Source organism: Biomphalaria glabrata, chromosome 3, assembly GCF_947242115.1.
Source record: "Biomphalaria glabrata chromosome 3, xgBioGlab47.1, whole genome shotgun sequence".
Classification (NCBI taxonomy): Eukaryota; Metazoa; Mollusca; class Gastropoda; family Planorbidae; genus Biomphalaria; species Biomphalaria glabrata.
In genome coordinates, this window is record NC_074713.1 from 20,534,833 (window position 1) to 20,816,861 (window position 282,029).

Genomic DNA, 282,029 nt, shown 5'->3' on the forward strand with positions numbered 1-282,029 from the left:
ATAAATGTTTCCATAAAGACGTAGAGGCCGACCATCTAACTCAGTGGTGCTCATCCACTATAGGAGGGGTGGGGGGTCGTGATCATTTTCGGCACGTGATTTACACAGAAAAAAAACAACATAAGGAACTGGGCCTCTGTGGCTTAGCAATAGGATAAGGGGTTTCAAGGGGCCAGATAGCACAGCATCACAGGCTGAGAATGGCCCTCGGGCCGTAGTTGAGGCATCCCTGATTTAAATAAATGTGTTGTATCTTTATGACGCCCTCTTGAGCTTGTGTTGCCTATTAGTAAACCTGAACATTGCTCTGGCGCGAGTCATGGCCTCCATCCAGTTACGTGGAATAAATATGTAGGTCAAATCTGGGTCCTTGTTTTTACGTCATATAGCCTTCTCCGATCTCAGAATGAGAAGGCGGTTGTTGTTTTAAAATTTATTATGCACACTGCACTAGACCGGATCTTGAACGAGAAAGGAGAAGAAAGAATCAGATGCACACTGTAGCAGCAAGCTGCTTGTGAGTACAGGTCTGCTACCCAAACAAAATAAAGATTCCGATTACAAGGCATTATTGATTGGCTTTAAGAGTATAGATGTTTGACTAGCAAGAGATCCCAAGAAAGTGTATGCTTACATGAACCAACGACTGTGCTCGAGACGTAAACGAGTGTACTCATGCAAGAAATGTATCATTTCAGCTCGCTACTTGCCTCTGGCACCCTTATTTCCCGCCCCCCCCCCCACCACGTCATTTCAAGTTACTCTCCCCTCTAAGATGATCCTAAGGGAATTTCCCTCCCCCCCTACCCCTCGCGAAGATAACGGACATATTTTCTTTACATCCTTGAGACGTGCGCTCTGCTTCGGACTCTCACATTTAGATGGACCTTCGTCAACAAACACGTAAGCTTGACCTGGCGTAGGGGTCACGAGTGGACGAAAACCCAATGGTTTGAGAGAGAGTGAAAGATAGTGTGTGTGTGTGTTAAGGGAAGAAGACAGCGAAAAGGTGTACAAATATTATCAACAACCAAACCTTCGGAATAGCGAATGTTGGGAGCTACGTTGAGAACCAATCTGAAGACTTCCAGTCGGAGCTGAGAGAACATTGGCTTTCTAGAGATAGTGAAGAGTAAATAGTTCATGTATCTATCTTTCTCTCGCTTTCTTTCTCTCTCTCTCTCTTTCTTTCTCTCTCGCTTTCTCTCTCTCTCTTTCTTTCTCTTCCTCTCTCTCTCTTTCTTCCTCTCTTTCTCTTTCTTTCTCTCTAGCTCTCTTTCTTTCTTTCTTTCTTTCTCTCTTTTTAAAATCTCTATTTCTTTCTCTCTCTTTTTCTTTTTTTTTTTAACTCATTCTTTCTTTGTCTTTCTGTCGTTTTCTTTTTTTTTTCTCTTTCCTTCTCTCTCTCTCTCTTTCTTTCTATTTCCTTTTTATCTCTCACTCTCTGTTTATTAATTTCTTTCTCTATTTAATATATGTCCAATACTCCTGTAAAATGTCTGGCAATGGAATAAATCTGCCCAAACGAATTTCTACTTTCATTTTTAAAGTGTGTATGTTTGTGTGTGTGTGTGTGTGGAGGGGTGTAGGTTATAATGATTATAAAGGAGAAGCTGGAGATGTGTAGAGCTAATACAAGCCTTCAAAGCCTTAAAATATAACTTGCTACATCTTTGTAACAAACTGTTGGTTATCGGGGACATTTTAACAATTAGATTAGTTGACCATCAAAAGGAAAAAAATCACGAATCTGTGAATATGGCGTCGGTAACCATGACAACTGGTCGTTGTGAGAAAGACAATGTTCCATTGAGTAAGCACCAGGCTTAAACAGAAGTTGGGGATCCAGTCAAGTCTTTTCAAAATTCTAAGTGTGTAAATACAAGATGATTAATCTTTAGCCTTCGGTGTGGACAACATGGCCTCAACGTACGTCAGGTAATCTAATAAAGGAGTGGATTCTCTGGGGTTTTGTTTTTAAAGTCTTATGAGATATTTTTTATATTGTCTACAAATTTGTCTAGGACACCGCTCAGTGGATAGAAGGGAGTTGGCATGATGGAAACATAGACGTAAATAAATTTGTCTCTGGATGGAAGTCTAAAGAGATTTTAATAGTGTAAACAAATCTATTACTGCATATTTTGCTTGTTTCTTTAAGTCTGTGTATAAATGTACAGAGTGAGAGAGAGAGAGAGAGAGAGAGAGGAGGACAGAAAGGAAGGGAGTGAGAGAGACAAAAAGAGAATGGAAAAAAGAGAGAGAGAGAGAAAGTGAGAGACAAAGAGCGAGAGAGAGAGAGAGCGAGAGAGAGATGGGAGAGGGAACACAATATCTGTAGCGTGCTTTGTTGGCTGACATATATATTTCAATATACTCCGAAGCCTTTGCATATTTTTGGGTCTAGGGTTTGATTGATGGTAAGATCTGGCGCTGAAAGGAAAGATGCTTTAAAAAAAAAGGGTGATGGATGAAGTGGCGGTCAGATGCTGTAAAAAAAGAAGGGTCCAGCCAAATACATAATCCGTAAGTCTGACCTTCAGAGTTGTGTGTGTGTGTGTGTTTGTATTTCTCTTTCCGACGAATTAACTCTGTTTTGGCTTTTGTTTTAGTCATTTTGAAGAAGAGCAAGTGTGTGTGTGTATTTGTGTGTGTATGTATATAGCCCCTGACAACGAGTCCAAGTTCTGGGCTTCACGTGTGGCTCAGAAATTGAGTCCGACATAACTGTTATCATTAACAAGAGAAAAAGGCAAAGGCGAGTAACTAAACCAGCAAGCTTTGATCAGAAGGGGCTAGTTAGCCTTGGTTTTCTACCAACCGAGGAGAAGGAAATTTGATTTCAAACCTCTGCTGCTGGCTGCTATACCAAAACATGAGAAAGTCTTCGGGAATCATCTTTCAAAATCAGGAGCTGGCAACCCTTAAGCATCTTGCAGCTCACAGTGCTACACCAAGGTAGAGCTATGACGCCGCGACTCCCAAACAACATCAGCATTTGTCGTTTCTTTGGGTACATCAGCTGCGAGTAGATTATAGGAACCTCTGAGTAGTGGACATCGTTCCGACCATAGCCAATGTCCAGGCATTCATCTCATTTCTCTGAGATAATCTATAGTCATTTCACGACTGAAGGGGGCCATATATCCTCTGCAATTGAATATTTGGAAGGAATTTCTGTAATTTATAAGATTAAAAAAAAAAAACTGCCGTTATTCACACTTACAATGCATTTGTATGTCATGTATTGTAATGTTACAAAGTAATGTATTGTAGTGTATTGCTCTGTGGTTTGATGTGGTTTAATACGTTTTGGTTGGTATTTTTATGAGCCCAAACCCAATGCTTCTAGTATTGGTGAAGAACCAACTGAGGGCCTCTTTTCAAAATAGAACAATTTAGTTTTCCAAGTTGAAATCACAAAACAAGAGAACACGCTGTACTTTGTGTAACAACACGCAATATAAATTCAAAATTAAATTATAAATCCACAGTAGTAGACTTAACATGAAGCTTGAAGCAATGAAAGTCCTGATAGAAGCTTGTTTCATCTATCTGTAATTTTTTTTTCAACATGAGAAATCGAAATTTTTAGAAACGGGAAATAAATTATCTCCCCTACATGATTTACTCTTCTGTGTAGAAACTCCAAGCTACCAGAAGCTAGTGTGTAGGTACAAAAAAAAAATCGGTTTGCATTTCTTTAACAAAAATGACGCGCAGACCACGTGACACATAGAAACCAATGAAGAGACACGGGGGATGACAGTTTTGAACTCAAACTAAACTTTTAATGTTTTTGTTGTTGAGAATAAGTGTGACAAATCAAAGCAATAGTCTCTGACATGGTTAAAACAACAAAAGAATGACACAATAGTTTCATAAACGTCTAAGGTAGTTGTGTTTGACATGGTCAAGCACTGACCTCAAAGTGACCAATACTAAAAGGCCAGTGGTTAATATGTGAAGATTATATACATATATATTCTATCTTATACTCTATTTTGTAGATTTTCTTTCTCTTTTCCCTTTCCTTCCTTTATAAAATTATTGTATTCTTTGTCTTCTAATGGAATGACCAATTCTTTGTCATATATTAAATTATAATGCTAAGTTATGTAATGATCTATTTTTAGATTTTATAATAACATTTTGCCACTTTGCAAACTTGTTTTTTGTTTTCTTCTTATGACTTTTTTTTTGGGATGGACATATTTTGTAAGATTTATTGAGAAGGATGAAATATTTATCTATAAATAAAATGAATTTAATTTCCATTTTCTAAACAAGATATGGACAGAATCATTATGCTCAACTGTTGACAGGTTTATTTTTACACTAACTAATATTTTCAATTTTTTTGTGTGTTTCAGATAACAAAAAAAAAAATACCCTGCAGTTTTTTTTTATTGGTCAGATCTGCTATTAGTGACAACAAAATCAAACAAATAAACAAAACAATAGACATAATGTGTTTTATAGGTCATTGACTCCAATAGATTTATAAATATGATATGCTGAATTGGATGTAGTACTTGGGACCAATTTGGTTTACTACCCAGACTATTCTCTGTTTCTGTTACAGCCTAATTTTGCTATAAAAATTGTAATGTAACAGTCATTATATAGCAGATCAGAACTATAGTAAGTATAAATGTTTATTAGTAGAGGAATAATTCAAGTTCTAATGCTGATGATGGGGGGAAAAAAATTTTAAAAATGTATTTCAAAAAATAGTATTTTAACAATTAAAAATAAAAAGAAAATGTGTCCATATAAAATAATGTTATAGGTATGACTCAATATGTATGCAGTCAATATGTGTGTGATAAGGGTCCAGAGTAGGCTAATTACATAAGACTATAAAAAGTTATGAAATTGTTTAAATAACTAAAAAATCATCAAGACTTTAAAGACATAGAAACACATGCTGCCTATTTTTGAGTGTTTGTGGAAAAGTTAGTCTTAGTAAATATAACTTAGTGAACCGGTCTTAGTGAAAAAGACTTAGTGAACAGGTCAGATGACTTTAAGATTAAAACAAGAGGAACTTAAAAAACACAATAAAAATAATAAAATAATAATGACTAACACTTCACTTCACGACTACACAAAAATAAATAACATTTGGTGGCAGCAAAAAAATCTAAGATATTAAAAAAAAAAAATCAACATAATTATGAAGAGGATGTTAATGTGTTATGATTTGAAGAAAAATTAATTAGGCACCTAGTTACATACAAACAAGAAGCTACCATGAAGTGGTCAATAAATACACCAATGTCAATAGTTTATCATTAGTTCATGAACAACAAGAAACAAAAATAAATATTAAAGTTTTTGTGTATTCAGTTTAACATAGAAATTAACATCTTATGATGATCTAACATCACACGGTGGAAACAAATTTGATCTGGGTTTTACTGGGTGTTTTTTTAGAAGCAAACTTTATCTGGGTTTTACTGGGTGTCTTTTAGAAGCAAACTTTATCTGGGTTTTTCTGGGTGTCTTTAAGAAGCAAACTTTATCTGGGTTTTACTGGGTGTCGTTTAGAAACAAACTTTATCTGGGTTTTATAGGGTGTCTCTATAAAAAGCAAATACAAAGTCTGCTCTAATGTATCTAGTAGATTTTTGTTCAATTAGATTAAAGCAACTTTTAATGTGATACAAAGAGAAACTATTTGTCATCATTATATACAACTACTATTGGTGATTCCAACAACAAATCAAAGAATTTAATAACATGTAAGCATTGTCATAATAAATAATTAATCGTATCAATAAGGAGTGATGTGAATTATGTACGATGGACACTAAATAACTGTGATGAAATAAACTACAAAATTAAAAAACTAAGTAAAAAAAAAAAGTGTTTTATACATTCAAGAAGCAACAGAACTCAAGGAGACACCAAAGTAGGCTGAGTGTACATCCAGGCAACAAGAGTTATCTGTCTAGCTCGGAGTGGCACTGCCAGTTTGGATCTTTGTTTTTTTAAATAAATAATTTATTGGTTTATTATTTCACAAACTAGTCTCCCTATACAAAAGTACAGTACAAATCATTCCTGAGAATCAAAATAAAAACCTTTTCTTGTTTAACCAAAATTATTTTAAGTTAATTAACTGTCAACATCTTTTAAAATAACATTTGAAAACGTTACGAAACAAATATAAAATATAATAACAATAAAAATAGAAATAAATGTCAAACTAAGCAAAAAATCTGGTACATGACCTACAATAACAGTTGTCTGGGAAACAAAACGATTGTACTACTCAACGAGAGGATCAGTCTTGGTCAAAGAAACAAGGAATCCCAAACTCTCAGAGGACATTCTTAGCAACAATCACATTCATTACTTGTGTTTTTTTTTTTACTCTGACAAAATAAATAATTGGTCACATCAAGCAAGAAGGCTCTCAAAGTTGTCAATATTTGTATATTATGTGAGTTAGTCCTTTATACTTACTTCTACTCTATTGTTATATCTGCATAGTGTAACCAAATGAAATCTAAAAATTGTGCTTAATGGTACAGGCCTTTTCTGTTTTATTATTGGTATTATGGATATCATTTAATTTAGGGTACACTATTTTATCTGTGATAGAAATGTGTTTTGTTTGTTTTATAAGCTTCTGGCGGATGTTCCTTCAGAACTGAAGATTAATACATCCTAACCGATACCACCTAACACACCACCTAGCAAGATACCACCTAGCACGATACTACCTAGCACCTAGTACGATACTACCTAGCACGATACCAACAAGCACCTAGCACGATACTACCTAGCAAAATACCCCCTATCACGATACCACCTAGCATGATACCACCTAGCAGTATACCACCTAGCATGATACCACCTAGCATGATACCACCTAGCACGATAAAACCTAGCACGATACCACCTAGCGCGATACCACCTAGGACGATACCACCTAGCACGATACCACCTAGCAATGTACCACATAGCATGATACCAGTAGCTCTATACCACCTAGCACAATACCACCTAGCAGTGGATAGAAGCGGCACCTTTAATTTGGGGTCAAGGAGGTCACCATGGAAGGTAAGGTTTGAAATTGGGACCATCAGGGTAACAGCCCAAAGCGCATACCATACGACCAAGCATCCATACCAACCTGGCACAGACTTAAATGTGTGTGTGTGATTTGCAATGAATTCAAAATAAATAAATAAACTCTTCCGGAACGTATCCTTTCTCCTAGATAGTGTTGGACAGTATACAGCATAACAAAGCTAAACATATTAATCTATTTGCAATGAATTCAAAATAAATAAATAAACTCTTCCGGAACGTATCCTTTCTCCTAGATAGTGTTGGACAGTATACAGCATAACAAAGCTAAACATATTAATCTATTTAGTCCTAATGGCTTGGTCACAGAGTGTCTATGGTAAATAGCAACAATCTTGGACAGATGCTTTAGTGAAATGTGGATGTTTCATTATGTCATTAAATGAAATACAGTTGGTTCTATTGGCCCCTGTTTAGTATGGCTTTACTAATTCAATATAGGAGGTAAGTATTTTGTTCATATTTAGTTGTAAATATTCTTCTAAGTATTGTTAGTGTTACTGTCTAAGTTGAACAATTCTCTACGTGAACATTAAACATGTGTACATGTTAAGAAAGTATAAACTACTCTACTATTTGAATTATATATCACAACCCTACAATAGATACATATAAATTATAAATATATATTTATATAAATATATATAAAAGGTCACTGTCAGAAAGGTCACAATGCCTATGATATGTTCATCCTATTGGATCTGTATATATAAAAATAATTATAAAATAAAAAAAAATTAATTTGATATAGTCACTAATATTTTTTTTTTTAATCGCGATCTAAAATTGTCAAGGACCTATCGAAAATAGGTGTTTTTAGGTCAGACTTTGGAGAGCCTCTCGAGGATGCCGCCCAGCTCGTACCAGTCAAAGCTAGACAGGTCTCTCACGTCTCTACCTTCTGCCGTCTGCAGGGAGATAATCTCACTGTACTCGCTCTCTCCGGCATGGTTGTGGGCCTTGACTCGGGCGTTGTAGATGCTGTTGAAATGTAGCCCGTCCACTGTACATATCATCTCTCTGCCCACGTACACAACCTGTGAGGGGAGGGACACAGAAAGACCATGACATGAAATGATGGGAAACAGTGGACATATTACAGATGTATGTACTAGACTTTTGAGAAGATCATATAATGGAAACAAATCTAAAAAAAGAGTTATCTTTCCAAGACGTTTTCACCGTGGTGTCCCGCATGGTTGTGTCACGAAGAGAGTTATATATAGAGAAGATATATATATGATTATTATTATTATTTTTTACTTTATAGCACTGCCGAGTCAAACTTTCACAGCTATTCCTTTATAAAACGCAAAATAAAATCAATCTAAAGGAAGGTCTGACTTGTATTTAAACAGAAATGGGCAACAAACTAGCAGTAATAAATAAGATACGAAGATCAACTGACTCACATTAGCCTATTTTAAAAAAAAATATGACTTGTTTTTTTATTTCTTTGGCAAGTGTTACGTTCAATTTGGCATTGGCATTGTTGAGTTTATCACGTGACAATCTCTGACACGTTTTTTTTTTTTGGGGGTGGGGGGGGGGCACCGGAGGATCAAATTAAAATAGTAAACAGAGAGAAAATTATTGTGAATAACGTTTAGTATGACAGTATCCAAAGCAATGATGACTAATTAGGTGTGGGTAAGTGGTGTCATTTCTTTTGCCATTGGAATTCTAAACATTTGCAACGCTCTTGTCATGACTCGCATCAAATCAAATCGATTGATTCCGAGCCACTCTGGCTTCTTTATACAATGTGGGTGTTATGGAGTGTGTGTGTGTGTGTGTTTACATGGTGACGGTGGGAAGAAGCTAGCGATTGGTTGTGAATGATGCAACATAGGTGGCATTGTCGTCATTTGGTCTTAGGGGAGACGACTCCAGAACGTAAGATTGAAATGTTGTGTCATTGTAGAGAGTTAGATTTTGTTCAAAGTATTATTACTAAAGTCTGCTACATTTATTTCATTAGTATCTCACATGTTGATTTTGTTTTTAGCTGTCTACCAGCAGTTTGGTGCTACAAGTCAATGACCGGTAACAACAGTGGGCAGATGTAGCGATGAGCACGACAGCAAACTGTCTTGGGTCGAATGTATCCCGCGGGCCGTAGTTTTTGGGCATTACTGGCATATAACGCGGAAATAAAAGCATTCTTCTGGCCATTTATAATTCCTCATTTAGCCATATTCAGACTTTGGACAATCCTAGCCACAGCTTATTGAGTTGTATCTCTGTGTTGCTGACAATTCTGAATCATTTGTTATGAACCATTTTCCCATTACCATCTTTCTTATTCCGTATAATAAAACACCGCCATTGAATGAGAGCTTTGTCACATGTGTAATCACGTGATCATGATACTATCGTAGTGAGAACGAAGTCTGTAGTACTCCATAGTATCTAAAAATAGCTACCTTCAAAATAAAGATAAAAAGGGGGAGGGGAGGAGATATTTCGAGAACTTGGTCCTTGAATATTTTTCGCAACGTCGGAATAACATACGTACGTGAATGTCTTTTTTTTGTTTCTCTTTCGTTCTCACAGCAGTCCCCGGGCCCCACAGAGCGGCCCCACACGCAAGGACAAAAAGTGCATACAGGAGACGTTTAACTGTTTGCAGCACGCGCATACATTACAAAGCTTTTGATGGATATCTGTAAGAATGGAACTGTGTGTGTGTGTGTGAGAGAGAGAGAGGGGGGGTTGTGAGTGTGTGTGTGTGTGTGTGAGTGTGTGTGTGTGTGGTTGTGAAACTAAGGTGGGGTGTGAGATAGTGACGCAAATAAAAGCTCAACTCTACAAGTTGGGCGTTCATGGCGGGATGGAGGGTTGGGTATTTCTGTGTTTTACAGATTTTACATATGCTAGACATACACATTTTAGTAAATTAAAAATATTGAGAATATGTAACTGTTTTGTTTTGTTTTGTTCACTAAACAGTTGAACCAATCACAACAGATGAGCCCCTAACATTGTCTTTTGAACACGTAAAACCCTACAATCTTCTACTAAATAGAGGAAGTCTCTACAATATTCTACTAAATAGAGGAAGTCTCTACAATCTTCTACTAAATAGAGGAAGTCTCTACAATATTCTACTTAATAGAGGAAGTCTCTACAATCTTCTACTTAATAGAGGAAGTCTCTACAATCTTCTACTTAATAGAGGAAGTCTCTACAATCTTCTACTTAATAGAGGAAGTCTCTACAATCTTCTACTGAATAGAGGAAGTCTCTACGATCTTCTACTGAATAGAGGAAGTCTCTACAATCTTCTACTAAATAGAGGAAGTCTCTACAATCTTCTACTTAATAGAGGAAGTCTCTACAATCTTCTACTTAATAGAGGAAGTCTCTACAATCTTCTACTTAATAGAGGAAGTCTCTACAATCTTCTACTGAACACTTGAAATCTTACAATATTCTATTTAATAGATAAACCCCAATCTTTCACAATCTTCTACTTAATAGATGAACCCCTACAATCTTCGACTCATGTTCATAGCATTGATACACACATACCCAGGGGACAATATTCGGTTGCTTTGCTTCAGTTGTCATTCGTGGATTATTATTGACGCTGAGAATATTTTTTTCCGACACTAAACCATCACTGGTCTACAAATATATATCGATTAGTTCGTTGATAATCGAAGAACTCGATTGCAATATTTGCCTTGTATTACTCCCAGCGGTGTTTCTCTCTTTATGGTAGCTGGGACACACAGGGGCGTGGAAATATGATACCATAAACTGTAGCCATTGAGATAAATAAACAAAAACTAGAGAGAACGAAGAGAAAGAAAGTATGATGTCAGTACAGTGAGGACTGAAATGGAGTTCTGAAGACATGCATGTGATCAATAAAGAATTAGATGTTCGAAACAGACCCAACATGAGATCGAGCTTAACAAAAGCAAATGTATGCTCGCTTTGTTCCCTAAAGAACTGTGCAAAGTTTCCATCATTCCATAGTCATAGAAAAGGTTGTAGTATAGATTATAAGACTTGACTGCTCTTGAAAAATAGGGCAAGCATTAGAATTAGGGGTAAGCAGCAGAAATAGGGGCAAGGAGCAGTAAAAGTTGTAAAAGGGAAATAAGATTATAGTACATAGAGATGGATGTAAATGTGCAGCTCTTCCACTTATATAAGGTTAGCTATTTTTAAAAGTTTTTTTATTATTTTGCTTGTTTCTTTCTTGTAATCCCTCTTCCTCTCTCCACTCTCTCTTCACTCTGTCTTCACTCTGTCTTCTCTCTTCATGAAGAGTTTATTGTAAAATGTCTTATAAATCCCTATGTGGCTGTTCTATTGGAAGATTTGATAAGTTGTCTTTCTTTGGTTTTCTTGACATTTAGAGTTGTTAATAAACTAAGGTCTTACAAATCAATACGCAACTATTGTAAAGCACACACCCAAATATTTTATGATAGCCTATTCGCCTATAACAACCTTTCACCCCAAGACATTAGTACCAAAGATGCCTCAATCCATGATCCAGCGATCGAATTGTTCATTATCGATGTTCAGTACTCGTATCGTCTGCTCACTAATGAGGCTAAACGTTTGGTACAGACACGAGAACGTCGGGATTGATTCCTGATAATCTTTAGTACAATCAAGTTGTTGGGACCAGAGTATAAAGGCTGGGCTAATATATCGTGGGCTGATTGAATGGAGGAGTTAGGAATCAAGTCTTGTCTATATAGCTAGAAAATAGTACAATAGACAAACAAGCAATAGAAAAAAGAATACTTTTTATAAACAAAGCTTATCTTAGGGAAAGAACCGCTAATTACTGCGATGTATCTAAAAATTACAGTTCCCTCTCTGCTACATAAAACAAAACTAAGTAATTAGTACTAAATGATTATATAATGGGTTAATTTTTGGATTGATTCATGTTTTGTCATGGACTATGAATAATTGAGCAACATTCAACTTGATACGAGAATGGGAAGTGGGAAAAAAAATGTCAAAACGTAATACAGGGAGTAAATCCATATATACATCTACATCTCTCGTTAAAAAACATTTATTTTCCTTATTTCGATATCGAGCAAAATAATAATTCATCAATAAGTAACTAACTGTTCTTATTTTTGTTATCCATGCTTTATCCAGGTTCAATGAATAATTGTGCAAAGTTTTAACTTGATTCGAGATTGTGAAATGGGAGAAAAAAAATGTTCAAACTTTTTACCAAACAGTCAGAGAGATAGATAGACAGACAGACAGAGAGATAGATAGATAGATAGATAGATAGATAGATAGATAGATAGATAGATAGATAGACAGACAGAGTTGCTATAAGCTTTGTAAAAGCAACAACTATATTTTCATATTGCAGCTTTGTTTGTTTTATCATTTTCAAACTTTTAAAACTCAGATATGAAGATGATTACGTCCATCCCTAAACAGGGACGGGCAGACATTGAGCTCGTCACCTTCGTGATGGCAGTTTGAAGCCACCCTTGACTTTTCCTCACAGTAGGCCTATACCATCTCACTCTCTCTCTCTCTCCTATTTTCTCTCTTTCTATATATATATATCTCACATTCTGTCTCTTTCTTTCTATCTTTCTCTTTCTTTCTATCTTCCTCTTTCTCTTTCTATCTTCCTCTTTCTCTTTCTATCTTTCTCTCTATCTGTCTCTTTCTTTCTATCTTCCTCTTTCTCTTTCTGTCTATCTTTCTCTTTCTCTCTATCTTTCTCTTTCTTTCTATCTTCCTTTCTCTTTCTGTCTATCTTTCTCTTTCTCTTTCTTTCTATCTTTCTCTTTCTGTCTATCTTTCTCTTTCTCCTACTTTTGATCGTTTCCTTGAATCGTGATCTCTAGAGCTTGAGACTCATTTCGTTCTTCATCTGTTCAATTGTTGTCTCTTTGGACTTTCATTCTAACAAAACGCTTCAGGGACACCCTCAAAGATGAAAACCTTCAGCATTGACCCAGCCATCTGGGAGACAGAAACACATGACAGGGCATCATGGCGTCGCGCTGTGAAAACTGGCGCACAAATAGCTGAGGACAAGAGAACAGCGCTGGCAGAAGAAAAGCGCCAGAGAAAAAAAAGCAAGGCCAATGGCACTAGCTCAAATTGAATAACTTGCCTAGTGTGCAGCCGAACATTCTGGAATCACATAGGTCCCCTCAGCCACCTGGATGACAAAAGTGGTCATCATCAAACCACGATGGACGAACTAAATAAGAAATATAATAATGATGTAATTGCCTTCTTCGTGGTCACGTGATATGCACTTCGGACTGTCGTCACGCGAGACCATTCGTTACAGAAGGCTTCAACACTGACCAGAAACGTCACAACCTGTGGGCAGTTTAGACCAATAGCTCGTCGCCACGTCGTACATACCTGCGATGTGGCAACGAGTCATTGGTCTCCGCTGCCCACAGGTTGTGACGTTGCAGGTCAGTGTTTGGGCCTTTCATGATGATTGTTCTCGCTTCACAGTGGTTCCATGTTGAAAATAGAGCTATGACGTAATCATCTTGGTTTCTGATTGGTTAGTTTCAAGTCCAGCCGTTCTACCCTGGTGAGTTGTTATCGAGTCATTCTCTTCCTTCATTCCGATACAATATATCAATGGAATCTGATAGTCCGATATATCAATTGAATCTGATAGTCCGATATATCAATGGCATCTGATAGTCCGATATATCAATTGAATCTGATAGTCCGATATATCAATGGCATCTGATAGTCCAATATATCAATGGAATCTGATAGTCCGATATATCAACGGAATCTGATAGTCCGATATATCAATGGAATCTGATAGTCCGATATATCAATGGAATCTGATAGTCCGATATATCAATTGAATCTGATAGTCCGATATATCAATTGAATCTGATAGTCCGATATATCAATGGAATCTGATAGTCCGATATATCAATGGCATCTGATAGTCCGATATATCAATGGAATCTGATAGTCCGATATATCAATGGCATCTGATAGTCCGATATATCAATGGCATCTGATAGTCCGATATATCAATGGCATCTAATAGTCCGATATATCAATGGAATCTGATAGTCCAATATATCAATGGCATCTGATAGTCCGATATATCAATGGAATCTGATAGTCCGATATATCAATGGCGTCTGATAGTCCGATATATCAATGGCATCTGATAGTCCGATATATCAATGGAATCTGATAGTCCGATATATCGATGGCATCTGATAGTCCAATATATCAATGGCATCTGATAGTCCAATATATCAATGGAATCTGATAGTCCGATATATCAATGGAGTCTGATAGTCCGATATATCAATGGCATCTGATAGTCCGATATATCAATAGAATCTGATAGTCCGATATATCAATGGAATCTGATAGTCCGATATATCAATTGAATCTGATAGTCCGATATATCAATGGAATCTGATAGTCCGATATATCAATTGAATCCGATAGTCCGATATATCAATTGAATCTGATAGTCCGATATATCAATTGAATCTGATAGTCCAATATATCAATTGAATCTGATAGTCCGATATATCAATTGAATCTGATAGTCCGATATATCAATTGAATCTGATAGTCCGATATATCAATGGAGTCTGATAGTCCGATATATCTATGGAATCTGATAGTCCGATATATCAATTGAATCTGATAGTCCAATATATCAATTGAATCTGATAGTCCGATATATCAATGGTGTCTGATAGTCCGATATATCAATGGAATCTGATAGTCCGATATATCAATGGAATCTGATAGTCCGATATATCAATTGAATCTGATAGTCTGATATATCAATGGAATCTGATAGTCAGATATATCAATGGAATCAATCACGCCAATGTCAAAGTCTGAATATACTTATGTGTCAGTTAATACGCATGCGTGCATGCTTTAAGAATAAACATGTGACCGAGAGGCACGCTCTGAGAAGCACTAACCTATAGCCAAACAACTCGGTCCTATAATCGATGGCCGCGATCACAATGGCCGTGGAGGAGAAGAAAGAAAAGTTTCAGAGTGTGAGAAACCGGAAGCCCCTCAAGGCCGTCATTATCACCTCCCCTTACACAGGCAGCCCTCTGGTGTTTGCGCAAATCATGTGATCCACCCTGGACCGACATCAATTCCCCAAGGCTCTCAAAACGTCCCCCCACCCTCCCCATTCCTTTTTGTTTCTAGAGTCATGAAGCTGGGGGGGGGGGGGGGGGCAAGGGCCCATTAAGACCTTTTGTTTGCCCACCTGATCTCTGGCCGACACCTGGCCTGATTAAAGACAATTAAACAGCTCGCGTGCCAGGTCAAGCCGACCGTAGGGCGCCGAGTGCACGGGGCGCTTTAAATAAGCATTCGTCTTTTTTTTTTTCTTACCCTCCTGGTTGACTATCAAACTTGAAGCCCACACATCTTACGTTTCTCTGCCCTCCGTATTTGGTCTTGCTATTAACAGACCAGGTAAAAAGCGACGCAAGTACAATGGAAACGAATGTACTCCACCCACCCCCGAATCTCATCAAAGGCTGTGTTTAACTGAAGCGCTTAAACACTTTCTTACTCACCTATTGTCTAATGGTGGGGGGTGAAGGGGGGAGGTCTCATGCAACCAAACAGGTGTAAGAACTGCGTCATGTTTCTATTGCACAAGTATAGGACTTGTACCAAAAAAGGAGAATATGTGGTCGCTCTCTCTCCCCCCCCCCCTCTCTTTCTCTCTCTCCTCTCTCTCTCTTTCTCTCATGCTAACAATTCTCTCACTCAATATCAGTATTTTTCTTTTCCCTCTCAAATTTTTAGCTTACATACTCGTGCGGCTTATATCACCTGCAGAAACATATTTCCCAAAACGTTTTTTAAAATTTTAACATTATTTATTTTTATTCGGCTTTCTATAACGGAGTTATCTAATGTAGCAAAGATATCTTTTTTTTTTTCCACGCAATAGTACAGAGGGAAGTGGGAGGGGTCCGGAAGTCATTGGAATTATGGGTGAGGTTCAACGGAAGTTAGAGCCGAGACGCAGGGCAGTCTGGTTAATTTCCCTTTGGTCTTTAGCAGGCTTATTGGACGAAAATGGTTTGAATTTGACCAAATGAGACTTGCATCTTTGTTCTATCATTTCTGGTTGCCTTAAATAAACACACACACACAACGCAGACACAAGCAGAGACACACATCAACACGAGCGCAAATAGAAAGTCAAAATTGATTTTAGGTGAGCTAAGTATATGGATTTTAAAAATGATAATTAGAGACCTAATTTAATATCTATTTCTGTTATCTGAACTGGACAAAAACTATTTTATTATAATAATTCATATTATATTAATTTTGTAATCTCTGCCATGGTCAAACCTCGTTAAACGGAAAAAAGATATTCATTGTAGTTTCTTTAACAGTGTCCACTTGGGAATTTTCTGGTGATGTGGCCGATTTGTACTGCCCCCTGACAGGTAATGTTAAGGGTATGAAATGTGTCTACCAGGTCAGTTGCCGCTAATTACTCGGCTGATATAGCAACAGTTATTTTAGGTCATTCCATAGTCGCTTACTTTCAGGCAGGCAAAGGTTGTAATATTGGGTTCTTTTTTTTTCATTTTCAGATGTTGTTCTTTTTTTTAATTGTTGTTAGATAACTGTACTGCAATGCCAAGATTATTATTATCATTGTTACTATTATTATTGTCATTATTATTATAATTGTTTAGAACTTGAACTTATCACGGGCCAGATAGACCCACAGGCCGTAGGTTGAACACCCCGGTGTTTTCGAAACGTTAATCAACAACTTAGTGAAGGTCACCAAAAGCAAAGCTAAGTAGAACAAGATGAAGAAATGAGATCTTTTTTGTTTTCTTTAAATGAGATATCTGGTCGTGATCAACGCACGATGATGCCGCAATCAAATGGCCCATTGATGAAGACATTGATGAAGACATTGATGAAGACATTGATGAAGACATTGATGAAGACATCAATGAAGACATGTTATTGCATAAAGATGGGCTGTGTTCAATAAAAATTATTACTTAGACCTTTATTAATTTTACTTTTATAAAAAATTAAAAAAAAAAACATCGTCCCACGAGCACAATTTTCTCAGCCTTTAACCCCAAATGTCTAAGTTATTGACTATGAATAGTTTTGAATTTCATTGAATAATTAGGGCGTAAAAGCAATGACTTACCCTAAAATCGCCCCCATTGCCGTCATCTAACTCCAGGGTATAGGCTTCCACCACGCTCCCCATCAAGGGCGCCCAGGCGATAGTAACGCTGTTGTTCTCACACGAACAGTCCTCGGGTATGATCACCGGCGCCCCAGGAGCTGCCGAAGGAAATAGAATAGAACATAAAGCACAAAGTGTTGATAAATGATAACCAAAAGATGTAATCAATAAAGAATAAAAATACATGAGAATAATAAAAGTCGCTAAATGGATTTCAAAATCTATAAAACCAACAAGAAATTTAAAATGTTTGTTTAAACATTGATAATAATACTACTAGTAATTGTAATAATAATGACAACTTTTTATTTTTTGAGATTTAGATTTAAATATTAAATTTAATTAAAAAAATTCAACTTCCTATTGTGTTCACTTTGTTCATGAACAACATCTGTACAAAAATGTCCTAGTTTGGCATTCGTTATAAACCTTCATTGCATTGACATTGGGGTTAATACAAAACAACAATCGGACGAGTCTCGCAATACGCATGCAAGGTGAAATTAGCTGAAGGTCAAGGCGGAATTAAATATATATATATATATATATAAAAATGGTGACAAAATTAAAAAAAAAATTGTATAGAGATAGGATTCATTTTTAAAATTATCCCATTTCTCTTTTTTTTCCCTTCTACATTTTAGTTTATTATTTTTTTCGTAATATATGCCAACTTTTGCATTCACCAAAGCGTGCATTCAATACATGACATTTTACATGTATACCAAATAACAACTGAGCCATTTGAATTAAAGGCTTTATCTGGTTATGAAAGAGATTTTACATTACACCCCAATAAAATCTAAACCAAAAATTCATTTAAAAAAAATAATTAAAAAAAGCTTAGAATGATTAAATGTTTTAATTTCGTTGATGATTTAAATACATTTTATTTTTGTTTCATATTCAGGCCATGCAGTTCTAACGCTTTGAAAAACAAATTTTAAATTAAACATTTATACTTTATTTTGTTGATACATGAAAACGACCTTGACATTTGTTTGCTTCGCCTAAAAAAAAAAAGGCATAAGGAAAAAAAATGAGGAAATAGAAAGAATGAAGGAATAGAAAGAATGAAGGAATGAAAACAAAAATAGAGAGACAGAAGATTTGTGAGAGAAATTTTTTTGTTTTTGTTTTAAAAACTGATGTAAAAGTGAAGACAACAGAACATAATGTTTAAAAACAAAGGATGAAGAGAAAAAAGAAGAAAAAGAGAGGATGAATGAAACGAAGGGAGAGAGAGAGAGAGAGAGAGAGAGAAAAAGAGAGAGACAGACAGACAGACAGAAGGGGAAATAAAAAAAAAATTGAAAGAGAGGTAGAGAAAAAAAACAATTATCCTTGAAATGGGAAATCTATCATATCTAGATCCGGACTTCTTATTGTATAACATTTTTTTTCTTCATAATTTAATATTCATTGCCTTGCATTACGTTAGTCTGCTCTCTAGTAATATATGTATACAAGTTCTACAATCAGGTGTATAGCTTCTACTCCCAGGGGAAGTAAGTCCGATAAAGTTTTTACAAATTTAAAAATATATTTAAAAAAGACACCTATCGTTTAATTATCATTTCCATTATTATTATTATTATTATTATTATTATTATGCTATCAGTATTATTATTACTATTACTATAATTATTGTTATTTATTATTATTATTATTATTATTATTATTATTATGGTTGAGTATTGCGTTTCTGAAAAAAAAAAAGATCCGCCATAATTTAAATTTAGCTCTAATTAACCAAACAGGACAACACCGATATGTACAGAGCAATAATATAAGCACGTCCTCTCAATGCACAATTCTATATACACAACTCACAAATTAAGCTCTACCAATTATTACCAAACACACATACAAACATGAAGTGCAATCACAATTAAATAAAAAAAAATCGATTACAAAAATATTAATTGGTAAGTAATTATGCGAAAATGTTTTAAGTTGAGGTGACAGGAAATGACAAAAAATAAAAAAAATAAAAAACCAATTACATAAAAATAAAAAAAAAACAACATTGTGTTAGTTTTTCAAATTGTTTAAAAAAAAAAAAGGGGGGGGGGAAGGTGTTTAAACACCTAAATGACACGAGTGTTACCTTGACAGAAGCGTGGCAAACCAACACATCCAAATCCAAAGGGGGGCACAGCGGAGGTTTCAATGTGATCAGGCACGCCATTTTGTGTTACCATGACAACGAACACGGGGGAAACCCCCACCCCACCCCGCCCATTAGGTTAATTTTATGCAACTAGGTAGACTGTCACCGTAGTCGAGGATGGGTCGAGATGATGATGTAGCCTACTTGAGACGATGGTGCTCCAGAGTGGTAAAGCAATGTGTTGACTCCCCTATGACAGCACAACTGGAGTTCGAAACCCTTTGTCTACCAAGTGCTATGTTGGTCTGCTCATATTTCGTGCCATACCTCACCACAAGACACGCCCTGGAAGCGGTTAACGCGTAGGCATGCCAGGGCCGGATTTAAGTATTTGGAGGCCTCAGTGCAGAATTTGTGTGGAGGCCCCAACAATTTTTCCAAAGCTTCAATAAAGATCCACTCATGCGTGACAATATTTGCATCTAAAAGCATGCTGTATTTTACAAGAAAGGAATTAAGTTTAGTTTTAGTCTGTGGAGGGTAAGGCCCTTGCTAGACGCAATGCCGTAAATTAGGCGCTGTATTTATTTATTCCGAGCATGCTACAAGCGTACACTTTTTAATCACGAATTTTGCCAGCCGAAAAAATGGGGGGGGGGGGAAATGCGAGAAAATTTTTAAAAAGTTTCTGACTCGTTGAAAATATTTTTTAAAATCTCTTTTGTGGAGGCCCCTTTCTTGTTGCGTCGCCGGGGCTGAAGCCCCGCAGGCCCTCCGTTAAATCTGGCCCTGAGGCATGCAACTATATGTCCAACACTTAGTTAGCATGTGTACATGAAGTAACAACAGACCTTCATTCTAACAACAAGGCATAGCACACACGTGTAGTTGGTGAACTATCAAAGAACAACAACACATTCAACAACAAAAAAAGTTATGATATTACACAGGAAGAAACAATAATAGACCTATATTAAAAGAATACAATGCATGCTTGTTCGTGTGGTACAACACAAAATAGAATGCGTCAATAATAAAATTGAACGAAAAGGGGAGACAAAACATAACATAGTCGTGGCCACGTTCAGTATAAGCAAATGATTGTATGCTAGATGTTGACAGTGGAGCAACGTTGTTTTAGAAAAGAAAACCAAAATAAATAAATAAACAACAGAAACTAAGTGCGGGTGTGTTAACCAAAACAACTTCTGGGGGGTGTTAACCAACTATATTTCGAGGACAATGTCAAAGCATTAAGTAAACTTACCTATAATACCATCTGGTTGGTGCATGTTGGAGGTAGGAAGAATGGGGAGGGGGAGAAATAGAATAGAAATAAATGAGAAATGCCTGACAAACACAATGAACATACATTATCAAAGTTATACAATAATCACAAAGGTGCATAGGATTGTATCCAGTGATAAAAATAACTGCACATATCATTTAAACATCTAACAAACTATGTGAACAGGGACAAATTTAGATGAACAGACTTTATTTAATCAACTGTGAATACGATTTTGTTACAAGTCCAATGGTACCATAATGCTCGAGTTTCACACCTAATTTGCGCACCTAGATTTGCATTTCTTTTGGAGACATTGTGCAGCATGGTGGAAAGGTTCTGGACTAATGTGACAACGTAAACACACACACAAAATGTCAAAGATTGAAAGAGAGAGAAGGAGAGAGAAAGAAGAAGAAAGTGAGAGAAAGATACTGAAAGCCTATACAATATGAATGTTGAATCTTGGTTCCAGTTACTAAGTAGTAATTATTTTAATTTACATTTATCGGTCAGATCGACGTAAGGCCGGCCCTGAATGTACACTCTCAGATTCAGTGACGATTCAGCAACAAGGCTGAGTGAGGAAGCCGTTTTATTTAACCACATTTCGTTGCTGTAACAGCCCTCAATGATACTACTCGTCAGTACTCTTTCTAAATAGACAACGAAATTTAGCTACATAATTGTTTTATTTTATCCCCCCCCCCACATAGTGCTCTATCAATACCCGCAAATCGCATCATTCTCGCCGCCACTAAGTACTCATTGCAATGGGGGTGAAACGGCGAGGACAGGATGGAGTCCGGATTATTGCACAATTTCACCGTCACTAGCGCGCATGCGCGGTAAGGTGATACTGAGACGACACTTGCCAAGTATTATTAACTACTGCATCGCTTTCTGTAGGCCAATGTTTATTGCCCGCCAGGCATGGCGTCTAATTGCCCATGATGAAAAGGGTAAATCCTATTGATTGGATCTCGGAGCCGCGCACGGGGCACTAAGATGCTGAGTAGCTAGTTCAAAGTATCGTAGTACAATAAAACATCGATTTTGCAGTACAACAAGAAAAAAGCATCGATTTCGTAGTACAATACAGCATCGATATGGTAGTACATTATAGCATCGATATTGTATAATAAAGCATCGATTTTCTAAAACAATATAGCATCGACATCGTACGATAAAGCACCGATATCGCTTTGAATAAAGAGAATTTGCGATCCGAAGGGATTGGAAGATGTGAAGATCATATTTCTATGACCAAACGATACCATGGGTGTTATATGGCCAGCACAACGACCAACCTCCTTTGCGACTAAGGTCAGGTACTCGTGACAGCTGAATGGATTTAGGGACGTCCTTGAGAATCCCGAAATGTAAAATCCCAGCCCCTCAATTCTGAAGCCAAGTGCTCTACCTCTCAGCCAACCCGCCGATGTGAACGCTCTTCCAGTCACCATGACAACGTGTTTCAAGTTTCTACTAGTGGCTACTGTCAACGTCTGCTTACATGGCCAAGTTTTAAAAGCTAGAAAACATGAACTCTATTCCCCCTCAATTTCTTATTAATTGACAAATTCGCCGATCATTATAGGCATTATTTCATGTCTTTGTTCAATCCAATCTCCCATAGTTCAACATATACAATATGGCATGACAATGAAATCCATTAGTTTTTTTTTTATAACTCTTAATGTCTTGGCTTCATTCTAACAAGTGCTCAACAGACTTTAGAGTGACATCATCAAGGCCATTGGACGCAGAAGAAAGCTTAAAAGAACATGGCGACAAGCATACTTGTAAAGGCTGAGAAAAAAAATGAATTAGGCAATGGGAAGAACTCCAGCGAAAGACAAGAGATCCTGGCATGCATTGACTGAAGCCATATGTTCCATAAGGGGGGAAAAAAGGGAAAAACACGTTCTCGTCAAATTTTGATTACGTCATTTCCTTCTATTGACAAGTTTTAATATTAAGAATTAAGAATTAATAAAGTTAAGTCATTAAGTATAAACAATAAACTTAGAAAGCCTTCAGGATAGAAGACTTAAAAGTAAAGTAGCAAAAAAAAAACACTGAACCATAATCTTCAAATACAAAAACAAAACCTAATAAAATACTCTGGAAGACACAAAGATAAAGGCACATTCCTCGTCCCATATGCTAGGACAAATTTGTACAAAAGCTCTTTCTTCCCTAGTGCTATTAGGGCATGGAATGGGTTGCCTGAGTCAGCCAGGAAAACCAATGACTTGGCAGAATTTAAGTTATTGGTTAACATGCATGAATAGATGCATGACGCGTAGGACGTAATCATCTTCTTTTTTGAAGAAACGTCTGTATTTTAAAAGATAAGATAAGATAAAACAAACACAGACTATCACCTGAGTTGTTATCGCCCTTCTCTCCACCTCCTCCACACACCTACTCACCCCTACACACACACACACACCCTCAGGTCCTCACACAGCTATAGTTATCAAAGAAAAACAACAACCTCAACATCTCGGAATCGAGTTTGATTTTCTCGCCCAGAGATAATGAATGTTTTGGAAATTAGTTACACCTGGGTGGCGCCCATTTCTCTTGACAGTTTGAGGAGATCAAGTGTACAGTCTGTATCTAAGGTGAAAACATACAGACAAAAACAACAAAGAAAAGGTGGTTGATATGGAGCCATGTTTGAAGTATATTGCCTGGGAAGAACACAGAGGGGGGTGGGTGGAAAAAGGGGGGGGGGAGAGTGAAGTGAATATGGAAAGATGAAAATAAAGAGATGATTGCACGTTTCCGCTAATTTGTAAAAAAAAAACAACAACAACACAATAATATAAAATAAATAAAAAAGGTTATTTATATATTTCTACTATTTACATTTACAAGAATGAATCATTGTTCGATCTCAGTGTTTCCCAGGGGTACGCTTACCCCCAGGGGTACGGGGAGAGTTTGAAAGGGGTACACGTTTCAACTCATTAACCATGCTTCTCCTTCTAATCGGTGAATAGACAATGTATTTATATTTGTTAGAAACAACTGTACTTTTCGCTTATTATTTCTGATAACTTTCTTTTTTTTTCTTTGCGCGAGGGGTACTCAAGAGCTAAAACAAAATTTATTGAAGGGGTACGCATGCGTCGAAAGTTTGGGAAACACTGTTCTGTCTAAACCAAAACATGGGCAAAGTTTGTTCGTGCTATGATGTGAGCCTCGCTGTGGGAACAAAATCCTAAGTAAAAGTAACAGACGTAGGACTTATTGAAAGAGAGAAACAAGAAGTCTAACTGTGCAACCAAATCTCCAGATCTATCAGATTATTTTAACAGATATATGGAGATATGTCTTTGTTCATCGTTATATTGTGACTGAAAATGGATAAGCCTGACAAAACACCCAGACTCTGCGTGTTTCAACTTAGACAAAACTTTTCAATTCAACCTGAAACACGAATAAACAACACACATTTTCAAAACAGATCATCACAGATCAACATAGAAGTGAAGTCTAAAAAGAAAAAAAAACAACAAAACAACTTTAAAATACTAACATACTTTGATTTGCTTCCAAAAATACACTTTGATTGTTTGAAAATATTTCATGTTTAGTCTTCTGGTATTTTAAGCATTCTACTTGATTCATCTAGTACTAGACAGCAGACAGTTCACATGTGTGTTTGAAGTGTGGGCCATTGCTTTTAATATAAATATGTTTGAAAATACTTTTTAATCGATGATTTTATTTTAAGAACTCGAGTAGTTAAAAAAAAGAGCTTCGCACTTAAAGCTCCAGGAACAACAAAACTGACATTTTCAATCTTAAATATAACTATATCTATGTGTAGTCCTTCCCTGAGAGCTTTACGCAACCAGCAGCACATAACTTTCTCGCGTACAGACAATGCTTCTATCTGCTTCACACCTTCTGGAAGTGGTGGAGTTTACTCAAAATGTGTGTGTGATTTTTAAAAATCTTATTTTTGTTTACTTATTTTTTTTTTTTACTTTTCAAATGGCCATATTACTTGGATCTCGAGATCTTTAAAGATGCGCGTAGTCTTAGCGAGGGACAGGCAAAAAAAAAAAAATTCCATGTGCAAGATCGTGGAACAGCAGAAAAAAAATATATATATAAGTAAAATAAATGATTGTTGCTCCATAAACTACTAATGTAAATTTTAAAAACTTTTATGATGAGCTGATTAATAATTTAAAAAAAGGTATGAACAATTGATAAGATCCAAGGTGAAATACATTTCCAATTTATAAATTTAATTTGATTGTAAAAGAAGGACTCGTTGCAACACAATGGCAGATGTATTGTAGGAACATTTATTTGTTTAGATATAATTGTTTTATATAAAGATGTCTTATCTTTTCTTATATAATACAGACGTTACTTCAAAAGAGAAGATGATTAAGTCCGACGCGTCATGCATTCAGGCATATTAACCAAAAACTTAAATTCTGCCAAATCACTGGTTTTCCTGACTAGCTCATGCAACCCATTCCATGTATCAATATGTCAGCATGGAAACAAACGTGTATATCAGGTAGACGAATAGATAAGAAAAAGAAAGTATAAAAATCCAATACAAAATGTTACATTTCCGTTGACGACGAATCTATTTTTGATTAAAAATGAACATACAAACGAATCTCAATGTTTCTAATACTTAACATATTTAGGTCAACTGGGGTGTTTACTTTATTTGTTTTAGAAGAGAAGACAACTACATTGTTCTTAGAGATTAATTTAGCTAGAAAATATCCTCTAACCAATTGGCTTTACTTAGTGCTATAATTTCATTGGAACTGATCACAACCCACGTGACCTTTTCGACTGATGATGTCATTGACACGAACTTAAAGTACTCTCGAAACTGAAATTTAAAAAAAAAGTTTTTTGAAACCAGCAAAATGCTTTGAAAATATCTCGGAAGGAAATTGGAACTCAAGGGTACATTATGACGGGCCGTCTGTTGAGTCCGTTGAACATTTTTTTAAAACTCTTGTTGTAAGACTTGTCCTATTGTAGGTCTTTGGGTGTGGACACATTTTTTTTCTGCCATAAATAGAGGTCATTCGATTTTCTCCTTGAAAGGTAACTGATTACCTTTTAAATGGTAAGCAACGTCGTGACGTAACGTTTCTTTAGAACTCATTTCCCCGTGAATAACCGAAGAAATACGTCTGCTGTCAGAATGAAAAATAAAAATCAATGATGCAAACTCCATTCTCTCTACCTACTCAACGACCTTCTATCAAACATCCTTCACGTAGGCCTGCATTACAGGACACCAAAAAGCTTTCGTGAATATATTTGTTCATTCCCGCCATTTTTTTTTAATGGGGAAAAAGTATCTTTTTTTTCTTTTGTACAAGTTTTTTTGTTGGAAAAGGGGGGGGGGCATACAGACTGATTTATAGTTGTTCGAATATTTTAAAGAAATATCTAGATCTATCCCTATAAATGTTTCCATAAATATGCTATGAAATCAAGCGAACGATAGCATTAGCAGACGGATATATCTATTTTAAACCCAGCAGACGGCTAATTCTATAAGCGGGAAAATCGATTCGGCGCAAAGTTGAGTACATGTATATTTGTTTTTCTATTGTACATATGCACATACATATTCTATATGTGGTTGTCAACCGTGTGTTGTGGTATTCCCAGGATACGGGGGGGGGGGGCGGTGGTAATATCAGGTCCTACATCGTTCACACAGAATTAGTACGCGCCAAGAACTGGTGTTGCCGTGAACCGGAAGATGTGATGCACCAGAGAACGCACACACTCACACATACATGAGCGCGGGAAGAATTGGATGAGAAAGGGGAGAGCAAGCTTGTTGAAAAGCCATTCTTAGTCCTTTGTGGTTTGTTCAATAAATGTCGCGTCAATCGTTCCAGTAATGAAAATGAACTATTATAGAGATGGAGCAGACTCATATAGATATAGACCTCGGCTGCTGCTCGGAGTCACGCTCTTAATGTCTCTAGTCTCTGAGGGTGCTTCATACAGTTTGTTTCAGGAAAAAAAATACGTTTCCTGATCGAGCACAAATAGACACTTTTAAGGGAGTGGGGTGAACTTCGGAGTCAAGGTCATCAGTAGCGAGGGTAAATGGTTGAAACAATGGTCACTATCACATCAGTACTCATCATGCATCCCCCCCCCCCAATCCCTTTTTATCTTTCCCCCATCACTACAATTTAGAGCGAGTTAGTTTTATGTTTGTTTTGAGAAATGGATTGGAGTTGTTCTACTGGGGGACATACAAGTCCCACAGGTCATGTGGGTCGAAGTTCATCGGCATAATTTTAGAACCTTCGATAGCTATTGAGAGACGAACGCCAAAAAAAAAAATGAGTTAGGAAAATTGCAAGCGATATACAAGCATTGAAACATTCACAATAAAAAGTGGATGGGAATCTCCCAAATATTTACACTTCTACAACACTACGGGTAGGAAGCTAGTGAAGACATCAGAAGCATGAAATAGATTGAACACACGATCCCCTAGTGGACACACTAAGACTAAGACTAAGACTAAGACTGCTTTATTGATCCTTACGGAAATTTGTTGTGATTACAAGGACTCGTTTCTCATATAAAGACAACACAACAGAAAAATACACATAAATACAACAGACAACATAAAGAGTTCATTCAGCGACTACACACAGGTATCTTGGTGCATTTCATGTTCCCTGATCAATGAGTGGCGGTGATAGAGTCTGACCGAGTGAGGTACGAACGAGTTTTTGTACCGCTCCGTTCTTGTTTTGATTGACAGCAGTCGCCCACTTCGCGACGACCTGGCGTAGTTCTGATGGAGCGGGTGGCCGTTGTCTTCCAAGATTTTTTCGATTTTTCTTAGGCACGTTTGTTCAAAAAGTTCCTTTAAATGTGGTAATGTTGTGAGTGTAATTTTTGATGCTTTTTTAATGATGTTTTCTAGACGTTGCAACAGTTTAGATGAGGCGTTGCCTTGCCAACAACTTATTCCGTATGTTAGCAGATTTTGTACAGTCGCGCCGTAAAATGTCTCAAGGATCTTCTTATTTAATTTAAAACTGTTGAGTTTGTATAGAAAAAAGAGTCGCTGGGCTGTTTTCTTTGTCAGAGTTCCAAGGTGGTCTTCCCATGAAAGCTTGTTGTTGATGATAATGCCTAGATATTTATATGCCTTTACTTGTTCTATAGATGTAGTGTTTATTTGCAGTTCACGTATAGTTTGTTTTTTCTTTCTAAAATCTATTATAAGTTCTTTAGTTTTTGTTACATTCAGTTCTAGAAAGTTGTCGGTGCACCAGTTTGTAAACTCTTCTATCGAGCTTCGATACTGAGTTTCGTCTCCTGAAATAAGACCGACTATGGCAGTATCATCAGCGAATTTAATGAGTTTAACTGAGTCATAGATGCTTCTTATGTCATTAGTGTAAAGAGTGTATAGCACAGGAGAAAGTACACAACCTTGTGGAGCACCCGTACATAGTACTCGAGTTGACGATTTGGTGTTGTTGACGCAAGACAGTGAGAAAATAAATGAGATACAACTCTTTATTTTTCTTTTCTGTGTTATTTGGCATGGACAAATTCGTGAATGCAATGGTCATGATATATAAACATTTAGATTTAACCTGGCGGTATCAGATTTATTAAAAAGAGCTTCGCCACATCTCCACACCTTTTGCATCCCGCCTCCACTAGCCGCTCCCTTATGTTTTACTGTACCAAGCCCCCAAGCCCCCATTTCGCCCCTGCACATCGGTCGTGATGCTGAGAATGTATTTGACGGCATACCATTCGATCGTTTATCACACTTTCAGCATTACTTTGTGCTTCAAGGGCAGTGTCATGCGCTAATTCCTGTCAGGTGCAACGAAGAAATGACCGACATCCGGTCATGTAGTTCTGCGACAAGGAACTGAGCTTGCTGGTTACGGGCGCAAATATGGTCAAGCTAAGCTTCTCTACCAATATTATACTTTTTGAGGTGGCTGAGAGGTCAAGATAGTTTATACTAAACACAAGTCTGTTGTTCGAACCCTCATATGCATGATGAAGGCCAACTTAATAGAAAACCTCTAATGAGTACCTGTCAGCAGCTCAGGCTATAGAAGGCAGTCATCGCAACGGACTCAAAATATTAGATGCAAAGAACAGAAAAGGCAGAATCTATTTGAGAATGACAATTTTAGTTAAAAGTAAATTATAAATTAATTAATTATAGATATAGATAGAAACCTTTTCAAATGAACTCTATAGAAACAACATGACAATGTTATTAACAGCACTGGGAGCATGATGCTATTTTAAGACTATTAGAAGCTTTATTTGATATGTGGATAAAATGTTTGCAGTTTTGAGTGGATGAAATCCAAACCTCTACATGTTCCTGTAGCTACGTCACTGGCAAATTGTAACTGAGATTACAAGGTCGTAAACACACAGACACACACACACACACAGAGACACACACAGAGACACATCTCTATGACGGACATAGCGGGAAAGAAACTGATATGAAAGTGAAATTAAAAATTAAAGTCGCCGCAGATTGAACAACAACAACAAAAAAAAAAGGCGGGACCATGTCTTGATACCTGGAGTCAGTTCTGAACATTGCAAGAATTGATGAGACGGTAGAAATTGGTTGCCTATCATTTAAAATTGTTCCCCCCTCACGAATAAAACGAAGCTACATCTCTGAAACTGATCTACGCAGCAGAAATTTAGAAGGAAATAAATCTCCAGTAAAGATAGGTCTCGAGGTTGTGAAGAAAAGAGATCAAAGAAATCAAAACTGGACTGTTCAGGGATAGGGATATGTATATCTAAATTTTATGTTCAACCAAATACAAATCTATCCGAGGAAAAACAACTTCAAAAGACCTGACAATTTTTCAGGAATCCCTCTCACAGAGAATGCTGAGACTGCTAGCTCGAGTTACCTACCCTGATAGGATTTTGACTACGTTTACCAAAACAATTATCCCCAAACGATTCAGATCATACCGAGTGAATGCCCTCGTGTAATCTATAGCCTTATACCACGCGGCGTTGTTACGCCTGATGCAGATGTACTAATGAACAAATAGGACGAGTTATGACAGACATGCCATAACTGAGACAACTACAAGATATGAGAGTTAGTTCATTCACTGTAAGCAGTGGTTTCAATCAGATCAAACCAGTGTCAGTAAATAGATATTTATTTTATGTCAGCAATTTGACATTTTTATAAAACACACTTAGACAAAGAATTATTCCCTCCTCCCCTCTCTCTCTCTCAGTCTTTTCTATATCTATCATTCTCTTGCTCCTTCTTTCTCTCTCTCTTTCGTTTTCTCTTTCTTTCAATATCTCCCTCTCTTTTTCATTCTCTCTTCCTCTCTCTTGCTCTTTTTTCTCTCTATGAAAAGATTGAAATTCTATCTATTCGTTTCTGTATGGTACAAGGTTATCTCCCCTTGTTATATTCCCCTTTTTGTTCTCTTGTCGCTATTTCTGGAACAGCTCAATAGATCCCTGAATTTCAAACAACAATTTCAACTTATTTCATGTCAAATAAAAAAATAATTCTGTAAGATGAATGAATAATTACATCAAAAAGTACATCAATAAGTACATCAATAAGTACAGCAATAAGTACAGCAATAAGTACATCAATAAGTACATCAATAAGTACAGCAATAAGTACATCAATAAGTACAGCAATATGTACAGCAATAAGTACATCAATAAGTACAGCAATAACAACATCAACAAGTACATCAATAAGTACAGCAACAAGTACAGCAATAAGTACAGCAATATGTACAGCAATAAGTACATCAATAAGTACATCAATAAGTACATCAATAAGTACATCAACAAGTACATCAATAAGTACATCAACAAGTACAGCAATAAGTACATCAACAAGTACAGCAATAAGTATAGCAATAAGTACATCAATAAGTACAGCAATAAGTACATCAATAAGTACATCAACAAGTACAGCAATAAGTACAGCAATAAGTACAGCAATAATTACATCAATAAGTACATCAACAAGTACAGCAATAAGTACAGCAATAAGTACATCAATAAGTACAGCAATAAGTACAGCAATAAGTACAGCAATAAGTACATCAATAAGTACATCAACAAGTACAGCAATAAGTACAGCAATAAGTACAGCACTTTTATAAAAAAAAATCCTCCTTTGTAGCCTATCTGTAATGAACATATTCAAAACATCGGTTGGTGGGGGGGGGGGGGGTGAGGCGGAAGTCTATTTTAAAACTGAGCAGAAGTTGAAAAGGGCGGTAACTGCACTTGCTGACATGATGCTCTTGTTCCGAGCCAGCAAAGAGACATGACTATAATTTGAGTTCACTAAGTTATTTTAGCTTCATACTTTCGATATCAAATCAATAACTGAACAGCCACTGTCGGAACTTCAGAATAAAAGTCTTGATAGTTGTAAAGAAAAGTTGATAGTCAAGGAAACATTCTATTGTGGGCATGTCAGCATGCAGCCTTTTTTTTCTCTTCTACGATATCTCTTTTTGCTGTTCATTTATCCGGAACTTCTTTTCAAATCTATCTTTCTATTTCTCTCTCTATATATATCTATTTCTCTCTTTCTTTCTCTCTATGTGTCTGTTTCCTGAATCTGTCGATATTACGTGTACTTGGACATTGTAGAACAATGTCACAAAATGAATAACCAAGATTGGTCATACATCCATTGATCTATCCCAGTGTCACTACAGCCCATGGAGGGCCCTGACCTGCTCAAACACATCCTACCATCAAAGTGTCACTACAGCCCATGGAGGGCCCTGACCTGCTCAAACACATCCTACCATCAAAGTGTCATTACAGCCCATGGAGGGCCCTGACCTGCTCAAACACTTCCTACCATCAAAGTGTCACTACTGCCCATGGAGGGCCCTGACCTACTCAAACACATCCTACCATCAAAGTGTCATTACAGCCCATGGAGGGCCCTGACCTGCTCAAACACATCTTTCCATTCAAATCTATCCTGTGCTTTTCGTCTCCATGTCCAAATTCTTGGCTGTTGCAGATCTCTGTCACCACATTATGAAGCCATCGTATTCGTGGTCTGCCTTCAGGGCGCCTGCTTTTTGGTTGTTAGACTGTGTGCACATTGTAGTTAGATCTAGTTGTTAGACTGCCTAATAGTAGAAAGGTTATCTCCAGAAGATACGACTAAAAGTGGACTGCGTACAGTAACGCCCATTTGTAGTCTATATAAACACTGCATATTTTATTCTCTTGAGGGTGTGGGGAGCCCTATCGAGTGTTTTATTTACATAAAAAAATAATATAATACGCAAAATGCAGAGGCCCCCAAAGAGGTCACCCCCCCCCCCGGTCTACCAAATGATGGAAAATTTCTAGCTACACCCTTGTTCACAAGGCCTTTATTGAAATCTATTCTGTGGTGGTGTTAAAGCTCTCATAAAGATAGTAATATTTAGAACAAGTCTACAACATCAGCACCACCGAACGCTGCAGATAGTGTAATATATACACTCACATACTGTAATACATATACACTCACATACTGTACTACATATTCGCTCACATCGTTTAGCTTGTAAACACATACTTATCACTAACGTTCAGACTGGGAGCAGAAAATGGATCCCCCGGCGGCAATGACGTCACATCTCATTGTCCTAAAATGTCCGCGTGACATCAAACATACGAGGTCAAAGGCGTAGTTAGGGCGCCGAGAGATTGAAGTAGCTGACTCAGATAAAACGAGAAGAAAGCGAGGGAAAAGGATCGAGAAGGGCGCCAGGCTAAAGGGAGGCTGGAGTTGGGGAAAGAAGAGAAGCGAAAATAAACCCCCGAAAGATAATCAATGAATGGGCGATGAAGTTTGCACTTGTCTATATAAATCCCTGGTTAGGGATAGGCCAGCCCATAAATACTTACACTAGAAAATAATTTTTCTGAGGGTCAAGCTTAATTCACCTGAAAGGTCAGAAAGGTGGCCCGATCAGATTGGCAAAAAAATTGGACTGGACACTTTGATCTGCATCTTATTTCTATCTGCTTTCACTGTCCGCACTACATCATCTATCTGTATTCACTGTCCGCACTACGTCATCTATCTGCATTCACTGTCCGCACTACGTCATCTATCTGCATCCACTGTCCGCAGTACGTCATCTATCTGCATTCAATGTCCGCACTACGTCATCTATCTGCATTGACTGTCCTCACTACATCATCTATCTGCATTCACTGTCCGCACTACGTCATCTATCTGCATTCGCTGTCCGCACTACGTCTTCTATCTGCATTCGCTGTCCGCAGTACGCAATCTATCTGCATTCACTGTCCGCACTACGTCATCTATCTGTATTCACTGTCCGCACTACGTCATCTATCTGCATTCACTGTCCGCAGTACGTCATCTATCTGCATTCACTGTCCGCACTACGTCATCTATCTGCATTCACTGTCCGCAGTACGTCATCTATCTGCATTCACTGTCCGCACTACGTCATCAATCTGCATTCACTGTCCGCACTACGTCATCTATCTACATTCACTGTCCGCAGTACGTCATCTATCTGCATTCACTGTCCGCACTACGTCATCTATCTGCATTCACTGTCCGCACTACGTCATCTATCTGCATTCACTGTCCGCACTACGTCATCTATCTGCATTCACTGTCCGCACTACGTCATCTATCTGCATTCACTGTCCGCAGTACGTCATCTATCTGCATTCACTGTCCGCACTACGTCATCTATCTGCATTCACTGTCCGCACTACGTCATCTATCTGCATCCACTGTCCGCACTACGTCATCTATCTGCATTCACTGTCCGCAGTACGTCATCTATCTGCATTCACTGTCCGCAGTACGTCATCTATCTGCATTCACTGTCCGCACTACGTCATCTATCTGTATTCACTGTCCGCACTACTTCTATTTACATTCATTGCCTGCACTACTTGCTCTATCTGCCTTCACAGAATATTCTTGTTGTTTGTTTCAATATATTTTCTTGTTCTTTTATTTTCCATTCCATGTTTTTCATTTCATATCTCTATTCTAAATGTTTCGTTTTTTTCTCTGAGCCTTATAACATCTTATCAAGTTTTTGTTATTGACATCTGATTGTATTGTGTACCTACAACAGTCTTTTTTGTATGTATCTACTCCTAAAGTACAGGTAGACATCTATCTATATCATCTTTCTGTTAGTCACCTAAATATTTCCCCTTTTCGACATTTCGGTGAGCAGGCTGTGTCTATTTTCAATCGAGTGTTTTGCTGTAAGTTTAGCCGCGTTGGGAGAGATGTCTCTGTGTTTGGTGTAAAATAATCAAATGTTTCATGTCTTTAGGTAAGGTAACTCTTTGGTTTCTTTGTATTCTGGTGTCATTCTCTCCCTTAGTTGTCTTAATCTGATCAATATTATTATGTAAGAAACAAACTAATATTCATTCTCTGGCACTTCCAGGGTCGAGCTTCGTTAGAGTAAAACAACAATTCATTGTAGTCCCATTAACAATGTCCACATAGTGATGTGGCTGGTCTGCAGCATTACCGTTCTATGAAAAGCAACGAGAATCTTCTTAGGGATGTTATTATTATAATTATCATCATTACTATTAATTGTTATAAATCTCGAGAAGATTGTTATAATGGTTTTAATAATTGCCCAAGGTATAAGTCCTAGCATTGGTTGTTTTCAAAGTTATTCAGGCTAAAAACTTTTTTTTTAAAGCCATATTTACTTGGAGCCAATCATATTTTGTTATCAGGAGGGGGTAAAAATGCGTGCATGAAAAACAATGATGGCGTAAAAAGAAATCAATAAAATCGTCATTGATTATCTAATGATTGTAAAGAACCTTGATAGATCGATTTAGGATTATTTTGAAGACTAATAGGTTTTTAGAAACAGAGAGAAGGGGAGGAGATGGGGGGGGGGTAAATGGAGACAATAGAAAGAGAGAGAGAAAGAAAGAGTGAGGGAGAAAAAGAGAAAGAAAGAAAAGGGAGAGAGGGAGAATGAAAGAAGGAGGGGGAGAGAGAGAACGAAAGAGAGAGAAAGAGAAAGAAAGAAAGATAGAGGGAGAGAGAGAATGAGAAAAGAGAAAGAAAGATAGAGGGAGAGAGGAAGAAAGATTAAAAGAGAGAGAAAGAAAGAAAGAAAGAGAGAAAGAAAGAAAAAAGAGAGAGAGAAAGAAAGAAAGAGAGAGAGAAAGAATGAGAAAGAGAAAGAAAGAAAGATAGAGGGAGAGAGAATGAGAAAGAGAAAGAAAGAAAGATAGAGGGAGAGAGAGAATGAGAAAAGAGAAAGAAAGAGAGAGAGAGAAAGAAAGAGAGAGAGAGAAAGAGAGAGAGAGAAAGAGAGAGAGAGAGAAAGAGAGAGAGAGAAAGAGAGAGAGAGAAAGAAAGAGAGAGAGAAAGAGAGAGAGAGAAAGAGAGTGAGAGAGAAAGAGAAAGAGAGAAAGAAAGAGAGAGAGAGAAAGAAAGAGAGAGAAAGAGAGAGAGAGAGAGAGAAAGAAAGAGAGAGAGAGAAAGAAAGAAAGAGAGAGAGAGAGAATGAGAATGAGAAAGAAAGAAAGAGGGAGAAAGAGAGAAAGAAAGAGAGAGAGAGAGAATGAGAATGAGAAAGAAAGAAAGAGGGAGAAAGAGAGAAAGAAAGAGGGAGAGAGAGAGAGAAATAGAGACAGAGAGAGAACGACAATAGAAAGAAAGAAAAGAACATTAAGTGAGGTGAATGAAGAAAGAAAGAGACAATGAAAGGGAAAATATGAGTAAAAAAAAAAAAGAAAACAAAGGAAGGGAGAAAGGAAAGAGAAAGAAAGCTAAGATATGACAAGAGAAATGGGGGAGTGTCCTTTTGGAAAGTAGGTCACAGTAACAATGTGTCAAGACTCAAACATTTACATTTGAAAATATTTCTCAGGGAGAAAGAAATATAGATCTGTGCATGTGCAACAAAAGGGCTAAACTTAGGTCAGATTGTTTTTACCTAAAGCTATTACAAAACTGTCTCAGTGTGTCTCAATGTGCTTCAATGTGTCTGTATGTGTCTTTGTCTTTGAGCGCTCTCTTCCGAACACTTTGTATGTCTCTCACGCTTATGTTTAAAATAGTATTGTGTTGTTTTGAGAGAGACTGGACTAGTTTGGTTTGAGAGAGGGTGCGGATAGGAGGTCGGTGGTCAGACAAATGGGGGGCTTATTCAAAGAAATATTTCAAAGAGAGCCAACACTGAGACAGTAACTGGAACCATGTGTGTGGTCATCTCACGCAGAGAAGCACCACGTGTGGTTTCTCCCTTCCAAGAATGTGGCACTTCTAGCCATGTCTGTTTTTGTCTCACACACTCCCACACACACATGTACTCACGCAGAGCATACAACAACAGAAGCTCGTGAGAGTGGACATAGAAAAACACACATATACAACTAAACGCACACATCTACAGATACATGCACGCATACACTTACCTACACCTATACAGGGTATTACAGACACACACACACACACACTTATCTAAATATATACATAAACATACATGTAATATTTGAAATCTCGGGAGAGGGAGAGGTAATCAGAGCTCAAGATGTTCTCTCCTCATAATTAATCATTCTAAACGAGGAAGCAAATGGTTTTTATATTTAAAACTAGACATAGACCAGACAGTTGTTAACTGAACAAGGCAGAAAATAGACAAGGAAAATTACATCTGAAAGTTTGGTCGTCTGCTGTGAGATGTCCAGGAGCTTCCATTTGATTGGATGCAAACGAAGACACTTCCATTGTGTCTTACTTCTCTGGACACACCTGCAAGTAATTAGTTTTCTGGTCAGATCTGATCTATTTTTATAGCTGCTAATATCTTTAAGAAAGTCGATCTCGGTTTTTACAGTCTAAAAGGGAAAAGAAAAGATGTAACTTGATATAACAGACAAACTGACGGACATACTATGCAATGAGAGCATGCTGGGAGCACATACAGATAGACATGTATTAACATAGATAGCCACATACAGACTATAGCTAGCAACAGATAGATAGACGGACAGACAGACGGATGGATAGATAGATAGATAGATAGATAGATAGATAGATAGATAGATAGATAGATAGATAGATAGATAGATAGATAGACATGAATCTAATAACTACTTTCGCTAACCAACGTCTCCACTGAATGAGCTAAAAAAAAACCCACCAATTCCAGGTCTTCACATTACAAACTTTAATTAACCAGTCATAGTACAGCTTCAATCTTAGATCAGTAGATCAGTCATTAAAAGGAAACCAACAATCAGGAACAATTACCGTGAATTTCATCAAAATAACCCTTACTAACCTCCCCTTACTAACCTCCCCTTACTACTGCAGCACAAATGAGCCTCAACAAAACAAGCGTACGCACAAACGGGACACTGGCTGAGGCTTGTCTAGTAGTTAATTAACTTCTATATTGATAGGAACAAAATGGCCACCTTACCATGGCAACAGATATAATGGAAACTCAATCTGCTCAAGCTAAAAGAAGCAGCCAGACATAAACACACACACACACACACCACACAAACACACACACACTCCACAGCATACATATATAGGTGAACAAATGATGTCATTATATAACCGATAGATCTACAACTTTCACCTTTACACCACAAATAGATGTGTAAGCTGATGGCATTACATAACATATTTACAACTGATATAATTAAACCACATATGTACAGTTGATGTCATTACTTCACAGATATAGACAGCAGCTGATGTCATTACACCACAATTACCTCTGACATCTCAAATGCAATGTCTACCTTTCATTTCAATGGTGAACTAATTAGATATGGACTGGAGTAATGATGAAATAATGACGTGATGAAAGTAGACATCCAAAAGTAGCTGAAGCTGTTTTGTTTTGTATTTTTACCTTTCCCAAAAAGTTTCTTCAAATGAAAGAAACAAAGGTCAAAGGTTATTTGGATATTTCTGAGTGAGAGGATCGACTGTGGAAAAATCTCATCATTTTTACATTTCGTTTCACATCTTTACAAGGTTAACTTTTTTTTCTTCTCTTAAGTCACTATTTTGGTCGTCTGCTAAAACCATCATCAGAAAGTGCCATGGTCTTTTTTTTTTAAACTCAACCATTTTTTTTTTATTCCTAAAGAAGTGAAGGGAAATTTTAAGTTCAAACTGAAGGGCAAATAACTCGCGCTCAGCCTTTTAGCTGAAGTTACCACCCGCTGTCAGATAGAAAGAACAATGGTGTCTGGAGAAAATGTTGTCCTTTTTTTTTCTTTTTCGCTGGACAGCGAAGTTTTAAAAGACATTTTGGGTTGAATGTTTTTTTTTTTAAATTAGACAAGATAGAGAGAGAGAGAGAGAGAGAGAGAGAGAGAGATGTAGAGGTGGAGAAAAGGAGGGGGGAAAGTCCCAGAGAGAGAGAAAGGAAAGAAATGAAAAAGAAAATACACTGTTAGCCGCCTAAGAGGAATTCAAACATCTTTCTGAAAGTGACAAGTCAATAGAATGTAAGTTGACTTCAAGAAGCTTCCAGAATCTGGTGGCCTTGAACTTTTTGTCATACTTTTGTCAAGTCTCTATAACTTATTTCTATCAGTGCTTCCCAATCTACAACCTGCGGTCTCTGCGGGCCACATCCGAACCGGGAAGTGTTCCTAGACACTTCTGCCCGCAGTGCATAGCATTCAGGATTTCATTGAATTCCACATTAGTTTCATGGTGATGTGGCCAGTTACATCCGTGTAAGACATTGTTGTCACCACAGCCGAAAGAGTTGGCTACCAGTCATTTGTATAGTTATAGCAGAACAGAAAACTCTTCAGTCCGACGGTGGGAGTATTTGGTACATCGTGACGCACATCATAATTGTCTAGCAATGATCTTATACGTGTATATCTGTATATCGCAGGGGCGTCGCGAGGAACAGTAGCCGAGGCGTCGCGAGGAACAGTAGCCGAGGCGTCGCGAGGAACAGTAGCCGAGGCGTCGCGAGGAACAGTAGCCGAGGCGTCGCGAGGAACAGTAGCAGACGGTTTGCAACAAACAAAACATAGTTCGCAGACAAAGTACAGCATTGAAACGTTTCTAAAAAATCTAAGTATCGATAACACAAAGTACAACATTTAAAAGTATCGACCTCTCTTGGTATCCTACTGAGAAAACCTGCTGACCAGGAAAAAGTGGAGGCATTTGGTTACGCGGACTGTCACAGCACCCCTACGAACTGTCACAGCACCCCTACGAACTGTCACAGCACCCCTACGAACTGTCACAGCACCCCTACGAACTGTCACAGCACCCCTACGAACTGCCACAGCACCCCTACGAACTGTCACAGCACCCCTACGAACTGTCACAGCACCCCTACGAACTGTCACAGCACCCCTACGAACTGTCACAGCACGTCTACGAACTGTCACAGCACCCCTACGAACTGTCACAGCACCCCTACGAACTGTCACAGCACCCCTACGAACTGTCACAGCACCCCTACGAACTGTCACAGCACCCCTACGAACTGCCACAGCACCTCTACGAACTGTCACAGCACCCCTACGAACTGTCACAGCACCTCTACGAACTGTCACAGCACCCCTACGAACTGTCACAGCACCCCTACGAACTGTCACAGCACCCCTACGAACTATCACAGCACCCCTACGACGAAAGTCAAGGGACAGATGATGATAATTATAATGATGAATTGTTGATGATGGACCGCTTCTTAAATCGTAATCGTTTTAACTTAGCCGTCTGAAGAAATCGTAATCAATATTTCAGGACAGAAGTAATAAGGGTAGATTTGAAATCGTATGATCTATAGATGTCGTCTGCTACGTCTCAAAGGTTGTCATAGTGCTGGACTGAGCCCTGCGTGGTTGGTTGTACATTTGAGAACATTCATTGTATATATGTTCAATATGTTATTCATTTAGTAATTATTTTTTTTTTGGAATAAACTTAACTTACATAAAACATATTTTAGAAAAGCTTCCATTTAAAAAAAATGGAAACTGTTGTTCACTATCAAGCCAGTTACCATGGTATAGTTAAATAAGACTTTTTGTAAACTTTTATAAATAACCCAAACCTGTAACAAATAATGAAAGTTATTATTGTGTATATTTTATTCAAGATTTGTTTGGCGTAGACTTCCAATACAATAGGATTGTCCTAACCCATTGTTAACGATTCTTAACTCTTTCTCTCCGTTATTATTTAACACGTTCTGATGGAATCAACGTTGGTATCGTCAGTTAGGAGAGAAAGAGTTAATGCAAAGATGATAAACGATTTTTTTTTAAAATCTTGGTTAGAAATAACTTGCCCTTAAAAGAACTGTTGTTTTAAAAAAAAAAAGTCACGCACTTTATAGGTCAGTTAGTATCTTTGTTCGTATGCCCATGGAGCTGAGTTATTACATCAGTTTGGGGGGGGGGGGGTGAGAAGGTGACTTTATGTTTGGGGGGGGGGGGGGGAGAAATCGTTTGAATGTTTCAATTTTTAGATTGACAGAACTGTTTTCAAACATAGGCAGAAACGGATTCCAACGAGAGAACAGACGGCTTCAGTGTTCGGAAGGTCAAGGACGACTTCTGACGTCACATGTATCGATTTTAATACATCATCAAGGCGGGGACACACACACACAAAAAAAGAAGATACAATTCTTGAATCTGGACAGACACCTTTAGGCAATGTTGGTTAAATAATGGTGGGGGGGGGGGGGGGGGATGGGGAGAAGGGTAAAAGTGGGGAGGGTGAAGGGGAGGGGCGGAGGATCTAATGATGACTGAAGAGGGATTAAGAGATTGAAATGTATTACGTGGAGAGTGGGGCGGTAAAGTAGAGGATTAAATAACGGGAGAGATGACTGAGTTTGGTCTCTTGACCCTTAGGAATACTTTCTGATAAGTGAATATTTTTTAGACGTCGCTGATGAGGTTTTGACAGGCGAGCGTAGCTAGCTAGAGAGAGGGAGAGAGAGAGAGAGAGAGAGAAAGAGAAAGAGAGAGAGGTAAAGAGAGAGAGAAAGAAAGAAAGAGAGAAGTTTACGTCACTCCACCAGAAATGAAAACTAATAATGGAAACGTCATGCACTATGGCTGGAGATGTCCGCGTGCAGGGATAGAGCTCAGGACTGTGGTGAGACAATCTAAGGCGTATACCACACGACCAATCAGCACCTGAACAGTTGAGCTGTAAAGAGTTTTCATTTAAGAGACGAATGGTGATGTCCAAGGTTCGACTCACTAAAAGATTGTACGCTTCTATAGTTCAGTGGAACGCTGATATTTTACGTTTTAAAAGCTATTTAGACTGTAGGGTGAATATACACTCAAATGTCTGACTAGGATTAAGTATGAATGAAGTTGAGAATGACATCAGCGTCATGATTATGATCATGATTACGATTCTGTAAGCACAGGGTAAAACCGTTAAATGTTATGGATAAAGCGGCCACCAACTTGGTGAGCGTGTGAAAGGAGGAGGGGGGGGGGGGCTTACCTTTCATTTGGAAGAAACTCATGTTCTGAATGGCGTGGATGGCCGGAGTGTTGTCCAGGGTCAGCTCAAACTCCGGACTCACCCTGGGCGCCAGCTCCATCTCTTTGTTAAAGTTGGCGTCAGCTGTGGCCACTCGGCTAATGAGTCCAGAAGACACCTGTAAGGAAAGAGAACATAACATTGTTATTGAAAAATGTTTTTTGTTTTAAAAGTTTATACAAGTTTATTCAGGGACAATAGTGGTGCTTAGAACATACCCCTCTCCTCCCCGTAGAGAATGTGAAGGCGAGACAGTATCAAAGCAAGGCGAGACACGTAGTGTATTAGTTTAAACTAAACTCTTTCCGCTGAATCAGTTGAAAATACAATCTGGGGACTAGCTCCCTTGAAGTTTAGTAAAGACCAAGGAGGTAGAAAGAAAGAACACAGTGTCACAAGAGACGACAACAGGTAGTGTAACACAGATACGTTGTTTTGTTGGCCTCATGTGTTTGTTGTTTAAACTCCTGTTCTAAACCGAAAATAAAATGTCTGTTTACAATTTCAGTTCCATTGTACACCTTAGTGGATTTTTTTTTGGGTGAGAAACATAGAGATTTGTCTGGGAAATGTGAACTAATAGTTGGCAACAAACAATTTAGTCCAGCAATGTAAGACAACTGGAACAGAACTCTCTCTCTCTTTCTCTCTCTCTCTCTCTCACATACACACAATCCAGCAAGACAGAAAAATGGAAAGAGAATTTGTGTTTAAAGTTTAGTCTAAGCTATCTATGTCAACAAATTAAGTTTGTTTTCTAAAACTAAGGTTAGGTAGGAAGCTAATAGTGTTCTCTTTTCTTGAATTTCACTTCTCTCTCTCTCTCTCTCCGTTTCTCTCTTATTCTTACTTTTCTCTTTGTCTCTCCAACTCTGTGAGCATGCCACGTCTCTTGTCATTTCTCTAATTATTTCCATTCATTTCATTCTCTTACTTGCGGGTTTTTTGTAATTATGAATTTGTGTATATAAGGGAGAGAAAGAGAGGGGAGAGAGAGAGAGAGAGAGAGAGAGAGAGAGAGAAAGATGTTTTATTGCTTATTAAATTTGAAATATTATACTGCTTATATTCCTCATTGTCTAGAAAAAAAAATCGAATACCTTATAGATCTCCCTAACTACATAAATAAAGAAATGTCTATTTATATATAGTCGTGTCTGAAAGGTGATGATGCTATACATGTTACACACACACACACACACACGGGCAGCATACAGTCAACCATTCTGCTGTCTCCATGACAACTGACATCAAATACGATGTAAATCACACTACATTAACACTACCAGAGTATCAGTTTCTGGTCAGTTCTGCAACAGAAATAAACAACTTGGTCATCGTTTCTTCATCGCCCATGCACAACACAACAAAACAAAACGATGCAGACACCCGGACCTGCAAGCCATCCTTATTGTCCAGCTGTAATGCATGCAGACTTAAAGTGAATAAAGTTCCCCCTTTCAGACCTTGGTCCATAGGGTAGATGATGTAAAGGCCATCTGTTTCTGTAGCCTACGTTTAACCAAGGTGTCATGTGGAAATCACAACGAGCAACCGCCTTTACTTTCCCCAAATAATGTCAAGTACCCATTAGAGCTGGGTTTACTCAGAGAGGCGCCCAAAGATCCCGAAATTAAAAATTCCAGTCTTCACCAGGATTTAAACCCGGGACACCCGGTTTAGAAGCCAATCGCTTTACCGCTCAGCCACCGCGCCTCCCATTAGACTTAGTAGCTACTGAAGTCCTACTGAAACTGAGTTCATGAGAGAATCGAGTTGGTCAATGACAGCGAACATTTACTTCAGAGAAAACTTTTGTAAACATATTTCAGTGAGTGAAAATATTTACAAATATTTTATCTCAAATACATGTAAACAAACAAACAATAATACATCTAGAATGAGAGATATCAAACCTTTAACATACAAAACAGTAATGAAAGAGAAATGTACATTTAACAAACCAGCACCAGATGCAAGTGGCATTGCTACATTGTATGGACTTCAGCCTCCATCGAAGGTCAAAATTTAAGGTCACAACTGAGCAATGTTATTCAATCTTGGCTGTTACTTTTTACTCCCTTTACCCCCCCCCCCCCCTCAAACACTCCAGTTATCTACAGGGAAATATCTGCCAGCCAATTAGCACTTAATCAAAGTGTATCAGTTAAACAGTTTTCTCATTTACCGCCTACACATTTAAACCCGATCAATACATCAGTGGTTCTAAGACGTACAACGTTTCACAAAGGTATACAAAAGGACAATGTTTTAACTTCCGGGCACCACTGACGACTCTTTTATAACTATCTCAAAATTAATTTCTTTCAGCATACACATCCCATGTTTGTCGTCCAAAACTAAAGGCCTAATGTTCTTCCCCAGGTTTCATGTTTTTTTTTTTTTTTTTTTTGAGAACCCCTGCATGTTCTAGGACCAGCTTCACTTCAAATTAAAACCCTGGAGTATCTCGTCATCGCCTCCTCCAGACTGCTGGTCAAATGTCATAGTGACACATGATACCTGCACTCAGGTTCCAGACATGAATCGATCGTATTCAAGCATATCGTAGACTCAGCACAAATTAATAAAAAATGCAATATTTTGTTTTTTAACCCACACAGAAAATGGAAGAAACTGAAACGTTAATTTTGTAAAAGTTTAAGCAAATTAAAATGTTGTGTACAAATGAAGACGATAAATGGATCGATAGCAAACAAACATACAAACACACGAGTAGACATACAAACATACGAGTAGACATACAAACATACGTAAGACAATGACAACTGTCTAAACACAAGAAAGTATTTTGATTGAAGAGGAGAGAGAAAGAGAGGGGACAAGTAAAATAGAGGGGTTGAGGAGAAAGAAAAACAGAGAACGAAAAGAGAGAGGAGAGAGAGAGAGAGTATAAGAGAGGGGTGAAAGAGAAAGAGAGAGAAAGAATTAGATGAAGAAAGAGCGAGGAAAAAAGAGAATTTGAGTAAAAAGAAAAGGAGAGAGAAGAGAGAGGGAGAGAATGAGGGTGAGAGAAAAAGAGAGAATGGTAAAGAAAAAAAAGAAAGAGAAAAAGAAAAAGAGAAAAGAAAGTGAGAGATGGAGATAAAAAGAGAAAGGAGGAGAGAGAGGGGGTGGAGGGGACGAGATAGAGCGATAGAGAAAAAGAGATGGAAAGAGAAAGAGATAGAGAAGGAGAGAAAAAGAAATAAGAGAAATGAGGAGAGAGAAAGAGGGGAGAAATAGAGAGAGGGAGAGAGTAAAAGAGAAAAGAGAGAAGAATAGAGAAAGAAAAAGAGGGATTAAGAGATTAAAAAAAAAAAAGAGAGAGGAGAAAGAGTTGAATAAGACTGTCTGTGTGTGTGAACTGGATGTCAGCCAGTAGAAGCTGGTGATCAGAATGAAACACCCAGATCGTTCACACAAACAAAACAATTTTTCTCTTCGCCAATGTTACATTATAAGACAATGCTAAATGTTACATCCTAAGACAATGCTAAATGTTACATCCTAAGACAATGCTAAAGCTCTTTCCAGAACAACAAAAGAGATCTAGACTATATTTCAAGATATATTCAACAGTTTCTAAATAGTAGGCACACCTGATTTGGTTTTTCCTCGAACTTGACCCCCCCCCCCCCCATTTCCCCTTTTGTTATCACTGCCGCAGAGGTCACTATGATTTATCCTCCGGCCATAATCAGATATCTCCTTACCATATCACTTCACGTGCTAGAGTCAGATGCTTACCACTTCCCCCCCCCCCCCCCAGTCCGCCCACACTCACTAGATCACTTGTAGCGAACGGAATTTAGTTTTTTTTTGTTTTTTTTTTTCAGATCATTTCTCAAGATCATATAGTCATTCAAGATAGACTTAGCATTTAGTTTCAGAGAGAGGGAGAGACAGAGAGAGAGGGAGAGACAGACAGAGAAAGAGAGAGGGAGAGACAGAGAGAGAAAGGGGAGAGAGAATAGAGGGAGCTCAAAGTGTGTGTATCAGTTATGATGACTTAGATTTAGCTAAGAGGTCTCACTAGCCATACAAAGGTTAAAGGTCAAAAGGCTCAAGATAGTTTAAGCGTGGAATCGTATATGACAGTAAAATGATGTGTTTATAGTCTGAAATAGCATCGGAGAGTCTAATTTAGAGATATTATGAATGTATTCTTGCACACACGTTCAATGGTGGTGGTTGTTATTGGTAATTATGTATTCCCTCGTCAAGTGTGTCGGGTTGAATTGAAAGCTTGGTTGGTGAATTTCTGAAACACTCGGGAATGAAATAAACAGAGACAAGTCTAGAAAAAAAGGAAGTGGAAGAAAAGGAGAGAAAGAAAAAAGAAAGAAAATGAGAGAAAGGAAAAGAAAGAAAATGAGAGAACGTAAAAGAAAGATAATGAGAGAAAGGAAAAGAAAGAAAATGAGAGAAAGGAAAAGAAAGACTATGAGAGAAAGGAAAAGAAAGAAAATGAGAGAAAGGAAAAGAAAGAAAATAAGAGAAAGGAAAAGAAAGAGAGATAGGGAGAATGAAACAGAAAGTACAATTTCTCCCTCGTACAGCTCGGATGTAGGAAGAGAGTTTATTGAATAGGTCAATACATAACCTAACTAGATCAAAGTTTTCTAGGGAGTCCAAGTGTTTACACAAACTCATTCTCTCCTAGTTCCAGTCAGAGACACGATTCATTCGATCTGAATCTTAGTTCACTACCTCATTGTAGTCTCTCCCCCCCCCCCCACCACCATCACTCTGTTCTATTTCTTTCATTCTTTTCTTTCTTCTTTTGAATCTTTTTTCTTTTTTATTACAACCCACACACACACACACAAACACACACACACTAGCGCTCATAGAGTACTCATCGATCTGCCAGGGACGCTGTCCAGATGTCCAGTCTAATGGACAGATATCTTGAAGAATATAGACCTGTCCATCTCTTGCGGGTTTACATTGTGTGGCGTAAGGGCCGGCCTCGCTTTTATTGGTAACGTGTTTGGCTGTAGCTCAGCACTGAAATAGCACAGCACTCATGATAGCACTGAAATAGCACAGCACGATGAGTACTTCTCGAAGGTTTAGCAAAATAGTTTGTTGGTTTGGATTTATGTACGTCATCAAGGCTCAGAGGCGTTAACATGTTTTATTTCTGGGCAAGGGAGAGGTACAGTATTTCTCTTTCCTATAGTCTTGGTCTATTTCAGAATGAGAACGATGAAACAGGGTAAAATAGATCTTTATGCAACGAGAGTATTGTGTCACTAGCGCAACGAAGTACTTTATTTTGTTAAACGAACATTAGTCATTCATCAGAAATATCCCTGACATCACCGAGATTTGAACTTGACATTTTTACTGAAGAAGTCGGGCGCTTTACCTTCCACAATTACGTTTTCACCATCGGTTGTAATAGCCCCTCTAGAGACTTCATGAAAATTTTGGATTAAACAAGAAATAAAGAGTTTACACAGCAAGTAGGAAGAAGAAGATGGTTGGCCTTGACCCATTGCTTCTCCCCTTTCTGGCCAACTGACCTGTATAGTACTGCACAAACTACATCGATCATCTTAACATAAAGACTAAGCATCTCTTGCGAGTACTTTATGCTTGAAAAAAAAATTCCTACGAGTGAAAATATTTTTTTTTTACATTTGATGTGGTTACCACGGTGTTTTAAGCCCAAACAGAAGCCCCATAGATACATCTTACTTTTTAATGGTTACAAAAATAACTTCATTCCTGTCATTTCTATAATCTTTTAGATCCCCCCCCCCTTTTTTTTTTATTTATTTTTTTAAATATTTTTTTGCTATTACTTCTGTCTAGTCTACTGAGTACTAATGTCTTTGGTTGTCAATTTGAAAGGCTTCCCAGACTCTCCCCCCCCCCCCACCACCACATAAACCTTTCTGACAATGTTGTACGTCGCTAGTGTAGATTTGTCTTAAGTTTCCACAGACTGTTCAAAGTCGCGTCCACTTAGCGCGAGTCAGTGATGAAATGTTTGGTGAAAGAAATGAGCATACGACACAATCTCTACATCCCTGGTTTGACAAAAGGGTTCAATTCTCCCGAACACTGACCAGACTCATCTGGATTAAAGGAAGGACGATTCTATCTCTCAGAATCCCTCTTCCCCTTGCTCTGGCCACCTTAAGGGATTGAACAGTAACAGCTTACGTATTGAGATAAGGAGACAGATCGGGAAGGGAGCGAGGTGGAAGGGGGGGGGGGGAGATTTTAATGTAATGTTTTGATTGGCTGTGGAAAGAAATGATAGATACGCAGTTATTTTTTAAATTTTTATTAGTCAAATAGATTTTTTTTATAGATATTTGCTTTATAGATGCTAGCAGAGAGAAAAAAAAAACATATGATTAAAGGCAGCTCTTAAGTCAAAGATCTTTTTTTTTTTTTTTTTTTTTTAAGATGATTCGAAATTAAATTTGAGATTTCAGGGTAAGTAAGTCAGCTAAGTATAATTGGATTTTTTTTTCTCATTTAAATTTTGTTTTAATCATCATTAAGATTAATTGTAAGAATAAACATTAACTTAGTCATTTACTAAATGATGTGACGTGCACTCGTTTGCTGACCAACATTTTGTCTGGTTGGGGTGACACACAATAAACACATTTAACACTGTCACGTGGTTTCTTCTTTAGATCACCGTATGCCCATAGAACGAGCATTTCAGTCGCTTATACTTACAACAAATGTAGTTGAATGTGACCAAGAAGTGAATTACAAAGATTGTTCCATTTAATTTCCAATAGCATGTCCAGTTTGTATGATCATGTTTATAAGTTTTGATGCTGAACAGTCAAGGAATAAGAAGCGAACATTTCTTGTTTTGTTGGCGTTGCTTTTTTGAATGAGTCGTATTCTAGACGTGACTTAGCAAGCATTGTTTGTCTGTCACCAAGGTTTTGTCTGTTTGTTGGTTGGTTGGTTTGTTTATTTGTTTGTTGGTTGGTTTGTTTGTTTGTTTGTTGGTTGGTTTGTTTGTTTGTTTGTTGGTTGGTTTGTTTATTTGTTTGTTGGTTGGTTTGTTTGTTTGTTGGTTGGTTGGTTTGTTTGTTTGTTTGTTTGTTGGTTGGTTTGTTTGTTGGTTTGTTTGTTGGTTGGTTGGTTGGTTGGTTTGTTTATTTGTTTGTTGGTTGGTTTGTTTGTTTGTTGGTTGGTTGGTTTGTTTATTTGTTTGTTGGTTGGTTTGTTTGTTGGTTGGTTGGTTTGTTTATTTGTTTGTTGGTTGGTTTGTTTGTTTGTTGGTTGGTTGGTTTGTTTATTTGTTTGTTGGTTGGTTTGTTTGTTGGTTGGTTGGTTTGTTGGTTGGTTTGTTTGTTTATTGGTTGGTTGGTTGGTTTGTTTATTTGTTTGTTGGTTTGTTTGTTTGTTTGTTTGTTGGTTGGTTTGTTTGTTTGTTGGTTGGTTTGTTTATTTGTTTGTTGGTTTGTTTGTTTGTTTGTTGGTTGGTTTGTTTGTTTGTTGGTTGGTTTGTTTATTTGTTTGTTGGTTGGTTTGTTTGTTTGTTGGTTGGTTGGTTTGTTTGTTTGTTGGTTGGTTGGTTTGTTTGTTGGTTGGTTTGTTTATTTGTTTGTTGGTTGGTTTGTTTGTTTGTTGGTTGGTTTGTTTGTTTGTTGGTTGGTTGGTTTGTTTGTTTCTTGATTTTATCTGCAACACGTTCTTTTCTAAACACAAAAGTGAAATTAAAAAAATTTGATTTGAAAAGAGATTTTTGTTTTATTGCTTCTGTCTCACAAAACACACATAAATCCACACAACCAGAAAAAGAGACAGAGAGAGAAAGAGAGAGAGGAGAGAGACAGAGAGAGACAGAGAGAGGGTGATAAATATAGAGAGACCAAATCTGTTTGCTTGTTTAACATGTTTTGTATGTTCCTTCAAAATTAAATATTATTCCACCGTAGCCCAAATCTCCCAGAGGATAGCAGGGATGGCCGAGGGCTGGGTGTTAACCCGGGACCATCGAGTTGACTGTCCAGAGCGCATTCTACACGACCCGAGAGGGAGACTGAGAGGGATAGAAAGTCAGGAGGAGCGAGAGAGCGAGATCATTATTTCCCTTTCTCTTCTGATCATTACTTCCGTGGAAGGAGAGATCTAGTTAGCAAGATACAGGGCCTGAAGAATAGAGGCAACTAGCATGTCAGTCTTAAATGTCTCGTACGTAACGAATTTGTTGTCAGTTGCCATTGTTACGTAAGTGAGTTGGCATTGTTCATTTTCAACGCATGTTAACCACCCCTCCATCGTCATTCCCCCCTCCTTTTTTTTTTTTTTTTGTTTTTCGCTACCTCACTCTGCATTCTTTCGTCGACTTTCAAAATCTTAATTGAGCGAGCGGCGAGTAACTGACAAGATGGTGACGTCACGAGGAGGGGGGAAACTGCAACTTTTTTTTTTACTCCTCCCTTTCTTAGTTTCGATTTTTTTGAGGTAAGCTAATAATTGGACGTTTTGACGTAAGGCTTGAGACGTTAATGACGTCCTGGAGACTGTAGGCCATGGGGAATGCGTTGATCCCTGTCGTGCAGTTATTAAGCATCACGTCGACACTCAACTAGTTCATAGCGCCAATCAAACCAAACGAGTTCAACGTTGTTCTAAGCGAGTTACATTCCACATTAAAACTAGCCGAGAAAGTAACACGGTCAACAGAGGGAGCATTTAGATAGAGAGAAAGATAGGCAGACAGAGACACAGAGACAGATAGGGACAGACACGCAGAGACAGAGACACAGAGGCAGACAGAGACACAGAGACAGGCAGGGACAGACACGCAGAGACAGAGACACAGAGGCAGACAGGGACAGACACGCAGAGACAGAGACACAGAGGCAGACAGAGACACAGAGACAGGCAGGGACAGACACGCAGAGACAGAGACACAGAGGCAGACAGAGACACAGAGACAGGCAGGGACAGACACGCAGAGACAGAGACACAGAGGCAGACAGGGACAGACACGCAGAGACAGAGACACAGAGGCAGACAGAGACACAGAGACAGGCAGGGACAGACACGCAGAGACAGAGACACAGAGGCAGACAGAGACACAGAGACAGGCAGGGACAGACACGCAGAGACAGAGACACAGAGGCAGACAGAGACACAGAGGCAGACAGAGACACAGAGGCAGACAGAGACACAGAGGCAGACAGAGACACAGAGGCAGACAGAGACACAGAGGCAGACAGAGACACAGAGACAGACAGAGACACAGAGACAGACAGAGACACAGAGGCAGACAGAGACACAGAGGCAGACAGAGACACAGAGGCAGACAGAGACACAGAGGCAGACAGAGACACAGAGACAGACAGAGACACAGAGGCAGACAGAGACACAGAGGCAGACAGAGACACAGAGGCAGACAGACACACAGAGACAGACAGACACGCAGAGACAGACAGACACGCAGAGACAGACACGGACAGACACGCAGAGACAGACACGCAGAGACAGACACGGACAGACACGCAGAGACAGACACGGACAGACACGCAGAGACAGACAGACACGCAGAGACAGACAGACACGCAGAGACAGACACGGACAGACACGCAGAGACAGACAGACACGCAGAGACGGACAGACACGCAGAGACAGACAGACACGCAGAGACAGACACGGACAGACACGCAGAGACAGACAGACACGCAGAGACAGACAGACACGCAGAGACAGACACGGACAGACACACAGAGACAGACAGAGACACAGAGGCAGACAGGGAGGGGTGGGGGAAGTGCAAGTATTAAAAAAAAGATATATTACACACAAAAAATCAAACGATAATCTTAATAATTACGTTACAAGACAATTGACGATACGTTTGTAGACAACATTGACAAATACAAGGGCTGATCAAATGGAATGATAAATAGATAGAAACAGATCGAATGATACAATGATTTAAAATGAAATGTTTATAATAAAAATAAAAATAAAAAAAAAGAATGACTAGCAGGGTGAGAAACGTCAGGCATCAGAAACAGAAAGGCCAGTACACGATGGGTAACAGAGAGACAAACAGGAAGAGTGGAAGGGGAAACCAAACCAAAACAAAAAAAGATTCCAAAAGACTTCAGACTAAGAGATACAATCCATCTGGGAATGAACAAGACACATTGATGTTGTGTTCTTTTGAATGCGCTACTATACTATTCCCCCCCCCCCCTTTTTTTCCCCTATTTTTTTTCCCCCACAAACATTTGTTTTCCTGTTGGCTGTTCTGAAAGACTACCCCCTCCCCGTTTTGGAGTCTCAACAGCGTCACGCTCTGTAGCCTACGTAGTAGATGGGACTATCAGGGGAATAAATGAAGCGAAGAGGGGCGATAAACCGGGAACGATGGTACAAAAGTCATTAATCAAGTCTTTTTACTACTATCTTTATATAGTCACAAAAATACATTTGTAGAGAATCAAAGTACTTTCTGTCACACACACACTTGATGAACTAAACATACGTCAATCTAGGGCGCATGTATTTATGTTTGTATGGATTTCTATGTTGTTGACAGAGAGCAATGGCATCATACATTCCAGACGAAGGGTAACATGTGTACATACAAGTTTGTTATAGGACCCAGTGTCTTTAGTCTCCGATGTTATGAAATAAACTCATGCGTAACAATGTAAGTAAGAAATATTTGTTGAGATTGAGGTCTGTATAAGCAGCGAGAATATATTTCTTGCCAACAAGCCTTTCGAAAGTAACATGTGTGCCCTAAGAAAGTGAATAGGGTACCATTCCTTCCAGTGTTACATGAACTCAACAGATACTAAGCATTAAAAATAGTTCTTTCGTCCTTTAGTTTTTTCGTCCTTTAGTTCTTTCGTTCTTTAGTAGAAACTCGAGAACTCAGCTTTAAAAAAAAAAACAGATTAATCTGACAACAGCCATACATACGGTATGGCTGATCATGTGCTATGCTCTATGGACTGTATGGTCCAGGTTCGAACCCTGCACAATGCCATCCACCGCAGTCCTGCAGAAGGTTTGGGCTAGTATGGAATAGTCTTCAATTTTGAAGTAAAATCCTAAACCTATCAAACAAAACAGACATGAATATTTACATACATACTGGTCGTAACCGGTGGACGAAATCTACAATTTAATAGAATGTGTAACTATTTTGGGAACCATTCAACTTGAGATGTTTCTTGAATGATTGCGGTTAAGTACAATTCACGGTAATAATGATTACTACGATGTTGTGGAGTCCAAGAGTAATAACATTGAATGTTTGATATTTTCAAAGTACTCAAAACATAATTTACTTCATGGCACTACTCACTCTGAGTGGTTGAAGACTTGACTAAGAAGTATCAAGATGATGATACTAAATTGCACTCTTGAAGGGTCGCCGCAAATAAATTAATAGCTTGTGGAACAACTATTTTTGTATCGATGGAACAAACTATTTTTGTTGCTTTTTAGTTGGTGTTGTTAGTATTTTGTTGGTGCGTGCGGAGTGTGTGTGGGTATGTGTGTGTGTGGGTATGTGTGTGGGGGTGGGGCTGGAGATGCATGTAGAAGGGTGAGTGGAAAACTGTCTCATTTAATATTAAGATTAATATGTATTGTTATTGTTCTGTTCTTAGTGACAGTTGGAGAGCTCTCAAGAAGGTTGCGGACATACGTTCGAGGCCCAGAGGAAAGCCCCTTGGAGAAGACAGGCGCAGAAGATTTTAAGAAAACTTAAATAGACCCCCTGATGACAATGGCTTTATATGCATTAGATGTGTACAAAAAATGCAGGTCGCCACTGGGTTTGGGCAGCCACGTGAGACATTGCACTCATCTTGAATCCTCGGACTCGAAGACATTGCCACATTAGTTTTGTTGTTATTATAGATGTTATTGTTTATGTTGTTATGGTTACTGCATTTATTGTTTTTATTGTTCTGCTAAAAAAAAAAAAAAAAAACTTTCACATATTTGGCTTCTTCTTCTTCCGTGAGGGAGCGCGGGTTCCAGCCTTTTCCATGATAACGTTTGGTGCTTCTAAGATAAAAATGGCGATCATACCAGGTGAGGTAACGGTAAGTAAATAAACCATAAGAGTTGGGTGAGGACCAGTACGAGGAGAGACATGGAGAGATAGGTTCAGTATCGATCCACTTACAACGGAGTCCGCTGGCCTCAATTCCGCGAGTCCAATTAATGGTCGTCGACTTATAAACTTTCTCCCCCCCCCCCCCACACACACTTTTTCCTTTCCCACTCGGCCATGTTTTGACCAACGCATGGGAAATGAGGGAAGGGTGGGGGTGTTTGAGGATTGAGAGTGGGGTGAGTACCCAGTACTTCAAGAGTAGATCAACAAGGATGATAGACGTTCTGAAGACAGGGACCCGGACTGTCAATATACTAAGATTGAGGATGGAGAGACACACGGATAAAGTTAGAGAGAGAGAGAGAGAAGGGAGAAGAAAGAGATAAAGATAAAAAAAAAAGAGGATCCACTCCCCAAAGACCTAGGCATGATTGTAGCTTCCATAATTATTTTCCAGTCTCTGAATGGTCAAGTTCCGGTCACTTTCGGTCATTTAACTTTGTCAGTTTCCCCCCCCCCCCCCCCCCAGCAACCGCTAATACTTCGGTAACTCCCACAGCACTTTTCCAACGTTTCTGTCCTCCAAGTACTCATCACCTGGGTTACAGTAAGATTTCCAAGTCATAGTTGAGAAACAAGAAACTAGTGACACTGAAAAAAGAGAATTCTTCAAAGCCTAAAGAAGTTATATCTTGTTTTTAAATGTACACTTTGACACATTGGCTTGTTCAAGAAACCAAAGTGGTATAATTGATGTATGTGTTTTTATCTTACACACACGGTTGGGATTATGTTAGATGCGCATATAGATCTAGATATTTTAAATTTATGACATTATTTCCCCCTGCATCGAAATGTTTCATTTTGTGTTTTTCACAATGTAGCCATTGTTAGTGACATGTATAACTCCTACAGTATCTGCGTTGGAGAACTGTGTACAGAAGACATATAAACTTCTCGAGAATGAAGTGTTCCAATAAAATCTCAACACGATACATCGAAGATGAAGATACTTCACTTTAGGATAGGAACGTTTCAAACTCTAATTATGACTTTCTTTAACAATATTTTGTGTTGTTTTAAATAAAGGTCTCTATTCCATTGTATAGCGTTATTACAGTGCCATCCCCTTAACTTCAAACGGATTTATTTCCCCTTAATATCTTCTATGTGTAAAACTTTCAGATCGGAGACATAAGGGAATTAAAAATAGTGGTGGAAAGGAAACTTGGGGGGGGGGGGGGGGGGGGGGAAAGAAATGTAAGAACTTTCCCTTTTAATATCTTTTGGTTTGACCTAGTTAGGTAAGCCGGGTTTGACCTTGGTCAAGGATACAATTAGATGTCTCTCTTTCCCCTCCTATGAACTGAGATGGTCTTCAATCGTGAAGTCAGTAAGATGTAGATTTTAATGTAGATTCCAGAAGATGGTCAAGCAGACATTTTCAATAACTTAAAAAAATTCTTTACTAGATATATATTTTATTAATAAATACAATGTATACACTTCATAGATTTTTATTATACGAGCAGGGTCGGGCATTGCGTTTTATTTTCATTTTATATATGTCTCCGCCACACAGCGATAAATGTATGTGTCCACAAAACAGACTCAAGCCTATGTGTCTACCATTCAGCCATAAAACTGCCCCCCCAAACAACTAAAAACATACGTGACCCCACACAGCCACAAGCCTTCGTGATTCCCACACATAGTCACAAGCTTTCGTGACCCCACACAACCACAAGCCTATGTGATTCCCACACAGCTAAAAGCCTACGTCATTCCGCACAACTAAAAGTCTACGTGATCCCACACAGCCATAATCCTAGAGCCCCACACAGTGATAAGTCTATGTGTCCAACATCTACAAGCCTACGTGATTTCACACAGACACAAACCTACGTGACCCCATATAGCCATAAGCCTATGTGATTCCACACAGCCACTAGCCTACGTGATCCAGCACAGCCTATGTATCCCCCCTCCCAGCTACAAGCCAACGTGTCCACACTCAGCCACAACCCTATGTGTCCCCCCCCCCCTCCCAGCTACAAGCCAACGTGTACACACTCAGCCACAACACTATGTGTCCCCCCCCCTCCCAGCTACAAGCCAACGTGTCCACACTCAGCCACAACACTATGTGTCCCCCCCTCCCAGCTACAAGCCAACGTGTCCACACTCAGCCACAACCCTATGTGTCCCCCCCCCCTTCCAGCTACAAGCCAACGTGTCCACACTCAGCCCCTATGTGAATCTATTAGATACTAATGTTCTCTTCTCTGTTTCTAAATAAGGACAAAAAGCGAAGCACTAATGACGTCATTACCGATGACAATACATTTAGTGCGGTTGTTTAGAACAGCTTAAACCAAAGAGATAATGATCTGGATAATTGGATGTTGAAAAACTCCCCCCCCCCCGCCCCCCTGTTTCCGGCGTTCTCTCACCACTCCCCTCCCTAGCCATCTTGCTACTGTGACGTTGTGGATATAGTTCCGCCCCACACCATGCGGTGTAAGTGCTTATTGATTCCGTGATAGTGATGGCTTGTTTCCGGTGAGGAGCCCCCAAACCGAGTAGTAATGGGCTAGTAAACTAATCATAAATAATAACACCTCACATCTTTGTCGTTGTGACCTTGACCTTGTTACCTTGCCCTTGATTTATCTAGCCATGAAAACCTAATAACCTACCTGTAGTAAATGAAATGACATTTTAAAATTTGTGTTTGATTTGATCTCTTGAATGTTTGGTACGTGCCTTCAGACATAGACTGTCACGACGTAGCCCAAACCCTCCAGAAACAACGCAGGGGATGACAGTGGACTCGAACTAGGGACCATTGTGTTGACAGGTCGAAGCCGAAACCACACGACCATACAGCCATCCTACAAAAGGACATACAATTAAAAGCTACAAGGGGAGCTAAACCTACATTTTAAAAAATTACAGATGTAATGATGAGAAATGTACTTTTAAATTATCCCCCCTCCCACCGTGAACCTCCCTATGCCTATGTTCACACTTCCACATTTGGAAACACCCCTGCATCCCATTTCTTCAACACTAATAGCATTCTGTGGTCGTTGTATGAAGAATGAGCTTTGGAGGAGAACAGAAAGGGAGAAGAAAACAGAGAGAGAGAGAGAAGTAAACAAATCAACAAAAGAGTGGCAGACAAAATGAGCTGGAGAAACTGTTTTCCCAGCAATGACGGGAATGGGCTGCTAGTTATTTGCAAGTTCTAAGAACACCAGAGTTCTCGGCCTTCAATCAATGACGTCATAGCATTGGGTTTGGGGGGGGGGTAAGCTTGGGGGGCGGGAGGAGTCTGTTTTTCCTTTTCTGGGCCTCGTCTTCATCTTCTGAGTTGAGTCGAATCTTCGGAAAATACTCTCGCTCACACTATGAGACATTCGAGCTGACGCTGGAGGGTGAGACATTGTGTGAGCGCTGCCATACAGAAAATGTTATTTCTATGCACAATAGACTGAGTCTACCCAATGACAGATTTTGTATTCAGATCAGAATAGATTTTCTCGTTCTCCCGGGCAGCTACGTTTCATCCAACCCCACCCCACCCCCCCTTCCTCTTCTAATTTCCACCTATTCTCCCTGTGATGATAGATATATTTATGTAAATATTTGAGACCCGACATGAGATGAACGTTTGGTTCAATAAATGGCCCTACCCCCCCCCCCTCACGTCTTTTGTACATATATTTCACCCTGAAGGCTGCAATGCATCATTGCAGACCTTTTACATGACCAGTATGGAACATACAAAGTTTGGGATAAAGCCGATGGTTGGTCAAGCAGAGAGCTGGACAAAGTACAAGATCAGATGGTCATTTTAATTGATACAAAATACAAGATGGTCATTTTAATTGATACAAAATACAAGATGGTCATTTTAATTGATACAAAATACAAGATGGTCATTTTAATTGATATTAAATACAAGATGGTCATTTTAATTGATACAAAATACAAGATGGTCATTTTAATTGATACAAAATACAAGATGGTCATTTTAATTGATACAAAATACAAGATGGTCATTTTAATTGATACATTTTACACTTTAAGATTGACATTTGAATGAGATGTTGGTCGATGTGCTTTACGTTACTTTCATTGTAAAAGTGGAAAAAAAAAAGATATTTTTTCTTTTTCTTTGTGAAGTCCAGTTAGTTGTCCATTGAATATTTGAACATAAAATAAGGCCAGTTAGTTGTCCATTGAATATTTGAACATAAAATAAGGCCAGTTAGTTGTCCATTGAATATTTGAACATAAAATAAGGCCAGTTAGTTGTCCATTGAATATTTGAACATAAAATAAGGCCAGTCAATTAATGACATTCTAATCATGATATTTTGTCAGCTAAATGACACTTTTCCCAGTTAAACAATATCTACACATTTAGAATTATATTATATCGTTGTTTTTATTTTATAAAGGGGAGAGAAGCAAACAGATGAAAGTAGAGCGCTTTAAGGTTGTTTTAAGATTGAGGTTTAGAATGAAGAGATTGTCTCAAGATTGAGGTTTAGAATGAAGAGATTGTCTCAAGATTGAGGTTTAGAATGAAGAGATTGTCTCAAGATTGAAGTTTAGAATGAAGAGATTGTCTCAAGATTGAGGTTTAGAATGAAGAGATTGTCTCAAGATTGAGGTTTAGAATGAAGAGATTGTCTCAAGATTGAGGTTTAGAATGAAGAGATTGTCTCAAGATTGAGGTTTAACATGAAGAGATTGTCTCAAGATTGAGGTTTAGAATGAAGAGATTGTCTCAAGATTGAGGTTTAGAATGAAGAGATTGTCTCAAGATTGAGGTTTAGAATGAAGAGATTGTCTCAAGATTGAGGTTTAACATGAAGAGATTGTCTCAAGATTGAGGTTTAACATGAAGAGATTGTCTCAAGATTGAGGTTTAACATGAAGAGATTGTCTCAAGATTGAAGTTTAGTATGAAGAGATTGTCTCTAGAATGTTGAAATAGTCTCCAAACATCTAATGAAATTATTTTTAGTGTTTCATGGATTGAAAGGTCAAAAAGATTCACATAGAGAAGAGATAAACTCTTAAATCACACACACATACACAACACAACACACACACACTTTGTAAACTCAATATATAAGGACAGAATAGAATCGTTAAATTTGTTTTCCATTTGAAGAGTTCTCCTTCACGCGTCTCTCTTTCATTTCGAAGCTTATCTACAAGTTGTGAGTTCGCGAATCAAATCCTTCTTATTTTTTTTTTATCAAACCTTACCTAGCACCAAAAGGTCGTGTTCTGGGCGCCTCTGACACAAAGATTTATTTATTTCCAACTGATTTCATCGTATGGTGAAGAGGGGCGGTGTATCTAAAAAGGTCAGTCTCTCAGGTCTAAACAATACTGAAGGTTCTCGCGGGGACCCCGGACACGAGCTCTGGCACCTCAGTTTCGGGGCTTAGCATGTTTCTTAAAGATGGTGATGCTGACGTCATTTCAAGAGGTCTACGAGGTCCCGTCATTCTATTCACAATGTGATGGTACAGCTTGGGTATACGTATGCATATCTTCAATTGGACGATTTCTATTCTATTCACAATGTGATGGTACAGCTTGGGTATACGTATGCATATCTTCAATTGGACGAGTTCTATTCTATTCACAATGTGATGGTACAGCTTGGGTATACGTATGCATATCTTCAATTGGACGAGTTCTATTCTATTCACAATGTGATGGTACAGCTTGGGTATACGTATGCATATCTTCAATTGGACGAGTTCTATTCTATTCACAATGTGATGGTACAGCTTGGGTATACGTATGCATATCTTCAATTGGACGAGTTCTATTCTATTCACAATGTGATGGTACAGCTTGGGTATACGTATGCATATCTTCAATTGGACGAGTTCTATTCTATTCACAATGTGATGGTACAGCTTGGGTATACGTATGCATATCTTCAATTGGACGAGTTCTATTCTATTCACAATGTGATGGTACAGCTTGGGTATACGTATGCATATCTTCAATTGGACGAGTTCTATTCTATTCACTAGTGTTTCAAACTTTCAGTTAAAACGTTTTTGTAACAAGATAAACCTGATTTAATAGTTTCTGTAGATCTAATTTATTCCAAATGTGTTTCCTTTGTAGGTTCACTATTGGTGTTGTCATCCGTCATGTCATTACGTACGTTGCTAGACACAGACCTATCACTCTCAAGTGACCACTACACTCATAGCCAGTGGCTATGGTAGCTAAGTTACATCTTCAAGAGCTGATTGGAATTTCTGACCATCCTCCGCCCCCTTTCTCCTTTCCGGATTTACACTCAAGCGCTATTGTGGTGACCTAAATTTCTGCAGGAAACTGGTGGCAGTGGCGTTACCAGGGAAAAATTCCAGGAAGAGATTCTATTTCTGCCTTTGGGAATTACAGTTGTCCATCTAAGAACGTATTCAAGGATCTATCTCTGACTTTGTTCGTTGATGTTAAACGTGTTACACAATTCTAAGCATCAAACAAATTAAAGATAGCCAAGTTTTTCTGAGACATCATAATAAAGCGTCTTGATAAAATTCATAAGCACTGCCGACGGAATTGGTGCATCAACCAAAAATTTGCGGGTGTTTGGATTTGAAACAACTTCGAAAACATGTGATAATTTCAACCAGTCTTCACTGTTCAATATTTAATACAATCTCTCTCTCTCTCTCTCTCTCCAATACTTTGAAACTGAATGACACTTCTCAAAACGAAGTCATAGAAAAGACACTTTTTGAAAATGAAACTGAAATAAAATGGCCCTTTTAAAAACATAAAAAAAAACACAAAATAAAAACTTTGAAGGGAAAAAAGGAAAAAGGAATAGCTTCAGGGTTGAACTTATTCCAGTCAAACACTACACATGAATAAACTCCAGCTCAAAGCAAACAAAAAACCCAGAACCAACCATCTCGATTTTCTCCCTCACAGAAATATCTTTGAAACTTTTCAAGTCTTTGATCTGACTTGCCGGAGGAAACAAAATCTGGGTGAAGAAAAAAAGGAGAAAAATTCTATTTCCCGCACCCATCCCTCCAATTCCATTTCTCAATACTTTTATTTTAGTACACTACTTTCATTCCTCCCCCCCCCTCACACACGCCTTTTTCTTTTCTTTTACATTTGTAAAAAAAATTTTCCCCCTGTTTCAATGCAGATAATATCCTAGGCTGTATGTTTGCTAAGATAAGAGGCTGAGCTAGTGTGAACTAAACCTAGAGCTCATGTCTCTTGTGTTTGTACAAGAAAGTAGCCGGTGTTTGCAACATTTTGTTAGCCACGTTTTTTTTTTACTGCTCTTCTGCTTGGTTCGACAAATTTCTACCTGTAGAATTATCTGCACTTGATCAAGTTGTTGTTTTTTTCTTACTGAGACCATTGTAAATCTAGGGAGATTTTATTCCAATGAAATATAAGACCGATGTTACAGGCAATTATTTTTTAAAATTTATTCATTATACATATATTCATATATAATAATATTTACTGTAGTGAACATTCAGGCTGGCAGAACCCAACACTTTCCAATTGTTTTGTTAGAAAACATGTCTCTAAGAATAGCATTCTATTAAACAGGGGAAGCAACCACTTCAATTTATGTTGAAAACTTTTTTTAACAGAGGAAAGTGTTGGTGTGTGTGTGCGTGTTACACACACAGGTGAGGTTGTAGGTGAGGGTGTTAATCATAATACAGTTTATTAAAAGCAAAAGAAGAAAAAAAAGTACTATGACTATTTGTAGGAGGATGTGTGGATTTCAGTTTATATATTTTCTGTGCATACATAACAAAACCAACATTTGGAATGTTTAAGTGTTCCACATTAATAAATGAGCAATTAATATGAAAATTGATACACCTACTATGGCAAAAGGCAAGATAAGGGAAAAGCTGTAGGATACCAACCAATCCAACAAAGATCAAAGTAACTAAGGATCTTTTTCCTTGCATCCTACTCATTTTAACGCTCCCCCACATAGACTTGTAACCCGCGAAATCTAGTATCGTCAGGCCCTACCCGACGAAACAGCAACAAAAAAGGTTAATCCATACATTTCAATGAATTTTGTAGCTTTGTACACACACACACACACAACACCATTGTTCACAATTTAGTTCACATTTTACTCAATTTTTTTTTTGTGTTCATAAAGAATGCACTTTATAGGCCGTCCTCTATTTCATGGGACCAAGGGTCAACACATTCTTCCCTCTATTTCTTTGCTTTTTCCGGCACCTTACACTATAGTCATTAAAACCTGAGAACCATTCATGTTATCTACTGTACCTCAACCGACAACGACCATTTGTGCTTGCCACTTAATTACATTTGCAAAATTTAGCACCAACTCAAAAACTTTGACCCGCTGCTGTTGCCGACAAGGTCAGAGCTTTTGAAAAGGGCATCACTAATTAAATTATCTGCCTCTCTATATTTTTTTCGCACAATTAATCAAACCTAACTTTTTTTTTACGCTGAGGTCAGTAGAGGTCATGTAATTAAAAAAAAAGAAGAAATTAGATGTGTGAACAGGGGACGTAACTATTTGTGACAGGGATAGAAAGCAGACGACGTTTAGTCACGTGGGCGTTGCAAGCTGTCGCTCCGTCATCTTTCGTGTGTAGAGACTAACTAGAGGCAGATCTAATGACCTTCAGAGTTTTGACTGTCCGACTGGATGCTAATTGATGGAATTAAATATGTACGTACAGCACGGTTTTAATTACAGACGTGTCGCTAATTATTTAAAATGCCGACTTGTAATTGTATGTTGTGAGTCACACATTATTTGGCGAGAATATAGTCCTCAGAGTTGTTCGTACATTTTGCACGATTTCAAGAATTACTTCGGTCTACAGGCAGGCAGTGTTCGACCCCAAGACCATCGAGACGATAGCTCAGAGCCCATACCACACAACCATGAAGCCATCCAAGTTCAAACCACCAGGAAAGTTTTCCACGTAAGTGTTAATAAGCTTAGACCAGAGTTTGGGCCTTTTGTGAACAAAGAAATTGGCTCCTTCTGTATCGAAAGACAACGGATGAACCCAGATGAATCACCGATGTAGATTGCTTCAGGTTGGGTAGAGTCTGTTGTGAATGAACCAGCCCCTCCTAAAGCTGAGTATTTGAGAGCAAATCTGTCTTAGGGCCCTCAGATAGTGTATTAGCTTTGGAGAGAATGAATAAACAACTGGTCTACGAGAAAGAACTTCGCCTGGAATTAAAATTGGACACACGACACAACGAGTGACCGACAGTCAGTGACTTAAGCCAAGATTTAAACTCCTTCCCTTCATTGTAAACACACGCATGCGCACTTGCTATTGGTCGTGTGAAAACGTTCACACAAAACAAAAGTCAATGGTTGGGGGGGGGGGGGTAATGGTAGGGTTGGTCAATGACGTAAATGTTTAAATTTAGAAACAAAGAAAAGAAACACATTTAATGGGCTGGACGGGTTAAGGGGGCAACGGGGGGGGGGGAGGTTACAACATTGTGCTGGCGCCCCTTCTCCCCTGACATATAGTCGTAGTTAACGACGCCTCTGAACAGTCTCGACTCAAAGCTTTACGCATCCCTGACATTTAATCGTCACATCAAGGTCTGTGTCAGTGCCCCGCCGTGGCACGCCCTCTAGCCGCGGGCCCCCTTTGCTTAGAGGCGCAATAAATTAATGTGCCATGACCTAAAATTGAATGATCTATTCGCCTCTGGAAACTTAAGTGTTTTTTTTAAAGGTGTTTTTCTCTTTGGTATTAAAGACTAAAAAAATAATATTGTTACGTATTTCTGAATCTTCTGGCTAGATGTATTAGTTGGCACACAAATAAAAACACTGTAAAGAACTTAATGACTAAACTTTCAGTTTCATATAACTTTAATGACTATTAACTCTAACATTACTGTAACATGTAGCGTAGAAGACTGTACAATATCTGTCAGTTTACAGTTAGCTATACTTCGTTGCACTGCATCTCTTCACTTCGTTGCAATTCCTCTCTTCTCAACTTGCATCGAGCCGTATTCCACAAAACAGACCAACGACACACTTCCCAGTGTCGCTCCAGGTCTCCCAAAGCTGAACCAAGTCGTACTCAAGTCTACCGAATCAGAGCCGCACACGTCTTACATCGACTGTATCGACTGTAACGGCTCAAGTCCACTGTAGTTCGCTGTATAGACTTTAACGACAGTAGTCCACTCCAGTTAACTCTACCCTAGTTAACTTGCATCGAGTCGTACACATTTCTCTTCCACAGAGCCGCACACGTCTTACATAGTCTGTATCGACTGTAACGGCTCACTCACGACTCCATACGACTGACTTTCACATTAACTTTCTGGCTTATATAGAGTCCCTAATCGCTTCTCCAAAGTTGCACAAACACTCCTAGTATCCTCTGGAATGTCAGGAAACGTCACATCCTGTCTTTATTTATACACGTAGATTCCAGAAAACACTCGCTGCAGTGTCATCAAGTCGGGGTCACACGTAGTGACCTTTATCTGTCACTGTTCATTAGTAACTGTCCCCCTACTTAGATCTGTTCGTCCCCTGGAACAACACGTGTGGACACGTCACATCCTGTCTTTGTTTGTACATGTAGATTCCAGGGAACACTAGCTGCTGTGTCATCTCGCCGGGGTCATACGTTGACCTCTACCTATCACTGTTCATTTGTAACAATATTTAAAAAGTTAACTGCTGGATGAGTGAAAACTAACTAAAAACTTTTTTTGTCTTTTTCTTTTGTTTGAAAGTGATGAAGGCCTAGTGACCTAAGCGTTTTTACTTTGGTCCAGCGGGGTTACCTAAGTGTATGTCTATTGTATTTCCCTTTGGTAGTAGCAGCATTTTACTAAAAAAACAATTCATCTCGAAAGGTCAGGTAAAGTTAAATAGCGGCTGTGGCCGAATAGAAACTCTAAGCTACTTTAAGCAAGACAATATGTGTTATCAAGTAATATATACAAGGGCTGTCTATTCATTAACAAATGAGCTGGTCGAATAAAAAAATCCAAGATCGCTAAAAATGAATTTAACGACATATTAGGTTAATTTTAAAGTTCTAAGTATAAACGTATTCCGTAGATGTTATCCTCGGAAATAATTTTTGTTAGGTCCTTGGTCTATAGAGTAGAGCATGAAAATTGAGTCTTTTTTTTAATGGATTCTGTTGTAGCTTTAAAATCAGATCTTTAATCCAATGGAAGAAATTCAGTCACGTTACGACCTATTTTGAATCACTTTAAAACATTCTTGAAATACATCATCTATATAGTTATTGTAACATATAGAGGCTATATATTGGGACAAAAGGGGGGCGGTAGCTATAATATTTTGAAAGGATAAAATCAGAGGGATATATTCCGAAAGTTGGCCCAAAAAAAATCGCGTTGGCCCCAGAGGTTGGCCATCTTTGAGGCAGTTTTCTGCTTTATTGCCCCATTGGAGAAGCGGCAACGGCACTTCAGGATCAGGGGGGAGACAAGGAGAGAAGGGGCAGGTGCGGTCGTTAGGGAGTAACCAGACTCAACGACCGGACCGGAAGGAAGCTGTATTTTATTTCCTACGAAAATGAGAGTGATATTCGAGAGAGTGTCGAGCAGACGAGATCGTAGATCGAACGGGAATCACTCCAGGGGAGTGTCACGTGGAGCGGTGTCGCGGTATAGGCAATAAAGAAAAAGCATACGGCTTGGTGTTCCCTGAAGATCTGAACTCGAGATGCTTTGAAACTTGACCAGCACAAAGCTAACATAAAATTTCAAACTAATTTCATTCATGATCATCGACATTTTTGTCTCTGAGAATTTGGGGAACAAAATATTTCCACAGAAAAGTTGTTAATCTTGAACGCATCTTGAAAACAAAGCACAATAATTATAGAACTTTGCTGACATTTAGTTGTACATTTATTTACTTTATGTGTATTTTTATTACTATTATTATTTTATTGTATAGAGACCAATTCTAGAAACACATCAATGGTCACAGGTTAGCATTTGTAATTACCAGATTATTATTATCATTATCACTATTATTATTATTGTGTCTTTCATGCTTTAACATAGTGCAATGTGGTCCAGTCTTTTTGGCAGACATGAGGGGGAGGGGGGAATCTGTTTCCATGCTTCCTTTAGGAACTCAGAAAACACAACTCACAGCAGGGCCGGTCTTAGGCATATGTATACTATGCAGCCGCCTAGGGCCTCCGTTTTTAGAGGAGAAACTTGTCCTGTATTGTTTGTTTTTCTCATTTTTTCTATTTCATTTGGGGCCCCCCAATTCACTTCGCCTAGGGCCTCCAATTATCAAAGGTCGTCCCTGCTCACAGCTCTACTCAAATCTCAGAAATTAGTTTACATCGAGATTCAAGTTCGAGTCCCTCTCACGCAATCAAGCGGTTCATGACACTTAGTCTAACAACTTTACGCAATTTGAGTCTAAATTAATTTTTTTCGCGTCTTGAGCGTAAGCACTGGATCTTTCTAAGTATGAAAGAACAGAATTTCTAAGTTTATTGTTTGCATTCGAAGCATACACAACTCTTGTTGACATTACTTCAATCTTTGTATCCAACAACTGTCCACAGGATTCAGTTCTAAAAGTAGTAACGTCAATAATATGTTGCGTCAAAATTACATCGTGACAGAACAGGACCCAAGGTAAAAATAGAACTATCACGTGACCTAACAAGTAAAAGAGAGTGGAAAAAAAAACTGCTGACGACACGAAAAAAAAATTCTGATAGCCAAAAAAAACAATTCTGATAGCCCCAAAAAAATGTGTAGTTGGCTTCTAACGAAATTTGAATCCGGCAATTGGTTTCCTCACGAAATCAACTAGAGCCACGACTAGGTGAACCGGCTCTGGTCCAGTTACATAATTGACCATGGCGAGAGGACGGAATACTAATAGCAGCGTCTAGACTCTGATGTTGGTACACGTCATTAGTACTTAATATACCCTCCTCCCCAGTTCAACCCCTCCCTTGTCCGTCCTAGAAGCTGATAATGCCCATACAATCTTTTAGAAACAAACTTTTTTTTATCTGGGACTCGAAGTCTCTTGGTTTCTTTTAAAGCAACTTTCTTTATCTCTCTTTTACTTTCTTTTCCTACTTTGACTTTCTCTTTTCCTCTCACTTATTCACCATCACTTTCTCACTCACACAACTTTCAATTCTGCGACTCTCGCTTTCTCACTTTCTTTGACTTTTTCTCTCGCTCTCTCTTTCTGTTTCCCTCTCTCTAATTTTCAACATTCAGAGCATGACAACTTTTTTTTTAAACAAAGCCTTATATATCGGGGGCGCGGTGGCTGAGTGGTTAAGCGCTTGGCTTCCGTACCTGGGGTCCTGGGTTCGAATCTCGGTGAAAACTGGGCGCCCCTGAGTCCACCCAACTCTAACGGGTACCTGACTTTAGTTGGGGAAAGTAAAGGCAGTTGGTCGTTGTGCTGGCCACATAACACCCTGCTCGTTAACCGTTGGCCAAAGAAACAGATGACCTTAACATCATCTGCCCTATAGATCGCAAGGTCTGAAAGGGGAACTTTACTTTACTTATATCAACTCTAGACTCTGTCTGGTGCAAAACTTGTGCACGTTATTTCTCCCATTTCCCATTCTCGGATCAAGTTGAAACTTTGCACTATTATACACTGTCGAGGACAACACATTAATCAATCAAAATATTAATCAATTATTTCATTAGTTAGTGGTAATTAATTTTTGCTTATAATAAATATATATTGCAGTAATTGTGCGGTTCTTTTCCTTATACAAGTTTTGTTTTAAACATTTTTTTATTTTTTAAAAATATAGTTTGCTTCTTTATTCTTCAGTCATAGAGCACACAACTACTTGTCAAAATCAAGGGAAGGGAGGGGACATGACAGATCGCAGAAATGTGAGATAGGAACAAGAGTACGTAAGACAGTAGACTCTAGATGGTCAGAAACAGAGTGAGAGGCGAAAGAGGGTAAGAGGAGAGCAGATAGAAGAATAATGAGAAAGAGAGAGAAAGAGCAACAAATACACGCGCATTTCTTTCTCCACCAACATCTCATTTCTAAATAGAGGTCAGAAAGTTGGAAGGCTTTTCTCACATCCCCAAACAATCCTCGCCTCCTAGCAGTAAGAAACGCTCAACTCACTGGGGCTAACTCAAAACATTGGTTGCCCCCCATCAGTCGGGAATTTCGCAAAGGTGGGGCGTCTCTCTGGTTGAGTGGTGGAGAAAGGAGGGTTGGGGGAGTGTAAAGGGCAACGTTTGATAGGTCACTTGTGGTAGTCACCTGTGGAAAGACAAGGTGTCTAAGCACATGAAAGAAACTGGGGCGGCCAAGGTAAAAACATTGACTAGTCTTCAGTCAAGCAGTTTGACTCAAGTCACCTTTCTTATCATGATACTTGGTTTTTTTTTCTTATCATGATACTAGGGTTTTAAACGCGAAAGAGGTTTGTTCGTTTTCTTTTTAGTTCTGAACTTGACCAGTTATCAGATTAGGAGAATGAACGATTGCACAACATGGAATTAAATGCGGCGAATTTAAGATATAAATAAAGAGACGAACACCAGATAAACAACAAATAAAACATCAAGATAAAGACAAGGTTCTACAATGTATTTTTTCGTAATCCTAAAGATTAAAACCAGATCTTGACAACATCAGAACCCTATCTTTATAACATTAGCACTACATCCCATCAAAATCGGGACCATAATGCAATAGACCCAACCCACAATTGCCATTATTGTCATCGGCTTTTCAAAGCAAGGATCTGACTTCCCAGCCTTCACTTCATTGGAACACGAAGGAAGAGCTTGTTATTATTAATGTTATATATTATTAACAATGCAACGCCAACCTATGAGTCACAAATGCCCTAAGTGCGTGAGTGACCAGTGTCCGAGCCTGTCGGACAAGTCCAGTGAATGGCTAAAATATGCAAAAAATTGACCCTAACAAATGACCGACTGTCAAAAAGAATGCATGGCAAGCCTTAACCAATATTATTTATTCTCACAATAATCTCCACCCCCTTAGTCTGGACGGATGTGTCATGTCCGAGGGACTATTAATGTTGTCAGAAGATTATAGGCTGGCGAGATACTTCATAATTATTGAACCGGACCCGTCATTGAAAGGTCTTTAAGAGAGCGACGCACTTTAATATCGTATATATCATATCACTAGCTTACATTTCACATTGTCAGAATGGTGTCCAGTCAAAATATAGCCTATTAGATAACTATAAATGAAATATTCGAGTATATTTGTTAGCCACATGTTTCCATGCTGCCTTTCCGAAACAAACAACAACATTAGAACGTTGCCTTGGTTACAATGGAAGATGAATGGAAAAGTCAGCTCTCAGATCATCATCTAACTTGGTCACAAATATTGTGCAAATAGTTTGATAACGTGATAATGTTAGAGGCAAAACTTTTTTGTAAGCTATCTACCCTCGTTCCGAAAACGAGGCTGATTATCAATGTTGCACAAGAAAAAGTTTGAAGGCAGTTGACCACATCACTTCCAAGTCAACGTAGATCAATTATTTTATTTACCATAATCTATCAGAATAAGACATAGGTGTATACTAGTAAATAAAAAAAAAAAGATGACTATATAATCTAGTCGTGAGTTGCTTTGGACAGAGGACTTTGTGTTGGAAAGTCCATAACTAGTTCACTCATTTAGTGGCGCCGTAGAATAGTTGTATACACTTTGTCTTACGGCAGTATCCCGTGTCAAACATATGGAGACGCTTCATGTGCTAATAGAATTTACAATGACAAAACCATTGGCTAATTGTGAATTTTTTTTTCAAGATTTTCATTTAAAAATGTGTTGGCGTAGGTAATAGAAGTTCTCGTAATGAGGTGCCCAGACCGCCGTGTGAGTTAAGATCGTGAGCTGACTACAGCTAGTATGGCAGTGTTACCAAACTATTATGGCAGTGTTACCAAACTATTATGGCAGTGTTACCAAACTATTATGGCAGTGTTACCAAACTATTATGGCAGTGTTACCAAACTATTATGGTAGTGTTACCAAACTATTATGGCAGTGTTACCAAACTATTATGGCAGTGTTACCAAACTATTATGGCAGTGTTACCAAACTATTATGGCAGTGTTACCAAACTATTATGGCAGTGTTACCAAACTATTATGGCAGTGTTACCAAACTATTATGGCAGTGTTACCAAACTATTATGGCAGTGTTACCAAACTATTATGGCAGTGTTACCAAACTATTATGGCAGTGTTACCAAACTATTATGGCAGTGTTACCAAACTATTATGGCAGTGTTACCAAACTATTATGGTAGTGTTACCAAACTATTATGGCAGTGTTACCAAACTATTATGGCAGTGTTACCAAACTATTATGGCAGTGTTACCAAACTATTATGGCAGTGTTACCAAACTATTATGGCAGTGTTACCAAACTATTATGGCAGTGTTACCAAACTATTATGGTAGTGTTACCAAACTATTATGGCAGTGTTACCAAACTATTATGGCAGTGTTACCAAACTATTATGGCAGTGTTACCAAACTATTATGGCAGTGTTACCAAACTATTATGGCAGTGTTACCAAACTATTATGGCAGTGTTACCAAACTATTATGGCAGTGTTACCAAACTATTATGGCAGTGTTACCAAACTATTATGGTAGTGTTACCAAACTATTATGGCAGTGTTACCAAACTATTATGGCAGTGTTACCAAACTATTATGGTAGTGTTACCAAACTATTATGGCAGTGTTACCAAACTATTATGGCAGTGTTACCAAACTATTATGGCAGTGTTACCAAACTATTATGGCAGTGTTACCAAACTATTATGGCAGTGTTACCAAACTATTATGGCAGTGTTACCAAACTATTATGGCAGTGTTACCAAACTATTATGGTAGTGTTACCAAACTATTATGGCAGTGTTACCAAACTATTATGGCAGTGTTACCAAACTATTATGGCAGTGTTACCAAACTATTATGGCAGTGTTACCAAACTATTATGGCAGTGTTACCAAACTATTATGGCAGTGTTACCAAACTATTATGGCAGTGTTACCAAACTATTATGGCAGTGTTACCAAACTATTATGGCAGTGTTACCAAACTATTATGGCAGTGTTACCAAACTATTATGGCAGTGTTACCAAACTATTATGGCAGTGTTACCAAACTATTATGGCAGTGTTACCAAACTATTATGGCAGTGTTACCAAACCAGTATGAAGGTAATGAATTCGTGCCTGCTCCAAAAAGTTTGTTTTAAATAATTAATCTGACATCATCTGCCTGTTCCAAATAATTCACATCTCAGTTTTCATAAAGAAAATTGTGTATAACTCTTTTTATCCATTCAGATAATTGGCTTTAAAGCCGCCAAGCGCTCTGTCCCTAGGCCATTTAGAAAATATTTATAAGAAAGTTAAGCATTGTGAATTTATAAGACAACTTTTTGTTATATTGTTTTTTTTTCCTAAAAAATCTAAGACCACGTGATACGCTGGTCACGTGGTGCATTAGTCCACGCAACAATCGATTTCTTTTTTATAGTTTTGGTTTTTTTTTTCCTTGGAAGTATTTTGTTCTAGTGTTTTCTTGCGCTTAAAGTACAAAGCCTGGGGGCTAAATTTAGTCTGTCTTTGGTCTGGGCGACGGAAGACGAACAATGAATTCAGCGACGTGTAAGAGGGACCAAGTTTTCACCTCAGTGTCTTGAAGGCAGACGACGTGGTGAGACCATCCTACAGCATGACTTATAGCCGGGTACTTTTGTCCAACCAAAACAACGAGCTACAAGATTTTTAACGAGTTAAAAAGTTTTGAGTTTAAACCTAGTAATATTTAGACTGGCCAGGGAGACTATTTCTATTCGTACAAAAAACCCCACAGATAGCCCTAGGCTGGCATCTACATGGGAAGAGAAAGGCCGGAACACCAACGCAGAGAGAGGATAGGTTGTAAAAAGTAAAGTTCTCTTTTCAGACCTTCAGATCTATAGTTTCTTTGTCCAACCAGAAGGGTGTCATGTGACCAGCACAACGACCAACCGCGTCTACGTTCTCCAACTAAAGCCAGGTATAACATTAGAGTTAGGTGGGCGCCCTAAAAATCCCAAATTTCAAAATCACAGTTTTCACCGAAATTCGAACCCATGGCCCCATGTTCGGAAGCCAGGCCTTAACCACTCAGCCACCGCGCACCCTGGAGAGGGTAGGTTGACCAAAAGGCTAAGACGGCAGGATTGGACATGAACCCAGCTGAGGAGATTTGCCCGATGGCGAAGTAGTGTTACGACCATATGCTCCACTGGGAGTCAAAAGGATTAAGACTTATGGTTTCTTGATGACAGTGAAAGTCAAAGATTCTTGATATTTACTTTTCACCCAAAAGAAAATTTTTGATTATCAGTTGTAAGAATTTAAATACAATTCTCATAGGCACAATCCGGGCATCATATGATAATGAAAGAATTTTTTAAAAATAAAATCATTATATATATATATATATATATATATATATATATTACTTCCGGGGACATCGTCAAATAAATAGACTGACATATCAATAGAGTTTCACGTTTTTACATCTTGATTTCAGTCGAAAGCCTAAATGAAAACAGTCGATGTCGTAGCGTACATCAGACATTAAGGGATTTTTTTGTACAGTAGTACATTTGAACAATATTTCATTTTGACTCGGACATGTATCTCTAAAAGAATATTTATTGTTAAGGCTATACTATACTCTGATAACAAAACAAAACTTCCATATTCCGAAGTGAAGACAATTTGCTATTAATAGCCTACAAGTCGTGCCCATTCTATAAATATAGAATTAGGTCAGTGCTTTGAAGTCAAACAATAATCATCCGTAATTATTTGTAACAATTTTTTCAACATTAAAGTGTCCTAAAGATAAAACAATTTCAAAATTTTAGCTCTTAATTACGAATTTAATTTCGCTTTAAAAATTTTCATCGCCATTTTCGCCCCACTCTGCTCTTCCGTGTTCAAGCCTATTCAAAAGTGTTTGACGAACTATTGGCTGGGATTTACAAAGTAAGTATTTCAGTTTGATTTAGATCACAACTTTAGGTCGAAGTACAGACTTCATGTCTTACAGCAGACGACCTAGCTCATTTCCTTTGTAAAATATGTTGTAATTGCCTTGGCGCTCTTTTTGTTTCGCCATCCTTTTTTTAAAGCGATACTGCGGTATCGATCTCTTTTTTGTCCTGTATTGGAGTGAGAAGAACTCGAATACCGCAATACATCTGGTGTTTATGATCAACATGTCTAGCACTTCTGCTGGGAGAGTAAAGTGGGCAGAAATGCACTAGCCCTGGGGGCGAAAACTCATTAGAGGCGTTGTGTAAGCGAGAAGGTGAAAGTGAGAACAGCGCTTATAGGGCGGACGGTGGGAAAGGGGGCCAGGGCGTCGGGTATAAAAGCACTGTTTATAAACAAGACGATATTATAGGCCGATCGATGATAAGATAATATTTTGTTCTCGTTTATTTGATTTTTATACCCAATAAGAATAAAAAAAAGTTGGATCAAATATTAAATGTGGAGGTACAAACATAAAAATTAAAACTTTATTTCACGCGCGTACTGGCCATGTTTGAAATGTACAATATTTTTTATTCATATAGTGATTGGACTCATAACGTAACACAACATAATGAGACAACACATGTTACGGAAGCTAAAAGTCGGGACTAGCGAAACTTGTCCTTGTAGAGCATCACCAGAAAATGCTGCTGACCATGTCCTTCAAAGCTGCACACTAATCTAGAGGCCCGAACAAGACTCCAAAACCCTCCAATAGAAGAAAGACTATACGAAGAACTGCCTGAACCACTGCACAGTTCATCTCAGATATAGGATTACAGATCTGAACCATCCGACATGTCAAATGAGAACGACGAAGAAGAAGGACTCTGTCCTGTGAATTAATATGAATGGAACAATTGAGCTAACTATGATGCTTGGAGTTCTAAACCTGGTGTAGAGATGAACTAAGCTGTGATCTAGATATGTTTCCACATCCAGCGCAGACATGACTGGTAATAAAAAGTACGCCATACTAACTGCTTTGTGACATGAAGAGAGCTTTAGGTTCAACAAACTATTCAGAACTTCGCCTTTCAGCAAGACTAAAATAATGCAATAGCATTACAATACAGCAGAATGTCTACCGTGGCTCTAAAAAGCCCACGATGTATTTATTCTTTGTAAGTTTTCTGCATTCTAGATCTAAAGACAGATGCTGAGTAGATAAGAAGCCCTCGGGTTATTATATATTCCAAACTTATCATCATCCTTGTAAACAATCTATAAATATTTCTAGCATCAAGAGTAGTTTTTTTTTATTGACATTCCAAAGGGCGTTTCCTAGGTGGGTGCTAGTAGAGTGGATGAGTTGACATGAAGTAAGCTAAGGGATAGGTCAGCACCAACTCTCTGTACAGATATCATCAAACAAAGAGTGCTGAATTTGTTCATAAATTCATCATGGAGTTACTCTGAAGATTTTCTAATCAGGGAACGAAGACAGAAAGAAAACATTAGGACAAGAAAATATGTGTACACATTTAAACAAAAAAAAAGAATTGTAAAAAATAGAAGAAAATATTTTAAATATTTCGGAGATTTTATAAAATTTATTTTGATATGTATTAGTGAGTTGTTTTTTTTTTATATGTACATGTGTTTCATAGGTGTATGTGTTTTTATATGGTTATGGTTTTATATGCTTATGGTTTTATATTTATATGTGTTTTATATGTATTTTTGTTTTATATTATATGTGTTTCTATATGTATTTGCTTTTTTATGTGTGTGCTTTGATATGAATGTATTATTTTTATATGTATGTTTTCTATATGCATGTGTTTTAATATGTCAGTGTTTTTATATGTATGTGTAGGTGTGTTCTTTTTTTACTTTCTCTTTTGGCTTTCTCTTTGTATTTCTTTTGTTTGTTTCTTCGCAGTCCTCATCATTTCATCCAGCTATTACGTCATTTGTCATAGCAGACGACAGAAGAAAAAAAACAAAATGAATGGATTTCACGAAAGCTTGTTTATTTCCTTTTTTCTCTCATTTCATTTTTTTTTTTTTTTGTATTTTCCGATCGATTTTATCCGATGTTCTTTTTTTTTTTTTTGGGGGGGGGGGGGTCTCTATTCGAAAAGGCTGAAGGTCTTGGCGCCCTCAGACACGTGCGTTTCACACCGAACCGTTTCTAATGAGCAAACGTAGAGTTGAGATTGGAATCTAATGCTGGAATTATAGGCGAGACTTAGGCTTAGGATCAATAAAGTGATTTAGGATTTCATTCAAGATTTACATTATGAAAGTTTACTTAAAAGATTCCTATCGCCAGGCTGGAGTGTTAACCCTTGCACTGCTGCAACGTGTTCTTGGGGCTAAAAAACCAAGCAACATAGATCGTGTGTTTATTAACGATCAAAGTTGATTAGAAAATATTTAAAATGTTCCTACATGGAGGTCAAATCCATAACTAGCCAACTTTATTGGTCTATCCGGTGTGCAGAATAAGAACATATTGACAAGCGAAGTATTTGAATACATCACATAATACTTTGTGTACACTTTACAACACTGTACAATTAAATTGGTAAATACTTGTGCTTGCAGCACAAAAGTTATTGTATTAATGAGTTGGTAACAGTTCTCTTTCAATAGGGCGTCCTTGACATTGTTTACGTTGAATATTTCACATTCCCTCACATTCTTCCTCTTTTCATTTTCTTCCTTTTTTTCTTTGGGTTCCATTATATCGCCACCACATTTCTAGATATCACTTTCTCTTCTTCTTATCTTTAACTGAATGTCATTGCTTAAAGAGTGAAACATGGATCTTTGGAAATCAAAGTATATGCAATTATATCAACAATTATAAGCCTCGTCTTCGACTCTGAAGATAAAGGAGGAGTGCAGTATTTCACGTGGCTACGAGTCGCCCTTCTGTGATATTACACATCTCCTGTGACTACGTAGTCCCCCTCCTGTGGTCTACACATTTCATGTGACTACGTAGTCCCCCTCCTGTGGTCTACACATTTCATGTGGCTACGTAGTCCCCCTCCTGTGATCTACACATTTCATGTGGCTACGTAGTCCCCCTCCTGTGATCTACACATTTCATGTGACTACGTAGTCCCCCTCCTGTGATCTACACATTTCATGTAACTACGTAGTCCCCCTCCTGTGATCTACACATTTCATGTGGCTACGTAGTCCCTACCCTCCTGTGATCTACACATTTCATGGGCTACGCATTCCCTACCCTCCTGTGGTCTACACATTTCATGTGGCTACGTAGTCCCTACCCTCCTGTGATCTACACATTTCATGTGGCTACGCATTCCCTACCCTCCTGTGATCTACACATTTCATGTGGCTACGCATTCCCTACCCTCCTTTGATCTACACATTTCATGTGGCTACGTAGTCCATACCCTCCTGTGATCTACACATTTCATGTGGCTACGTAGTCCTGGCTGTGACCTACACATATCACCATATAAACGCAGGGTAATAAAAAGCTACTGGATTAATTCTCGGCCTGCCGTTCCACAATAACAAGGCTCATGTACTTTATCCGTGACTAGATGGACTTTTTTTTCTGGTCAGTACGTGGTTGAATTTCATTTTGTTTCCCAAGATCCAGATGATAGGGTAGAGTACCAAGAATGTGTATTATGTCTTGACTAATATTTTGTATCCATCAACTCGAGCTAAGGAGCTCAGGCTTCAAGGGAACACAAACCTTTGGTAAAAACTTTTACCTAAACATACAAGGTTTAATAAGATCTTTCATCTTGCGATTACGAAATTTTTTTTTCACGTAATTGAATATTAAACTCTGCCCACCCCCTCGGAGCTATTTCAAAACCGTAATTTTAATTAATCTTGAAAGATACAGGAAGTGATGTTGGTCACCGGGGGGAAGGAGGAGAAGTTTGACTAGCGGTACTTAGGACTTGGTATCGCTGAATGAATTGGACTTACTAGCGAAGGTCTGAATAGTAGTTGCTGTGTTGTCGTTGTTTTAATGATTAGGGATCTCAATACGTCGGACCAAATTCTGAATTCTGGCACAAAGAATTATATTTATTTGACAGCGTCTGATTATGACGCATTTTTCTAAAAAAATACTTCATCAATGACATAGTTATGTCTCTTTAATCCTAGTGTGACTGTGTTCTTATGAATCTTGTAAATTGTGTCCCCATTAATTTGATAGTGGGGTTGGATCCCCATTAATCTGGTGGTGACTTTTTAGTTCTCAACTCATCTGGTGGTGTGGTTATGTCCCAGCGAATCCCGTGGTGGAGTAACGTCCCCTTCTATCCTGATATAACATAAGACTTTGGACGTTATATAAAACAATGACTTAAGACTTTGGACGTTATATAAAACAAAGACATAAGACTTTGGACGTTATATAAAACAATGACATAAGACTTTGGACGTTATATAAAACAATGACATAAGACTTTGGACGTTATATAAAACAAAGATGATGCAGAAGCATTAAATAAAATATTCCTATTTCTCACGTGTTTCCTTCTCGTCTGCATAGATGTTAGATCATGGGAAATTGCAGACCGCAAATAGCAGGCCGCAAAAAATAAAAAAAAATGAAACTGTAGGGCCGGGGGTCATTTGTCAAGTTGTAGGAAAACTACACTGAGTTAAGGGTCGTGTTGGAAAAATTCAAGGGCTGTTACTGAGTCGATGTCTAAGTTTATACCCCCTTGCTCACTTCTTGACGCACACACACTTATCTGATCATTTACATCGGCATAAATCAAAAGCCTGATGCATTTTTTTTAAAGAGAGAATCTTTATAAAAAAATGATCAATGAACAGAAGATGTAAAAAAGAAAATGGATCTAATTTGAAGCGATTCATCACACAGGGCATGCTAAGAATACAAATGTATGTTTATCAGGACACAAAAATAGAATTCCATTTCTTGCCTTCAAATACAATTTCTTATTCTCTTTTGTATTCACAGAGAAAGGAAAAAAAAAAATCACTTATTCGATATTCAACATCATTTCTGCACACATGAACCTAGAATATATATAAACTGTTTCGTTATATCCATCCAATAATGTTGTTGCTGTTGTTTTCAAATCCAATAAGAAGCAGACGATGTAAGCTCATGACCTTCAGAAAGAGGATCAGATGATGACACCAAAATAGGCGCCTACAGAAATATGTTTTGTTTCGGAATGTCAATCTTACACTTTTAGGACGTTTTCTGGTAGGCTGTTATGTGACGTGACTCTTTGACGAATCCTTTAGCTCAATGACACCAATAAGATATCAGTATTAGTGACATCTAGTTTGATGACATCCACATCAAAAGTATCATTTTAAAATATTGTATAAGGGAGTGACCTCTGCATGATAAAAGAGCGTTGAGGGTAATATATAAAAAGAATGGAAACATTTTATAACAATCAAAGTGAAACATGTTGTGTCTATAGATATTTAATTATTTATTTTTGTTTTATTTATTTCTAACGTCTGTCAGACTTCAATACTAGGAGTGTGTCCTCAAAATGACTATGATGTAGGAAAAAATAACGCTAGTTCAGACATTTACTAACGAATTGAAATCGATCTTCTAAATATGTAGAATTGCTTGATTGGATAATAACAATGTAAATAGACGAAATACCATCAAATAGATAACAATTAATGCTAGTCTAGATTTGTGCGACAAATAAGTATATTTAGCGCTCACAACTCATTACAGCAAATGTTGGGGGTTTTTTTTCAGCGTCTGTTCATTAAATACTATTTGCAAGTTCCCATTGAAGCTAGTCTAAGTTTGTGCCAAATATTTTTTTTTTATTTAAACCCTATCAAACGGCTACAGCATGTGGCTAAATGAGGGTCTGTTGATGACCTGCTGTCTAAAAGTGGACAGAGACATGTCCGCGGCTTTATGAACGAGGACGTGGAAACATTTTTCGTTTGCTTTTTTTTTTTGGCCCAAAAGTATGGCCCAAAAGTATAGCCCAAAAGTATGGCCCAAAAGTATAGCCCAAAAGTATAGCCCAAAAGTATGGCCCAAAAGTATAGCCCAAAAGTATGGCCCAAAAGTATAGCCCAAAAGTATGGCCCAAAAGTATAGCCCAAAAGTATGGCCCAAAAGTATGGCCCAAAAGTATAGCCCAAAAGTATGGCCCAAAAGTATGGCCCAAAAGTATAGCCCAAAAGTATGGCCCAAAAGTATGCAAACATTCCTGTTCTTTGTTAGTATATATCTTGAAAAGATTGGACTGTCACCTAATGTCGATAGCTGGCTTAGAAAATATTTTATATATATATATATATATATTTATATATTTATATTATTTCTACTGACTTGAAATAAATTTTGTGAGAAACCATGCGCCTTACTCCAGGGTGAACTGGCGCCCTCCAATAAGAGATGTTCCGCTCGTTTACACATTGCACAGGCAGAAAACCGTTGCCCTCAAGCATCATTTCTCACACCACCCCCTCGTGACGTCACCATATTGAAATACTTTCTGTTTTTTTCTTAGTCAATAAAATTTCATAAAGCAAAAAAAAAACAAAAAAAAAAAAAAAAAAACACTAATAATAATAGTAAAGGGCTAGCCCAGCGCTACGTGTGCCCAGCGCCCTGTTCAAAGTATCCCATGCACTCTATAACGAAATGAGATTTTCTAAAAATCTGGAGTCGAGAAGAAACTAAAATAACGCCCCCTATGACCCCCCCCCCCCTCATTTTATGTGGTGAGTAGCTTGGGTGGCTCATACGAAGAGCTGTATGCTTTCCTTTTAAGTTTTTCTCTTCACACATTCAGTCTTTACTCTCTCGCTCACCCAGTCCCTCCCCCCCCCCCCATCACTCAATCAATCAATAAAACCCCAGAGTCGGAAAGTCAAGATTGCAGAATCTGGGTTGAAGAAAGATTTGGTGGGAGAATAACATGAGGAGGTGGGGCCGTGAGGGGACAAACGTGTGTGTAATTGTGTGAGGAAGGGAGGGGTAATAGGTTGTGTTTTTATTGGGGGGGGGGCGGGTGGCGATAGTCTGGAATGAGTAAATCCTGTAGATAAATTGGTTCAATGATTACATTATAGATCATGGCGTTTAGTTGAAGCAAGTAGACGTCTGTACAGGTATATGTGTGTGTGTGTGTGTTCGCGTTGGTGTGGGGGTTGGGAGCCGCGGAGGAGCTTTGAGTTCAATGTCGTGTACCTCTAAGTGAAGTGAGATGTGTCGATCACGTGACCTAATGCTCCTTGATTGCTTTGTACACAACCACGCCCATATGACACCTATACAAACCACGTGACCCCCCACCTCGCTGACCTCTACAGGGACCTCACCATGAGCATGTCTTTCTGGCCCAGGCAGTCCTTTCCTGTCCTTCTTCTAGTTTCATTTGGTTCCGTCGGTTGAATAACTCCATTAAGCTGCTTTGTGTGTGTGTGTCGTGCGTGTGTGTCAACATATTTTATTTTCCGATCCAAGTTTTGAAAGTGAACATGGAAGCGGAAGCACACGACATAATGCACCAGAAACTGAAAACAACAATCTACAGAAGCGGGAAAAAAACAACACAAAACAAATCTTAGATGCAGACATGACGTGTACGTATTAGAAATGACAAGCGTTCACGTTGAACCAGCATGCTGTCCAAGAAACATGGCCGTTGCAAATGGCAGGAAATGCTCTACGTCTGCTATTAGCTATGAAACGGATTTCCTTAAAATTTCGACAATCGCCGGAAGTTTTGGCGGATGAATTCGGCCATGCTCAAGAACTCTTTGGTTAATAACTTCATTTTTGATTTCTTGTCCATACGTAGTTTTTTTTTTTTTTTGGTCATAAATCTTAGAAACAAAATCTGAACTAATTATTGTGAGCTATTGTTCAGTGTTTTCTAGCAATGAAAACTTAAATGAGGAACCAAAACAAAACCCATATTACCTTTGGACATATTATTAGAAGTAATGTACAGATTTGCAAAATGTGTTATATGTTTCAGATGTTCCTTCAGAGTTGAAGATAATTTACTTCCTAGTCCAAACCTCCCACAGGACGACTGGGAATGGGAATGGGTAGGGTTTGAACCCGCGACCATTGATAAGTCCGAACGACAGTACAGCGCGCAATCCACACGGCCAGGCAGCCATTTACTTTGAATTTGAATGAATGAAGCTATTATATAAAAAATATGCTAAAAATGTAGAACTATTTTCATAGCCAAATGTTAGAGCATCTCTCATATTGTATAAACTTACATTTATAATGCATAGTAAGTCGCTGGTATTATGTGGTGATTGCAAACAGAATTTCTAACGAAAGTGTAGCGATATATCATTTAAACATGTGTCAGAAATTCCAAAAGTGATATTGAACCAACACAAAAACACTTTAGAAAATTGCATATTTTAATATCACAAGTACATCGTGGCATAAATAAGCACGCAACATAGAAATCAGCTACAGTCATAAATCCACAATGCAGGGAAGCATACAAATATTTAAAAAAACTTACATTTTGTAATTCTTTTGAAATATAAAAAGCCATCTAAAAATACTTCTAGAAAATTGAAAAGAGTATATACATGTTAATGTGAAAACTTAGTTTATTTTCAGCTCCCTTGGGCTTTTAGGATCTAATTTTAGTTTGTCCATGAAAAGTAATATTCTTTCCTCACATTGAAAAAGGTGCCGGTACGCCGTACTTGGATTTTCATTGGCTGTACTTATGAATTCAACATGAAGATGTTATAAGACATAGATTTTCATTGGCTGTACTTAAGAATTCAACATGAAAATGTTTTAAGACATAGATTTTCATTGGCTGTACTTAAGAATTCAACATGAAGATGTTTTAAGACATAGATTTTCATTGGCTGTACTTATGAATTCAACATGAAGATGTTATAAGACATATATTTTCATTGGCTGTACTTAAGAATTCGACATGAAGATGTTTTAGGACTAGATTTTCACTTTGTGTTTGTACACGTTGAAATAGATGTTGTTTAAAGAAATACTGTTGGCCCATTTATTTGGTTCCTTGTGTGAGTGACGTTGTCTGCGTGAGAAAACAACAACATTGAACACTCACAGCACGCTCACAAGTCCATGGACGTGTCAGGAGTTTACGGTTGCTAAGGTAAACATTGTCTGTTGCTATCTCAATGAGAGATCTAATTTGATTGGTTCATCTCACCTGTACACGTACATTTACCTTCATGTCACGCGCAGGCCTACTCCCAAATAAAATCACGTACGCATATACACATACAACTGTAGATGGAGACTAACAGATGGATAAATTGCATCCATTTTTTTGTCTGTTGTAGGTTGTAGCCTAGTAGGTGAAAGGAAAGATGTACAATACAGCGACAATTATTCCAGGTGAATAGATTTTTATTTCAAGAAATGGATGGCGTAACTCAAACGATGCAACGAACTTTACGCTAACAGCTCAAATTCTGCAAGTCGTAGTCGTATTGGACAAACAAATACAAGATGGCTGACTCACTAACCTCGAAAAGTGATCTATAGTATACATTTATTAATTCACCAATAACAATGCACAGACTGCTAGCTGTTTGATATACTATAGGTCTTCAGAACTGAAATGTAGCGCCTAAATCTAAAAACTTTTGATTAAGTTCATATACTAGTAGCATTGACGTAGAAAATGTTGGAGAGTCAGAATCGTTCAAACAAGCTATTGTGTAATTAACAAAGCTAAAGAATGCCACAAGACACTACATAATGTATAAGAGTTCTTTTCATTCATAGCAGTGCTTTTGTATCTACAAGCGCTACAAAAACATTCTCCTTGAAGGAGTGTGATATCGATATTCACGGCTGGGAAGCACTAGCTCTCGATCGCTCCTCATGGCGTGAAGCTTGAGTCTCGGAGTCTCAAGATTTGAAGCAAGAAGAGTGGCCAGGGCGAAAGAGCGCCGAACCAACAAAAAGTTGAGAGAAGAAGCAGGCCTATCTGCAACTGACCTAACCCTAACCCATGCCACGTATGCGGCTGGCTTTTTAAAGCGAGAATTGGACTTTACAGCCATCTTCGAGTTCATAGGAAATGAGAAATGTGCTCATCTTCGACCACGAAGGAGGAGCTATATATACACGTATCTACCATGTCAGTTTTTTTTATTAAACCTATTGTTCCATCGAAATGCTTTGAGGCCAGCGTAAGTTTCGCGATTTAAATAAATTTTTTTCTTACAGAACTGAATTGTTTTTGGTATCTACTACTCTGAGGAGAGGTCTAAACGTCAAATAATTAGGACGCTCCTAGCACATTTGTGTGGCATTATTACAAAGAGTTTAGCAGACTTCTAGACTATAGACTCATCACTTGGACTGAAGAATATAGACAAGAGTGAAATAAAAAAAAAATTGAGAATACAGGGACAGTGAATAAGAGAGACAGGAAAGAGACAAGGAGAACGAGAGAATAAGTAAGAGAGAGAAAGAGAGAAAAGAGAGGAAGAGTAATAGAGAAACACAGAATAAGAGAGCAAGAGAGAGAGAGAGAGCAAGAAAGAGAGACAGAGAAAGTACATAGTTCTGAAAGAGACACAAAACGGAAGTCAACAAATTTGGAGAGATGCTGGCCAGAAAGTGTCTCGATACAATTTGGACGTAATTCATTTTTTTATTTCAAAGCGACTGATAAATTTGAAAAAAAAAAAGAGAATAAAAATCCCAGACTTTTAGTTAAAGTTCCAATTCTTCCAATTCTCCCGCCTACTCCCCCCAACTCTTGTTTAATTCTTTCACGACTGCTTTACATCTTCTCTGGCAGCAATGACGTCATTCACTAATGGCCGCATTGAAACAAAAATTGAGGTGTAAAAAAAAAAAGGGAACTTTAAAGAAACGAAACAAACTTGACACAGTTTCAAAATAAACCAAAATAAAACTTTTACACATCAATGTCATCGTGTGGAACACTAGACCGTTGACAGAATCCAAAGCCGAGATTTTAATGTTAATCCCTACTTAAGGGCGGGACAAATGTCTATATTTCAGTGTAACGCTCCAAAAGAAAATTGAATGAATGAAAATGAATGAAATCTAAAAACATGGACACAAACTTCATCCAATGAAAACGAAGAAGTAAACGACACACAATAGATACTAATGACACTAATTAGAATGAAATAACAAAACGAGGCTCTAATGGGAATTGAATGGAACGGCATGGGAACATGTTCCTTTACATTTAAAACAACAACAACACAACTTGACGTCGTAATAAACTTTTATAATAACAATATTCACTTCTCTAATTGGCTGCCGTTTTTAAAACAGTTGGCTCTAACCTATAGCAATTAGTTGAATTAATATATAAAAGCTATTCTATTCTATTCTATTATTATTATTATTATAATTAGAACATTAATGAATAAAAATTAATAAAATATAGATTTACATTTTTTATTTTGAAGGAAAGCGATGCTGGTGGCATCTGGTGTCTGTCTGATCACTTGAGGAGGATAACTCCTGAGAATTCAACAGGTCGTTGGGTTGACCCACAGAATGATGGGCCCTGGTCCCAGGCGACAAGACGCAAGCAAAATTCCAAACTTACTAGATCTGAGAAGTTGAGAAGGGTGTAGCAACGCAGTGGATGTCTGGAGGAGGGGGGGGGGGCATTGGTGTATCTGGATGATTGAGTGTTAGACATAACTTCACGTGCTGATTGAGACAAAGGGAGTCAATGATTGAGAAACACAAGGCGAGAGGCAGTCACTTGCTGGAATAACAAAGACGTCTTTTGCAGCAGAATAACTTTTAAAATTACTTTCGAATATCACATCTTTTCATGCAGTAGCTTGTTCAGTGCTCTATGGTTCAATCTCTAGGAAGAAGAAGGTCTCTGCTAGAAGGTTTGCTCAGTGCTCTATGGTTCAATCTCTAGGAAGAAGAAGGTCTCTGCTAGAAGGTTTGCTCAGTGCTCTATGGTTCAATCTCTAGGAAGAAGAAGGTCTCTGCTAGAAGGTTTGCTCAGTGCTCTATGGTTCAATCTCTAGGAAGAAGAAGGTCTCTGCTAGAAGGTTTGCTCGGTGCTCTATGGTTCAATCTCTAGGAAGAAGAAGGTCTCTGCTAGAAGCTTTGCTCAGTGCTCTATGGTTCAATCTCTAGGAAGAAGAAGGTCTCTGCTAGAAGGTCTCTGCTAGAAGGTCTCTGCTAGAAGGTTCCCATGCTTCCTTTATGCACTCAGCGAACACAAAACAAGTTGGGGTTCGAACTCGAGTAGCCTAGCGGTTAAAGCCACCCAGCCACCCTCCCTTGTTAGGTAACTATTTGGAAGATTTAACGTTTTGTTTCACTAGACAACGTGAAACGTGCAAGAACTACTGACAGTAGTAGAAACAGAAAGAGTTGACTTCTTAGTAGAAACAGAAAGAGTTGACTTCTTAGTATAAACAGAAAGAGTTGACTTCTTAGTAGAAACAGAAAGAGTTGACTTCTTAGTAGAAACAGAAAGAGTTGACGTTTTAGTAGAAATAGAAAGAGTTGACTTCTTAGTAGAAACAGAAAGAGTTGACGTTTTAGTAGAAATAGAAAGAGTTGACTTCTTAGTAGACATACTAACCAAAACAAAATCTACCAAAAAAAAAAAAAAAAACAAGGCCCGCGGGCAACGCGGAGCGTTCCGGCACTTTGAAACTTTCTACACGAAAATGTAGATAGCCATCTGGAATTAAAAATCTGGCCACCGGTAATTAGCAATACAAGTGATGTTACAAACAGTTTAACGTAAATCGCTTGCAGTTTATCGCTGCACGAATCTTTCACGTTTGGGTTTTCTTCTTTTCTGCGGCATCCTGCCCTCTGTTTCCAGAATTCATTTTGACATACCCCCCCCCCAACCACACACACACCGTCACAAAAAAAAAAATAATTTACAAACTGAAATGTTTAAAGATATTTATCGTGTGACTTTTCTACATACAGCAAACGTGAAAACTCAGTAAATTGTTCCAGTCACAGCTGTCTAAACGAGATAAAGCTCGCGGCTGATTATCGCCGCTGTTCCGAGAGCTGCTGATGAAGAGCAGAAATAAAATGGCTTACCTGTAAAAATGAGGTAGCATCACTTTCTTTCAAGACTTCTATACAGAACTGTAAGAGGCCTGTGGTCCTTTGGAGTAGAGCCGTACAATCAGAGACTTGTTCTTTCAAGGTTCTGACCTTCAGCGCTTTCTCCTCGGCCACGTTTTCCAAAAGCTCCGCTTTCCTCTGTTTTATGACTTCAATCAGAGCGTCACATTGCGCGACCACTGTCTTTTCAAACTCGGCACAGTTACCCTGGATAGAGAGAGAGATTGGGATCAATTCTTTGGTAACCAACAATGGATATGATGAGCTAGAAATATTCATGTATTTGGATGTGTACATTTAAAAGACTAGATCAAGAGATGTTCACATTAGCATTATACTGTGGAGCTTTTTATAAGTACTGCAATGGAAGTGCTATCAATACCTCATGATGCCATCATGAGAAGTGCAACTGAAAGGGGGCAGTCAGGAACGAACGTGTCCAGTATTTGCACTTTAAACACACATTTAAATTTAAAAGAAAGATGCACTTCTGCGCCCTTAAAATACTATGACTTTAAACACATATGATTAATATTTGTCTTAAAGTAATTTGGGGGGCGATGGCTGAGCGGTGAAGCGCTTGGTTTCCGAACCTGGAGTCCTGGATTGGAATCTTGGTGAAGATTTGGATTTTTGAATTTCGGATATTTATGCACAGCTCTAATGGGACCTGACGTTAGTTGTTGGTCGTTGTGCTGGCCACATGACACCCTGCTCGTTAACCATTAGCCAAGAAACAGATAACCTTAACCTCATCTGCCCAACGATCACAAGATTTGAAAGGGAAACTTGACTTACTTTCAATTGACTAAACGTAAATTGTTCTACTATCTGTTAGACGACAATTCCGGGCTTATAAAAAAATGTAAATTTCATGCAAGCACAGTTACAGGCAGTGTTCATACCTCTTTTATGAGTTTGTTATCGTAGGAAAGGGAGAAGAAAAAAGGGAAAGTATTTACTCCACTATTTGCCTCAAATCACACACTACTTTTCTCCCCTTGGTTTCTTTTATCCCAGCACCTCCTTGCTCCCCAAACACCCAAATTACCTTATCATCTGATTGAACTCTTGCAGGTAATAGTCTCTGTCAGGCACCAAGCCGCCTTCACGGAGGTAGGTGGTACAGACCAGAACAAAAGACATTTCAACACTGGCCTCAATTGTTTATACACAGGGCACGTGTTTCACAGTCGTAACCCTCCTACCTCTGTTCACCCTCCACTATTCCTCAGTGGCACCCTTCGAACCAACACCCTTGACTCCAAAATTCACATCCGAAGTGATTTTATTCTCCCTATTGCCTTTCGTTGCTCATACAGGTCGACAGATTATATAATTTGATTTAGCCACCAATTCTTAATGGGGGCGGGGGTGAGGGTTCACCCTAAAAGCTAGACTAAACCTTGCAATGATGAGAACGCACTCCAGCTCCCCTTACATCCCCCACTCCCCCGCCACTCTTCAGAATGAGTCTATCTTGCAATACTCTTCAATAAATATACTAAGCGTAACAAAGATTGTCGCTGGGACCATTTGAGACAAAAACAAGTTTAAAACCCTCTTTCAATTTCAATTTTTAACTTTGTGAACATCGGAAATTTCCGATTGTTTTGAAAGAGTGAAACCTCACAAGGGAATGAACAGAAAGAATTGAACGCGGAGGCAAGGCTAAGGATGTTGTACAGTGAATGATTTCTTGGGAAATTAGACCTAAAAAAAATGTTGATATTATATTTTGATCTTTTTTTTTACTTGTGTGTGTGTGTTTGCTGGTCATTTTATTTTCTTCACATTTTTTTTCCATTACAATTATCTTGTTAATAATACAAGTTATTTTTATCAACACGCATCAGTTAATGATATTTGATGTTTCCCATGTTAGCCACAGTCCAGCTGTTTTATAGCAAGGCTTTAAGAAAACAAACTGAAATTGAAATTGTGATGTCCACGTGGTGCTAACGTGATCTTAACGTGGTGTCAGAAGTGTGTCTACTAGCTTCTGCACAATTGAACTCTGACTTGATCTTTTAAACCATCTTTTAAAAATACCATGAAGAAAATAAAAGTGCTTTTAAGAAATTGGAAAGAACTTAAAGCACATCTATATTGTTTGTCAAGTTGTTAAGTTGAATATAAATGGTAGAGTTGGTTATTCATTGTCCTTTTTTTTTTTAAACTGCGAGCTTAAAGTCGATGAGAACACGTTCACCCTGAGCTAATTATGATTTTAGCTCCCTGCATATTACAATACAAAATATTATTCGGATATGACTTCATTCTAAAATGTTTGCCCAGTTCTGTGTATAAACCTTCTGAACCTGGTTTGCGTACATTCAGACCTCTACAAATAAATTATTAAAACATTTCTAGTACACCAAGAGCTACTTAAAATTAAATCTACCGTGACTTACACTGACACTGTCTGCCATCTTTTTTAATCTTTGTATAAATTCTGTGCCAGATTTAGCTTTTTCTGACAGGGCTTGAAGATTTTGAGACAACTCACTCTGAAGGAAAGAAAAAGAAAACATATATATTAATATAAACAAAATATATTTCATGTTTAGTATGAATGTGGCATTGATTGCAAACAAAATATGGTACAATTTACAGTAAAATAGTTGGTTTGTACATTGTTGCATTACAAAGATTATTCCGAATAGAATAAGGTTCAAATAAAATCTTTTTTTAAATATACTTTAGAATTAGATATTCCATTTTGTCATTCTACTAATGTGTGAAATTGTTGATCGGTTTGATTATTGATTGCCTTACATAGAGCAGTTCCGATTAATAGAGAATTTTATTCGGTTGAGATTATTGATTATTGAGACAAACGAAGTTTGATAAATCTCCAAGGAATTCAGAGCTCCGCACGTCAGCAATTTAATTAATCATAGAGGAGACAAAGTTTAATTGCAAATTGAACGCAGTGCAAAAAATAAAATGCCTTAGATTCCAATTAATGAAATCAATACAAAAGAGAACAATGCTAAGTAGAGACAGACGGACAGACGGACAGACAGACAGATAGATAGATAGATAGATAGATAGATAGATAGATAGATAGATAGATAGATAGATAGATAGATAGATAGATAGATGGATGGATGGATGGATGGATGGATGTGGATGGATGGATGGATGGATGGATAGATAGATAGATAGATAGATAGATAGATAGATAGATAGATAGATAGATAGATAGATAGATAGATAGATAGATAGATAGATGCACCGATGAGGAATAGTTTAGTATTGATGAATCGGCTGTAAACATTTCAACCCAATCATAAGAGTAAACAATTGTTGCTATGAGACGAACCCTAGGGAAAGACAGCCGAAACGAAAGGGGAAAGAATGAATAAAAGAGCATGGTGTTAAGGGAGACAAGATTAAGTTTGCTTGCACAGGAGTTACAGTCCATTTCCAAGCTCACCCCCCCCCCCCATCATGCAAGAATGTTCACTCCAAGCAGAGGGTTCTCGTCAATAGAGAACGGAATTAACTGCGGTCAAACTGTCCAGCAATGACCATTCAATTTAAAAAAGAAAAAGAAAATGATGTTGGCTGTTAAGCTATACACACATAATGGACTTTCTTTTTTCTTTACCGCCATTAAAAGAAAGAGCAAGGAATAAATTGAAGGTAGAAGAGGAGAGTCAGTAGAGTCCTAGAGTACGCCCAAGGAAATGCTTTTAGGGAGGGGTGGATGACCAGAAGTAATAAGAGAAAGCACGATGACCAGTCCGGGCCACACGACCTGTCGGTCACTCAGTGACATTAAAGGGGTTGAAGCTGGGACGGGCGAAGACGCCGAGTCAACAAAGAGGACAAAGTTTGACGGTGACATAAATGTCATGCCGTGTGTTCAAAGCAAATGTCACAGACATATATAGCCGCAAACATACACACATACACACAAATAGAAATATTGGCTATTGTAAATATGAAGCAAACTGGTCACTTGAAAATGGACATAAACAAATGTAGTCACTGAAAATTGGAGCGCTCCAATTTCTTTAAAGACATTATTTCCTTTAGCAAAGTCAAAGAAATGGTTCCCGGTCACTTCATCCCCGGTCACTTCATCCCCGGTCACTTCATCCCCGGTCATTTCATCCCCGGTCACTTCATCCCCGGTCACTTCATCCCCGGTCATTTCATCCCCTGGTCACTTCATCCCCTGGTCACTTCATCCCCCGGTCACTTCATCCCCGGTCACTTCATCCCCGGTCATTTCATCCCCCGGTCACTTCATCCCCGGTCATTTCATCCCCTGGTCACTTCATCCCCGGTCATTTCATCCCCTGATATTTTCATCATCCGATCATTTTTATCTAACAAATTGTAATTTTAAAAATTATGAAATGAGCAATATTTAATGTATTCATTTTTATTTAAATGACAAAATTGTAACACGTTAATGTTTAAAAGGAATTAAAGCAAAACTTATACATGCGACATGATATCACGAGGATGGGTGAACTTCGCCTTTATTAGAAATAAATAAAACCTAATTTCAAGGCTAAAAAAGACGCGCCCATTTTCAAGAAAGAGCGATTGAAAAATAAAATAAAGTGAAACATGGTCGTACTTCCACCACACCTTGGCCTTTGATGATAAGTTATCAGCGGCACGGTCATAATTATTGTAATGGCACTTCTATCTCTCAAAAGATTTCCACTACTTGCACCACACCTTGGCCTTTGATGATAAGTTATCAGTGGCAGGGTCATAGTTATTGTAATGGCACTTCTATCTCTCAAAAGATTTCCACTACTTGCACCACACCTTGGCCTTTGATGATAAGTTATCAGTGGCAGGGTCATAGTTATTGTAATGGCACTTCTATCTCTCAAAAGATTTCCACTACTTGCACCACACCTTGGCCTTTGATGATAAGTTATCAGTGGCAGGGTCATAGTTATTGTAATGGCACTTCTATCTCTCAAAAGATTTCCACTACTTGCACCACACCTTGGCCTTTGATGATAAGTATCAGCGGCATGATCATAATTGTTCTAATCGCACTTCTATCTCTCAAATTATTTTTTACTACTTCCACCAAACCTTGACCTTCGATCCGGAAAATATTATGATATTACAACCCACACATCCAATAGAAGCGCTATAGCTAAGTACACACCCAGATTTACAATATAATATAAGATTTCTCATTAAGAAAACAAAGTGGAACAGGAAACACTATAAACGCATTAGTAACAAAATGTCAAAAAGCATTTTACATAATCATATTTATATATAAAATATTTAATTGGGGATGAAATGACTGGGGATGAAGTGACCGGGGGATGAAGTGACCAGGGGATGAAGTGACCAGGGGATGAAATGACCGGGGATGAAGTGACCGGGGATGAAGTGACCGGGGATGAAATGACCGGGGATGAAGTGACCGGGGATGAAGTGACCGGGGATGAAGTGATCGGTCACCAAAGAAATGAGTATTTGTTTGGTAAAAGTGAAAAAGATTGTCTTAATTTCAAGGTACGAGGCAAAATGATCAGATGTCAGCAAAATGATCAGATGTCAGCAAAATGATCAGATGTCAGCAAAATGATTTTAAAAAATGAAAACAAAAAGCGAGCAAAACTACAACAAACCCAACGTCCTCATGGGCGGATAGCTTTGCGAGGGGAAGATTGGGCTCCATAGCGATCTTTGAGTTTATAGGACAATTATATTGTACTCATCTTCCACCACTAATGAGAGGCCTTTATTATAATTATATTATTTGAAAGATTGGGTGTAATACCACATTGATGTTATTGGTGTATTAAACTGGACTTAGTATTGTTCAGCCTCGGTTGTTAAAAAAAAAAAGGCCGATCATTTAACAAGAACAAAGTACCCGATCAAATTAACAAGAACAAAGTACCCGATCAAATTAATAAGAACAGAGTGACCGATCTAGTGAACAATAATACTTAAAAAAAAAAAAAAAAGCAATCTTAAAAGAAAGTTAACATTGAACATTTTCTCATTTTTTTATCCTTGTCTAACTCACTCAAACCTATTAATTGTTTTAAAATGACGTCACAGTTTACGGAGCAGACGCGACCAGCTCCAAGGGAAATTACCCCTGCCGTCGTCTGCTAAACAAAATTTTGACTAAAATCATGCACTCTGATCATCTGTTAGACTGACATTTGTGAGCTAGTGATGAATGGGTCCAAACGTAAACCCAACTCTAAGTTTGTACGTTTTGTTGTTGTTGTTGTTTTAATTCAACACGACTGGATCTTTTCTTTTAGTCAGGTCTTTATATCATTAGGTGGATGGGATTTCGTAGTAAACAAGACATACTTGGAGAAACCTCAGAAACACCGGATGCTCACATTCTTGGCCCTGGTTTGTAGTGAATGTCTTTAAAAATATTTCCAATGTGGAATTTCACAGTGAAAAGTAGGATTCTTTTAAAACTTTAATCTTGGTTTAAATTTCATAAGTTCGACCTAGATTTTCTAGCAAACAAAGTTAATGAGTGTTTATATCTATATCCAGTGCTTTTTTTTGTGTAAAGTAAAGTTCCCCTTTCAGACATTGAGATCTATGGGGCAGATGATGTAAAGGTCATCTGTTTCTATGGCCCACGGTTAACGAGGAAGTCATGTGTCCAGCACAACAATAGAGCTATGTTTATATCAACAACGTATTTTCCATTACTAATTCTTCAATCCTAAAAAGCCTCCTGACAAGATCTTTTTTTTTTTTTTCATAAAACGAAAAACAGCTAAGTCTCCGGACACTAAAAAATTCATTATTTAGAGATAATCTCACAGCACATGCTTAATGTATAACACACACTGCTCTAAGCTTGCACGGAGTTGGTTGCGCCTAGAAACGCGCCTGGGATTGCGCCTGGGATCACGCATAAGATCACCCTTGTAGCCTCTCTCTGAGAAAATTTTCTGCAACAATGTAGCCTCATTTCCACTTTGATGACTTCTTATGCAAGCTTTAAGTACTTGGAAAACTTGAGCCTTTGATCCAGACGTTCTTTTCCATAACAACAATCTTCTCCGGTGTGAGCTTGCGTCATACGAGAAAAAGGTTTACAAATGTTCAAAGTCTTTAAAAAAAAAGATACTATTTACAAAACAAATTATTTAAAAATAAATTTGTGTTCACTCAGAGCTTAACAAAAATGTGGAACATTAATCATGGGTGTATTAGTAACATCCGATGGGAAACACGAGAGTTAATGTTGTGACACTAGTTAGGTTAATAGAGTTCCAGATAAATACCCAGATTTATGATAGGTATTTTAAACTTAGACATAGACTGACAACCTCTGCATTGCTAATTGGTCAAATTTAGACAGCTGTGAAGGTCTTCCATCCGAGACAAGAAATCTACCTGTCTCACTAGTCTACCGTTATATAAATGCGTGTGTTGAGAAGATGACGAGCTTTCTCGGTTGTATTTCTACCTTTCATTGCTGGCTTAAACTTTACATTATTACCTATCAGTAGCAGTGCTAATATAGACTTAGACTTTAATTCCCATCTGTGCTGGTTCCTTCAGAGCATTACGCCTACAACTTATCAGAGCTGGTTCCTTCAGAGCATTACGTCTACAACTTATCAGAGCTGGTTCCTTCAGAGCATTACGTACTTATCAGAGCTGGTGCCTTCAGAGCATTACGTATACAACTTATCAGAGCTGGTTCCTTCTGAGCATTACGTCTACAACTTATCAGAGCTGGTTCCTTCTGAGCATTACGTCTACAACTTATCAGAGCTGGTTCCTTCTGAGCATTACGTCTACAACTTATCAGAGCTGGTTCCTTCTGAGCATAACGTCTACAACTTATCAGAGCTAGTTCATTCTGAGCATTACGTCTACAACTTATCAGAGCTTGTTCCTTCAGAGTATCACGTCTACAACTTATCAGAGCTGGTTCCTCTACAAATCTCTTTGAGAGTCCTTCTACCTCTCATGGTCCATAGAATATTTCAAGAAATTAAAGACTTTGATGACGCTATTACATACATCGTGCATGGCAAAGCACTAAACATCGCATATATATATATATATATATATATCTAGAGAGAGAGAGAGAGAGAGAGAGAGAGAGAGAGAGAGAGAGAGAGAGAGAGAGAAGAGAGAAAGAAACAAAGAGAGAGAGAGAGAGAGAAGAGAAGAGAAGAGAGAGAAAGAAACAAAGAGAGAGAGAGAGAACAAATATAATGTGTGTGCTTTATCAATCTTGAAATATCGATGACGTAATTGAAGATTTCTTTAAATACTCAATATCTGGTCACGTGTTTCATACACAGAATGGTCTCATGTTTTGTTACTTTTCTTTTGTCTCGTTCACCAAAAAAAAAAAAAAAAAAAACCAAAACTAATTCCAAAGCAGCAAAAGAAAAAAAAATAGTTGAACCCCCTCCCCAACTGCCCCTTAGCTCGTAAGTTTCTGACCAATAGTAATACCACGACAGAACACGATCTGAGCCCAGAGTGACTGACACATACACAAATATTTATTAGGTCATTCAAAGACCCGGGGCCAGGGATGTCGTGTATGCAAATCAACCAAACCCACTCAATTAAGCTACTCTCTCTCTCTCTGTCTCTCTCTCTCTCTCTCTCTCTCTCTGTCTCTGTCTCTCTCTCTCTCTCTCTGTATATTTTTACTAACTAATATCCCCAGAAAAAAAAACGGGTTTCTCACTTCTGTTCATCTGTGATATTACTGATGACTTGGTCAATGACTGAGGAATGTATTCATGACACTAGATGATCAGACTGGAGCTGGAGATTTGTTTAGGGTTATTTTCTGGCTAGCAAATTGCTTCACTTGATTTGCTATTCCAAAGAAAGGTGAGTGTCTAGAGTTCTGATGAGTATTTTGGGAGAAGGAGGTGGGGGGTAGAGGAGAAACAGGCGTGGCTTGATTCTTTGAGAAAAAAAAAAGATGATCTTAAGGTGTATCCATGGGGATAGTTCATCGAACAAAAAAAGAAATCGATTATTGAGTAGTAATTGTTAGTGTAGAAAGAAGATAAGATGGTACGAGCTTATTTGTAGACAGTATGTGTGTGTTGAAATAAAAATAGGTTCTTTAAATACAGGGGCGGTTCCGTAAAGTACTTCACCATGTCATTTGTTCTATGTTTCTTAGCACTGTTGTGATGAATATATGTTTATAGAGCCGTGTCACAGGATTAACTAAAGGAAACATGTCAAGACAAGCTCCAAGGAAACATGATAAGACTAGCTCCAAGAAAACATGACGAGACTAGCTCCAAAAAACATGATAAGATTAGCTCCAAGAAAACATGATACGATTAGCTCCAAGAAAACATGATAAGATTAGCTCCAAGAAAACATGACAAGACTAGCTCCAAGATAAATAATACACTTTTGATGTGATCATCATTTCCTGGGTATCTGCATACTTTCCTTTAATGACAGTGTATTCCGCCTGGCCCATTTTCTGTTGCTTCTTTTCTTTGATTGATGTCCACTACTTAATTGACTCCAAGTTGGGGGCTGAAGAATTACAGAGCACATCGCACAGAGAGGCGCGCCCTGGTAAATGAGGCTACATACGATGCCATCCTTTTGAAAGAAAGGGGGGGGGGGAAGTGGAAGTGGAAGGCCGCCATGACTCAAACAGTATCTCATAGATACATACTCACTGATGAGGTTTCACCTTTTGCCCCTCTTCTAGAAGCCACGCGCCCTGCGCGAGACATACGCGACTAATGTATCGACATTATATGCTGAATAAAACGTAATATTTCTTTTTTTTTTACAATTTTGTGAATCCACTCTGGTGGACTCTGACTCAACTGCAGCCTTCCCTCCCCCTCTACACGTGCCCCCCCATCACACGCACGCAGGCAAGCACATACAAACGATCACTATTACACTCGTGATCAAAACGTCAGTACTATCACTAAATTATGATTTAAAGGTTATAGACTCGATCTGCCTTTGCAGGAACGGGGGCCCTCCTGATCACGTGCTTATCGAGATTAAAGACCTGGCCAGGGAAACAAGGCTGGAATAAAGAGTCAACTTGAGTTGTGTGAAACACGAGATTTAAAAGTCGAAACTATATTTACAAACTGTGAGTATCTGATTAAATCACACACACACGCACACCGTAGTTACACCGATTTCAATGAATTCTGCTTTGACTGGTTTGAAAACCTGTAAGTATAACCACTAGTCCACGAACTGAATCAAATGTTAAACTTCAAGTTTATTTGGTGAAAGAAAAGGGAGAAGCTATTGTTAAATTTGATAAATGAGGGAGGGATGAAAAAAAAAAGTGTACACTTCATTGACTAGAAAATATTTAGTGTTCCAAGTTAAAGTAAACAGGAACTCTTTTTTTTACAGAAATCTGATCTGTTAGTCACTCTTGTATTCAACAAGTTATTTGGGCGTTTTTCGGACCTACTCTAGTCACAAAGCTTTCCGGGTTTGAATTTTATTGTTCATGTTCGAACGACTCTTTGTTCGAGTCTTGACATGAAGTTGAGGGGCCAGGTATCGAATGCAGCAAATTATCTATTTCTATATAGGATGTGCCTCCGAGAATTTCAGCATTAAATTATCCGTTGCTACAACATACAAATCTAACCGCAGATTCAGCAGAGATCCCCCTCCTTTCTACTTTCTACTTCCTGGATAGATGACTGTCGTGTTCTTAACACGTGACTTTTGGATATTTCAGGGGAAAAAATGCATAAGATGATGTCGGATTTTCACTTTCTTTTCTAGTTTACGAGTTCTAAATGGGACGGACGGACGGACAGACGGACAGACATTTCTCACAAATCTAATACCATCTTTTCGCCTTTCGGGGGCCGCTAAAAAAACATGGTGTAAAAATAAACAAAATAGACAAAAAATACTTTAAAAAACAACAAAAGTTTATAAGAAGAAGAACCGCAAAATCACTGTTTCACTCTCAATAAAGCAAGGTTTAACTTTTTTTTCTATATAAAATACAATTCCTTAATTACTACTAATTGATCAATTTTTTTAATATTATTTTTCGTGTGCTGTTAATGACACGAAATAACTGTGCACCATGTCAACTTGATGCAATAAAGGGAAGTGAGAGGACAAAAAATTTTCAAAATTTGTAACAGACAAACAGACAGATTGAGTGAGTAAAAAAGGTGTGCTATTTCAGAAAATAATATCTGTTGCTTTGCCTTAATCCTCACCCCCCCCCCCTCGCTTTCTCGCCCCTCCTTTCCAATAAACTGAGTATTTCTGTCTGTCCCTTACTGCTCGGTAACATTGCTGAAGTGATCACGCAATCAGACACAAAGCCAATGGAAAGCCCCACGTTTCTTCAGGACTTCTTGCTATGTAAGGCACGCTAGCACCCAATAAAACGTGAAATCTCCAGGACTGGTTGGCATTAGGAAAGACATGAACAAAGTGTGGGGCTGTACAGAGCCCCCCTGCACGATGATCAGTTCTGTGGTTAGGGTACTCATCTACTTTGATACATTCTGTCTCTTTCTCTCTAGGTCGAACCTAAAGGTTTTTTTTTTTTTTTATCTTTGGTAAATGAGGGAGATAGCTAAGCAGAAGTGCACAGATAGAAAGAAAGAGAATGCACTATTGAGAAGTTGTAACGTATTCTAATTGAGACAGCCGACACAGTCTTAGTAAATACGTTGTAGGTCCTGTCTTTCATTCTCTCTCCCACTCCATTCTCTCTTTCCTTTACCTTTTTACTTCTCTTTTGTGTCTTATTGTTGTCTAGTTCTCTCGGTCACTCGCATTCTTTTCTCTTAATTCTCTTCTCTCTCTTTTCTATCCATTTTCTTTTCTCTTTTCGTTTCCATGTGCTTTCTCTCTCTCTCTCTCACACACACACTTTCTCTTTTCGTTTCTCTTGATGTATTCCTTCTCTCTATTTTCCTTCTCTCTTTTTCTCTCTCAAACACACGACTCTTTTCTTTCTTTTTCCCGACTCTCTCTCTCTCTTTTCGTTATCTCTTTATTTTTTCTACCTTTCTCTCTCTTTCTCTCTCTCTCTCTCTCTCTCTCTCTCTCTCTCTCTCTATATATATATATATATATATATATATATATATATATATATGCCTCCTTCCCTCCCTTATCTCTATCTCTCTCTCTCTCTTTAACTCTAACTCTAACTTCCCCCCTCTCTAACTCTCTCTCTCTCTCTGTCTCTCTCTCTCTCTGTCTCTCTCTCTCTTTCCTTTATGTTCCATCTATCTCTTATCAACATTAAATTGCTCCATGTTCTATGTATCATCTAAATATAAACCGCCTGTTTCTGTGGCCCGAAGTGTTTTGTGCAGACCTAGCCATAGACCTAGTGACCTCAGAACACTTTCTATTTAGCCAGCCCTTTTATCGTCATTGACCTATCTACCCATTCAACTATGTATCATTACTTCAGTGTCAGCAGACGTCGAGGCAAGAGTTTCCATTTCTTATCTACTGGCGCTGTGAGTCTCAGGGTTCTAACAAGGGAAATCACTTTTCTTCTTTAGAATCCGCCATCGCTAAATCCAATAGTGAAAATCAAAATCCAATGATATATTTATTTCCTCTCTCTCTCTTTCTCTCTCTCTCTCTCTCTCACACACACACACACACATCTGTCCTCTCTCTGTTCATTCCGCCTTGTGCCATATCCCAGAATCCAGTGAAAGTTATTGATCCGTCAGTGGCCCTTGTGCTGGCATGCCCCCGCCTTCTCTCACCCGCCCTGTCCCCGGTCTGATCAGTTCAGAGTTTTAATCGAAAAATGATGTCTTTTGATGGCATTATTTAAAACACATTAGCTCTCTGCTTGTCCTGGAGACACACACACACCGACACACACATACACACACGCGTTTACTTACACGCAAACAGACCCGCACACATAGACATATGCTTTGGCATTGCCAAGAAATCTAATTCCTTTAAGCAAGTAGAAAGCATAATATACTAATAGGATTAATAACAACTAGACATATATGCCGGGGGTCCTAATGGAATTTCAAAGTTATGCTAAGTACTGAGTTTTATCTATTATCCGTCTAAGACCTAGGGCGTGGCCTTAAAATATTCATTCATTATCTCTAGAAACAGAAGAAGCCATAATACAAATTACAATCGCCATATCAGCCAAATGGGTGGTGGCAACTGACCTCGCAGACCTTTGAGGTCCTAAACATATACTTAAGAGTCTTTTTACCTTTCAGTGGACGATACTGCAGCAGACTAGTCACATCATCGGACAATTAGTCAGTGGACATTGATTACCATGATTTTTTTTTTCTTTTACGAATCTCGACCCTGACAATGGAAATGTGCTTATATTTGCTTGCAACGATAAACCTCATACGATTTATTTGCTGCCAAGTCAACAGAGTGATTGAATTGTCTTACCAAAGACTTTCTATTCACTTGTCGCGGAATGTTTCTAAAAGTGTATAGTAAGAAAACAGCTCCAAGTTGTGTTCACTGGCGGATCCAGGGGGGGGGCGGTAGGGGCGATCGCCCCCCCCACTCGGCCGACCCCCCCCCCCCCCGAAGGGGGGGCGGACGAATTTTAGTATAGAAGTCACACAATTTGTATACGAATTTATTACTTATGTTAATAATATATACTAATTATTTCTATTTCAAACTTTTTTTAGATTATTTCGCCCCCCCTCTAGTATGTTGGCCGATTAGATGGGGTCGGGAGGGGGCGATTGCATCAATCCGCCCCCCCCCCCAACCATAAACTTTTGAGTGGGGGGGGGCGGTCCAATTTATTTGTAGAAATCACAGCTTGCCAAAAGAATCAATTAAATATCTATATGATTAAAACTTGTTATTGATATTTTAACCGATCTTTATATTATGTCGTTCCCCTGTTGTCCGATTGGTGTGTGTGTGGGGGGGGGGGGGGGCAAAACCTCTACTGCCCTTCCCACCTAAACCCTTTGAGTGGGGGGGGCGGTCCTACTTTTATGGAGAAATCATAGTTTGTGAGCAAGATTAGTTGCATTGATATATAAATTTGATATTATGTCGCTCTCCTTCGGGTATCTTGGCCGATACGGTGGGGTAAGGGGGGGGGCGATTGCATGTACTGCCCTCCCCGCTCTAGCCCTATGAGTGGGGGGGGCGGTCATATTTTTATGGAGGAATCATAGTTTGTGAACAAAAATAGTTGAATTTCTATATAATTGATATGTGAAACCATTTGTACATTATGTCGCACCACACTCTAATCTCAAATTTTATGATTAGTAAATATGAAAGGAAAAAGGTGGGAGGGGCGATACATGCCATCTCCTTTCCCTCATCGGACGAAGCAATAATTTTTCTTTTTGTATTACAGTTAAGAAATTACAAAATGTAAAAAAAAATCAGCCACTAATATAATTTATATATGCTATAAATTAAATTCTCGTATCGAGTGGCCCCACCCTTATTCTTTAATGCCAAATGCAATCATTAGCAGAAATTATAAAAAGGAGCGAGGATAAATCGTTTTCATTCTACCGCCCCTCCCATTTCCAGACAGAGTTTATAATATGTAATTTCACATGAATTTATCATAATTATTTTAAGAAAGACTTTGCTTTGGAAAAATTAGAATTCTAACACAAATTTTCAATATAAGAGTCACGATTGAGATGAGTAGCCTTTTTTCCAACCTCTACTCAATCTAATATTTTTCTAGTTAAATTTGGGACTATAACTCACAATTTATGCTTGAATTTTATTGAATATTATTTATCGATTTTTTTTTTCGGCGGCGATCCTCAAAGCCTTAATCTAAATATGTGGGGTGTCTGATCTTTTCAAGGAACAAATCGGTTTTATTTGCAATGTATTAAGGGCGTATACATTCAAATTAGAATATTTTTCAATTACAATATTATTCAAAAGCTCCTTTTTTAATAGGGTGAATAATGAGCTTTAGGTAAGGAGAATGCGTTTCTTCAGTGAAAAATGCAAGAAAATGCTTTTAGCTTCGGGGCTTCGCCCCGAAAATCACTGATGAATAGTGAGCTGTAGTTGTCAGGAGCAGGCGTTTCTGCAGTGAAAAATGCAAGAAAACGGTTTTTGGCGTCGGGGCTTCGCCCCGAACTCCACTGATTAATAATGAGCTGTAGATGTCAGGAGAATGCGTTTCTTCAGTGAAGAAAGCATGAAAACGCTTTATGCGTCGGGGCTACGCCCCGAAACTCACTGATGAATAGTGAGCTGTAGATGTCAGGAGCAGGCGTTTCTGCAGTGAAAAATGCAAGAAAACGCTTTTTGGCGTCGGGGCTTCGCCCCGAACTCCACTGATTAATAATGAGCTGTAGATGTCAGGAGAATGCTTTTCTTCAGTGAAGAATGCATGAAAACGCTTTATGCGTCGGGGCTACGCCCCGAAACTCACTGATGAATAGTGAGCTGTAGATGTCAGGAGCAGGCGTTTCTGCAGTGAAAAATGCAAGAAAACGGTTTTTGGCGTCGGGGCTTCGCCCCGAACTCCACTGATTAATAATGAGCTGTAGATGTCAGGAGAATGCTTTTCTTCAGTGAAGAATGCATGAAAACGCTTTATGCGTCGGGGCTACGCCCCGAAACTCACAGATGAATAGTGAGCTGTAGATGTCAGGAGCAGGCGTTTCTGCAGTGAAAAATGCAAGAAAACGCTTTTTGGCGTCGGGGCTTCGCCCCGAACTCCACTGATGGATAAAGAGCTGTAGATGTCAGGAGAATGCGTTTCTTCAGTGAAGAATGCATGAAAATACTGAGAAATACTGCTTATTTATTGTTATATATATCTATATATATATATCTATATATATATATATATATATATATATATATATATATATATATATATATATATATATATATATATATATATATATATCTGTGTGTGTGTGTGTGTGTGTGTGCTGTACACACGTTTATGTATAGGGTTAGGGTTTACTGGGCGTTAGGGTTAGGGTTTGGAAAAAAATCGCCCCCCCCCACTCCAAAGTTCTGGATCCGCTAGTGGTTGTGTTGCTGTGTTGGAATTTGAAAGTTGGTAAACAAACAAACACACATACCTCTAAGATGTAATTGACAATGCCTTAATATTTTTCGGTAGAGAGAGAGAGAGAGAGAGAGAGAGAGAGAGAGAGAGAGAGAGAGAGAGAGAGAGAGAAAATTTCCGAGGTATCCAAGGGATAAAGATGTAAATAAATAGTTGATAGACGGGGCAAGTTTGTAAGTCATGAAAGACAAAATTATAACATGAATTATTTTTGAATGATAAAGAATGGATGGACCTAGGGCTAAAGCATTCCTTTCACCCTACAGACCAGTGCTGTCTATGGTATTATGAACCAGTGTAGGGCCCAAATACAATATTACGTGATATATCGATTAGATCTTAGGATAGGTTCCAGACAGTAATCGGCTTAGAAGAAAGGAAATAACCAGTCTGTGTGAACGGATGATAAAGGTTTTGTGCGAGATTCGTCACTGCCAGAGTCAGAATAAACTTCCCAGCTTTCCTAGTTCTAGAACCCTTATCTAGGAATGAATTGGAAGTACTCCACATTTAGTGTAGTATCATTTTGTTTGTTTTTAAAGTTTCGGACTTTCCAGCAGCATATTGCGTCCGAGTTCAAACCTTCAACAGGACGGCTGAAGAAGGCTTCGAACTTGGGACCACTGTCAGACTATTGAAAACGCATTCTGGTATTGCTGAAATTAAGTTTTGTAGAATAATGGGCCAATTACAAACAAGTTGTATGTGTTAATGAATGAATAAAGAAAGGGCAATGTCTTTGATTCCGAAGATTTAAAATGAGTGCAAAGTGTTTCACATGACTACTTAAGATCTCTGTACGTCATCTGCGCCTGTCTTCTAGAAGGTTTTTCTTTGGGCCTCAACAGAAAAGTAGCAATTTTGCTTGCTATGGAGCATATTGGCATTTTGAATCGGGATCTACAATATCGTTTAAAAGATTAACAAAGAAATTGAGGTATTAGGTTGAGAGAAGTGTTATGAATCGAATATGATGCTAGAGATTTGATGGCATATTAAGTCTTGAACACACTGGCAGGTCATGACTCGGCATTTTAGAAATTACATTTTCAGAAGTTCTCAATTCTTTGAGTGTGTGTGTGTTTTTGTTTTTTTGGGGGTTTTTTTTTTTGGGGGGGGGGGGGGTTTGGGGGGGGGGAGGACAACGATATATATCTTTTTTCGCTCATCATTACTAAACAATAATTTTCTTAAATGGAAACTGATTATTTAATGGATACAAAAAAACACACTGGGGCAGTGGCGTCACTACCGTTGGCGTCACCCGGTGGGGCCCTCCACCTTCTATCCACTAGTGACGCCCTTGCACAGGGTCACTCACACATACAATCGTAGTCTTGCTCCTAGTCATTTCAATTAGACCTTTTACTACGTTTAACAAACACTGACCTAAAGGTCTTTTTATTAGCTGATTAGTACAGTGGAGGTTTAACTGTCAAACCTAGAGTTGGTTTTAACTTGTGCTTTAAGCAGAAGCACAAAACAACCCGTCTCTTTTTTTCTTTATTTCTCTCTCTCTCTCTCTCTTTCTTTCTCGCTTTCTCTCTCTCTCTTTCTCTTTCTCTCTCTTCCTTTGCCCAATCTCATGCTGTGCGCTTCCATATCGCCGCAATGACCTCATTAGCATACCTGAGAGACCAACCGCGCCACATTCTGACCAGGGTTTACGGTGCCCACCACCCACGTCAATGACCGGTACCCGTCGGCGTAAATCAGGTACCCGATCACACAAAACTCACTATTTACTGCGCCCCCTGAACCGACATCTGGTACTCACCGGCGCTCTTGCGCCCAGCGCAACCCGTAACTTCTCATTTGCTCCCCTTCCCCATGCCCTTTCCTATATTTTAGTACCTCCAAGAGATACGCCTCATCTCCAGATTGTGGCGTATGGCGCCCGCGGAGATGGCACCACCACGACTTAATGAGCACGTGGCAGGGGCGTGAAGCCAGGGTAAAATTACACCCCATCATAAATTATTGCCCGTGAGTTGACATATAAATTGTAAAATCAACAAAGTTCTCGCTAGTTTAAAGAACCCACAACTTTTCTTGGAAATATACTTGAAACTATGTTTTGATCTTGGTGCCAGAATGGTCAATACGTCAACTGAGAAGATACTTCACACATTCGACAATAGCGGCTCATGCTTAAAAAAAACGAAAAGTAACTAGCAAGAATCGTCAAAGGTGGTAAGACCTCATAAATCTCAACTCATGATTACTTCTGTTTGTATCTTTTAAAATACAGACGTTACTTCGAAGAAGATGATTACGTCCTACGCAAGTTCCTAGGCCAATCTAGTAATGCATTTTAACCAATAACTTAAATTCTGACAAGTCATTGTTGTTGTTTTTTTCTGTCTGGCTCAGGCAACCCATTCCATGCTCTAATAGCGCTAGGGAAGAATGAGCATTTGTAGAAGTTTGTCCTAGCATATGGAACGAGGAATGTGCCTTTTATCTTGGTGTCTTTTCTGAGTATTTTATTAAATTTTGTTTTTGTATTTGAAGATTATGGTTCCGTGTTTTATGTAAACGTAAAAATATAGAACTAAGATTGAGAAGTAAAAACGTGATTAAGACTTGGGTAAAACAAAAAACAACAGAAAAAAAAATACTTCAAGCGCCTCGTGTAAATTCTTTAATACGTTCAACTATATTGTAAGGGTAAATCATAGTTCTACAGCTGTAGACTTCACCAGATTGGTGTTTAAGAAATAGGCTTCCCCTATACCCTCCCGGGCCGTACAGCGCTCCCCTATACCCTCCCGGGCCGTACAGCGCTCCCCTATACCCTCCCGGGCCGTACAGCGCTCCCCTATACCCTCCCGGGCCGTACAGCGCTCCCCTATACCCTCCCGGGCCTTACAGCGCTTCCCTATACCCTCCCGGGCCGTACAGCGCTCCCCTATACCCTCCCGGGCCGTACAGCGCTCCCCTATACCCTCCCGGGCCGTACAGCGCTTCCCTATACCCTCCCGGGCCGTACAGCGCTCCCCTATACCCTCCCGGGCCGTACAGCGCTTCCCTATACCCTCCCGGGCCGTACAGCGCTCCCCTATACCCTCCCGGGCCTTACAGCGCTTCCCTATACCCTCCCGGGCCTTACAGCGCTTCCCTATACCCTCCCGGGCCGTACAGCGCTCCCCTATACCCTCCCGGGCCGTACAGCGCTCCCCTATACCCTCCCGGGCCGTACAGCGCTCCCCTATACCCTCCCGGGCCTTACAGCGCTCCCCTATACCCTCCCGGGACGTACAGCGCTCCCCTATACCCTCCCGGGCCGTACAGCGCTCCCCTATACCCTCCCGGGCCTTACAGCGCTCCCCTATACCCTCCCGGGACGTACAGCGCTCCCCTATACCCTCCCGGGCCGTACAGCGCTCCCCTATACCCTCCCGGGCCGTACAGCGCTCCCCTATACCCTCCCGGGCCGTACAGCGCTTCCCTATACCCTCCCGGGCCTTACAGCGCTTCCCTATACCCTCCCGGGCCTTACAGCGCTTCCCTATACCCTCCCGGGCCTTACAGCGCTTCCCTATACCCTCCCGGGCCGTACAGCGCTCCCCTATACCCTCCCGGGCCTTACAGCGCTTCCCTATACCCTCCCGGGCCGTACAGCGCTCCCCTATACCCTCCCGGGCCTTACAGCGCTCCCCTATACCCTCCCGGGCCGTACAGCGCTCCCCTATACCCTCCCGGGCCTTACAGCGCTCCCCTATACCCTCCCGGGCCGTACAGCGCTCCCCTATACCCTCCCGGGCCGTACAGCGCTCCCCTATACCTTCCCGGGCCGTACAGCGCTCCCCTATACCCTCCCGGGCCGTACAGCGCTCCCCTATACCCTCCCGGGCCGTACAGCGCTCCCCTATACCCTCCCGGGCCTTACAGCGCTCCCCTATACCCTCCCGGGCCGTACAGCGCTCCCCTATACCCTCCCGGGCCTTACAGCGCTCCCCTATACCCTCCCGGGCCGTACAGCGCTCCCCAACCCTGGGCTAGCTAAAGGGTGAAGGAAGGAAATTTGTTTTATTTAAAAAGGGGGGGGGGGGCGGGGAGAAGCCAGAGGTAAAAGTTTGAGAAACACTGAGTTAGAAAGTGAGCTTTAGTTTAGGGAAACGTATTTGGCTTTATCACTATCTTCTGTCCACGTGGGGTACGCGTGCGAAAACATAAATAAGAAAAGTTAAAGCAGAAGCGCGGGTCATCTGGTCAGAGCTAAGAGTCAGACATGAACTATTCACGTTCTGTCAATGACCGTTTTACCTAACATTTCCTTGGACATTTCTTTGGACATTTCCTTGGACGATATGTTTTGGGGTAACTGATAAGTACATAGTAGCCCCTTTGTAAACATGTCACTACTGGAGAGATATAGTGCGGTCCACAGATACTATTTGACACTGACAGGTCCGGCTTAGTTAGTTTATCAGTTATGACAATATAAATCACCATTTGGATAAGAGCCATGATATGGCATTGCAGTATAAGTTTGACTTTTTTTTTAATGCAAGCTAAATATATCACTATTGGCAAGATATAGTACCGTCAACCGATTAAAAACACCCGATTTCACCTGTTAGAACTTCTGTTTGATCTACTTGGTTATAAACTTTTCCCCTTGCTGTACAAAACAGCAAGATTTGATCGACTTTAAACTATTTACATGATACGTGAATTATTTATGTTTGTTTACAGACTGTCTGGCTCAGTGTCTATATAGATTGTAGCTTCCTCTTAAGATTTCAACTATTCAAGGCAAACAAAAAAAAAAACAAAAACACCTGCAGTTCTTAACATCATTGAGTAGTCGTCATTTTCTATTCTCTTTCTGTCTGGTACAAATCTTGTGCTCATTTTTTTTGGTCTCCCACTCCCCTTTCTTGGGTCAAGTTAAAACTGCGTCGAGGCCAACACACGGACATATACAAAAAATTTACTTTCAGCTAATTAATTAGTCGCAATTAGTTAATTTTGTTTTACATACAAAAGGGATATAAATCTTACAGTATTGAGAGCTATAGCAGTAATTGTGCGGTTTTTTAACTGCCCATTTGTTTTTGTTTTTTCAAAGTATCTTTTTATTTTGCTTATTTTTGTTTGTCGATTTAATGAGTTTTGTTATACCATCAAGCTAATGACAGCCCAGGCATGATGGGAGAAAATGGTTTTCATAAACATAATTTGTTGTACTGTAACAAGGTAGGCTACATAATGTTCAATAATCAACGAAGTTAAGGCTTGCACAAAAAAAATAGCAATTGCCCCCCCCCCCCCCTTTTCAGGTTAGAAATAAAAGAGACTTTAGTTTCATTATCAGACGCGCCTTCACAGATGTAGATAATAAGGTCCTTGCAAACACCTCCTGCAGGACGGCGTGGAATGGTTCAAACTCGAGACCAATGTGATGGGAGTCTGAAGCGCATACCCCAGGACCAGGCAGCCACCCTAGGCAGATATTCTTAAAGTCGGGCGTTCTAATCCCGTGGCCGACTTCTGTTCTCCTGACCTATGTTGGACTGTTAACTGTTGGACTTTTGGTCATTGCGCTTGACTGAACGTGTTATCCTAATGACCTGGGATGACCTCCAATTGGTGGCAAGACTGGAAGGATCAGTCCTCCCGTAGAGCCTTGGCCAGAAACTCTGATGTTAGGCGTAGTGCCTTTAAGCTCCCATTCAGGTCAAGTGACTCTGCAGACAAACTATCCCGCAGCTCCCGGAGCTGCGGACACTATTGCAAGAGATGTGCCACTGTCTCCATCGACTGTCCACAGTGTCGGCAACGGGCATCAGACCAGAAAGTATGTCTCGTTGGGGAAACTAGACATATACTACACAGTACACACATAACGCTGTCCACATACAGTTCAATACACACACAACGCTGTCCACATACAGTTCAATACACACATAACGCTGTACACATACAGTTCAATACACACATAACGCTGTCCACATACAGTTCAATACACACATAACGCTGTACACATACAGTTCAATATACACATAATGTACTCATGTGTACACAAATAAAACGATCCCGTCAGCTTCAGGTGATCACGTGACAACTAGTAGAGGTTGAATAGAATCAGGGACACACAGACACACACACACACACATACAGACTTTGTTCAACCACCTGGTGTGTCAGTGGACACAGTGCAGATGTTGTGTCTATGACTTAAGGGATTATCTGCTACTCTTAAGTAGTTGTCTCAACTGAGAAGATTAAAAACAAAATGTGGTTGCTACGGTGTTAGACTGCTGCAACTTTACAAATGTATGTGTGTGTTTGTATGATTACTTATAATTATAAATATTATGACTATTATTGCTTTTGTGGTTGATGTTTTTTAAATTATTGTATTACCTATAATTATTACTGTTGAATAGTTCAAACTAGAAATTGTCGCCAATGGATTAAGACTTTAAAAAAAAAATGTGTTTAATGTTTACAGGTTAGTCTCAAGAACAATTTGAACAAGTAAATTTCCAAACGAGGCTAAAGGTACATTGCTCATACAGAAACACTTTTTTGTCCCTTGACACCATATGTAAATAAACAGGACCAGTTTTTGAAAGGTATTTGACATAGTAAGTGTTTTATTTGCAGTTGAAGAAAGAACACCTCATACTATATCCAAAATCCTCTTTCTGAAAATTAAGGGCACGTTTTCATATTTTCTACTATGTCATGACCTATATAAATATATCGCTGATGTTTCCTGAACATTTTGACCAGGTTTAAAGGAGCGTGTGGGGGAGAGATGAAGAAGAGTTGGTGAGGGGTAAAGAGGAATTTAGTCTGAGGTGTGAAAAGTTGCAGCTCGCTAGAGGTCAGTCGCACTCCTAACATTTACAGTGTGCATTATTCAGGGAACAGTGCTTTCTGGCTCTGAGAACTACAAACAAATGTCCCATCCATGGCGCCCCACACCATACTTGTAGACCTTTTTTTTTTTGGTTAATGCTTTTTCACATAGAACTCTCCCGTTCCTCTTTCGATATTGGTGGAGAAACTAGGAAAGCTTAGATAATACGGTAAATGGGAGAGAAAAAAAGATCTGGGAAGTTTTGGGAAAGATTAGGGGGGGGGGGAGGGGCGGCTAGGTGTTTACTTTAGGGAACAGGGGGGATGCTGAACGCACATAAAAGAATGTGTGTTGACGCCTGACGTAACGAAAAAAGAAAGATCCATGACAGCTTTCAAAGGTCAAGGTCGTTTGTGACATAATCGATAATCCCGATCACATTTAGTGTTTCCCCTTTATCTTTTTTCTTTCTAGTTCTTTATTTTTATTTTTTTATTTAAAAAAATAAAGAAATTGTCGCCTTCTCTCTCTCTCTGTCTCTCTTTCTCTCTCTCACACACAATCATAACTATGAATGTTTATCTCGCTTGATCTTTCCAGCTCCCTGTACAAGTAGCATCCATCTGTTGCAGCAGACAAACCAACAGACTTCCGCAAATCAGTTTTGGTTATTGGGCAGGAAAAAAAAAAGAACTTCTTAAGTCCGCAGAGAGTTCCTTTTTTTTTTTTTTTTGATCACATGTTACTATTTAATGGACAACTTCGTAGTATAGGATTAAAAACAAAACTATTTTTTAAACCACACATTTAATCTCTAACAATTCTTCTTAGTGGTCATAAGGTTTCATATAACCCTGAGTTAGCTCAGGACCTAACTGGACTTCATTTGATATGACTCACGTTTGAACCAATCCAATCCACAGCACTATATAGAAAGACTTTCAGCGAAGAATAAAAGATATCGCCCTCACCTATTAAAAAGTTTAGAACCGCGGACAAAAAAAATATATACATGACAAATTTTGGGTATTTATTTGTAAATCCTACAACATACTAGAATCTACAGGGTAAAAGCAAGGGGTATCAAACACTGTAGAAGGACTCCTTCTGTTACCACCAATGTACATCTCAAGAGTCCAGTGTTGTGCGAGTAGATAAATGACTTAAAACTGACGTCCATCTCCATGATAAAACTAGACTTGGCGTGTGCTTGGGAGTGGGTGAAAGGTCGGGTGTACGGACATGCCAATCAAACCCTAGGCCCAGAGGGACTTTCCCTTGTCACCAGTTGATTGTAAGTGTGATTCTGTCACATCATTCTCTAGTCTACGAAACATTGTTAGTGTTGGTTGTTATTACAATCTTGGTATTTCACACAATCTTGTATGCTTTATATTCGGGGAGTCTCTTTAAATCTCTGCCCCCTTCTGTGTGGGTGTTGTCTCCCAATAACATAGCAGCCCAATATGACTGGAACGACTTGTATAGCTTGACTCGTTCAGACGAGTCCTTTTTACTTGATGAATTATGATACTTGATGAGTCTGTGTATTTGAGAGAGAGAGAGAGAGAGAGAGAAGAAAGTAAACATCGACCACATGGTCGTGCGGTATGCACGCTGGACTTTCGTTAGGTTGTCTTGATAGTCCAGGGTTCAAACCCTGCCCGCCGCCATCTCCCATCGTCCTCTTCTCAACTCTGAAGAAACACCCGAAACATGTAAAACAAACATTTTAGGCCACCAATCTGCTTCCACCAGGCGTCTCCTCTTCTTCTGTTCATGTAGGTTCCAGGTAAGGGTTAGTCTTTCGATATTAAATGCAGACTTGCGAACGGTGTTACCTATGCATTGCCAATGTCCTACATTCGTGATATCGAAATCAAAGTACAATTTTTATGGAGATCTGCCAGATCTGGACACCACTGCGCAACGTATCTCTGACATAGGACTTATTATCTGAGCCTTCCAACAAGACCATCAGAACACAGAACCAGAAAAGTCGATTCTAGTTTTCCTCAACTGTTCTCCAAGTTTGTTTCCTAAAATAAAATGCTATTGACAGAAGTTTTTGTTTTGTTTTTACTGGCTACTCCATTGGGAAGCAGACTCTGTAAGAGGAGCCGCCCGTTGTCAAGAAGAGGTCATTTCTCCCCGGGCCAAAGAGTACGCGTTTTATGTACTCATTCTGTGTAATGACTCCACTGCAATCTAGATGATGCTCGGGCTAATGAACACGAGGTCGGTACAAAACCACTAGTGGACATGGGTGGAGGGTGGGGGAGTCAAGTTCAACTGGGCAGCGGTGTGGTCTCATGTTGGTCATAATTCTAAACGTGCGTCCCGCAGTCCCAGCCCAGCACTTTGGGATACGGTACTTTAATAATGCATACGCACACAAAAAAAAATCCTGTTATTATCGACGAAGCGGTGCGTCCGCGGGTGCTGAGCGAGCAAAACAAGTCACAGAATAAATAAAAGAAAAATTTGGAAGAGGATGGGGAATAATGGAGAAGACCCGACCAGAGAGGGGGGGGGGGGATAAGCAATAGTTATAGAAGGCCTGAACACTGACCTGCAACGTCACAACATGTAGGCAGTTTAGACCAGACGCACAGATGTCTGAACGATGTGGCAACGAGCTATGTAAACTGCTCACAGGCTGTGACGTTGCAGGTCAGTGTTAAGGCCTTCTATAATGATTGGTCTCGGCGAGATACGATTGGGGGGGGGGGGGCTAGGAATGTTTATTGGCATTATTTATTTATTTTTTTTTGGGGGGGGGGGGGGGGGACTGGCGATAAGTACAACATTAAAAAAAATAATTTAAAAAATATTTAAAAATTGGCTGTAAGGAAGAATGGTTCAATATTGTCCACTCAAGCATGACGTTAGCGATGCAGACAACACGTACAGATGAACTGAGACTTCAAATATTGATGTTGGCGATGTGAACTGTGACCTAAAACTTGCACTGTAATATTTCGAAACAAATAAAACTAAAAACCTAAAGCCTCCAACAAGTCTCAGCAAAGCTGGATTACTATTAAGTCCGTATCACCTCCAACCGAAAACATAATAACTCTACTCTGATAAAAAATAGTCCAGACCGATAGAAACGCGCCAGCAATCAGAACTACGAAAAGCATTCTTGAAAACCACATGGACTTGTTCTCTTTAAATTTTCATTCCAATTCTTTGAAATCAAAGGGAGTGAAAAAAAAAATCGACAATTTCAATTAAAGTACATCACTGTAAAACCAAGTGTGGCCATCACGCAAACCGGAAATGAACTTTACCCTTTATATATACTAAGATTAACTCCCTTTTTATTTGTTCAAGTACGAAGTTTAAATTTAGACTCGGTCAAAGAAAACAAAATGTCAATAGAAGGGAATTGGTGTGTCTGAGAGAGAGAGCAGGGCAGATGTAGAGGGTCATACGGTAGCATCTCGCTTTGTTTAATCATAGCCCCCCTAAAAAATGTTTGGAAGGGTCCTCTTACCATCACTCTCGGGTTACGGCAAGGGCTTGTCAAGAGATGTAGGGGTGACGCCTCTGTCACCCGAAGGTGGCAAAGCCTAGGTAACGGTTAAAAACGGAAACGCAGGGAAGAGGGTGCCGGCTGATCGGTAGAGGTAAACAAGGTGCGGCGCTGCTCATTAAAAGGCCAGGCGCCAGGCGCCCCCGGGTGTTGACACAGACGCGTTGGAGTGACATGTTCGCGTTGATTGACGCCGCGGTGATGAGAGTAAGAAATAGGTTCATCCTTCTGCCCTCCCCCCTTCAATAGGTACGGACTCTCCCCCCACCCCCCACCCCCATAGCATCACACATTTGTCTTAAATCAACTTTTTTTTTCTTGTTTTTTTTGTGACTATCAAACGACTTCACGCCACTTACTGATGACCAACTCTATGTGGTTGGGAGTTACTATAGATTAAACACAATTTCGATCAAAGAACTGTCAGATACCATTTGATGTGAAAGGTTTGCCCTTGATCTAAAACTTCGCTTGTACTAATGGATTCACCAAAACAGTGTTTAAATTTCATATCTCCACACTTTTGTTATAATAGCATGACTTTCTTCTTTTTTTTTCTTCACTCTTTCTCAATTCAGTCCCGTGAAATTTTAGCTCATACTTTTCTGTCACTGACCCAAGTTATTTTTTTGTTTGAGTTATCCAAAGAAAAAAAAATGGGGACCATCATTCCTGGGGTCATACCAGTACCTACACAAAAGGATCGCTGAATAGGAAATCTTTCTGAGAGTGCAATAAGGAGGGGGGTTTGGAACTAAGTATTCATCAAACAGCAACAACCCATTGCTTGTTTTAGTTATAGATCATTTAATATTCCTTGTTTCATATCTTTTTACTTCGTTACACCTAAACCAAAAAAAACAACAACAACAAAAAAAAACATTATTTAAACAGCGGCGCATTATGAAATGAGAAAGTATCTGGTTCCCAAACTGGGGCAGGGGTGGGCCAAGTTCGAATTCTAGTGAAGACTGTGATTTTTAATTTCGGATCCTTAGGGCGCCTAAGAGTCCATCCAGCCTTAGTTGTGGAAAAGTAAAGGCGGTTGGTCGTTGTGCTAGCCACATGACACCCTGGTTAACCATAGGCCACAGAAACAGATGACGCTTACATCATTTCCCCTATATACACCATTTATTATATATATATATTATTATATATATTAATAAGAATCATTTTTTTACTTATCTCTTGATAATGTGAGTTAAAGAGATAGTATGTGCGTGTATGTGTTTATATGAGAGATAGGCAGGAGGAGAGCGGGAGGAAAGAGAGAAGAGGGTGTGAGTTTGTTTATGGATGAGAATGATAAGAAAGAGTGTATGTGTGTGTAAGAGAATAAGAAGAAGATGAGTGAAAGAATGAAGGAGAATGAGTGTATGACGGAGTGTGTGTGTGTGTGACTGTGTGTGCGTGCAGAAGAAAGAGAAAGAAATAGCAACCAAAACAAAACAAAACAAAACCGCCATGTCTTTTTACAGACAACAACAATAGAACGATCAATAACTGAAATAATTTAATTAAGGAATTATCTCTGGCAGGTAATTATTATGAGGGAAAATTACATCTCGTCTGCTCGTCGCGTGTGTATCATTTAGTGGCAACATGGCGGTGTCAACAGAAATTGGACAAAAATCTTGAAGTGTAGGAAATAATAAAAAAAACGACTGCACTGAAGATTAAAGGGACATAATTGGACAAGTAATCAGGACAGAGCATTGAGAAATCTGCCACTATTTAAATTGTATCAAGTCTTATCAAACATTGCTAGATGAATGTGTTACAAATACAATGTTCATTACTGTAAAGATGTAGCTCACGGACTGTGTCGTCAGACAGGTCTATGTCATCTCATCTAGAATCATTCACGGACTGTGTCGTCAGACAGGTCTATGTCATCTAATCTAGACTCATTCACGGACTGTGTCGTCAGACAGGTCTATGTCATCTAATCTAGAATCATTCACGGACTGTGTCGTCAGACAGGTCTATGTCATCTAATCTAGAATCATTCACGGACTGTGTCGTCAGACAGGTCTATGTCATCTAATCTAGAATCATTCACGGACTGTGTCGTCAGACAGGTCTATGTCATCTAATCTAGAATCATTCACGGACTGTGTCGTCAGACAGGTCTATGTCATCTCATCTAGACTCATTCACGGACTGTGTCGTCAGACAGGTCTATGTCATCTAATCTAGACTCATTCACGGACTGTGTCGTCAGACAGGTCTATGTCATCTAATCTAGAATCATTCACGGACTGTGTCGTCAGACAGGTCTATGTCATCTCATCTAGACTCATTCACGGACTGTGTCGTCAGACAGGTCTATGTCATCTAATCTAGAATCATTCACGGACTGTGTCGTCAGACAGGTCTATGTCATCTAATCTAGACTCATTCACGGACTGTGTCGTCAGACAGGTCTATGTCATCTCATCTAGACTCATTCAAGGACTGTGTCGTCAGACAGGTCTATGTCATCTAATCTAGACTCATTCACGGACTGTGTCGTCAGACAGGTCTATGTCATCTAATCTAGACTCATTCACGGACTGTGTCGTCAGACAGGTCTATGTCATCTAATCTAGAGTCATTAACACTTGGACAAGTTGACACAATTCAGGTTGAAAATCAGATCATCCGTTGCCATGGTGGCAGTAATGGCGTGTGCCCATGTGGCACAATCGCTTTTGTTTAACCCAGGTAATGTCAGGTAATCACGATTGTTGACCGCCTAAGAATCAAGAAGTTTCAAAGTCCAGTCTTGATCACGAAGTTTCAAAGTCCAGTGTTGATCATGGGTTTCAAAGTCAAGTCTTGATCACGAAGTTTCAAAGTCCAGTCTTGATCACGAAGTTTCAAAGTCCAGTCTTGATCACAAAGTTTCAAAGTCCAGTCTTGATCACGAAGTTTCAAAGTCCAGTCTTGATCACGAAGTTTCAAAGTCCAGTCTTGATCTGGATTCCAACTCGACAACCTCTTTTGGGAAGCCAAGCTCTTTAGAGCTCACCAAATTTGCTGCGTCTGAAGCAAGATCAGCTTGCATCGAGAATCTGGCTGGTAGGCAGTGTGAGTGTTTATATGATGATGATGCAAAGAGGCTACCGATGGGTTTTGAATGATGCAACATAGGTGGCAATTGTCATCATTTGGTCTTAGTTAGGAGAGACGACTCAGGAACGTGAGACTGAGAGGGTGTGTTATTGTAGTGAGTTAGAGTTTAGTTAAAGATATTACTACTAAAGTCTACTACATTTATCTTATTTGATCACAAGTCAATTTGGTCTCCATTCTAAATAAAGTTCTATATTTAGTTAGTACACAAAGGAAGTTATTCAAGTTTTTTTGAAGTTTTATTAGTTCAGAGACATTACACCTACAACGGTCTTGTTGTCTATCAGCAGTTTGGTGCTATAAGAGAACACCCGGTAACAACATTGGCCAGTGCTGTCCAGGCGGCCACAAAAGAATACAAAATTATATTTTAAAAAATAAAAAATTCAACACTCTTATTAGTAGTTTTTCTATTTCGTAAGAAAATAATATGGAAAAAAAAAGAGGGGAGGAGGTGGAAATGCTTGGAGTCAATGTAGAGTCATACAGCGAGCAATGATGCTATATTATCCTGCATTCATTCTATGTCGGATTACTTTGCTGGAAATTCGATGGATTGTGTACCATAAACAGCAATAGATTGGTTTATTTACAAGTGCGGCCTCGATAGATACAGCTCTCGTTCAAGGGAGCTTTGTGTGTGTGTGTGTCCTAGCCTCTAGCTCATTCGTTTCTTGCTGAGGGGGACAATGCTTTGCATGTATCTGAATCAACTAGCTCCCACAATGCATCACGCGAAATGGAGTTTATTAACGCGATGCCATGGACGTCAGCCTACCCACTGCCCTTCCAGTTCTGAATAGAGTCTAGGTTCTCCATTCATTCAGCTGGGGTGGGGGGGGGGGGGCAATTGATTGTATTTCTGTGTACACAAAAAAAACAAAGAAGACTGTACACAAGTTTGGGGGGGGGGGGTAGGTAACAGAAATAAATAGTTTGAAAACATTTGAGGAACATGACACATTTTAGAGATTAACAACACATACAAAGTTACTGAAAGATTAAATAAATCATGCTATTAAAAGGGAAAGAACTCCACATTTACAACACTATTCTTTAATATTTATTTCCCTTTTTATATCAAACAATATTATTTATTATCACAATTTAATCAACTAATTGGTTAATATTTTGATTGATTCATGTTTTTGTTTGGAAAATTGAAAAATTGTGCAAGGTTTCAACTTGATGCTAGAAAGAGAATTGAGAGAAATAACATGTTCAAACAACTATCAAAATATTGAATTGTTCGGTAGATCGAATGAATCACTATTCAACGTAGGAAATACGTGTAGTTTTTGGTGTCGGTTCTAATTTTCATTAATCCAAATCATGTCACTTCATCTTCAGAAACCAGCAAAACTTAATTATATCTAAATATACAATTGTTAGCTTATAAGATTTATATTGTGTAAATACAATACTGTGGTATATAAATGTGCAATATATTCAAGGAACAAATAATAATAAAAAAAATAATGGTTGTCTTTGTTAGTGGAGATTGAAACTGTCATTGACTCAAATGGAAAAAAAGAAGAAATGAAATAAAAGGAGTTAATAGAAGATAATAAATTGGATTCATTAAGAGAGTCGGACAGAGAATGCGAGAGAAAGAGAATGCGAGAGAAAGAGAATGCGAGAGAAAGAGAATGCGAGAGAAAGAAAATGAGAGAGAAAGAGAATGCGAGAGAAAGAGAATGCGAGAGAAAGAGAATGCGAGAGAAAGAAAATGAGAGAGAAAGAGAATGCGAGAGAAAGAATGCGAGAGAAAGAGAATGCGAGAGAAAGAATGCGAGAGAAAGAATGCGAGAGAAAGAGAATGCGAGAGAAAGAGAATGCGAGAGAAAGAGAATGCGAGAGAAAGAAAATGAGAGAGAAAGAGAATGCGAGAGAAAGAGAATGCGAGAGAAAGAGAATGCGAGAGAAAGAAAATGAGAGAGAAAGAGAATGCGAGAGAAAGAATGCGAGAGAAAGAGAATGCGAGAGAAAGAATGCGAGAGAAAGAATGCGAGAGAAAGAGAATGCGAGAGAAAGAGAATGCGAGAGAAAGAGAATGCGAGAGAAAGAAAATGAGAGAGAAAGAAAATGAGAGAGAAAGAGAATGCGAGAGAAAGAGAATGCGAGAGAAAGAGAATGCGAGAGAAAGAGAATGCGAGAGAAAGAGAATGCGAGAGAAAGAGAATGCGAGAGAAAGAGAATGCGAGAGAAAGAGAATGCGAGAGAAAGAATGCGAGAGAAAGAGAATGCGAGAGAAAGAGAATGCGAGAGAAAGAGAATGCGAGAGAAAGAGAATGCGAGAGAAAGAGACAAAAAATGGAAGAAAGAAGGAGACGTCTAGAGACGGAGAGATTGTGTGCAGCCAATGCAAATACTTGTGACAACGTCTTTCAGTTGACCTTTCCACATCCACTTCATTTAGTCGCTTAGCACCTTCAGAGTCTTCACTACCCTCCTCCTCCTTTAAACCAGTCCCTCCCCCCTCCCTCGCCTCACAAACACACATTCACGATTAAGTTTTGTCTCTCTGACCTCCGTGACAAATTTGACACTTTTTACAACGTCCATTGCGTGGGGGGGGGGGAGGGGGTGGTGGAAGCAGGGGGGTCTCCCGTGACGTCATATCCGTTTTAAAATAGTCTTAATTTCCGTTCTCACGTCTCAACCAATCAGTGTGGCTTACATTTTTTTAGAATCCCTGACGATTAAAAAGTAAAATAATGAACGAAAAAGTGTTTTAAGTCCATCAATGTTTGCATCTCAGGTGCGCCGTAACTGCATTGACTAGTGGGCCACCAAGTGCTGTTGAGCAAGTCAAGAAAATGGGTAAGCCTACTTGGCAAATAAATATATGCACGGAGTGAGAGAGACAGAGATAGAGAGGGACAGGGGAGACTGAGAGAGAGAGAGTCAAATTAAGTCATTTATTGACCTACAAATGGAAGAAGAGATTATTTTTTAACTAATGTAATTATTCTCTGACACCAGAACAGAGGCGGCCCTAGCAGTTGTTACGTTGGTTAAAGGTAGTACGTAATTATCTTCTTTTTTTTTAAAGTAACGCCTGTAAATGTATAAGATAAGAAGTTAAGATATTAATTAGAGAACTGGGGACAAAATCTTACATGCAGAACCTTTACCATACAGTACGTCGTGTAGTCAAACGGCCAATAGTACAGTAAGGTACTATGTTTTGTGTCAATAGTAAGGCCTACAACATTGGACGAGCTAAACAACCGAGACCAATCGTTATTGTAGGCCTCAGCACTGACCAGAGACGTCACAACCTATGGGCAGTGGAGACCAATAGACTGATGATGTATCGTTCTCATTCTCTCGAGCCAATAAAAGAATCTCAGACTTAAAATCCATTTCAAATATCTTACGTTGCAAAAAAAAATGTACTACAAACATAAACTATGTACAGAACATTTCATAATATCAAAATCACATATTCTGTAATGCAAGACAGACTACCTCTGACATTATAAACGGTATCTAATTTTACAGTGAGTTTTATGCATGCTTCGTTCTCAAAAGGATGCTAGACAGAAGGAAAACAAAGCCGTAAGCACAAAGTTATCAAAGAACTATTATAGTATTTACATTGGGCACAAAGTTATCAAAGAACTATTAGAGTATTTACATTGGGCACAAAGTTATCAAAGAACTATTAAAGTATTTACATTGGGCACAAAGTTATCAAAGAACTAATAGAGTATTTACATTGGGCACAAAGTTATCAAAAAACTATTAGAGTATTTACATTGGGCACTTCCCCGTGAAATTGACGGAATCTTACGAAGATCTTATTGATAAAGGAGACAAAAACTTGTGAGGCAGTTGAACTCGGTAGATCGCTCTTGGGGTTTATTGGTACTAGTTCACTACGTTGTCACCTGGCCGGGCAGAGAAAAGGCTCTTTAGTACAAAAATATCTAATATTCTGATTGACAGGTCAGCTTGACAGGTGACTGGGCATCTCGGCAACCTAAAATCAGCTTTAAGATTAACGCACTTACAGACCATGTCTCTTTCCTGTCATTTTAAACATTCCATTTTGTTTTCTTTTGTAGATCAGGTCACTGTCCCTGTCTACACACACACACACACGCCCGCACGAACGCACACACACATACTCGCGCTCCTTTAAACAAAAGGTTCACTCACAGCCACCCCCCCCCCAATCCAACCCCGTTGAAATGAAACCTTCCGACCTCCGCCGTCTCGATTCACACCCTTCTTTTCCAGACCCCACTTTACACGCCCATGCGACATAATCTCAAAAATCGTATCATTCTCAATAGCAGGCTTGTCTTTCCCTATTTCATCTGAACACTATGGCAAATACCCCGGGATGAGGGCGCTGGGTAGCTATAGGAACAAGGCTAGACTGGTACTAAGAAAACAAACTGGCATACACAGCGAGGCACTATTGCCCTGGATTCATTTCACGATTTCACGGTGGCCTTGAACTTAAACGGGTGGGGGCAAAATACGAGCAGACGATTGGACTGAGAGGGGAGGGCGGCGCGGTCATATCGAGTACAAGAGGTACCCGGATGTCATTGGAGCAGTGGCGTGATATTGACTCTAAAAACAGAAGAAGCAACCAGATATAGTTGCATTACGATCAAGCGACTTGCTACATTTGTCATTCTATCAAGATTTGAAGACGGTGCAAGAGACAAAGCCATGTCTCCCCCCCCCCCTTTTACACACTTATTCTCCTTGGAATTCTGGGGGAATTTTTTATTCCAAGTTATTACATTTTAATATATTTTTATACCTCTTTTATACCCAAATACCTGTTTTGAATTTTCTGGTTATCACTGAAATATTTTTAAGAACCACTTTCGCAAAGGACAAGATGTCACCTTGACCACGTCTTCACGCAAGATAATCTCGCAGTATTGAGAAATATGGAAATGATGGTGCGGTGCTTCCCTTTATATAAGCTTTGTTCTGTTGTTGTTTTTTTTTCAAGGTATTTTGAATGTTTTGTTATTACCTCTTCATTCGTTCAGTTCTAAGTGGTCAAGCTGTTCACTATTCTATTCACTTCATTTTCCACAGTCGTCAATACCGACTGACACTTTGTATGCACACTCGAGAACCTCATTTGAAAGTCTATGCATAAGTTATTGGCACGAGACAATGTTCAGAATTCTCGCGCTGCAAATCACTGACAGACCAGCGCTCGTCACGGAATATGTCTTCTTGGTTAGTCTGTAAACACAATACCGTACAAAGCCCCTGGTTCGTGAAGTATTGCCCAAATTTATAAAGCTTTAAGGTTTGTTTTTTGTTGTTTTTTTTTCGAAGGAAAATATGCATTTTTTTGTGTCCATCCGGTAACACTCTGTGTGTGTGAGTGTATGGAAAGTGAACGCGGAACCAATGTTAACACTTTCACAACTTCAAGCCATTTGTCTTTGTCCTCTGTTGTGCTCATTAAGTCTGAAGGAAAATCCGTTCTCGATATAACCTAACTACATGTTCATTTATCTTCCTCGCTTTCCTCATCCTGGCATCTTGCCTTGTAGGATTGTAATGAAGGACTATTTGATCATGAAAAAGGTTCACACAATGGAAGCTTTGGAGACTGAAAAATGTTTAGAGAGTCCAGGCTGGGACACCAGATTTGCGTGAGTGTGTATATGAGAGCGCGTATAGTACCTCTCACGTCTTTGGCCTTGCCATTGCGCCATCTTGAACTACGTCATCAGAACTTAAGCACCCAATCGTGACCTCCGTAACCTCTATACCGAAGGTGTTGATCCAATACTCCCCCCCCCCCCGCTGCCCCCATGCCCTTTTGTAAAACTAATCATAATATTTAATATTTACTTTGCGATTGCATAGCTCTCTAAGTATTGTTCTATTCTCCTGGTCACATTGAGTCTAGGCAGAAGACTGTGTGTGATACAACTGTTGCCCGGGCGAAGAGATCTTGCCATCTATTCGGGCCAAAAGAAATCTGACTAATCTAAGGGGATTTCACTGAAGGGATCTTCACGGGTGAGTGCACCCCTCAGCTGTCACTTCTCCGAGGTTCACTTTAGGACAGAAAGTCAAGGCAGGCGTGAAAACAAAGAGAGAGAGAGAGAGAGAGAGAGAGAAACAAATAAAGGAGAGAGATTGTGTTCTTTTGGTGGAGGGCGGGAGAAAAATAAGTAATATTTCTTTGTGAGTAGCGGCCCTTGCTGTCGCCAGTCTTAGTCAAGAAGACACACACACACACATGGACAATAAAAGAATAATATGGACGCACAGAGATGCTTCAAAACCAGAGCGTCATATGGCCATTCTTCAGGACAGAGTCAGGGGCGGCTCTTTCTTTTTTTTTTTCCTTAAAAAAAAAAGAGAAAAAAATATGGGGTGAGGTTATTTTATTTGCTACTAAAGGATATATTATTTGAAGCTAACGGTTGCGATGTAAAAATACAAAGCTTTGAAAAACAAAATAGTTTTGTATTTGAGATGTTCCCCGTTTAGACAAAGTCCTACAATCAAGTAGCTTGTGGTATCAAAATTTACTTCAAACAAATACAAAATTCTCTGCAGAACTTGCATAGGTTAAACGTACGCACACATACACACGCACTCTTCTTTAGAGACTTTCTCAAGCGGCATGTAAATATCCGCTCACGACGGTCCAATGTCCTCGGTCATCCGTTGCAACAGCTGACACTACTCACCAACTGCCCTGTGCGTCCTGCTGCCAGCGGAGAAGAGCGCCACATCTGGGCAGTGGATTGTGCGTAGAGAGAGAAGGGTCTTGTGGGGGGGGGGGGGGGGGGGGGAGGTAGAGATTATGATAAAAGATTGATTTCGCTAAGAAAATAAAATGGGTGCTATCGATCCTGACCACCTGGATTTTGTTAAGGTCTTCACGGCCTTGAACTTGGATAAAAGGAGACGCGAGGCATAAACAACTCCTTAGAGCCTCGTTTTGATACAATAAACAAAAGACAGTGTCAATGGGCACTGACACATATATCATATAGGAGTGAGTGCGCATGTCAGATAAGGGGGAAAAAATGGTAGTCAAAAGTGGAGGGAGAAAATGAAGGAAAAAAAGGGGGAAAGAGACAATCAATAGTCCTAGTTAGTCCTAAATGGTTAGTAAGTATAGAATACTTCCTGTAGACTGTCCATGTCACATACAAATGTTAAGTCGGATAAACATAACTATTGCACCTCTAATATTGCATATTAAATGTCCAAACTAATGCCGAATAGGATGTGACGTATATCTCGCCACATCTAGAACGACAGAGTTTAAGCCTATTACGGGTGGTCCTATTTATAGATGTGCTACGGCTGTGACTGTATGGAAGGTCATGTGGCTTAAAATGTATCTAAATGGGGGCGTCAAATAATTGTTGGTGTCCAATAGCAGGAAACTCAACCAATCACAGCCAGAAGATATCTGCTCTTTCTTGACTTATGCCCTTTGCATCATATCCAACTTCACCGCCACCCAGGGCGCATGCACTTCAGCACCCAAGGAGCCAGGAAATGTTTGCCACAAAAAATCCATGTCCAAAAATTAGCTGGTTAGTTTCTCTTTTTGAGAGTTTTGTATGTGAGTGCGTGCTCCGGCGTCTACTTTGGAGAATAAATGTATGCGCAGTACTGTATTACGTGTGTGGCTCCGGGGTGAGTATTCGCCCTCCACCAACTCCCTGGTTTCCGTAACGTTTGTTCAAAGATATCCTCAAGGCCCACCTCCCCCTTACCCCTGAAAAACAAATACAACAATAGAAAATGTATTTGTCCAAGAAAGCGATCTGAGGGAGGTCTCCTCGGTGCGGTATTTATTCTGTCCATTACACCTTACAGCTGTAAAGCTCTTTTTCTTGCAGGTGTAACCTGTTGCCACCTTTATTTGGAGGCCCCCCATCCGCCCCACACAGGGAATTTCTTGTGACTGTTGATGATAAATCAATACTTTTTTAAAATTTTGTCAGTTACTAGGCCTGTTAAACATGCCAATAAAAGATGAAGAGAGAGAGAGAGAGTGAAGGAGAGAGAGAGAACGAAAAAGAAAGAAAGCTAGAAAGAGAGCAAGAGAAAGAAAGAGATAAAAAGAGAGAAAGTGAGAGAAATACAGAAACAGGCAGAGACAACGAAAGAATAAAAGAGTTTGAAGTAAAGCGAGAAAGAAAAAAAAAGAGAGCAACAAACGAAATATAGGGGGAAAAAGAGAAAAAGGGTGTGAGAAAGAGAGAAAAAGAGAGAAAGCGTGAGAGTGAAAGATACAAGGCAAAGACAGAGAAGACAGAGATGGCGAATATAGCGAGTTATCGAGATACAAATAAAGTAAAAGTGGTTTTAGGGAAAGAAAGATAGGCCAAAAGAGACTGGCAGAGTAAAAGATAGGCCAAAAGAGATGACAGAGTAAAAGATAGGCCAAAAGAGACGGACAGAGTAAAAGATAGGCCAAAAGAGACGGACAGAGTAAAAGATAGGCCAAAAGAGACGGGCAGAGTAAAAGATAGGACAAAAGAGACGGGCAGAGTAAAAGATAGGCCAAAAGAGACGGGCAGAGTAAAAGATAGGCCAAAAGAGACGGGCAGAGTAAAAGATAGACCAAAAGAGACGGACAGAGTAAAAGATAGACCAAAAGAGATGGAAAGAGTAAAAGATAGACCAAAAGAGACGGGCAGAGTAAAAGATAGGCCAAAAGAGACGGGCAGAGTAAAAGATAGGCCAAAAGAGACGGGCAGAGTAAAAGATAGACCAAAAGAGACAGACAGAGTAAAAGATAGACCAAAAGAGACGGACAGAGTAAAAGATAGACCAAAAGAGACGACAGAGTAAAAGATAGACCAAAAGAGATGGAAAGAGTAAAAGATAGACCAAAAGAGACGGACAGAGTAAAAGATAGACCAAAAGAGACGACAGAGTAAAAGATAGACCAAAAGAGATGGAAAGAGTAAAAGATAGACCAAAAGATATGACAAAAGATATGACAGAGTAAAAGATAGGCCAAAAGAGATGGACAGAGTAAAAGATAGACCAAAAGAGATGGAAAGAGTAAAAGATAGGCCAAAAGAGATGGACAGAGTAAAAGATAGGCCAAAAGAGATGGACAGAGTAAAAGATAGGCCAAAAGATATGACAAAAGATATGACAGAGTAAAAGATAGACCAAAAGATATGACAAAAGATATGACAGAGTAAAAGATAGGCCAAAAGAGATGGACAGAGTAAAAGATAGGCCAAAAGAGATGACAGAGTAAAAGATAGGCCAAAAGAGATGGACAGAGTAAAAGATAGACCAAAAGATATGACAAAAGATATGACAGAGTAAAAGATAGACCAAAAGATATGACAAAAGATATGACAGAGTAAAAGATAGGCCAAAAGAGATGACAGAGTAAAAGATAGACCAAAAGAGATGACAGAGTAAAAGATAGGCCAAAAGAGATGACAGAGTAAAAGATAGACCAAAAGAGATGACAGAGTAAAAGATAGGCCAAAAGAGATGACAGAGTAAAAGATAGACCAAAAGAGATGGACAGACTAAAAGATAGACCAAAAGATATGACAAAAGATATGACAGAGTAAAAGATAGACCAAAAGAGATGACAGAGTAAAAGATAGACCAAAAGAGATGACAGAGTAAAAGATAGGCCAAAAGAGATGACAGAGTAAAAGATAGGCCAAAAGAGATGACAGAGTAAAAGATAGACCAAAAGAGATGACAGAGTAAAAGATAGGCCAAAAGAGATGACAGAGTAAAAGATAGACCAAAAGAGATGACAAAGTAAAAGATAGGCCAAAAGAGATGACAGAGTAAAAGATAGGCCAAAAGAGATGACAGAGTAAAAGATAGGCCAAAAGAGACGACAGAGTAAAAGATAGACCAAAAGATATGACAGAGTAAAAGATAGGCCAAAAGATATGACAAAAGAGACAGACAGAGTAAAAGGTAGACCAAAAGATATGACAAAAGAGACAGACAGAGTAAAAGGTAGACCAAAAGATATGACAAAAGATATGACAGAGTAAAAGATAGACCAAAAGATATGACAAAAGAGACAGACAGAGTAAAAGGTAGACCAAAAGAGATGGACACAAGAAGCACTAGCACTAGCTGCTACCATGCTAGCAAATCATCCAAGTTCCCCTCACAGTCAGATTGTCTTGCTAACAGACGCAAAAACAACCCTCCAAAGCTTGAAAAACTCTGATTCCCCTTATATTAAAAACCTCAGAACAGCAGTTACAAAGCTCAACCACAACAGCAAAAAAACTGTTATTCAATGGATACCAGCTCACATACAACTAGCAGGAAATGAGAAGGCTGACACACTCGCCAAGAGTGGGAGAACAAACTCACGTAAACTCTGCTCTGTATCCAGAAGAAATGAAGAAATTAATTGTAGATAAAATAAATGAGAAATGGACGAGCTCCCATCCAAATCACAAGAAAGATGATGCTTACTATAAGCTATCCCGACAAGACCAACGTCTAATCTTTCGACTCAGGACCGGACACAACAGAATGCGACAACACATGTTCCGGAAGCTCAAAATTGGAACCAGTGAAATCTGCCCATGTGGAGTATCACCAGAAAATGCCGACCACGTCCTCCAAAACTGCTCTCTCTACCAAGAGGCCCGTATAAGACATTGGCCCCAAATCACCCCAATAGAAAGAAAACTATATGGAGAGCTCCCTGATTTGGAAACCACTACGCAGTTCATCTCATGTATTGGTCTAGTCATATGAACACTCCAACATAACAATGAGAACGATGAAGAAGAAGAAGAAGATGGACACAGTAAAAGATAGACCAAAAGAGATGACAGAGTAAAAGATAGACCAAAAGAGACGGACGGAATAGGATCGAGTACAAAAATGCTGTCAAGCTAGCCTTTAATGACGGCATCACTACGTCACAAGCAGGCATCTCTAGATCTAGGTAAGTTCAGGCTCTACTAGCCTAGTTCAAGAATGTGTGTACGTGTAAGTGTTTCTGTGTATGTGTGTGAGTAAACAAAGCAAAGAGAAATTGTAAACATCTGATGATAGAGACACAAAGGTAAACAAATCTTTTTTTAAAAAAGTGGACTCAGGAACACTAACTCATTGGGGAAGGGAAGTAACTCTTGTGATAACCTTGAAAACAAAGTGCGAGTTCTTCATGGACTGGGACTCTAGATACTAGACCTAGTCAATTTAAAATTCCTGGTGTACATCGTTTGTCATTGCACGATTTGGTAGGGGAGGTGGGGGGGGGGGGGGGGGAGAAATCATCAGAAACATTTGTGTACCAGAGAACAAAGGCTCTTCTAGAGACTAGCAGGCGTCACTGTGAGGAGGGCCGTGGCTGGGTACGTTGAGTTACAGCCGAGAGGCGAGGAGGGTTTGAGGGTGTTGGAGGAAGAGAAGGAGGGTGGGGGGCTTCTGCCTTTTGACCTCAACGAGGCATTGCCCCCCCCCCCCCCCAAGCGAGAGAACATGAAAAGTAGCATCATTGGTGGGCCCCCTCAGACTTCCTGGTAGGACTCTCGTCATAGGGAAAGAGACATGGCTGAGTATCCGGGCAGACAGGCGAAGGAGGGAGGGATGGTAAGGTTCGAGGCCAGCTTGTGGACATGCGCGAGAAATAGATCTGTAGATAAACATACTCACTCGCATTCACCTATCAGCGGCTCGTCTGTGTGATTGAACGCCCTTGGCCATTGTCCTTAACGCCACCAGGGTATCGTTGACCGTTAGCTTAGTGCAGAGAAAAAGAGAGAGAGAGAGAGAAAGAGAGAGAGAGAGAGAGAGAAGAGAGAGAGAGAGAGAGAAAGAGAGAAAGAGAGAGAGAGAGAGAGAGAAAGAGAGAGAGAGAAAGAGAGAGAGAGAGAGAGGTACATTCATAACGAACAGATGCTGCGACCATTTGATGGATAAAAAAAATAGTTTGAGGATTCACCACGGCCCGGAAATCCAGGGGCGCATAAACAGTCTAAAGAAATGTGTTTGGCTGTGCGTAAAATTAAGGAACATAGTGTCCAGGGATCACTACCAATAACACGAATAGGGGTAAAATTTGGTTATGTTTGTTGATTTAGTGATTTATTCGAGGGGTCACTAACAGGGAATGCTTATTCGAGATTTGCTATTGTATTAATTAAAGACATTTGCCTTGTGATGCGTTAGAGTTGTATATAGACCCTTACATTTCATTACATTCTTTAAGAATTTTAATTAATATGGGATTAGAATAATATCTATTTACTTATTACAATTATATATATCTTGTAATTCCACAAAGAAACACATTATACATTTGGAGAAAGAAATTATAGAAAACAAAAAGTTTGCAAAATTAAAAAAAAAATAAAAAAATAAAAGGGATTATCAGGAACTTTTACTAATTACTTATTATTATACCCCACCCCTACCCTTTTACGGACAAGAGTTTTCGACGCCTTTTGAAGTAATCCGCGTCCTCCTTTATAAACGGCTTCACCGATTTCCGATTCATTAATACCAAATCCTTTTAAAAATAGATCTCCGTAGAACTACGACTGACTCCGGTTGTCTGTCCCTGTATTTAGACAGAGTAATCCTTTTATTGTACATGACGTCATTGACTATGTAAAGAAAGTTATTTTTGGCAACCCGAACTCTCTAATCCCCACTCACTCTCGAATGCAAATGAACTATCAAACTTGTCAACAGTTAATGAAAAGTTGTTTTTTTTTTTAAATAACAGAAATTCTCCCATATATAATTCAAGTCAACACACGATGTTGGCCTACAAGCTATTTACGTCCGTTATGGGCTGGCTAGATTGCGCAAGAACATCTTAGGGGAATGTCCTTGACTGAAATTTAAAGCAAACGACTTTGTACACTTTAAAAAAAAAATATTAATGACAAATCATCAAATTTCAGAGAATACTCGTTTTGAAAACCTAACACCTAGAAACAATAATAGGTTCATAATGTAAAGGACATACAAAAAACAACATTGTTTTAAGCTGAAGAGTTAGAGTCCCTGAGAGGTATTATGTAATATCACCAGAAAGAAAAATTACCACAGATAGGGCCTATATATAATGTCCTATCATCACATAGTTATACTCTTGTATTATCTAGACCAGTAGGCCTAAGTCTTTGTTTGACAAGTATCTTTTCCTATTTAGTTTGTCCTCGACCCCCCCCCTTTTTTTTACCTCCATCCGCACCCCCCCCCCCCCCGACAGTTCTATCGCGGCCCAGTACATTCAAACAACATAGAAGTCTGAAGTCCCTGGCTGTCTGTGATGTATGTCTGGTCATGTGACTGAACAGATCACGTTGTCAAGTTTACGAAACTACACCTTCGACAAAACTCCTCCACACACAAATAGTATATCATCCCCCTCTCTCTCACTCACACAAACACACACACGCGCCTACAAAAACTGGTTATCGATACTGGAATCACGTGCGCCACCTGACGGCCAACGACTCTAACCCTACGTCCGCTCCATACTTCCTCTCCTGGACTATCTGCACCAGACGGGGCGTGAATATAGACTCTGATCTCAAGTCTGTATGCTAATAAAAAAGAAAAAAAAACTCTTGCCAACTTATCGTTATGTATAATCCACGAAAATGTCCAAAACGCTCATGTTTGAAATTGTTGTTTATTATTTTCAACATCAGTAGTTTGCATTTCAAATGCGCGTCAAACTGAATTTGTCTGCATAATGTTCTTAGCTTTTAAAAATATATGATGTATATTTACGAAAAAAAAAAGATATACAAAGAGTTGGGGGGGGGGGGGGGGGGGGGGAGTGAGGATCTCATTTCACGCCCTAGTCGAGGTTCAGCAGGCTCTCCTGTCATGGAATCTGTTTTATCATCGCTTGGGACTTTTATTTCAGTTTGAGTCAGAAGATAAAATGTTTTCAAGTGATGTGTGTTGCTGTGAGCTACGTTGATCTATTCTAGTGAGGTGGGCTGGGCTGGGTTGATCTAGTGGGATGAGTGGAGATAGGCTGGGTTTTTCTGTGTGTGTGTGGTAATATGTTTATTCTACGAACCCCCCCCCCCCACTTCTTCTTTGATTTTTCATCCTCTTTTTCACGTCTTGTAATAAAGTTTGTACTTTGTGTACAACACGAGATACTGATATCCATACCGAATAACTACCACGAGGGTCAAAATGACATAGATAATTAGCAGCCATTTTCATTTCAGTGCATGAATTTGTGATGTTGAGTATTTCTGCAAGCTAAAAGAATTATTTATCAAATGGGTTTTGCTGGTAAGTGAAAATTGCTGGTCATTCAGTTTATGTGGTCAATCAGAGTTCAACAGTGGCTTCTGTCTGACGAAAATAAACGTGATAATGTGACAGACATTTTGATCTCAGGAAGAGGTCATTCAGAGAAGCAAAAAAGAAAAGAATTAAGATTTCATACTATTGATAGTTTTGTAGTGGGAAAAAAACATTTTTTTTTGGTCCATGCATGTGCTGCCCCATATGTGTGTATACGTGTGTCAGCTCTGGAGAGATAAAGAGATAGAGAGAAAGCTTGAACATACAGAGAAAGATAAGATAAGAAACAATATAACGCAGGTGCTTCCAAACATCAGCCACCGACATATTTTCTTTCTTCGACTGTGTCGCCTGGAGCTGGTGCTACTTCCGGTTGAAAACACTCCAAAAGAAACAAATTGGTAAAAAAAAGAGGTACTTTAATTTTGCATAAACAATGATAATGTATTCATATTTAAATTGAAAATTATAGTTTCGCTGCCTTTCAACTGTGGATAGTAGTGTTAATTTCGGGATGACGCAATGCTTAAGTTATAGAAGACAATCTATGACTATATTTCTTTGAGAGAAATGTCTGCATGTATAAAATAGCACAACCCATTCGTTAAGAAGTCTATGAGTTCGCTTTCCAGAAACAGGAGTATTATTATTTTGTCGGGCGAGCAGAAACTAATTGCTACTGCTGCGCGCAGGCCAGGACTGCGGTGGCGAGATAATTAGCGCAGAGGAAACAAAATTGTTGCGTAAACCTGGGATCCTAACAAGACGTGACAGTCATCGCCCAACACTGACAAGGTGGAGGACTCAGCGTGGGGCCATTTGTGTTTGAAGGTCTGTAATGTCAGGCCTGGGGAATATATGTCAGTGCCCTTCCTCTGTCACCAGTGTGTGTTCGAACGTGTTCGTGTGCCAATGTCACCCGCTGTGGCATTAGTCTGCAGCAGGATGTCATTAATGTGATGATCAGGTCAAAGCTCATGCGAATGGTTAAAATGCTTGAAAAAGTTTATTTAAAAAGATAACCACCTTTTCTGTGCTTGGCTTTTTCATAACAAAAAGAAAAAAAAAAAAAAGCACAATCCACTGATGACGTGAAACGTATTTATGCATATAACCCGCGGGCTATACAACTTTCCGCGCAGAGATGGCGGCTGTGCGAGGTATACGAAGGAGAGGGGTTTAAAAATTTATTTCACTCATAAACATTGCCAAACGGAAGTTATGGACATATGAGGGGGGTCTCATATATTCAGCTGTTTGTGAAATGTACTTTGGAACGTTTCGGAACATCTCAACCTCAAGAAAACAAAGAGTACCGATGTTCTGGTACTTTACGGCAAGTCACGCTTAGCACATGCGGGTTATATAAGGGTGCGGTTAGTACGAATTTGTTTTTTTTTTTTACTTATTTTGTAATTTTTTTTTTAGTCCAAGAAAGTCTGCCTGGTATATGAAGGGAATGAAGAAGTACTGAATGCTTGGATGTGCAAGAATGTGTCCACCACTTTTACGATGCATTTTAACATTCTTGGACATGTAATAGCAGAGTAAGAAAATTTCGAAAACGGAAATGTTATGAAGTTAAGACTGAGTCATATGTGTGTACGTCAGTGAAGGGAAACAACTCGGTAAAGTTCAAAGTTCTGATAAATCGAACTAGTTTCAGTGTTTGAAAAATACACAGTTGTAGTGTATTGTTTAAAATAGCAAATCCGTGTCATATCCATCTCGTTTGTATAAAAAACAACAACACTGAATTAAAAAATTAGAGACAACTTTACGGCATTAAGAAGCATGAGACGACATTTGTAGCATATAATGGTAATCTAAAATTCTAGACTTTGTACGAGCAAGTGAAAGAATGAGAATAAAATTAATATATGTAATAATGTAAAACAAATTAATTCTGTGCATAGCATTGAAAGAAGTTGCCGTCGCGACGGAAGAAGTGCAACCAGCTTGGTTTTCTTTCTTTCCAGCCGAAAGTAAATAGTTGTGTTGATCTCTACAAAGACATTTTATTTCCACTTCCGGACGTGTACAAGACCAGCTGCTGTACTCTTATAGAAGGACGAGTACACATTTTAGTTTTCGTGACCACTTTGTTGGAGAATTTTCCTTATTTAGACTTTTCACAGGTATAGAAAATTATTGCGAAAGGTTACAGGCTTTGTTTTTTTTTTTTTTTCGAAAATCAAAAAAATCGTTTTGATTGTTTAACACTTCTGGATTATGTTGACATGATGGAATCAAGAATAAAATTGTTGTTTTATAAAATTGTTGTTTTATCAGTAGGAATCACGTGAAGGCGTGATCACGTGGTCACGGGTAACAGGACACGTAGGCCAGTCTTTTTATGGGCGTCAGCGATATTGTGGGATAGAATACTGGAAAGGAAGGCAGATCGGATGGCGCTCCATTGTTTCTGACACCCTGACATTCTGCCAGACTCACTCCAGTCCGCTCCTGAACACGGTACCTCAGTAGTAAATGCCACGTACGTGAAGACTAGTACACACACTATAGTCTAGGACTAACACTACCATTACATCGCCAGCCTCGCCCCCAGGCACTCCAGTTTTCTCCATCAATCACGGGTGACTATGACACTCTTTTTAACCCCGCGACATCGACCTTCTTACTAGTCCCTCCCTACATTTCCCCTCCCTTCTGGCACCTTTTGTGTGTGTGTATGTGTGTGTGTGTCTCCTCTCCCCACCCCATTATGTCCCATCAGTCAATGTGACCGAGTTACGGGAGGTAATAATAGTTTGCCCTGACAGAATGTCGACAACTCCAGGAGGGTCAATTTGTCCATCATCGGTCATCTCAGGAAAACATGGAGAGGTAAAGAGAGAAGGTACTGGTCATAGGGAGGTAAAGAGTGAAGGCACTGGTCATAGGGAGGTGGGATTAGGGGAGGAAGAAACACAGAGAAATAATGTTGAATGTTTTAACAAGTTCTACAGCAGCTTCAACAAAGAGTATTAATAGACAAATGTCTGTAAACAAGTCTCAGAACAGGTAACAAAATGTACTCCCTCAGATGGATTTAACCCCTCATCGTTATAAGACCTTCTTACATAAACCGAAAACTATTTATATTTACTAGTACAATAGTTTAATTAACTCATTGGCATGATTAGAAGATGGATTGACTCCCTCAGAGTTTAGCCAGATGATACGAATTCAGCTTGCTGGTATGTAAAGCCATTAGTATTCTAGCCAGCATGACTCTCAACTCAAATGTAAACTGCAAACTTCCACCGCCGTCTGCCGGGTCCAACACATATGAGGCCCTCTTACGAAACCCAAAACTAGATATAAATACAATAGTAAAATAGTTTAACATTCTTATTAACTTATTGACATGATTAGAACATTCCGATTAGTTTGTTTTATTTAAAAATGCACATTTTACATTTCTAGCATGTGATGTGTATACAACTGAAGTGGACAGCAGTACCTTGAGGTACAACACACGTACATTAACTCGGCATGACTTCTGGTTCACTTTTTCAAAAGTCAACAAAAGTTCAAACAGTTGTCTTTGTGTTGTTTCCTTGTCTACTCACGAGTGTGTCTGTGTGTGTGTATGTGTGAGTGTGTGTGTCTGTGTGTGTGTTAACATGTGCTGATGGCTGGGAAGGTTCTAACAGAATTAGGGTCGGGGACTAAAAGGCGGTATGTACAATACAAAATAAATTAGGCACGGGTGGGGGGGGGGGGGAGCATACATTAAAAATACATTACGTACTGTCCGGTGAGCTAACACATGTTGTTGTTGCTGGTAATGTAGTTGCTTCAGGCGGTGGTGGCCATTTCTCTCTCTCTGTCTCTCTCTCTCTCTGTCTCTCTCTCTGTCTCTCTCTCTCTCTCTCTCTCTCTCTCTCGCTCTCTGTCTGTGTTGAAGAGGTGTACATCAAGCTCACGCACCACACAAATACACATACACTCACATACATACATAAACGCCTAGATACCTACATACACACACCACCACCGCCAACAACATCAACACATAAAAAAACCCACCTCAAAAACAGATAGTTTCCCCTCAATGCACAAACAAACTAGGTGACAATGAGCCGGGAATAGTTCTGAAATAAAACATTCTCGAACCATGACTTGATGTGGTTACAGCGACCAGACGCTTCTTTACGGGTTTCTTTAGACTTAAGACTGGTCTCGCTGGCTTGGACAAACGATGCTAATGGAAGCTAACTAAAAGCATAATGTAGTTTCCTTCTGAATCCCTCCCTGACTTTAAACGCCCTCATTCGCCACCCTTCCCCTGACCACTGTTGTTTTTATTTTAATGGTATTTAGACCTCTGTTGTTTTTATTTTAGCGTTATATCAGTATGGCTTCGTGGAATGGAGCCCCATTGTCCACATTAAATAGATATTTAAAATGGGTAAATAAAATCACGACTAGTCCTATGCTTGGCGCACATATTAAGACTTTCGACAAACAAAAAAAAAAAAAGAATGTTTGATAAATAAAGGATAGCTTTGAACTCGTTCCATGTACCTGAATATGATGAAGCCCTACCCAAACCTGGGGCAGGGGATGTCATAATGCAGGGCTTGAACCCGGGACCATCGTGACCACAGTTTAGAACTCATACCACACAACTATTTGTTTTGTACAACGCAGAAAGAAAATGCTCAATTGGTATCATTCTTCAAAAATATTTAACTAAGGAAAACATAGTGTAGCATCCAGGGCATCTTTACACACAGTTGAAAACATCTTTTTAAAGTTCTACAGCTGATGAATTTTATAGATCATAAACGCTCTTGGCTCTCTCTCTCTCTCTCTCTGCCTTTCTAGCCCACATCTTTCTCACTCACACAAACTCTATTTCTCTATACACACTTTCTCTCTCTCTCTCATTCTTCTCTCTTTTCTCTTCGTATCCTTGAAGGCTCTCCCATAAACATATTGTATAAACCACTCCAGCCATCAACGCCAAAACCAACATTAAAATTGACGGAATGAAAAGGCTGCATAGTCAAGACTCAAGCGGAGTAGGAGTTATATACATTGGAGGGGGGATTTAGGTATATACTTAGGAAGGGGATGTTAGGTATATACATCTACCTGCTGCACGGTGGTTTGGGATAGCAGGAGAGGAAGGGGGAGGCGAGCAACGGTGGGGCTGATGGAACTCACGCATAAAAAAATGGGAGTTACTCCATTAGTAAATAAACTGTCACAAACCTGGGCGCCGTAATAGACAAAGTCACCCTTTACACACAAACACACTCACACACGCGTGCAGCAAACACACACACACGTGCCGAGTCTTGCTTTTTCCATTCACGACCGCCGTCCATTATTTCAAAGTTCATGAACAAAAAAAAAATGTGTGTGTCTCTTCCAACTCATTTAATGAAAACTAAATTGTCCACCATCTTGAAAGTCCTCTCGCTTAGCCGTTTGCAAATTTCGTTTATAGTCAGGAATTTTATCTTCAAGCCTAGAAATTTCAATGAAAATACATTTTAAAAGCCATGTCCTTCTATCCTGAGCATTACTGTAGAAGTTAAGGTGCTAAACCTTTCGAGATCAATTTCTGTTTTCACCCCAAAAGAAAGTCAAACCATTTTTCTTAAATTCCTCTCAGATTTTCAATTAAACTATTATCTGGACAGAGACAAAAGAGTTAAAATCTTAGAGCTGAAGTTAAATTAGAGGGACAAAACAAAAAGAGATAAGAAACTAAAACACCAAATGTTCCCCAGCAAGAAATGGGTTAATCTGCAATATGTCAATCATAAATAAAGTTGTTTTTTCATCCAAATACCGGTACAAACAAAGATTCAGCCGTCCGCTAATTTTCCAAGCCAAAGCCTCGTTACTCGCGTAAGACGCCACTATTTACAATTTCGATAAATTTTAAAGTTTCCATTGGACAGAGGGTGTCGGCTATACACATAAATGTATAATTTCTCCCCATTAAGTATACAAGGATAGGAGGGTAGGGGTGCGAAAGAGGCCCATGCCATGAGTTATCATTTCTAAACCACAAACTTGACATTTCAAGCTAAAGACTGTAAGATACACTCCTGGCCAGTTCCAAAGGTTGGAGTAAAATGTTCTATCAATAATTCTTAACCTTTGCTTCCGGTAAATCGTCTGCTGTCTTCGACTTCCTCGTGTACCCCCCCCCTCCCCAGCCCTCTCGCAGTCTGGCACACCCAACAGTACCTTAAATAAACGCAAACAAAAGAGCGTCTCAATAAATACAAAAATTGCTGACACGGAGAAGTCATAAATGATGGATTTCTTTTAGAGATGTTGCAGCTAAATTAGCTGATATTGGGGGGGGGGGGGGAGGGAGGGTCCTCACTGAAAGTACACCACAGTTGTCTGCTCTTTTTGCTACACTTTGATTTGCTAAGTTCCCGTGTAAGTTCTACAAGAAATACAATTCAGTTAGAGAGATAAAGAAGATAAAACAAGATGAAGAAATGTGGGTCAATACAATGGAGTCTTAAACAGACTATTTCAAAGACATCATTTTAAAAGATTGGTGCTGCCAACTAAACCAAATTGTATGCTTGTGTTACAAAGGAAAGTGTTTGGAAATCAATGCAATAGTGCTGAAAAGTGCACAGAAATTATGAGTTTCTTAAAATACTTCGCTTGACAAGTCTTCCATGTTCTAGATATTAATACACGAAAAAAACAAAACAATGGCTACTTAATAGATTTGTCGACATGTATACAGATCTCCATTAACTGTCTGCAGTCTATCCTTCTGTCTGTTTTTTTTTTCTGTCTTAATGTTCATACCGATTTTAAAAAATTAGAAAAGCAGAACTGTATTCCCTTGGGGAAAAAAACGAAAAGAAAAAATTTGAATAACATAATTAGAACCTCCTCCCAAAATGTTGTGTTCAACCACCCCTCCTCCTCCCAAAATGTTGTGTTCAACCACCCCTCCTCCTCAAGTAAACAATGACTCCCTGTTCCCACGATCTTTCAAACATTTTGTTCACCCATTCCAATTAACAAAGTATTTAATTATCGCGTCCAGGTTTTCTGGAGTAGTCCTTGGGAGATTGATGAACACATTCATTAGCCTACGGGTCTGTGGTCACAACGGTCAGTTGATCAGTGGAATGTAGCTTGTGGTCCTTTCAGTGTTGTAAGCCAGTGGGGGCTGAGCTAAGCGGTGCTAATTAAAGTGAGATGGACAAAAGGTTTTTGTGTCCGAGCACTGTGATCTTGCTGGCCTCGGAGATCGCTTTTGTGTGTCGACGGAACAGTTTGATCTGTTTGGTTTGAGATCAAAACAATTTAAGGATACCAGAAGCTATTTTTATAGGGCGTCTAGTTGTTCATCTACCCATCTTTGTGTCGCTGGGGTCTTTGGTTCAAGTCCATCATTGTAGTAGGGCGATTCTTGTGTGTTGTGTAATGTAGATGAATGGAAATCAATAGATCTTAATGGTCTTGATCTAGTCACGTGGTTTCTTTTTTACATTTTATCAGGAAACAAAACAACAAGATTGATCAGAGACTTAACACGTGAAGGATCAGTAAGCAAGGAATAGCTTTCTATTGACCTTCGTCTCATCGCTTTCCCCATAAGCAAGAAGGCTACGCCTTGGGGAAACGGAACTGACCCTTTTCTGATTTTCGTCAAGGGACGCATTTTAGATGGGAGAAAGGCAGTTGCCATGGTTACAGTGAAAAATTAAAAAGTGTAAAGAAACCTGTTGAAAGTTGTCGAGATCCATAAAAATGAAGACAAGAACACTGACAGACAGACAGACGGGCGAATGGCATGGATGCAAAATGTCACACAGGTTTGAAACAAATCGTTAACTTCCCAGTGCCAGGTCTTTGCACTTCATCATTGATCCAGAGCAGACGACACAATGAAATAACATATGTTATAATCTATCAGTATGATCTTGGTTATGTTTTGACAGTGTGGAGAGAGCTGGAAAGGTCTTGTTCATAAAAACACGCACTCTCTCGCACTCTGCTTCTCTTAGATACACACTTTCTGGTGTCACTATGGCAGCAGGTGTCAAGGAAAACACCTGAAAATACAGCCTAATGACGTCATGATATTTAGCAGATTTCAAATCCAAGATGGCGGGGTGCTGACTGGGAAGAGCATCTACTTCCGGGTAATACGACATTTAAACGCAATTTTTTTCTAAATTTAAATCTTTTTAATTTGGTCAGTACATTTTGATTATGTATGTTCTATTTTCTTCATCTTTACAATTATAAACACTGATGAATAGTGTAAAGAAATCCTCGATCAATTTTATGTATACTATTATACACCTTACGACTATTTTTAAAAGAATGTTCTAATTCTCTACATAAAAAGTATATTTTTAATGCATTTTTAAAAATATCACTGAAAGACTTATATGCCATTGGTCTGTTTGGAGGGTAGATCTAGAACTGGCCCCCGTAGCTACCTATTCAAACACACAGTATGATGTGCCCTCGCGGTGATATTTGAACGAAAGAGAATTCAGACGTCACGGGTGAATGACATGTTTGACATTTAAGCGGTGACATCTAACGGCAGCTGACACCGACAGAAACTTTTTTTATCAGGACATACCAATACATAATAATGGTTAATCGCGCATAAATGTTGAACTGTTTGGTGAATTAATACCGCCATGTCTATCGGATCTATTCGTCTTCGTCCTCACTGGGAGGACAGCAGGAATGTCTTGAATGGGTGTTTTGAAACCTGCGAACAATGGGCTGCCCTTTCATTTCCCCCTTCGGCCCCCACCAGCACCGTTCCCCAGGTCATACTTAGCTGTCGCTTCTTTTTTCACGCTTCGCGCGTCAAAGGGTTCCGCGGGTGTAAACAACTAGGGTGGATGTCGCCCCGTGTCTGTTGGGAGCCCCCTCCCACACCCCCGTCGGAGGTGCCCATCTCCCCCCTCCTCCACCCCTCCCTACAGACAGGATTGAGTGGAGCCTCCATTGTGGCCAGGCGCCGCTGTTACTGCTCAAAACAAACGGTAGCCTCTTGAATCGAGTTCCACCCCCAGACAAGCACCTGTCGTTAGAAGAAGACTTAGGTTTCCAGATTGGAATGATACTTTTTTCCTTTTTTTTTTTAATTCAGCTGAAGTTGAAAGGGAAGGGGGCATTCTCACGCAGGGGCGAAACCTGTTGAAGGTTGCGTATAGGCCTCTTATATATCTACCTGGATAAAGTGTGTTTGGTCTATAGGAGGAAGCTCGATTTAGGAGAAAAAGAAAAAAAGAATTGGGGGGGGGGGGGAACTTCCAAACAATGAAAAGATTCTTTGACTGCAAGATATCCTCTCAGTTATTAAGATTGAAAAGGGCGATACGACTTTTTATGAGGCTAAATGACAGAGCTTGTATAGATGAAGGTAACATACACACAGACATGGACATATACTTAGACATGGACATAATCTAAAAATACAAAAACACATAGATATGGAAATACACGTAAGACACTGACATTAACAACTACTCATACAAGTGGACACGGAGTATTTGAGTCGATTTGAGTCGGGGAGGAAGATTTAAAAGACTCCCTCTATCTCTCTCTCTCACACACACACAAACACACACACACACACACAGAGGACATAAGAAAGGATAACAGAAAGAAACGAGACAGAGCAAGAGTACCAAAATGAAAGCGAGCAGGAGAGAGAGAGAGAGAGAGAGAGAGAGAGAGAAAGAGATAAAGTTAAAGAAAGAGAAATGAATCTTTGAATTCATTTTTCTCTTTTTGGTTTAATTTCCAGAAAATTAGTTTTAAAAAGTATCTTTTTCAAGCCTTTTACACACTGAGAGAAAGTAAAAGACAAAATTGTGAAAGGATAAAAAAATTATTCACCCCTTCTTTTTTTATATCCCTGTTTTTAACAGAAAACTCTAAAAAGCTTTAAAAGTTCCAGTAATCTAGTTCGAGGTGTTCCGAAAATTAAAAAAAAAAAAAAAAAACTTGCCAGGTCTGTCGCTCCAACACTTCTGTAAGTCAAACAAATAAGGGAGATAAATTATCTCGAACCTGGGCGTATTATCACAATGTTAGTCCAGTGAATGCCGCATTTCAAACAAACTTTATACAAAACATGCCATTATATTGTTTCGTGAAAACAGGTAAAAATTTCTGATTCACATTTTAAATGTTGGAAGTTCTTACTGTCCCAACATTTAAGACGCAGTTAGAAAACAAGCTCTAGAAGAAAATAGTATGTTTAGAAAAAACAAAGCTCATTTAAGGGAAAGAACCGCTAATTACTGCCATTTGTCTGAAAAGGGCTGAATTTGGCCCCCTTTTCTGCTACGTAATACAAAATTAATTAATTGGTACTAATTGATTAACTAATCAGTTACATTTGTTATTGATTCGTGTCTTGTCAGGTACAATGAATAATTGTGCCAAATTTCAACTTGATCAGAGAATGGGAAATGTAATAAAAGCAAGTTCAAAGATTTTACTAGACAGAGTTGATATAAGCTTTGTAAAAACTCACGGACACAAGGACACGCACTATAAAAATACATAGATGAAGACATTGTCCATTTCATACAAATCTGTCCACTCACAGGCTGAATTCCTAGCACGAAGCCTTAACCATTAAATAAGTAGGACGCAGATGTGGCTTTCTTTCTTAACTTCCCCCATTCCCTAGCCCCAATGTCAAAGAAACACAATTGCTTGGTACAAAATGACCTTTGCCTGGACTTTACAGCAAAATGACCAGGTGTTACAGTCTGGGTCAACAGTTTAAGAATGTTAAACTCGACTTGAAAAGCCGTCTCTCTTCTCTAAATAACGGCTCTTACCAGTGGATGTATTACTGTGTTTAACAGCCCGGCCGCCCCAGCTAACAAGCACCCTACTCCACAAGAACAGACAAGCACACAAAGGTTTGGAGGGGAGTCAATGCGGGCCGAGGGTAATGGCCACAAAAAACACAGTATAGATACGCAAAGACCTTCCTGCAGGGAACAGTACCAGAAAAAAAAGAATAATAAATAAATTCTATACAAGGCCAGACATATAGGAATGGAGAAAGACGGTCAACAAATCTCGTGTGGTGCCCCAACGGTTCAACAGACTAAGGGATAGGTGAAGATAGTGATATCTATCTATCTATCTATCTATCTATCTATCTATTATGGACTTAGGGTCAAGCATGGTCTACACAGGTAATACAGTCTAATTTGATGCTTTAAATATGTTGACCACTGGAGAGTTGGCTTGTTGTCTCCAACCTAAAATGTTAACGATCTGCTGACCTTTTTGGTGAGGTGAGACCATGACTGACCATGACACACAGTGGGCAGTCAGAACGTGGACCTTCAGTCATGAAAGACTTGGAACTTTTGTTTGTATAAGCTCTCGGAAGTTCATTAGTGAAATAGTCATTTGGTCTCCTACCAAATAATATAAGAGGCTACTCCTCTGCTAGTCTGACCGCTTTCTCGTTAAGTAGGTCACCTACGTAATTGAATAGGCCAATAAACAAAATATTGAAACAAAGAGCTAGAGGGAGTACTGAAAGAGTAGGGGAGGAGAGGGTATACCGGGGAGTGTGAGAGAGTTCTTATAATATAATTGCTATTGGTTGCCAGTTGTGTGCTCTAGCACACGGTCCAGTACTCACACACGAACACACACACACACACGTCTCAAGGAGGCACAAGTCCTCAAAATTTCTTCTTAGGTTTAACGCTTGGGCGCCCTTTGAGCCACAAGTGAGGGAGCAGCGGGGGCGTTAATAAGATTTTTTTTTGTGTTGGTTCACCCAGGAGATGACGTTGAAGAAGGGGGCGCTAGTGAGAGGCGTTGGAGGGGCGTTGGAGGGTTTCTTCACTCACGGATATGAGAGAGGACGCAATGGAAAGGAAAAGTTTCGAGGGAGATAATGAGAAAGAAGAGAGGGGGGGGGGGGGGGAGAAACACAAACAGTGAAAACAACCTGATCTGGGTACATATAAGGGGAGGTAAGTGTCAGCTGAGTAATGTGAACAGTTTTGTTACCTAGCTGAAGGGGATAGAGTTCGAATCTTCCTTGGAGACAAGTTATTTAAATTCAAGCTACAACTAGTTGGCCCTAAGTCATGTACACGCAGACTTTTCTTATAACTATTTGTTCTTTGTGACATCCAACTATATTAGCAGTTATCGATGGACTCGCTTACATTCAATACATAGTTTAATATTTCACAATAATTACAATTAAAATACAACTCCAAAAGAAATTAATCAATTTCTTTTTTAATAAAAAAAAAATGAAAATAAAATACATCCGTTCATTGATGTCAAAATTTAAATTGAAAAGCTCATTTATTGTACTGGCAATAGGAATTCAATTGCTGCTCTATTGTGGCGTGCAAATGACCAGATAATCAGTTTTATATTTTATATGCCAAGTAGTTTTCAATGTCAAAAGAAGCACTGGTTGGGGGTCAACATGCATTCGAGTCAATCTTGATTTTGAATTGAAAGACAAATTCAACATTTTAATGTAGGCTTAAGCGAACCGGTTTAGATTGATATCATTAATAGAAGTTATGCTCGCTGAATTCTACCTACAAAAAAACAAGGTTTTGAAACATAACTTTATCTGTGATTCTGTAAATACTAATGCACATATGATTATCCCTCAAAAAAAAAAAAAAAAACGGCAATAAAAAACTATTTTACTTTAACTCTAGACCCTAATGTCAATTTGTTGAAATGACCAACGGTTGGTGAGAGTATTGTGTTGCTAATCAAACTACAGCCCTTTGCACCACATACAAGTAAAAGTTTCCAATTACAGCCTGACAATGATAAAATCGTGAATTGAAAATCGCAATCTCCAACAGACTTTGAATGCCTGACAAAACAATGACATGACACACGTGCTGTGACCTGACAATTGATTGTTATAATGTCTACAGAGAGATGAAATACTTTTTATTCATAATTAATTCCTTCAGTTCTTATACTTGTTTTTTTTTTTTTTAAATTACTTTAGTATAGCCCATCTTTCCTGCTGACAGCGGGCTAAGTACTCAATCGTCCAATCCCCTTGTGGACCAGTAGGGGAAGAGTATCTGGTATCTGCTGCTTTAGGAGACACCTCTGCCCGATCGGGAATTCGATTTCGAGCACCAATGATATGTAGCCAAGCGTTTAGGTCACTCGGCCACCCATCCTACATATAACTGTGTATTATTTAATATATACCTCTTAATGCCGTCCCAAGTTCCTGTTGGCAAAAGGGGGAGAGCATTAACAATAAATACAATAATCAAGCATTTACGACGATCTTTCTTATCAGCCCTTGTTTAAATTACCAGATGAGTGTTGAGAGTTCTTTTTTTTTTATAAACCAGGCTAAAGAAATTAGGTCTATTTCTGTTGGACTTTAAGGCTTGTACGAGTTGCAGCATTATTTCATAGACACACGTAACGTGAATACAACGTATCACACTGAACATCTGGGTCAACTGGAGATGACCATCAGCCCCATTGACCGACGCAAGTTCATTTGCTCGATGTCTTTGTTCTTACATCTTCTCTCCCTCACTCTCTTTCTCCTCTCTCTCTCTCTCTCTCTCTCTCTCGATATGAAAAGACGTAGGAAGTGCAACGCTGAGCTATCCCGAAGATCAACACTTGAAGTGCATGGAGAGGGAAAGGAAGAGATGAAAATGAGAAAGAGACCAACATTTAAAAAAAAAAGGGGTGGGGGTGGGGGAGGAGCGGGTAAGATAAGAGATTTGAAGGGATATTCGCACCCCACGGGCAAGTGTCCATGTCTCTGTGTAAGCGTGTGTTGAGTGAATAAGCTTGTGTGTGCTAAAGCCAGCATGTGAGTAAGTATTTGTGAAAGTGTGTGTGTGTGTTTGACTTCGTTTGAGTTTCATTTTCTTTGATAGTGTGTGTGCGAGAGAGAGAGAATGAGGGAGGAGCGAGTAAGAAGCTCGAGAAAAGAGGATGAATAGGCTGGACCAGGAGAGTATCATTCACTTCGCTCCAGGGGTTTCGAACAAGGCAACAATAGGACATGAGCGAGGGCTGCGTGGATTTGATGGACATTACAGAGAAGTGACACATGGAGGCTGCAAGAGTTCCACGCGATGACGTCAAATACATTTCCGCATAAGATAATCTACATTTAAACTTTCAAACATCTAATTGCTCTTTAAAAGTTGTTTAACAAATGTACATATCATCTGTTTGACCACTCCTGTGACTGGCTTTCTTACGTTAAAAAAAAATAAATCTTTTACAGATAATTAGTCTAGAGGTGTGTGTGTGTGTGGGGGGGGGGCTATGGAATAAGACTTTCCAAATAAAATTAACGAGTTTTAAACCTACGAGTTTCAACTGCAAGTGGATTAGCAGGAGTTGCATTTTAGCAGAAGGTTGGGCGCCAGGGTGGCATGCAACATTACATCTACTTCTCCTGGGGAGCTTTATTGCGCCGCGCTCCCTGTGACGCTCCTGGCCACACATGGGTGACGAGACATTGCAATACTTGTGAGAACGTGGGTAACAAGAGACTAAGGTGAGTGCAGCGACTGAGGTCAGCAGGGGAACACAAAGAACTGCAGTGTTTGGGTACTATGTTTGGGTACTATATTTGTGTACTATGTTAGAGCACTATATTTGGGCAGTATGTCTGGGTACTGTGTTTGTGTACTATATTGAGTACTATGTTTAGGTACTATGTGTGCAATGTTTCTGTACTATGTTTGTCTAATATGTGTGGGTACTATGTGTAGGTATTATGTTTGGGTACTATGCTTTTCGTCCCGCAATTTTTTCTGGTCACGACTAATGCATGACTATTGCAAATGACCGCTTGTCATCGGAAGAGTTTATTTTAAACGTCCCACTGGAGGAGGGTTAGCTATTAAGTTCTTCCAACCCCACCCCTTTCCCTATTGACCTGACCTTTCTATGTCTTGACAATCCGCCTTGTCCTCTTTCTTTCTTTATCTCAAATACCTCACTCTCCGCTGACCCAACTATCTCCAATCTTTGTCAACATTTAAAAAAATATGATTCATACATAATCCATAGTAATATCTAGCAGACAGGGAGGCCAAGATAGGGATAAGAAGAAGATCTTTATAGCTTGATACATCTAGATTTGGGCAGAACTAACACTAAGCCAGTGCGAGAGTTTACTTTTGGCTAATTGTCCTTCCATTACTAAAGGCGATACAAAAGTCCAATGTATGTTCTGTCATCTATAGTAGGTTCCGACTCACACAGTTTCTACAAAACCGCCTTCCCTTCGGATAATTAACATTTAAAAAAATAATTAAAAGATGTTTAGTGTATCCGGAACGGGAGATAATTGAGTTAGTATGTGAAATGAAAAGGGAGATAATGGAGTTACTTTGACTATGTCAATGATTGAATGTTTAGATACAGTTGGCCAAGCATTAGTGTTGTATGAAAGAGGTGGTAGGAAAGCAATTATTTTTCGCGTTTGGCTGTTTTCAAAAGGGGGATACGCAACATCCTTCCTCCACCCACCCACCCTTTTTTTTTGTCTCCTAGTCATCAAGGTGTTCAGACACTAGGGGCATGCTAAGCAAGGATTAGAAAGGATCTCGTCCCTTGTTAATTAATATTCAACGAAGTCGAGGGTCAGTGTCAGTTGCTAAGAGATGTAGGTCAGTGTTGGCACGTCAGGATTGAATTCTGATCGTACCGAAGAAAAGAAAAGGGAAGGGGGGTATAGAAAAGGCGTGGCTTTTTTTTATAAAGTGGCGGAGGAGGAGGGACACTTGCGGGGGGAAACATGCAAACTTCAATACTAGATGTCTGGCAAATCCTCCAGTGTGTGTATTATTGAGTTAGCTTGTATATAGCTGTCTACCATGCGACAATTTATAGGCTGCCATGCTGTACCAAACATTACTTGTTTGCTGTATAGGCAGTGAGATTAAATGTCACATGTTTAGACCATACATGCCTTCATTTGTCTAACTGATAACATTCTCTAGCAGAATACAACAAACTATGACATTTAGACACAGGTGACATTTAAATACAAAAAAAGAAAGGCAAAACATCGATAACAAGTAATGAGAGCTGCAGATAGTTTTACCGCCTTCCTTTCGCACTGGCCCGGATGTAACCAGAGAAGGTTTCCCGCCTCAGGAGTTCGATTTCTGAAACACGTGATCTCCACTTGTGTGACTTCCTCCTTTGACACTGTGACAACAGGGACGTGATGGTGTCACGATACGATTGCTAAAGTTTGACATTATCCCCACCCCCGACTGCCCCAATTATTCCAAGTGGTGTGGATAAAAAGTTCATCCCAGATGGCTCCTATCTTACTAGGTGATTGTTAAATTAAAAAAAAAAAGAATTTAAAACCTTTTTAAAAAGCATAATTACAGGTGCAAAATTTTGAATAACAGATTTTCTGTGACCTTGGTTTAAAAACACAAGCTATGTCTTTTTAGGATTTTTTTTTTTTTTTTTTTTGTAGCTAATGTCGACGAGTAAGTCGATGTGATTGTAGCTTATGTCGACGAGTAAGTCGATGTGATTGTAGCTTATGTCGACGAGTAAATCGATTTCTGATGCTCTTGTGTTGAACATCCGCTATTGAGTATTATTGATGTCAATTCCTTACATGGTAGGTACATAAAAAATACATCGTTGAGTAATGTGAATCTTTCAATAACTTGTCGAAAAGAGAAAAACTTCCCACATTGTGTGTGTGTGTGTTTGTGTGTGTGTTTATGTGTGTGTGTGTGTGTGTGTTTGTGTGTGTGTTTGTTGTACTTTAACCACAATGGCGATAGTTTATAAAAATTTTGTTTTGAGGTTTGCCACTTTCAAAGCGCATCCAAGTTCCGTTGCAAGTCAAACTAATTATACGCCTTAACAATGCAGACATACAAATAAATAAATAGCTGTGTATCTTGGGATCAGTCCAACTCTATAACGAAGCTTCTACACCTATATCCACCTCCAGATTACAGTTAAACTTTGTTCAGATTTATGACATAAACACATTTCTAAAAACACAAACTACACAATACAATAGGAAAACATTTTTTTTAAAAAGTATTTGTATTCCATTTCCAACCTTTTAAGCTATCAGAGTATTAACAAAAAAAAAAGTTGGCGTCAGAACTACGACTCCTGGCATCTGTTAGACCTTGACTCCCACCTGCGTGCGAGTACCTATCATCCCCTTCCATTTCCTACCCTCCTCTCTCTCTTCTGCTCCACGAAGTACTGAAGTCTGGATAATGTTGTTATTTGTTTGTATTCTCACATGAATGAGTCTTGGTGGAACTCTCTAGTCTACAAGTTTACTAAACAAAGTTATGCTAATTATCGCTCCGCCACTAAAACCATCAGTCTACGCCTCTACGGGTTTGCTTTTTTTAAACATAGCCAAACTTCTATGCACATTTCACATTTTTTGTAGCGATTAAGATTAAAACTTCATACATTTAGATCTAGGTAGGACATTGTAGGATATCAAGACATTGACTTTGCATGTATTACAAGCTACGAAACTTTTCTAGTAAGTATTTTGTTTCAAACCTTGTTTTAACTAACAAAGGTCACTTTACTGCGGGCTGGTCAACACTTAGTCTGGTCAACACTTAGTCTGGTCAACACTAAATCTAGCTTAAACTTGTAGGTGTAAGTGCTTTATGTCTTGCTTACACACACTCACACACACACTCACACACAAGCAGTGTTTTCTTTGAAACTACGAAAATAGATACTTTATTTTTAAAGGTATTATTTTAGAATTGGAAGTGCATGGTACTTATTTTAAAAACAAAGAGACATACCATATATATATATATATGTGTGTGTGTGTGTGTGTGTGTGTGTGTGTGTGTGTGTGTGTGTGTGTGTGTGTGTGTGTGTGTGTGTGTGTGTGTGTGTGTGTGTGTGTGTGTGTGTGTGTGTGTGTGTGTGTGTGTGTGTGTGTGTGTGTGTGTGTGTGTGTGTGTGTGTGTGTGTGTGTGTGTGTGTGTGTGTGTGTGTGTGTGTGTGTGTGTGTGTGTGTGTGTGTGTGTGTGTGTGTGTGTGTGTGTGTGTGTGTGTGTGTGTGTGTGTGTGTGTGTGTGTGTGTGTGTGTGTGTGTGTGTGTGTGTGTGTGTGTGTGTGTGTGTGTGTGTGTGTGTGTGTGTGTGTGTGTGTGTGTGTGTGTGTGTGTGTGTGTGTGTGTGTGTGTGTGTGTGTGTGTGTGTGTGTGTGTGTGTGTGTGTGTGTGTGTGTGTGTGTGTGTGTGTGTGTGTGTGTGTGTGTGTGTGTGTGTGTGTGTGTGTGTGTGTGTGTGTGTGTGTGTGTGTGTGTGTGTGTGTGTGTGTGTGTGTGTGTGTGTGTGTGTGTGTGTGTGTGTGTGTGTGTGTGTGTGTGTGTGTGTGTGTGTGTGTGTGTGTGTGTGACATGGATATTAAGTGTCTCCAGGTTCTTAAAGCCGAGAATTGTAAATTAATTGATCTATGGAAATCGACCTCTAATCAAATAGGTTATGGTTGGGGTAGACTCGTTAAAAAACAAACTGTTGTAGTTATGGGAAGGGACGGTGCGTTTGTGCGTGATCCTTCTCATAGGTGACGAGGGAGGGGGGCCGAGAGGTCAATAGAAGATTAAGTTCTAAGCAATGCCTGTAATCAGGTCATCCCACGGCTGACCAACACTGACCATCCTATAAGGAAACGGTGGCGCGTGTGAACAAAGAGATTCGTCCAGACAATCAGCCTCCACTGGACTAATACAATCGTTGACCTAGCCGTTGACACTTGACGTAACAGATTTTGGACACAAAACACCTCGCCCCTCTACCCCCCGAAATGACCAAATCCAACGACTCCATCATGGCACCAATAGCTGGGACGCTGTTCGTTAGACCATGAAACCTGTTGGACATGTTAATTATAGTTCTATTGTGGTCAACACTAGAGACCATAACAGCAAGAGGGCTGGCAAGTATAGAGGTCAACTATATACATCGGATGTCATACCCATTCATGATGTCAACTAGACAATGAGACCTGGACTAAATCTGTTTGGAAGTATTTCCTGGTAACAGCCATGGACATTGTCAGATTGTCGAAATAAAACACCTTTTTTATTTATTTATTTTTAAACAAGATCAAAATAGAACTTGTCTATAACTCAGCCCGTTAATATAAAGACATTTGATTATTGAACTTGATTGTCGATGTTTAAAGTCAACAAAATATTTTATTTGAACATATTTTATAAGTAGTTTACGATGATAGAATATCTAGAACAGTGTTTCCCAAACTGTGTTCCGTGAAACCATGGTGTTCCGCTAGGCCTGAATATGTTTTCCACGAACTACTGGAATAGTAGGTCACCACGTGACTTTTAAGCTCTTAAAAAATTAAGCAAAGTGTTCCGCTAAATAATCAGAATGTGCGAAGTGTTCCGTCAATGAAAAAGTTTGAGAAACACTGATCTAGAACGTCTAATATTATTACTATTGTAGAAGGAAGAACATTGATACAGAGAGGACGTGCTTGCAATTGATTTGATAACGTTTTAAAGACATATTTATAGAATGTAAGAGAGTTATACTGGAGTTGTGTTTCCTGATTCTTTCTTACTTATGATTTACAGTATCAAGCCAACATAACAAAAGAGATCTCTCTCTCTCTCTCCCTCCCCGTGTCTCTTTCCTTTCCTTCTACTCTTTTTAACTTAAAATCAAAGATGGTCAGTGTAGAGAGAGAGTTAAACATGAGATTCTCTGAAACAAGATGGACAAGACAATGGCGCGTTGTGAGTTCACTCGTGCTAACGTGAACGCGTGGCGATAGTGTGTGTGTGTGTGTGTGTGTGAGTAGGACCAGAAATGAGGGCTTGAAAGATGACACAATTATGTCTGTCCCGTTGTTGACCCATTCTCTCTCCCCACACACACACACACACCGACACTCCGCGTGTTCCTCTTTACGCTGGTCTAGAGAGGACAGCGTGAGCCAAAATGACAGCAACTTAGGCAGAGCCGTGCTGGCAGAAGTGCTGGTAATTATCAAAGACAGGGACACCCGTCTCAGGATTAGCGCAGAGAATTTGAGATGGAGAGAGAGAGAGAGCAGCCAGAGAGTGTAAACAGACAGCGACATTGGTGTTGACATATCAAAGACCAAGGGCTGTTCTTGTAAGCATACATGTAAGTTCTTTGGTTCTCTCTCTCTCAATCTCTCTCTCTCTCTCCTTTCTCTCTCTCAAACACACTCTCTCTCTCTCCTTTCTCTCTCTCACTCTCTCTCTCTCTCACACTCTCTCTATCCTTTCTCTCTCTCACACACTCTCACACTCCTTTCTCTCTCACACTCTCTCTCTTCTCTCTCACACTCTCTTTCTCCTTTCTCTCTCTCACACTCTCTATCTCTCCTTTCTCTCTCTCTCGCACACTCTCACACTCCTCTCCTTTCTCTCTCACACTCTCTCTCCTTTCTCTCTCTCACACTCTCTCTCTCCTTTCTCTCTCTCACACTCTCTCTCTCCTTTCTCTCTCTCACACTCTCTCTCTCCTTTCTCTCTCTCTCTCCTTTCTCTCTCTCACACTCTCTCTCCCTCCCTCTCCCTCCATCTCTCTCTCTTTTTTTACACAGACATTTTTCTAAAGCTCTTGTCAAAGCCTGGGCGCTATGGTACCTGCTCGTCAAGACCTAATGATACGTTTCTCCATATCTAGATCTAAACAGGTTAAAGGTCACAGAGAGAGAGAGAGCTCATTTGAAATGAAGTCAATTAAACCATCATCACTTCCAATCCTGAGGCGTTACAAGAAAGACAGTGATGTACATTCTAAACAACAAAGTAGCAGCCATCTTGCAAGGGGGAGATAAAAAGTCAACAAATCACGAGCTCCGATTGTCGTTGCTAGCTATGCCAAGTGAACGATAAAGAGAGCATATATCTTTGATAGCCAAACGACTTCAAGCCGGTGGGTCGATTTAATAACAGGTAGAACGATGTAATAGCAACATACCTGTTGGTTGGAGGCAATTCAATATTTAATGGAAAGATCAAACACGTAACATTGGATTACGTTTTCTGATCTGACAAGTGAAGCGGCGCTCAATCAAGGACTCAAAGAAAGACTTTCGATATACGAATAAGTCCATAGCTTGTAGAGTAAGACTATTATAGATTTCCTTCTATAAAATCTTTCACGGTGGTTGCAAACAATACTGATTTACTATGAGGGATCAAAGGCTGGGATCGTATATATAAAAAAGAGGGTTGAACGCAAACCCTCAAGGATTGAACCGAAACACAACCCCAGTTCTAATACGCTCTACGTCATTCCGTGACCCCATTTTGAAACAAATTTAGGACAGTAAGTAAGAAATAAATGGTCATGTCATTACCCCACACACACACACACATACTTACACACACACACACACACAAACAAACAAACTCATGGGCGAAGTATTGCTTTGACTTTCGGAAGAACCGCTGGATGACACTTTTTTTTTTTCAATCCAAAAATATTGTTCAAGGTAAACATTAGATAACAAACGTATAGTGCTGAAAGTGGACGAGACTATGTATAAGGCTAGAACGTGACGTATTGGGCAACAAGTGGACGAGACTATGTATAAGGCTAGAACGTGACATATTGGGCAACAAGTGGACGAGACTATGTATAAGGCTAGAACGTGACGTATTGGGCAACAAGTGGACGAGACTATGTATAAGGCTAGACCGTGACGTATTGGGCAACAAGTGGACGAGACTATGTATAAGGCTAGAACGTGACGTATTGGGCAACAAGTGGACATCAAGTGTTTGTATTGCGTTAATAGAAAAGAGACACAAATTTTCGTACTAAAAGAAGACATCTTTCCAACTTAACAAATTAGCGCCAACCCACTATCACGTGACATTCCATGAAACGAAAGACTTCGATGCAGTTACAACAGTCATCATCAAGAGACTTTCCAATGTTAATGTACAAGTGTGTCTCAATACAATGTAGAATCTGTCTTACTGACATCTACAAAAACAACCCAGACTGCCTTACTGACATCTACAAAAACAACCCAGACTGCCTTACTGGCATCTACAAAAGCAACCCAGACTGTCTTACTGGCATCTACAAAAACAACCCAGACTGCCTTACTGGCATCTACAAAAACAACCCAGACTGCCTTACTGGCATCTACAAAAACAACCCAGACTGCCTTACTGGCATCTACAAAAGCAACCCAGACTGTCTTACTGGCATCTACAAAAACAACCCAGACTGCCTTACTGGCATCTACAAAAACAACCCAGACTGTCTTGCTGACGTCTTCCATCTCGGACTATATACTAGGCGTAAAAAAAAAGAAACCTACAAATTTCTAATCACGTGACTTCATTGAGTTTGGCGGGAATTAAGTTACCAAGGAAATCTGTTGGCGGAAGTGCAAAACAATTAACATTGTGTATGTGCTTTTATCATCAAGTCAGCTATAATGATTAATTCTCTACTTCTCTTTCTCTCTCTCTCTCTTCTCTCCTCCTTTATCACGATTGTCTCCCATGATACAAGTTATAGTGAAGAGGGCAGGTAACTCGATGCGCTCTAAAAACCCAAGTTTTTAATGTCGCAAGGGATAAGACTTAGATATGATAACTGTAAAGATGGAGTGTGTGTTGATGGCAGGAACAAAATACGGAAGGGGGCGGGGGAGAGATTGGAAGACAGTTAAATGCATGATTACTTACACGATCTTGTGGGGGGTTTTGTTTGGTTGCACAAGTTTTACAAAGGGAGGGGGGGGGGGTAGAGATTTGTGGCTACGTCATGGAAAGTTCAACAGTTGCTGGGGGTGGTACGATAAACCAAGCTTGAGACGATATCGTGAGTATAACATTTTTGTTCTGTGTCAGAATCTGTGTGGTCCGCTCAGTGAACAGGACTAGAGCTGGTGAGCACAGGATACGTGAGCGAGGGATAGACAGAATAAGTGAGCCAGTGAATGAATGAATAGGAATGGAGGAGTAAATGGTTGAATGAATTAATGGTTGATGAAGTGAGTCTTGAGTTGGTGACAGAACCATTCAGTGAGTGAGTTAGCGATTGAGTCCCGGAGAGTCAATGTTCTAACGACTGCATGTCACATGACTCCTCACCTGATGAGCTGCCCTCGAGTGACCTTCAGTCAGCAGACGATGTCCAATAATGTCATTGATAATTCGCAACTGAACATGCACTTACACCAGGATAAACCCATTAACTACCCCTCCCCTCCCCTCCAGCATAAACCCCATTCATGCATGTATCGACATTTGGAACCAGTTAATACCATTTCAAACATGTATTCGCTCCGAAAGCACTGGCCTATGGAAGAAAGAAAATAAAAAGGGGAGATAATAACAATAGAAACGACAACAATAAGATCAGGAAATGAGGATGACGTAGACAATGGCATCCACGACATTTAAGAGGAGAGGGACACACGGGGTTGAACAGAGGCATAGTCAGCTCCAGATGTACTGGGGAAGGCTTGATTGGTCAACCGTGAAGTAGGATGAATCAATGTTCGTGTGGAGGGGGGTGCCAGGACGCTGCGATTCATTCTAATAGGGTAGGTAGACTCTTAGACTTGGCGGCAACAGATCGGTAGCTCGGAGGCGGGTAACTCATTTTGGGAAGAAATTCATCCATGATTCAATTAGAAACGGGAAGTAATTATGGCTGAGTCTTAATATGATATAGAGAGTTCCTTTCTCTTGCAACTGCCCCTTCTCGAGGAAATATAGGTAGTGCTTTAGATGAGTGGGGCGGTGGGGGCGGTACTATGTAAACAAGCAGATATATGCAGGTGAGTGCAACAGTTTGGAACATTCTTTGAAGTTTCACTCACGCACCTCCGTCTTCCCCCCAGGTCGCCACTTCCTACCTCTCACTTGCACCGAGTGTGCACGATGCACACTCGCCCTCGCGGCATGAAACGAGATGTTGATATCAAGCTCGGGGTCGAAGCCCTCCAGGTGTTAAAACTCTCAAAGCAAGGCGCTACACGGGACACGCTTGGCTAGCTATCGAACCGGCGGATCTTGTGGGTGCTGGGATCTTCGGAGGAGGGATTCTCTTCCCGTCACGTGCACGATCAGGGTCATGGCAAAGGAGGCACGGGAGGGGGTGAGCAAAATAAGAATGCTGCTGTCGTGTGGAAATGAGGAGGCGCGGGGTTGGTAAAGATGTGGTGTAGGCGAGGGAACACTTTCGATCAGGGCTATTACAAATGGTGACACTGTCGTAAAATTTATTGAGCGCTGGTAATTAATTTCAGTGTTTCGGTGCAAGAGGAAGGAGTGAATCGGTTTACCACTGGAGTACACAGGAAAGCATGAAGGAAGAGAGAGAGAGAGGAGCAGGAAGGGGGGGAAAGATTAAAGGAAGCCGCCAATTGAAGTGAGAGGGCAATTAAAAAATGGGGGGTGAACAAATTGATTTTTAATGGTATGTTAATATGTGCGAGGTGAAACATTAAATTTGACCGTGAATACAGTTTTTAGATTTTTGAAGAAAAAAGGAAGAAAAAAGACTTGATGCGATGTGCCGAGTTTAATTTCTGTTTGTACGCGGATTCACATCAGAGAAATAAGTACGTTGTAATCTAATCATCGTGAATACAGCGTTAATTTGAGAACATCTTAATCTTTAGATCTTTTAAGATTATATATGTCAGACTACATTTGTCTATAGAACACAGTTATGGATCAAATTAGTTTTCTTTTTGACGTAGCTAATAGTAAGAAAACCCAAAAGTAAGAAAACCCAATAGTAAGAAAACCCAAAAGTAAGAAAACCCAATAGTAAGAAAACCCAATAGTAAGAAAAACCGTAATATGCAGTAGAGACAGTGCTGCATTTTCGTGTTTTGTTTCTTTTCTCTTTCTAGAATGTTCATATAATGGATGACGTCAGAAAGAATTACCTCGGTGTCCGTATACAATAATAAAGAAGCAAAAATATATAAAAAAATAATTAACTAATTGGCTTTTTTTTTAATTGATTCGTGTGTTGTCATCGACAACAAATAATTGTGCAAAGTTTTAGCAAGATCCAAGAATGGGAAGTGGGAGAAATAACGTAAACAAGATTTGTACCAGACAGACACTGTGAGTGGATAAAAGCTCTGTAATAACAAAATACAATTTATTTGTTGATTGGTGTGTGTGTGTGTGTCGCCCCACTCCTGTGCAAATAAAACTGATAAGTTCATCTTATGTTTGTTCCCGATAAATAAATTTAAAAAAAAAAGATGAAACTTGAGATGTCACCAGGGACGAAACAATATTACACAGACACGTCTTACATTTGTGTATATTCTATAAATAGTAAACACGGGCAGCGCGTGCTTTGGAATGTAACGAAACATCTCAACTGTATCTCAGAATGACGTAATTAGCAAGGGAGTGACATCGAGCCTCTCGCGACGGAAGGATATAGCTCAACACAATATTAACACTGAGATCAATGACGTCATACAGAACTAATTTCTTAAATAACTTTGTTCAACAAAGTGAACAGATCGTATCAGACTTCAATTAGTTTGGGCTCAGGGGGTGCAGGAGAAGTCACAGTTCAATCCTTGTCTCAGCTAATTCAGTAGCAGAACGTTGTTTGGCCAGCACAACGACCAACCGCCTTTAGCACTGACTATTACGTTGCCTAGGTTTTCCCTTGGGGGCGCGGTGGCTGAGTTGTTAAGCGCTTGACTTCCGAATCTGAGGTCCTGGGTTCGAATCTAAATTCGAATTTGAATTTCGGGATTTTTAGGGCGCCCCTGACTCCACCCAACTATAATGGGTACCTGAATTTAGTTGGGGAAAGTTGGCCACAAGTCAACCTGCTCGTTAACCATTGGCCAAAGAAACAAATGACCTTAACATCATCTGCCCTATAGATCGCAAGGAGAAGTTGCTTTTTCCTTCTTATTCTCTCCTGCCCCTCCTCCGCAAGTGTACTGGAACGTTCGACCAGCTGCAGGACTCAAAACTTGGTCATTAGACTCAGTATCCAATCCACAGCCTCCATCAACCCACGCAATGTTTATAACGTATCTAACTATATATATATATATGTGTGTGTGTGTGTAAATGTCAGTGTATTGCTATCACTTTCAAACTACCATATTTGGAAACAGATTACGAAACAAAAGCAATACATTTCAAAACAAGAATACAGAGTGAATTTCAAAACATCGCACTACTGGAGGAAATAGAAGTTCTACATGTCAATACAGGGATTGAGGCCTAATATTAACTGAATAGCAACCTACAAAATAAACTTATAACCATGCACACAACAATACCGGCATTACGAAACATAAAAACAAATAACTGAAAGGAGACAGAGAGAGAGAGAGAGAGAGAGGGAGAGGAGTGCACTAACAGACTCTCATGTCTCTCGTGTACTAGTGATGGGGGGTGAGATGTCGAGGGTACATCGTAGATAAGTAAGGGCGTGAAGATTGATAACTTTGTTAAGAGTGAAACAAAAAAATAAATGCTTCAAGGGGAAGAGAACTGGTTCAGAGTTATTCCAGACGATAAAAAGAGAATAGAAAATCAAATTATTGACCAGAGTTACCATGGCTACCATGGTGGGGGGAGGGGGGTATTTAAAATAATACATTTTAGAAAGTAAAATAAGAAGGGGGGGAGAGGTTTGATGAACAAGCGATGTAGTGTTGTCTGCTCTTGCAAAAGGTTCTCAAATATATTAGTTCCCAGTTTAATAACAGTTTTCGTAGCACAATGTACACATAAATATTTCAAGGTTCACAACCAAGAGGTTGGCAGTTTGGCTTTTAGGAATGTATTGCTTTTGATATAGGATGATTTTTTTTTATAAAATAAGGCTCTCAAACAATGTATGCAGGTCTTTCTAACACTATGTGACAACGACATAACGTCAGCAAGACTGTCACAGATCTTGACGGAGAGAGAGAGACAGAGAATGAAAGAAGGAAAAAGTATTCCGCCACACTATTGGTTGAGTCTTAGACATACAACTCTTCTTGTCTAGCAAGTAAAGGCAGATGACTGTGTGACTGTGGGTGTGAAACATGAAGATGTTTTGAAGACTCCCCTCAAATAAACACGGGAGTGGACACCCACAAAAGATCAGGATAGTTGACAGCTCGGAGACGAACAAAAAATGACCAAAAGTCACGTAGATGTGATTTTGAGGGAATGTGGCCCTGAATCTTCCCCTCCTACTGCATCCGCATCGGTGTGGTACCCGCTTGACGACTTAGATAATTTACAGTGTAATCCCCGCCCCTCCACTTTCACCCCAAATCCACTTCAATACTTTGTATGAGAAAAAAAAAAGCAAGACCTGGTGATTGAAGGTAGTCGAGACAAGAGAGAAAGACCTGGTGATTGAGGGTAGTCGAGACAAGAGAGAAAGACCTGGTGATTGAAGGTAGTCGAGACAAGAGAGAAAGACCTGGTGATTGAGGGTAGTCGAGACAAGAGAGAAAGACCTGGTGATTGAAGGTAGTCGAGACAAGAGAGAAAGACCTGGTGATTGAGGGTAGTCGAGACAAGAGAGAAAGACCTGGTGATTGAAGGTAGTCGAGACAAGAGAGAAAGACCTGGTGATTGAGGGTAGTCGAGACAAGAGAGAAAGACCTGGTGATTGAAGGTAGTCGAGACAAGAGAGAAAGACCTGGTGATTGAGGGTAGTCGAGACAAGAGAGAAAGACCTGGTGATTGAAGGTAGTCGAGACAAGAGAGAAAGACCTGGTGATTGAGGGTAGTCGAGACAAGAGAGAAAGACCTGGTGATTGAAGGTAGTCGAGACAAGAGAGAAAGACCTGGTGATTGAAGGTAGTCGAGACAAGAGAGAAAGACCTGGTGATTGAAGGTAGTCGAGACAAGAGAGAAAGACCTGGTGATTGAAGGTAGTCGAGACAAGAAAGAAAGACCTGGTGATTGAAGGTAGTCGAGACAAGAGAGAAAGACCTGGTGATTGAGGGTAGTCGAGACAAGAGAGAAAGACCTGGTGATTGAAGGTAGTCGAGACAAGAAAGAAAGACCTGGTGATTGAAGGTAGTCGAGACAAGATAGAAAGACCTGGTGATTGAAGGTAGTCGAGACAAGAGAGAAAGACCTGGTGATTGAGGGTAGTCGAGACAAGAGAGAAAGACCTGGTGATTGAAGGTAGTCGAGACAAGAGAGAAAGACCTGGTGATTGAAGGTAGTCGAGACAAGAGAGAAAGACCTGGTGATTGAAGGTAGTCGAGACAAGATAGAAAGACCTGGTGATTGAAGGTAGTCGAGACAAGAGAGAAAGACCTGGTGATTGAGGGTAGTCGAGACAAGAGAGAAAGACCTGGTGATTGAAGGTAGTCGAGACAAGAGAGAAAGACCTGGTGATTGAAGGTAGTCGAGACAAGAGAGAAAGACCTGGTGATTGAAGGTAGTCGAGACAAGATAGAAAGACCTGGTGATTGAAGGTAGTCGAGACAAGAGAGAAAGACCTGGTGATTGAGGGTAGTCGAGACAAGAGAGAAAGACCTGGTGATTGAAGGTAGTCGAGACAAGAGAGAAAGACCTGGTGATTGAGGGTAGTCGAGACAAGAGAGAAAGACCTGGTGATTGAGGGTAGTCGAGACAAGAGAGAAAGACCTGGTGATTGAAGGTAGTCGAGACAAGAGAGAAAGACCTGGTGATTGAGGGTAGTCGAGACAAGAGAGAAAGACCTGGTGATTGAAGGTAGTCGAGACAAGAGAGAAAGACCTGGTGATTGAAGGTAGTCGAGACAAGAGAGAAAGACCTGGTGATTGAGGGTAGTCGAGACAAGAGAGAAAGACCTGGTGATTACACTTGTCCATCCCCAGGGACTTTCACAGGACAACTATCTGATGAGCATTTTTTTTTTCTTTTCTCACAAACATTCGGTTCTTCCTTTTTTTTTTTATAAAGGCAATGAAAAAAATGGTGGACAGTCTAGATTCAAAGATGTTCGCGGTCCGAACTGCGAGCAACATTTAAAGTATTGAAAGTGCAAGTATGTCAATAATTGACGTGATCGCCGTCAGAGCGGGCCTGTTTCTTTCCAACACAATTCGACAAATATATTTTTTTCAGGTCATAAAAAATGAGTTACAAGCAGGTTGACCTGAAATGCAAATCAAAGTGTGGTGTTGTTGGCTTTGCTTGACATGTCTTCCAAGCGAAATGTAAAGACCTACAGATGTTATAGAAAGACTGGGAGAGTCGAAATGTAAAGACCTACAGATGTTATAGAAAGACTGGGAGAGTCGAAATGTAAAGACCTACAGATGTTATAGAAAGACTGGGAGTGTCAAAATGTAAAGACCTACAGATGTTATAGAAAGACTGGGGGTGTCAAAATGTAAAGACCTACAGATGTTATAGAAAGACTGGGAGTGTCAAAATGTAAAGACCTACAGATGTTATAGAAAGACTGGGAGTGTCAAAATGTAAAGACCTACAGATGTTATAGAAAGACTGGGAGTGTCAAAATGTAAAGACCTACAGATGTTATAGAAAGACTGGGAGTGTCAAAATGTAAAGATCTACAGATGTTATAGAAAGACTGGGAGTGTCAAAATGTAAAGACCTACAGATGTTATAGAAAGACTGGGAGTGTCAAAATGTAAAGACCTACAGATGTTATAGAAAGACTGGGAGTGTCAAAATGTAAAGACCTACAGATGTTATAGAAAGACTGGGAGTGTCAAAATGTAAAGACCTACAGATGTTATAGAAAGACTGGGAGTGTCAAAATGTAAAGACCTACAGATGTTATAGAAAGACTGGGAGTGTCAAAATGTAAAGACCTACAGATGTTATAGAAAGACTGGGAGTGTCAAAATGTAAAGACCTACAGATGTTATAGAAAGACTGGGAGTGTCAAAATGTAAAGACCTACAGATGTTATAGAAAGACTGGGAGTGTCAAAATGTAAAGACCTACAGATGTTATAGAAAGACTGGGAGTGTCAAAATGTAAAGACCTACAGATGTTATAGAAAGACTGGGAGTGTCAAAATGTAAAGACCTACTGGGAGAGTCGAAAGTCGTAAAACAACTTACCTTTTGTTTCTTGCACATTGTAGGGAGCAGCTGAACTTCGTGTGTCATGTGACGGCCGTCTTTTGCGCATACGCTGCACACCGGAAGTCGACAGGACAAGCAGAACATTCCAAGAGATTCCGATGGGTGCTCACCGCATTTGTGCTCCTTGCTGTTTCGACGCTTGTACTTGAGGATCATGTCTCCCTGAGTGGGGTCCACAAGGTTGTGCTTCGCGTACATGCCCTCAGAAGGATGACATTGATTTCGGCATGGCTCGCAGAAGAAGACCTCACACTGCTCACACATGACCGCTGCCGGGCGGTGGTCGATCAGGCAACGCTCGCACTTTATCTCCACTTTTTTGCTCTGATTTTGGTACTTGTGAACGATGGCCTCCAGGACCCGGTTGGTTGGCAGGGAGAGGGCGCCGTTCTCATCCAGGAAGACGAGCCTCTCGCAGACGGTGCACTTGATCCCGTAGCTGCAGCTCTGCAAGCTCTGCAGGAAGATGTTGGCCACGCTGGGGGTGCCGACATAGCTGCTAGGGCGGCTGTTGCACACAACCCCACTGTCGGTCTCGCTCACGATGCTCAGTTTGTCTATGTCTGGGAAGTCCAGCAGGCTAGTGTGGTCACTGATGACCGTGCCGCTGTCCGACTCGGAGCAGGCCGAGGACATGGACTGAGGCAGGAGATTCTGGGCTGGCTCCTGGCAACTCAAAGCGCAGGCCACACACAGGGAGTGTGCGCAGGGCATGAGCACGGGTTTGGTGTAGAACCGACAACAAACGGGACACCGGAGTTCGTCTTCCATGGTCACGCGATCGAGGGTGACCAGTTCAGTCAAAATGGACACGAATGACCGTAGGCACAACACTTTCTCAAACGTTGTCTGTCCTCGTTCACAATCTCAACACTCAAGTTGTGCTAGGAGTTGAGGCACCAACATTAATCCATGCTCAATCAGCACACAAAATGCACAGTATCCAGTACTAATCCATGCACAGATATCCAGTTCTAATCCATGCACAGATATCCAGCTCTAATCCATACACAGATATCCAGTCAAACGTAGGCCTACGTCTGGTTAATAACAATGAATTCACGGCTAATCCAAACAAATCAAACACAGGTCAGCTCTAATGTATCCAAAGTTAATCCAAAATGTCTAGTTGGCATTGGTGTTATATCCAAATAAAAGAATTAATGTTAGCATTATTATTTTAAGTACGGAAGCACACACTGGTCATTTATAGTAATATCCAGAAGCACAGTAGTGTCAAGAATCAAGTCAACATAGTATCATGTCAGTACACCTGTTTTCAAAAATGAGAAAAATTAATGATACTATCGATTGGTTAGAAGGTCTAGTAACTGTAACCACTGTCATAACACGCGAAGCACTGACATTCACAGCACACTGACCAACCTAAAGTATGTCCACCTCACTCCAGGCGGCACCTTCGACACGGAGGTCACGCTCCAGGACAGAGCAGTGGCCGTAGTGTATTGTAGGTAAACACTAAAAAGCCGTTGTGATATTTACGCTGGTGCGGCTATCCCCCGATTACCCCTGACTCCGCGGCTAGCACAGTGATTTAGAAGGTCATCTTTTTTTTTCTCTCCCTATTTGCTGATTTTCTTACATTCCTCACTCCACGCCTATTTTTATGTCCAACTCTACGTCTAACTCTACGTCTAACTTTACGTCTAACTCTACGCCTAACTTTACGCCTAACTTTACGTCTAACTTTACGTCTAACTTTACGCCTAACTTTACGTCTAACTCTACGTCTAACTTTACGTCTAACTTTACGTCTAACTTTACGTCTAACTCTACGTCTAACTTTACGTCTAACTTTACGTCTAACTTTACGCCTAACTTTACGTCTAACTCTACGCCTAACTTTACGTCTAACTTTACGTCTAACTTTACGTCTAACTCTACGCCTAACTCTACGCCTAACTTTACGCCTAACTTTACGTCTAACTTTACGTCTAACTTTACGTCTAACTTTACGTCTAACTCTACGCCTAACTTTACGCCTAACTTTACGTCTAACTTTACGCCTAACTTTACGTCTAACTTTACGTCTAACTTTACGTCTAACTTTACGCCTAACTTTACGTCTAACTCTACGTCTAACTTTACGTCTAACTTTACGTCTAACTTTACGCCTAACTTTACGCCTAACTTTACGTCTAACTTTACGTCTAACTTTACGTCTAACTTTACGCCTAACTTTACGTCTAACTCTACGCCTAACTTTACGTCTAACTTTACGTCTAACTTTACGTCTAACTCTACGCCTAACTTTACGTCTAACTTTACGTCTAACTTTACGTCTAACTTTACGCCTAACTTTACGTCTAACTTTACGCCTAACTTTACGTCTAACTTTACGTCTAACTCTACGCCTAACTCTACGCCTAACTTTACGTCTAACTTTACGCCTAACTTTACGTCTAACTTTACGTCTAACTTTACGTCTAACTTTACGTCTAACTTTACGTCTAACTTTACGCCTAACTTTACGTCTAACTTTACGTCTAACTTTACGTCTAACTTTACGCCTAACTCTACGTCTAACTCTACGCCTAACTTTACGTCTAACTTTACGTCTAACTTTACGTCTAACTCTACGCCTAACTTTACGTCTAACTTTACGTCTAACTTTACGTCTAACTTTACGCCTAACTTTACGTCTAACTTTACGTCTAACTTTACGTCTAACTTTACGTCTAACTTTACGTCTAACTTTACGTCTAACTTTACGTCTAACTTTACGCCTAACTTTACGCCTAACTTTACGTCTAACTTTACGCCTAACTTTACGTCTAACTTTACGCCTAACTTTACGTCTAACTCTACGTCTAACTTTACGTCTAACTTTACGTCTAACTTTACGTCTAACTTTACGTCTAACTCTACGCCTAACTTTACGTCTAACTTTACGTCTAACTTTACGTCTAACTTTACGCCTAACTTTACGTCTAACTTTACGTCTAACTTTACGCCTAACTTTACGCCTAACTTTACGTCTAACTTTACGTCTAACTTTACGTCTAACTCTACGTCTAACTCTACGTCTAACTCTACGTCTAACTCGTTATAAGAAACCAAACCGTACAATAGCTAGATATCTAGGTTGTACGACGATACGCCCCTGACTCATCGTTTAAGAAGTTAATTTACGGCGTGCGTAAGGCGACAGTCGTAAATTTGTATTTATCATCCCCCCCCCCCCGAGGTCTTCTGAAAGGTTGTTCCTTCCATTACCTCTTGCTCGCTGTTTAAGTCTCTACCAGCGTTATCCAGAGAACTGCGACATTCCAAATGATAACTGGTTCACAGTCTAGGCTACAAGAAGTTATCTAGTTAGCTGAACGCATCTACAATAAATCGTTGACCCTAATTAAGAAATTTATTAAGAAACATTACGCGCAATGCAAATAACAAGTCTTGATATGACTCGTGTGAGCCAGCAGACTCAATATTGACTTACAATTAAGAACCGTTCAAAGAACCAGAGTGTACATGTGTACATGTTCAAAGAACCAGAGTGTACATGTGTACATGTTCAAAGAACCAGAGTGTACATGTGTACATGTTCAAAGAACCAGAGTGTACATGTGTACATGTTCAAAGAACCAGAGTGTACATGTGTACATGTTCAAAGAACCAGAGTGTACATGTGTACATGTTCAAAGAACCAGAGTGTACATGTGTACATGTTCAAAGAACCAGAGTGTACATGTGTACATGTTCAAAGAACCAGAGTGTACATGTGTACATGTTCAAAGAACCAGAGTGTACATGTGTACATGTTCAAAGAACCAGAGTGTACATGTGTACATGTTCAAAGAACCAGAGTGTACATGTGTACATGTTCAAAGAACCAGAGTGTACATGTGTACATGTTCAAAGAACCAGAGTGTACATGTGTACATGTTCAAAGAACCAGAGTGTACATGTGTACATGTTCAAAGAACCAGAGTGTACATGTGTACATGTTCAAAGAACCAGAGTGTACATGTGTACATGTTCAAAGAACCAGAGTGTACATGTGTACGTGTTCCCATTCTTTCTGGTAAGCTCATTGCTCATAAGCTTATTGCAGAACGTACTATTGGTCCAATCTGACTTTTGAAAAAATGTAGAATCAAAGTTGTAGAAAATAAGTTTTGTTATAATGCAACTTAGAAGAGACCTACACATCTAATACGTTGACTTTACGTTGGTCTAGGTACGAGAAAGTAAAAAAAACAAACATTGCTTCATTATTTTGATTCTATTCTAGTTTTATTTTTTAAACACGCCCCAGTCATTAAGCTAACCTACAGAGACAGAAGACAATTGTAGATCTAGATAACTGGATGGTGTAGAGTCAAAGAACTAGACTTATAAGTTCTGAATTAGGTTTTGAAATTCTCAAATGGCGCAAGTACTTCACCAGAATTGTGTTTGTTCAGTCCCATGAAGATCTCTCTCTATCTGAATGTCAAGACGTAATGGTTAGATTGTTTGTAGAAACAAACCTTTCTCAAGACCGCTTTAATATCAACAGTGAACTGATTACATGCAAACATTGATTTAAAGGTTTTAAAATTAATCCACAGAACTAATGATAAATTATAGATGGATTATAGTGCATTGTAAGTCGCAAGATTGTCACAACACAAGAGTTCACCTCATAAAAGGTCCCAAAGTGTCCGTATCTACTTCTTCGATTATAACCTTTTATGTACACAAATTGTGCAGGCCATGTAGATCTGTGTTGGTCTATAGATCTAGATCTAGAAGTTAATAACAAACCGCAGCCGATGCCTCACATTTTCCTAAATGTGCAAACAAACCTTTCTTTTCATCCACTTACCCTCTGTGTTTATAGCGTACAAGATTATTCTAGCTTATTATTAATGTTATTATTATTAATCTCTGGAATCAAACAAAAAAATACAAAATCCTCCTATACATACACACACACAATTTCGAATTGAAAATAAAACAACATGAAAGAAACTGATACTCTTAATAAATCACAAGGTACAGATAATCCAGTCTGAACTAGAACTAGTCCTGTTAGGAAGTCAATTTCTCACAAACTTTTGGTCATTGAAGAAGAGGCTGGCGTAGACACAAGCTCTCAACAGCCTCGACGTCATACTCTCACAAGTCTCGAGCACCCTGAGACACCGCTCAGCGAAGCCTCAAACCCAGAATGTAGTCATTTTTGTCTGAAGCTCTGCTTTCCCCCCTCACTCTCTTCTCTCTCTCTCTCTCTCTCTCTTTTCTTCTCTCTGGCCTAGACCAGGACCAGCGCAGGGGCTTGCGGGACTTGCGCGGTCCAAGACTTCATTTTTTTCCCCCTGTCACGCAGTGCCGCTGAGTCTGCTTCAACGGCGGCGCATGGGCTTAGCTCCCCGTCGCCGGGCTTGTGCCCCCCCACCCCATCTCTCTTCTAAATCTCTTCACCCTTGCCACTGTTAGCGAAAGGTGTCAGAAGGAGGCGGGGCTAGGGTTTGTTTACTAACAAGTCCACGTGATGTCGCGTGCAGGTACGGAACTGAAAAGGTTACCGTCAGTTACTGTACTGTTATAGTTAAGCTACTAATGGTTACTATAGACAGTTACTGTACTGTTATAAGCTACTATAGATAGTTAATGTACTGTTATAAGCTTCTATAGACAGTTACTGCACTGTTATAAGCTGATATAGTTACTGCACTGTTATAAACTACTATAGTTACTGTACTGTTATAAGCTACTGTAGACAGTTACTGTACTGTTATAAGCTACAATAGGTAGTTACTGCACTGTAATAAGCTACTATAAACAGTTACTGCACTGTTATAAGCTATTAAGTGAAATGAAGACAGGACGTCGTGTGAGATTCGCGGTTACTGTACTATTACAAGCTACTATAGTTACTGTACTATTACAAGCTACTATAGTTACTGTACTATTACAAGCTACTATAGTTACTGTACTATTACAAGCTACTATAGTTACTGTACTATTACAAGCTACTATAGTTACTGTACTATTACAAGCTACTATAGTTACTGTACTATTACAAGCTACTATAGTTACTGTACTATTACAAGCTACTATAGTTACTGTACTATTACAAGCTACTATAGTTACTGTACTATTACAAGCTACTATAGTTACTGTACTATTACAAGCTACTATAGTTACTGAACTGTTATAGGTTATTTTACAACATCCCTGAACTTATTATTGTTAATCCGCCCTATACTTTAGGCTACTGTTACGTCAAATACCAGAGGGCAGAACTATTAAATGAATACGATTACTTATCATGGGGATCTTTAAGAACAGCGATTCAAACGTTTGGTAATAAAGCTGCTTATCACATATCCCGAATACAATTTAGTAGCTACTGTTATTGGACATGATACTATGGATCCAAAGAGGCCGAATAAAAGTTTATCAAGTAGAATTTATAGAAAACTAATATTTCATCATTGGCCTCCTTCAGTCGTAGAACGACTATGGTTCATCTCAGAGCACACTTCCTCATGTGGCTGTGGAGCCCTATTTTGGAGAGACACTATTTAATCTAATTGTATTTCATCACTATCTTCTAATCTTTCACTTAGAAACAAATTTAACACAAAGATTATAAGTGGAAAATGTCTATCTATCTATCTATCTATCTATCCCACACAAACATTGATTGCTAGAGTTAATGTTTAATTAATTCGAAGAAAGAAAAGGCTCTTGTATCAGTAAGGAAACTAACCGAATTAGTAAGGGAACTAACCCTATTATTGACTTGTTATGAAGCCGACTGAATTATACTAGAATGTAGTCAGTGACTGATTTATTTCATGGTAATATTTTGGGTTGATGACGATTGACCCTGGGTGTGTGTATACAATCTCCCGAACCAGAGATTTAGTACATTAAGTACCTGTTGTAACTCGTGCGTTGGTCGGTAGTTCTAGGTAGTATATACAACTAAACCGACGTAGGATCATTAAATTCAAAATGAAATTAACTTGAGTACACTTCTTGTCAATTGAACAGAAATAAAACATTGTCTGTATAAATGTAGATTCAACTTGAAATGAGATCTAGCAACACTTCAACAACTTTGTCTCACGTGTCTCTTGGTGAAGTCCATCTCAACTTTCACACCAATCCCTTAAATTCACTTCCATCACGACAGACCAGCTCGTGGTTTCATCATCAACTCTTCAGGCTACACAACCAAAAACATCCGCCCTCAAGGTTACATCAGCAACACACATACACATACACACAGATACATACACTCCATAACAGTGAGCAGGGAAGAACGCCAGCAAAGATTGTTCACAGCCTTTCTCTTCTCTAGACTTGTCACGTACATTGTATCTAAATTTAGCAACAGTCTATTAGCTTGTCGGCAGAAGTTTAGCTAGCTCGGGGAAAACCAGGCATGCAATTATTTTCAGTTTCAGAATGAATGTGATTGGTTTTGAGGTGTTGTTCGTTGTACATTGAGCTGCATTTATTGGTTGGTCTTGCAGGGTAAAGTTGTTGATCACGTGATTATGCCCTAAAGCCCGGGGAAGCTCCTAGATCGCTCCAGTCTTGTATGGAACGTGTTAGTGAAAACATGTACTAGAGTTTTGTATTAGAACTCAATTATATTACTGTGTGTAGATCAGTTATTTTATTCAAGTACATTTAACCATTGTAATTATTTGTGAATAGCTTTTCCAAGTTTTGAATTAAAGTAATTGTTTTAGACGAAGAGAAGTTTCTTCATTGAATATAATAAAATACGTAGATCGTATTGTCAAATAGTAACTTCTAGATCTAGATGATCCTCTTATCAACTGGCAACTTCTAGATGATCATCCTATCAACTAGCAACTTCTAAATGATCATCTTATCAACTGACGATTTCTGAATCCTCGGCAATCACGATCATTGATAGTGCAACATAGATCTAGTTCAAGTATAATCGCAACATCTAGCACCCATTGATGATTGTGACAGTGGCACTATTAGTGATTGTGACAAGACTCATTTTAAATAATTTTTGTTTTGTAATGCTTCCATCCTCCAACGGCACAATTTCGGAGTATCCCGTTGGCAAAACAAAACAAAACAAACAAAAAAAGGTCAAAGGGTCAAGTTGTAATAGACACATTTTTTTTTTTTAATCTATTTTGTTTTTTAACGAGCTTCAGAAAGAAAGGACCGCAAGAGGGAACCTATAAATGCGCGATGACTTGCGTTTTTATTTTCAAAAGCTATGGTATTCCAGTTAGATTCCTGTAATTGTGTGCTTAATATTGAGTCAATGTTTCAGAGGGACATTGAAATGTTGTTGAATTATTTATGACAAGGTTTAAATAAAAGAAACATTTTCACCATTTTCGCGTTGACTCGAGTGCCCGAGGTATAGACGCGTACCGCATGTTGAGAACAACAAAGTCTTAGCTCTGTGCCTAGTAGTTTGAAGTGAGAAGACATACAATGGCTTTGTTTGATGTGGACTGACTAGCCCAAAACGATTTATATTTCCTGAGCTATTTGAAAGGCTAGGTGCACATTTTCACGTGGAGCACCTCCATTGAAATACACACACACACACACACACACAATAGAGCGCCCCCCCCCGGCCAATCTAAAATATATTATTTCCTTAAACAACAGCTTAACATGAAACTAAAGTCTCCACATCACATTTTAAAAAGATTTTTTTATATAGATGAGCTCAGAGTTTGTTTTTTTTTTTGTGATAAAAATGGAAAGAAAACAAATCCACTGCTTTCTTATCCACTACCCGCTGCTTTGGACTTTCTGTAGGGAAAGACTTTTTTTTTCTGAGTGTATCGTGTTTGTATTCTATTGGATCTCAACTTCAGAATCTTTGTCTCCTGTCTATATTCTCAATTGAAAATGATTTCTACCTGTATACATTATCATTGAACACACATCAGGAGGCGCGGTGGCTGAGCGGTAAAGCCGAACTGGAGTCCCAGATTCGAACCCTGGTGATTTTTTCCTTCGGGATCTTTGTGCGCCTCTGAGTCCACCCAGCTCGAATGGGTACCTGACATTATTTAGGGAACAGTAAAGGCGGTTGGCCGTTGTGCTGGCCACAAGACACCCTCGTTAACCGTTGGCCATAGAAACAGATAATAAAGATTAGTAATAAAGACTTCTATACTTTTATTATTAATAGTGGTTTGTTATAAAAATGGTATGGTTTTTTTTTTTTTTGAAAAAAATACCTGCTTACATATTTACTTTTAGAAATAAACTTACTCACTTTCAGAAAAGTAACAAGTAGCCGTTGCATCAGAACTTTAAAATGTCTGATATTATGCTATAAGATTATCAATATCTTTTCTAGTTTCTGCGATCTAAACGGGACGGACGGATGGATCGACCTGTGACCTCCGTCGAAGGCGCCGATGGACCACACAAAACTAATAACGGCTATTCCCCCCCCCCTTTTTTTTTTCGGGCGGACGCTAAAAAGAGAGAGAGATTGAGAAAAAGAGATGGAGAGAGAAGCAGAGAGAGAGAGAGAAAGAGAAAAGAAATAAATGAGAAAAATGTGTTTATGTGTGTAGATGTTAGGCCCGGACCCTGTGCCAAAGGCCTCTCCAGATGGAACACACCACATTCTTCAAAACTATTACAGTCCCACGATAACTCTACGTTGGGACCCTGTCTATACAACAATGTTCATTAGTTTGGGAGCGACACTGCGCACCAAAACTTAAGGCCATTGTAAGGAATGGCTTGTTGTGAATGATACTTTCTACGTTCTGAAAACCAAACATGAAATGAGAGTTTGCCTTAAATAGTTCATAATGTTATTGCACTCGAGAGACATAAAATGTTTATTCCAAACTCTAATTAAAGACTGGGATTCGTCTCGATTACGTCTGCTTTGATCTAACTGGGCGCATCACATCACCTCGGATTTCCTGATTCCAACAAGTCTGGATTTTTGAAAGGTTTGTAGATCAATTAAATGTTTATTAAAATGCATTATTATAATACATAAACAATACTTAAAAACAATGTCTTTCCTCTCCTTATAGGGACATCTCTGGGATAATGTTTCCAATTTTAGCCAGAAAAAATAAAAGGTCTAGCAGAGTTTAAGTCTCAAATGACCATGCGCAAGTAGATTAAAGCATGGAGACACTTAGGGTGTGATTATCTTCTCTTTTGAAGACACGCTTGTAATTTATAAGAGTCTAAGTTTAAAAGCGTGGTCCTTTTGTTTTTAGAAGATGTTACTATTATTCTAAAACCTATTATGAAATGTTCATTATATAGATGACATTAATGAAAGAAAAGGATATATCTACACACACAGTGATGTTATCATAACAAAGAGTTACTAAAGAAAAAAATACCTTGAACTATATACCCTCTGAGTAAAATAGTCATTTAGTAGTTTGTTTGTATTCATTCCATTTATATTATATAGAAATTAATCTGTATACATTGTTTAATTGATTCATAATAACAGCGAAAATGCGAACGATTTTTTTTTAAATAAACCAATGCATTTAAGAAAAACCAATAACATTCCAATTAGGGATTGTTTATATTAGTGTAAAATTTCTCTTCGTATAGTTCAAACAAAATTGTCCTAGAACAAAAAAAAATGTTCATTGGAAAAAAAATATTTTTAATTAATGTAACCGTCGAACCGTCATTAATCATTAACATAATCTACATATAGTATATAAGGTGTCCCACAACAATTAACCTAATCTACATATAGTATATAAGGTGTCCCACAACAATTAACATAATCTACATATAGTATATAAGGTGTCCCACAACAATTAACATAATCTACCTATAGTCTATAAGGTGTCCCACAACAATTAACATAATCTACCTATAGTCTATAAGGTGTCCCACAACAATTAACATAATCTATCTATAGTCTATAAGGTGTCCAACAACAATTAACATAATCTACCTATAGTCTATAAGGTGTCCCACAACAATTAACATAATCTACCTATAGTCTATAAGGTGTCCCACAACAATTAACATAATCTACCTATAGTCTATAAGGTGTCCCACAACAATTAACATAATCTACCTATAGTCTATAAGGTGTCCCACAACAATTAACATAATCTACCTATAGTCTATAAGGTGTCCCACAACAATTAACATAATCTACCTATAGTCTATAAGGTGTCCCACAACAATTAACATAATCTACCTATAGTCTATAAGGTGTCCAACAACAATTAACATAATCTACCTATAGTCTATAAGGTGTCCCACAACAATTAACATAATCTACCTATAATCTATAAGGTGTCCCACAACAATTAACATAATCTACCTATAGTCTATAAGGTGTCCCACAACAATTAACATAATCTACCTATAGTCTATAAGGTGTCCCACAACAATTAACATAATCTACCTATAGTCTATAAGGTGTCCCACAACAATTAACATAATCTACCTATAGTCTATAAGGTGTCCCACAACAATTAACATAATCTACCTATAGTCTATAAGGTGTCCCACAACAATTAACATAATCTACCTATAGTCTATAAGGTGTCCCACAACAATTAACATAATCTACCTATAGTCTATAAGGTGTCCCACAACAATTAACATAATCTACCTATAGTCTATAAGGTGTCCAACAACAATTAACATAATCTACCTATAGTCTATAAGGTGTCCCACAACAATTAACATAATCTACCTATAATCTATAAGGTGTCCCACAACAATTAACATAATCTACCTATAGTCTATAAGGTGTCCCACAACAATTAACATAATCTACCTATAGTCTATAAGGTGTCCCACAACAATTAACATAATCTACCTATAGTCTATAAGGTGTCCCACAACAATTAACATAATCTACCTATAGTCTATAAGGTGTCCCACAACAATTAACATAATCTACCTATAGTCTATAAGGTGTCCCACAACAATTTGTCCAGATCCTGACATCCTAAATATTAGCGAACATGAAACCAAATAAAGCATCTGCTGGACCTGATGGTATTGCAGCTAAATTACTAAAAAAAAACTAAGCAATGAGCTAGCACCTGTGTTCAAAATACTTTTTCAGGCATCTGTTTACCAGGGCAGAGTACCAAGGGACTGGAAAGAAGATAATGTCACCCCCACCCCACCCCCACCCCCATTTAAAAAAGGAGAAAAATTTGACCCAGGAAATATAGACCAGTATCACTTACCAGCATCACGTGTAAAATCCTAGAACATATAATATGTAGTAACATCATGAACCACTTAGATAAACATAATGTCCTTACTCCATACCAACATGGCTTTAGGAAACATAGATCATGTGAAACATAACTAATAGGACTAATTGATGATTTTTCAAAAGGTTTAGATAATAGTGAGCAAATAGATGTTATCTTACTAGATTTTTCCAAGGCTTTTGACAAAGCTCACCACCATAGTTTGCTTAAAAAATTAAAATATTTTGTCATTGATGGTCCATTGCATCAGTGGATTAAAGATTTTCTGATAGGGAGAGAACAAGCTGTAATAATAAATGGCTCTAAATCAACACCAATAACAGTAAACTCAGGTGTACCTCAAGGAACAGTCTTAGGTCCGCTACTATTTTTAATTTACATTAATGATTTACCAAAATGCATTACCTCTGGAAAAAAAGTCAAATTATTTGCAATATATATAGAACAATAGAAACAACACAAGATACAGAAATTTTACAAAGAGAGTTAGATGAATTACAGAAATGGAAATCAAATTGGAGCATTTGTTTCCACCCAGAAAAACTAAAACAAATTAATTCCACTAATCTTATTCATGATAAATCAGTAACAGAGACTAAAAACGCAAAATACCTAGGTGTTATTATAAATGAAAAACTTTCATGGAATCCCCATATTGTCAAAACTGTCAAAAAATCCAACAAAGCATTAGGGTTTATTAAAAGAAATTTCTATAAATCAAATAAGGACATAAAACTAAAATGTTATTTAACCTTGGTTAGGCCAAAAATAGAATATGTATCCTCTGTTTGGGACCCTCAACTCAAGAAAACATTACGAAACTGGAACAGACACAAAATAGAACAGTGAGATTCATAACAAACAAATATTCACATTTGACTAGAGTAACACCTTTAGTAAAAACACTAAATTTAGAAAGCCTTCAGGATAGAAGACTCTAAAGTAAAGTAGCAATTATACATAAAACACCGAACCATAATCTTCAAATACAAAAACAAAATTTAATTAATTACTCAGAAAGACATATGCTAAGACCAATTTGTACAAATGCTCCTTCTTCCCTATTGCTATTAGAGTATGGAATGAGTTCCCTGAGATAGCCAGGAAAACCAGTGACTTGGCAGAATTTAGGTCATTGGTTAATATGTATGACTGAATGCATGACAAGTAGGACGTAATCTTCTTTTTTTGAAGTAACGTCTGTATTATATAAGATAAGCAGATAAGATCTTGTGGCATCTCTACAGCAAATCAAGTAGAGGATAGAATGAGGACAACAATAAAACGGATGTGAGACAAGGTTTGATCTCATCCCCATTTCTTTCTCTCCTAGCCATCGACTATGTCATGAAAACAAAAAAAAACACGAATCTTGCTGCATCACTTGGCGTGAACCAAAACAACTGACAGACCTTGACTTTACAGACGATATATCACAGTTCTCGGTAATACAATTAAATGTTTACCAGAAGTGGCGTAGTTCCTCGACAGAAACGCTTTCCAAATCGGCCTCGGGATAAAACCTTGATAAAACCCAAGTGAGGAGTGTTGGCTACAGCTCAACAAGTACAACTGTCAACATTGGGCAGACAGCTCTTGAACAGATAGATCAGTTCACCTCTTTAGGCAGTGTTATCACAAGCTGCTTGTAACAACGTCGCTTGTCGCGTAGGGAAATTTCGAATCGCATTCCAGAAACTGTGGCCTATCTGGGCAAACAAACCAATCAGCCTGGTCCACCTCCTTATTACAATCATCTTCTCAACGGCCACCTACGCTTGAGTGACGTGCAAGTCATCCATGATGGTTGAGAATGGTCCGAGCAATAACACCCAATTATGTATTTTGTAAGTGCTAAGAATGTGTTAATTTCCAATTATTTATGTGCCAAGTATTTGATGCGACATTGTTTAATCATGTATGATTGTATGTGATTGATAAGCAAATCCTATTATTTAAGCTTATATGTTTTTAGAATATATCATTTCTCAATCATGTATGCTTAGTTTGTGATTCAATTATGTATGTCCTAAGTATATGCCATTACCCAACCCTGTATCTTCTAAGTATATGCCATTACCCAACCCTGTATCTTCTAAGTATATGTCATTACTCAACCCTGTATCTTCTAAGTATATGCCATTACCCAACCCTGTATCTTCTAAGTATATGCCATTACCCAACCCTGTATCTTCTAAGTATATGTCATTACTCAACCCTGTATCTTCTAAGTATATGCCATTACCCAACCCTGTATTTTCTAAGTATATGTCATTACCCAACCCTGTATCTTCTAAGTATATGCCATTACCCAACCCTGTATCTTCTAAGTATATGCCATTACCCAACCCTGTATCTTCTAAGTATATGTCATTACCCAACCCTGTATCTTCTAAGTATATGCCATTACCCAACCCTGTATCTTCTAAGTATATGCCATTACCCAACCCTGTATCTTCTAAGTATATGTCATTACTCAACCCTGTATCTTCTAAGTATATGTCATTACTCAACCCTGTATCTTCTAAGTATATGCCATTACCCAACCCTGTATCTTCTAATTATATGCCATTACCCAACCCTGTATCTTCTAAGTATATGCCATTACCCAACCCTGTATCTTCTAAGTATATGCCATTACCCAACCCTGTATCTTCTAAGTATATGCCATTACCCAACCCTGTATCTTCTAAGTATATGTCATTACCCAACCCTGTATTTTCTAAGTATATGTCATTACCCAACCCTGTATCTTCTAAGTATATGCCATTACCCAACCCTGTATCTTCTAAGTATATGCCATTACCCAACCCTGTATCTTCTAAGTATATGCCATTACCCAACCCTGTATCTTCTAAGTATATGCCATTACCCAACCCTGTATCTTCTAAGTATATGCCATTACCCAACCCTGTATCTTCTAAGTATATGTCATTACCCAACCCTGTATCTTCTAAGTATATGTCATTACCCAACCCTGTATCTACTAAGTATATGTCATTACCCAACCATGTATCTACTAAGTGAATATCAGAAATGCAAGTTACAGAAAAAGAACAGGGGGTGGGGGAGTGCTATAGTTTGGAAAAAAGTAAAAAATTGGAAGAATCGGAGTGTAGGGAAAAAAGAAAAGGGGGGCGGGGTGAAATATGAGCAAAAAAAAAAAAAAAAAGGCCAGGGGCGGAGTGACATAGTTTGTTGTTAGAACACGAAGTTTGATGTCTGATATTTTCAAGACCAGGGACTCGCTAGGTAAATAAACAAGACCAGGCTAGGGAGTCATTCAAGTCAAAGAAAAACCTCATAATTTACGGCTCGTCTCAGCAGGACCGGTAATGGTCTCAGTGTTTGTGTGTGTGGGGTGCTGGACCGAAAGAAATGATGGTGGTGGTAATACTCCTGCATTTCAAGGTCATTCACTTAGAGATGAGTTTTAACACATGTCTGTCCATTTGTCTCGCATTCACTGTGTTACGTAACCAGAGAGTCAGATAGATTTCGATCAACAGGAACTCCTGGGGCGCCAACATAGTAGGGAGATCAGCGGTGGGACTATGGGGCGCACACTTCGATGCAAGGGCTAAAACATGAGCTAACGTTGATTGCCCTAAAGTAAAAGTTTGTAAAATATAAGACATGAAAGGCCAAGTCAACTGACTTAAGAGCAAGTAACAAGCTAAATAGAAGAAATCATTTTAAAAAATAAAGCTTATCTAAAGGGGAAGAACTTCACCCTCAAAACTATATCAATAATTTATAAGCTATTTCCCTCATTCGATACGAAACAAAATTAATTATCAATAATTAATAAAAAGATTGTTTTTTTTTTATTCATGTTTTGTTAGATACAATAGATAATTGTTTCAAGTATTAAATTGATTGGAGAATTCGTGAGGAAGAAATGGCGCAGTTATTTAAGGGGACTATACCCAACAAATTTAGACATATGTGAATACTGAAGGATTAAACTATAGCCGCTCAACAACTGGTCAACATATCTAAAGTTTCTCTGAATGTCTAAGGATCTACATTGTCATCATTCTTTCAATGAGTTACTATCTATATATTTAATTCTCTTCATGGCTCAAAAGTTTGGACAAGAAGTAAAGGAAAGATCACTCTTTTATTTCTGTAAGTCGGACAGACTAGAGTTACCCCTACAAATAAAAAGAGGGGGGGGATAACAAGTAGTATTCACCCGTCCTTAAATAGCAGGCCTGACTTAACCATTGTGACAAAGAAGTCATGGAAAGATCACTCTTATTTATTTCTACCCCACGTAACTTAAGGGGCGAAAAATAAGAAAGGGGGGGGGGGAGAACAAGTAATCTACTCTGTATTTACACGTCACTAAATAGCAGGGCCGGACTCAACCGTTATGGGGCCATATGCGAAACTGATTTCGCGGGACCAAGTTTGGGAAGGGATATGGATAATAGGTGAAAATTACGAGTTTGTATTAGAAAATAAATTTTAATAATTTCCGGACATTTCCAGGACTTTTTTGTATATTTTGTAACCTCAGGAGATTTCCAGGAGCTCCTGGTAAATAAGGATGCCGCGGAAAAACTGTCATAAGTTATAAAATGGTTTAATTTAATAATTTACACCTAGAATTAGCGCGGGCCCTATAAAAGTGCGGGGACCACTGCGGTCGCATAAGTTGCAGTGCCCTAAGGCAAAGTATGCTACGCCGCCGGTCGACTAGTAGGCCCATATTATAATTATATACTACTAAAAGTTAAGTTCCCCTTTCAAACCTTGCAATCTTTATACAAGATAATTATTAATACATTTTCCTTTAATCCCCCCCCCCACACCTCTAATTTTCATTCTGTCTATATTAATTCAACTCTTTAAAAGCTGAGATAAATTAAAAAAAACGCATTAGGGAGAAAAAAAGGAATTTTTATGTTAATTTTTTTTATCGGCACAAATAATTTATAGAAACAATCAAAGACATAAAAATATTGATTTCTTGTCCGACGTCAAGAGATTTATTATGATACGATTCTTAAAAAAGAATAAATCTTGCACATTGGGCCAACATTTAGACAACTTGGAATTATTGCATGCAAATCTGGCTAAGGGTTTACACAGACGGAACAGGAGATCACTATTTAGAAAAAAAATAATTTTTAAGTCATGTAAAAAAAGAAAAAAAGATTATTAAGAGAGTTTCTTTGGAAAAAAAAAACTCTGAAGTGGCCCCCAAAGTGTTCCAGCCTGGCTGGTAAAAATGCAAGTTTCAATATTTTTAGTTCTAATATCAGAAGCTATGAATTACAAACTATCAACAACCAAAACTCTAACTACGTCATACAATGTATTTTACAGAGCTTAGATTCAGATTCAGTCACTCTGTCTGTCTGTCTGTCTGTCTGTCTGCCTGCCTGAATGGTAAAACGTTTGTACACGTTATTTCTCCGACATCCAATCTCAGATTAAGCTGAAATTTCGCACAATTACTTATTTTACCTGAAAGCACAAGAGTCAATTTTAAACAAAATTAACCAATTAATTAATTAACTTTTGGTAATTAATTATTTTGTTTGGTATCTCGAACAAGAAGCTGTAGGTGACTGAAGTGGTGGTATAAGCTGAATTAGTCCCCTTTACAGGGTGCCGCTTTAACCTATAATTGAAACAAACAATACATAACTATACTATCTTCAATAGTCATAAAAACCTCACTAGCAGAGTGGTTAGTATGTCGGCTTGAGGAGTCTTGAGCCATGAGTCCGAAATCAGGTCGTCCCCCCCCCCCTTTTTTTTTTGTAAATGCTTTAAAAAAACGATCACGGTAAAAGTCACCCAGATCTCCCTTTCTTTCTTCCCCCCCCCCCCGCCCCCAATAGTCCCAACTGGTCCAGACAAGTGATCATAGCGTATTCAGAAAGCTAAAAGTATGAGTGCTAAAAAAAATACAATGAGTAAAAAATATTTCTTTTCAATTACATGACTAATCCAAACTAATTGATACAGCTTTGTTGTTGATGTTGTTAAACGATCATCTAAAAAAAAAAGTAATTAACAAACAAGCAAAATAGAAAAAAAAATACTTTTTAAAATACAAAGCTTATATAAAGAAAGAACTGCACATTTACAAAAAAATATATTTAAATACTGTAAAATTTATTTCCTTTTTTAAAATATGAAAACCAAATTAATTTATTACCACTAATTATTTTTTAATTGGTTAATTTGTTCATTGATTCATGTTTTGGTTAGGACCAATAATTAATTGTACGGAGGTTCAAACTTAATCCGAGAATGAGGAGTGTGAGAAATAACGTGTACAAAATTTGTACCAGACAGACAAACATTCGGAGTGGGTTGATATTAGCTTTGTAAAAAAATGTATATCTTTATATGCAAATGAGTGCGTTATATTCTTGTTGTTTCTAAAACAGGTTTTCTACGGCGATAGAACCTCACGATGGCCTTCTGACCACCATCAAAAGTGCAAACTAAAACTCTATGGCCATCTCACAAGGTCCTCGGGGCTCGCAAAGATCTTCCTTCAGGGAACAGTACTATGAAAAAAAGAAGAAAAGGCCGACAGCCAAAGCGATGGGAAGACACTATTAAAGATTGGACTTGCCTGTCATTGAAAGAGATTCTGTTCGAGGCGACAGACGGGAATGGAGAAAGGCGCCAACAGATCTTAGAACAAACGAAACAGACATCTGTAGACAAACTTCTAGAAAACTTGTACCTGTCAAGACACTCAGGGGAGGTCGAGTTGCTAAAGTTCCTAGTAGATATCAATATTATGAACTTTAAAAGGAAGGGTGAGCTAATAAGTTTATATTACGTCATTGTTTGTTGTGAGTGTTTTTGTGAGAAAGTACTTAAACGGAGGTGACGTAATAAAAATGATAGTCTTCAATGTCTATTTGTATCAACAAGAAGTCTCTGTTCATTAAATGTTATGATTAATTGTCTACAGTGATTAATTTATTCTCCGTAAAAACAGAACAGCCCCCAACAGTTCAACAGACTAATAAGTGAATATAAAGGTGGCTTTGATGTATTTCAAAATAAAGTGATGTATATCTATTATCAAGAGTGTGAACTAAACCTAACGCCTGCACTGGTCATGCCAGCTACGGGGGACGGACGTATTACTAAAGCCATCCTTCACGGACAACTCGCGACGTGGGTCAAAGAAAAACTGGTCGTCCCCAATTCTGATATGAGGATGTAATCAAACGGGTCCTCAAAGCAGTGGACATTGCCGTTGCCTACTGGGAAGACATAGCCCCAAACCGTACTATGTGGAGAGAGATGATGGTCAAGAAAGTTATGGACAGCGAAAAGGCATTGACCCAAGCTCCGGAAGAAAAGCGAGCCAAACAAAAAGTTCTCCCACCAAATCGAAAGCCACCTTATTCTGAGTTCTGTGTGGACGAGAGTGTGTCTCCAGACTAGAGCTAGAAAACAAAAAGTGCCCTACGAGTTGAACCTTAGCCGTTCTACGACTGAAGGTGGCCAACAATCTCGCTTATTACAAAATTCATCCATTCAACTATTCTCTTCCCCTCCACCCCCTCTCAGTTTGATGCTTCGACCAATAACTGACCACCATGGTCAGTGATTTTATCCACTCAACCGGAAACTGTTAGTGCCATGTACCCATCGCACCATAATGTCGTGGCAGGCAATGTGAAAGGGAGACAACTGAACCGTAATGCCCCCCTCCCCCACTCGTCTTGTCCTGGTAGACGTCATTCCTATTTTTAGATTCTGCAACAGTGGAGTATGTTTAGTTTGAGTGTCAATGTGAACTTGTTTATGTCACTTATTAAATGTAGTTAGGCATACTGGTCAACCGATTGAGCGACCCCGACACTGCTTCATTTTGTTTTAACTTAATGTAACACGCTGGTTTAACCATTCATCACACCTGTACAGTGGTGTAGCTAGGAATTCGCCATCATTTGGGGTTCGGGGGACTTGACCTCTTTGGGGCCCCTGCATTTTGCGTAATATTTAATATTTAATGTAAAAAAATTAAAACATTTATTTGGGGTCCCCCCATCTCAAGTGACTTTCAAATTCTCCCCCCCCCCCCACCTTAGCTACGCCACTGCATATGTACTAGTTTTTCCACTATCAGAGTGTCCTAAGTTTCTCAAATTTCAATCTGTTTAATATTGGGTATTTTCACCATAAATGTTCCATTCCAAATAATGTCTAGGACGCTATATTAAAAGATCACTTCTGCATTACTATATAATAAACATTAGTAGCGAAAGTACTTGGACAGTCGACTCTAAAAAGTGCACAAAAAGTATCGAATCTCTTCTACTTCCTATTTATGTACACCGGATACACCAATTAGCTAGCCATTTAGAGTTTTATGCCATAGATGAAAATGTCCGATTGTCATAAAATTGTCTGCTTTTCCCAACTGCGCATCCACATTTGTAGTAATTTTGTTTTGTTTTGGTGTATGCACTATGAAGATCAACTCAAACGCCATTTTTCCTTTCACTTAGAATAGAGGAAAGTTGCTGGCAGCAGACGGCCTCTGAAAGAGACAGTTGGAGAGCTCTCACAAAGGCCGCGGGACACACATTTGAGACCGAAAGAAAAGCCCCTGTTGACTATAGGCGCAGAAGACTAACAGAAAACTTGTCTGCATCAGAAGTGGAAAGATAGGCCAGTCGCAACTGGGTTTACGTAGTCATGTGAAACACTTCACTTATCTAAAGGCATTGCCTTTTATGCAACTTTCGAACAGCTGTTCCAAATTTAGTTTAAAGTTTCATAGAATATCCTAAGCAACAGCAGCTACAATCTATGACAAGATAAAAGTACCTGCTAACTGGATTAATCAAGAAGTGATAGGAAGAATTATTCCCATGCACACATTAAGTAAAACATACTCTACACAGCAGTGCGTTTTTTAATTGGTCCAGACAATCGATACGCTAATTGGGGCTTCATTGTTGCCAACTAAATAGAAGAAATTAGTTTCAAAATGGAAGACCTTAGACAATTTGATTCTTCTATGCTTCACATTCATCTATCCCGTAGTCTGCTGAACTTTTCGGGCACCACACAAGGTCTGTTGACGCCTTTCTCCATTCCTGTCTTTTGCCTTGGATAGAATTTCTTTCAATCACCGGCCTGTCAAGTCTTTTATGTTGTCTTCCCATCGCTTTCTCTGTCTGCCTCCTTTTCTTTTTCCTGACACTGTTCCCCTTAGGAAGGTCTTTGCGAGCTCCGAGAACCCTTTGATACGGCCATAAAGTTTGCAGTTCTAAAAAGTGCAAATTAAAAATTAACGTTTAAAAACAACAACAACTGCTAATCAACACTTGACTTTTAGCACAGTTTTATTAGTTTTCAAATACAAATGTTGACAGTGTAAAATGTTGTTTTTTTTAATGTATTAGTTCAAACAGTTGGCTGGGAAAGGGCTGACTACGTTTTTTCTTCTTGTTCTAGTCTATGGCTCCCCTGTGGATTATTTTTTTTTCTTACCAAAACACAATAAAATAGCGAAGACCGCTGATCGGTTCACACACATCCACACACTTCCACACACATGAACACTCATCCACATTCATTCACATACTTCAATACTCTTATACTTATTCACAGTATCCACAAACATCTACACACATCCATACACACCCTTACTCACCAACACACATCCATACTCACAAACACACATCCATACACACCCTTACTCACCAACACACATCCACACACACCCACACTCATCTAAACTCATTCACACACATCCATACAGACTAAATTTGTTAAGGAATGACAGGAACAGTTTTTCACTAGAGTTCTACACCAGCAATTATAATAAATGAACCAGAAAAAGGGGGGGGACGTTGTTTGTTTGTTTTTATTCTTTAATCGAAGTCCTCATAGCTTCCTAATCACGTGATAAAAATGACGAACAGATTGGCGCCCGGATGGCATTCCAATCGTCTGCATCAGCCAGCTCCCACAACTGACAGTGATCTGATTTTTTTTTTCTTTACAATCATAATGAATACAACTTGCCGATTCAAAGGAAATAAAATTTTATTCCCGTGATTTTAGAGATACCGTAAACAGCCCAGGTCATAGGTCACACCCTTACCCTACCCACCTCCTTTTTTTCCAGCATCTTTTTCCCTACTAGATGTTTTATGAGTGCACTATGTCCACGTCGGGACGTTGTTTTTTTTTTGCCATAAATGAATTTGTTGGGATGTTATGGAGCATAAAGTTTGCTCCAACCAGCTGAAACGCCCCACATGCGGCCCATATGTCGGCGCCCAATGATAGGATGAGTTTAATGAAAGCTTTGCGAGAGGGGTAGGGGTGGCAAATGTCATTAAAACTGTCTAGGAGCATTTAGTGACGATGTGTTGATGGAGTTAGATGCCCCTGCTAAATGTCACTAGAGTTTGTGTATGTGGTATGACGGGGTAACATTTTGTAATAGTCCAGTTTTTTTTACAAAGCTTATATCAACTCTGTCTGGTAAAAAGGTTTGTACACGTTATTTCTCCCAAACCAAATCTCAAGCTGAAATTTTGCGCAATTATTTCTTTTAGATGACAACACAAGAATCAATAAAAAAAAAAAAATTAACCAAAAACTAATGGTAATAAATGATTTTCTTCGGTATGTCGAACAAGGGAAAGAAATTTTATTTGACTGAGGTGGTGGTATAAGCTGAATTGGTTACCTAGGTCGTCGTCTGAGTCTTAGCGAACACAAACCTGAACAATAGGATGAGAGTATAGAAAAAAATAGAAACCTATACAATAAAGAAACAATAGATAGGCCTAATTATGTTTGTTTGTTTGTAAAATGTTTTACATGTTTCGGATGTTCCTTCAGAGTTGAAGATAGTTTACTTCCTAGTCCAAACCGCCCGCAGGACGACGGGGGATGGGAGCGGGCAGGATTTGAACCCTCGACCATCGATAAATCCGAACGACAGTCCAGCGCGCAAACCTCACGACCAGGCAGCCATCCAATTATACGATCATCCACTAGCAGAGTGGTTACCGTGTTGGCTTGAGAAGCCTGAGAGTACCATGTGTTCGAATTCAGGTCGTCTACCTTTTAAAATTTTTAAAAAATAAATATTGTTGGTATTACGTTTGTTGTTGTTTGTATTAGATCTGGTGTTGTTGCTTTTATTCTTGTTAATATCCTTCTTGTTGTTACTATTCTCCTTGTTTGAAAAAATTAGGAATTGTGTGTGTTATAAATGTGAGAGACTTCCTATTAAATCCAGCACTAAAGCCAGCAGCATCTCCGTTTGGGAGGGGAGGGGGAAAGAGAAAATGTGAGGATCATTGTTCTAGCGTCACAACATCATTTCTAAGATGAACTCTTCTTGGCCATGCTGTTGAAGGACCAGAAAAGAAAGTTGAATACAATTGGATATTTAGATTGCACTATCAACAAAACAAAACATAGTGTTATAAACCTGGTGGTGGCACAGATGGGGGGTAGTGGTGTGAGTGTAGTCAGCCGACGCAAATCGCCCCAGGCTAGCACTAGACGAGCGGTCAACCGTGACGAGTTACGACGGTCAGCCGAGACGAGTGTCAACAAGAGGGTTCGGGAAGAATCGCCGTCGTGAACAGAGCTCAGTAGCGTCACGAGAGTTGTAGTCATCTGACCACCTAGAAACGTGGAGCGGCGTTCTGTCCGGTTCTAGAAGGTCAGTAGGGACCCAATATAAAGAGCGGAGGTGTCGCAGTCAAGACGGTTCAGAAAGCGGGTTCACGACAGGAGTTCAGAACACGGTCGACTACAGCACAGTTCAACGGTGTGGTTCTGTACGGAGCATTACGACGGTTCAGTGCGGAGTACTGTCAAGTACAGTTGAGACGAACGGCGTCTTGATCTTGGTCTGTGATCGAGTCCGACACAACGAGCCCAAGTGTGTGAAGTCAGTCCCGAACTGTTGAACCCAGTGCAAGCCCGGAACGAGACGGAGAGGCCAGTGCAAGACTTGATACGGCGGAACGGTGTTATCGGAGAGATATTTGTTATCGCAGAGCTATTTGTACTGTTCTACGTGTTGCCAATTGTACAGTATTGGCTGTTATTTATTCAACTATTAAAGTGTTACGTTACTTTGGAGCCCTGAGTTGTCAAGTTCTTTAAGTTAGTGGTGTATTGTGCAGTTTGCAGAGAGCCTGGATAGAGAGATTCGTAACAATATATGGACGGGGCGGGACAATGAAATCACGTGACCAAAACAAGTCATACTTTGTGTATGCGGACCAGGTTGAGGTTATTGCTCTCAGTGAGTACCTGGAGGGCGTCAGGGGCGCCACGGTAGAAGGTGTATGGTTTCGAAAGTGAATTAAACCCACTAAAGGTGAAAGGTCAACCCCCACGACGAAAACGGAAGTTATTCTTCCTGAGTCCCCTACATCCATTCCGCCTCTGTACCTCACATCCATTCCGCCTCTGTACCCTACATCCATTCCTCTACTATCATCGTACCCCAACCTCCCTTCCACTCTGTGCACGCCCCCCCTCCTTACATTCGTCCGAAAATACACCTGGAGTAAAGAAAAGGTGAAAGTTGACTTCAGATGACAGCCTCGATATGATGTAAGATTTGTAACGTTGGACAGTTATTGTTTGACCTGAAAGTCAACGGGTGCAAGTCGAGTGCAAGTTCAACGCTGAGGGCTTACACTACACAAGAAACAAAAGTGAGCATACTTAATTAGCCAGCCCATAATCACGTGATTGGAGAAAGTAGACACACTTCTCGTTGCACAGTGAAAGCCAAAGACATGAACACAAAGAAACCAATCGTTTAGTGCAATGAAGGACTTCACTTACATTGAGATGGAAGCCGCTCGAATTTTAAAACTTTTTTAGACGCTGTCGTTGTTTTTTGTTGTTGTTGTTGTTGTTGTTTGTTGTTGTTGTTGTTGTTGTTGTTATTCTTAACTTAGAACTTGATTTTGTTATAGTTGAATTAGTTTTTACTGAAGCTTTCTTAATGTCTTTCGTTGTTGTTACTGAAATTGTTGATGTTTTTCGTTGTTGTTACTGAAATTGTTGATGTTTTTCGTTGTTGTTACTGAAATTGTTGATTTGTTTTTTGTTGTTTTCTTTGGGGCGTACTAAAGTCCCTATCTATATATGAGGCCCGTTCAAGTCAAGCTCATCATTGGCTAGAACTAAATGCAGTATGGTATGCTATGGCCAGCACCAACAACAGCAAGTTTTATATATATTTGTTCAACGATATCCTTAATTGTATTAGATCTGTTCCACTACTTTTGATTGACTTGGGCTCTTCACATCTGGACAGACTCTGGAGGTTTTTGAATAAGAAGCAAAGCACCTGCCAGGATTTCAGCCGGATTAATTTGGTTCATTAAGTGACACTTTACTATTTGACCATGTGCAGACAGTGACTATTTAGAATTGTATATTATTGCTACAACGTGCAACAGTCATAGATTTCTTCTTTTTTAGTAAATGTTGTGGCATGAGCAGTTTAGGAATTATTGAATAATGTTTGACTCTATTAAAATGTACTCAGAACAGATTTGTACTTATTACTTATCGTGTACAGTTTATCTATTCGTATTGTTCGCAGTGGCGTATCCCTTGTTTCTGAGTAAGGAGGGACGCAGCTCTGTAGTTCTCTACTTTCCCCTGACGATGAATGGAATACTTCTGACCTTTGTTTCAAAGTTGTGGAAAAAAAACCAACACGTTGTTACACTAAGATGTTGTCTCCCTTATTAATACTTATTCCTAGGTTCAAACTTAGTTCACAAACCTCATACTGTGTTACTGTAAGGTGCTATTACATGTATCGCAAAGCTTCACTGAAAGTTCCTTTATGACTCAACATTATTTACCTGAAAATTTTCAGCGGTTATTAGAAAAACGGATTTTCGAGTTCAGTGATAATAGCCTTTGTCAATAAAGTATATTTTTTTTTAATTCATAATGGAAGCTGAATTTATTTGATCATCATTTGAGATGTGATGATGTTTTGACTTTGAGCCAAGCCAAAGTTCTTCCTCACTCATAGACAAAGACATACATAATAATCATCGGAACAAAAGCAGTTTAGTCCATCGCCTTGTCCAGCCAGCTTCTCCTGGCACCTCTTTTCTCCTTGATACCTGTGGAGTACCTTGACAGAAAAAAAACAACTAATTTCTCTAAGTTTCCAAATCATAAGGAATCGCCTCTGTTCGCCTGCCCACTAGTAAACTGGAAGTCGCGTGCGTTTCAAAATGTCCAGCAAATATTTACTGAAGAGATCTGAACTAAATCTTTCGTGTCGTCTTCCTTGTCTCTTTTAAGAGCATTATCCAAAGTCTTTCTGTGATTTAATATTTCAAGAAGATGTCTCCTGGAGAAGTTTTACTGCTGAGATTATGTAGCATTATCCAAAGTCTTTCTGTGATTTAATATCTCAAGAAGATGTCTCCTGGAGAAGTCTTACTGCTGAGATTATGTAGCATTATTCAAAGTCTTTCTGTCATTTAATATCTCAAGAAGATATCTCCTGGAGAAGTCTTACTGCTGAGATTATGTAGCATTATTCAAAGTCTTTCTGTCATTTAATATTTCAAGAAGATATCTTCTGGAGAAGTCTTACTGCTGAGATTATGTAGCATTATCCAAAGTCTTTCTGTCATTTAATATCTCAAGAAGATATCTTCTGGAGAAGTCTTACTGCTGAGATTATGTAGCATTATCCAAAGTCTTTCTGTGATTTAATATTTCAAGAAGATATCTTCTGGAGAAGTCTTACCGCTGAGATTATGTAGCATTATCCAAAGTCTTTCTGTCATTTAATATTTCAAGAAGATATCTCCTGGAGAAGTCTTACCGCTGAGATTATGTAGCATTATCCAAAGTCTTTCTGTGATTTAATATTTCAAGAAGATATCTTCTGGAGAAGTCTTACCGCTGAGATTATGTAGCATTATCCAAAGTCTTTCTGTGATTTAATATTTCAAGAAGATATCTTCTGGAGAAGTCTTACTGCTGAGATTATGTAGCATTATCCAAAGTCTTTCTGTGATTTAATATTTCAAGAAGATATCTCCTGGAGAAGTTTTACCGCTGAGATTATGTAGCATTATTCAAAGTCTTTCTGTCATTTAATATCTCAAGAAGATGTCTCCTGGAGAAGTTTTACCGCTGAGATTATGTAGCATTATTCAAAGTCTTTCTGTCATTTAATATCTCAAGAAGATATCTTCTGGAGAAGTCTTACCGCTGAGATTATGTAGCATTATCCAAAGTCTTTCTGTGATTTAATATTTCAAGAAGATGTCTCCTGGAGAAGTTTTACCGCTGAGATTATGTAGCATTATTCAAAGTCTTTCTGTCATTTAATATCTCAAGAAGATGTCTCCTGGAGAAGTTTTACCGCTGAGATTATGTAGCATTATTCAAAGTCTTTCTGTCATTTAATATCTCAAGAAGATATCTTCTGGAGAAGTCTTACCGCTGAGATTATGTAGCATTATCCAAAGTCTTTCTGTCATTTAATATCTCAAGAAGATGTCTCCTGGAGAAGTTTTACCGCTGAGATTATGTAGCATTATCCAAAGTCTTTCTGTCATTTAATATCTCAAGAGGATATCTTCTGGAGAAGTCTTACCGCTGAGATTATGTAGCATTATCCAAAGTCTTTCTGTCATTTAATATCTCAAGAGGATATCTTCTGGAGAAGTCTTACTGCTGAGATTATGTAGCATTATCCAAGGTCTTTCTGTGATTTAATATTTCAAGAAGATATCTTCTGGAGAAGTCTTACTGCTGAGATTATGTAGCATTATTCAAAGTCTTTCTGTCATTTAATATCTCAAGAAGATATCTTCTGGAGAAGTCTTACTGCTGAGATTATGTAGCATTATCCAAAGTCTTTCTGTCATTTAATATCTCAAGAAGATATCTTCTGGAGAAGTCTTACTGCTGAGATTATGTAGCATTATCCAAAGTCTTTCTGTGATTTAATATCTCAGGAAGATATCTTCTGGAGAAGTCTTACTGCTGAGATTATGTAGCATTATCCAAGGTCTTTCTGTGATTTAATATTTCAAGAAGATATCTTCTGGAGAAGTCTTACTGCTGAGATTATGTAGCATTATTCAAAGTCTTTCTGTCATTTAATATCTCAAGAAGATATCTTCTGGAGAAGTCTTACTGCTGAGATTATGTAGCATTATCCAAAGTCTTTCTGTCATTTAATATCTCAGGAAGATATCTTCTGGAGAAGTCTTACTGCTGAGATTATGTAGCATTATTCAAAGTCTTTCTGTCATTTAATATCTCAAGAAGATATCTTCTGGAGAAGTCTTACTGCTGAGATTATGTAGCATTATCCAAAGTCTTTCTGTGATTTAATATCTCAGGAAGATATCTTCTGGAGAAGTCTTACTGCTGAGATTATGTAGCATTATCCAAAGTCTTTCTGTCATTTAATATCTCAAGAAGATATCTTCTGTAGAAGTCTTACTGCTGAGATTATATTTATACCCGTGCAATGACTTGCCAGAATTGATCGTTGCTACTCTAATTGTTTTGTTCACTATTTTAATCTTTCTTAAGACACTATAAACATTGTTTTGTGTTTATCTAAACATTTCTGCCTTAGCGAGAGTAACCTTATTTTCCCCAATATTCATTTTCCCCTAGTTAGTCTGTAACTTTGTAGCAATTCCTCTAAAATCATCTAAACCTTGCTCATCAGTTGTGTATTCCTTGTAAACTATTTATGTCTGAATCGCTTGTCATTGACGATCTTTGGTTCCCCCGGGTTGCCACAAGCTGTGGGAGGTGGGTTGAAGAGGAGGGGGACACAGTATAGAAAGTAAAGGCATTTTTACAAGTGATTAGTGTGTGTGAGAGAGATGGGGAGGGTGGGTTGCTTGACTTTGACACCCCCCTTCATCTCAATCTTTGCCCCGCTCGCACGCCCCCCTCCAATTCCTATCGTAAAATTTCTTGTAGACTCCGAGAGTTGAGAATCTGATCGTTTTCCCAGGCCCACAGTATCACTGTCGAGATGAGCAGGAATATATCTACCTACTGGAGCCACACTACTCACCTTTAGAACGGAGGGTTGGTGTTTGAATGGGTGGGGGCGGTCATGAGAGTGCTTGTCAGACTTGTGGGATAGAAGTGGTACTGGGGGGGGGGATAAGGGATAGATACATGACACATAAAACATCTGATTCTCTCACCTATAATCCTTTTTTCTCCACCGTTGTACCTCTTCCAATTACCCTCCCCTCTCTGTTATTATTATTCCCCCTCCCTCTTCTCTCCCACTCCCCGAACTCCACATCTTTTATCGAGTTTGGACACTGGCGTCAGAGGCGTCGAATCTGGTGCGAGGCTGGAAAATGGATATATTAGAACTTACCTACAGGTCCACAGGCATCTAACCGGAGTTCGCCAATGATGCTTTTGTGTATGTGTGTGTGAGTATCTTGAGTAGTTGATATTTGAATACAGAAACAAAAAAACAATTGCGGCAGATCGCGTTTTGCTTCAAGATATCAACAGAGATAGAGACTAAACACAATGCATACATTACACAAATCATTAAACGAAAATAGTATGTTGAATGTTGTTATTAGTAAATCAATCTCTGAAGACTTCCATCTTGTTAGGAAGCCTGCCAGAGTTATGGGCTCGTTGTGAATTATTACAGGAACAACTATTTCCAGAATGCTTTGCAATGGGGTGTTCTGGGATTTCTACACGTGACTGATCTCCATAAATAGCTTGATCTCTGTAAATGACGTGATATCTGCGGATGACATGAACCCTATAAATGTTGTGATCTCTGTATGTGTTCGGATTACTGTAAATGATGTCATCCATGTAAATGATGTGATTTATGTACATGATGCGAGCCCTGTAAATAATGGCATTCATGTAAATAAGATTCTTGTAAATAATGTGCTACCTGTAAATGATATGAGTATTATAAATGATGCAATCCTTGTAAATGATGTGATCTTGAAAAACGATGTCATCTTTCTTAATAATGGCATCCCTGTAAATGCGTGATCTTTGTAAATGATAAGATCGTTGTAAATGATAAGATCTTTGTAAATGATATGACCCCCTTAAATAGCTCATAACTCCATAGCTTGAGATGTCAATGTCTATTTAATTGTGTCTGTAAAGAGTGCAATAGTCTGATCTTCGTGTTTAGATTGTATATGTATCTTCAGTTTGACGAGTCCTGTCATGGTCTGAGCAATTCTATCAAATAAATTAAGTTCGAATCCTTCATCTGAGATTAGAATTCCAAAACATTAAAATTCTTTAACACCTGAAATTTAATTTTTAAAACTGCGGTGAAGTTTTGTGCACAGTGGGTAATCAGGTGCATCTTTATTTTTATTTTTTTAAAGCTTATATGAACTCACTCTGGCTGTCCGTCCGTCCGTCCGTCTGGTAAAAAGTTTTTACACGTTATTTCCCTGACACCCAATCTCGGATCAAACCTAAATTTTGTACAATTATTTCTAATTAATATAACTACACCTAATTTATAAGCTTTAAAGAAAAATAGGTATTTTGAATATTTTCTTTTTGTATCTGAAACTCGACTCGTGATCTCAATGCTCCCCCCTCCCCATCCCCCGCTCTTCAACGTCTTCTTCCTTTCTAAGCCTCTACTTCACGGCCATGCACCTACCATTTAACGAGACCCACGCGCCGCCTCTGTCCCTGACATTTGTCTCTACTACCCTTAACGTAGTATTATAGTTCCAAGTTTTTAATTTACAAGTGGGTCTCGGCACCATCTGGAACCACTCCCGGGGCTGCGCGGTGCTTAGGCGTAAACCAGCACCATATGAAAGTTTGCTCAGACATCAAAACTATGATAGCACCGGAGGGTGCGTATGGCGCTCAGTGTAGCCCAAGGAGCAGTAGCTACCTTATGTCCTCCCACCCCCATCCCCCTTTTTATATTTTGAGTCCTGCTATAGCCAGCTGACGTCTTTAAATGGAAGTTATTCTGTGAGGTGACCTGATGGTGTCTATGTGGGAAGATGTGTGGAGAAGGGTGCCTGTGTGGGTGTGGGTGGAGGGGGGGCACACTGTTAGCATGTACTGATAATAAAGAGACGTATCAATGAACCTCGTTCACCAATCGTAAACAAACAACATTTTGCTACGTGGTTCTCTATCTCTTCTATACAAATTACGCAATCCATAAAGGCTGTCACGTGATACGTAATTTTCATATTTGTTTGTTTTTTTTCAATATTATCACGTGACTAAATTTTGTTTGTTTACCATTGGTGAATGAGGTCCATAGATTTTCGAACTATTGTACTTTAGTTCAGAAGGAGACCAAATGAACATTAGAATGTACTGAAGAAATGTAGTACAATCTGAACTAAATTATCACATTGTACCCAAGAGATTCTCTAAAAAACATCTGTAAACAATATGTTTTTCTTTCGGTAGGTTTTATTTTTATTTATTTTACTTTTAAATAAATGTTTCCTTCTTTTCAGTTTGGACTGAAGTTTAGTTTCCAAAATTAGTTTTGTCTGAAGTTTACATGTCTGAAGTTTACATGTCAGAAGTTTAGTTTTGTCTGAAGTTTACATGTCTGAAGTTTACATGTCAGAAGTTTAGTTTTGTCTGAAGTTTAGAACTAGACAATAATTACGTTCAACACATGTAACAAAGTGTTACTACAGTGGCTTCGACTCGACCATGTTTTCATTATTGATTGAGGCAACTCTTTCCATGGTCTAATAGCACTAGGCAAGATGGAGCATATCAACGAATGCATATGGATTTAAATATGGAATAAGAAATGTGCCTTTCTCTCTCCAGCAGTGCGTCCATTAAATATTCCCTCCCCCCCCCCCCCCCGAATTATCCGCCTTAAATGAACAACATTATACCTGACAATGGCTGACAGTGTCAGCCCACAAAGTTATCCCGCCCATGTAAAAGTTCTATATCTCCCACCCAGCAGACAACTACAGCTCTATTTTGTATAAAATAATCATTTTAAGTAAAAGCAGACGTGAACAAGATCCTAAAGTATCTCAATCCCCCCCCCCCTTCTCTCAGCTTTCTATTCGCCCCTGGAGATTATTTACATGGCCACGCCTCATTACACGTCCGCCGCTGTCATCCACATCACTCATTAAGTGGTTGACCCAGATTTATTGACTCTCTTGGAGTGACACGCCGAGTTGGTCGTGGCGGGGCGAAACAAAAACAAATAGTCCCCGGGTTGTAGCCATCTCGACGAGCATCTTCAAAAGCAGGTCGCTAAACTTTAGATCTAGCAGTTAGACTTGAATGGTTGGACTTTAAAAAACGAAACTTGAAGTGAAATTTCTGTGAATTTACTAATCATAAGACACAACCATTTTGTTTCCTCAGCAAACGCAAAATTAATTAGAAAAGCTTTAAAAATGACATTTTAAAAAAAGACTATACCTTCTTTATGCAACTTATAGAGCGGTTATGTTTTGAAGAACTATTGATTGTTAGATTTTTTTTTTATTTTAACACCCCTTCCCCCACACACACCTTGAAAAAGAATCCTGGTTAAGGGAATGTATAGGTCTATTAGACTTTATCTAATTCCAAAGATAGGCCTTTGGATCTAGTGCTAGAAGAAGGTGTGTAAAATGTTCCTGGACATTAATTTATTTAACTCTTAAATAAATAATGCATACATGCGGGAATACCCGCAGTCCTTTCAATATAAATAGTTTCTCATTCTCTGGCCAAATTTATTTTTTTCTTCCTTGAAAAGCTACAACGGTCAAAATAGAGTTTTTTTTCCCAATGTGGCCAACATGCTATCCATTATTTTCAAACAATCTACAGCAACTGTCAAATTTCTAGAAACTTTGATATAGCAGTTTTCGAGATCCGTGTCCACGTTCCACCCACCCAGAAGGCTCCAGGAAGTTTCCATGAAGTTACCAGTTGAGTAGAGGTATTATAAAAAGAGTTAACGTGAGTGGTTTAATAATTAAATGCAGCATTTTAAATCAACCGTTAGTTGGTACACCCTATGGCGTTTGGTCGTTGTTCTGTCCACATGACACCCTCGTCTCATGTTGCTTATATAAACCACACTTGAATTTTGAATCCTTAAGAAAAATATCACCATAATTACAAGTCTATATTTGATTATTAACATATCAACTTTAGTTATCAGAAGAGTTTGGATCTCAGTGACGTCAGAACTGGGAAAAAGTGCTTTGGTAAGTCAAAGCCTCGTTGTGGTTATTGTGTAAGTCTCGTTTTGCAGCGAGAACTGCTTTTAGGTGGTTCACTGCGCAAGCGACATCTTCTCTGTGATCTGATCCAAAGTGGCAGCAGCAGACGTCAGAAGAACAAATAAACTTGAACTAACAATTTTTGTAAATCAAAACTACCACCTCCTCCTTTTTCAAAACATTTAGTCGTATTTAAAAAAAAAAAAACACAAAGTGCTTGAGGATCTGTAGACAAGAAGTGAATGTCTATGTTTGGTAATGAAAGCTTTTTATTCTTACATTAAATAAAAAAAAAGATTTTTTTCTAAAAATTATAATATAGACTATAGTAAGAATAGATCCTTTATGTTTATAACGTCAAGTATCTAAAATTCATAGTTGTAGTAGAGTGTGTATTAAATTAATTATTTATTTTTTTTGGGGGGGGGGCTCATAACTTTTTTTGAATGATGGACACCAACCGCCGGCATTACAATGTGAATTTTTAAATCTATATGCACTTCATATACTCTATCACCTTAAAGACTAAAGGGAGGGTGAAGTGAAAAGAATTCCACATGTAACAGAAAAAAAGGTGAACTAATACAAACAATTTTTTTTTCTTTAATTATTATTATTATATTATTTTCAGAGCAGTAAACTTCCTGAATAAACAAAAAACAAAAATTTGTTTGTTATCAATTTAAAAAAAATGTCTGTATTCTTGTAACTACGTCAGGCTAATGTTTTTTTAACGTCCTACTCGTAATGAACAGAATGGGGAGGTAATTATATGGACAAACCCTGAGCTCAAAATCCATTGTCGTTATAAAAAAAATAACATCGCAACATTTAGACATGTAATTAGTACGACCTTGAACTCCCCGTGAACTCATTAGCAGCATTTTTCAAAATTAGGTCTTCTGTCTCTTAGTTCATCGCCCCGCGCTCATGGCCCAGAAGATCTTTCAAATGAAGTCCCCTGGTTAATTGAACTCTATTCCATAGATTCTGTTCTCCTAGTAGAGATGATTGTTAGTCACATTGGAGCTTCTTTCCTATTTAGACTCCTTATGTTATGGTCAAAGTTTTATACACGTTATTTCTCCCACACCCATTCTCAGATCAAATTGAAACTTTGCACAATTATTCATTAGCATAGACAAGATGAATAAAAATAAGGTTACAAAGACAGTTTGTGTGGAAACACAAACTTAAAATCGGCCCCCTATTCATAACAAACGAATATTCACATATGACTAGAGTAACGCCTTTATTAAAATCACTAAATTTAGAAAGTGTTCAGGATAGAAGACTTAAAAGTAAAATAGCAATTATACATAAAACACTGTACCATAATCTTCAAATACATAAACTAAATTTAACAAGGTTACAAAAGACAGTTTGTGTGGAGACATACACTCAGAATCGGCCCCCGAAGTGGTCCACCCAGGCTTCAATATTTTCAGAAAGAACATCCGAATGAAATTATATCAAAGACAAATGAGAGATAAGAATGGAGAAAGATGGTTGATAGATCTTGTGTAGTGCCCCAATGGTGCTGCTGATCAAAGGATAGGTGCAAGTGAATGCAAAGTTAGATGTGAACCTGGCCTAATTGGTTCCCCTTTCAGACCTTGTGGTCTATAGGGCAGATGATGTAAAGTTCATCTGTTTTTGTGGCCTACGGTTGACGGTTAGCCAGCACAACGACCAACCGCCTTTACTTTTCCCCAACTAATATCAGGTACCCATAAGAGCTGGGTAGACTCAGAGGCGCCCAAGGATTCCGAAGTTGAAAATCCCAGTCTTCACCAGGATTCGATCCCGGTACCCTCGGTTCGGAAGCTTTACCGAGCCTCTCATGGTCTTGAAATAATGTAATTGTTTTGATAAGGCTTAATCTTTTATTTGAATTCATGAATGCAATACATAAAAATATTCAAGAAAATTAAGTTTATAAGATTACTATTCGTTTTAAATATTGTCTAACTTATAATGCATACTAATTAGCTTTTTCTATTTAAAAAATAGCTTGCATAACTGATTTTAAAAATTAGATTTTTCGCTTTCAGGAAAAAAAAAGTAGCCGTTGCATCAGAACTTTGAATGGTCTAAAATATTGTGATGTCGGATTTTCAATATCTTTTCTAGTTTACGAGATCTAAACGGGACGGGCGGACAGACGGACAGACATTTCGCACAAAACTTATAGAGTCTTTTCCCCTTTCGGGGGCCGCTAAAAATAGTCAATTTATTAATGGTAGTTGATTATTTTGTTTGATATCAACAAGGGAAATTTATCCTTCATTATTAAAATATATGGCTAAATATGCAGGGTTTGGTCCCTTCAGTGATTGTAATCTTCATTTCTCCCACACCCATTCTCGAATCAAGTAGAAACTTTAAACTATCAATTTATTGTACCTAACAAAACTTGAATCCATTAATTGATTTTTTGTTTAATATCGAATAAGGTGAATAACTTCTACGTTATTGAGAGATATAGTTGTAAGTGCAATGGTCTTCTCATTTGTTTTTAAATAGGGATTTACACATTTTGCTTGTTATTTATCTTCTTCCTCGTCCTCAATGTCTCATTACTTTACCAGTGAACAGTAATAATGCTGACTACTTGGATCTGGTGAGACTTGAAGCTAGTCATTCTCTCTGATGGGACAGATAGCTGGTTGGTCATTCTCTCTAATAAGAAATTATTTATGGTAAAAATTCCGTTATTAAGCATGGCTCTTAACACAGCATTATGCATCGCCTGTTAATGCTCGTCCAACTAAGCAACCATTCATTTTATGAATCATAATTTGACCCCCCCCCCTCCTTTTCGCAAATGTTTAAGTGAAGCATTAATAAGTTTGATACAAAACTAAGGAAACGTTGGATTGTTTGGTTTCGTATCTGGTTGTAAAAGAAATTATAAACTTAAAATTGTGCATTGAAATAAAACAAAGAGCGAGCAGGGAAAGAGTACTGAATACAAAATGTTCTGTACGAGTTAGTGTTCTTGACACTACTTACACTTATACTTTTAACTGTCAGGACTCGTCAAGATAACAGAACTTTTTTTTTTTTTAAGAGATTGGAGGGGAGGAGATGAGCAGGATGCTTACATTCCTATACATTTAGCTCTCACTTCTGCTGTTGGGGACACGTGGCATTGCAGGACTGTAGAAGGTGCTGGAAAGTTGTATAGTTGCAGGGACAAGTCTCAACAACTTTAGTGAAACTGTTTCTTTCTGAGTTTCCCACGAGAGTCGAGATACAAGGCAATGCGAGGGGAGGAGCTCAAGGGAATTGAAACAAAAAGTACATTTCTTTATTTGTACACATAATATTCTTTATCAAGAGTTTCAAACAAGACACTGGCCCCAAAACACCCCTTTAGAAAGAAAAGTATACGGAGAGCTCCCTGATTTGGAAACCACTGCGCAGTTTATCTCGTATATTGGTCTAGTCATCTGAACGCTACAGGATAACAATGAGGACGAAGAAGAAGAACAAAGAATAGCTCTAGCATATTTAGGAAAAACATAGATTGTTTAGTTTGTTTTACATGATTTGGATGTTCCTTCAGATTATTACATCCTAGCCCAGTCCCAAACCTCCAGCATTTGCGGGCAGGGTCTAAACCAAGAACTAACGAGATGAGAGTCCAGACCACATACCACACGACCATTATTATTAGATTATTCCAAATGCTAACATAAAAATGTTAATTAACATAAAAAGTTCATGAAATAATACATTGTGGGTGGATAACTTTTTTTTAAAACCACAGCTTTCCTTAGACTGGATATTGTGGGCATGAAGCTTCAATAAATCAACCTTCAGACAAAATGTCATTACAATCAATAACTTGTGTATTGAATTAGTCATCTGCTAGTATTCTTCTTCCGGTTCCTGTTTCGATTTCTTGTATGCCGACCCAAGTGTAGAGCCGGAACATTAAGTTGTCTCAATCAATGGACTCTAACTATTACTTTTGTTATTTGTTCCAGTTGTTCAATTTAAACATCAACTTAAAACCGTGCACTCCAGGCTATATCGACAGTTTCTTTCACCTCTTCAGTCTCTCCACCCCCGCCCCTTTCCTTTTTCGCACTTAATTTATTTCTTTTCTCCCTTTTCTTTCCTCCTCTCTCTCATCGTGTTCTATCACTGACCAATACATTTTCCCGCTGACAGGACAATAAATAGCCTAATGGTCAGTAAAGGCGTCACTTCTACACCCGTTACTTCTCACTCCCCCCCTCCCCCACCACCACCACCTCTCGGTTTGCTCCTCTCTCTTTTCTCTTCGCCATGACAGGTGCTCACCCTTGGGGAAGGTCACGGTCGCGACTGGCTGGCGATGGACAACGGTCAACGGTAGATAACACTTGATAACCCGCCGCCTGCACCGGACATGGACCAAACCCTGAGACCTGATCAGGGAGCTCACTTTTCCGGCTTAAGTTTGAAACCAAATAACAGCGTTAAACAAAAAATGTTGAATTTAAAGGACGGTTCCCAAATTGTACAGAAGATCCACGTGATGAAAGAAGGGAAAGGGTGGGGGGTGGTCGTCACTTGAAGCCAAAGCACGTTCCAGATGCCGGTGCTGTAACACAGCCATTCTCTTTCGTTTCATGGCCGCCCCTCCTTTCTTCCCATTTTTTTTTTTGGGGGGGGGGGGAAGAGGGTGTAATCTTAGCACCACTATCCCCCCCCCCTATCTCCCAGTCCAGGAAAAAAAATGAATCTTTAAATCTCGAAAAACGTAACTTTCTTATTTAAAGTTGGCAAGTTCCTTACAAATTGGAAAACTCTTTTTCACCGGAAAACACAAAGAAAAAAATTGCCCATGACAGCAAACGCGATTTGAAAAATTAAAACAAAACAATATTTTTTTAAAATACCGACAGCGAGGTCAAAGCCGGCTCTAGGACTCCTGGAGCCTCCAAGGTAAATTATACTTTAGTTATCAGCCATACGGATGAGGGGAGGGCTAGTCTACAAAGAATAGATGGAAAGTGTAAGGGGAGTTAATTTATTGGTCACAAGAGTTATCTATCGTAGTATCACTTCATTATCTTTTTTTTCCCATCACTAACATTTTATATTATTTTTTTTTTAAATACTTCAATGACAAAACAAGACCATTTTCTAATCTAAGTGAGTTATAAAGTGAGTACTTTTTTGTCCTGTGTTTTTTGAACGATGTATTCTCAAAGTGAACTACTTTTCAGTTTGTCTAAGAAAGTACTTTTGTTATTAGTAAGAGGTTAGATTACAACTACCCTAAAAAGTTCACTTCACCTTTAGGGCTAAGCACTCGTGGTATCAAAGCCGCATTCAATATTTAAAAATAAAGCAACAAAAATAAAAGAATACTTTAAAAAAAAAAAAAGCTTATATTAAGCATAGTTATATCAATTTGTCTGGATCAGTCATGTAAATAAATTTGTAATAGATCTAGACCAGTGGTTCTCAAACTTTTTTGGCTCGAAGACCCCTTGTCATGTTTTCCAGGATTCGGTAGACCCCCTGGTTAGCTAATATTGCTGAATTATTTTTTTCTGATTTATGAACTTCCAATGTTTGTTTGTTTTTTTAACGATGTCTAATGGACATCAGAATTAGGTGACCACATGCATAGGCGTAGCTGGAGGTGAGGTTGGGTTGCAAATATCCACCACCAAAAAAAATCCTGGCTACGCCTATGACCACATGTAAGTTAACCTAATAGAATTTATGAAACAAGTCTGTTAGAAAAGCAATATATGTGATCTATCCGAATAAATTTCGTTTTAAAATAAGATCTTTGACATCCAAGAACTTCGATACAGTGTCTAAAAAAAAAAAGAAAAAAAAGCTTTTCGACAACCATCCCACTTCAGTGTGAAGGAAGAACTGATGAAAGTTTCTGGTCATTTTGTCAACACATTTGAGCAAGTTATTGGATGTGTTGCTTCGTTTAACTGCGTTAATAACAAATTGAAGAGATTCAAGCATCTACCATTTTTTCACTATCCACCCTTGGACCCAACCATGAAAGGTGATCTCCATTCGTTGTTACTGGCAGTATAGTTCAAGGGAGGGCGTCTTCTTTATAGTAGTCTTTCAAAAACATTCAATATTGATCATCAGTATTTGCAAAAAGAAGCTTTTAGTGGATTTCTTTATCTATAATAAAACGAACATTCGCCAATAAAATTATTTTATTACCAGCCAATATTGACTCGTTTCACTTGTATTAGGAATTCATTTCATCAATAGGCCTTTGCATTGTTTTGTTGCTTAGAGGAATTCTGTAATACTATCAGGTATAGGTTTGTGACAAAATAGTTTTGAAAACTTCTTCATCGGATGCCAAAATCATTTTTTAGCCTATTGTGTGATTTGTTTCAAAATTTCGCAATAAGTAAAAGATACTTTAAGATACTTGCAGACCATCATATTCTCTTTTTGATGCCAAAGCAAAGATTTTGTCCACTATAGATCTTTTCTCAATTTTATTATTGATTGTTCAAAAGCGTTTCAAATCTACATCCTTTTTATTAAGATGGCATCGTCTAAAAAAATCCTCTAACTTAGGTGGTTTCAAAGTGTCACTAAATTACACAAAGGCAATATAAGTTTGACATGGAAAGAAGCTAAATTTTCATACATAAATACCACTGTGAAATTTCATAATTAAATTTGACCATATCAATTCCCTTTAGACTAAATAAAGCTATTTAAATAAGGTTCTAAAATAATTTTTCAAATAATTTATATTTGTATAAGATAATAGTTAATTCCATTATTTTAAGATTTTAATTAAAATCACGACCTACTGAAATCGAGATCCACTCTCGTAGACCCCCATTTACATCTCATAGACCCCCAATTCTTTTTTTCACTTTCGTAGACCCCTTGGAAGCCGTCGTAGACCCCTGGGGGTCTATTTAGACCACTTTGGGAATCACTGATCTAGACTAACAACAATAAATCTGTGCGATTGCAAATATTTTTACCAATTGTTTTTGTTTAGCACAGATTCAAGCTTTTAGCTTTACCAGTACGCTATGATCCTATCACGTGTCTGCACCAGTTGGGAAAGGGGTGGGACAGAAAGAAAAGGGTATCCTATAAATGTTACCGTGATCGCTTTTTAAATTCTAATAAAAAAAAGTTGGAACGACCTGAACTCAAGGGCTAAAGCCTCCTAAAGCCAATGAACTAACCACTTGTACAGGGAAGTACTTTTGAAAACAGACGGTTGTATAGTTATCTATTGTTAGTTTAATTTTTTTCTCTCTATAAAGTATAAAGGGAACTAATTCAACTTATACCACCAAATCAGTCAAGTACAATTTCATTCCCTTGTCCGAGATACAAATCAAAATACTTAATTACCAATCGTTAATTAAATAATTGGTCAATTTTTTTTTGATGATTCTTGTGTTGTCAGGTAAAAGAAATAATTGTGCATGATTTCAGATTGATCCGAGCATGGATATAGGAGAAATAACGTGTACAAACTTTTTACCAGACAGACAGAGCGAGTTAATATAAGCTTTGTACACAAAAAAAAGTAGAGTATTAACATCTTTTTTGTTAGCGTCCAGCAATATGAGAACACTGTTATTGTATTTTTGCTATCTGCATTTCCGTCTACCTTCCTTAAAACGACTAATTTCTTTTACGCAGAGAAGACGGTATTACATCTTTTTATGTGTATAAAAAGAAAAGCTTTATGCTAGCTGTTTGAAATCATAGGTTTGAACCTTAGTCATATGTTGGTCTCGTTTCTTTCCTGTTCTTTGTTTCCATTTCATCTTGTTGTTGCTGTTTAGCTGTGGTGGTTGGTGTGGAGGTATAGAAGGAGACACTATTCTTTATTGAATGCATGCTTTCTATTGTTAGTGCTTGGCTTCCGAACCTGGGGTCCTGGGTTAGAATCTCGGTAAAAACTGGAATTTTGAATTTCGTGATTTTTAGGGCGCCCCATCCATCCATCCATCCCAGTGGCGCTACAGCCCATGGAGGGCTCTGGCCTGCTTCAACACATCCTTCCATTCAGATCTCTCCTGGACTTTTCGTCTCCACGCCCTAACCCCAAGCTGTTGCAGATCTACTTCCACATCATCAATACATCGCATTCGGGGTCTGCCTTTGGGTCGCCTGCCTTTTGGTTTTTGCCTGTATACGATTTTCGCTCCTCTGTTATCTGACATTTTTTTAAGGTGACCTGCCCAACGTAGTCTGTTACACTTCTGTAAGTTGGGCTAGCGCACCTGCTCTATAAAGGCTTAGCACGTTCCATGTTGCAAAAGAAAAATCTTGTCCTTTTCCAGGCCTATGTCGTTTTCCGTTGAGATCTGTCCGGGTTTTCTTGTGTGTAGAAGCTTTCGTAACAGTATTTTTTATATGACAGAGTTGTTAGCCCTGCGCATAACCATCTGGGGGGCTGCCCCTTTCAGCTCTCTTTAGATAGCTGCCTTTATTTTCGGGTAAGGTGCCCTAGCCTTTGTGGATCCCTCCACTTCCTGCAAGTCAGCAGGTTTGATTTAGGTCCACCCAGGGTATTTATTTCCCCGGTATCCACCATATCTGGGGAGCATTCCCCTATCCGCCACCTGGGGAGGCGCTCGATGGGAGATCAAAAACTCCACACGAGTTTTAGGGCGCCCCAGAGTCCAAAAATCTTTAATCGATACCTGATTTTAGCTGGGGAAAGCCGTTGTGCAAAAGAAACGACCTCAACACCATCTGGCTATACATCGCAAGGTCTGAAAGGGGATTTTCCCCCAACTTTTATGTCAGTGTAGAGTTGGATAAGTGCTCGATCCAGTTGTTTAGTATTAACTTAATAATTTGTTTAAAAATCTATGCAGCCTACGAGTGCTTTCTCTCTCTCTTTCTCTCTCTCTCTCACTCTATCTCTCTTTATTCCAATCTCTCTCTCCCCCAAATATCGGTGTACTACACTCTTTCACTCTCCTCCAATCTCTCTCTTTCGTTCTCAAAGAAAGTTGTCTCCTAAACTCTACCTCTCTCATCTGCCCCAGTCACTTTCTCCATATGTCTCTCTTTTCTTCATTATCTTTCTCACTGTTTCTCTTCTACACTCTCTCCCTCTCTCTCCTCCACTCCCCTTCTCCTCCATTGGCTCTACTAACTCTCTAACTCTCCTCTGTCACACTCTCTCTCTCTCCCATTTTGTATTTTCTCTTATAAATCTTTTGTTATCCTTATTTGTCTTTTTGTGTGCTATACTTTGTTTAGTCATTGTTCTCTCTCTGTGCTTTTTTTATATCATTATATCACTTTAATTTGTTTATTTCTCTGTCTGTCTATCCGACACTGTCTTTGTGTTATACTTTTCTCTAACTTTACCACAAATCTTTCTGTATCTCTTTTACGTTATTTTTTTGGTCTCAAGCTTTTTGTCTATTTATTTTCCCTGCACTCAATTTTGAACAATCTAAAAAGTACATCTCTTGTTACACTTCCTTCTTCATGCCCCGCCCTCACTCTAGACATTCTCCCCACCCCCACCTACCCAGTCTCTCTGAAATCAATCTCTGATGTTATCTGATTACTTCATCCACCACCAACATTTTTTTTTGCGTCGACAGAGAAAAACAAATTGGGAGGGGGCGGACACAAACGTAGACTTTTTTTTTTTTTTTTGGGGGGGGGGGGGGGTAGTTTTCAAGAACAAAACATCTTTGTTTATACACAAAAACAAAAAAACAAAAATCGACATACGAAATAAAAAATAGTTTTCGTTTGAAATAAAGTTTGTAAAAGAAGTCAAATGAATTTTTTTTTTATATTTGCCTAGATTTCAAGTTCAAGGTCAAGTTTTTTTTGGGGGGAGTGGGGAAGCGTGGGGATGAGGGGGGCTGTCGATGGACAGTAAAAATAAAAGGTTTAATCTTAATACAAAATTGGTGTCCAAGGTGTACAATGTTGCAATAAAAAAAAAACACAATTTAAATATAAGAGTAAAGAAATTATACAGTCAGACTGGCAGTTGTACATGTATAGAAAGATTAGAAAATGAATAGATGGGTAGATAGATAGACGGATAGATAGATAGATAGATAGATAGAAAGATAGACAGATAGATAGATAGATGGATAGACAGATAGATAGATAGACGGACATATAGATAGATAGATAGATAGATAGATAGATAGATAGATAGATAGATAGATAGATAGATAGATAGACGGATAGATAGATAGATAGATAGATAGATAGATAGATAGATAGATAGATAGATAGATAGATAGATAGATGCCAAATCAATCACCTGACAAATTCAACCACTTATTTGACACCAGACAGAGACGAATCAGTACAAATGTATTTAAAAGACATAAAACCCTACTCGGCAAGGTACGGGAACGAGGCAAAGTTACGAGAACGAGGCAAGGAGTACAATTTAGATAAACTTCCAGAGACTGCGAAAGTCATTGGTTCTATTTATCACAGGCAAGATGTCAGCTAGACGATCCCGTGAGACTAGGAAGGAATTGGGTCGGACATCTTTCAGTCGTTATAAGAAGCATGTAAGTAAATATGTATGTATGTATGTATGTGTGTATGTATGTATGTATGTATGTATGTATGTATGTATGTATGTATGTATGTATGTATGTATGTATGTATGTATGTATGTATGTATGTATGTATGTATGTATGTATGTATGTATGTATGTATGTATGTATGTATGTATGTATGTATGCAAGTATGTATGTATGTATGTATGTATGTATGTATGTATGTATGTATGTATGTATGTATGTATGTGTGTATGTATGTATGTATGTATGTATGTATGTATGTATGTATGTATGTGTGTATGTATGTATGTATGTGTGTATGTATGTATGTATGTTTGCAAGTATGTATGTATGTATGTATGTATGTATGTATGCAAGTATGTATGTATGTATGTATGTATGTATGTATGTATGCAAGTATGTATGTATGTATGTATTATCATGTATCTATGCATGTATGCATGTATGTATGTATGTATGTATGTATGTATGCAAGTATGTATGTATGTATGTATGTATGTATGTATGAATGTATGTATTGTTATAAACCTGGTGGTGGCACAGATGGGGGTAGTGGTGTGAGTGTAGTCAGCCGACGCAAATCGCCCCAGGCCAGCGCTAGACGAGCGGTCAACCGTGACGAGTTACGACGGTCAGCCGAGACGAGTGTCAACACGGCGGTTCGGGAAGGATCGACGGCGGTCCGGGAAGGATCGACGTCGTGAACAGAGCTCAGGAGCGTCACGAGAGTTGTAGTCATCTGACCACCTAGAAACGTCGAGCGGCGTTCTGTCCGGTTCGAGAAGGCCAGTAGGGACCCTATATAAGAGCGGAGGTGTCGCAGTCAAGACGGTTCAGAAAGCGGGTTCATGACAGGAGTTCAGAACACGGTCGACTACAGCACAGTTCAACGGTGTGGTCCTGTACGGAGCATTACGACGGTTCAGTGCGGAGTACTGTCAAGTACAGTTGAGACGAACGGCGTCTTGATCTTGGTCTGTGATCGAGTCCGACACAACGAGCCCAAGTGTGTGAAGTCAGTCCCGAACTGTTGAACCCAGTGCAAGCCCGGAACGAGACGGAGAGGCCAGTGCAAGACTTGATACGGCGGAACGGTGTTATCGGAGAGATATTTGTTATCGCAGAGCTATTTGTACTGTTCTACGTGCTGCCAATTGTACAGTATTGGCTGTTATTTATGGACATTAAACCTTTACGTTATTTTGGAGCCCTGACTTGTCAAGTTCTTTAAGTTGGTGGTGTATGGTGCAGTTCGCAGAGAGCCTGGATAGTGAGATTCGTAACAGTATGTATGTATGTATGTATGTATGTATGTATGTATGTATGTATGTATGCAAGTATGTATGTATGTATGTATGTATGTATTATCATGTATCTATGCATGTATGCATGTATGTATGTATGTATGTATGTATGTATGTGTGTATGTATGTATGTATGTATGTATGTATGCAAGTATGTATGTATGTATGTATGTATGTATGTATGTATGTATGTGTATGTATGTATGTATGTATGTATGTATGTATGTATGCAAGTATGTATGTATGTATGTATGTATGTATGTATGTATTATCATGTATCTATGCATGTATGCATGTTTGTATGTATGTGTGTATGTATGTATGTATGTATGTATGTATGTATGTATGCAAGTATGTATGTATGTGTGTGTGTGTACAAATCTAAATCTAAAAGCCCTTGGTACCACCTCACTTTATCGACGTATCTCGCCACTAGCTTTCAATCTTATTCATTCTGTAGAGCGTCTCTGTGCCATCAATATAAACATCTCTCAGATCGTGCCTCTCTTCTAGAGTCTAGAATCTAGATCTTAAACTTCTTCAAAGACATCGTAACTTCAGCTTCTTAAAACTTTCAGTGTGAAGTCATTTGAGAAATAAATGACAAGAAATGAACTTATCAACTAATATTCAGTGAACCAAAAAGCTGCAACGTGAACAAGAGAATATCAAAGTAACGCGTCACGTGAACAAGAGAATATCAAAGTAACGCGTCACGTGAACAAGAGAAGATCAAAGTAACGCGTCACGTGAACAAGAGAATATCAAACTAACGCGTCACGTGAACAAGAGAATATCAAAGTAACGCGTCACGTGAACAAGAGAATATCAAAGTAACGCGTCACGTGAATAAAAGAATATCAAAGTAACGCGTCACGTGAACAAGAGAATATCAAAGTAACGCGTCACGTGAACAAGAGAAGATCAAATGAAAGTGTTTTTAACAAGACAAAGTCGCATAAAAAAGTGTTACTTCAGAATCTAAATGACTTTTTGCAAGAGCGATGACTTTACCCTAAATGACTAATGAATGATAGATTTTAAAACCAAATGAAACATTTTACCCCACTCCTCCTTCCTCACGATTGTTCCAAGACTTTTGGCAAAGTTCACCACCATAGTTTGCTTAAACAAATAAAATATTTAGGCATAGATGGTCCATTGCATCAGTGGATTAACGATTTTATGATAGGGAGAGAACAAACTGTAATAATAAATGGCTCTAAATCAACACCAATAACAGTAAACTCAGGTGTACCTCAAGGAACAGTCTTAGGTCCACTACTATTTTTAATTTGCATAAATGATTTACCAAATTGCATTAGTTCAGAAACAAAAGTCAAATTATTTGCACACGATTGCATAATATATAGAACAATAGAATCAACACAAGATATAGAAATTATACAAAGACAATTAGATGAATTACAGAAATGGGAATCAAATTGGAGCTTGTCTTTCCACCCAGAAAAATGTCAGTTAAAAGAGTAACAAAAAAAAACAAACTAAAACAAATTAATTCCACTTATCTTATTCATGGAACACCAGTAACACAGACTAAAAACGCAAAATACCTAGGTGTTATAATACATGAAAAACTGTCATGGAATCCCCATATTGATGAAACTGTCAAAAAAATCAAAAAAAGCATTAGGGTTTATTAAAAGAAATTTCTATAAATCAAATAAGAACATAAAACTAAAATGTTATTTAACCTTGGTTAGGCCAATAATAGAATATGCATCCTCTGTTTGGGACCTTCAACTCAAGAAAACATTAAGAAACTGGAACAGACACAAAATAGGACAGTGATATTCATAACAAACGAATATTCACATATGACTAGAGTAACGCCTTTATTAAAATCACTAAATTTAGAAAGTCTTCAGGATAGAAGACTTAAAAGTAAAATAGCAATTATACATAAAACACTGAACCATAATCTTCAAATACTAAAACTAAATTTAACAAGGTTACAAAAGACAGTTTTTGTGGAAACACAAACTCAGAATCGGCCCCCGAAGTGCTCCACCCAGGCTTCAATATTTTCAGAAAGAACATCCGAATGAAATTATATCAAAGACAAATGAGAGATAAGAATGGAGAAAGAAGGTTAACAGATCTTGTGTAGTGCCCCAATGTTTTTGTGGCCCACGGTTAACGAGGGTGTCATGTAGCCAGCACAACGACCAACCGCCTTTGCTTTTCCCCAACTAATGTCAGGTACAAATTAGAGCTGGGTGGACTCAGAGGCGCCCAAGGATTTCAAAGTTGAAATTCCCAGTCTTCACCAGGATTCGAACCCGGTACCCCCGCTTCCGAAGCCAAGCGCTTTGCCGCTCGGCCACCGTGCCTTCCCTGGCCTAACTGATGTCTTATCGTATCTTTTGATTGCATCTCTACAATTAGAATAAAAGTTCATGAAAATTAAGTTTACAAGATTACTATTCTAAATTAGGTCTAACTTATAATGCATACTAATTAGCTTTTTCTCTTTAAAAAAACTGCTTGCATAACTGATTTTAAAAATTAGATTTTTCGCTTTCAGAAAAAAAAATTAGCCGTTGCATCAGAACTTTGAATGGTCTAAAATATTGTGATGTCGGATTTTCAATATCTTTTCTAGTTTACGAGATCTAAACGTGACGGACGGACAGACGGACAGACATTTCGAACAAAACTAATAGCGTCTTTTCCCCCTTCGGGGGCCGCTAATAAATTACCGAGAAAGACACAAAGATCAAAGCACATGGCTAGTTCCATATGCTAGGACAATTTTGTACAAATACTCCTTCTTCCATAGCGCTATTAGAGCAAATGGGTTGCCTGAGCCAGCCAGGAAAACCAGTGACTTTGCAGAATTTAGGTCATTGGTTAATATGCATGACTAAATGCATGACGCGTATGACGTAATCATCTTCTTTTTTGAAGTAACGTCTGTATTATATAAGATAAGATAAGAAACAAAATCCTGGATAAGAGAATGTAACAATCCCCTCAAAGAGTATATAAAACTATAATGCTAGGACTATAGATCCTGACTTACAAGATGGACCCCAAAATGTTCCAGAACGTCTAATTAGTTACTAAACTTTTTAATGAATTGTTCCTACATACCCGCTGACTTGTCTGTCGTAGATAATGATTTTTATGACCAAATTTAATTTTTGAAGATAATATTTACAACAAAACAAAACGGTCAAACTAGAGGTATCCAAGTGTCTCCATTTAGCCATAAAATTATTTTTCAAAGATATACATTGACAGCCAACTTGCTAGGAAAATCTTTAGAGCCGTTTTTGAGATCCGTGTCAATGTTCTTCCCAGTTCTCATGAATTTGCAAGCTAAATAGAGGAATTGTTATAAATTTGTTTTTTTTCCTACAATTTTTAAAAATATTTGCAATGATGAGGATGAGTTCCGATTCTCTTGTCATGTCTTTTAAACATCAACGTTTGTAAAGCTTCCCTGACTGACAGTACGAACTGGATTCTTCGCTTCGCGTCTGCTAAAAGTATTTGACGCTTGATTAAGATTACTAAAAGGATTATGCCTTATCTACATCTTTTGGAGGTATAGGAGATTTTGGTTTCCGTATTTTCTTTAATATTTTTACTGCTGGTTGGAAGAGTCAAGTTTACATACACAATAAATGTGCTAGACTATAGCTTTGAACTTAGCAATATTACGCGCTAATCTAGCGTCACGTAAAGATCCCACGTGATGAAATCATCAGACTTTCTTGGGGTGAAAGGGGGTTGGGGGAAGGGAGGTTCCGGTCTTTGATGTCTCGTCTGCAACATCGTCTGCTATAATTCCAACCTTCTCCACTGCTTTGTAAAGACGTCACTACCCGCTGTTTGGATTTCTTACGTGGGGAATAACATATCCAAACAAAATATTTCACTCAATAAACTCTCTCTCTCTCTCTCTCTCTCTCTCTCTCTTTCACTCTCTTTCACTCTCTTTGTCAAAAAAGTGTTCTAAATTTCTCAATAACACGCAGTCTCTCTCAAGATTTCTCTCTCTCTCTCTCTCTCTCTCACACACACATACACACACACTCTCTCTCACACACACACACATACTCTCTCTCTCTCTCTCTCTCTCTCTCTCTCTCTGTCAATAACGTTTTCTAATTTTCTCAATCACACGCAGTTTCTCTCAAGATCTCTCTCACACGGACACACTCTCTCTCTTCCTCTCTTCCCTTAGCTTTTCTTTCTGTTCTCTCTCTCTATTTTCTTCTCTTTATTTCTTTTCTTTTCTGTCTCTTATATCGTTATGATTCATTTTTTTCATCAAGTCTAACATTCCATAGTTGGCATCGAAATAGCAATGGACAGGTCACAGTTGCGAAGACATTCTATGCCTATGATTTATCATACAAAGGCTCTTAATTTTAGAAATCAGTCTATCAGCATCACTATTTACAGTTATTTAATGTACATAAAAGTGTTCTCTGCTAATTTTCGGCCATCTTTAAAATTTATTAAATTATATGAATTTAGGATTACCAAATCCTTTTTTTTCCTTAATCACACATACACACACACTCCATCTCTCAATCTTTGTTTTTCTATGAGTGTCTGTCATTATATCTCAATCTTTGTTTCTGTTAGAAGTGTCTGTCAAGAATCAATCTCCGTGTCCATCACGTGTCTGTCATTATATCTCAATCTTTGTTTCTGTTACAAGTGTCTGTCAAGAATCAATCTCCGTGTCCATCATGTGTCTGTCATTTTGTCTCAATCTTTGTTTCTGTTCTTTCTGCCACGTTCCAGTCTCGGATCAATTTGCACAATTATTCATTGTCCATAACAACACAGGAATCAGTCAAACAATTATTCATTGTCCATAACAACACAGGAATCAGTCAAACAATTATTCATTGTCCATAACAACACAGGAATCATTCAAACAATTATCCATTGAATCAATTAAATCAATTGGTCGTGACAGTGCTTTTTTGTAAAAAAAAAAAAAATAGATGTCGGTACTCAGTGATTGAGTGATTGAACTACTAATAAATTAATCATATACGTTAAAATATGAGAAAAGTAATATTGTTTTCTCCACATTCACTAAGGTGCCGGTACGCCCTAGGACTTGATCAACTAATTTTGTTAAAATATGAGAAAAGTAATATTGTTTTCTCCACATTCACTAAGGTGCCGGTACGCCCTAGATCTTGATCAACTAATTTTGTTAAAATATGAGAAAAGTAATATTGTTTTCTCCACATTCATTAAGGTGCCGGTACGCCCTAGGACTTGATCAACTAATTTTGTTAAAATATGAGAAAAGTAATATTGTTTTCTCCACATTCACTAAGGTGCCGGTACGCCCTAGGACTTGATCAACTAATTTTGTTAACATATGAGAAAATGGATGACGTACAAAGCTAAAGGGAGATAGACATTGTAATATTGTGAGATATTACAGCCATTAAACAGGTTCCCCCCCCCCCCCCACCCCAAGCGTGACAACAAACGTATAGGGCATTGCACGTTTAACTCATTACAAATGCATTCACTGACTGATTCAAAATGTAGGATGCAATTTTAGTCCAAATAAGCGTGTTGTTTTTTTTTAAGTATTTTTTTATATCTTACGTGCTTTTCTTTTATAGCTCTACACATTAGTGAAAGAGAAAAAAAAAAGATAGATGCGAAAAGAGAAGCAGTTTAGAGGCGAGAGCAAAAAGAGAACTAAAAATATTAATAGAGAGAAAAAAAGATAGGAAGAGACAAAGAGAGAGCAGGGTGTGTATGTGTGTATGTGTAAATAGAGAAGCAAAGAAAGCATGTATACAAGAAAGAGCATTCAAGTTAACGCTATCTGGAAATGTTCGCCTATAAATTCAAAATGTTCATTTCAAATATTGCACAATCATTTGTGGTACAAAAATGTGGGAACCTTCAAAACGTGTAATTCCAATCATTCATCAATGTTTTGTGGCAGCAGTATGTCCATTCAACATACAAACACTCTGAGAATGTAGTTTGATTGTCTTTGTGTTGGGATAGTAAGAATGTACGAGAGTTGGCCGATGGGGAAGTTAATTTAAATAACAATCTCAACTTGGCGCCTGACTTCCGAAAGCCGACACTGTCTATAAGGAAAATCTCTGAAAACATATGCGCAAATATTTGTAAGTTTAATGCAAGACTTATGTATCTACAGCTTTTTTTCCCAGGATTCGTTTCTTCCTCGGAATATATTTTCAATGTCTATGCTATATAAATAAATGGAGGACAGTTAACGACTTCTTGTTAGATGCTCATTCCAAACGAATCAATAGATAAACTCTTGGAGATGTTCCAGTACAGCGCCATCACGTAACTCTCTAAGTTTTCTTTCCTATAACTCAATGGGGGAAGCAAAGAGAGAGAACTCTTCCTTCTGTTTTGGTTTATGATTAAGTAATGACTGACGAGTGTATGTACAAATCTGGCAGACACATTCTCACTGCACTTAAAGATCTAGATCTAGACTTAGTTCTTCTAGAATCTGGATTCAAAAATACAGACAGGGGTAAAGTAAGGCGAATATTTTTGCTGTTCTATTATAGTGGTTCTTACATTGAGTAGTCTTATATTTACATATACAATTTTTTTGTTTCGGTTTATGATACAACTAGGCACCACGCAAGACTCGTCGACCGTTTTTCTCCCTTCCTCTCCGTCTTTTGCCTCTGCTTTTTTTTCTGGTACTGTTCCCTGAAGGAAGGTCTTTGCGAGCCCCGAAGATCTTGTAATATGGCCATAGATTTTAAGCTTGCGTTTTTTCACGATAGTTAGCAGGTCATCATGGGGTCCATACGCTGCAGTAATCCTGTCTCTAATTTCTTGGTAGGTGATGCAGTCTTGGAATGTTTAGTAGTCTTATGACGATTGTGGCAATATGACATAACCAATGAGGAATGTCCTGCGCTTTTATCAGTTGTAGACCTCTTGGCTGGTTTGGACTTGTTCACAGAATGCCACAGGGGCGACTCTCACAAGATACTTTGTATGGTGATCTCATATAAGGCAGGAGAGCTGCGTATCTTTATATTTGAAGGTTTACTGATGTATGCAAGCGCGACATGAAGATCTACAGAATCAACACCTACAATTGAGAGAAAGAAGCCCTGCCACATGGAGGCATGCATAAAGGAGAGAGGTCCAGGATAGCGGAAGGAAAAAACATCCGAAAAAGAACGAAACAATTAACTTAATATATAAGTTGTTGTTTTTAAAGGATTTTGTCATGTTTTTATTGTTAAGTCGGTACTTTTGGTACCAAAAAGGTCGAAAGAAAAAACAAATTAAAGACTAAAACGAACTTGCTGTGAAAAAAACAAAAACAAAACAATTCTCAAATAGGCTTAGACTTGGATCTTATAATAATAAGTACTAATTAGATTTGAACTATTACGCTTTAATTGTATATTGAAAGTCCTGTGGTCTGGCCTGGAAAACTGCAGACTTATCGTTTTGTGTATAAACTTGGAAGTACTGATACCAGGCTAAGCCTTTTTTTTTTACCTTGCCGTGTGGTAGATCGCTAATGCAATATATATATATACCTAATCAATATTATCTACCTAATCCAACAATGTCTACCTGAGATCGGGTTGTGTTTGTTTCTGTCGTGCGTCGCCGTGTTTCCGGTGACGTTCATCTGGTGTACATAGAGAGGAAACTACCTGGCGCAAGCTGTCGTCTGCTGCTGGAGAGAGATACAAGGGAGATGCCAGAGCAGACGATAACTCCAGGTATATCAAAAAAAAAAGTTTTTTTACATCTTTAGAGTCGCATGCTGCATCTACTCCCCCCCCCCCCCTATCAATACCTTCCCACAATCTTTGTTCTGGGTTGTTTGATTCTCAAAAAAAAAAAAATAATTAAAAAAATACCCGAAGATCGTCTTCAGTTATACGCATATATAGATCCTTACACACATACACACACTAAGAGAGAAAAAAAAAACTCAAAGGCAGACATCGCCCAGACCTTGGCCACCCATGAATAAGGCGCCCTTCCTGTCGCCCTTCCGATACGCCGAAAGTACTTGGCAGCAGGGGGCGGAGCGGAGAATAAAACCCACGTGGAACACTATCTTGTGAGTCGGGTGTAGTTCATTGATTGCTTAGTTAGTTTCTTTTTACAACAAAAGGGAGAGGGGGGGGGGGTAGAGAGGTTTACTAGTAGAGAGTAAATTGCGCTTCTCTACATTATAAAGAGTGCAACTCTGAGACTCTAGTTACACGAAGACTATAAGTACAAGAATGTGGTCTCTTTTTCCTGCAGGACAAATAGGCTTTTAAAACACACAACAACGTATTCAGAAGGTTCACTTTAGTTATGATTCACAACCAATATACCCGAACCATACACTATGGTCGATCTCAATTCTCTATAGAATTAGTCTAATTGGACAGGATTAGACGATTAAGCCTAATTGAAAGGCTCGCCGATGTTTTCTTCATGAGGTCTCCAGTCTACTGATGCATGAATGTTTTTTTATTGTGTGTGTGTGTGTCTCCCTTTGTAACCAAAAGTTTTGAGTTTGAAGGTGTGCATGCACAACAAATTGAGAACCTTGCCTACGCATGCAAATGACGAGTGAAATGTTGAAAGGTTTTCTCTATCAAACATTTGGGGGAAGGGGGGGGGAGGATTTTATTTCACAGATGAACTCTTATTAATTATATTAGGAAGTCACATAGATTCTAGTCAACGATACGATTTTCGTTGTGCTGGACACATGACACCCAGTCGGCCATAGATGCCCTTTACATCCTCTGCTCCCATAGATGCCCTTTACATCCTCTGCTCCCATAGATCTGCAAGGTTGGTAAGTGGCACTTTCCTTTGCTCTTTACAATAACCCTATACAAACACAAACTTTGAACTACATGGGGGTCTACAAATCTATTGACATGTTTGACGTGGTACGGTGGTAGTCTATGATCGGAGTGGAAGTCTTCTTTTTACATTCAGATTGTTTGCTGCTCAACTCTGCGGGCAGTCTGTGCCTTGAGAAAAGTGCAAGATTTTGTGTCCCCCTAAAATAAAAGACATATTCAGCTGCTGACTTTTTGGTCTCTTGCTGTGTACACTTTTTATCGGCAGATTTAGCCAGAGTATGAAGTTTTGCTTCTAATTTGTCAGCAATATTTGTTTGTAAGTTCTTTGACTGTCTATTCTTCTTGTTGTCTCTTTGTAAGCAGCATCTTTAGCCTCCATCACAGCCTGCCATTGTTCAGGCTCCGTTGGAAATTGACCAGACTTTAGAGACTCCATTTTTGGTCATTAAAATGCTCTGTAGGCCTATGTATAAATACATGTCTAAATGAGAATACACAATTTAGGTTGTTGAGAAAATGGGTCTGTGTGAAGTGTTACTAATTGTAGCTTTTGTTCAGTTTTAAGTTATGGTGATAGGATCTAATCTTCCATCTTTTATCATTTAATGCGTATGAAGTAAAATAATTCTGATTTCTGTAATGGTGAAAGTCAGCAACTTCGTAACTTTTTTGTATTGTTGTATAGGTTTTGAAAAATGACACGAATTTATTAATAATTTTTTTTTATCTTAAAATACCTCTATTCAAGTCACACTTTCGGAGTGAGCAAAACCTTCTGGATGGCCAAATGGTGGTTACACGTGATTCTCGAAAAAGGCTGGAAAGATTTTTCTAGTAGAGAGTTGAGGTAAAAATTGGTTTGACCGTTATAGTTTTCAAATTATAAATACAAAATAATTTAAATTTTGATAGAGAACTAGAAAATCAATATCTTGAACAGACTATAAGTCTTTGGGTATTTCTGCATGTTGGCTCTATTCATTGAAGAATTTTAAAAAATTGATGTTCAGGAATTTTATAATAGATTATATATTCTAGTAGATTTATACATTTGCTTAACCAGGGTTTTTTTTCTCGGTGGTGGGGGATGGGAAGGGTAGAAAAATGTTAAATTTAAAAAAAAAAAAATAATAATGTAACAATAATTATTGAAAAAAAAAATAATCGCTCCACTCTATAAGATGTATAAAGGAAGTATTTTTAATTCTGTTTTTTTCATCTGCGCTGTAAAGGAACGAACACATCAAATTAATTAATGAGAGTCATTGTAACAAACTTAAAACAACTTTCAACTAGATTTATATTTCCTTTAAAAAAGATGTAAAGTTCATTTCGTTTCTATCTAATAACAAAGACAAACAGTGAACGCTTCATCTCTACTGCCTACGTTGAAAAGACGGGTGCTTTGCTAGTAAGAATTTCAAATTATCAATATAACGCCAAAGTCCGTGTGGAATGTCTCTATTGTTGTTTGAAAAGAAATGAAGTCGCTGTGAAATTTTTCGATCATAGATTCCTACAAACAAAAACAATGTGGCTGCACCTGTTTGTTGACCTTTGCAAATTCAGTTCAGAGATTTATATACACTCAAAAAAAATATGTTCAGAGATTGTTCACTGTTGTGGAGCTGTGCATGCCAGCCTTTGCATAGAAGTTATTTACTTGCTAACGAGACTCTGATTGTAGAGAAAAGGTAACAGCTCGATCCCAGCAGGTCAATACATGGATGTGACTTTTGTCAGCTCTAACGTCTGAGAGTACATCCTATTAGCCTCTCAGTTTCCGATTGGCTTTTCCGCAAACACAGTTACTGGAACACTGGCTGTGCTTGGTTGTCTCCGCGGTCACGCTTTCCATTGGATAAACAACATCAGCATCTCGAGACAGCGGGGTATCTGATCTATAAGATGGCTGCAGGGGAAGGGAAGCGTTAAGGTAAAGGGTCAGTCTCGAAGTGCAATTAGCTGAGAGGAACGGATAGTCCCCAAAGAAACCGTGCCATCTCCGAGAATTCCCGGTGCGTTTCATCAGTGCCTGGAAACTATTACGTGAGATAAGGTGTTGACGGGGCTGGAAGACAGTCGCCGGGGAGGGGTAAGGGGTAGTCTACAGGGGTGGGGGGAGGGGAGAAGGTATTGTTTATTTAAAAGACGTGGTAACGACCCCCGCGGTACCATTTTACGGCCGTTACCTTCTTGGGCTTACGCGGTGCGTGACAAAACCCGCATTCTGCACGTGCACGGGCACTAAAGCGCTAACAAGTCGTGGATGTAATGGGGCAGGCAAGGGCGCTGCGTGAAGCTGGGACGCGGGAGGGAGGGGGGGGGGAAGTCACGTATCGCGTGGTGAGCACGTTTCCAGCTCACGGGCACTGTTCTCTGACAAATGTGTTTAATTATTGTCTGGCCATAATTTATGCTCTCTACAAAAAATGGCGTCGACATGCAATACATAAAAAAAAAAAAAATTGACACTCTGAAAATGAACGATCTAATTGATCTATGAGTTCTAGAGGTGTTCTTTTACGTTGTTGTTATGGAACTTGATAGCAGTTCAATTTTAACTTAACATCTTTATTAACTTTTATAGCTATGTTGGCTACTACGAATGTATCAATAAATATTAAAAGATATCAAGAGTATAGATACTTAAAGCTATCTTTGTAATAACTTTATTCCAAAATATTTGCATATAAAATGTTGAGAGATGGCTCAAATAAATGTTTCTCTTTGTCATTTTTTTTCTGTACCTGTTTACTAGCGACCGGTATCTTCCTTCTCAAAGTCTAAGTCCTGTAACCCCACTTTTACCCAATCCTACATTTTTTGCTAAACATTTTATGACTAAAAGCATGTCCAGCAAGGCTCGAACAGACAACAAGGAGTTCCCATGTGTCAACCAGTCTTTTCCTCGACTCACTCCTCGTTTTACGACAACAAGCTGATCTCTGATAAATTCCATCTCATTTTTTATGCGAGTGAAACACCTCCCCCCACCCCCAACACAGACCGTGTTTTTGTTTTCTACAGGCGCCTTCAGCATGAGGGTAATAAAGACAAAATGGTCCCCATGCAATAAACCCAGCAGGTTTGTTTCTCGTCGTATAACATCTTGCCGTGGCAACCCATCACATTTTGGTGCCAGAAGTATGTACTAAAGATGAGATTCGTAACAATATATATCTATATGTAGAGATGTGCTTGTGCTCATCACAGTGGCTCTCAAACGAATTTCATCTGAGGATCAACCATTTGTGACATTTCATTGCTGGACGAACAAAAAAAATGAATGGAACTCACTAACAAACAAAAAAATGATTAATTAATTGCCACTTATTAATTAGCTAATTGGTTAATTTTTTTTAATTTTTTTTTATTAATTTTTTGTTGTTGTTGTTGTTGTTGTTAGAAACAATGAATAATTGTGTAAAGTTTCCACTTGATCCCAGACTGGGAAGGGAGAGAACAACGTGTACAAACTTTGAACCAGATACACAGACACAGTGAGTTTTTAAGAGCATTGTGAAAAAAAAAGGCTTAAAGGCTGAGATTCGCTGGCCTTTCGCGGTGCTCAGCATCAGGAGAACTAGAGACCTCAACAAAGGACCTGTTTCAATACGTCATGTTGTTCAGTAGATGTGTGGAAAAAAATAAAAATATTTCTTCGTCTTTGAAAAAAAAAAAATCTTTAGAAGCGTAGCTTTAGACTAATTGCACGTGAAGTAGATTTAAAAATAAAGTAATGAGAATAGATAGCAGTCATTAACAAAGTCGGCGCTGACCAATTTAATAACTGTAATCTCTTCCTAGACGAGTTTTAATTTTTTTTTCATAGTAGTCTGAATTATAAATTTCAAAATGCAGAATACTGCATCCTAGCCAAAGTCAGGCAAGACTACTGTAGAAAATGGCGATCAGGGTTTGATCTCGGATCCTCAATAGCCAAGCAGCCAGAGAGCAAATACAAAGTGAAGCAATATACTACATATAATATAAAGTGAAGCACAAACAAGTGGATCAATATACTACATATAATATAAAGTGAAGCACAAACAAGTGAAGCAATAGACTACATATAATATAAACAGGAAACAGGAAAGTTGCTGTACCAAATAACATCCTCTTCATATTGAAACTTGACGACATTTAGGGACAAATTCAATATAAAACTCTTTGATTTTTTATTAGGAAACAACACTAATGTGTGCCAAATGTTGTACATGTTTCGGATGTTCCTTCAGAGTTGAAGATAATTTACTTCCTAGTCCAAACCTCCCGCAGGACGACGGGGGATGGCAGCGGGCATGGTTTGAACCCGGGACCATCGATTAGTCTGAACGAAAGTCTAGCGCGCAAACCACACGACCAGACAGCCATCCAATAGCCATAAAATATCTCCTATAAAATTTGCTGGATGCGCCAATTCTTCGTACTTCTTCTACCCGTAAGTTTCCAGTTAGTTCTCTGAACAGAGGCTCAAGTATTGCAATCAAGCGAGTGTTATTCTAACGGGTATCTCCTTTCTTTTCCTATTGCTACCCATTTCTTTTTGTTGTTTGTGTCACGTGGTACGGAAATGTCAGACCCACGCTTGAAACATGTTTACACTTACTACCATGACAACTGTCCGACATGTGCAGAATAAATGTAGGAGTGCAGCATACAATTATTACTGTTGTGTTTTCTTATGGTCCTAATACAACGGGGGTGGCTAAGTACAAACCGGTTGAGACCCATCTGAGAATCGGTTCCCCTGGTCAATGAAACCAGATGGTGACCTCTCAAAATAATTGCTAAAAGTCAGTAGCGAAGATGCGAAAAGTTAGTGATGCAAGAATTGAGCATTCGATATGGAGACCATCGGCGGAGCTAGAGCTTTATAAAAGGGAGGTGTATAGATATTCTCTTGTCTCCCATTCTATCATTCATGAGCTTTTAATCATGTCAACTTTCTATGGAGAACCATTACGTTTGTCACTGACAGATTAAGCAGGGCGATGCTCATCTTCTAATGGCAAAATAATACAATACAAAAGAATTTGTCCAAGGCTTAATTGTTTATAAACAAATGTCTAGGTCTATGCAGGTCTATACATGCCAATATACAGGACTATACAGATCTATATAAATGTCTATACAAGTCTATGCATGTCTATATACAGGACTATTCAGGTCTATGTACAGGTCTATATATAGGTCAATAATAGGTCTATACACAGGTCTATACACAGGTCTATACACAGGCCTATGCAGGCCTATATACAGATCTATACATGGGTCTATGCAGGCTTATATACACGTCTATATAGGGCTATGCATGTCTATTCAGGAATATACAGGTCTATACACAGGTCTATGCAGGTCTATACAGGTATAAGCAGGTCTATATATAGGTCTATACATAGGTTTATACAGGGCTATGCATGTCTTTTCAGGAATATGCAGGTCTAGACAGGTTTATACAGATCTAGACAGGTCTATACTATTGGTCTATACAGCGGAAGGACATAACAAATGCTGGCAATGTAGCTAAAGATTTCTTGGTCGCGTGGATTTCTCCCTGGAATGTCGTCACGATGGTCGTAAGCTCAATCGCTGCACATGTGGGAGGTTTGTGGCTGGGATGGAATCATGTTCAGTTATGAAGGAACATCCGAAAATCATGTGAAAGCAATCAATGTTCCCAAACTGCCCGTGTCCTGAAAAGTGTAAACTGCTTTTCAAAGAAGTTCAGAAAGCACGACCGTCTTCTATTTGTATGTAGGACTAACTTCGTGTGTTGCCTTAAAAGCCACATCGTCAAATAATTTTGCTACAAGTCAAATTGTTTTAAAACAACTTTCTGACCTTGTGGTTACAACAAACTTACTAAGAACATCTACCCATTAACTTTTTGCTAAATGCTCGCAGACGTTAATGTATGCAAGGTCACGAAGTCAACAGACATGCGTAGAAAACGCGAGCGGTGTAGCATTAATTAAAAACCATCATTTTGCCATGAACAATATCAAAACAAGGACATTCAATCAATATGCAAATTTGTGTCCCCGCAAAGTTTTTTTTCCCTTTTCTTCTTAATAGGACTTCTTTTTTTCCCCTTTATTCTATGTTCTGCAGTAACCTCTTGTATTTAACCTTTAACCCCGTAATCAGAGCGACCACTTGAAAAATCTAATTAAACAGAAAGCCAAAAGAGGATTGGGAGGGAGCCGGAAACCGGGAGGATTATAAATCGACTTCCGGTTTGCAAATTTGACGTCTTTATCAAACACATGAAGGTCACTACTTGAGGGTGAGGCAGGAGGAGGGGAGTGGGAGTAGAGGACAAAGAAAAAGGGGGGGGACAGAGGAGTTTTGCATAGGGGGAAAGTTACTTTTTGAAAAAAATTTGGTTTTAAAAAATGTGGACAGAATGCTACAGAAATGTAGTTTGGGGAGGGGGTGGGAGGCTCTGTTTTCAAGGAGTTCAGGGCGCAGTTAAGGAAGAGGAACCACCCCTTTCTTTTTGAAGTCCATCTCGGAAACAAAGCGAAGATTTTCCAGAGAGTTTCAGCAGAGGATAAAAACATCAGCCATTGTTAAGACAAAGACATGCGCAATGAGATGTAAAGATGAACTTTAAAAAAAAAAATCTCCATCTTTCCACAGCTGTTTCCCCAAGATATTCACGCCCCCATCCTCTCATCGTTACCTCAACACCCTGTCACCTACCACACACACACACACACCGGATTTATTTCCTAGTCCCCCACCCACTTTTTTCTCCCTTACTCTCCAACATATTTCCTTAAATTGTTTCAACTATTTTGATAAATCGCTCTGCAAACAAACGGGGGAAAAAATTCTCACGCTCAAAGTTAAGCCCAAGTGTTTTTTAACTGTGATTTAGTGATGCAAAGTGTAATAAGGTGGATTGTTCACCCCCCCACCTACGGCACTCTCACTGTCATTGTCTTTTCTTGCGTGTTTCACCCCCCCCCTTTTTTTTCCCGCCTCCACAGGCCGCCCCTTCACCACATGGCACTAGTCAATGTGAAGTCGTAAAGAAGCGAGTGGCGACCGTGGAGTGCACCCAATTCTACGGCGCCCAACGAATAACTCTTACATAGTGGTAGTACGGAGTGTGACAGTTGGTGAAGAGGTGAGGGTAGAGGCACGCACTATAATACGAGGTAGCGAATAGTTAAAAAGCTACTTCCACGGTACAGCCACTTTCAGCCACTTTCAATTTTTTTTCAAGTCCTCAAATTGTCTGCAAAGATCATGCAAAAAAAACAAACTTTTATTACGGTACATCATGGAACTTTACTTAGTATAGTCTCCTGGGTACATCATGGAACTTTACTTAGTATAGTCTCATGGGTACATCATGGAACTTTACTTAGTACAGTCTCATGGGTACATCATGGAACTTTACTTAGTATAGTCTCATGGGTACATCATGGAACTTTACTTAGTATAGTCTCATGGGTACATCATGGAACTTTACTTAGTATAGTCTCATGGGTACATCATGGAACTTTACTTAGTATAGTCTCCTGGGTACATCAAGTCTTTTACAGTTTATGTAGAATCTAGCTCTAGCAGTAAAAAACAACAACAACAAAACATTCACATTGTAGTTAAATAAAGTCTAATGAAATGGTTACGACTAATTCAGCCACAGCCTAAGTAGTTGAACATATATGGATCAGTTTTCATGGTGTCTGTTTGCATGAAGTTATTCTTGGACCAATCTTGATGAAAATTGGAATGCATATTCCTTAGATCATTGGAAGGCTGCAGAATAAGTAACAGCCCCACTGAGAAACAAACAACCTTTTTGTGTAGGGAGGGGCGTGGTACCTGAGTAGTTAAGCTCTTGGCTTTCGAACCTGGGGTCCTGGGTTCAAATCTCGGTGAAGACTTGGATTTTGAACTACTGGGAACGTAAATGCAGTTGGTCGTTGTTCTGGCCACATGACATATTGCACGTTAACCGTTGACCAAGAAGTAGAAGACTTTAACATCATCTGCCCCATAGATCGCAAGGTCTGAAAGGGGGACTGTACTTTTTGTACCTTGTAGCCACAAGTTCCGGTGATTTCTTTGATAAGTGTGACAGTGGGATGTAGGGACAAGAGGGGCAAGAAGGGTAGCTACCTTTATTTTTGTATTAGAGTTAGTCCCCTTCATTACTTGATTTAAGTCCCTGTTAACTGTTTACAATTGCCACTCTCTCTTGAGTCTTTCAACTGACCAGTGTAGTTTGAACTAAATCTCTATAATGTTTAACTAATACTTGTGTTGTTGTACTATTGCTGTGTTACTCAAGAGTGTGACACTGTTGTGGGAAGAGTATTTCGATAATGAGCTAAGTAGACTTTATTTATTTGTTAGTACTAAGTTGGTTTATGTAAATGGTATAGGTCTACTTAGTCTCTTATCCTCTCCTGTATATTTTTTTAAAAAGACATCTTTTGTTTAGATACGAGACAGTAGTGTGTCTCATGAATGACGTCATTTCATTGTTAATGCATGTATGATATTATTGTAAACCATCTTTTTGTTTTTTCGGCATAAGACATTATTGTGCCTCTATGATGGTGGTTCTTTAATTTTATTCACCGGAAACTGCTACTTTGCTTTGTTTCATTATGTCATTTTCTTTTGAGAGCCTTTATTGCCATTTATATTTCCATGATCTTTTTCTTTGTTTGTAAATAAACTCCTTTTTTTTTTGTCGCAACTGAAATCTCAGAATTATTACTTGTCTGTCTCAGTAGTTTTGTACATCTAGAGGCTATAGTTATTAGCCTAGATAATATAATTGGACCACAAAGTACCACTGGACTAACTTGCCAGAACAGTACAGGTCACTGGTCTTATGACCTATCCTAATACTGTTGCCTAATGCTAAGAATTGGCGTTCTTTAGTTCCAAGACTTTATGTTGCCTAATGCTAAAAATTGACATTCCCTACATCCAAGACGTGCCTAATGCTAAGAATTAACGTTCTCTGCCTATTGCCAAGATGTCGTGTACCTCAGTGCTAAGAATGTATGTTCTCTAAGACTAACATTTTAAGTGTGCAATAAATTAAAGCCCAAACTTTAAATACATTTTAAAATAAATGTCTTTGTTACAAGGGTTTGCCTCCATTCAAGTCTAATTCTGTAGGAATGTAAGGGATTAAACAAATCCTACTGAACATATTTATAGACTGATTAGAAGTACAGTACGGGGGGGGGGGGGTAAACTCAAGATAATACCCATCCCCTCAGCTGTTTCGCACCCAACCCAGTGTGTGTGTGTATTGAATTGATTCACCAAAGTACACGCACGACGTCCAATCCAATCGTCAGTGTAGGGATGTCTTAAAGTGGCCATCTTAGCACGTGTTTCACACATCTTTACCTTCCAGTTACAAAATTGGCTTAGCACCTGACTCCCCCCCCCCCCACCTTCTTGCTTATCTTCCTCCCACGTGACCCTCAATCAACTCAATTCTTCTATTAACGACCAAGTGATGCTTCATCCCTGCATTTACGTAGGAGGGGGAAAAAGAGTAATATTTCGTCAAAAAAAAAAAGTTTTCTTTCTCATGGGCCTCCTGGCGTGACCTTCCTGGCCGTTCCTCGTAGGCTACGCTCCTGGTCGCTCAGTAAGTATCTGTAGACCATAAGAGAGTGTCGCATTACCACGAAGAAGAAAAAAAAGTGAAATGAAATGGGGGGGGGGAGGCGGGCAACAGATGGGATCAAATAAAACGTGAAAGAGGGTCAGTGAAGAAAGTCCGTGTAAGTAATTTGTACTGATAACCCTTCACTTGTATCACTTGTATACTACACTCACATGCAAGTCTACGTGACTAGAGATAGATCTTGATCCACTAGAGAAACAATAAAATCTCTCGACTATGAGCTTGGTAAGAAAAATTCGATGATAAATGTTCATTGTCCCCTCATTCTGTAGGCCAGATTTCATGGTGAATTTTAAAACTAGACTTTCAGTAAAAATACACTAATGTCACAAGGTCAAAGTAACAAAAGAAATCAATCACATCATCAAAAAGTCATAAAAACAAGATTACAGAGAGTTCGTGTTGTCGTGCAAACTAAGTCGGCCTCCGATGGGTCCATCCGCGAGTCCAAAATACAGGTAGACATCCTGGTTTCAACTTTTTTATCACGAATGTCACAAACATGAACCAAAAGCTACCAATAATTGCAATCCTGATTTCCTCCATACAAACGGACAGACAGAATACACAAAACTACTGGCGGCTTTTCTACCTACGGGGACTTTGAGGGAAATGTAGTTATTCGCTAAGGCTACATTTTTAATATTAAAAAAAAAATATCACTCTTTAAATATGTCTGGATAAGTTCCTCTTTGAAACAATTTGGTCTTAATCTTAATTTCGTTTTTAGGTTCATAGATCAGCATGAAACTTACGACCATTTTGATGATCTCTAAACAGAGTGAGGTTGAGTTATATTTCTCATCTTAAGATCAGGAGCGTAGATGGTTGAATTAAAAAGCTGAAATGGAAAGACGAGATGGCATCTATTGAGAGAGTAACTAGGATTACAAAAAACAACAACAACATGATGTTGAAAGTATTTACTACTAGATCGGCTTTTTAATTTCTCCGAATGTTGTTTTAATTGTCAATAGTCCAAATATTACTTGATTTTTCAAATCTTAACAGCATCAATGAATGTTTAGCGCAAATTGTCTAGTAATCAGTTATAGGCACGCCCAGAGGAGGACAAAAAGTAGGTCAAACCCTTCAAGAAAAAGAAATAAAAAAAAAACAAAGAAAAATTAAAAATACAAGCAAAATAAATAACTCCTTTTCTAAAAAAATAAAGATTAAATAAGGAAAAACACCACACAGTGGATGCCATATCAATCAATTCTGCAAGGTTAATCTATCCTTTTTTATATATATAAAATGAAATATACTAGTGATAGTTTATAGATTAACTAATAGGCTGGTTTTTTTTTATTTTATTAATTCCTGTTTTGTATTAGACTCTGACTAATTGTGTACAAGTTCAACTTAATAGGAGAAAGGGAAGCACGAACAAACACGTGTGAAAGACTACCTCAGAAAGACATCAGACAGACCTCAGACAGACCTCAGACAGACATCAGACAGACATCAGACAGACATCAGACAGACATCAGACAGACCTCAGACAGACCTCAGACAGACATCTGACAGACCTCAGACAGACATCAGACAGACCTCAGACAGACATCAGGCAGACCTCAGATTCACTGGCGGATCCAGGGGGGGGGGCGGTAGGGGCCATCCCCCCCCCTTCGGGGGGGGGGCGGCGGCAGAATTTTAGTATAGAAGTCACACAATTTGTATCCGAATTTATTACTTATGCTAATAATATATACTAATTATTTCTACTTCAAACTATTTTTAGATTATTTCGCCCCCCCCCTCTAGTATGTTGGCCGATTTGGTGGGGTCGGGAGGGGGCGATAGCATCAATCCGCCCCCTCCCCCCAACTATAAACTTTTGAGTGGGGGGGGGGCGGTCCAATTTATTTGTAGAAATCACAGCTTGCTAACAGAATCAATTAAATATCTATATGATTAAAATTTGATATTTTAAGCGATCTTTATATTATGTCGTTCCCCTGTTGTCCGATTGGTCTGGGGGAGGGGACGAATACCTCTACTGCCCTTCCTACCTAAACCCTTTGAGTGGGGGGCGGCGGTCCTAATTTTATGGAGAAATCATAGTTTGTGAACAAGATTAGTTGAATTGATATATAAATTTGATATTATGTCGCTCCCCCTTCTGGTATCTTGGATGATTCGGTGGGGTAAGGGGGGGGGGGGGCGATTGCATGTACTGCCCTCCCCGCTCTAGCCCTCTGAGTGGGGAGTGATCCTATTTTTATGGAGGAATCATTGTTTGTGAAAAAAAAAATAGTTGAATATCTATATAGTTGATATGTGAACCCATTTGTATATTATTTCGCACCACACTCTAATCTCAAATTTTATGATTAGTAAATATAAAATGAAAAAGGAAAACGGTGGGAGGGGCGATACATGCCATCTCCTTTCCCTCATCGGACAAACCAATTCATTTTTCTTTTTGTATTATAGTTAAGAAATTACAAAATGAAACAAAAATCTGTCACTAATACAATTAATATGTGCTACAAATTAAATTCTTATATCGAGTCGCCCCACCCTTATTCTTTAATGCCAAATGCAATCATTAGCAGAAATTATCATAAAGGAGCGAGGATAAATCGTTTCCATTCCACCCCCCCTTCCCTTTCCAGATAGAGTCTATGTAATTTCACATGAATTTATCATATTATTTTAAGAAAGACTTTGCTTTGGAAAAGTTAGAATTCAAATAAAAATGTTCAGTATAAAAATCACGATTGAGATAAGTCGGTTTTTTCCAACCTTTACTCAATCTAATATTATTCTAGTTAAATTTGAGACAAAATCTCACAATTTATACTTAAATTTTATTGAATATTATTTATCGAATTATTTTTTTTCGGCGGCGATCCTCAAAGCCTTAATTAATCTAAATATGTGGGGTATCTGATCTTTTCAAGGAACAATCGGTTTTATTTGCAATGTATTAAGGGCGTATACATTCAAATTAGAATATATTTCAAATACAACATTATTCAAAAGGTCCTTTTTTAATAGGATGAATAATGAGCTTTAGGTAAGGAGAATGCGTTTCTTCAATGAAGAATGCAAGAAAACGCTTTTAGCGTTGGGGCTTCGCCCTGAAACTCACTGATGAATAGTGAGCTGTAAATGTCAGGAGCAGGCGTTTCTGCAGTGAAAAATACAAGAAAACGCTTTTGGCGTCGGGGCTTCGCCCCGAACTCCACTGATGGATAAAGAGCTGTAGATGTCAGGAGCAGGCGTTTCTGCAGTGAAAAATGCAAGAAAACGCTTTTGGCGTCGGGGCTTCGCCCCGAACTCCACTGATGGATAAAGAGCTGTAGATGTCATGAGCAGGCGTTTCTGCAGAGAGAAATTCAAGAAAACGCTTTTGGCGTCGGGGCTTCGCCCCGAACTCCACTAAAGAGCTGTAGATGTCAGGAGAATGCGTTTCTGCAGTGAAGAATGCAAGAAAATACTGAGAAATACTGCATAATTACTCTTATACATATATATGCTATACGCACGTTTATGCATAGGGTTAGGGTTTACTGGGCGTTAGGGTTAGGGTTTTTGAAAAAAATCGCCCCCCCCCCCCACTCCAAAGTTCTGGATCCGCTAGTGCCTCAGACAGACATCAGACATACCTCAGACAGACCTCAGACAGACATCAGACAGACCTCAGACAGACATCAGACAGACCTCAGACAGACATCAGACAGACCTCAGACAGACCTCAGACAGACAGTGAGATCTACATTCTTTTTGTAAGCAGTCTTACATTACAATGTACTGATGCCAGTAAATCTTAGGACTTCTATATTCTCAGTTCAAGCAGTAGTTTCGCTCAACTTGAAGCACGAGACTTCATACAGTACTAAGTGAAGGGAAAAGAATTTCTAAACGGCAATTCTCTATGTCAGCTGTCTTTTGACCAGCGGCTCTTTCAAAGTTAGCGCTATGCCCGGAACATGCAAAAAACAAAAAAAAAAAAAACAGATTTAGAGGGGCTATATATAAAAAGTTTCTTTGGAATAATTTGAATATTCCATTCCCTCACCATAAAGAAGGCTGAACTCTTGTCATCTTTACACTACTTATGAGTGAGTATGCGTGTTTAAAAGGGGTGCGGTGGCAGAGTGGTTAAGCGCTTTGCTTCCGAACCCGGGGTCCTGGGTTAGAATCTTCGTGAATAATGGGATATTTGAACTTTGGGATTTTTAGTGCGCCCCTGAGTGCGCACCTGACTTTAGTTGGGGGAAAGTAAAGGCAGTAGGTCGTCGTGCTGGCCACTTTACACCCAATTGGCCAAAGAAACAGCAGACCTTAACATCATTTACCCCATAGATCACAAGGTCTGGAAGGGGAAATTGTGTGTGTGTTTAAACTGCAAGATAGGAAGAACTAAGTCCTATAGATGAAGGATGTCCAATTACACTAAACAACAAAGTGAAAGTTGGCCGTTACTTGCCCGACAGAGAACACGACCTCAAAAAAGAGGACACGTCCTCTTTCTACTAATTTTACCAAACGTCTGGTAACCCTGCTGAATTGTCACCATACTGTCATTACACTGAATTAAATAAAGTGCTGGATTTCTGACAAATATTTTACAGGACTTCTACATTTATGTCTCGGCAATAGTCTATACGACTTTTCTGTACCCCACGACCCCATCATGCTCGAGCTAGGAATGTTTTCTGTGGGTCGGCTTAAGAATTCACCAGAAGACTATTACAGCAATTATTAGCTGACGGGTATCATCATCACTCTCTCATGACGTCATACCAGTGTCTCCCACGTGACTTATAATGTCTGCCACAGACAAATTCGACTTGACTCTAAATTTTTGGAACGAAAACTCTAGTGACCTTGCTGTCCTACAGAAATAATCTGAGAACTTGACCAGGCACTAAGCCTAGTGAATGGTTTTGAATATTTGATGTGACAATGAAGTCACATAGTTTAGTGACACAAACACACACACGCTTCTTCCTTCCTTTACAAATATTAAAAGAAATAATAATTGCAAGTGTTGAATGGATCTGTATGTTAGCCAAACATCGTAATTAGGTGGCCATATTCTAAGTGACCATCGGCCACATTTGCATGATCTGTCACTCTCCTGTGTGGCATGTTTCGAAAACTAAATATGGCTCTAAAACAAAAGTTTCTCTCTCTTTCCCGCTCTGTCTGTCTTTCTCTCCCACTCTTAAGACTCGTCCATGAATAAATCATTATAAATCTATAGCCTTAAGTTTCAACTAGACTTTAGGGTTAGGGTTAACATCAAACTTTCTGGGTTATTTACGTTTTAATTGAAACTGACAACAATTTTCAATGAAAATAATTATCTCAGCTTAGTTGTACATTATGTTTAATTGGCAGTACTCTTCTACTCGACAGTAACATCTCTCTTCTACACGTCATCTCCCTTCTCTACACGTCAATAACATTTCTCTTCTACACGTCATCTCCCTTCTCTACACGTCATCTCTCTTCTACACGTCATCTCTCTTCTCTACACGTCAATAACATCTCTCTTCTACACGTCATCTCCCTTCTCTACACGTCAATAACATCTCTCTTCTACACGTCATCTCCCTTATCTACACGTCAATAACATTTCTCTTCTACACGTCATCTCCCTTCTCTACACGTCAATAACATCTCTCTTCTACACGTCATCTCTCTTCTCTTCACGTCATCTCTCTTCTACACGTCATCTCCCTTCTCTACACGTCAATAACATCTCTCTTCTACACGTCATCTCTCTTCTCTACACGTCATCTCTCTTCTACACGTCATCTCCCTTCTCTACACGTCAATAACATCTCTCTTCTACACGTCATCTCTCTTCTCTACACGTCAATAACATCTCTCTTCTACACGTCATCTCTCTTCTCTACACGTCATCTCTCTTCTACACGTCATCTCCCTTCTCTACACGTCATCTCTCTTCTACACGTCATCTCCCTTCTCTACACGTCATCTCTCTTCTACACGTCATCTCCCTTCTCTACACGTCATCTCTCTTCTAGACGTCATCTCCCTTCTCTACACGTCATCTCTCTTCTACACGTCATCTCCCTTCTCTACACGTCATCTCTCTTCTACACGTCATCTCCCTTCTCTACACGTCATCTCTCTTCTACACGTCATCTCCCTTCTCTACACGTCATCTCTCTTCTACACGTCATCTCCCTTCTCTACACGTCAATAACATCTCTCTTCTACACGTCATCTCTCTTCTCTACACGTCATCTCTCTTCTACACGTCATCTCCCTTCTCTACACGTCATCTCTCTTCTACACGTCATCTCCCTTCTCTACACGTCAATAACATCTCTCTTCTACACGTCATCTCTCTTCTCTACACGTCAATAACATCTCTCTTCTACACGTCATCTCCCTTCTCTACACGTCAATAACATTTCTCTTCTACACGTCATCTCCCTTCTCTACACGTCAATAACATCTCTCTTCTACACGTCATCTCTCTTCTCTACACGTCAATAACATCTCTCTTCTACACGTCATCTCCCTTCTCTACACGTCAATAACATTTCTCTTCTACACGTCATCTCCCTTCTCTACACGTCAATAACATTTCTCTTCTACACGTCATCTCCCTTCTCTACACGCAATGTCTCTTCTACACGTCATGTCTCTTCTACACGCCAGTAACATCTCTCTTCTACGAAATTATAACGATTCAGTCACACAGTGAATACGACTTTGAACTCTTAAACACTGCTATCTACTTATTGATCCTTTGATGTGTATTCCTTGCACTACAGTCGCTTTAACCACATAGCCTGCTTCCACCACAATACATTTGTAGATTCAATAATGACTAAGTTTGTTTTTTTCTAATTGAATTATTAACAAAAGATTTGCAAATGTAATACCCAGGGGCGTTGCTAGGAAATTCCCATCGTTTGGGGGTCCGGGGGGATTGACCTCTCTGCGTAGTATTCAATTTTTTATGTAAAAACACTCATTTGGGGGCCCCCCTTGAATGGGGCCCGGCGGATTTTCAAATTCCCCCCTCCTCCCCCCACCCTAGCTACGCCACTGGTAATATCTTCCTTATGATTTCCATGTCACGCTGTACTGTGTCTGCATTTAGTATTTAAAACAAAATACAAGTCCTCTCTCAGAGAAAGTGCCCCCATCCCTGCAGGCCAAATGTCCACTAAATGCCGAGTTTGTCACTCCAGTGTCTAGTTATTGCCACAAGATAATTCACCACTTAGTTTACGTCATGACTTACCAGAGTGACTGCCCTTTCGCTAATGCTCTTCCATTCCCAGTGGTTCTCAGTAATGTCCTCCTTGACAGCATCGATTGAGACCCATAAACTCAAACATCTTTAGGCGCTGTTTGTTTCGCTGTCTAGAAAATAAAAAGATCACAAACGTGGAAACTTAGTTTACAGTAAATAGAACAGAAACTATTTTAAATTCCAGGTTATTATTAGACTAGCGATTCTAGAATTGACAGAAAGACAGTCAGACCGCACAAAACTAATCGTTGCTTTTCACCCTTTGGGTTGAGGGTGGGAGAAAGATGCCAGGACAATTTTATTTTATTTTCACGCCTATTTGTCTTTAAAGAGTCAAAAGTCTGTTTTTGTGGTCCGAATGTAACGCGAGTCAAAAGGTCATGTAGACCATTAGCAAGTACTTGCTATTATTGAGGAGACATTGAGATGACGTAACAAAGTAGACTACTGAATGAAGTTTCAATAACCTTGGAAACAGTTACAACAACAACTACGAATATATGGGTTAGTGCTTATCGATTTAGTCATCAACAATCGGAATGTAACATTGAACAATCCTCCTATCAATACGATGATGATCTGCATTCCTTTCATGGCTTTCCTTTCGGTCACCAGAAATACCACGAAAACCACAAGTGCTCACCCCAAGTACTCAATAGAAGTACTCACTACAAGTATAGTTACCTACCATTACATTGAAATTATCTGAACTGTGTTTGAATTTTTTTTTTAATTTGCTCCTTACCGCCCTCCCACTTACTGTTTCAATGCCCACAGATATAAACACATCAAATAATCTTTAGGAAGATTTGTTATAGCTCTGTTGTGAAACGGTCCATTGAACTTTAACCCTTTGACTTGATTCTCTCCCTGCACCAAAATGTTACATTTCAACTCACCCATGGCCCGCCTCTGAACGGATACAGCCAAGTAAGTCAAGAGAAGGCAGCTTCACAAGACGATGTGCCGACACTGACAAAATCTCCGCAGGTTGAGACAGATCACAGATAAGGCACCTCCTGGCAATCGCGGCATTACTTCCTGCACGGCAGACCCCCAAGCGGTAAATCACGGAGGCATGTGCGGGGAGGAAAGGGGGGGATGAGGAGATACTGGGCAAAGGGAGACAAAAAAAAACCCACGATCTCGTGCTACTGACACAAGGTGAAGAGTACAAAGAAAGTGGCACGAGGGTAGCGCCAGGACGTTTCCCCTTGTCGCCCCGGGAGGCCCAATCCAATAAGAGAGGGTGTGGGGGAGAGACAGTAAGAGAAGAAACTAAAAAGGTTACAAGGAAGAAGCAAGGGACAGAAGAAAATGTTTCAAATAAAGAAACAGTAGCACCAAGCAAAAGATACATGGGATTAGAAAAGTGAGTTCAGTTTTCTTGACAAATAATAAAATATTTTCAGTTGGCATTTTTTTTTTTGGGGGGGAGGGATGGGAGATTCTCTTTTCTCTCTCTTTCTGTCTCTTTCTCTCTCTCTCTTTAACTCTCACTTTATCTCTCTCTTTCTGTCTCTTTCTCTCTCTCTTTAACTCTCACTTTTTCTCATTCTGTCTCTTTCTCTCCTTGTCTCTCTCTTTCTGTCTCCATCTCTCTCTCTTTAACTCTCACTTTATCTCTCTCTTTCTGTCTCTTTCTCTCGCTCTTTAACTCTCACTTTATCTCTCTCTTTCTGTCTCTTTATCTCTCTCTTTAACTCTCACTTTATCTCTCTCTTTCTGTCTCTATCTCTCCTTGTCTCTCTCTCTAACTCTAATTTTTTCTCTCTTTCTAACGCTTTCTCTTACTAACTCTCTTTCTCCCTCTCTCTCTCTCTCTCTTCCTAGGTCTTTATTTGTGTCTTTCTAACTCACTTTCTGTAACTCTTTTCTATCTCTATCTAAATCGCTCTATCTTTCTTCCTTTCTATCTCTCTCTATATATTTAACGCCCTAACTCTCTCACTCTGTTTCTCACTCTGCCTCTCTCTGTCTGTCTCTTCTGTATCTTTCTCTCTTTAACTCTATATCGCTCTAACTCTGTGCATATCTGTCTCTCTTTCTCTCAGGGTAAAACATCTTCGTTATCTAGTTGTTGTTGAAAACAAAAGCCACTTCCGGAGTTCGAGAGTTTCCATGTCAACACAAGATAAACAAAGGGTCGAATGACTTTTTCAAAGTGAGCTGTGTATGTGTTCGTACGTGTGAGAGTATGTGACGCATGTATAGAAGTATCTGTGTCTGTAAGAGTGCGTGCTCTTGAAGAGGCTTTTAGAAAAGAAAGAAAAACCTTAAACACAACAGAGCGTGAGCACTATGTCACGTTCTGGGTAAACTAGATTATCACGAATGTTCTAGGTACTGGAAGATGTACATGTCCTTGGTACACGAAGATAAGCATGTTCAATGAACCGTAGCATATTGCGTCATATTTAGAGGGATATTAGGAAAGAGTTTTTTACAGATATGAAAAAGAATTTGGAGTCAAGACCAGATTAAGTTACTTTAAACCATTATTGCAAATCACTACAAGGAAGAACAACCCACTACTAACAACATTTCACAATGTAACTGGATCCTTTAAAAACAAGAAAATTAAAACATACTTTAAAAAAAAAAAAAACAACTTATATTAAGTGTACTTGTATCAATTTGTTTGGATCAGTCATTCATACAATTTGTAATAGATCTACACTAACAATAAAAAAAGCATGGAAAATTGTATAGTTATGTATTGTTTCTGTGAGTTGATATTAGCTTTGTACAAATTTAAATTTTTAATTTCTCTACGTGCTCTACGGGCGTGGAGATGGTTAAGCGCTTGGCGTCCGAACCTAAGATCCTGGGTTCGAATCTTGGTGAAGACTGAGCTTTTTTATTTCGGGATTTTTAGGGCGCCCCTGAGTCCACCCATTTCTAATGGGCACCTGACTTTAGTTGGGGAAAGTAAAGGCGGTTGGCCGTTGTGCTAGCCACATAACACACTGCTCGTTAACCGTTGGCCAAAACAAACAGATAACCTTAACATCATCTGCCCCATAGATCGCAAGGTCTGAAAGGGGAAACTTTACCTTTTTTTTAACTACATGCTGATAACAAAAAATGCCACACAATTTTATGTACAAAATATTCTCTTGTTTAGTTCGCTTGATAACACCTTTTGTTTTCCCTTTGGTACATAAAAATGTCTGTCTGGCCCTGTGGTATGCGCTCTGCTCTGTCGTCTTAACGATCCCTGGTTCGAATCCTGTGTGAGTGTGTATGTTTCTATAGGATGATGTAATACATGTACCGTGTTGACTAAGATGCTATTGCATGAGCCTGTATAAAAGTGGTTTGGGGGGGGGGGCTGACAAAAGGAGACAGACATAGAACGAAGACATGAGTTAATATTGAATGATAAAATATATACATTTTAAAACTACAAATGATTGGTTGAGGACCCTTTTACTTTTGTGATAAAATTTGTATTATTTTTGTTTCTACTCAGAGATTGAAAGCTTGTAAATATTTGGGATCAAATTTTGTGTTTATTTTGTCCGTAAATGAGAATTCCAAGCTGTGTATGTGAGTCACTAAGTACAGCCTCGGGGTAGCTTGTATTAGCTGGAACCCAACAACCCCGCCCCGCCCAACAATAATTCTATTTGATTATTTCCTGTTTCCATCGAAACTGTATCGAGAGTTATTTCTCTTATGTTTGACCTTGGCGTTCATTAAAAGAAATCTTTCTGTTTGCCGGTCATTGCTTTGATCCGGTTTAAACCTCTTAATGACGTCTTTGTTAACATGGCAGAAACTCATTTGATCACGAAACTTAAAAGTTTACCTTTTCCAATTTAAAGTTGACATAGGAGAGCGCGAGATGACGTTTGGACCATTTCTGCTCATCAACCCCCCCCCCCTTTTTTGTTCTTCCTTGTCCTCCCCTCTTGGTTCACTCATAAATGTTACAAATGGTCTACAGCTCAGTTTCTACACGAATATTCCTGTATAGCCCCGTCTCCAAGCTGCCGTTACTCGACTCTAGGATCTAGACCATTAACAGAACGAAGAAGAAAACAATGCACTTCAAGCAGCCCCCTCTTCCTAAGTCAAAGTGAAGTTTAAATCTAAATGGAAGTTGGTGCGTGTGTGTGTGTGGATTGGGGTAGGGGGGAAGAGCGATGGTACCGACACTGCTGCACGATGCTGCCTGCAGCCCTGCGACTGTGGCGATCTTGTCAGTTGACCAAAGCGAGATGGCCACGATAGCTGTCCGCCTCGCGAGCGTTTTGAATGCCTTGTATCTCGTATCTCTCTTCATTAACATGCCTTTGAGTGGATGGTCAAACGTGGCGGGGAATGCGAGGAAATGAAGTCAAAATACAAATAAAAAAGAGGGTGAGGGATGGTTGCTGAAAGTTAGTGGAGACTCGAATCTGACCTTAGCATCGATTCCATTATACGATTTCATCTTTTAGGGATCGATTCTTTTGTACGATTAATGTAGATATGGTTAACAGAAGTATCCAGTAGTATCTTATGGTGAGAGAAAACTTTGTCATCTTTTTTTTCCAGTTTCCTCAAACTTGTCTCTTTTTTTTTTGCTTTGACTGGTCATTGGAGCTTTGACTAGTCATTTTGGAGCTTTGGCTGGTCATTTTGGAGCTTTGGCTGGTCATTTGGAGCTTTGGTTGGTCATTTGGAGCTTTGGTTGGTCATTTGCAGCTTTGGTTGGTCATTTGGAGCTTTGGTTGGTCATTTGCAGCTTTGGTTGGTCATTTGCAGCTTTGGTTGGTCATTTGGAGCTTTGGTTGGTCATTTGCAGCTTTGGTTGGTCATTTGCAGCTTTGGTTGGTCATTTGGAGCTTTGGTTGATCATTTGGAGCTTTGGTTGGTCATTTGCAGCTTTGGTTGGTCATTTGCAGCTTTGGTTGGTAATTTTGGAGCTTTGGTTGGTCACTTGGAGCTTTGGCTGGTCATTTAGAGCTTTGGTTGGTCATTTGGAGCTTTGAATGATCACTTGGAGCTTTGGTTGGTCATTTGGAGTTTTCGATGATCACTTGGAGCTTTGGTTGGTTATTTGGGCTTTGGTTGGTCATTTGGAGCTTTGGTTGGTCACTTGGAGCTTTGGTTGGTCATTTGGAGCTTTGGTTGGTCATTTGGAGCTTTGGATGATCACTTGGAGCTTTGGCTGGTCATTTGGAGCTTAGACTTGAAAAAAAACAAACATATATTTTTCAATGACCTGCATTTAAAGTAGGTAGGCAGTAGGGAGTACATTTTGAGACTAAACTGTTTATGAAACAAACGATTGGAGGGGAGGGGTGTTATTTGCCCCATTCAGACCTTGGGGGAAGATGATGCAAAGCTCATCTGTTATCTGTGGTCACGGTAACAAGAGTGTCGTGTGGCCAGCACAAGAGATACCCAACAAATATGGGTGAAATCAGGGGATCTTAAAAATCCCGAAGCTAAAAATCATAATCATTACCGTGATTTGAACACGAGGCCCTTGTTTCGAAAGCCAAGCACCTAACCGCTCAGCCATCACGCCGCCCCCCTTTCCCTCCCCCCACAGGTATTTACTTGTATAACACATCAAAAGGAATAGAATCGATTCTGAATGTTCTGGAATCGCTCATCTTCTCACCAAGCCACATCGAATCCACTCGCTGCCAGCTGTTTGTTTCATTGTTATACTTTGTTAATCTTCAAACGAGTTAATACACATAGTTACCCCAGTCGTAAATGCAGGCGTACTTTATCCAACGCTTGTGAAGAAGGCGCAATTTTTACAGAAACATCTCGGCGCTGACAGATTAAAAATTTAGTCAGCAGATGGGACAGACATGTCGGCGCCCGAAATAGGGCGCCTGGCATCAGTACTGCCACCTCCCCCTCCCTCCTGAGAGATAAGGGTGGGAGATACCAAGAATGTCCACATGGGAGAAAGATTCATAGTTGCTTTAAAAAATGAACGATCTGAAGATTTAAGGATACGCACAGACCAGAGAGCTTAATATGGTCAGTAGAATGGACAATTGTAATTAATACATGCCATAAATCATCAGCAGCTGGCGGCGTACTCTAGAGAATCACATGGCTCTCGAACCAAGGGCTCTAGATCGAATCCTGTTAGGTGAAATTGACTTTTGGATTTAGGAAATCCTCTGATTCTATCCAGCTTTCTTAAATACCAGTAATTAAGTTTTTTTTATATTTATAGACTGGTATATAATATTATTTCGACATTAACCTAACTCTTGATACTATTCATATCTTTTTAAATTGTTACAGAACATGTAAACATTGCGTTGGAGATTTTTACATTAAAACTTATTCATAGTAATCTGCTGTTCGTTTCCACTTTTGATTTTTGGAGATCCTGATGACATTTTTAAGCAATACAATGTATAGAGGAAACGGAGATCAAATAAATGACCGACTTTCCTTCAAGTGAGAATATCCTTACTTCCATAGCGTATCCATGTGTAAATCTAGTCATTTGCTTTCCTGGCTGATTCAGGCAACCCGTTTTATGCTCTAAAGGCATTAGGAAAAAAAGATTACTTGAAACAATTTGTCCTAACTTGTGGAATAAAAAAAAATGTGGTTTGCGATATAACGTACGTAAAATACTTAAGAATATGATTTAGGAGATTTTATAATAAATAGACAAAATACAAAATAATATTCAAGGAGGCCCAATTGATAAATCACTTTTGCTAAATAATACAATTTCCTTTGTGCTAGAAGCGAATGCAGTTAGAACTATGAGTCTCTAGTATTGAAGAGTGTATGGAAATCTGTGAAATGATTAAATGGCTCATTCCAATACTTTGCTTATCAATGTTTCCCTATTCTGTACATCCAAAAGTTTACGATTTACAGATTTGCCTCAAGGATAATAAATAGTAGCATTAGTATTAATAACATGTATGAAACTCTCTCAATGCTATTTGCTTTACATTTTGTCGTACCATGACTTCGTACATGACATATGAACGTCTCATACTTTGCAGTCAAAGACTTTTTTTTTTCCTTTACCTATCATTAGTCTGTTGAGGGAAAATGCAAGATCTGTCGACAGTCTTTCTCCATTCCTCTCTGTCTTTTGCCTTAGATTGAACCTCTTTCAATGGCAGGCCCGTCCATTCTTATATGTGGAATTCCATCGCTTTCTCTGCTTCTTCTTTTTTTCCTGGTACTGTTCCCCGAAGTAAGGTCTATGCGAGCCCCGAAAACGTTGCAACATCGTCGATGACTTTTTTAGCAGGTCATCGTTCCTTCAAAGACTGGTTCACTTTATTAGAATGGTGGTTGAAATTTAAATAAAATACAGGCTGCTGAAATGAGTAAAATGAGATGCCACTATAAATAGCTTACTTCTGATACAATTTTGGCAGTGCAAGAAACATAAACATTGTTGGTTTTTATCTCGGACTAACCAAATGATGGACATGCCATGGACATCACAAGATCAAAAAGCATTCTCGCCTTCGCTGGAAAAATATACAATGCAGACATACTTTCGGTCTATTATTTTTTGTTTCATCTCGCTTTTAACGTCTGCCAGTCTTACAATATTTTGAAAATAAGTTATGTCCCCCTGACCGGCGGATGTTGAGTGACATCACTCTACTGGGCGACCTCCTCGACCCGGTCGTCTGATCCGTTGAGGATTTTTCTTGACTCCATTATAGCGCCCGTTGACAGAAAGTTACGTAGCAGACGAGAAGGGAGTTCTAGACTTTTCTTTCTTTTTTTTTTGTTATGTATGTGTGTGAGTTTTTTTTTCTTCATACAAATGTCAGTAGTAAAGAATCCAAGGTTAGGAGAATAAAATGTCAGGATTGTTAAGGAGTATGATGGCGAAGTGCGATGCAGAGGGGTGAAGTCCTTTCCAAGTAGACTTTATGGAATGCCACGGCTTTTCATCACATCTTTGCATCGGGGTTTACTCACACGTTGTCACATTCACAGCCACACATGCACACACATACACTCGCTCACCACCCACTTTCGCACGTACGAGCAATCACCACGAGCTCGGGACTCGTGTAACAATTCACATAGCTAGCGGTCCACTACGGAGAGCTCTAGAGGCAAGCACTCGGTCCAGTTACACACATGTCGACTATTCAGTCCAAGCTTAGACTGTCCCTCGTGAACTTTACAACTCTTCACTTTTGAATCTTATATTTTTTTTTTTTACTAGTAGCTTTACCCGTCAAAATGACGGTTCAAAAAAAGGAATTCTACTTTAAAGAAAAAAGTGTTTTTAATTGAACCTATCTTTAATAGTTATAAATTATAATGTAAGTGTATTAAGCTTCATTCTTTCATGGTAAGATGTCTGTAAGTCTGATTTAACTAAATATGCTCTTTAAAAAATATTTTTATAAATTTTAAAAATTAAATTTGATTGCTCCAGTAAATTTTCATACAGAAATAAATTTAGCAAAAAATAATTTGAGGCAGAGTTTGCTACTTTTGAAGCTATAGTCACAATCATATGTAAATTCGGCAGTATCAGCAAACATTCACTTCGAAATTCGTGCCTAACCCAGGGAGCAAAGTCTTGATAAGATAGTGTCCCAAAACTAAAATGTGTACTTGCCTTGTAATCTGAAATGCACGGCAACAATATTAAGTCAGAACAGGAATAGATGGTGCACATTGTGTAAAACCATCCTTCAAACTCTGGATCTAAATAAGGACATTGGAAGAATAGTTGTCTAGGTAGGTTTAAATTGGGTCCCGTGTGTGAGTTTACCGTCCCATTGCCCAATGCGAAGTCATCTCTTGAATCAAGGTTGATAATTATTTCTTAAACTGTTTAACAATAGTAAATACTCAGTGTTACTGAAGTGTTACATATGAATATATTTAAGGAGACATTTCTCTCTCTCTCTATTGCCAAATCTCAGTCAAGTGAAAATGCTACTAGCAAGAGATAACCTCGGCAAACTATTAACTTTTTTGGAGCATTATTTGTTAAAAAAAAAATAATAAAGAAAATTATTCCCAAGCCCAGGACAGCGTGACAATGTTTTTATTTCCAGTTCAAATATGAAAAATCATTGACGTAGGCAGCTCTTTTTTTTAATGGTGCCATCTTATTGAATCGGACAGATCATTTTTTTTCCTTTCAGAACGAACTCTGCAGCCCAACAGTTGCCCGGTGTAGCGGCGTGAAATCACTACCAGCTCGCCCTGCTACAACGTGCTATTCAAGGAAGTTTAGTGGTCTAGCTGTAGTCTAGCACCAGAAATATCAGCCGTATACAGTCTTTACAACAGCCGCGGGAAATCAAACGTCTGCTAGCTAGTTGTGTCCCTTGAATGAAACAAATTTTTGGCTTTAATATTGCCTTTGAATGAGCTGACAAGGGTTAAAGTATGATTTTTTTTTCTTTTCTCTTCCCCCATCCTCTCTCTCTCTCTCTCTCTCACACACACACACACACTCTCCTTCTCCCTCTCGCTCGCTCGCTCGCTCTCTCTCTCTCTCTCCAATGTATTTTGATTTTCCCTAGCGAAATGTATTTATTTCTCTTTATATTTTCTCTTCTTAATGGGTTTGTTGTTAGGAAGTACGCCATTTTCCTTTTTAATTAAATCCTGATTTACTTATTTATCTCTTTCATTTTCTATATAGTTCATCTTCTTGTATGTACATTGAATGTGATTTCTATTCTATAGACAAGGATTTGCACAAATGTTCTAATCGCATAGATCCCCATCAGTCATGTGTTGGATTTCTTGTACATGCAGCATTCTTTTATATATTCAGTTCCATCTTTTTTATATACAGACATGATTAATTCTGTCTGCCTGTCTGTCTCTCAATCAATCAATCAATCTATCAATCGATCAGTTTATCTATTTATCTATCTATCTATCTATCTATCTATCTATCTATCTATCTATCTATCTATCTATCTATTTATCTATCTATCTATCTATCTATCTATCTATCTATCTATCTATCTATCTATCTATCTAACTAACTAACTAACTAACTAACTAACTAACTAACTAACTATCTATCTATCTATCTATCTATCTATCTATCTATCTATCTATCTATCTATCTATCTATCTATCTATCTATCTATCTATCTATCTATCTATCTATCTATCTATCTATCTATCTATCTATCTATCTATCTATCTATCTATCTATCTATCTATCTATCTATCTATCTATCTATCTATCTATCTACCCTTTCAGACAAAGCGATCTATAGGGCAGATGATGTAAAGGGCATCTGTTTCTGTGGCCCACATTTAACGAGGGTGCCATGTGGCTAGCACAACGACTAAATGTCTTTACTTTTCCCCAACTTGTGTCAGGCACACATTCTCATTTCTCCACTTCTCCCTCTCTCTCTCCCTCTCCCTCTCTCTCCCTTTTCTCTCAATTTCTCTCTCCCCTCTATATCTCCCTTACTCCGTCTTTCTCTTTCTATCTATCTCATTAAATCTCCTAAAGTTCTCTCCAAAGTTTAATTGCGAAACGTTTGTAAACAAAATGAATCCGGTCCTTTCTTTATCATAGTCCAAGGTTCATCTTTCTGTCCTGAGACCATCCTCCAAAACAAGAAACCTCACTCTCCCAAGGTCACTTTAGGAAACGCTTCGTGTCAGAGAGCCCCCAAGGGGCCTCTCCAATGCACGCTGTTCTGGGCAATTAATTTCTAGACATGTTATAACGTTTGCCCACCAAATGTGCTCCAAACTCGGAATCTTTTTCATTCAGTATTCCACTAGGGCAGGTCACGCAGGGTGACTAGGGCTAGAGAAAATGATTTCAAACCACTAAGTTTAAGCTAAGCAGGGGAATAAATAGAGTAATGAACAAAACAAAAAATTCCATAGCGCTGATTGGTTGCCAATTGTTCATGTGACAAGAGATCTCTGAAGAATTCGTATCAAGGCAACAGCTGTAAGATGATAAAAGTGCATGCCAAATGCGCGTGTCACAAGTTTTAACAGTATTATTAAACATTACTTTAAAAAATATTCTCATATAAAGTAACTTGTGTCTTCCTTTGCTCTTGTATAAATTGTACACATGGATAAGTGTAGATATGTAGGCCTACACATGTACCGTATATCTCATAATAAATGTTGACGCATAAACTGTATGTCTTGTAATGAATACGATTTAACAGTTCACTTAACGTAGTAGTTTATTCTTAATAAAAGTTAAATGTATATAATAAAAACTAAAGTGTTTTCTTCTTATTTGTTTTTTAATTCTTCAGACCCAGTACGTTTTCTGTTGTCCTTTAGCTGTTTTTAGTTGGCAATAAAGCAAAGCAAAACAAAACAAAATGCGTGTCAGATGCACTTATTATTATTATTTTTTTAAATAAATAATCCAAATTCTTACAGATCTAGATCGTTTTCATTGTTTATTATGTACAGAAACAAAAGTCAACAAATATTTTTATGTGTTTATTATTGGCCTACACTTGTATATGTTCTTGCAATTCTATCTACATTTCCCTCGACGCTACAGATAAATATTTAAAATGTTTAGTTCATGAGGGCGTTCACGTTTGTGTTTGTCTATTTAAAAAAAATGTTTTTCAACTATTAAAAAATACTTTATCTTGGCAATGTAGTTTAATGTCATAGCATTTCTAATGAGTTCTAGACATCGATATATCAAAACGATAATACAGCTATTTGATTCAACTTTTAACACTTCAACTAACTGCATCATCTGAAAATAACCTTTTTTTTTTCAACATTTTTACCTGGAGCATTGCGCCGCCCTGATGTCATTGTATCAGCCTAACCCCTCTCACCACTTTCTGTTACTGTCAATGCCTCCTTGCATCACGGCCGCCAGTCAATGATCACCTGCTTAGTTTCTGTCATCTATAATTGATGTAAACATGAAATCTATCTATCTCCCTTTCTCGCTTTCTCTGGTTGTCCCGACGCCCTACGGGGAGCCGTCAGTGTCCAGCGGACTTCCAGGCGTGACTTCTAGCACTGATGGAATGGTCAGTGTGGTTGTTTACCGGTCACTTTAATTGGATCCAGCGCCCCCAACCCTTTGCATTTGGAATGTTGCAGAGTCCAGTAATTGAAGATATTGGTATCCAGAAAAAAAAGGGGGGGGAGAGGTAAGGAGCAGATGGAGGATAATGGCTGTGGCAGACAAGATGGGAATGCTAATGTCCGTTACCAAAAAGAGCGGGTAGGGGTGGGGTTGCGCCGGGGTTTACAGGGCAGTGCTGAGTACTTGGGTGGGTTTATTTACAGGCTAAAGTTGAAACGTCACATCATTTGGGATAAGGGACACTCCGGCTCTTTTTCACTTCACAGAGAGAGGGAGAAAAAAAAAGAGAAGGAGAGAAATAGAGAGAGAGAGAAAGACTGAAAGAAAGAGATAGAGAAAGAGAGAGAGAGAGAGAGAACGAGAGAGAGAAAGAGAAACAGAAAGAGATAGATAGAAAGAGAGAGGGACATAGAAGAGAAAGATAGAAAAGAGAGAGACAGAAAGAGAGAGAGAGAGAGAGAGAAAGAGCGAGAATGACTAATAGTGGTTTATACCAGAAAGGATTTAGAGTTCCTTGCGCCCTGTGAGCGATACAATAATAATGAATACGTTTGCCTAAAGAGAGACAACTTGTCATCTAGTGGGCTTGGATGTTGTAGTTGGCATAGATATTTTGTGTTGGACAAACCGCTCACTACCCCACCCTTACAAGCAAGAACAATTCCAATGCATACCATGTGAAACCGTGATAACCAATTATATAATACACTTCTTGTATTCAAATGGATTGCATAAGATTCACAGAATATAAATTCATAAAATTTCCAAATTTAAATTACCATAACACAATAAATGGCATTCACAGACACAGAAACAACAACACATTATATCGTGATCCAGGACTCATGATTTAACAAATCGAAATGTGCTTCCCTTCCATGTACTGTTAGATAGTAAATAATATAGAAAGTATAAACACTTTGATTCTTTGCTTTAAAAACATATCCTCAATTTATACACAAATCTTACGAGTCTTGTTTTTCTTGTTGCTATTCATTGATACTTAAACTGAGCTATAAATCTCTACAGTTATTCTTGTAATGAGTCTTGATTTATTGTTCTGATAGCTCTAGGACTGATTACTGAAATTAAAGCGAGCAAGCGAAGGCGTAGTTAAACTTTTATCTCTAACTAAAGTAAATGGGAAAGACAAACCACATTTGTTCCCCTTCAAGAAACTGAAGCTAGACAAAAGTAAGTCACATTAGAATGATCAAGATACAAAGAGATGCGAGACGTACTGGTTGGGGGGGGGGGGGGGGGGGAACAGGAAAAACTATTAAGACTGTAATCTTCAGTATCTAGCAACCGGGCGTAGCTGGTAAATAAAAGCTAGTTATTAACATGATGCCATTTCTAGCCTCAATAAATCAAAGTACATTTAACAGAATTCAGAAACATTTAGATTACTCTCAGTAAATAGAACATAAAATTGTTTTGGAACAGAGAAATACATTTCTGATGTCTTAGAACTAGGCTTTAGATTGTTGTTGTTTTTTTTATGTCTGGAACACTCCTTTCTTTTCTCTTTAGTGGTTTTTTTAATTCTAATAAACAGACCACATTTTAAAGATCAACCAACATACATTTTTAGCCCTTGATTTAGTGTATCTGTTACAATGAAATTTCACGGCCCGCTCTCTCTCTCTCTCTCTCTCTCTCTCTAGACCCAACATTGAGGTTGTTTTTTTTTAACCTGCTCATCGTGATTTCTCTCACCTAGACTTGAGTTGGAAGGACCAGCGCCCCCGACACATACACGGTCTCATATTTTAGGCCTGTTGATTTTAGTAGCACTTTTACTTGTCCTCCCTCCCCCGCAACCAACAAAAAGTTTGTCCTTCGTACACATTCCCTTTCCCCTTTCTATATTTATTTTTGGTATTTTGTTCTTTGAATTCAAAGGAATATCATTTTTTGTTTTATTAATTCTAATCGTTTATTTAACCCATTTCGAATGTAGCAAAATAACAATAGATCTAGAATCTAGATTTTCAATGCTCTTAGGATTTAGTTGTTTTTGTCTTTGTTTTGTTTTGTTGACAGTTGTACAAAGTACCATTCCATGCTTTCTCTCTCTCTCTCTCTCTCTCTCTCTCTCTCTCTCTCTATCTATCTATCTATCTATCTATCAATCTCTCTCTCTTTCCCTCTCTCTCTTATCTTATATAATACAGACGTTACTTCAAAAAAGAAGATGATAACGTCCTTCGTGTCATGCATTTAGTCATGCATATTAACCAATGACTTAAATTCTGCCAAGTCACTGGTTTTCCTGGTTAGCTCAGGCAACCCATTCCATGCTCTAATAGCACTAGGGAAGAAGAAGCTTTTGTACAAATTTGTCCTAGCATATGGGACGAGGAATGTGCCTTTATCTTTATGTCTTTCAGAGTATTTTATTAAATTTTGTTTTTTTGTATTTGAAGATTATGGTTCAGTGTTTTGTGTATAATTGCTACTTTACTTTTGAATCTTCTGTCCTGAAGGCTTTCTAAATTTAGTGATTTTACTAAAGGTGTTACTCTAGTCAATTGTGAATATTCGTTTGTTATGAATCTCACTGCTCTATTTTGTGTCTGTTCCAGTTTCTTAATGTTTTCTTTAGTTGAGGGGTCCCAAACGGAGAATGCATATTCTATTATTGGCCTAAACCCCCCCCCCCCCTCTCTCTCTCTCTCTCTCTCAAAAGAAAAAGACTCTATCGAAATGAACCGAATATGAGGCCCATTTTTTAGAAAAATCAAAACAAAAAATTGAAATGATTTCATCAGTTTATATAAATCTATGTGAAACTAAACTATTTCTAGGTCAGCAATTACTAAGAGGTAAAACAATACTTTCTGCAAAATTTATAATTCTACAAATTCAATTTTGGTACACCTAAGCGCATCAAAGAGGTGTTCACAAAAATGAAGTTTATTTATTTTGAATGAGATCTAATGTTTGTACCATTGGTAAACAAAAAAATTCATGCAGTGTTTTTGAGTCTGCTACGAAAATGAAGTGAAAACGAGAAGGGGTGGGGGACAAACAGGTTGGAAAAATATAACTAGGCAAAAGCAGACACATTGAAAAAGATAATAAAATCTCGAGATATATCTTGGAGCAGTGGCGTCACTAGAGGGAGGGGATGTCAGGGGTGAGGTCCGCACCAGTCGACATCATTTTGAGGGTGACAACCAAGTTGGAAAAATTATAACTTGGTAAAAGCAGACACATGGGAAATGATAATAATAAAATCTTTAGATATATGCCTAAATATAACTTGACACATCTAGATGGTAGTTTAAGTGTAAATGATACAGCACAAGGTTATACCATTCAAATTATTACAAAAGAAACTTGTTCATATGATGATAAGTCTGTTTATAATTTTAATTAAATATTATTGTAAAATTTGCAATAACATTTGAATAAATGTAATAAACATTGGGATTTTAGATTTTAATAATAAATCAATAAAAGTAGGTAATCAGCTCACTGTATTGGTTCAACAAGAAAAACAACAACAACTAGCAATAGTGTTCATTGGATCATATTTCAAGAAAGTTGATGGAGAGGGGTGAAAACCTGAGCTACCGCAATAGGTGCCACTGACCAAGTATCGGGAGGTCTCCATGCTGATCTTATGTGATCACTTAATGCTACTCTACTTATTTCAGAAGAGCTAGAAAAGTCTTATCAAAGACGACGTGTTGCTTTGTTTGCTTTTATGTGAAAAATAACGCCAAATTTTTTAATTTCTTTAAACAATGTAAACAAATATATGGCTTGAATATATTTCTCGTCCATTGGTGAATTTGATGGGGCCGCCTCTGAATTTGTATGATAACACAAACTCTCTTTGTAATTTTTTTGTTTTTTTTTGTTAAAGATTAAGTCATAGAATGAAAGTCTTCTTTATTCATCCTATTCAATGCTACAAACGGAAGAGATTAGAAAATGTCATTCTGCACTGCTAGAAAGTGAACACAAAAATATGATCTACAATTTCAACTTCCTTTATTTAGTACAATGGAAACATACAAAAGTTTGCTCTTTAGAGTTATCTCGCCATGTATGAGAATCTTCAATAGACAACATTGCGTCCTTAGTGTTGAATGGTTGATCTAAAGACCCGGTATCTATCTGTTTGAAATATGACTTGTAATTAAGATAATCACATGTTTCTATTTATAACCAGCACGTTCCACTGTGATTCAACTTTCTGTACAATAATGTCAGGCTCGTCTCTCATTTTTTCCCCTCTTTTTTTTCTTTTCTATCAAAAAGTTTAATTTTCACGTAGCTTCAAGCAGTCCGCAGAGCGCCCCCCCAGGGGTACCCGTTCCACAGGTTAAAAAAACGCTGTTGTAACCTGATAGTCTGGAAGTAATCCCTCGAGTATCCTTGGCTTGCAGTTCAATAAGCTCTTGGTGTTCTCTGGGTTTACAGGGGCTTAGTGGGCTTGGGTTACTTCTGAAATTTTAGACAGCTTCCGGTACACGTCACTATGTGCTACTGAGTCTGATTAATTTGTGATCATCCATGTTCTGGTATAAAGAGCGTGTGACGAGGAAAGAGATCTGCGTCCATCCACTGGGCAGCGGCTGGCCTGGAGGTAGTATCCAACACCATTCACGTGTCCTTGCTGGTTTGCCCAGTGTCCTGTTTCATTAGGCTGCCAGGTTCAACTGATCACAGAACGCCTTACACTGTGCTCAACAATGTCGTCGTTTATAGTGATTAGATCTTTACACAAATATTTTTTTAAAAAGTAACTGTTCTATTAAATTCTTAGCCTCTGTATGAAATTCTTTCTTAACCAATATCGAGCTACTTTATTTTTTTAGAAAGCGTGTTGAGAATTGTCAAGAAATATATGATATTCCACAATTAACTCTTTCTCTCCTAATAGACGATACCATCGTTGATTTAACATTAAATTAAATTAATGTTTGATTGTATAAACTTTACTTTGTGTTATAAAAAAAAGAGCATACATTCTCCTTTAAGTCTAGACCAAATAAAACAATTTCTGATAACAAACGAGAAAGTTATTCAAGCTTCATCATAACAGGGGAAACAAATAATAATGAGAAAAAGAATTCCATCGGAACGTGGAAAATAGTTACGGAGAGAAAGAGTTAATACAGATAAATCCAGTGCAGTAGAAATAGGTTCATTGTTAATGGTCCATAACTATTAAGGGTCCTCAGAAGTCATTAAAAGATAATTGTTTATTTAAAGAAGATAATTAGTGTGGATATAGACACTTGGAAAATATTTTTATCACAGACACTGGAATATTCTGTTCTTAATGCACTGATACACACGATTTGTTTTTGTCACACTCAATTATAGAGTTTCTTATCCGAGAATGGGGGGCGCGATTATACTCTCGAACTGGGGCCCTAGGGTACCTTGCTAGATCCGAAATAAAAAATCATTGAAGCTTGAAGATTAGATGATATCTGATTAGATGGATTAATTTCTGAGACTCCAAACACCTCTAACAAAACAAAAGTATAAACATTTTAAGTTTTAAAAAAATATTTTTAAAATACCTTCTTTAAAAGACAATAGCTCCTTCATACAACTTATAGAGCGATTATTTCGCTTCTAACAACTCATGAATGTGAGATTTTTGAAATGGAAGATTTTTTTTACCTCGCCCCATTTCCACTACCCCCCCCCCTTTTTTTTCCCAAGAAAAATCCTTCTTAAGCGAATGTATAAAATCATCTATATTTATTCCTATACTAATGCTAGGCCTTTCCATCTAGACATAGGACGTGCAAACTGTTCCTGAACATTAATGTATTCAACTCTTGAGTGACTAGAACCTACAAGTGAAATACCCGCAAACTTGGAGGCCTAGAGTCTGTTCTAGAAAAATAGTTTCTAGCCCTCGAGCAACGTTTGAATTTATTTCGTCTTTTACTTTGAAAAATTATAACGGTCAAACTAAAGTTTTCCCAGTGTCACCGACGAGGAAAATCTTTAGAGCCGTTTTCAAGAACCGTGTCCACCCAGGGTCCCTGAATGCGTGACTTGAACTGAGGTATTTTAATAACATGTCTTCAATGTAGAAATGATATTCTCATAACGACACTAACATTGGCACTAAATACTTTCTCAGCCTCCGGGTAACTCCGACATCTCAGAACTTTACCGGAGAGAAGTAGCTTTCTTTTCTTTTCTTCCCGATTTCTATTCATTTTGTTTCTCTCCCTTAAAATGCAATCCCATTTTTTGTAAACTAGAACGTGACGGTCGTGCATGTGGCGCCGTGACAATCTGATCAAACAAAAACACACATCTTGATATTCAGAACTAAGTACGTGTGCACTGCACAGCAATGGTTCTCAAACATTTTTATAAGCTATGACCCCATTTAAAAATAAAAATTCACAACGTCACAATGTTGCCAAGGAGAAAGTGAAAGTTTCAATGTAGTGGTTTAGCCTACAAGAATATTTTTGGGAGATCTAAAGTTAACCTTGACTAATACAACTTGGACACCTTGTTAATTTTTAGCTATTTGTAATAAAAAAATTTATCATTTGTAAAGTAATTATTTTTTTTAATCAATTAGGACACAATAAAATCAAATACAAATGTACCATAACCATTTACCATTCCTGCAACAATGAAATCAAAAATAAAAAAAAGATAGGACTATAACTATAAGATCGGACATATGTACATAAGACCGAACCATTGAGCTATAATAGCAATATGATCTAACTCTATACTGATGTTCACACCGTCATGCATTGCATAGCTGGGGTGACACTTAAAGGCTGCGTTTCTTAAACTGTGGGGCGAGATGTCTTCTCGAGAGGAACGCGACGTCCTGAGAAAGGAGAGGCGTCTGCAACAAACTCTTGAAGAAAGCATTTCAAAACGTCTCCGCTAACGTGATTCTTCTCAACTTGATGTTTCAATGGTCAAAAATATCACGACTAATGTCCATCTTTATGTTGACAACCTTTTGTAGGACATGCAGGAAGAACATTGAAAAATACTTTAAAAAGAAAAAGACGATACCTCATTTATACAATTTATAAAGCGATTATTTTTCTCTTAATCATTAATGAATCTTACTTTTTAGAAAATTGAACATTTTTTAAAACCCCGCTAAACAATCCAACCCTCAAGAAATAATCCTGGTTTAGCTAATGTATAGGTCTACTAGACTTTTTACAATTCCAATAGTAAGCCTTTAAATCTAGACTTTGAAGACAAAGCGCTACATTTTCCAGAACATTAATTTATTCAACTCTTTCATGAATACCAACATTCGGAAATACCCGTTCACATGTATTTTCTCGTTTTCTAGCAAAACTGAATACATTTTTTTTACTTTGAAAAATTATAATGGCCAAACCAGAGTTTACCCATCGATCTAGAATTTTTTTCGTACGATATATATCAACTGTCAAATTTCCATTCCCTGAATGTGTGACTTGAATTGAAGAATTGTAAAAAACATTAGCGATTAAGAGAAAAAGAATTGCTCTATACGTTGTGTAGAAGAGGTATTCTCTAAATTTTTTTAAAAAGTATTTTTAATGCTTTTCTTGTTTACAATACCTCTAATCAACTTGTAACTTAGTGGAAACTTCCTGAAACCTGGAACCTACTAGGTGGGCAAAATTTTAACACGGTTTATCATTATTATTTCAGATCCAAGTTAAAAATTTATCTGAACAGACCCTAACCCTATAACAAACAAAATATTTTTAAAATCTTATCAAAGGGGAAGATGTTATTCTGCATTGATATCAAACGAAATAATTAATTACCGATAATTTATTGAATAATTGGTAAATTTTTTATTCATTCATATTAAGTTATTAACCAATTAGTTATTTTTGATGATTAATTATTTTGTTTGATATTGAAATATGGGGAATAAATGCAACTTAATGAGAGATGTGGATGTATATATGAATTTAATCCCACTTCCCATTTGTATTTACAAAGTATTACAATGTCTTAAAACACAAGACAAACACTGAAAATGTTATGATCCTTCGATATGAAAACGTTATTATATAATTGTTCATTATATCTGGTTAATTCGGTACGGTAGCGCACATAGCTCTCAGTGGGCTACCACAGTTACGGTCGAGAGATTGTACATTGCACGTGGTAGGGATGTAACAAAGGCTAGCTAATCAGTCCAACCCCCCATCGATTCGTTCCCTAACGGGGGCCCTACGCGCTGTGATGGACCCTCGCACGGGTTCGGTGGGACATTATAGGCATAAGAAAGGCCCCCACGCGGCTCGGCCTCCGGCCTCGCACGGAAGAGGGAACTCGTGCTTGGCTCAAGGTGGCCGTGTCCTGCGACACACCGAGTGTGAATACATGATCACTTCGGATAAGGTGGGACTTCGGACAGAGGGATTCGGTGAAGAGCCGATGCATCATCCTGGCCATGCCTCCTTGGTTAAGAGGCCCATAATAGGGAACGGGACGTTCTCAGACCTTAAGGACGTCTGAATCTGGTCAATTCGATTGTTCAAAGTTCCACCGGTAGACACTTTCCAGAAAATGTAATGTTCTACACATTCTGGGAAATCCAGACAAATCAGCAGATCTCCATAAACAAAGTTCTTTGACTGAATATCTGAAGAAACAAAGTCATTGCCCTACCAACAGTATTCTCATTATCCATTTTTAAATGTACACTATTACTTTGCAAAAGTACTTTGAAGTTTTCCCCCCTTTTATAAAAATCATGGCGAATTCCATGAAATCAACACGCAGCCGATGACTCCGAGATTGTAGAACGGGAAAGAAGAGAACGGGAAAGAAGAGAACGGGAAAGAATAGAACGGGAATAAAGAGAATGTGAAAGAAGGGAACGGAAAAGAAGAGAACGGGAATAAAGAGAATATGAAAGAAGAAAACGGGAAAGAAGAGAACGGGAAAGAAGAGAACGGGAATAAAGAGAACGGGAAAGAAGAGAATAAGAAGGAGAGAACGGGAAAGAAGAGAACGGGAAAGAAGAGAACGGGAAAGAAGAGAACGGGAAAGAAGAGAATAAGAAGGAGATAACGGGAAAGAAGAGAACTGGAAAGAAGAGAACGGAAATAAAGAGAACGGGAAAGAAGAGAATAAGAAGGAGAGAACGGGAAAGAAGAGAACGGGAAAGAAGAGAACGGGAAAGAAGAGAATAAGAAGGAGATAACGGGAAAGAAGAGAACGGGAAAGAAGAGAACGGGAATAAAGAGAACGGGAAAGAAGAGAATAAGAAGGAGAGAACGGGAAAGAAGAGAACGGGAAAGAAGAGAACGGGAAAGAAGAGAACGGGAAAGAAGAGAACGGGAAAGAAGAGAACGGGAATAAAGAGAATATGAAAGAAGAGAAGGGGAATAAAGAGAATATGACAGAAGAGAACGGGAAAGAAGAAAATGGGAAAGAAGAGAACGGGAATAAAGAGAACGGGAAAGAAGAGAATATGAAAAAAGAGAACGTGAATGAAGAGAATATGAAAGAAGACAACGGGAAAGAAGAGAATGGGAAATAAGAGAAAGGGAAAGAAGAGAATGGAAAGAAGAGAACGGAAAAGAAGAGAACGGGAAAGAAGAGAACGGGAAGAAGAGAACGGGAATAAAGAGAATGGGAAAGAAGAGAATGGGAAAGAAGAGAACGGGAAGGAGAGAACTTGAAATAAGAGAACGGAAAAGAAGAGAACGGGAACGAAGAGATCGGAAAAGAAGAGAATGGGAAAGAAGAGAACGGGAAAGAAGAAAACTGGAAGAAGAAAACGGAAAGAAGAGAACGGGAACGAAGAGAACGGAAAAGAAGAGAATGGGAAAGAAGAGAACGGGAAAGAAGAAAACTGGAAGAAGAAAACGGGAAGAAGAGAACGGGAAAGAAGAGAACGGAAAAGAAGAGAACGGGAAAGAAGAAAACTGGAAGAAGAGAACGGGAAAGAAGAGAACGGGAAAGAAGAGAACGGAAAAGAAGAGAACGGGAAGGAGAGAACGGAAAAAAAGAGAATAGGGAAGGAGAGAAAGGGAAATAAGAGAACGGGAAAGAAGAGAATGGAAAAGAAGAGAACGGGAAAGAAGAGAACAGGAAAGAAGAGAACGGGAAGGAGAAAACGGGAAAGAAGAAATCGGGAAAGAAGAGAACGGGAAAGAAGAGAACGGAAAAGAAGAGAACGGGAAGGAGAGAACGGAAAAAAAGAGAATAGGGAGAGAGAGAGAGAGAGAGAGAGAGAGAGAGAGAGAGAGAGAGAGAGAGACATTTGATCTTGTGGAGAAAGATGATAATTTTTTTTTTTCTTTTTCGTACTCTCTCTCTCTCCTTCTCTCTCTTTCACCTTCTCTCACTCTCATTCCCTCTTTCTCTCTATATATATCCCTCTTATTCTCTCTTACCCTCTCTTCGTCTCTCTCCTATCTTCTCTCTCACTCCCTCCTCAATCTCACTCATTCTCTCACCTCCCTCCATCTCTTTCGCAATCTCTCTTTCCTTCTCTCTCTCTCTCTCATTTACTTTCCTTCTCTCTCACTATTCTCTTCTTTCTCTGTCTCTCTTTCCATCTTTCTTACTCTCTCACTTCTGTATAGAAGACAAGATTGTTAAATCAAATTACACGGCCCCCACGTCCCATCCACTGGCTATTGCGTCACGTCCGTTCTCGCTTTCATCTCGTCTCGTTCTACCAACGTTTTCTGTTTTTCTTCCATCGTCTGCTCCTCGCTGGGTCCGTTAATAGGCGCGTGTTTTTATAGGTTTAGTTCGCGCCACTTTTCTCCTCTCCCAGGCATCACATTTAAAGTGAGCAGCTCTGTCTGTCTGTCTGTCTGTTGCGTCAGGTTCAAGGGGGTAAATTGGCGTATGACATAATTAGTCTGTATAACAAACAAGAATAAAGCAGCGTGTTGGTTGAAATGGTGAACTAATGAATGGAAATGAAATGCTTGAAAATAAAATACATTGCATTAGTTTTTGATACGTTAAAAAGAAAACGAATGTAAACAAAATGACTTTTCAAGCAGCGCTTCCATAATCACCAGACTTAATAAGACAATGCATTACTGATACACACATCTTTTTCTTCTTTTATTGATCAAAAAGAGAGGAGCTTTTTTTTATGTGGGCTGTAAAGCTCTTGGCTTCCGACTCGCAAGCTCTCAGGTTCAAATCCCGGTGATGATTGTTTTAAATTTAGGGACTTTTAGGACGCCCCTGTGTTCACCTAACTTTATTGTGTACCTGATATTAGTTGGGGAAGTAAATGTTATAGGTCGTTGTGCTAGCTACTCGATATTCTCGTTCACCATGGGCCATAGAAACAGATGGCCTTCGTATCATCTGCCCCACGGATAGCAAACTCTTAGAAATGTGTCTTTACTTGTTTACTTTGTTGAAATATACCAAGATGTCAGAAAGCTACTGAAACCAAGATCGACCTTTTAAATGATTAACAATAGATAATATTTTTTTTAAACCCAGTTTTCTTAAAAAGAATCAATTCTTCCTTCATGAATCTGATGGTGGTCTATAAGTTGTCATTCTATTTAGTTCTTGTAATGCTTCACTATTACACAGAGTCGTTATAGTGAGCCTTCACAATCAAGTTCTTCTAGTACTCTCCGGCCCATTTCTACGACAGATGGTTTGCTTAATGTTCGTGTGCGTATATTTATTTATTCAACAAGGAAACATTTGAGATGGGTGTGGAAATTTCCGATGAAGCGTGTTCAAAATACATAGAAACATTAGAGTCGAGTGCGGGAATACCCGCTGATAGCGTGTTCAAAATAGCCTAATTTAATTTTAAGATGATTATATCTAGAAAAATAATAACGGTCATACCAGAGTTTTCACTGTAGTGGTCAATTAGCTAGTTACCCCCCCCCCCCCAAAAAAAAAAAAAGTACGCATACAATGTCAAATTTCTCTGATTATCGCTACAGCGGCTTCCGAAATCCGTGCCCCCCACCCCCTCATCCATGCTTGAATTTGCAAGCTAGTTAAATGAATTGTTTAAAAAAGTACATTGTATGAGATATAGATTGGCTTAGAGGCATTCACCAGTTCTCCTGTCGGCTACCGACTCAGGCCTCAAGAGAGATTCTTGTTGGCTAGAAACGGCTACCTCTCGTTTCTTTGTTATTGCAAGATGCCGTGAATGACAATTTTGAATTATCGACTGTTGATAACCTGGCGAGGTCAAGCTGGACTGGTCATGCCGCAGACAAACTGGCGCCAAGAAGCTACGAGCAGGGACTCTTTTAACTGCGGATGAATTGAACTCACGTTCAAGGTCGCAATAAATCTCCTTAGATTTAATATTTGAAAAAAGCATTTGTTAACCCTTTTTGTATAATGCTTGAGATTTTATAAAAAAGTTCAATTCATATATCCTCTTTGTCTGAGAGTTAAGTTTCTTCATATTTTCTTGAGATGTCCCAAGACACAAACAGAGGACGCATATTCCAGCATAACCAAGGTTAAATAGCTTTTCAGTTTTCTTGTTTGGTTAGTTAACTGTTAAGTTACATTCATCGCAGAAACAAAATGCACTCTTTTATTTTAAAGTAATCAAAATGTGGCGGGATTCTTCATCATTTAATTCTTGACTTTCATGTTGGGGTTGCTGTGACCTGAGGGCAACCGAAGCGCTCCAAAAGATGCTTGCTCGTTCAGAGACAGGCCGGTCAACTCTTACACGTTGTAGAGCCAAATGTTTCTTCCTGTTTCTCCTTGATGAGACTTCTCTGCGCCCAACTTGGCGTCCGGGTAGAAACGTTCGTTAGAAGAGACGACTTCTTCGATAGAGAAGCAAAACAGAAACCCGATGAGATGCCTAAGGACCGAGTCCATTGCACTGGCGAGGATGGAACTACGTCACTATCCACACACCGTTCCTCATGGGGCAGTTTTATGGCGGAAACCCGCACGGCTGATGCGGTAAATAGAAGGAATAGAGTGCTCGGCCTTCGGTCTCGCCTCTAAACCGAGAGTGTTAAGATATAAGCCATCGGTACTTAGGATGTAACAATTTGACATCTGCTTGGATACCTCCCAGACAAAATAGTTGTTCAGATAGGCTGGTGGAGGGGAGGTTCCGTGGCTCTATAGTTCTAAGACTGTTGGACACACAACTCTCACGACAATTACAAAGAAGAAAAATATAACTGGGAGACATCTTTGGTGTCATATGTTTTAAGACGCTAGAACCGTTGATGACGAGAATGGTTGTGGGAGGGAAGTATTATCACACCACGTGACTTGGACTGTCATTGTATTGTTGTTTTCTTCTACTTTAGAAGACTCTTAAACCTCACACTCGCACTTTTAAAGGTGGAGAGTATGCAGTTGTTTGGTAGCATAAGTGTGTGTGTGAAATGTGTGTGTTTCATTGTGTGGGAGTACGTGAGTGAAAGTTTATGTGCATGCATTCTTGTACGTGTGTGTGTGTGTCGCATTATCATGTCTTTATATTTTCAATGAATGTGTGTGTGATTCAAATGTGTGTATGTGCAAGTGTGTGTGTGTGTGTATCTGTGCGTGAGTTAATTTGCTTGGAAGTCTCTGAGAGTACATCTGTGAGAGTGTGTGTCTGTGTGTGTTCATGTTTGGCTGATTGTGTGTGAGAATAAACATATATTGTATGTGTGTGTGTGTTTGTGTGTTTATTAGCTTGAATGTGTGTGTGTCTCTTTCTTTGCTAAGTTGCGCTTATTCCCAGAATTAATATTTAAAGTACATTGCACTTTTGATCAAGTTTATAACAACATATTTTCTCTATATATAGCTTATATTCATTGAAACAGAAATCCATTGTTTTTTGTATGAATTGGCCTGATTCTAAAATGCAAATGTTCTTTGTTTGCTCAGTGATATTCCATGACTCTGACAACACAACCTTACTCAGCTTCATTGAAACAATACAATTTAGCAACATCTCACATGGGATGAGAATATGAAAGCAGACTTTTGACCCATGACATCTTCAATTAAAATGTAAAAAAAATACACATTTCTGACTTTGGCTTTTCTGTCTTTTGTAAACCTTGAACACGGGGCTACGTAAAAGAGGGAGAGCTTTGTCGGACGGGGTGTGTGGGGGGGGTGGAGATGTCCGTTGGCCAACGCTATGACCTCTCTTCCTTCGCAACTAATTAACAAAAACGACACTCCTTGTCGAGACTCAGTTCGCATAACTACTGCAGATGTATGTCAGAAAAGATTAGAATCAAGCAGCCATTTCCTATCTAAAGTTCCTGCATCCAATTTGAAATGTAACAATGAAGATCAATGGTGACCCTGAAAGAGAGGGGAGTTAATTCAAGAAAAAGAAATGACTAGTTCTATGTTATTTTAATGAGACATCGATGTCCAATGTCAACACTCTGAAACATTTCATAAGTAAGTCTAAATACAAAATACAGGGAATGTGCTATCTATCATAGACAATCGATGGCATTCCAAAGTCTAAATACAAAATACAGGGAATGTGCTATCTATCATAGACAATCGATGAAATTCCAACTAAATCTGCAAAAATAAAATCGTACTATTATCTCTGGAGATTCTCTCATGCGTTTCGAAAAATAATTAATTGCAAACTTTTTGGTGTATCCGTGGTACAAAGTCATGCAAATGTTAATAAGCTGTTTTTTTTTTAACTTTAATTAATACTGCTTTTGTACTTCTTAGCACTGCCAGAATAGAGTTCATAAAGCTCCCGTTTGTAACACAAAATAATTTAATTATAGAGTTTAGCATTTGACTTTGTCTTTGTCAACTTACAAAATAAATGGGCAACTAATTGGCGGTAAATCAGAGGAGTTGATACGAAGGTCAAACGCCACACATTGGGCAGGGGCGTAGCTAGGAATTTTCCATCGCTTGGGGCCCCGGGGGCCTGCCCGTGTATTTTTGCGTAATCTTTAATTTTTAATGTAAAAAACACTCCTTTGGGCCCCCCTCAAGTGGGATTCTCAAATTCTCCCTCCTCCTCCCCCCACCCTAGCTACGCCTCTGGCATTGGGATATTTGTAACAGAGACGTTCAATTTAGCTTCTTTGACATTGCTTGATCATGAAAATCTCCATAAGTTTCTAACCCTTATCATATGGCACATAGCAAGAGCCTTTGAAGTGGGAACTGTTAAGATTTTAATAAAACGACAAACCGAAATGTGAGTTTTCTCTGCTTGCCGTGTGCTGTATATCTAAGTCAGCATTTTGAAATCCCGTTGAATATATTAGTGCTAGCATCTCAGCGCTCTAGGCAAAACAAGTGACATTGTCGTCGCCCCCATTCCTCGTACATCTACCCGACTCAATAGTCTATCAATACAAACCGTTTCATTTACATGAGCTAGTCAGGCGTAGGCCTCCTACTTGAGACACCCTCGCGCCCAGGTTCTGACCTCGATATATATATATATATACAGGTCGCTTTCGAGTGGCGTCGATCTGGATCCCCAACCCATAGCGCAGATCATGGCTGAATGGTAAAGCGCCTTGGCTTCCAAAACCGGACGGTCTCGCTTCAGATCCTGGTGAAGACGGGGATTTTTGATTTCGGGGCTTTTCTGAGTCCACTTTAACTCTAATGCGCACCTGACATTAGTTTAAGGTAAAAGTAAAGGCGGTTGGTCGTTGCGCTGGGCACGTGACACCCTTGTTAACGTGGGCCACAGAAACAAACGGCTTATTTTATAGGTCAATAAAGAAATATCAGTGAAACTCAGTAGTAGTTCAAGTACATTGATTAGTGTATCGTCATCAAATTATACAGGAAATAGTGGCCTATATCAACGTGTAAATGCTATCGGCCTTGTTAATATGTGTATTATATAGGTTATGTTATTCAATAGTACTCAGCATCTAGGAGTAATGTCCATTGTTGACTGTTGTTGTTACCCAGTATGGCGTCCTAATAAACATCTTATTTTGTCAGAAACTTTATCATTAAATATAATTAACAGGCCTGAACTGTTTACAAGAATGACTACAACCTGTCAGAAATTGGCCAGGATTAATAAACACACACATTCATACACACATCACGCAAAAGAGAAATTCGAAAAGAGTTTATAATGATAGAGACCTATTGACCTACTTTAACATATATTTAGGATCTAATTGGTTTGTGGTGTGCTCCTCAACTGGAAGTATTTGTTTGAGTTTAAAGAAAGATATTCTTGTGCAGTAAATTGTTTATGTTCTTTTCATGCAAACGCTTATGTTTTCTTTTTATAACACATTTCCCTTTTATAAATTTAATAGCTTTAGCATATATTTATAAACCAAAAAATACAAACAGGTAATTCAACGCTGGGCTGTTGTTAAAGTCATTAGACTATTAAGAATATTTAATTTATTTTTATGAAAACTATGACAAATACTCAAGTTTGGAAGACCTGATTATTCAACCTTTAAATCTAACAACCTTTGCGTTGGCTTGGTGTGGGGGGGGCGAACGAATTCCTAGAATCATCCTGGCAACTTGCAACAGACACAAGAAAACCTTAATGTCATCAATAGAGATTTTAAAGCGCGAGGGACACAGATGTAAACGCTTGGGGATTTGAAAGAAATAGCTTTAGACCAGGGGTGGGCAACATTTTTGTATCGAGGGCCTCATTAAAAATGTTTGGGGATAGGGCTCTATAGTCACAGAAGAAAATTCACAATGTCCCATTAGCTGGAATTGCGACACGCCACTGGTATGCGGTACCACCACGGTCCTGGCATCGTTATGAAGGTAAATGAACCATTACTAGGGTAACTAGGCTGTCATGTAAAATATGGATACATTTACCGTACATACGCTAGTAAATGTCACGGAGTGATATGTTTTATATCTCTTAGATAAGGACAAACCTTAGACAAAACAAAACAACGTTATTACTTTCCTCAATAGATGTTGCTGTGTGATCTCTTTGTTTCTAGTGTTGAAGAGTTTATTTTGAAATCCAAGACATTCTGTAGCCATAACCTATCGTATAACCAAATACGTGTGTCTCAACTAGCGTCTGTACTGCCAAAGCAATGGAGCCCGCAAGTAGAGACGTGATAGAGATCCAATGACTAAATATTTGCTGAAGACGCAACTAGACTCCGAGTTGTTAGTTTCTGTACTGCGTCTCTTTCTTTTCATTTTTTTTTATCTCTACGATCACACAAGCAGACGATCACCCAGCGTGGAAGAGAACAATAAGGGTGCTGGGGTAGGGGGAGGATTGAATAAATGTTTTTATTTGCACGAGGGCCAGAGGAGAAAAAAAACCCACAATTCCGAGGTGTATATTAAGAGAACTTCATCATTGTCTACGTCCTTGAACAACGGAAGTCTAATGACAATCTTGCCCTGACCTTGACTCCTATGTACTGCACTCTCTTTTTTTTCAATATGCAATTTGAATGAACCAAATTACTTGTTTTTCTTTTCTGCTTTTTATTATTATTATTTTTTTAAACCAATGTCCTCCCCTCCAAAAATAAAAAAACAACAACAACACTTTTTATTTTTGTAGTTTTGATAGTTATGTGAACCAATGGGTTGTTTATGTATTGACAATTACTTATCAAATCACAAAGCTTAGAGACACTTCAGGACACAAGATCAAGAAGTAAAGTAGCAATTATATATAAAACACTAAACCATGGCTTACAAATGCAAAAAAACAACAACAATAAAATATTTAGAAAAGATAAAGGCAAATTTCTTATTCTCTGGTACATCGTTGAGTACATTTTCATTTCTTATGTTTTTGTTTATTAACTAAAGAAAGAGACTTCCACAAAAGTCCTGCGCAGGACCTCCACTTACTTCGCCCGGAAGTAGCAGCCCAGCAGTAAAAGTCCTGAAAAAGGGAAAATCGGCCGGAGTTGACAACATTCCTGGTGAACTTCTACAGGCGGGAGGAGAAACTATGATAAACGCACTCTATACGATTTGCAACAAGATCTGGCAATTATGAGAATGGCCCAAATCCTGGACCCAATCACTCATCATGACCCTTCCAAAGAAAGGCAATTTACAACTCTGTCAAAACTATCGCACCATAAGCCTCATAAGCCATCCCAGCCAAGTACTGTTAAAAATTATATTAAACCAGCTAAAACCGATAGCAGACAACATCATATCAGAAGAACAAGCGGGCTTTAGACAAGGTCGCAGCACAACAGAGCAAATCCTAAACCTCAGAATACTCTGTGAAAAATATCTCCAACACCAAGAGAATCTTTTCCATGTCTTTATTGATTTCAAGAAAGCTTTCGATCGAGTATGGTACGGGGGCACTCTGGACGACAATGGAAAAGTACAACATTTATAAAAGCATAATCAAAGTTATCCAGAACCTCTACAAGGAGGCCACCAGTGCGGTGTACTTCAACAATAATATTTGGGACTGGTTCAAAACCACAGTTGGAGTAAGACAAGGCTGCCTACTTTCACCAACACTCTTCAATATCTTCCTTGAAAGCATAATGGAAGATGCTCTCGAGGGCTATGAAGGTACTGTTAGCATTGGAGGAAAAAGAATTACTAACTTGCGCTTCACAAATGACATTGATGGCCTAACAGGGACAGAAGAAGAAATAGCTGACCTGGTGATTCGCATTGACAAGACTTCCGCAGCATATGGCATGCAAATAAATGCCGAAAAAAAATATTATGACCAATAGCCAACAGGGCTTTAAATGGGGCATCAGTATTGGAGGTGAAAAGCTGACTAGTGTTAGCAGCTTCAAATACCTCGGAGCTATTGTCTCAGATGAGGGAACGAAACCTGAACTATTGGCCCGAATAGCACAGTCCACTGCAGCCCTTTCAAAACTTAAAATAATATGGAAAGACAAGGGCTTGGCCCTCGGCACCAAAATCAGACTGATGCGCTCCCTGGCCATAGCCACCTTTTTATATGCTTGCGAGTCTTGGACGCTGACTGCAGAGCTAGAGAGGAGGATCCTAGCAATGGAACTGAGATGCTACAGAAGGATCCTAGGTACCACGTTCAAAGACCGCATCACAAACCAAGAGATTAGAGACAGAGTTACTGCAGCGATCGGACCCCATGATGACCTGCTAACTATTGTAAAAAAACAAAAAAACGCAAGCTTAAAATCTATGGCATATTGCAAGATCTGTGGAGCTCGCAAAGACCTTCCTTCAGTGAACAGTACCAGAAAAAAGAAGAAGAGGCAGACAGAGAAAGCGATGGGAGGACAACATAAAAGAATGGACGGGCCTACCATTGAAAGAGATTTTAAACAAGGAAAAAAGACAGAAAGGAATGGAGGAAGACGTTTGACAAGTCTTGCTTGGTGCCCCAACGGTCCAACAGACTAGGTAAAGGTAAACATTAGAGTAATTTATCATACGTTTTTTTTGAAAATAATATACCCCACTGGGATGTATTGAATACAATGGGTGTCTGTTAGGGGAGATAAATGTAGTTTCCAGCTATTAATCCCCTTTGGGCTCTGTTATACTTGAGTACTGTTAAAAAAACTCGTCAAATTAAGTTCACAAACAAACAGATAGTGTTACACACGTGAGTAGTCCTACTGCTTTACATTACTAAGTCTACGTCTTAGGTACTCTCTCTCTCTCTCTCTCTCTCTCTCACACACACACTTTCTTTTCTTTTTGTTCTTGCCTTTAGTTATATTATTATTCTAACAGGGTCATTGGAAGCCCTTGGTAAAGTGAATGTGGTAGCCCAAGCTTATTACATGATGTTGAAATTATTTGATATTTCTAAACGAAGAAATTGTACAATGGAAAAGGGAACTAAACGAACTATTTTTCTCCTGTATGTATAACATATTTTTGAAATCCAACCTTCGAGTAATAAGATCTTGCATCCTTTAGGGCTGTTGTTATTTGTTGAACGTATGTGTCAAAAGTGTGCCTCTTCTTATCAATAAATGTCTGCCTCTTTCCTGACGGCCTACTGCATAATACTTGAGTGTCTCTGAATTAGACTTATATATTTCTGAATTAAACTTTTATATTTCTTAATTAGACTCAAATGTTTCTGAATTAGACTTACATGTTTCTGGATTAGACTTACATATTTCTGAATGAAAAATATATATTTCTAAATTAAATTTAGGTTCTGAATTAGAGCTATAATTCTGAATTAGACGTATGTATTTCTGAATTAGACTTAAATGTTTCTGAATTAGACCTATAGTTCTGAATTAGACTTATATATTTCTGAATTAGAAGTATGTATTTCTGAATTATATATATTTCTGAATTAGACTTATATAGCCTATTTCTGAATTAGACATATGTATTTCTGAATTACAATTATATACTTCTGAATTAGACCTCGTTGTTTTCTGAATTAAGCTTGTATTAATGCTGACTTTCTCTTAAATTGAACTTCTGTTCCAATGAACCCTGACCTTTCTCTAATTCAACCTTCACCTCTCACCTTTCTCCTTCGTTATGTTCTAAGCCTTTTTAGGTTTCACTGTCTGTATTTTTATTTTTATTTTTTTACTGTTGACGTCTCTGTTTCCAAAGATTTCTGCGGGTGCCACACATCCCCCACACAGCTCCCACACACAGCCCCTTACCGTGAGGGGCCATGACTTAAATTGTTTTCATAGTCTTGTTCGAATGTTCGAATACACGGAACGAATACCTTAACCAAAATAAACGCTTCGTTTCAAATGTAAAACATGCACGAACAACCCAGGCATCAGAAACAAAGGACACGTTTTCTATGGCAGACGTAGACAATTTTATCTGGTGCTTCTTTCAAGCGCCACCACCTCACCTTCTTACGAACCAAAGACTCTTAAACTAAATGATAATTTCCGCCCTAGCTCTCTCCCACATCCCAGTCCCTGCGCCGCTCCTTTTATCTTATTTCCTAATCATCTATAAGCCTGGGGGGCGTCTCCGCTTTTAAAAAAAAAAGAAGGTCGAAGGGGCCGTCGAGAAGCTCCTGCACATAGAATTCCATCAGAGGTGAAATACGACTGAGAGTGAAAGGTCGACAGTTTTTGGTATGGAGTTGCGAGAGTCAAGGCGCCACAATTTCTCCTTTTCAAAGCGCCCCCTTCTCGCTGTTCTCTTTGTTTCTCCGTCTGCGAGCACGAGTGTGCGCGCGCGTGCGTGTGCCTGAGCGCCCTGGAGATAGCCGTCAAACTGAGTCTGAGATGACCTACTCGATTCAATAATTGGTCGCAGCTATAAATAATATGAAGCAAACTTTTAGCTAGAAAAACGTAATCAAGTAACTTTCACCTTTTCGCTTTTCCTTTACCGCCTTTTTTGTAAGTAAGCAGACGACCAGATGGTTTGTCTCAGCGTCCAGTCCACCCAGCAGACGATATCAAGTATCAGAATTAAGTATCAGACTTTCACAGCAACAGAAGACTAGATTTAAAATGTATGGATTAAAAATAGTGTTAATCTAAAATGTGGCTATTGAGCTGAAGTAGTTAAGTCACATTGCTACATGTTCTCACACATGACCGCGTTACGATGTTTTCTACTCTTTCTACTACAGATATGCTAGGCGGCTAGTTCATTGTAGAACACATCAATACAAGGCCTTATAACCTTCTCAAGGATATGGAGACTCCGATATCAAACCAATAGATAAACTCCGATATCAAACCAATAGATAAACTCCGATATCAAACCAACAGATAAACTCCGATATCAAACCAATAGATAAACTCCGATATCAAACCAATAGATAAACTCCGATATCAAACCAATAGATAAATTCCGATATCAAACAATAACTCCGATATCAAACCAACAGATTAACTCCGATATCAAACCAACAGATAAACTCCTATATCAAACCAACAGATAAACCTACAGATAAACTCCGATATAAAACCTACAGATAAACTCCGATATCAAACCAACATAAACTCCTATATCAAACCAACTGATAAACCTACAGATAAACTCCGATATCAAATCAATAGATAAACTCCGATATCAAACCAACAGATATATTCCGATATCAAGCCTAGAGATCTCTAATGTGCGAAGCCGTCTCAGACTGCTGAGCCAATGTAGTCGACCTTAAGAGTGGTATCGGTCTGATGCGCTTTTCAATTTTAAAATACTTAACAGGCAGGATGTCTTGCGGTGTTTCACATCACGATCTAGCTCCCTGTCGGACGATAGCTTCATCTGCATCGAAATGTGAAAAAAATTTGCTGTTCACGGCTGGGTCTGCATAGTTACGTGCCTGAACAAATACTGCAATCAAATCTTCGGACTCAATTTCATAGTTCTTGTTCCATAAGCTAGGACAGAGAAAAAAAAAAACGTCCCTCCGCAGTTTTCATCACTTGTTGCTCATTTCTGAAACCCTACCGTTCTGTCAGTATTCTCAGAGGCAGTGTCTCTTGGTCTGTCTTCCCAGTCTGGATTACTGTAGTCATCGTTCTTTTCTCGCAACCCAATTGGTATCATGTCAGCAATCATGTCACGCAAAACGCAATGTACGCGTCAAGGTCTCATGGTTTAAATAAATAAGTTATTTACAGCAAAGTAAATTTGAGACAATATTCGTAATACAGTAATTAACCAACGCATCAAGGTCTTATTGTTTGCATAAATATGTTGTTTAAATATTTAATTATTTTCGAGCAAATACGATCACTTGTTAATAATAGACATTATAATTTCTGTAGTACTAAAAATAGATTACTAGTTAGTTCGAGCAATGGGATAAACGTAGATTAGGACAAGTATATAAACAAGGCAAGACAACAAGTGGATTCCCTCAGTTTTTAAATACGTTTAATGTGGCTACTTTTGTGAATCTACTGGTGAAATTAAATTATTTTTTGTATATTTGTAGAATTTGTGTAATATTTTCATGATCCAAAGTGGAGGAATAAAAGTAGTTCATTTCGTTTGGAGAATTTCTTTTCTGTTTCTTCACTTTAAAAAAGAAAGTATCTCCGACAAGACAGTTAGTGTTTGAATGACCAGGCCTAGTTCTCCAGTACGATACTATACCATTGAGCTATATAAGCACACCGTATCACACGTATATTCAACTGGTTGAATGTTGCAAGTATGACTCTTTAAGACCGATGTGGACAGCATTGATTATTCTTTACAAATAATCTGTAGATAGTGTAGTGCCCTTGTCTCTATACATTTCCAATAACACCCATTCAGTTATAAGGTAAACACAATTTAAGAAAACTTGTTTTACTTTGAAAAAATACCTTGGTTTTCTAGGTCCTAAATAGTAATACCGTGTGTGTGTGTGTCTGTGTGCCCGCGCGCACGAAAAGTTTGCAGAATATATTTTTAGGCATTCCACATCTACATTTTTTTAGAGACAAAAAGAAATTGTTCATTTCGTGTCGTGCTGTTTTGGCCAGCTAATTTTTCCCCAAACGTTAAACGGCTTTCAAATTGTCAGATAAGAATCTTACCTGGCAATCTGTTTTTCAAATATTAACTGTTATCATAAACCAGGATTGAACAGATACTTCATTCACAAAATAAAAATTTTAAAATCCACGGAAACTTCAACCAGAAATAGATACTGTGTGATTATTTATTTGACTTTTTTTTGGCCTACAACTAATGACTTTTACCTGGACTACTACTACTAAATTATGACTGAAAAAAAAAAACTAGAGAAAAAAAAAAGTCGATAGTCGTGTTGTACGTGATTTAAGGTTTTAGTATTAGAAATAAGGCGGACTAAAGTCTGAGAACTACCAAAAAAAAAAACCTTTCTTGAGGAGCACAAATTTGGGGGTTATTTTTTTCCCTCTTTTTGTAAAAAAAAAAAAAAAAAAAAAAAAAAAATCTATCCCAAAGGTTAGATAAGCTCAGGAAGTGAGTGGATTACTTTGAGTAAGTTTTGGTCGGGTGAACGAATTGGTAGCGAATCCAGGCGATAAAGTACTGAGGTGAATTGATCCAATGAGTTCAGCAGACTCAAAGACTCAGTACATGGAGATCAACACCTTTCAATTACAGGAACTTTTTTTTTTTTGAAAATGTTTTTTTTTCCCTATAAGCTTAACACTTTAATAAACTTAAAATGTAGATTCAAAATTAAAATTAAAACACGGTCTAAGACAGTGGTTCCCAAACTTTTTTGTCTCGTAGACCCCTTGTCATGTTTTCTGGTTTTCGGTAGACCCCCTGCTTAACTTATATTGCATTTTGCAGATTCATTAATTCATTTTTTAAACTAATTTCTAACTGTAGTGAGTCGAAGAGTGAAAAAGTGATTTAAAGCTACATCTGAGAGATCTATCTTTTATTACTAATAAAATTAAAATTTGAACCAATTAAAATAACAATTAATATGTATTTCTGGAATAACCAAACACACTAGAATTATTTTTTTTTTGCATGTTCATCATCCGTTACTACGGATATTATGTTTCATATAGAAATTTGTTGTTCTATGAAGTAGTCCTTCAAACATTAAATATTAATTAATTAATTTGCCTTAAGTATCATTGTAAAAGTTTTTGCAAAGAGTTTCTCGTGTATTTCTTGATCTTTCACGTCTAGCTTAAATGTTGGGCCCGCGGAACTGCTTTCACTAACATGAGAAGGGTCAAAGACGAGTAACTGGCGCCTAAACCAGTAAGCTTCGGGCAGGAGGGACTCATTAGCCTTCGCTTACAGCCTACCTAGCCGAAGGAAAACAGAATTCAAACCTCTGCTGCTTTGCAGCTATACCCAAACATGGGAAAAGTTTTGTGGGTCAGCCCTGTGGAAAATATGGAGCAGAAGACCATTAGGCAGTTTGCAGCTTTAATGCTTTAACTCATCCCATCCATGTGCCCTTGAACTGTAGTTTTGCTTAAAGAAATTGGTTTCATAATTTCAGATGTAGGTTTGTGTAAAACAGCTTTAAAACTACTTCAACGGCTGGTGAAATTAATGTTTTATCTAAAGTGTTTTCCGTATTTGGCTATAGGTAAATAAATCTTGTAAACGCTCACAAACCACCATTTTTTTCTATATGATGTTGAAGAAAGTTTTTGTGGGTCTATTCCGAACTTTATCCTCCAGTGTAATTGGTTTCATATAGTTATAAAAAAGCACTTAGACAACCGCTTATTTAACAAGGAAATAAATACCTAATCAACGCTATACAATCTAGATTTCTTTTTGTTAAAGATGTAGACACAATTAACTATTTAAATTAGTATTGAAATGAAATACAATTTTACATTTCAATAGCGGGATACATATTTATAACTAAGGTATACATCGTTATACGTGTTAGAAATTAACGGGTGTGAAAATTAAAGTCATGAATTGCTTAAATAAAATCCACTATCGTAGACCCCCATGGACATCTCATAGACCCCCAATTTACTTTTTCACTTTCATAGACCCCCTGAAAGTCTTCGTAGACCCCTGGGGGTCTATATAGACCACTTTGGGAATCACTGGTCTAAGATAAAAAACAATATTTTTTTAATTCTGCCAAAACCAGTTAGTTAAATGGCACAATTTTTAGCGGCCCATGAAAAGGGAAAAGACGTTATTAGTTTTGTGTGGCCTGTCTGTACGTCCGTCCGTCCCTTTTAGATCTCAGAAACAAGAAGAGAAAATGAAAATCGGACATCATGATATTGTAGATCATTCAAAGTTCTGATGCAACGGCTACTTTTTTTCTTTTCCGAAAGTGAACCATCTAATTTTTTAAATTATATATGCAAGCAGATTTTTCAAAAAATTACAGCACTTTTCAATGAAAAACTTTAGGGGAGGTAAGTTTTTTTTTTTAAAAGGTCATGGACTTCTTCAGTAATAGTTCAAGCTTCATTCATAGATTCGCGCATTGGTACAAAAAGTTTGCATCTAAGGTCACAATGGTAAAAGTGTCAATGGTTCATTTTAAAATATATTTTCCATTTATTAACTAACTCATTGAAGAGAATACTGATTCAAATGTTGGTTTTAAAAAAGAATTTTGATACGAACTTCGTTTTAGTTATAAGTTTAAAAAATAACGAATTACTTTTATAGCGCGCAGCTTTGACATATCCTCATTATAGGGGACTACACTTGACAGTCTAAATAAGATTAAATAGAGCCCAGATCTAGATATATTTATAATAAATGTATTAATAATTTGAACAAAATTTTAATTATTAAGGCAATAACTTATATTCTGACAGCTTAGGGGTGCAGATTTATTATGTAAACAATAGTAGGCTAAGCAATGAGCTAGCCCCAGTGTTCAAAATACTCTTTCAGGCTTCACTTAACCAGGGCAGAGTACCAAAGGACTGGAAAGAAGCTAATGTCACCCCCCTATTTAAAAAAGGAGAAAAATCTGACCCAGGAAACTACAGACCAGTATCACTTACCAGCATCACATGTAAAATCCTAGAACACATAATATGTAGCAACATCATAAACCACTTAGACAAACATAATGTCCTCACACCATACCAACATGGCTTTAGGAAATATAGATCATGTGAAACACAACTAATAGGACTAATTGATGATTTTTCAAAAGGTTTAGATAATAGTGAACAAATAGATGCTATCTTACTAGATTTTTCTAAGGCTTTTGACAAAGTTCACCACCATAGTTTGCTTAAAAAATTAAAATATTTCGGCATTAATGGTCCACTGCATCAGTGGATTAAAGATTTTCTGATAGGGAGAGAACAAACTGTAATAATAAATGGCTCTAAATCAACACCGATAACAGTAAACTCAGGTGTACCTCAAGGAACAGTCTTGGGTCCACTTCTATTTTTAATTTACATAAATGATTTAACAAATTGCATTACTTCAGGAACAAAAGTCAGATTATTTGCAGACGATTGCATAATATATAGAACAATAAAAACAACACAAGACACAGATATTTTACAAAGAGAATTAGATGAATTACAGAAATGGGAATCAAATTGGAGCATGTCTTTTCACCCAGAAAAATGTCAGTTGTTAAGAGTAACAAAAAAACTAAAACAAATTAATTCCACTTATCTTATTCATGGCAAACCAGTAACACAGACTAAAAACGCAAAATACCTAGGTGTTATAATAAATGAAAAACTATCATGGAATCCACATATTGATGAAACTACAAAAAAATCAAACAAAGCATTAGGATTTATTAAAAGAAATTTCTATAAATCAAATAAGAACATAAAACTAAAATGTTATTTAACCTTGGTTAGGCCAATAATAGAATATGCATCCTCCGTTTGGGACCCCTCAACCCAAGAAAACATTAAGAAACTGGAACAGACACAAAATAGAGCAGTGAGATTCATAACAAACGAATATTCACATTTGACTAGAGTAACACCTTTAGTAAAATCACTAAATTTAGAAAGCCTTCAGGACAGAAGGCTCAAAAGTAAAGTAGCAATCATATATAAAAATCTGAACCATAATCTTCAAATACAAAAACAAAATCTAATAAAATACTCAGAAAGACACAAAGATAAAGGCACATTCCTCGTCCCATATGCTAGGACAAATTTGTACAAACACTCTTTCTTCCCTAGTACTATTAGAGCATGGAATGGGTTGCCTGAGCTAGCCAGGAAAACCAGTGACTTGGCAGAATTTAAGTCATTGGTTAATATGCATGACTAAATGCATGACGCGTAGGACGTAATCATCTTCTTTTCTGAAGTAACGTCTGTATTATATAAGATAAGATAAGATAGGCCTATCACATTCAGAAGTGAATCAGATACGAACAGCATAGTCGTACACAAATACCCGCTAACAAATGGCCTACAATTCATGATCATCACATTGGCCTAGGTCTAGTAATTGCAAGATTAAACGTGTAAATTCATAGAGTTCGTCTACATATAGTAGATTCTATATCAAGATTCTATATCTAGTTCTAGACTTAGATCTATTTCTAGATCTAGTAGACTCTAGACTTAGATCTAGCTCTAGACATAGATCTTGAATCTATATTTAGATTTAAAAGTAGGTCTAGATCTAGCTAGATCTATGTCTAGTTTGCATGACAAAAGACAATGGAGATATTAATTTTTATTTTGCGAGGGTAATGTCTGGTCCAAGTAGACGTACTCCAAGTCTTTCAAGTCATTTCGAGCTAGCTAACTAAAATAGGTCAAGAATTTTTTTTTTCGTGTTGCCAATTTATCTAATTTTGTAAGAAGAATAAATCTTTTCTAGTTTCTCTTTATTACATGTAGGCCTAACTTGTTATTAATTAATTTTGAATGTATGGATAAGGTAAATAATTATCATTTTAAAAACTATAAGTTTACGCTAAATGAATATATGGAGATGCTGTGGCTGAGTGGTAAAACACTTGAAACCAGAAGTCCCGTGTTCGAATTCTGATAATGACTATAGGCAGACCACTTCGGGGGCCGATTTTGAGTTTGTGTTTCCACACAAACTGTCTTTGTAACCTTGTTATTGTTATTCCTAGAAACTCTTAATTAATATTTCTATTGTTTAAAAGTCATATTTCAGTATTAGACTGTCTGATAAAAATGACAATTCTTAGAAGGATAAATACTCGAAATCCAAACCAAAACATCTTCTAGGAAGATAAAAGGCCTAGATGGACTCGAACACCTAAACTTGCTCAAAGTCTAGGCTTAGAAGAAGAACACGCGTGGGTTGGAATGGAAAGAGGAGGCTGATCGAAGCAGTCTGAACTGGAGGGATGGAGAAATGGATCTATCTGTGTTGTCATTGATATACTCTTTGACGTTGTCACTGAATTAAAAAATCCATAGTCGTTGTCTGTAACTAACAGTGGAACTACTTTCTATGTGAGTTCAATGTTAGGGGCGCAATAATAAAATTATTGTATAAATAAAGGAGGGGAAAAAATTATGCCAAAATGCGCCCTATGTGCCTTCCTCACGACTGGCTAACATTGACTGCGCATGCTTCCTCGGGAAATCTGATTTGTATTCGAAACACCAATGCGTCTTTATGTCGAGCCACATTTTTTGTCTTCAATATCTGGTTCGTAAAAAAAGAAAGAAATGAAATATGAAATCTTCCCCTAACTAGATCAAATGAAAGGTGTCCTGATTTATTACGGTTAATATGTGAGCGATTCAAAAGAACAAATACTCGTCTGGCCTTGACCCTCCAATTTTCATCTTTTTTCTTATTTTCTCAAATTGTACAAAGCCAAGTCAACTGTTGCCTCGGTTAGCTCCCTTGCACCATCCTGTTAGGCATTTATCTCCCCTTTTTTTTTTAATTACAACGTGTAACTCATTGAATGTGTGCGTTTTTTCTTTTATATTAACTTATTTCTATGACAGCATTAATATAAATTTCTTGAAACATTTATTTACATAAACATTGTGAACCACCCCCCCCCCCTCATGCATTCGTTGTAGAATTAAAGATTGAGTGCATTCACATTTATCAATCATACATGTATCCAACATTTATCCAGTCTCTACCAAAAGTATATTTCAAATACTAATATCTTACATCTATCTAACAAGTATCATACACTATATGTTTATATTTTTAACACTTTCCATAGTTAATCATAAATTCATCATATTTTTATCAAACATTTGTCAAACATTTATCCAAAATGTATTCTACATTTATTCAACTTATATCTAGCAATTATCCAAAAATATTTAACATATATCATACATTTATCCAACATTTTTCATACACTTATTTAAAAATTTTCTTTTATTTGTCATTTATTAATCATACATTTATCTAGCAATTATCATACCTTTACCCCAAAATTTATCTTACATTTTTCAGACACATTTCATACATTTATCATACATTTATCATTCACTTATCTAAAATGTATAACGACTATGGTTCATCTCGAACAACCATAGTCGTTTTACGTTTCACACATGAATCAGTTGCCTAGCATCCATGACGCAAAGGGGTTCAATGAACCCGATCCACGACCATTAGGGGCTCACAGCCTGTGGCGTAGCATCAAAAGCGAGAGGGGATTCATTGCGCTTGAGCCTATGACTCATGACCAGTTGGGGCCCACATAAGAACTTTGAGATGACATCAAAATGGGTGACTAGCCCTAATCATGCATTTATAGTGACAATTGTCCCATTCTTTCCTTTTTTCCTGTATGTTCATTGATAATATATTAGAAATCGGAAAGAGAGAGAGAATGTACGAAAGCTTGGTTAATAGAGTTGTAATGAATGTCGAAACCAATAGATAGATAGAGAAATAGTGGAATAGTGTCATTCACTGACCAGTGATTAGCATTCTCTTGAAACTTGCTTCATAGTTTTCAAAGAAGGTTAACAGCATTATATTTATACAAAAATCTCAGACCAGGCTTTATTTAAAATCGCTATGAATCTTGAAGTTTGTCAAGCCAAGCCCTAGATATTAAAAAAGAGAAAAGAGACTAAGAGACCTGTTGGGCAATGCAGTTCTATCAAAATCCGCGCCATTTCTCTTTCATTGGTGAAAGTACTCAAAATCAAAAGCTGATCAAATTTTTTTCAACACTGTTAATTTGATCTCAGATGACAGAATACTCTAAATAATAGCAATTAGAGAGTCATATCTAGGTTTTTATATGTGAGAACAGTCCTTCAAAGATGCCTTTCATAAAAACTTTTCATTTATTTTTTTTAAAGATAACTAAATTTTATCACCAAGTTTTTCAAACATTATCACAGCACGCAACTTATTTCTCACTTTATCTGTGTCAGTTTGTTAAGCATTACGATTATTCTCCAAGTTCAGATTGATCTGAAAAAAAATATATAAGAATTTCTATGACACAGATCAGGTTGGCTTTACTTACTGTTCTTTCCATTGAGCGAGAAACAAGTTTAGAAATAGACGCACTGGTTTCTGACTCTGTTTCTTAGAAGGCAAGGATTTTTTTTTACTCAATAAATGTTAGCTCTATGTACAGTTAAATAATGGATTAAGAACTAGTTAATAGTTTTTATCGATTTTTGATTGTTTTACACCTAGAAGTGTTTTTGTCATGGAAATGTTTCCACTGGGGAAAATGAAACTCGTAAAACACTTGTTTCTTGATTTGAAACACATTTTAGTCGTTGAATTCTGTAGAATTTGTAGCCTACACACTTTGACACTATTACTTGTACGAAGTCCTAACTGAATCACACGTAATGACATTATTACTTACAGTGGCGTAGCTAGGGTATATGATGCCTGGTGCGGTACCTCATCTTGATGCCCCCCCCCCAAAAAAAAAAAACTAACTAATTAATAACATTGCAAAACATGTTCAAAATAATATGTATTCATAAATCAAATATTGTTAATTCAAAAAAATCACTTTTACATAAACATACTACAAATGAATTTTACGCGCTTTCTTGCTGGCAAAAGTATCAATAATTTTATCGAAATCCATTTTTTCCACCAGCTCTTGTTCAATGGAAAAAAATAGTCAAAAAATATGCGAATCATGATGACGATATTCGGGACTGAATCATCTAGCTGATATTAATTTATAAATTTCAAGAGCTCAACAAGTTTTGGAAGTTCGGAGGCTTCTGATGAAACTGTGACAACCCGTTGAAGTCTCTTTCGCTCCAGCAGAAATTTGTTTTTATCAATGTCGCTAGGAGTACTATCGAGATTGATTTCGACCTAAGGATTTAATAGCTAGGACGATATTCGGGACTAAATCATCTAGCTGATATTTATTTATAAAATTCAAGAGCTCAACAGGTCTTTATTTTGGAAATTCGGAGGCTTCAGATGAAACTGTGACAAACCGTTGAAGTCTCTTTCGCTCCAGCAGAAATTCGTTTTTATCAATGTCGCTAGGTGTACTATCGAGATTGATTTCGACCTGAGGATTTAATAGCTGGGAAGGCGACAAAAACTCATATCTATCTGCTACATCATGAAGTTGCTCGAATCGGGTGATTATTTCTTGAACAATCCTGTCCAAGATAGAATAAATTTTCGTTCGTAGCTCTTCTTTGTGTGTAAGTACAGAGTAGTCACTTTTCTCACCAGGCATCTTTTTCTTATGGCCAATACGTTTTTGAGGTTCTGTACTGATTCTCAGATCTGAACACACGCTTTCGGCAAAGGTAATGCTGGCTTCAGCGATGTCCTCTCGATTACTACTTAAAAATGTTTCTAATGTTTTTAGTTTGAGTGAGCAGTCTCGAATAGACAATCTTTTTTTTTTGAAGGTAGAATTGCGCATCACTAATTTCAGTTAATACAGGAGCCCAAAATCCAAGATAGGTGAGAAAATTAAGAGACTGAACAGCAACCAATAATCCACCTGCTTCAGATCTAGTCGATGAATTTTCATCTCTGCTAGTTAATGTCTCCAGACTTTTAGCAGGCAATGAATAGTGACTTCTAGAATACGTTTTTGGACACCGTAGTTTTGACCTTTCATGACTGCAGCATTATCATAGCCTTGACCCCTGCAATCAATTATGTCTAAGCCATCCGAACGCAGTTTCTCTAGAATCATCTCAGCGATTCCAGCAGCATGCTTGTCCTTTGTGTCGATGAAGTCAATAAAAGACTCACGAACCTGCACCCCGTCATTCTCCATGACAACGTACCGTAAAATTTGGAAAGTTTGATCCAGCTTTAAGATGTCAGGTGTACTGTCAAAAATAATAGAGAAATATTTGGCTTGTTTTACTTGCTGTATGATTTGTTTTTTAGCGTGATCCCCCAATTTTGTAATAAATTCATTTTGTATTTGTGGAGACATGTATGTATTGGGTCTGGAACAAAGGTTAGTTCGAAGCATTTGCTCCGTCAAGAGTGGATCGTACTTTGATAGTAAATTTACTAACTCTCCAGGTTTTCGTCTCTTGTATAATCAAATCTTGGGCCTTGTCCATATTGTTTCCTACTCTCAGGCGAACTTCAAGTTCCCTCCAAGCAAGCGATGACTGAATGTGAGCTCTGCTGGTCTCATGTTTTTCTATTTTCGGGGATAACCTCCACCAATTATTGAATCCATCTTTGGATTTAAATGAAGATGATGAAATCTTAACAAACGTGGCACCTTAACATTTAAGGAGGGAGAGGGTGGTACTTACGGCCTACGAGCGCTACAAAAGGGGCGACTCTAGGCTACCCACCACAATCTTAGTGCAACAGTGGAGAGAGATGAACCGCATAAAAATGCGATCGTTCCTCCACATTGCGGCCTATTTGTCAAAATCATCTGGGCTCTCCACTAATAGAATTCCTATTAGAAAAATTAATACTTGCCCTCCGTGGAGGAGATTAAATTTTAATTGCCAGCCCCACAAATAAACATGTCCCTTATAGGGCAAGAGGGAGCCACCAAGAGGCGATTAACACCTGCCATACTCCAAAACTTGGCATCAGCTGCACTAAAGTCCTTCCCATCAGATGCCATTTTCTGCTACACCGATGGGTCGGTAATGAGGGACCCCGATAGATCTGGGTATGGGGCCCTTATAGACTACACAGACTGGACAGAACCAGAGATGCCGATTTCTCCGTCTGAGCTTAAAAGGGTTTTGAGGAGCCAGCCAGACTAGTCAGTCTTGAGCACTGTTCATCATTTTGTTTACGTTACAGTATTACAATTAACTAGTTAGTTTAAAAAAAACTCGTAGAAAACAAAGGTTAGCTTATTTTAAAAAATTGACATTACAATAGAATTATTTAAAAAATTTAACTATTAAGAATCATAAAGAAATGAATAAACTAAGACAATTGTTTAGAGCTAGAGTTTAGAAATATATTTGTAAACTCAATATCTAGATTAAACCAATGGACTAAACAATGAAGTAAAAAAAAGGTTGGCCTATCTTCTTCTTTATATTACAGAGCATTGATCAGTGTAGTAACAACATGTACCGTGTGTCCGAAATAAATCTAGTAAATTAGATTCAAACTGTTCTATAGCTTACATTGTATGGAAGAAATAGTCATGGAGATGAAACAAAATAGCGACATGACTAGTTTATAAATCGTTAGTTCATGTTTAAAATACAGTAGTTTAAATTTGTTCGTGTCCATACAATTAGTCGTTTTTACTGAAACGCTCAGGGAAATAGGAAATTAATACACACTGGGGGAATTTTGATGCCCCTCTCCACTTGGTGCCTTGTGCGGCCCGCACCACCCGCACATTGGTAGCTACGCCACTGATTACTTATGACAAGGTACACTACTTGCATTGGAATGTCTTTTGGTAAATGTACCGATACAGTTAGATTACTCCATTGTTTTGTAACACACTAAATTCGTCTTATTTGGAGAATGGGGACCCACCGAGATAGTCTTGAACCCGGGCCCACGGATACCTTCCTACGCCACTGCACGAATCCAGCTTATTTGCCATTTATCTATCATACATTCATCACAGATTTATTAATACTCCCTTCCTTCATAGTCTAACAATTAATGCTCCCTTTTTTCGTAATCACCTTGGAAACACACACACACACTCACTATATACAGTGGTCTAAGCATGATTGCATGATCTATGAGTTAAACCAAAAGAAGTTATATAAAAAAAAAATTGTCAAAAATGCTGGTACCTCAGCAGCAAGTTCTATCTAAGTCTGTAAGTCAAGAAGAGATAATGAAATAAGTTATTAGTGACTTTGAACGAACATTGAAACTGTAGAAGTAACCCGGTCCAGTGATTCGCTCCAGACGAGGGCAGAGAGTTATACTTACTTACTTAGTTATGTTGGATATTACCATAGACTCATAGAGCGTAGTTCAGAAGTGCAGTATTTCAACACACATTAGCGCTGTGTTCAAGAGAAAATGTAATTGTTGCTCTGTTTTTTCATCAAGTTTTTCCAAACATTGCATACTTTTTACGTATTACTTTGCCTCTGACTGTTTAGCAAAGCGGTTGGTTTCAAATTTGCAACTGACACAATTGTACCAGACAAACAGACAGACAGAGTTTCTTCTTCTATATCTAAGATGAACCCCACAGTGGCTTCCAGATAATTTTTCTTTTATAAGAGGGTTTCGGGGCCAAAGTCTTGATTGGGACTTTTGCAAGGGCGTAACTAGGGATTTAGGGGCCAGGGGGGATTGACCTCTTTGGGGGCCCCTTGCATTTTGACATTCGACATATGACATGAGATCATGTACTCAAAAATATATAAGCCCAAAATCAAATAGGTTCAGTATATCAGTAAACTTAACAAAAAATAATCATTAAGACTCTTTTAATGAATGATACCGTTATTTATTAGTTAAATAATGCACAAGTGACAAATCTCAATTGATATCGCTTCATGTCATGCATTATGTGCAGCAAAGAAATCCATAACATCATCTACATCGATACTTTCTTGTATTTGTGACTTCACTGACATTAAAGCCATGATAAGCCTTTCTTGAATCATTGTGCTCCTGAGATAGTTTTTGATGAACTTGAGCTTTGAGAATGATCTCTCACATGACGTAATGGAAGTGGCCTGAGTTAGCGGTATTCGGAGGAGGTTGCAAGGTTTGAGCACACGTAATTACCGTATGAAGCATGTTTCCTCAATATGTCTATTGATGATTATATTACTGATTTGTTGATGAAAAGTGCTCGTGCATCAATGACATCAGTGAAAAAGCGATTTGCCATTTATTTCATCATACAAACAGGAAAAAGTAACACAGTTTATCATAAGCGTGTCGTCATCCAACAGGTGTCTTGGTTCAAGAAGAAACCCAAAGGTATCCATTTTCTTTCCAGCCTTTGTAATCTGCCCTTCATCTCCATATGAAATCTGTCCAGCACTTCCGTCGCAACACGTTTGAATTGCAGTTCTATTGACAGTCCTACATTAGAACTCAACTTCCCATCAAGTCTTTTCTTTCATCTGGTTGTTTTGATTACATGGAATCCATAGTATTCACTTTGCTTTTTTGATGGATTGGGTTTTTGTCAGTTTCTCATCATTTTGCAGAAAGCATGAAAGAGTACAAATTTCTTTACCAGATTCCCGTATATGCAGTCCAGACTTTTGTAGTTTCTTCTGAACTATATTAATTGGGCGCAGGAGCTTTGACCAGAATTCCAGATAGGCAAAAAATTCTTAATTTTCCACTGCATGAAGAAGATTCTATGCTAATATTATATGATATTACGTCATTGTTTGTTGTTTAACTTTTGTGCGAAAGCAAAAGGATTAGATGGAAATAAAAAGAGAGTTTCCATTGGATTGAGGAAAGATAAATAGATGGGTAATAACTCGAGTGTGAAGTTTAATTCTGAAATTATAGACGCCAAAGCCGAATAATGGACTATTCTAGCATTATTAAGAATAACTTTTGGATCTGTTATACTCGATTCTGTAAATTTTGCTTCAAGGTTAATTTGTGTAGCCATAAAATATTTAGATCTATTATTAGTAAAGGTAGCAAGATACCTGGAATTCGCTGTATGCAGTTTTATTCGTGGCAACAAAGTTTAAAATGTAAAACTAACTTTAAAAAAAAACCTTTGATCTCTGTGGGAAAAAATATTTTTAAAATGTCAACAAAGTCAACGTACTGATAGACCTAGATCTAGGTTTAGTCTTTGTTATAAATTTAATCCATAAATGTTGAAAAAAAAAAGACACCCGTTGACACTATTTGTCAATCAAATATATTAATTTATGTATTTACAAATAAATTTCAAACACCCATTTGGGCCCGGGGATCTTAAAATTCTCCCCCTCCCCCCCCCCCTTAGGTACGCCACTGGCCTTTTGATAGAGTATACAACTTTCAAAGACATGGTCAGCATTCTCTGGGGATGCTCCACAGTGGCAAGTTTCGCTAGTCCCCACTTTTAGCTTCAGAACTTGTATTGTCTCATTGTTTTCCCACTGAGCTTGCACTATCTAGTTCTTCTGTTACTGTCCAGCTCATTTCTATGAGGGTGCGCAAAATGTTCACGTGCGTCTATTTATCTATTCTACTCCTTACTGAGTACAACAAAAAAAAAACATTTGAGATGAGTGCGGGAATTCTACAGCTGAAGCGTGTTAAAAATATATATGTTTAATTTTAAGATGATTAAATTTAAAAAAAAAAAAATCAATTTGTGGCCAATTTGGTAGTATTATAGCCTTTTATAAAATATGTGTCCGAACACTGTCCGTCTACCCATGAAGAGTTTGAAAGCTAATAAAAGGAATTATTTTAAAAAAATGCTTTTGAATGTCTTTTTGTATATATACTGAATTACTGATACATGCAGTATGGGTCGATTTATTTTCTGCCATTCACTCAACTTACAAAAGGTGACCCACTATTATATTCTTGAACAAGAGCCAAAATGTGCAATACATCAAGACTTTGTATTCTATTTTAAAACACACAACCTCAAAAAAAAAAAAATGCAAATACTGTTTAGTCTGCTATTAGAACATTGATAAGCTTCATGTGTTTCGTTTAATTATTTTTAGCCAAATTTCCAATTATACAAACATTCGTTAAAAAAAAAACATCATCAAGTTTCATCCTGATCATATCGCTAGGTTAAGCTAGACTTTAATTACAGAAGTGTCCTATTGTTGAGTTGCGTGTTTAGCACAGGTCAAATATTTAATTCTCGAACTCGATTGTAGAGACTTTACTATGGGACCTATTTATCTACGCTTCTTCATCTGAGAGGTGCGACCACAAAATGGAGGAGGGTGGGGGCGAAGCTTGCAGCGACTACCTGGCAGAAAGAAAAGGGGGGGGGGGGGGGGAGGACATCCAGTCAATATATTTTCAAGGTTAAAAAATTTTTTTTCATAGCAGCTGTAAAACCTTGTTTAAATATTAACCTACTCAAATAAAATTATTACCAATGTTTTAAATTTCTTTTTTTAAAGTAAGAGACGTCGTTTCATCCTCTCAAATTGTAGACTATTTTCGCGAGAAGCGTATACAACAATATTGATTCAAAACTTTTTGAAGAAAACATTTCAAAACGTCCCCGCTAATGTGAGACTTAAAGACTTTTTATGCCAGGAATGTCGACTTTCTTCTGACTGTCGTACATCATTATGTTGACGACTTTTGTGTAACAGATAAAAATGTCCTCGACAAGACGACATCACGCTCTCGCATAATACTATTGTCCAGTGCTGCATAATTCGTATTTTGTTTTTAAATTTTGCTTGGATGAGTAGTAAATGGTAATTATTAATATTAGGATCTTACAGAGATACCGTTAGATCAACAAAATATCATAGGGAAATTTTCTTCATGGATATCAGAGATTCAGGGTCGGATTTAAGTATAAGAAGGCCGCGGGACAGGCCCCTACAATTTTTCGAAAGCTTTAGGTCTAAAAATGGTCTAATAAACATCCATACATGAATGAAATTACTTATATCTAAAAGAATGCTATATTTTAGAAGGAAAAAAAATAGTTCTTGTAAATTTAATTTCCCTTTTCTTTAAAAAAAAATTAATATGCATATTTTAGTTTTAAAAAGTGTATACCTTTGAGTTTATGGAGGGTAAGGCCCTTTGTAGACGCACTGTCGTAAATCTGGATGGAGCTGTATTTATACCTACTTATTCCGAGAATGCTATAAGCGTACGCTTCTTAATCAAGAAAAAAAATATTCTGACCCGTCGAAATTCGGAAATATTTTTATCTCTTTTGTGGAGGCCCTTATCTTGTGGACGCCCCTGGATTATAGCTCAGCTTACCCTCCCTTAAATCCGGCACTATACTACTCATTATAAACTGTAATTATCCACAATCCAGTCTTCTTCCTTACACTATTCGACCAATCACAACAAAGGTCCTTTGTCGTTAGTCTGAATACAGAGTAAACTTTACATGATTTGTAGAAAACAAGCATATGGAAAAACTAATAAGTGATGTCAACATTGGTCTTTGAATTTGGACGCAGTAGGCCTACTTTTAAATAGGATGGCTGCCTGGTCGTGCGGTTTGCGCGCTGGACTGTCGTTCGGATTTATCGACGGTCGAGGGTTCAAACCCTGCCCGCTCCCATCCCCCGTCGTCCTGCGGGAGGTTTGGACTAGTAAGTAAATTATCTTCAACTCTGAAGGAACATCCGAAACATGTAAAACAAACAAATAATACTAACCACTGCTTGTTAAATTTTGTTTAAAACTATAGGCCTTTGTGTCTTGTGAGTAAAGTTAAGTTTTTAAAAACTAATGCATGGG

At 38.6% G+C, this 282,029-nt stretch overlaps 3 protein-coding genes across 6 annotated transcripts; 2 read left to right on the plus strand and 1 right to left on the minus strand.

Annotated features, from left to right (window-relative positions):
• Window positions 1–7,287: 7,287 nt before the first annotated feature.
• Window positions 7,288–164,983, minus strand: LOC106056906 (E3 ubiquitin-protein ligase TRIM9-like). Of its 4 annotated transcripts, none has more exons than XM_056023925.1 (8): window positions 164,770–164,983; window positions 159,682–160,978; window positions 88,168–88,263; window positions 85,727–85,960; window positions 41,333–41,489; window positions 20,728–20,739; window positions 17,306–17,445; window positions 7,288–8,141 (listed from the first exon to the last, which is right to left on the minus strand). In XM_056023925.1, exons 2-8 carry the CDS (start codon window positions 160,474–160,476, stop codon window positions 7,926–7,928), a joined length of 1,650 nt encoding a protein of 549 aa, XP_055879900.1. In that variant the 5' UTR covers window positions 160,477–160,978; window positions 164,770–164,983; the 3' UTR covers window positions 7,288–7,925. The 4 variants fall into 4 exon arrangements, with proteins under 4 accessions (XP_055879900.1, XP_055879899.1, XP_013069280.1 ...); XM_056023924.1 differs by having other exon boundaries at window positions 164,693–164,983; XM_013213826.2 differs by having other exon boundaries at window positions 164,540–164,983.
• Window positions 161,705–163,022, plus strand: LOC129925054 (mucin-3A-like; the record flags this gene model as incomplete). The annotated part of the gene is made up of 2 exons (XM_056023386.1): window positions 161,705–162,582; window positions 162,962–163,022. Coding segments are annotated over 2 exons (939 nt in total), but the record flags the coding sequence as incomplete, so codon positions are not given.
• An 8,989-nt stretch (window positions 164,984–173,972) lies between the features above and the next one.
• On the plus strand, window positions 173,973–174,962 carry LOC129925055 (uncharacterized). The gene has a single exon (XM_056023387.1). The coding sequence runs from the start codon at window positions 173,973–173,975 to the stop codon at window positions 174,960–174,962; it is 990 nt and encodes a 329-aa protein (XP_055879362.1).
• The last annotated feature ends 107,067 nt before the right edge of the window (window positions 174,963–282,029 follow it).

What these genes read in the sequence shown, in the direction of transcription:
- LOC106056906 (XM_056023925.1), bottom strand. Translation starts at nt 160,476, where the DNA reads ATGGAAGACGAACTCCGGTGTCCCGTTTGTTGTCGGTTCTACACCAAA. An exon ending in CAATGTGCAAGAAACAAAAG is followed by an intron (nt 88,264 to 159,681) that starts GTAAGTTGTTTT and finishes TCTTTCCTTCAG; the next exon opens with AGTGAGTTGTCTCAAAATCT. An exon ending in AGATGGCAGACAGTGTCAGT is followed by an intron (nt 85,961 to 88,167) that starts GTAAGTCACGGT and finishes CTCTCTATCCAG; the next exon opens with GGTAACTGTGCCGAGTTTGA.
- LOC129925055 (XM_056023387.1), top strand. Translation starts at nt 173,973, where the DNA reads ATGCCATTACCCAACCCTGTATCTTCTAAGTATATGCCATTACCCAAC.